Source organism: Myxine glutinosa, chromosome 2 (assembly GCF_964187855.1).
Source record: "Myxine glutinosa chromosome 2, kmMyxGlut1.1, whole genome shotgun sequence".
Taxonomy (NCBI): Eukaryota; Metazoa; Chordata; class Myxini; order Myxiniformes; family Myxinidae; genus Myxine; species Myxine glutinosa.
Window position 1 is genome coordinate 24,904,776 of NC_136262.1, and position 288,358 is coordinate 25,193,133.

General features: G+C 43.5%; 3 protein-coding genes across 4 annotated transcripts in view; 2 read left to right on the forward strand and 1 right to left on the reverse strand.

The window, feature by feature from the left end:
• Window positions 1-33,757: 33,757 nt before the first annotated feature.
• Window positions 33,758-172,337, reverse strand: LOC137421981 (urea transporter 2-like). The gene is made up of 8 exons (XM_068108619.2): window positions 172,242-172,337; window positions 151,646-151,835; window positions 146,577-146,705; window positions 146,256-146,448; window positions 146,009-146,156; window positions 145,508-145,642; window positions 137,636-137,685; window positions 33,758-34,086 (listed from the first exon to the last, which is right to left on the reverse strand). Exons 1-8 carry the CDS (start codon window positions 172,267-172,269, stop codon window positions 33,892-33,894), a joined length of 1,068 nt encoding a protein of 355 aa, XP_067964720.2. The 5' UTR covers window positions 172,270-172,337; the 3' UTR covers window positions 33,758-33,891.
• Window positions 172,338-188,349: 16,012 nt separating this feature from the next.
• On the forward strand, window positions 188,350-223,769 carry LOC137422658 (dual specificity phosphatase 28-like). Its single transcript, XM_068109364.2, has 3 exons — window positions 188,350-188,370; window positions 194,343-194,702; window positions 222,393-223,769. The coding sequence occupies exons 2-3, from the start codon at window positions 194,352-194,354 to the stop codon at window positions 222,513-222,515; spliced, it is 474 nt and encodes a 157-aa protein (XP_067965465.1). The 5' UTR covers window positions 188,350-188,370; window positions 194,343-194,351; the 3' UTR covers window positions 222,516-223,769.
• A 13,013-nt stretch (window positions 223,770-236,782) lies between these two features.
• INTS3 (integrator complex subunit 3) overlaps window positions 236,783-288,358 on the forward strand; it is a 133,210-nt gene continuing 81,634 nt past the window's right edge. Inside the window, exons 1-18 of one of the 2 annotated variants that reach the window (XM_068108616.2) lie at window positions 236,783-237,100; window positions 238,087-238,170; window positions 238,306-238,389; window positions 239,287-239,400; window positions 239,504-239,588; window positions 241,000-241,066; window positions 241,500-241,644; window positions 245,168-245,297; window positions 246,737-246,834; window positions 246,997-247,188; window positions 247,390-247,477; window positions 250,022-250,101; window positions 253,878-253,969; window positions 255,994-256,100; window positions 257,363-257,488; window positions 261,497-261,635; window positions 267,645-267,702; window positions 272,314-272,417. In XM_068108616.2, the coding sequence (XP_067964717.1) occupies window positions 237,035-237,100; window positions 238,087-238,170; window positions 238,306-238,389; window positions 239,287-239,400; window positions 239,504-239,588; window positions 241,000-241,066; window positions 241,500-241,644; window positions 245,168-245,297; window positions 246,737-246,834; window positions 246,997-247,188; window positions 247,390-247,477; window positions 250,022-250,101; window positions 253,878-253,969; window positions 255,994-256,100; window positions 257,363-257,488; window positions 261,497-261,635; window positions 267,645-267,702; window positions 272,314-272,417 (1,859 nt within the window). In that variant the 5' untranslated portion in view covers window positions 236,783-237,034. Of the gene's footprint in view, window positions 237,105-238,086; window positions 238,171-238,305; window positions 238,390-239,286; window positions 239,401-239,503; window positions 239,589-240,999; window positions 241,067-241,499; window positions 241,645-245,167; window positions 245,298-246,736; window positions 246,835-246,996; window positions 247,189-247,389; window positions 247,478-250,021; window positions 250,102-253,877; window positions 253,970-255,993; window positions 256,101-257,362; window positions 257,489-261,496; window positions 261,636-267,644; window positions 267,703-272,313; window positions 272,418-288,358 lie in introns of both variants that reach the window. The other variant, XM_068108617.2, reaches the window with a different exon arrangement.

Consider the following 288,358-nt stretch of genomic DNA (forward strand, 5'->3'; position numbering starts at 1 on the left):
CATAGAATACCCCTGTTCGATAGTTATATCTTATTATGTGTTTTAGGGTAAGGCTGTGTCTCCCATTAATTGAAATACTCCATTGCACCAGTGAAAGAGATAGATTCCCTTCATTCCCATTCCCAAAACCTCCATTTCCCCTTTCGTCATTGCCAGGCCTCGATCGCCATTGCCAATTACATCCCCTCCAATTGCCGCCATTGACCACGAGGCAGGGTTGGTGAAGAAAGGCGGGTCCCCACCTCGTCAGGGAGGGGAGGAGTGAGCCAGCCCCACTCGACCAACCATGAACAAGGGGTTTGGCTTGAGAGGGCGGAGAGAGAACGTTTGGGGGAGGTTCGAAAAGGTTGAGGGGCGGGGCCTATATAACCCGCCGGCGGGGCGTTCCCAAGGCAGACGAGAGGGAGTCCAAGCAGTTGAGACAAGGAGGGAGAGACATGAGATGGGCTGAGAAAGGAGAGGAGCTTTTAAGAGAGTCGCAAAAAGGTCCAAGGCAGATGAGCAGATGAGAGGGAGTCCAAGCAGTTGAGACAAGGAGGGAGAGGCATTAGATGGGCTGAGAAAGGAGAGGAGCTTTTAAGAGAGTCGCAAAAAGGTCCAAGGCAGATGAGCTGAGAAGAGAGAGGGTCCAAGAAAGAGCTGAGTTGTGAGGTCCAACAAGCAGAGATCATCCAAGGAAGCACCAAGCCTGCTATTCGTCACCTTGCTCGCGAGCGGCAGCGTCTACAGCAGCAGCAGCAACAACGCTCGCCAGCCACTTAGGGGCCTGGACGGCAGTTCGGAGCAGGGCCGCGAAGGAATGGCAGCTGCCCAACGTGCGGATCGTGCTGCCGGACCCAGTGGACTTTCCTCTCCTTCCAGCCAATTCCTGTCATCATTCCCCGTGTGAGTCGTCTTTGTTTGTTCTGTCCTGGGTAGGTAATTAAGCTTGTATAAGCTAAAGATTTCACTGTGTCACCTGCGTCTCATGTGCCTGTAAATAAACGTGACTGCTTTCTTCTTGCTTATATGTGTGTAAATAATAAACCCAGTTACGCTTCTGTACGTCTTCTTCCTCTTTGCATTCGGTCGCTTTAGAGTTTTCCATATTGAGCAGCTGCGGTGCGATACGGCCAACGTTTGGGGTTGAATCGGGTTAGTCGGGGAATAACTGTTCGGTCGCGGAGCCTCCGCTCGGCAAATATAACATCTTTAACCGCGTACCGTAACAATTGGTGTCAGGAGTGGGATACGAGGCCCGAAGCGCGCTTAACGCGCTCAAAATTACAAGCAGCTGGAAATTGTTTTGTTTTTAAAGGAAAACCCGAATTTTGAAATTGCGCCATGGCTGGTCAAGGCGACGGGATGCCGGTGGGAGAGATAGAGATAAACGGGGTGGAATCGACCCAGGACCTCGGGGAAATGTATGTGGAGGAAAGGGAGAAGGAGAACATTGGCAATGTGGTTGAGGGGGTATCAGACGCGCAAAATGGCGCTCTCGCGCACGAGGTTTCGTGCGCGCAAAATGGCGTCCTTGCGCACGTGGGTGTAGCGGCACCAAATTTTGCCGCGCCCGCGACCATAGCAGCGCCACCGGTGGATTTGAATCTTTTCATGATACAAATGAAGGCCCTTATGGAAAAGAATAGTGAGCAAATGGGGAACCAAATGAGGGCTCAGAGTGAGCAAATGAGGGCTCAGAGTGAGCAAATGAGGGCTCAGAGTGAGCAATTGGAGGGCCGAATGGGAGACCAAATTGGAGGTTTGAAACACAGTATGGGGTTAATGGGGGGCGAAATGGGGGGCAAAATGGGAGAAATGGGGGAACGGCTAGAAGCTAAATTTGAGGGGTTAGACAACGGGATAAAAGAGGTAAAGAATGGGTTAACGGGGGTGGAAAATAGAATGGCTGCCCAGGAGAATCAGTTAGAGGGGGTGAAAAATGGGTTAATGGGGTTAGAAAATAGGATGGAAGATAAATTGCGGGAAATAGGGGAGCAATCCGCCCGGGAAATCGAACAGATGGGGAACCAGATGGAGGGGATGAAAGAGGAGATACGACGGGGTGTAAGTGAGGAGGTCTCGGGGGTACGCGAGGAGGTAAAGCGAGGCGAAAAGCGTATAGAGAAAGAGGTGAGGAATGGAACGGCTAGGTTACAAGGGGGAATAGAAGATCTGACGGAGGAGGTGGAACAGCTGACAGAGGGACAAATGGAGTTAGTGGAGCAGGTTCAAAGGAACACTGCGGTACTAGGAGGGTTAAAGGCGACACAAAAAGAAATTAAAAATGACAATAGCGACACAGAGGCAATGTCAGATGGTACGTGAGGGACTGACAACGAGGTTGGAAGAGGTGACAGAGGTAATGGAGACAAAGGACTGGCAGGTGAGGATGCACATAGAGACGGTCACGGTAGCCTTAGAGGACGAACTTGAGGAGACGCACCGGGAAATAAAAGAGGTGAAGCAAAAATTAAAGGAGGTGTTAGAGGGGGTGAGTGAAATTAAGAAGAGACGGACAGAAATTAAAAGAGAAATCCAGGAGGAGGTGATGGAATATGTACAAGGTCGGTGCTCAACTCATAATGGTGTGCTCACTAACCAAATAAAGAGTTTGCAGGTGGCGAAGGAGGTGAGGAGACGAGGTGCCAAGGTGAGTGGCGATATACGAGGAAATGTACATGATGTGAGGGGAGCTTCAGTCGGCTTGGGGATTGATTTGGATCCGGGTGTTCGTGAGAGGCCGTTGATGAAGTGTGCGACAGGTCTGGTGTGCGAAAGAGGAGGTGTGCGAGAATGTCCGTCTCTGGGGTGTGTGAGGAAAAAGTGCGCGCCAAGGAGTGAGTGTGCTGTCGAGAGTGAGTCGGTCGTAGCGCGTGTGCGAGGGAGCACATGGAAGCGCGTAGTGAGGAGTGTTACAGAGGATGTAACGGAAGCATGCACGCCTGTGGTGAGTGTTATGGAGGAAGTAACGAAAGAGTGTGCGCAAGAGGATGCGCGAGAAAGGTGTGTAACAGATGGGTGCATGAGGAAAGAGTGCGCTGTCAAAAGTAAGGAAGAATGCACACCTGTGGTGAGTGTTACAGAGGGTGTAACGGGAGAGTGTGCGCGAGAAAGGTGTGTAACGGATGGGTGCATGAGGAAAGAGTGCGCTGTCAAAAGTAAGGAAGAATGCACACCTGTGGTGAGTGTTACAGAGGGTGTAACGGGAGAGTGTGCGCGAGAAAGGTGTGTAACGGACGGGTGCATGAGGAAAGAGTGCGCTGTCGAGAGTAAGGGTGAGTGCGCTGTCAAGAATGGAGGTGAAAGTAGTGAGAGTGACACGGAGCGTGAGTTGGTTGTGACAGGTGAGCGAGGATGTACACCTGGAATGGAAGGATGCACACCTGGAATGGTAGAGCGTGTGTGGGAATGCACACTTGAGTTGGTCGTGAGGCACGTGGTTGGGTGTGCGAGTGAGAGCACACCTGTGGTGGTCACAGAGGAGGTGACCGAGGAGGGAGCGCGAAGAGGTGTGTTGGTGAGGTGTGCGAGCGACGAATGTGTGCCAAGGTGTTCGGTGGTCAGGTGTGTGACCAAGTCTGTGAGCGGAATGAGTGTACCTGGGTGTGTAAGAGAAGGTGCAATGACCAAGAGCAGGGAGACAGCTGGATGTATGAGCAAGGAATGGGCTGCGGGGTGTACGGGCGGCGTTGGAGCATCGAGCTCAGTGAGGGTGAAAGGGGTAGCGTATGCGTGTAAGCATGCAGGTGAGGCATCAACGGTAACCTGGTTAGCGGTTAGAACGACTTATAGCCGAATCGGACCCTCGGTGCGCGTCGGGCTTCGCGTGCCGCGAGAACCAGCGGGGATCCGAACCACGGCGGGTTCGAAAGGACCGCCGCACGCGATCCACGCTGGGCCTTGCTTTGAACGGCCGCGTCCGTGCTCCACTAGGCGGAGCGGGCAGCCTGATAGGAAGGGTCGTCATGGCGACCCCTTTTTGTTAAGGCGTTCCGGCAGGTCGAGATCGGGCAATTGGATGGCTCCGCGCCGAGGTGGTGCGTGGGATCTCGGCCCGGGTAAGCGTCCTTCCCTGCACCGAGTGCCGGACGCATCCAGCCGCCGGCACCAAACAACCCGCATTCATGGCTCGGCTTTACGAAGCCGGGCTGTAGACGTGAATTGGCGCACCGAGAGGATCTAATAAGTAGACGGGTGATGAGGTTAGTGTTTTGGACCCAAAATTAGAAAAAGGCAAAATTTGATGATTGGAATAGAATTGGCAGTAAATGGAAAATTTTTGATTGGTTGAAATTTGGTGTGCAAAATTGATAGTGGGACCTCCCCGATGTGGTGGGATGGCAACCTTGCCATCTCTCACAGAAGGGGGGGCAAAGGAGCACTAGTTTATGGGGTTTATGGCAGTGAAAACTAGCCCGGGTGGGTTAGGATATTGTGTGTAGGGACCTAGAAGATGACATTAGGTAACGTTAAGGTTAGTTAGTGACAATGACACCTGTAGTGGGGACGCAGGTAGATTAGAGTGGATGATAATGACGTGGTATGTGCTTAGTTTAAAGGGAAGACGGGGCGCACTAAGTTAGCAGGGCAACAGGTAGATGAGATGATGCCATGTGAGTGTTGGAGGTGTATAGAAGTGTATTGTGAAAAGTGTGTGAGGACCAGGTGTGATTGTACAGGTGTGCAACTGAACAGGTGTGTGGAGCAGTGTATGAGTGAGTAAAGGTGATGGGTGTTGTGTTGACCAAATGGTCCAGGAAGAGGAGGAGGGTGCAGGTGGCACCAGGTGTGAGTGCACAGGTGTGCACCAACAGGTGTGTGGAATACATGGAGTGTGGAGTATATGGAGTCTTGGAATGGATGGTCGTGGAGTGAGTATGGTGGAAATTGTGGAGTGGAGTGGATGGTGCGAAGGTGTGAATGGGGGAAGGGTGGACCCCCATCACGAATACCCGGGGCGGGTAGTGTAAGTGTTAGGTAGAGGGTATAGGTAAATTGTGGTTGGATATTGGCATCTGTGGTGCGGGTGGAAGAATGGTGATTGGATGGGTGCATTAGTGTTGTGGAAATGGCTGGGCGTGTAGCCTGTTAGTGTGTGTAGTTGGTTTGGGCACTCCACCACTGTGAGGATGTCCGCCAGGTGAGGCCGCAGGTGGGCTCTGGGAGCCGGTAGTTGTTGTGGATGGGGCCTGAGGATCCGGAGGACGGACCCGGGTAGCCCAGTGCCAGAGGGCACCAAGGGGTGACAGAGCCAGGAGGGGCCTTCCCCAGTTAGATAGGTTAGGGTGAGGAGCTAGGTAAGCTCGGGTGGCAACTGCAGTGGTGGAGGTGTGCAGGTGGGTAGACCTGCTGGGAGAGCTACACGTCTCAGCCCAGAAATTGTGCAAGGGCACAGGGAGATGAATCGGGGGAGTGAGACCCCAAATTGAGAAGCACCACAGTTTGGTCAATGGGAATTGGTTTTTAAAACCCATAGTGTAAGTTGGCCAATGGATTGGCAGGGAGAGACCCCGGGTAGTGTAAAGTGTGTTAAAGTCATTTAGAGGATAGTTAGGATGAAGAATCTCCTCGCACCATCTACATCCACTCACCTGAGATGACGTACCTCCACACCACGCCAGGTTGGTTTAATTATCTTCATGTGCAAATGTTTTGGCTTGTGAGATGCATCATGACGTGGGTGTGACATTGTGCTTTATTGTTCCATCTCTTCCTCCTTATGAGGATTGATGATGAATTGGGTGATGGCAAATTTTGGTTAGAGGGATTGTGGTAACGAATTTGGTATAGGGGAAATGTGGGGAAGACGTGACAGTAGTGACGAATTTGTAAAGGTGTAGATTTTTGTACATATGGGGTAAGGGCAAGGGTAGTGTAGGTGACAGGGGGGTGACGTACGGTAGGGACGAGCTTTCTCACTTCGCCCTCCGTACGCATTTCGCCTTGCATTGCCTTATTGATGTGTACCCTTGTGACCTTACCCCTCGCTCATTTGTCTTCCCCCTTTTGTCTCCCACATGACCTGTGCGCCATTGGGCGCCGAGGGGAGCGTGCGTGAGTCCTCCATTGTGCGCCCGGAATTCCCAGAACCAGCTGTCTGCATCGATGCACCACATTATGGACCACATGTCTGTGGCCGAGCACCACTTATGGACCCCATGGGTTGGGGCATGGCCCCTCTGCTGGAACCGGCCATGAGGGCCCGAAATCTTGCTGGCGGACCTTGGCCACAGGGCACCGATGCCCCACAGGTGAACCACACGTAGTCGGCCCTGTGGGCCATAAATAAAATAAATAAAATGGACACGTTTGGGCAAGCTTTATTGCAAATAGGCCGCCAGTAAGAAAATGAAAGAAAGACAACAACTGGAAGAAATAGTAATAGCCAGCAGAGGGAGCCGAAGAGCAAGAGATCACCTGCAGGGTTAGGGGTTGTTTGGTTATTTTTATTATTGAACATTGATGAACAGTGATGACTGCACCGATTGGTGCTTGGGGGTGTATTGGTGCGTTTTTGGGTGCTTTCATGGTGCGTCGATGCAGAGCAGACTGTCTCCCCCCAGAAAGAACAATTACAGGTCCTGGGTTAGTCTTGTAAATAAAAGTAGTGTCAATTGTAAATAATGCTCCCCACCGTCAGTGTGTAGTTTGAAGACCATTCCGCAATTCGGTTAACTGTGGGCGTAAGTCTGTTAGGCAGGGTGCAATGGAGCAGCGGGACACATTTATTTATGTTTTAAAACTGTCGCACTCAGGGTCAGGTTAAAAGCAGAGGGAACTACACCTACGTGTCACACTAAATAAAAAGTTGTAGGCCCGGGACGTGCCTAAGAGGAGGAGGGTGCAGTGTTGCGGATATGAGGATGGCATTTTTTTGATTGTGTGTATTGGATTGTGGTAAACTGCTGTGTACCATTGGTTGGATATGGCCCCTCTTGCCTCCAGAGTTGTGTAAAGGTCAAAGGGCGTCCCATAATTAGTCCAAAAGCATACACGTCAGCCAATCATAGAATACCCCTGTTCGATAGTTATATCTTATTATGTGTTTTAGGGTAAGGCTGTGTCTCCCATTAATTGAAATACTCCATTGCACCAGTGAAAGAGATAGATTCCCTTCATTCCCATTCCCAAAACCTCCATTTCCCCTTTCGTCATTGCCAGGCCTCGATCGCCATTGCCAATTACATCCCCTCCAATTGCCGCCATTGACCACGAGGCAGGGTTGGTGAAGAAAGGTGGGTCCCCACCTCGTCAGGGAGGGGAGGAGTGAGCCAGCCCCACTCGACCAACCATGAACAAGGGGTTTGGCTTGAGAGGGCGGAGAGAGAACGTTTGGGGGAGGTTCGAAAAGGTTGAGGGGCGGGGCCTATATAACCCGCCGGCGGGGCGTTCCCAAGGCAGACGAGAGGGAGTCCAAGCAGTTGAGACAAGGAGGGAGAGACATGAGATGGGCTGAGAAAGGAGAGGAGCTTTTCAGAGAGTCGCAAAAAGGTCCAAGGCAGATGAGCAGACGAGAGGGAGTCCAAGCAGTTGAGACAAGGAGGGAGAGACATGAGATGGGCTGAGAAAGGAGAGGAGCTTTTAAGAGAGTCGCAAAAAGGTCCAAGGCAGATGAGCTGAGAAGAGAGAGGGTCCAAGAAAGAGCTGAGTTGTGAGGTCCAACAAGCAGAGATCATCCAAGGAAGCACCAAGCCTGCTATTCGTCACCTTGCTCGCGAGCGGCAGCGTCTACAGCAGCAGCAGCAACAACGCTCACCAGCCGCTTAGGGGCCTGGACGGCAGTTCGGAGCATGGCCGCGAAGGAACGGCGGCTGCCCAACGTGCGGATCGTGCTGCCGGACCCAGTCGACTTTCCTCTCCTTCCAGCCAATTCCTGTCATCATTCCCCGTGTGAGTCGTCTTTGTTTGTTCTGTCCTGGGTAGGTAATTAAGCTTGTATAAGCTAAAGATTTCACTGTGTCACCTGCGTCTCATGTCCCTGTAAATAAACGTGACTGCTTTCTTCTTGCTTATATGTGTGTAAATAATAAACCCAGTTACGCTTTTGTACGTCTTCTTCCTCTTTGCATTCGGTCGCTTTGGAGTTTTCCATATTGAGCAGCTGCGGTGCGATACGGCCAACGTTTGGGGTTGAATCGGGTTAGTCGGGGAATAACTGTTCGGTCGCGGAGCCTCCGCTCGGCAAATATAACATCTTTAACCGCGTACCGTAACAATATATATATATACACACACAAACACATCTCGTTTTTTCATTTCTATTCCTCACAATTCTGCCTCTTATTCGCAGACACACACGTACACGTACACGCACACATACACATACAAACACACACATATATACACATACACGCACACACACACACACACATATATATATATATATATATATATATATATATATATATATATATATATATATATATATACGTATACACACAAACACACACACACATCTTGTTTTTTTATTTTTGTTTCTCACAATTATATCTCTTATGATTTTCAATTCTTATTTCTCTTTTTCAATTCTTATTTTAAAATGCATTTAATTAATTATTGTACAGTATTGGTTGTTCCTAAACTTAAATATAAATAATTTAACACACACACACATATATATATATATATATATATATATATATACATACACACACACACACACACACACACATCTTGATTTTTTATTTTTGTTTCTCACAAATAAATGAATTATTATTATTATTATTAATTCTATCTCAAGATTTTTAATTCTTATTTAAAAATGCATTTAACTAATTGTACAGTATTGGTTGTTCCTAAACTTAAATATAAATAATTTAACACACACACACACACACACACACACATATATATATATATATACATACACACACACACACACATCTTGATTTTTTATTTTTGTTTCTCACAAATAAATGAATTATTATTATTATTATTAATTCTATCTCAAGATTTTTAATTCTTATTTAAAAATGCATTTAACTAATTGTACAGTTTTGGTTGTTCCTGAACTTAAATATAAATAATTTAACACACACACGCACACACAAACATATACACCCTCCCAGCGAGAATGGGCATTCTCCCTTTTATAGAAGCTGTATCGTATCAAATCGTGCCATGCAACCTGTGCAACCTCTATGGGGGAGTGGAGCACCAACTTTTGTTTCAGGGATCAGAATTAAAATTTTTGATTCAGTCAAATTGAATACCTTTTATATCTTGTTCTTTTGAAAACGGTTGGGGATGGAGGGGTGAAAGTGAGATATGCCATCAGACTAGCCTGAGGTATGAATAACAGTTTTCCTGCCTCGTGTAGTTTGTTTCTTATTTCCTTCCAATCTTGCTGCACAATTAACCGACCTTGCAGCATTGCTTTACAACTTTGTTTTGTGAGATAGGCCAAAAGGGTGACTGCCATTTACAAACCCAGGACAGAGCCATGCGAACGTCTTGTCACAATAAATATTGACTTAGGGTCAAGACATTCTGCCAACCGGAGCAGGTAGGCAAAGGTCACCTGAGTCACAGCCCAGCATATTCCCAAGATGAACCAAGATGTTTCAAACTGTGATAGCAACCATTATACTTGGGGCCCATGTCTGATCAAGATCCAGGCCATGCCCACATGAAAGTGGCACGAAGTTGAAAACGGGCAACCTGGGGTGGACGCCTGCACAGCAGCTAGATCCGGTCGTATTACAACTGCTCCCAAGAGAGTAGGTCAGACAAGGCTCTCCATGAAGCCACACGAAGTGCCCTGTGACCCATGCGTCCATTTTGGGGGGCATTGTACAAGCCTGCAAGTCCACCTTTGTTATCTTCACAATACACTTATCGTTTCTGGCATTCCTGTGTAATCTTCCTTTGCTTGACACACCTCTCAAAAGGGAAGACGGGAGCAATATCCGGCAGGAAGAAACAGCAGCACTTCTACAGCACAACCTGACTTGAATTGAGAGACCATGATGCAGGGTGTGGACGTAGGCCAGGTACGTGCAATAGGAACACAATGGCACACCCAGGAGAGAGGTCGTGGAGATGGTATGAAAGACTACGCAGTGGTGATATCAAAATTTTACAATAAGATGTGTCCGGCTGGAGCTGCGCGGGTGCTGCATGAGGAGCATGGGTATAGGCACCACCAAAGCCAACCTGCTCGGAGGAAATATTCAGGTGAAAAGGGACACAGTTTTTGCTTTGCATCGGCAGCAAATTATTTATGAGGAATATGAATGATAGTTTTAAGGCCATTTTCCCCGCTAGAGCGAGGGTTAGCCTTGCGGGCCCCATGACAATCATGGTTCCCTGTTTGAGGCGATGTTTTTATGGCCGGATGCCCTTCCTGACGCCAACCCTTGGTCGCGCTCTTACGATGCGCAGGGATCTAAATTATTTATTATTTATGTTATTTATTTATTATTATTTATTAAATTAAATTTCCCTTCCTTTTATTAAATCCTATTAATTATTTATTTTATTTTATCCTATTAATTATTTATTAAATTAAATTAAATATTAAATTTATTTATTAAATTTGTTATTTATTATTTAAATTAATTATTTATGAGGGGAAATTAAAAAACCTTTTCTTCTTTGTTTCACCCCGACCTTGAGCGAAGCTCAACAAGTGTTGGTCCTTTTATTTGCCATTTTCAATTAAAACCGCGGTCTGACAAAATGGCGGCAGGGTGTGTTGTATCCTCAAAGGATGCTGCTAACGGGTGATCCATGCACTTTGTGAATCTTCACCATACCATATCTTTCCCAGAGTACACCTTGGGTCTACGTTCAGGGCAAATTCAAAACTATGCCAATTGGTCGAGCACAAGGCCGATGCTCTTTCTGGCTTATTAGGCCTACTGTCATGGGTTATGGTTAGGCAGGGCCTTCTGCAAGGTCCATGAGATTCAGGAAACAGTTAGAAACCAGGTTGTCAGAACACTTACTCATTTGTATCATTGCAAGGCCGACATGGATTCATTGCCAATCCAGTGCTTGTCAGACTCAAAAGTACCAAAAATAAACCAGGTATCAATGTACCTTCGTTGTTTAATCAATGGCACCGATAAGCAATGGAATCGACATTGGACCGGAATGGTTGCTCTTCTATAGGTTGATTGGTTTGAGGGTGTGGGGAAGGCGTCTGGAACTGAAATGTTCAGTCATGAATGGATTCAAGATGGCAGCCATTAATAAAATAAAAGTGATCTTTTTGTGCCCTGTGAAAATTAATGGTGGTAGGTGGTTGTCTTGTCTCCATTCCCAGAATCCAGCAATGCCAGGCAGTCTGCCAGACCATGTGGAGAGCGAGCCGGCGGAGAAGCAACACTCGTTGGGTCGTGACAGCCTTGTGATTATCAGAGAAAGGGTGGATGGAAACAGCAACACCCAGGCCAAGCCGTCAGTGCAGGCAAATAGCAGCATCAATCCACCGAGTAGGAAGCGCAGGTGTCAAGAGAACAGAGCACCGCAAGGTTACATCCTCCTGTGATGTCATACAGTGACTCGTGGCTTGATGAAGGAAACTGAGGAGGCTCTTTTAATTTGACTCATTGTGCTTGTGCCATATCTGCTCTTCAGTACCAATTTATAGACCCAACCTCTTGTTTAGCCAACGGAGCAGCAGCATGCAATGACACTTTTCGAAAGAAACGACGACAACCGTGTGAATGCAGACAGAACTATAACGGCATGCTTTATTACCTCCGCCACCAAAGGTGGATGGAGGTTGTGTTTTCACCCATGTCTGGTCGTTTGTCCATTTGTTTGTCTGTGAACAAAATATCTCAAAAAGTTATGGATGGATTTGGACGAAACCTGTTGGACATGTTGTGTGTGTGACAAGGAAGAATCGATTCAATTTTGGTGATGATCCGGCTAGTGGTGATTCTTCAACATTGAGTGATATGGCCAACCAGGTGGAGGTATGCTCTCTACTGAATGCCGTTCTAGTTTTCAACGAGCAAAAGTACCCGGCGTCGCCGGGTAACAATGAGTCGCTTCTTGACAGGAATATGAAGAGAGGTGGGGAGGAGAGGGGGGGAGGAGAGAGAGAAGGGAGGGGGAGGGAGGAAGGAGAGGGGGAAAGGAAGGGGGAGGGAGGGGGAAAGGAAGGGGAAGGGAGGGGAGGAAAGGAAGGGGGAGGGAGGGGAGGAGAGGGGATGGGGAAGGGAAGGGGGGAAATGGGGATGGGGAGGGAGGATGGGAAAAGGGTAGGGGAAATGAGAGGAGGGGGGCAAAGAGGGGTGGGGGAGGGGGGAAATAGTGGTGGGGGAATGAGGAGGGGGAGTAGCAGGGAGGAGAGAGAGAAGGAAAGGAGGGTGGAGAGAGGAATTGTGGGGGGGGGGGGAGGAATTGGGGGAAAGGGGGGAAGGGAGAGGGAGGGAAAGGGGGGAGAGTGACACCTCACCACACGTCGCTGCGCTTTCAACTCGAGAAGGATGGGAGTGAGAGGTGTGTGTGGAAGGCGTGCCCGGCACTTTATTAGGAGGGAAAAGCGAAGAGGGGACAGAGAGAGAGAGGGAGAGAGAGGGGGGGGGGGGGGGAGAGAGAGACTGAGAGAGACTTTGACTTTTGAGGTCCTTTTATTACAAAAATATAAAAGTGTGTATGTACAATTTACAAATCAAAAATCCCCAAAAAACAGGAGAGAAAAAGAAAGCAAGGAAACAACGAGTATAACAATTAATCATTTCATTTTAACAAAAACATAAAATAAAGCAATACTACCAAAAATATATAAAGACTTGATTATTTAAGAAAGAGATAATACCAACTCATTTTGGCGAACTTCAAACATTTTCTAAACACCATTTTCCCACAAACACATCAAGTTCAGCCACGGTCTTGGAAAAATTAAATTCAAGTTTTACCCTTGCAGAAACAATCGCAGTGAAAAACGTCATGACGTTGCATTGGTGAAGCGGTTTTACCGTTACGCTGTGAAAAACGTCATGACATTGCATTGGTGAAGTGGTTTACTGTTACGCTTCTCCTTTCTGGACAAGTATGTAGCAAGTTTTGCTGTTGCTACAAAAAAACACAACAGTTCATATTTTTTATCTTGTGTACATTTCATTTTGAACCCACAAATAAAGGAACGAAAAGTAAATCTGAAATTCAATTTGTGTGACACAAAGTTCAACCAGTTAAATAATGGAAAAAGTATTTCACAGCCAATGAAAAAATGAAATACATCCTCATTTACATAGCAAAAGGGGCAGCATGCAGATATTGGGGCGAAATTCCTCACATATGTATTGCATAGGATGATCCAGTGGGCAATGCGCCACTGGAGATCCCCTGTTCTTTTGGTGATTTGCTTACAATACATCGCTTACCATACAGGTTCAGTGGGGGGCCCGGCAGGGAGTAGTCTCTTCCAGCGTGCTACTCCGTTTAATGGAGAAACCGAGAATTAGGGACACGCAACACCTATACAGGCTCTTGCTGCTTGCAGCTTGCAATTCATTTGTTCCTGTGCTAACAGGTGGAAGTTCTCTGGGGGAGCAGTCAAAAATCAGTTTAGGGAAATATGACTCATCAGGATGTCCATGTGTATTCTAAGTCCATAATACCCGTAGCTGATGACCTTTTTTTTCGACTTTCCTCAATATTAAGCCGATTGTCCTCTTGGACCGAATTCCTGTCATATTTGAAATTTCTTCCACAGTCTTCCACCCTACACCAGAGTTTGGCCGTAGGTGCCATACTTTGTTCATGCCTGCATCAATGAAGCGTTGGCACAAATCACGGCTCTTGAATACATCAGGGAAGAGAGGGTTGAAAACCAGTGGTTCAACTTCGAACATCCCTGGGGAGTATGTGTCCACTTTGCGACACTGTAAGACCTTTCCAGGCATTGAGAAGGCTCTGGTAGAATATAGGGAGCGTTGCTGTATCCACATACTTGAGGTGGGTCAGGAATACTTCAAGACCATAGCCGAGTCTGCCCACCTGTTGCAAAACATGGCAGGCCAATGGGTAGTTTGGCAGGTGCTCAACATATAGAAGGCGCTGAATGGAGCACAAGCGAAAGGCCATGAGGCGGGATTTCACGTGAACAAGGCCTTGGCCTCCTTCAGATGAAGTATGGCATATTACGTTTGGCCACAGCCAATGATGGCTTCCCCCAAAAAACTCCACTAGTTTGGCCTGGATCATTCTAAGCAGCACTTCCGGCGGTTGTAGGCAAATAAAACGATGCCATAAAGTTGCAGCAACCAAGTTATTGGCAACTAACACACGGCCCTCAAATGAAAGGTTGAAAGGTAGGGCTCTTTTCCACAGGTTCAGTCTCCTCTCCATTTCTCCAATCAAGCCTTCGCAATTCTTTTCCATAAATTGTGTGGAACCGAGGGACACACCAAGGTAGTCGATACCATCTGCCTTCCATTCTAAGTTTTCCGGAAGAGGAGGTAGATGTGTCGAGACAGGGAGGCAACTGTAGATGTGTCGAGACAGGGAGGCAACTGTAGATGTGTTGAGACAGGGAGGCAACTGTAGATGTGTTGAGACAGGGAGGCAACTATTAAGGCATGGCATCCAAAAAGCTTTGCTTTTCCTCCAATTAACTTTCACTGAAAAGCCTGGAAAAAGGTTCTCAAGGATTTAACAAGAGCATCAATAACCCGGTTGCTTCTGATTATGATGCACACATCATCTGCAAACGCTGATATAGTCAATGGTGGACTCCTTGGGAAACACGTTAGGCCAGTGATATTCTCCCTGAGCATACAAAGTAACGGTTCCATTGCTAACGCAAAAAGCAATCCTGAGACTGGGCAACCCTGCCGTACCCCTCTCTGAACCTGTATGGGGGAAACGAGTTCATTGTTTACCTTAATTACACCAGACATGTCAGTGTACAATAGAGATATGAAGGCTCTGAAATTAACCCCACAGCCACATGCTTCCAGAACACGCCACAATAAAACATGATCAATACTGTCAAAGGCTTTTTGAAGGTCTAGAAACACTATCCCAAAATCATTTTGATCGTGGTAAGTGCCCATTAAATCCCGAACTAAAAAGATGTTGTCATAAATGGATCGACTGGGGATGCAGAAAGTCTGATCGGGTAGGACCAGGTCACCAATGACTTTCTTCAGACGATTTGCCATCGCTTTTGAAAACAGTTTGTAGTCGATGCACAATACTGAAACTGGTCTCCAATTCTCCATCCGCCGGAGATCTCCTGACTTTGGGAGGAGACTCACCACTGCTCTCCTTAGGCGTAATGGCATTGCCCCAGTTCGCAGGGATTCCTGGATTACAGTTAAGGGTTCTGGACCTAAAAGGTCCCAAAATTCCAAGTAAAACTCAGCTGGTAGGCCATCAATTCCTGGAGCTTTTCCAGATTCCATTTCACCCAGAGCACATTCTAATTCAGGAAGGGTTAATGGCACATCCAGCTTCAGACGTTGAGTCTCAGTCAGGGATGGGAGATGGGAGGTAAAGAGTTTCATCTTATCGTCACAAACATCTTTTTTTGCAAACAGTTCTGAATAGTACTTCCTAATGGTATTTTTTTACCCCATCCGAATTTGCAATTACATTGTCACTGGGGTCCATAACTGATAAGATAAGCTGAGCTGGCTTCGTTTCGGATTCGAGGTGAAAAAAGGATTTGCTCGGGCTATCTGATACTTTAATATCTTTTATTATTAATCTAACTAATAATCCTGCAGCTTTCTCCTGCAATAGGTCTCTAAGTTGTGTCTTTCTTTCAAGGAGTAACTTATTGTTTGCCTCATTCGCTTGTTTCGCCAGTTTGTTCTCCAGTTTTAGAATTTCAGTTTCTAACCGAGCCAGTGTGACTCGACTTTCATGGGTGACATATGAATTAAACTGATGACAAAACAGCCTTGTATGGGTTTTCATATTGTCCCACCACAGGTTAATGGAAGCAAAACAGGGCTTTTTTTCAACTAATGCTATCCATAGATTGCGAAAGGCTTCCTTAAAAAAGGCATCGTCCAAAGGCCTCGTGTTAAATTTCCAATAGGCACTAGCATGTTTAAAATGAGGAAAGGATAGGCCCATAGTGACCATGTGGTGGTCGGACAAGATAGATGGGACAATATTTGAGAAGGTTATCATATTCCTAAAACGTGGGGGTGATGTACCATCTGATGTACCTCGTACATCGCTAAGGACACTTGACCAATGGAACATCGACACCATGTGTACTATTGGTCATTTGGGTGTATCAAGCGCTATACATCAAGAAAACCCACGACGGAAAGGAAATGGGAGAGGTCACCATGGGCTTCGGGATGTGGTTCTGGTGAGTTTCTGTCCAATTTGGGCTCAAACGTGCAATTAAAATCACCCCCCAATGCATATGCACTGATTGAGGTCAAACACTTTTAATTGGTTTACCACGGCAGTAAAGAAAGTTTTACGGTCACTACTTTCACTCGGTGCATATACATTAAAAATAGTAAATTTTAGGTTATTAATCACCAGTTCCAGGGAAGCAAACCGGCCCTTTATCACCTCCTGAAAGAGGCAAGAGTCAGGTACAAGTCCTTGTTTTAAGTCAGGTACAAGTCCTGGTTTTGAGTCAGGTACAAGTCCTGGTTTTGAGTCAGGTACAAGTCCTGGTTTTGAGTCAGGTACAAGTCCTGGTTTTGAGTCAGGTACAAGTCCTGGTTTTGAGTCAGGTACAAGTCCTGGTTTTGAGTCAGGTACAAGTCCTGGTATTGAGTCAGGTACAAGTCCTGCTTTTGAGTCAGGTACGAGTCCTGGTTTTGAGTCAGGTACGAGTCCTGGTTTTGAGTCAGGTACGAGTCCTGGTTTTGAGTCAGGTACAAGTCCTGGTTTTGAGTCAGGTACAAGTCCTGGTTTTGAGTCAGGTACAAGTCCTGGTTTTGAGTCAGGTACAAGTCATGGTTTTGAGTCAGGTACGAGTCCTGGTTTTGAGTCAGGTACGAGTCCTGGTTTTGAGTCAGGTACAAGTCCTGGTTTTAACAAGAACCCAACTCCAGCAGATACAGACGACATGTTACTGAAGAAGCATTTACCTTTAAAAATGGTGCTCCAGTCATGTTCAACCTTCTCAATGATATGAGTTTCCTGCAGTAAGATCACATCAACTTGTTTCCGTTTGAATAAACTATTTACTTGGATCTGGCGGATGTTATTCGCCCCACCACCATTTATATTAAGAGTTGCAAGAGTGAGCGTCTTCATATTTGTTTGTGAATTTTGTCTGATGCTGAGAATACTCAAACTTTGCCCTTGTTATTATTTTCTTTAGTCGATGAAACTGTTGATTTTGTTCGGTTTAGTTCCTCAGATTTTTTTAGGACCAGTTTTGCAGCCTGAATAAAGGAAGCCAAGTCGGGGAAATGATCAACAATGACAACATTCCGTTGTCTGTACGTTTCATTGAGAAACGAGAGAACAGGATGAGGAGGAACTTGGGGCTGATTTACCATTGGTTGTGATACAACCGTCACATCCACCTCCTCCTCTGAATCCGATGTCAGACATTGCCCCAAAGGGGTCTGGGTCGATACCCTCAGCCATTCCTGTTTTATGATCATGTCTGCCAGGGCCTGGGGGTCCCCAGAGTGTTGGGTTTGGGAAACATCGGCAGCCTGACGACGACTCTCCTCAAATGGTGTTAAATCATCGTTTCCACACTCCTGTGGATTTGTGCTCACACCCTCATTTGCTAAATGGGCATAATCATGTTGGACCATAGTTTGATCACCTCCATGTGGTCGGATCAATGACGTATCATTCACTGACTCACTGTCAGCCATGTTTACATCATCACCCTCGTCCGTGCGGGAAATGGAAGCACTTTGTTGTACCGTTTGAATCCCGTTTCACTTCTCCAGGTGTTCCGTTTCATTTATTTGGTCCACGTTGTGAACTGAGATTTCAGGATTATCCTGAAGAGTTTCTGCACGGAAGGTGTGCACATCGAGCACGACCTTTTTAACAGCACCTGGTGTTAACGACTCATCAGGTGCTCTTCGTTTACTCGTCACCAACTTAGACTCAGTATCCATAGCAACGCTTTGCCGAGGAGGAATAACATTGGCGATTGAGCTGCTGGTTTCACCCTCAGTTTCAGAAAGAGAGAAAATTAGCACAATTAAACGTGTACTTACTTTGTCACTCATTAGTGGTGTGGATGTGGAGTGGCCGTGGTAAACTCCATCCACAAACGTTTCAAAAAGAGTCGCACCCCTTAGTTTGTGTCTTGGGTTCGTGTCTGTGTTCGCAGGAAGCTGAATTTGTGTTGATATTACAGCAAAATAATTTCCCATAATCATTAGATTTCACCACGTTGTCTCATAACGACCTTCCAGGCATGTAATCCCATGAGGTTTATGGATGTTCAGTGTTTAGCAGAAACTCTGCTGGAAATATGAATATTCTCTCACATTGGAAAGTTTGATGTGATAACATAAACCCGGTTTGTAATTCACAATACTCACCTTTTTGTCAAAGTCTGTTCACCAGTAGAGGGCAGCAAATGTTTATTTTAAAGACTAGAAATTTGAGACCTCAACGATAAAAAGTTAAAAGCTCTGAAGGCAACGTGAGGGGTGGGGAAAAGGGTGGGCGAGAGAGAGGGGGTGGGAGAGATTGAGAGGGGTGGGGGTGTGGGGGAGATTGAGATGGGTGGGGGGGGTGGGGGTGTGGGGGAGATTGAGATGGGTGGGGGTGTGGGGGAGATTGAGATGGGTGGGGGTGTGGGGGAGATTGAGATTGGTGGGGGTGTGGGGGAGATTGAGATGGGTGGGGGTGTGGGGGAGATTGAGATGGGTGGGGGTGTGGGGGAGATTGAGAGGGGTGGGGGTGTGGGGGAGATTGAGATAGGTGGGGGTGTGGGGGAGATTGAGATGGGTGGGGGTGTGGGGGGAGATTGAGATGGGTGGGGGTGTGGGGGAGATTGAGATGGGTGGGGGTGTGGGGGAGATTGAGATGGGTGGGGGTGTGGGAGAGATTGAGATGGGTGGGGGTGTGGGGGAGATTGAGAGGGGTGGGGGTGTGGGGGAGATTGAGATGGGTGGGGGTGTGGGGGAGATTGAGATGGGTGGGGGTGTGGGGGAGATTGAGATGGGTGGGGGTGTGGGGGAAATTGAGATGGGTGGGGGTGTGGGGGAGATTGAGATGGGTGGGGGTGTGGGGGAGATTGAGATGGGTGGGGGTGTGGGGGAGATTGAGATGGGTGGGGGTGTGGGGGAGATTGAGAGGGGTGGGGGTGTGGGGGAGATTGAGATGGGTGGGGGTGTGGGGGAGATTGAGAGGGGTGGGGGTGTGGGGGAGATTGAGATGGGTGGGGGTGTGGGGGAGATTGAGAGGGGTGGGGGTGTGGGGGAGATTGAGATGGGTGGGGGTGTGGGGGAGATTGAGATGGGTGGGGGTGTGGGGGAGATTGAGAGGGGTGGGGGTGTGGGGGAGATTGAGAGGGGTGGGGTGTGGAGGAGAGACAGAGATGGGGAGAGACAGAGAGAGATGGGGAGAGACAGAGAGAGAGGGGGTGGGCGAGATTGAGATGGGTGGGGGTGTGGGGGAGATTGAGAGGGGTGGGGGTGTGGAGGAGAGACAGAGAGATGGGGAGGGACAGAGAGAGATGGGGAGAGACAGAGAGAGATGGGGAAGAGACAGAGAGAGATGGGGAGAGAGGTGGGGAAGAGACAGAGAGAGGTGGGGAGAGGCAGAGAGAGGTGGGGAAGAGACAGAGAGAGGTGGGGAGAGACAGAGAGAGGTGGGGAGAGACAGAGAGGGGTGGGGGAGAGACAGAGAGGGGTGGGGGAGAGACAGAGAGGGGTGGGGGAGAGACAGAGAGGGGTGGGGGAGAGACAGAGAGGGGTGGGGAGAGACAGAGGGGGGTGGGGGAGAGACAGAGAGGGGTGGGGGAGAGACAGAGAGGGGTGGGGGAGAGACAGAGAGGGGTGGGGAGAGACAGAGAGGGGTGGGGGAGAGACAGAGAGGGGTGGGGAGAGACAGAGAGGGGTGGGAAGAGACAGAAAGGGGTGGGGGAGAGAGAGAGAGGGGTGGGGAGACACAGACAGGGGTGGGGGAGAGACAGAGAGGGGTGGGGAGACACAGACAGGGGTGGGGGAGAGACAGAGAGGGGTGGGGGAGAGACAGAGAGGGGTGGGGAGAGACAGAGAGGGGTGGGGAGAGACAGAGAGGGGTGGGGGAGAGACAGAGAGGGGTGGGGAGAGACAGAGAGGGGTGGGGAGAGACAGAGAGGGGTGGGGGAGAGACAGAGAGGGGTGGGGGAGAGACAGAGAGATGGGGAGAGACAGAGAGAGATGGGGAGAGACAGAGAGAGATGGGGAGAGAGGTGGGGAAGAGACAGAGAGATGGGGAGAGACAGAGAGAGGTGGGGAGAGACAGAGAGAGGTGGGGAGAGACAGAGAGGGGTGGGGGGGAGACAGAGAGTGGTGGGGGAGAGACAGAGAGATGGGGAGAGACAGAGAGAGATGGGGAGAGACAGAGAGATGGGGAGAGAGGTGGGAAAGAGACAGAGAGATGGGGAGAGACAGAGAGAGATGGGGAGAGACAGAGAGAGGTGGGGAAGAGACAGAGAGAGGTGGGGAGAGACATAGAGAGGTGGGGAGAGACAGAGAGAGGTGGGGAGGGGTGTGGAGAGACAGAGAGGGGTGGGAGAGACAGAGAGAAGGGGGAGAGAAAGAGAGAGAGGGGGGAGAGACAGAGGGGTGGGGGATAGACAAAGAGGGGTGGGGAGGGGTGTGGAGAGACAGAGAGACAGAGAGGGGTGGGGGAGAGACAGAGAGGGGTGGCGAGAGACAGAGAGGGGTGGGGAGGGGTGTGGAGAGACAGAGAGGGGTGGGGAGGGGTGTGGAGAGACAGAGAGAGGGGGAGAGACAGAGAGAGGAGGGAGAGACAGAGAGAGGATGGAGAGACAGAGAGAGGAGGGAGACACAGAGAGAGGATGGAGACACAGAGAGAAGAGGGAGAGACAGAGAGAGGGGGAAGAGACAGAGAGAGGGGGGAGACACAGAGAGAGAGGGGGAGAGAGAGAGAGAGAGAGAGGGGGGGGTGTGGGGGGAGAAACAGACATGGGTGGGGCAGACAGTGAGAGGTGGGGCAGAGACAGAGAGGGGTGTAGGGGAGATTGAGAGGCATGGGGATGTGGGGGGAAAGACAGAGAGAGGTGGGGAGAGAGATGGGGAAGAGACAGAGAGGGGTGGGGAGTTGTGTGGAGATACAGAGAGAGGTGGGGGAGAGAGACAGAGAGAGGTGGGGGAGAAACAGAGAGGTGTGGGAGAGAGACAGAGAGGGGTGGGTAGGGGGAAGGGTGGGGGAGAGACAGAGAGTGGTGGGGAGGGGGAGGGTGGGGGACAGACAGAGAGGAGAGCGGAGAGGGAGGGCTGGGGGAGAGATAGAGAGGGGTGTGGGAGAAATTGAGAGGGGTGGGAGTATGGGGGAGGCACAGACATGGGTGGGGAGAGGGAGAGATGGGGGAGAGACAGATGGGAGTGGAGAGAGGAAGGGGTGGGGGAGAGACAGAGAGAGGTGGGGGAGAGACAGAGAGATGGGGAGAGACAGAGAGAGATGGGGAGAGACAGAGAGATGGGGAGAGAGATGGGAAAGAGACAGAGAGATGGGGAGAGACAGAGAGAGATGGGGAGAGACAGAGAGAGGTGGGGAAGAGACAGAGAGAGGTGGGGAGAGACAGAGAGAGGTGGGGAGGGGTGTGGAGAGACAGAGAGGGGTGGGGGAGAGACAGAGGGGGGTGGAGAGAGACAGAGAGGGGTTGGAAGAGACAGAAAGGGGTGGGGGAGAGACAGAGAGGGGTGGGGAGAGACAGAGAGGGGTGGGGAGAGACAGAGAGGGGTGGGGAGAGACAGAGAGGGGTGGGGAGAGACAGAGAGGGGTGGGGGAGAGACAGAGAGGGGTGGGGAGAGACAGAGAGGGGTGGGGGAGAGACAGAGAGGGATGGGGAGAGACAGAGAGGGGTGGGGGAGAGACAGAGAGGGGTGGGGAGAGACAGAGAGGGGTGGGGGAGAGACAGAGAGGGGAGGGAGAGAGATGGGGAGAGACAGAGAGAGATGGGGAGAGACAGAGAGAGATGGGGAGAGAGGTGGGGAAGAGACAGAGAGATGGGGAGAGACAGAGTGAGGTTGGGAGAAACAGAGAGAGATGGGGAGAGAGGTGGGGAAGAGACAGAGAGAGATGGGGAGAGACAGAGAGAGATGGGGAGAGAGATGGGGAGAGACAGAGAGAGATGGGGAGAGAGGTGGGGAAGAGACATAGAGAGGTGGGGAGAGACAGAGAGAGGTGGGGAGGGGTGTGGAGAGACAGAGAGGGGTGGCAGAGACAGACAGAAGGGGGAGAGAAAGAGAGAGAGGGGGGAGAGACAGTGGGGTGGGGGATAGACAAAGAGGGGTGGGGAGGGGTGTGGAGAGACAGAGAGGGGTGGGGGAGAGACAGAGAGGGGTGGCGAGAGACAGAGAGGGGTGGGGAGGGGTGTGGAGAGACAGAGAGAGGGGGGGGAGACAGAGAGAGGAGGGAGAGACAGAGAGAGGATGGAGAGACAGAGAGAGGAGGGAGACACAGAGAGAGGGGGAGAGACAGAGAGAGGGGGAAGAGACAGAGAGAGGAGGGAGACACAGAGAGAGGGGGAGAGACAGAGAGAGGGGGGAGAGACAGAGAGGGAGGGGGAGAGAGGGGGAGAGAGAGAGAGAGGGGGGGTGTGGGGGGAGAAACAGACATGGGTGGGGCAGACAGTGAGAGGTGGGGCAGAGACAGAGAGGGGTGTAGGGGAGATTGAGAGGCATGGGGATGTGGGGGGAAAGACAGAGAGAGGTGGGGGGAAAGACAGAGAGAGGTGGGGAGAGAGATGGGGAAGAGACAGAGAGGGGTGGGGAGTTGTGTGGAGATACAGAGAGAGGTGGGGGAGAAACAGAGAGGTGTGGGAGAGAGACAGAGAGGGGTGGGTAGGGGGAAGGGTGGGGGAGAGACAGAGAGTGGTGGGGGAGAGACAGAGAGGGGTGGGGAGAGACAGAGAGGGGTGGGGGAGAGACAGAGAGGGGAGGGAGAGAGATGGGGAGAGACAGAGAGAGATGGGGAGAGACAGAGAGAGATGGGGAGAGAGGTGGGGAAGAGACAGAGAGATGGGGAGAGACAGAGTGAGGTTGGGAGAAACAGAGAGAGATGGGGAGAGAGGTGGGGAAGAGACAGAGAGAGATGGGGAGAGACAGAGAGAGATGGGGAGAGAGATGGGGAGAGACAGAGAGAGATGGGGAGAGAGGTGGGGAAGAGACATAGAGAGGTGGGGAGAGACAGAGAGAGGTGGGGAGGGGTGTGGAGAGACAGAGAGGGGTGGCAGAGACAGACAGAAGGGGGAGAGAAAGAGAGAGAGGGGGGAGAGACAGTGGGGTGGGGGATAGACAAAGAGGGGTGGGGAGGGGTGTGGAGAGACAGAGAGGGGTGGGGGAGAGACAGAGAGGGGTGGCGAGAGACAGAGAGGGGTGGGGAGGGGTGTGGAGAGACAGAGAGAGGGGGGGGAGACAGAGAGAGGAGGGAGAGACAGAGAGAGGATGGAGAGACAGAGAGAGGAGGGAGACACAGAGAGAGGGGGAGAGACAGAGAGAGGGGGAAGAGACAGAGAGAGGAGGGAGACACAGAGAGAGGGGGAGAGACAGAGAGAGGGGGGAGAGACAGAGAGGGAGGGGGAGAGAGGGGGAGAGAGAGAGAGAGGGGGGGTGTGGGGGGAGAAACAGACATGGGTGGGGCAGACAGTGAGAGGTGGGGCAGAGACAGAGAGGGGTGTAGGGGAGATTGAGAGGCATGGGGATGTGGGGGGAAAGACAGAGAGAGGTGGGGGGAAAGACAGAGAGAGGTGGGGAGAGAGATGGGGAAGAGACAGAGAGGGGTGGGGAGTTGTGTGGAGATACAGAGAGAGGTGGGGGAGAAACAGAGAGGTGTGGGAGAGAGACAGAGAGGGGTGGGTAGGGGGAAGGGTGGGGGAGAGACAGAGAGTGGTGGGGAGGGGGAGGGTGGGGGACAGACAGAGAGGAGAGCGGAGAGGGAGGGCTGGGGGAGAGACAGAGAGGGGTGTGAGAGAAACAGAGAGGGGAGGGGGAGAGACAGAGACGGGTGGGGAGAGGGACTAGGGGTGAGGGACAGACAGAGAGGGAAGCGGAGAGGGAGGGCTGGGGGAGAGATAGAGAGGGGTGTGGGAGAAATTGAGAGGGGTGGGAGTATGGGGGAGGCACAGACATGAGTGGGGAGAGGGAGAGATGGGGGAGAGACAGATGGGAGTGGAGAGAGGAAGGGGTGGGGGAGAGACAGAGAGGTGGGGGAGAGACGGAGAAAGGTGGGGGGGGAGAGATGGTGGGGGAGAGTCAGAGAGGGGTGGGGGTGTGGGGGAGAGACTGGGGAGGAGAGAGGGGTGGAGGGAGAGACAGAGAGGTATGGGGGAGAGGCTGAGAAGGGTGGGGGGGGAAGAGCGGTGGGGGAGAGACTGACAAGGGGGGAGGGGGAGAGATGGTGGGGGAGAGTCAGAGAGGGGTGGGAGTGTGGGGGAGATACTGGGGAGGAGAGAGGGGTGGAGGGAGAGACAGGGAGTGGTGGGGGAGAGACTGAGAAGGGGGGAGGGGGGAGAGATGGTGAGGGAGAGTCAGAGAGGGGTGGGGGTGTGGGGGACAGACTGGGGAGGAGAGAGGGGTGGAGGGAGAGAAGGGAATGGTGGGGGAGAGACTGAGAAGGGGGGAGGGGAGAGAGGGTTGGGGGAAAGTCAGAGAGGGTCTGCCTGTTTGATTGCAACTTGCAAGTATTCACGTGTAGATGTTTAAGATCCCTTCCATGGCACCTTTGGATGGGTAGACCATAGCATGCCCGTTCTTTACCGATACGGTAGTTTAAATTTTTGCCCGACTCAAAGGAGCAAATATGACATCAATGTCACACTCGTCTTTATAGTCCAGTCAATCTGGGCAAAAATATATCCAAACCTAAAAGTAATTGCAACAGAAATATAATTGGCGTTTTCTCAATTAGAAATGCCCATGGAATGACATTTTCAAAACTTAGAAAAATATATTCAGTGGAACATTGTTTTTATGGTTTGTAAAGTTGGAGGATTGCAGTAAAAAATAACGATTTTTGCTATTTTTTTCAACGATTTGGGTCAATATCTCGATCAATCAAAGACTAAGGTTGATGAAACTCTCAAAACCTAGGGGGCTCTTGTTGTTCTCTTATGTTCAGAAATTGTAGGTGGAAATTCCAATGTTCCTCGAAGCTATTGGTGTTGGAAATTGGGACATCACAGGTTATATACCCGGTCACTGTGCATAGTCTGTCGCCAACAATGTTGACCACAATATCAGAACACTCGATGGGAAGAGCACTTTCCACGGAATGGGACTAATAGACTGCGTCACACCAAGTATAGACAGAGCGACAAACTTTCCGAGAGCATCTGTGACTATGGGAGAGATAACATAACTTGGGCGTATTAACATCAGGTGTTGCACTCCATCTAGTGACGGGATGAGATGTCTGTGTTTCGAGAGACGGACTCTGTTTGAGGAGAGCCAGCAATCTCCGAAGGTGGACATTTTGTGGAAGATATCGTGGGCAGTCAGACCTCCTCGTCCTTCCTGGTCAGGGATGATGCAGAAAATACACGGAGGAAACAACCCTGGATTGGCATCCATCCACTTCCTTCCCAAGATTGACCGAACATGTATCAACTCAATGCTCCATTCCATCGTTGACCAGAGTAAGTGATATGGAGTCACACTTGTCTTGACTTCTGACCAACATCTTTGGGGGGGGGGGGGGGGGCAAAGGTCTCACAATTATCAAAAATGGACTAACGGGCAGGGAGCTATGATCTATTGTGCTAAGGTGGTTTCCATATATTGCTGAGTTTCCTAGGGGTCATCGGCCATTGATGGGTCGGCACAACAGGAAAAACTCAAGTTGATGTACGCAGGCCTCACCGTTCCACACATGCAGATTGGAAAAGCAGTTGCACGTGTCATCCATGGACAGTTCCTCATCAACACGGATCTCATCATCATGCTCGTATCGAAAGCGTACAATACTTCAATACCGATCATTCCTCAGTGAACTTTCAAGCGAGCTCCTGAAGGAGATCATAGATCTCTCGGTCCATATGGACATGGGAGGACATTAATTTAGGCCTGTATCAGCCATTATCTATGATGGTCTCATGTCAGGCAAGCTAACTTCGTTGGATGTGAACTCATCGCAAATTCTGAGCAATGTACAGGACAGGGTGAGGAAGGAAACGGATTCCATGTGGGGTTTACCTACGGCCAAGGTTTGGTTACAGTACATGATGATGATAGACATTGTGAGAAGGAAGGCTCCTGTGAGCTGAACTGGTGACTGGGAAGAACACCTGCACTCCAGGTAACATGAAATGTTGCCATATCTAGCTATCTTCCGGTTGTACCCCCCAATGCAAGTCGGGGGCCAAATTTTCCCCATTCTTCCCTGCTGCCCGGATTCGTGAGGGCAGCATGATCAGGGTCAAAGTACCGATCGGTCCCCAAGGGCAGGCCCTATTCCTCTTGTCCGAGCTCTCTCTTTCTAACTCTGTCTGTGGCCCTGACTTTGTGAAGGCGGGAGTACACCATCCTGGATGTCGGAGGTCTATGTGTTGCTCCTACGAGACCGATTGGCTGTCTCCATGCCACTAGCTTGTTCGAGAGAATGGTCTTTGGCTATACAACAACAACAACAACTTTCATTACCGACAGTTTTGTACAAAGCAGACTCTCATTAGTTACGATCCTGCTGTGACTGCCTACAGAAAAATGGCCAAAGCCCAAATTTCCCAATACACAGTTGCAGAATGAATCGTGGTGGTGGTGGTGGGGATTTCACAGATCCTAAATCTTTCCATATCTGGATGGATTGTGACAGCTGCAGATACAACAACAACAACAACACCAACATGCATTTTAAGGCCATTTTCCCCGCTAGAGTGGGGGTTAGCCTTGCGGTCCCCATGACAATGTTCTCCATTTTGCCCTATTTTCTGCATCTCTCCTTGTTAACCCCCTTGTTGCATTTCTTCTTCCACCATCTTCAGCCAAGTCTTTCTCAGTCTTCCCCGTCCTCTACTTCCTTCTACATTCATTTCCGTCACTCTTCTCAACCAGCCACTTTCATCCTTCCTCAACACATGACCAAACCATCTCAACCTGTTCCTCTTCACAGCATCAATCACAGGCTCTATTCCCAGCTTCAGATGGCAAATTGATTTTATCAATTGATTGGATTCATCATCCCCCTGCTCCGCCTGGAATCCCAAAGGATTTATGTCCCCCAGAATGTGCTTGCTTTGCAAAGAATTTGAAATTAACTAACACGAGCACCTTCATTGCCATGAGAACGAAGCAGTTGGCAATTCAACTGAGTTTTCTACCAACAAAAGCTTCCCTTGAGTGTAACAGGAAATCCCATGATGCAATGCAGGAGTGAAGTAAGTTGTTTCTCCCAAGTTGATGTTTGGTTACCACATGTTCAGTTTTATTGCACTAATCCATCACCTGGAGATATTCTCTGCACATAATGAACATGAAAAGTGTAGCTAAGGAAGAATCTTCGGCTGCACATGTGATATGACTGCAATTTCATTACTCCCGCGAGGGGGAAATGCATTTGTGTGTGTGTGTGTGTGTGTGTGTGTGTGTGTGTGTGTGTGTGTGTGTGTGTGTGTGTGTGTGTGTGTGTGTGTGTGTTCGTGTGTGTGTGTGTGTGTTCGTGTGTTTGTGAACAGGATATCTGGAAAAGTTCTGAACGGATTTGGATGAAAGTTGGTGGGATGATTGCCCTTGGGATAAGGAAGAATTGATTAGTTTTTGGTGAAGCTCAGGATATTATTCCGGATCCAGGAATTTTTTGAAGGATTGTTTACCATTGGAAGATAGGGCTCATTTTTCTTTAACATTATCTTCTATATATTCTATATTTAACATTGTGATATGAAAATAGTTTTCATATTTGTTGTAAATGTAGTTTAAACTCGTGATTATGCGTTAGAGTGGTGTATTTTTTTTTAGCAGCGTCGTCTTCAATGTTCATTTTTTTTTCTAATAAAGACATATTCTGTCATTTTAAAACCACCAAAGTGTGTATTAGGTTTCCCCGTTTCATAAAATGTATCGTTTGATACGTATAATGCTTTAAAACTGTTTTTTTGTTTGTTTGTTTTTTTTACCTCAGAAGAGATATTTTAGCGGTTGCCGAAGACGATAAGAAGAGGCCATTTCGTTGGGTACAAAAGGTTGTTTATTGTACAGAAATCTCCAGCAACTGCTAGCGAACGGAAGTCGTAATGGCTTATATAAAACCAAGAACCCTCTTCGGAGGGCGTGGCTCCAACAGCCGCGCGTGCGTCACGACGACACAACCAAAAGCCCGTGTGCGTGGGTTAGTCCAAACCCATCGTAATGGTAACCGTCACATGCGGATAAGTTAACCGCGACAAGTGAATAAGGTAACCGCGACATGTGCATAAGGTAACCACTACATGCACCCCACCAGAAGGCACGCACGGGCGTGTACGTAGTTCGCGGGTGGAACAGAGCCGGGCCGCGGGTGGAACAGAGCCGGGCCGCGGGTGCTGAGCAGCGGTAGCCGTTGTAGTTGCAGCAGTAGGAATTGCGGGAGTGGCGAGCAGCAGTGCGCGCGAAGGTAACGAGGCGCCAGTGCGCGCGAAGGTAACAAAGCCGCCGTGCGTGCGCAAGAGATGAGCAGCGGTAGTAGCTGTAGTTGCAGGAGCATCAGCCTCGGGATCCGCCGTAGGAGTGGTGAGCAGCAGTACTCGGCCTGTGTGCGCGGAGGCGACGAAGTAGCAGTACTCGGCCTGTGTGCGCGAAGGCGACGAGCAGCAGTACTCGGCCTGTGTGCGCGGAGGCGACGAAGTAGCAGTACTCGGCCTGTGTGCGCGAAGGTGACGAAGTAGCCGTGCCGCCAACGCCCCGTAACGGCGTTCCTTCGGAGGGTCCCGGAGCTGGTTCGCCCCTCTAGTTGTAGAGGAGGAACCGAGCGCGATGCGCGAACCACATGGCCGCTCGCCGTTGCTAAAACTCCGGCAGTTCGAGTTTAGGTCTTGTGGAAGAAATTGCGGTCGCAATCCTGCCGTGTTCATGTGGCCCCCGAATATGTTCGGGGGCAACGGGGTCACCAGTTTAGCGGTTGCCGAAGACGATAAGAAGAGGCCATTTCGTTGGTTACAAAAGGTTGTTTATTGTACAGAAATCTCCAGCAACTGCTCGCGAACGGAAGTAGTAACGGCTTGTATAAAACCAAGAACCCTCTTCGGAGGGCGTGGCTCCAACAGCCGCGCGTGCGTCACGACGACACAACCAAAAGCCCGTGTGCGTGGGTTAGTCCAAACCCATCGTAATGGTAACCGTCACATGCGGATAAGTTAACCGCGACAAGTGAATAAGGTAACCGCGACATGTGCATAAGGTAACCACTACAATATCAACATTTAGCTCAGCGAATGTCATTTGCGGTGTCAGTATTTGATGAACTTATAAAGACTTAGTTCCAGATTTGTCAATGGCTGAGGTATATTAACAAACGAATAAAACAGATTTGGCAAAATTCCAACTTTTTTAAAAAAAGATCGCATATTCACCCAGGGTTGTGAGAAGCTGAAGAAGAAGAAACCTCGCATGGGCTTCCCAGACCAAATAAATAATTCTGGTTCTGGCTCTGCGATTTTCAGATTTATTACTCCCGCCATGGAGTAACGCATTCAATCGTGTCCGTCCGTGTGTGTGTGTGTGTTCGTATGTTCGTGTGTTTGTGAACAAGATATCTGGAAAAGTTCTGAACGGATTTGGATGAAAGTTGGTGGGATGATTGCCCTTGGGATAAGGAAGAATTGATTAGTTTTTGGTGAAGCTCAGGATATTATTCCGGATCCAGGAATTTTTTGGAAATTTTTTTGGGAAAGATTTTTTTCTGTTTTACTGCATTAAAGCTTTTATTCTTATTCTTAAATGATGTTTTTCTCCTGTAATTCCGAGATGTATCAAAAATAAATTCTCTGACAGTTAGTGCTTACTTTCTTTTTCATTTATTGTTTTGGGGAGAGGGGATGTTAAATAAAACGTATTATTCCAACTAAACCCACGGCGGGAGTGTGCGCTCTACTGAGTGGCGTTCTAGTTCTTCTTTCAACAATCACTACAGGTGGAACAAATTGTGGACGTGCGTACGCTGTTGTGCAAAAGTCTTAGACACATTCAGGAGTTACAATAAATGGATGATATGAACATCAACAATTTACGCAAAGTCTCCACTAGCGTTTTCTATTATTATAACAACGTTAACTTTTACTAATACAGTTAGTTTGGGTAAGAAAAACCTCGCTTGTCATTTAGCAATCTTTAATTCACATTGATCAGAATCTTCAAAAACTTGTGATCACAACAACTCAAAGCAAACTATACATGAGCAGCTAATATGAAGTGTTGTAGTAGCGAATCAATCACATTTACCAATCAAATCTAATTGATGACTCATTGCCAGGTGTGCATCACTAACATCAGGTACTTCCTCTCTGCACATCCATAAAGCTAAACTCCCAGTTTTGTACAACAGAATACAGATCTATCAGCATTAATTCCTGGCTTAAATCAAAATGGGTGAAAATTGTTTACAAGATTCCCATAGAATTGTCTTTCTGCATAAAGAAGGAAAAACATTTAGTGGAATAACTCGCATCCCTCAATTTTATTTTCAAGGTGTGGTATCCAAAGCATAATCAATAAGGACACAGAAACATCTGTAATTGATAACCCCATGAGTGGAAGACTCATAGAGCAGGCTAACAAGGATGATAATGTCCTTCAGGTCTTCAAAACAGCTATTCACCACCATCCAAACTCACCTCCTTCAAATTCCATTTTCTTTCCCAAAAGGTTATGCTGTGTCCATCTTGTTTATCCCGTGTATACCACCCCAGCCCTCTCCCTTCCACAGATCTCCTGATGTCCCTGTTCTCTACTGTTGTTGTGCTTCCCTCTCTCTCCCTCTTGTCTCCTGCTCCCTTTAATATATGCTATATGTGTTAGCTCTTTTATGAGCCTCGACCAAGTATACAAAAATGAGAATATAAACATGACAAGTGTTGAATCGGCAACAGAGCTGGAAGAAGGCTCAGGTGTCGTTGTCCATCCATCCACAGTACGTATGTCACTTTTCAAATCAGGACATGGAGGATGTGTCATGGTGAGAAAAACTCCATTAAGAAAGGGGAGCAAGAAGAAACGGCTAAGATATGCACAAGTACACAGAAATTGGACTATAGAACAATGTCCAAAGGTGCTTTGGACAGAGGAGTGAAAGTTTCAGTTATCTGGATCAAATTGATGACAATATGTGAAACGATGACAAAAACAAAACTTTAAAAATAGGTTTGAAGCCAACAATTAAGCATTGAGGAAGTTTGCGTCAAGTTTTGGGAGCATATCCTCAAATGGTGTTGGAAAATTGCTGCAAATTCATGGTATATTGACTGCAGCAAGGTACGAACAATGATTAATAGAACATGCTATCCACAGTGATACAAGATTTATTGGTCCAAACTTCATCTTACAGCAAGACAATGATCTTAATCACTGAGCTGGAATGTTTAATCAAAACTTATTTGCAAAAGAAAAAGGAAGCTGAAATCCTTCCCACGCATGGAATGGCCCCTTTAAACCCCAGATCCAAATATCACTGAAGCGATATGGGACTATTTGGACAAAGAAAAGGTAAAAAATAATCCCAACAACTTAGACAATCTTTGCAAGATCTTGGAAGTAGATGGAAGATGGAAAAGTGGATTTAAAGACAGTTTGCCAGGAGTCGTGGATTAAAGGACAATTTAGCAGTTAAAAAGACCGACAAATACTGTACTGCAAAAAAGACAGAAATAAATGGTTGGGGTGTGTAGTCAGGTGTTTGGAGAGGAGGTTGAGGGTGTTTTTGTGTTGCCAGTTGATTGGTGCACAATGTGTTTGTGTGTGGAGCCACTTTATTGGTGGTGGTGGTGGTGGTGTGTGTGTGTGTGTGTGTGTGTGTGTGTGTGTGTGTGTGTGTGTGTGTGTGTGTGTGTGTGTGTGTGTGTGTGTGTGTGTGTGTGTGTGTGTGTGTGTCATTCATTGTTATCTACATGTGCGGGTTTCAGAACATGGAACAGAGTTCTTGAAGTATCCACCTCAATTTCAGTAAGGGGTCACGATTCATGGACGACACTATTAAGTTTTCTTCTTCTCAAAGTTTTGTTCCGAGAGCTCTTTTCAGGATCGTTGCTGAGCCCCAGACAGCTTGCGACTGCAGTTTGTTTGTCGTAATATTCCCAGTGATCGTTTTTCAAAGAACTTGATGAGGTTCTTCTTTATCATTCCCATTGCTCCAATTATCACTGGTACAATTTTGGTGCTCTTCAGTTTCCAAGATCTTTTCACTTGATTTTTGAGTTCCTGGTATTTGGTCATTTTCTTGATTTCTGCATCGTTTAAGCCAAAATAGCTGGGGACTGAAACCTCAATTAACAATGCCGGCTTTTCTTTGTTGTACTTAACTCTGATATCCAATCGCAATGCTTTGTTTTATATGTTCAGCCTCAATGAGATCATCAGGTCATACAATGCCTCCAGAAAGTGTTCACACCCCTTGACTTTTTCACAATTTGTTGTGTTACAGCCTGAATTTAAAATGGATTAAATTGAGATTTATTTTGTCACTGATCTACACATAATACCCCGTAATGTCAAAGTGGAACTTTTTTTTTGATTTTTTTTTACAAAAGAATGAAAAATGAAATACAGAAATATCTAATTTACAATAGTATTCAACCCCCTGAATCAATACTTCGTAGAAGCACCTTTGGCAGTGATTACAGCTTCGAGTCCTCTTGGGTATGTCTGTATTGTCTGTATCAGCTTTGCAATCTGGATTTGGGGAGTTTCTCCCATTCTTCCTTGCAGATTTGCTCAAGCTCTGTCAAGTTTGATTGGGGGGAGGGGGGGGTGGAGGAGGGAGGGGATCGGTGAACAGCAATATTCAAGTCTTTCTACAGATTCTCAATAGGATTCAAGTCTGGGCTTTGGCTGAGCCACTCAAGGACTTTCACCTTCTTGTTCTGAAGCCATTCCAGTGTTGCTTTGGCTGTATGCTTGGGGTCATTGTCCTGTTGGAGCGTAAATCTTCGCCGCAGTCTCAGGACTTTTGCACTCTTAAGCAGGTTCTTCTCAAGGATGACACACTACAGTGTGTCAGTGAGCCACTCATCCAAGGCCTCCACCCCTTGGATAAGTTTGTTGAACGCTCGAACATAGTGATTGTGGGGAGCATCTCGTTGCATTAGCCAGAAGTTTGTAATTCTATCCGGGCCTGACCTTTCAAAATTTGGCATTTTTCAAGTTTTGATATATTTTGCTTTTGTTTCCCCCATTTGTGGTGGAATCCGTTTGGGTTATTTTCAAACATGGTTTTGTTTTCCACCATTGTTGACGCCACCATCGTTTTTTAAAATCTTCCTTGCTATCATTCTATTTTGCGTTTGCTTTCTTGCTTTCATCAGCCATTACCTGTCTTTTTTCAAAAAAAAAATTTTTTTACTCTTGCCATTACGTGTGTGTGTGTGTGTGTGTGTGTGTGTGTGTGTGTGTGTGTGTGTGTGTGTGTGTGTGTGTGTGTGTGTGTGTGTGTGTGTGTGTGTGTGTGTGTGTGTGTGTGTGTGTGTGTGTGTGTGTGTGTGAAAGAGAGAGACAGAGAGAGACAGAGAGAGATATTCAGAGAGAGAATATATATATATATTCTTAATGTGGTGCCGTATAATAATTTTTACATTTCATAGGAGATGTTTCATTTATGGAGCAGAAATGTTGATTATTCATGGGGAAATACCTAAAGGGAAGAATTGTCTTCTTCTGTGTTTTCTTTAAATTTAGATTCTTGTATATACTTGTAGTAGCGGCGGTTTTCTTCAGGGTAAGTGACCCGAGATAGGGGGATCTTGAAGATAGCAGAGCAGTTGCTGGTGATAAGCAAGAACGGAAGTGTTGCAATGCAGAAAGGCCAGGTAAGCGCAGGTAAACCAAACTGGAAAAAAATACAATTCATGGAGTATGACTGTAAGTCCCTTGATTAGTGCTAAAGGAAAACAATATGTCCAAGAAGTTCAGATCTACGCATTCAGAAATGCAAGATTCCCCACTGTTATCACACGTGAGCCAACGATCGATTACACCACCTCATCATCGCAACCATCTATCATACCACATCATGATTGTAACCATCTATCATACCACATCATGATTGTAACCATCTATCATACCACCTCATGATTGCAACCATCTATCATACCACATCATGATTGTAACCATCTATCATACCACCTCGTGATTGTAACCATCTATCATACCACCTCATGATTGCAACCATCTATCATACCACCTCATGATTGCAACCATCTATCATACCACATCATGATTGCAACCATCTATCATACCACCTTTTGATTGTAACCATCCAAACATCGATCATACCACCTTTTGATTGTAACCATCCAACCATCTATCATACCACCTTTTGATTGTAACCATCCAAACATCGATCATACCACATTTTGATTGTAACCATCCAAACATCGATCATACCACATTTTGATTGTAACCATCCAAACATCTATCATACCACCTTTTGATTGTAACCATCCAACCATCTATCATACCACCTTTTGATTGTAACCATCCAAACATCGATCATATCACCTTTTGATTGTAAACATCCAAACATCTATCATACCACCTTTTGATTGTAACCATCCAAACATCGATCATACCACCTTTTGATTGTAACCATCCAACCATCTATCATACCACCTTTTGATTGTAACCATCCAAACATCTATCATACCACCTTTTGATTGTAACCATCCAAACATCGATCATACCACCTTTTGATTGTAACCATCCAAACATCGATCATACCACCTTTTGATTGTAACCATCCAACCATCTATCATACCACCTTTTGATTGTAACCATCCAAACATCGATCATACCACATTTTGATTGTAACCATCCAAACATCTATCATACCACCTTTTGATTGTAACCATCCAACCATCTATCATACCACATTTTGATTGCAACCATCTATCATACCACCTTTTGATTGTAAACATCCAACCATCTATCATACCACATTTTGATTGCAAACATCTATCATTCCACCTTTTGATTGTAAACATCCAAACATCGATCATACCACCTTTTGATTGTAACCATCCAAACATCGATCATACCACATTTTGATTGTAACCATCCAAACATCGATCATACCACCTTTTGATTGTAACCATCCAAACATCGATCATACCACCTTTTGATTGTAAACATCCAAACATCGATCATACCACCTTTTGATTGTAACCATCCAAACATCGATCATACCACCTTTTGATTGTAACCATCCAAACATCTATCATACCACCTTTTGATTGTAACCATCCAACCATCTATCATACCACATTTTGATTGCAAACATCTATCATACCACCTTTTGATTGTAACCATCCAACCATCTATCATACCACATTTTGATTGTAACCATCCAAACATCTATCACACCACCTTTTGATTGTAACCATCCAAACATCTATCATACCACATTTTGATTGCAACCATCTATCATACCACCTTTTGATTGTAAACATCCAACCATCTATCATACCACCTTTTGATTGTAACCATCCAAACATCTATCATACCACCTTTTGATTGTAACCATCCAACCATCTATCATACCACCTTTTGATTGTAACCATCCAAACATCTATCATACCACCTTTTGATTGTAACCATCCAACCATCTATCATACCACATTTTGATTGCAACCATCTATCATACCACCTTTTGATTGTAACCATCCAACCATCTATCATACCACATTTTGATTGTAACCATCCAACCATCTATCATACCACATTTTGATTGCAACCATCTATCACACCACCTTTTGATTGTAAACATCCAACCATCTATCATACCACCTTTTGATTGTAACCATCCAACCATCTATCATACCACATTTTGATTGCAACCATCTATCACACCACCTTTTGATTGTAAACATCCAAACATCTATCATACCACCTTTTGATTGTAACCATCCAACCATCTATCATACCACCTTTTGATTGTAACCATCCAAACATCTATCATACCACCTTTTTATTGTAACCATCCAACCATCTATCATACCACCTTTTGATTGTAACCATCCAAACATCTATCATACCACCTTTTGATTGTAACCATCCAACCATCTATCATACCACATTTTGATTGCAACCATCTATCATACCACCTTTTGATTGTAACCATCCAACCATCTATCATACCACATTTTGATTGTAAACATCCAAACATCTATCATACCACCTTTTGATTGTAACCATCCAAACATCTATCATACCACCTTTTGATTGTAACCATCCAACCATCTATCATACCACCTTTTGATTGTAACCATCCAAACATCTATCATACCACCTTTTGATTGTAACCATCCAACCATCTATCATACCACATTTTGATTGCAACCATCTATCATACCACCTTTTGATTGTAACCATCCAACCATCTATCATACCACATTTTGATTGTAACCATCCAACCATCTATCATACCACATTTTGATTGCAACCATCTATCAAACCACCTTTTGATTGTAAACATCCAACCATCTATCATACCACCTTTTGATTGTAACCATCCAACCATCTATCATACCACATTTTGATTGTAACCATCCAACCATCTATCATACCACCTTTTGATTGTAACCATCCAAACATCTATCATACCACATTTTGATTGTAACCATCCAAACATCTATCATACCACATTTTGATTGTAACCGTCCAAACATCTATCATACCACCTTTTGATTGTAACCATCCAAACATCTATCATACCACCTTTTGATTGTAAACATCCAACCATCTATCATACCACCTTTTGATTGTAACCATCCAACCATCTATCATACCACATTTTGATTGCAACCATCTATCATACCACCTTTTGATTGTAAACATCCAAACATCTATCATACCACCTTTTGATTGTAACCATCCAACCATCTATCATACCACCTTTTGATTGTAACCATCCAACCATCTATCATACCACCTTTTGATTGTAACCATCCAACCATCTATCATACCACCTTTTGATTGTAAACATCCAAACATCTATCATACCACATTTTGATTGTAACCATCCAACCATCTATCATACCACCTTTTGATTGTAACCATCCAAACATCTATCATACCACCTTTTGATTGTAACCATCCAACCATCTATCATACCACCTTTTGATTGTAACCATCCAAACATCTATCATACCACATTTTGATTGTAACCATCCAACCATCTATCATACCACATTTTGATTGTAAACATCCAACCATCTATCATACCACCTTTTGATTGTAACCATCCAAACATCTATCATACCACCTTTTGATTGTAACCATCCAAACATCTATCATACCACCTTTTGATTGTAAACATCCAACCATCTATCATACCACCTTTTGATTGTAACCATCCAAACATCTATCATACCACCTTTTGATTGTAACCATCCAAACATCTATCATACCACCTTTTGATTGTAACCATCCAAACATCTATCATACCACCTTTTGATTGTAACCATCCAAACATCTATCATACCACCTTTTGATTGTAACCATCCAAACATCTATCATACCACCTTTTGATTGTAACCATCCAAACATCTATCATACCACCTTTTGATTGTAACCATCCAAACATCTATCATACCACCTTTTGATTGTAAACATCCAAACATCTATCATACCACCTTTTGATTGTAACCATCCAAACATCTATCATACCACCTTTTGATTGTAACCATCCAAACATCTATCATACCACCTTTTGATTGTAAACATCCAAACATCTATCATACCACCTTTTGATTGTAACCATCCAAACATCTATCATACCACCTTTTGATTGTAACCATCCAAACATCTATCATACCACCTTTTGATTGTAAACATCCAAACATCTATCATAACACCTTTTGATTGTAAACATCCAAACATCTATCATACCACCTTTTGATTGTAAACATCCAAACATCTATCATGCCACCTTTTGATTGTAAACATCCAAACATCTATCATAACACCTTTTGATTGTAAACATCCAAACATCTATCATACCACCTTTTGATTGTAACCATCCAAACATCTATCATACCACCTCATGATTGCAACCATCTATCATACCACCTTTTGATTGTAAATATCCAAACATCTATCATACCACCTTTTGATTGTAACCATCCAAACATCTATCATACCACCTCATGATTGCAACCATCTATCATACCACCTTTTGATTGTAAACATCCAAACATCTATCATACCACCTCATGATTGCAACCATCTATCATACCACCTTTTGATTGTAAACATCCAAACATCTATCATACCACCTCATGATTGCAACCATCTATCATACCACCTTTTGATTGTAACCATCCAAACATCTATCATACCACATTTTGATTGTAACCATCCAAACATCTATCATACCACATTTTGATTGCAACCATCTATCATACCACCTTTTGATTGTAAACATCCAAACATCTATCATACCACCTTTTGATTGTAACCATCCAAACATCTATCATACCACATTTTGATTGTAACCATCCAAACATCTATCATACCACCTTTTGATTGTAACCATCCAACCATCTATCATACCACATTTTGATTGTAACCATCCAACCATCTATCATACCACCTTTTGATTGTAACCATCCAACCATCTATCATACCACCTTTTGATTGTAACCATCCAAACATCTATCATACCACCTTTTGATTGTAACCATCCAACCATCTATCATACCACCTTTTGATTGTAACCATCCAACCATCTATCATACCACCTTTTGATTGTAACCATCCAACCATCTATCATACCACCTTTTGATTGTAACCATCCAAACATCTATCATACCACCTTTTGATTGTAACCATCCAAACATCTATCATACCACCTTTTGATTGTAACCATCCAAACATCTATCATACCACATTTTGATTGCAACCATCTATCATACCACCTTTTGATTGTAAACATCCAAACATCTATCATACCACCTTTTGATTGTAACCATCCAAACATCTATCATACCACATTTTGATTGTAACCATCCAAACATCTATCATACCACCTCATGATTGTAAACATCCAAACATCTATCATACCACCTTTTGATTGTAACCATCCAACCATCTATCATACCACCTTTTGATTGTAACCATCCAAACGTCTATCATACCACCTTTTGATTGTAACCATCCAAACATCTATCATACCACCTTTTGATTGTAACCATCCAAACATCTATCATACCACCTTTTGATTGTAACCATCCAAACATCTATCATACCACCTTTTGATTGTAACCATCCAAACATCTATCATACCACCTTTTGATTGTAACCATCCAACCATCTATCATACCACCTTTTGATTGTAACCATCCAAACATCTATCATACCACCTTTTGATTGTAACCATCCAAACATCTATCATACCACCTTTTGATTGTAACCATCCAACCATCTATCATACCACCTTTTGATTGTAACCATCCAACCATCTATCATACCACCTTTTGATTGTAACCATCCAACCATCTATCATACCACCTTTTGATTGTAAACATCCAAACATCTATCATACCACATTTTGATTGTAACCATCCAACCATCTATCATACCACCTTTTGATTGTAACCATCCAAACATCTATCATACCACCTTTTGATTGTAACCATCCAACCATCTATCATACCACCTTTTGATTGTAACCATCCAAACATCTATCATACCACATTTTGATTGTAACCATCCAACCATCTATCATACCACATTTTGATTGTAAACATCCAACCATCTATCATACCACCTTTTTATTGTAACCATCCAAACATCTATCATACCACCTTTTGATTGTAACCATCCAAACATCTATCATACCACCTTTTGATTGTAACCATCCAAACATCTATCATACCACCTTTTGATTGTAAACATCCAACCATCTATCATACCACCTTTTGATTGTAACCATCCAAACATCTATCATACCACCTTTTGATTGTAACCATCCAAACATCTATCATACCACCTTTTGATTGTAACCATCCAAACATCTATCATACCACCTTTTGATTGTAACCATCCAAACATCTATCATACCACCTTTTGATTGTAACCATCCAAACATCTATCATACCACCTTTTGATTGTAACCATCCAAACATCTATCATACCACCTTTTGATTGTAACCATCCAAACATCTATCATACCACCTTTTGATTGTAACCATCCAAACATCTATCATACCACCTTTTGATTGTAACCATCCAAACATCTATCATACCACCTTTTGATTGTAACCATCCAAACATCTATCATACCACCTTTTGATTGTAAACATCCAAACATCTATCATACCACCTTTTGATTGTAACCATCCAAACATCTATCATACCACCTTTTGATTGTAACCATCCAAACATCTATCATACCACCTTTTGATTGTAAACATCCAAACATCTATCATAACACCTTTTGATTGTAAACATCCAAACATCTATCATACCACCTTTTGATTGTAAACATCCAAACATCTATCATACCACCTTTTGATTGTAAACATCCAAACATCTATCATAACACCTTTTGATTGTAAACATCCAAACATCTATCATACCACCTTTTGATTGTAACCATCCAAACATCTATCATACCACCTCATGATTGCAACCATCTATCATACCACCTTTTGATTGTAAATATCCAAACATCTATCATACCACCTTTTGATTGTAACCATCCAAACATCTATCATACCACCTCATGATTGCAACCATCTATCATACCACCTTTTGATTGTAAACATCCAAACATCTATCATACCACCTCATGATTGCAACCATCTATCATACCACCTTTTGATTGTAAACATCCAAACATCTATCATACCACCTCATGATTGCAACCATCTATCATACCACCTTTTGATTGTAACCATCCAAACATCTATCATACCACCTCATGATTGCAACCATCTATCATACCACATTTTGATTGTAACCATCCAAACATCTATCATACCACCTCATGATTGCAACCATCTATCATACCACCTTTTGATTGTAAACATCCAAACATCTATCATACCACCTCATGATTGCAACCATCTATCATACCACCTTTTGATTGTAAACATCCAAACATCTATCATACCACCTCATGATTGCAACCATCTATCATACCACATTTTGATTGTAACCATCCAAACATCTATCATACCACATTTTGATTGCAACCATCTATCATACCACCTTTTGATTGTAAACATCCAAACATCTATCATACCACCTTTTGATTGTAACCATCCAAACATCTATCATACCACATTTTGATTGTAACCATCCAAACATCTATCATACCACCTTTTGATTGTAACCATCCAACCATCTATCATACCACATTTTGATTGTAACCATCCAACCATCTATCATACCACCTTTTGATTGTAACCATCCAACCATCTATCATACCACCTTTTGATTGTAACCATCCAAACATCTATCATACCACCTTTTGATTGTAACCATCCAAACATCTATCATACCACCTCATGATTGTAAACATCCAAACATCTATCATACCACCTTTTGATTGTAACCATCCAAACATCTATCATACCACCTTTTGATTGTAACCATCCAAACGTCTATCATACCACCTTTTGATTGTAACCATCCAAACATCTATCATACCACCTTTTGATTGTAACCATCCAAACATCTATCATACCACATTTTGATTGCAACCATCTATCATACCACCTTTTGATTGTAAACATCCAAACATCTATCATACCACCTTTTGATTGTAACCATCCAAACATCTATCATACCACATTTTGATTGTAACCATCCAAACATCTATCATACCACCTCATGATTGTAAACATCCAAACATCGATCATACCACCTTTTGATTGTAACCATCCAACCATCTATCATACCACCTTTTGATTGTAACCATCCAAACGTCTATCATACCACCTTTTGATTGTAACCATCCAAACATCTATCATACCACCTTTTGATTGTAACCATCCAAACATCTATCATACCACCTTTTGATTGTAACCATCCAAACATCTATCATACCACCTTTTGATTGTAACCATCCAAACATCTATCATACCACCTTTTGATTGTAACCATCCAACCATCTATCATACCACCTTTTGATTGTAACCATCCAAACATCTATCATACCACCTTTTGATTGTAACCATCCAAACATCTATCATACCACCTTTTGATTGTAACCATCCAAACATCTATCATACCACCTTTTGATTGTAACCATCCAACCATCTATCATACCACCTTTTGATTGTAACCATCCAAACATCTATCATACCACCTTTAGATTGTAACCATCCAAACATCTATCATACCACCTCATGATTGCAACCATCTATCATACCACCTTTTGATTGTAAACATCCAAACATCTATCATACCACCTTTTGATTGTAACCATCCAAACATCTATCATACCACATTTTGATTGTAAACATCCAACCATCTATCATACCACCTTTTGATTGTAACCATCCAAACGTCTATCATACCACCTTTTGATTGTAACCATCCAAACATCTATCATACCACATTTTGATTGAAACCATCCAACTATCTATCATACCACATTTTGATTGTAACCATCCAAACATCTATCATACCACCTTTTGATTGTTACCATCCAACCATCTATCATACCACATTTTGATTGTAAACATCCAACCATCTATCATACCACATTTTGATTGTAACCATCCAAACATCTATCATACCACCTTTTGATTGTTACCATCCAACCATCTATCATACCACATTTTGATTGTAAACATCCAACCATCTATCATACCACCTTTTGATTGTAAACATCTATCATACCACCTTTTGATTGTAAACATCCAAACATCTATCATACCACCTATTGATTGTAAACATCCAACCATCTATCATACCACCTTTTGATTGTAAACATCCAACCATCTATCATACCACCTATTGATTGTAAACATCCAACCATCTATCATACCACATTTTGATTGTAAACATCCAACCATCTATCATACCACCTATTGATTGTAAACATCCAAACATCTATCATACCACCTATTGATTGTAAACATCCAACCATCTATCATACCACATTTTGATTGTAAACATCCAACCATCTATCATACCACATTTTGATTGTTACCATCCAAACATCTATCATACCACATTTTGATTGTTACCATCCAACCATCTATCATACCACATTTTGATTGTAAACATCCAAACATCTATCATACCACCTATTGATTGTAAACATCCAACCATCTATCATACCACATTTTGATTGTTACTATCCAAACATCTATCATACCACATTTTGATTGTTACCATCCAACCATCTATCATACCACCTATTGATTGTAACCATCCAACCATCTATCATACCACATTTTGATTGTAACCATCCAAAAATCTATCATATCACATTTTGATTGTTACCATCCAAACATCTATCATACCACATTTTGATTGTTACCATCCAACCATCTATCATACCACATTTTGATTGTAACCATCCAACCATCTATCATACCACCTATTGATTGTAACCATCCAACCATCTATCATACCACCTATTGATTGTAACCATCCAACCATCTATCATACCACATTTTGATTGTTACCATCCAAACATCTATCATACCACCTTTTGATTGTTACCATCCAACCATCTATCATACCACATTTTGATTGTTACCATCCAAACATCTATCATACCACATTTTGATTGTTACCATCCAAACATCTATCATTCCACATTTTGATTGTTACCATCCAACCATCTATCATACCACCTATTGATTGTAACCATCCAACCATCTATCATACCACATTTTGATTGTTACCATCCAAACATCTATCATACCACATTTTGATTGTTACCATCCAACCATCTATCATACCACCTATTGATTGTAACCATCCAACCATCTATCATACCACCTATTGATTGTAAACATCCAACCATCTATCATACCACCTATTGATTGTAACCATCCAACCATCTATCATACCACATTTTGATTGTTACCATCCAAACATCTATCATACCACATTTTGATTGTTACCATCCAACCATCTATCATACCACCTATTGATTGTAAACATCCAACCATCTATCATACCACCTATTGATTGTAAACATCCAAACATCTATCATACCACCTATTGATTGTAAACATCCAACCATCTATCATACCACCTATTGATTGTAAACATCCAAACATCTATCATACCACATTTTGATTGTAAACATCCAACCATCTATCATACCACATTTTGATTGTAAACATCCAACCATCTATCATACCACCTATTGATTGTAAACATCCAACCATCTATCATACCACATTTTGATTGTAAACATCCAACCATCTATCATACCACCTTTTGATTGTTACCATCCAAACATCTATCATACCACCTCATGATTGTAACCATCCAACCATCTATCATACCACCTCACGATTGCAACCATCTATCATACCACCTTTTGATTGTTACCATCCAACCATCTATCACACCACCTCATGATTGTAAACATCCAAACATCTATCATACCACCTTTTGATTGTTACCATCCAACCATCTATCATACCACCTTTTGATTGTTACCATCCAACCATCTATCATACCACCTCATGATCGTAAACATCCAACCATCTATCATACCACCTTTTGATTGTAACCATCCAACCATCTATCATACCACCTCACGATTGCAACCATCTATCATACCACCTTTTGATTGTTACCATCCAACCATCTATCACACCACCTCATGATTGTAAACATCCAAACATCTATCATACCACCTCATGATTGTAATCATCCAACCATCTATCATACCACCTCACGATTGCAACCATCTATCATACCACCTTTTGATTGTTACCATCCAACCATCTATCACACCACCTCATGATTGTAAACATCCAAACATCTATCATACCACCTTTTGATTGTTACCATCCAACCATCTATCATACCACCTTTTGATTGTTACCATCCAACCATCTATCATACCACCTTTTGATTGTTACCATCCAACCATCTATCATACCACCTCATGATCGTAAACATCCAAACATCTATCATACAACCTTTTGATTGTAACCATCCAACCATCTATCATACCACCTCATGATTGCAACCATCTATCATACCACCTTTTGATTGTTACCATCCAACCATCTATCATACCACCTCATGATTGTAAACATCCAAACATCTATCATACCACCTCATGATTGTAACCATCCAACCATCTATCATACCACATTTTGATTGTAAACATCCAAACATCTATCATACCACCTCATGATTGTAACCATCCAACCATCTATCATACCACCTTTTGATTGTAAACATCCAAACATCTATCATACCACTTTTTGATTGTAAACATCCAACCATCTATCATACCACATTTTGATTGTAAACATCCAAACATCTATCATACCACCTTTTGATTGTAAACATCCAAACATCTATCATACCACCTCATGATTGTAACCATCCAACCATCTATCATACCACATTTTGATTGTAAACATCCAACCATCTATCATACCACCTTTTGATTGTAACCATCCAACCATCTATCATACCACCTCACGATTGCAACCATCTATCATACCACCTTTTGATTGTTACCATCCAACCATCTATCATACCACCTCATGATTGTAAACATCCAAACATCTATCATACCACCTTTTGATTGTAACCATCCAACCATCTATCATACCACCTTTTGATTGTAACCATCCAAACGTCTATCATACCACCTTTTGATTGTAACCATCCAAACATCTATCATACCACCTTTTGATTGTAACCATCCAAACATCTATCATACCACCTTTTGATTGTAACCATCCAAACATCTATCATACCACCTTTTGATTGTAACCATCCAAACATCTATCATACCACCTTTTGATTGTAACCATCCAACCATCTATCATACCACCTTTTGATTGTAACCATCCAAACATCTATCATACCACCTTTTGATTGTAACCATCCAAACATCTATCATACCACCTTTTGATTGTAACCATCCAAACATCTATCATACCACCTTTAGATTGTAACCATCCAAACATCTATCATACCACCTCATGATTGCAACCATCTATCATACCACCTTTTGATTGTAAACATCCAAACATCTATCATACCACCTTTTGATTGTAACCATCCAAACATCTATCATACCACATTTTGATTGTAAACATCCAACCATCTATCATACCACCTTTTGATTGTAACCATCCAAACGTCTATCATACCACCTTTTGATTGTAACCATCCAAACATCTATCATACCACATTTTGATTGAAACCATCCAACCATCTATCATACCACATTTTGATTGTAACCATCCAAACATCTATCATACCACCTTTTGATTGTTACCATCCAACCATCTATCATACCACCTTTTGATTGTTACCATCCAACCATCTATCACACCACCTCATGATTGTAAACATCCAAACATCTATCATACCACCTTTTGATTGTTACCATCCAACCATCTATCATACCACCTTTTGATTGTTACCATCCAACCATCTATCATACCACCTTTTGATTGTTACCATCCAACCATCTATCATACCACCTCATGATCGTAAACATCCAAACATCTATCATACCACCTTTTGATTGTAACCATCCAACCATCTATCATACCACCTCATGATTGCAACCATCTATCATACCACCTTTTGATTGTTACCATCCAACCATCTATCATACCACCTCATGATTGTAAACATCCAAACATCTATCATACCACCTCATGATTGTAACCATCCAACCATCTATCATACCACATTTTGATTGTAAACATCCAAACATCTATCATACCACCTCATGATTGTAACCATCCAACCATCTATCATACCACCTTTTGATTGTAAACATCCAAACATCTATCATACCACTTTTTGATTGTAAACATCCAACCATCTATCATACCACATTTTGATTGTAAACATCCAAACATCTATCATACCACCTTTTGATTGTAAACATCCAAACATCTATCATACCACCTCATGATTGTAACCATCCAACCATCTATCATACCACATTTTGATTGTAAACATCCAACCATCTATCATACCACCTTTTGATTGTAACCATCCAACCATCTATCATACCACCTCACGATTGCAACCATCTATCATACCACCTTTTGATTGTTACCATCCAACCATCTATCATACCACCTCATGATTGTAAACATCCAAACATCTATCATACCACCTTTTGATTGTAACCATCCAACCATCTATCATACCACCTTTTGATTGTAACCATCCAAACGTCTATCATACCACCTTTTGATTGTAACCATCCAAACATCTATCATACCACCTTTTGATTGTAACCATCCAAACATCTATCATACCACCTTTTGATTGTAACCATCCAAACATCTATCATACCACCTTTTGATTGTAACCATCCAAACATCTATCATACCACCTTTTGATTGTAACCATCCAACCATCTATCATACCACCTTTTGATTGTAACCATCCAAACATCTATCATACCACCTTTTGATTGTAACCATCCAAACATCTATCATACCACCTTTTGATTGTAACCATCCAAACATCTATCATACCACCTTTTGATTGTAACCATCCAACCATCTATCATACCACCTTTTGATTGTAACCATCCAAACATCTATCATACCACCTTTAGATTGTAACCATCCAAACATCTATCATACCACCTCATGATTGCAACCATCTATCATACCACCTTTTGATTGTAAACATCCAAACATCTATCATACCACCTTTTGATTGTAACCATCCAAACATCTATCATACCACATTTTGATTGTAAACATCCAACCATCTATCATACCACCTTTTGATTGTAACCATCCAAACGTCTATCATACCACCTTTTGATTGTAACCATCCAAACATCTATCATACCACATTTTGATTGAAACCATCCAACCATCTATCATACCACATTTTGATTGTAACCATCCAAACATCTATCATACCACCTTTTGATTGTTACCATCCAACCATCTATCATACCACATTTTGATTGTAAACATCCAACCATCTATCATACCACATTTTGATTGAAACCATCCAAACATCTATCATACCACCTTTTGATTGTTACCATCCAACCATCTATCATACCACATTTTGATTGTAAACATCCAACCATCTATCATACCACCTTTTGATTGTAAACATCTATCATACCACCTTTTGATTGTAAACATCCAACCATCTATCATACCACCTATTGATTGTAAACATCCAACCATCTATCATACCACATTTTGATTGTAAACATCCAACCATCTATCATACCACCTATTGATTGTAAACATCCAAACATCTATCATACCACCTATTGATTGTAAACATCCAACCATCTATCATACCACATTTTGATTGTAAACATCCAACCATCTATCATACCACATTTTGATTGTTACCATCCAAACATCTATCATACCACATTTTGATTGTTACCATCCAACCATCTATCATACCACATTTTGATTGTAAACATCCAAACATCTATCATACCACCTATTGATTGTAAACATCCAACCATCTATCATACCACATTTTGATTGTTACTATCCAAACATCTATCATACCACATTTTGATTGCTACCATCCAACCATCTATCATACCACCTATTGATTGTAACCATCCAACCATCTATCATACCACATTTTGATTGTAACCATCCAAAAATCTATCATATCACATTTTGATTGTTACCATCCAAACATCTATCATACCACATTTTGATTGTTACCATCCAACCATCTATCATACCACATTTTGATTGTAACCATCCAACCATCTATCATACCACCTATTGATTGTAACCATCCAACCATCTATCATACCACCTATTGATTGTAACCATCCAACCATCTATCATACCACATTTTGATTGTTACCATCCAAACATCTATCATACCACCTTTTGATTGTTACCATCCAACCATCTATCATACCACATTTTGATTGTTACCATCCAAACATCTATCATACCACCTATTGATTGTTACCATCCAAACATCTATCATACCACATTTTGATTGTTACCATCCAAACATCTATCATACCACCTATTGATTGTAACCATCCAACCATCTATCATACCACATTTTGATTGTTACCATCCAAACATCTATCATACCACATTTTGATTGTTACCATCCAAACATCTATCATACCACATTTTGATTGTTACCATCCAAACATCTATCATACCACCTTTTGATTGTTACCATCCAAACATCTATCATACCACATTTTGATTGTAAACATCCAACCATCTATCATACCACCTATTGATTGTAAACATCCAAACATCTATCATACCACCTATTGATTGTAAACATCCAACCATCTATCATACCACATTTTGATTGTTACCATCCAAACATCTATCATTCCACATTTTGATTGTTACCATCCAACCATCTATCATACCACCTATTGATTGTAACCATCCAACCATCTATCATACCACATTTTGATTGTTACCATCCAAACATCTATCATACCACATTTTGATTGTTACCATCCAACCATCTATCATACCACCTATTGATTGTAACCATCCAACCATCTATCATACCACCTATTGATTGTAAACATCCAACCATCTATCATACCACCTATTGATTGTAACCATCCAACCATCTATCATACCACATTTTGATTGTTACCATCCAAACATCTATCATACCACATTTTGATTGTTACCATCCAACCATCTATCATACCACCTATTGATTGTAAACATCCAACCATCTATCATACCACCTATTGATTGTAAACATCCAAACATCTATCATACCACCTATTGATTGTAAACATCCAACCATCTATCATACCACCTATTGATTGTAAACATCCAAACATCTATCATACCACATTTTGATTGTAAACATCCAACCATCTATCATACCACATTTTGATTGTAAACATCCAACCATCTATCATACCACCTATTGATTGTAAACATCCAACCATCTATCATACCACATTTTGATTGTAAACATCCAACCATCTATCATACCACCTTTTGATTGTAACCATCCAACTATCTATCATACCACCTCACGATTGCAACCATCTATCATACCACCTTTTGATTGTTACCATCCAACCATCTATCACACCACCTCATGATTGTAAACATCCAAACATCTATCATACCACCTTTTGATTGTTACCATCCAACCATCTATCATACCACCTTTTGATTGTTACCATCCAACCATCTATCATACCACCTCATGATCGTAAACATCCAACCATCTATCATACCACCTTTTGATTGTAACCATCCAACCATCTATCATACCACCTCACGATTGCAACCATCTATCATACCACCTTTTGATTGTTACCATCCAACCATCTATTACACCACCTCATGATTGTAAACATCCAAACATCTATCATACCACCTTTTGATTGTTACCATCCAACCATCTATCATACCACCTTTTGATTGTTACCATCCAACCATCTATCATACCACCTCATGATCGTAAACATCCAACCATCTATCATACCACCTTTTGATTGTAACCATCCAACCATCTATCATACCACCTCACGATTGCAACCATCTATCATACCACCTTTTGATTGTTACCATCCAACCATCTATCACACCACCTCATGATTGTAAACATCCAAACATCTATCATACCACCTCATGATTGTAATCATCCAACCATCTATCATACCACCTCACGATTGCAACCATCTATCATACCACCTTTTGATTGTTACCATCCAACCATCTATCACACCACCTCATGATTGTAAACATCCAAACATCTATCATACCACCTTTTGATTGTTACCATCCAACCATCTATCATACCACCTTTTGATTGTTACCATCCAACCATCTATCATACCACCTTTTGATTGTTACCATCCAACCATCTATCATACCACCTCATGATCGTAAACATCCAAACATCTATCATACAACCTTTTGATTGTAACCATCCAACCATCTATCATACCACCTCATGATTGCAACCATCTATCATACCACCTTTTGATTGTTACCATCCAACCATCTATCATACCACCTCATGATTGTAAACATCCAAACATCTATCATACCACCTCATGATTGTAACCATCCAACCATCTATCATACCACATTTTGATTGTAAACATCCAAACATCTATCATACCACCTCATGATTGTAACCATCCAACCATCTATCATACCACCTTTTGATTGTAAACATCCAAACATCTATCATACCACTTTTTGATTGTAAACATCCAACCATCTATCATACCACATTTTGATTGTAAACATCCAAACATCTATCATACCACCTTTTGATTGTAAACATCCAAACATCTATCATACCACCTCATGATTGTAACCATCCAACCATCTATCATACCACATTTTGATTGTAAACATCCAACCATCTATCATACCACCTTTTGATTGTAACCATCCAACCATCTATCATACCACCTCACGATTGCAACCATCTATCATACCACCTTTTGATTGTTACCATCCAACCATCTATCATACCACCTCATGATTGTAAACATCCAAACATCTATCATACCACCTTTTGATTGTAACCATCCAACCATCTATCATACCACCTTTTGATTGTAACCATCCAAACGTCTATCATACCACCTTTTGATTGTAACCATCCAAACATCTATCATACCACCTTTTGATTGTAACCATCCAAACATCTATCATACCACCTTTTGATTGTAACCATCCAAACATCTATCATACCACCTTTTGATTGTAACCATCCAAACATCTATCATACCACCTTTTGATTGTAACCATCCAACCATCTATCATACCACCTTTTGATTGTAACCATCCAAACATCTATCATACCACCTTTTGATTGTAACCATCCAAACATCTATCATACCACCTTTTGATTGTAACCATCCAAACATCTATCATACCACCTTTAGATTGTAACCATCCAAACATCTATCATACCACCTCATGATTGCAACCATCTATCATACCACCTTTTGATTGTAAACATCCAAACATCTATCATACCACCTTTTGATTGTAACCATCCAAACATCTATCATACCACATTTTGATTGTAAACATCCAACCATCTATCATACCACCTTTTGATTGTAACCATCCAAACGTCTATCATACCACCTTTTGATTGTAACCATCCAAACATCTATCATACCACATTTTGATTGAAACCATCCAACCATCTATCATACCACATTTTGATTGTAACCATCCAAACATCTATCATACCACCTTTTGATTGTTACCATCCAACCATCTATCATACCACCTTTTGATTGTTACCATCCAACCATCTATCACACCACCTCATGATTGTAAACATCCAAACATCTATCATACCACCTTTTGATTGTTACCATCCAACCATCTATCATACCACCTTTTGATTGTTACCATCCAACCATCTATCATACCACCTTTTGATTGTTACCATCCAACCATCTATCATACCACCTCATGATCGTAAACATCCAAACATCTATCATACCACCTTTTGATTGTAACCATCCAACCATCTATCATACCACCTCATGATTGCAACCATCTATCATACCACCTTTTGATTGTTACCATCCAACCATCTATCATACCACCTCATGATTGTAAACATCCAAACATCTATCATACCACCTCATGATTGTAACCATCCAACCATCTATCATACCACATTTTGATTGTAAACATCCAAACATCTATCATACCACCTCATGATTGTAACCATCCAACCATCTATCATACCACCTTTTGATTGTAAACATCCAAACATCTATCATACCACTTTTTGATTGTAAACATCCAACCATCTATCATACCACATTTTGATTGTAAACATCCAAACATCTATCATACCACCTTTTGATTGTAAACATCCAAACATCTATCATACCACCTCATGATTGTAACCATCCAACCATCTATCATACCACATTTTGATTGTAAACATCCAACCATCTATCATACCACCTTTTGATTGTAACCATCCAACCATCTATCATACCACCTCACGATTGCAACCATCTATCATACCACCTTTTGATTGTTACCATCCAACCATCTATCATACCACCTCATGATTGTAAACATCCAAACATCTATCATACCACCTTTTGATTGTAACCATCCAACCATCTATCATACCACCTTTTGATTGTAACCATCCAAACGTCTATCATACCACCTTTTGATTGTAACCATCCAAACATCTATCATACCACCTTTTGATTGTAACCATCCAAACATCTATCATACCACCTTTTGATTGTAACCATCCAAACATCTATCATACCACCTTTTGATTGTAACCATCCAAACATCTATCATACCACCTTTTGATTGTAACCATCCAACCATCTATCATACCACCTTTTGATTGTAACCATCCAAACATCTATCATACCACCTTTTGATTGTAACCATCCAAACATCTATCATACCACCTTTTGATTGTAACCATCCAAACATCTATCATACCACCTTTTGATTGTAACCATCCAACCATCTATCATACCACCTTTTGATTGTAACCATCCAAACATCTATCATACCACCTTTAGATTGTAACCATCCAAACATCTATCATACCACCTCATGATTGCAACCATCTATCATACCACCTTTTGATTGTAAACATCCAAACATCTATCATACCACCTTTTGATTGTAACCATCCAAACATCTATCATACCACATTTTGATTGTAAACATCCAACCATCTATCATACCACCTTTTGATTGTAACCATCCAAACGTCTATCATACCACCTTTTGATTGTAACCATCCAAACATCTATCATACCACATTTTGATTGAAACCATCCAACCATCTATCATACCACATTTTGATTGTAACCATCCAAACATCTATCATACCACCTTTTGATTGTTACCATCCAACCATCTATCATACCACATTTTGATTGTAAACATCCAACCATCTATCATACCACATTTTGATTGTAACCATCCAAACATCTATCATACCACCTTTTGATTGTTACCATCCAACCATCTATCATACCACATTTTGATTGTAAACATCCAACCATCTATCATACCACCTTTTGATTGTAAACATCTATCATACCACCTTTTGATTGTAAACATCCAACCATCTATCATACCACCTATTGATTGTAAACATCCAACCATCTATCATACCACATTTTGATTGTAAACATCCAACCATCTATCATACCACCTATTGATTGTAAACATCCAAACATCTATCATACCACCTATTGATTGTAAACATCCAACCATCTATCATACCACATTTTGATTGTAAACATCCAACCATCTATCATACCACATTTTGATTGTTACCATCCAAATATCTATCATACCACATTTTGATTGTTACCATCCAACCATCTATCATACCACATTTTGATTGTAAACATCCAAACATCTATCATACCACCTATTGATTGTAAACATCCAACCATCTATCATACCACATTTTGATTGTTACTATCCAAACATCTATCATACCACATTTTGATTGCTACCATCCAACCATCTATCATACCACCTATTGATTGTAACCATCCAACCATCTATCATACCACATTTTGATTGTAACCATCCAAAAATCTATCATATCACATTTTGATTGTTACCATCCAAACATCTATCATACCACATTTTGATTGTTACCATCCAACCATCTATCATACCACATTTTGATTGTAACCATCCAACCATCTATCATACCACCTATTGATTGTAACCATCCAACCATCTATCATACCACCTATTGATTGTAACCATCCAACCATCTATCATACCACATTTTGATTGTTACCATCCAAACATCTATCATACCACCTTTTGATTGTTACCATCCAACCATCTATCATACCACATTTTGATTGTTACCATCCAAACATCTATCATACCACCTATTGATTGTTACCATCCAAACATCTATCATACCACATTTTGATTGTTACCATCCAAACATCTATCATACCACCTATTGATTGTAACCATCCAACCATCTATCATACCACATTTTGATTGTTACCATCCAAACATCTATCATACCACATTTTGATTGTTACCATCCAAACATCTATCATACCACATTTTGATTGTTACCATCCAAACATCTATCATACCACCTTTTGATTGTTACCATCCAAACATCTATCATACCACATTTTGATTGTAAACATCCAACCATCTATCATACCACCTATTGATTGTAAACATCCAAACATCTATCATACCACCTATTGATTGTAAACATCCAACCATCTATCATACCACATTTTGATTGTTACCATCCAAACATCTATCATTCCACATTTTGATTGTTACCATCCAACCATCTATCATACCACCTATTGATTGTAACCATCCAACCATCTATCAACCACATTTTGATTGTTACCATCCAAACATCTATCATACCACATTTTGATTGTTACCATCCAACCATCTATCATACCACCTATTGATTGTAACCATCCAACCATCTATCATACCACCTATTGATTGTAAACATCCAACCATCTATCATACCACCTATTGATTGTAACCATCCAACCATCTATCATACCACATTTTGATTGTTACCATCCAAACATCTATCATACCACATTTTGATTGTTACCATCCAACCATCTATCATACCACCTATTGATTGTAAACATCCAACCATCTATCATACCACCTATTGATTGTAAACATCCAAACATCTATCATACCACCTATTGATTGTAAACATCCAACCATCTATCATACCACCTATTGATTGTAAACATCCAAACATCTATCATACCACATTTTGATTGTAAACATCCAACCATCTATCATACCACATTTTGATTGTAAACATCCAACCATCTATCATACCACCTATTGATTGTAAACATCCAACCATCTATCATACCACATTTTGATTGTAAACATCCAACCATCTATCATACCACCTTTTGATTGTAACCATCCAACTATCTATCATACCACCTCACGATTGCAACCATCTATCATACCACCCTTTGATTGTTACCATCCAACCATCTATCACACCACCTCATGATTGTAAACATCCAAACATCTATCATACCACCTTTTGATTGTTACCATCCAACCATCTATCATACCACCTTTTGATTGTTACCATCCAACCATCTATCATACCACCTCATGATCGTAAACATCCAACCATCTATCATACCACCTTTTGATTGTAACCATCCAACCATCTATCATACCACCTCACGATTGCAACCATCTATCATACCACCTTTTGATTGTTACCATCCAACCATCTATTACACCACCTCATGATTGTAAACATCCAAACATCTATCATACCACCTCATGATTGTAATCATCCAACCATCTATCATACCACCTCACGATTGCAACCATCTATCATACCACCTTTTGATTGTAACCATCCAACCATCTATCACACCACCTCATGATTGTAAACATCCAAACATCTATCATACCACCTTTTGATTGTTACCATCCAACCATCTATCATACCACCTTTTGATTGTTACCATCCAACCATCTATCATACCACCTTTTGATTGTTACCATCCAACCATCTATCATACCACCTCATGATCGTAAACATCCAAACATCTATCATACCACCTTTTGATTGTAACCATCCAACCATCTATCATACCACCTCATGATTGCAACCATCTATCATACCACCTTTTGATTGTTACCATCCAACCATCTATCATACCACCTCATGATTGTAAACATCCAAACATCTATCATACCACCTCATGATTGTAACCATCCAACCATCTATCATACCACATTTTGATTGTAAACATCCAAACATCTATCATACCACCTCATGATTGTAACCATCCAACCATCTATCATACCACCTTTTGATTGTAAACATCCAAACATCTATCATACCACTTTTTGATTGTAAACATCCAAACATCTATCATACCACCTCACGATTGCAACCATCTATCATACCACCTTTTGATTGTTACCATCCAACCATCTATCATACCACCTCATGATTGTAACCATCCAAACATCTATCATACCACCTGATGATTGTAAACATCCAAACATCTATCATACCACCTGATGATTGTAAACATCCAAACATCTATCATACCACCTCATGATTGTAAACATCCAAACATCTATCATACCACCTGATGATTGTAAACATCCAAACATCTATCATACCACCTGATGATTGTAAACATCCAAACATCTATCATACCACCTTTTGATTGTAAACATCCAAACATCTATCATACCACCTGATGATTGTAAACATCCAAACATCTATCATACCACCTGATGATTGTAAACATCCAAACATCTATCATACCACCTCATGATTGTAAACATCCAAACATCTATCATACCACCTCATGATTGTAAACATCCAAACATCTATCATACCACCTGATGATTGTAAACATCCAAACATCTATCATACCACCTGATGATTGTAACCATCCAAACATCTATCATACCACATTTTGATTGTAACCATCCAACCATCTATCATACCACATTTTGATTGTAACCATCCAACCATCTATCATACCACTTTTTGATTGTAAACATCCAAACATCTATCATACCACCTGATGATTGTAAACATCCAAACATCTATCATACCACCTTTTGATTGTAAACATCCAAACATCTATCATACCACCTGATGATTGTAAACATCCAAACATCTATCATACCACATTTTGATTGTAACCATCCAACCATCTATCATACCACCTGATGATTGTAAACATCCAAACATCTATCATACCACCTGATGATTGTAAACATCCAAACATCTATCATACCACCTTTTGATTGTAACCATCCAAACATCTATCATACCACCTGATGATTGTAAACATCCAAACATCTATCATACCACCTGATGATTGTAACCATCCAAACATCTATCATACCACATTTTGATTGTAAACATCCAAACATCTATCATACCACTTTTTGATTGTAAACATCCAAACATCTATCATACCACCTGATGATTGTAAACATCCAAACATCTATCATACCACTTTTTGATTGTAAACATCCAAACATCTATCATACCACCTGATGATTGTAAACATCCAAACATCTATCATACCACTTTTTGATTGTAAACATCCAAACATCTATCATACCACCTGATGATTGTAAACATCCAAACATCTATCATACCACCTGATGATTGTAAACATCCAAACATCTATCATACCACCTGATGATTGTAAACATCCAAACATCTATCATACCACCTCATGATTGTAAACATCCAAACATCTATCATACCACCTGATGATTGTAAACATCCAACCATCTATCATACCACCTCATGATTGTAAACATCCAAACATCTATCATACCACCTCATGATTGTAAACATCCAAACATCTATCATACCACCTGATGATTGTAAACATCCAAACATCTATCATACCACCTGATGATTGTAAACATCCAAACATCTATCATACCACTTTTTGATTGTAAACATCCAAACATCTATCATACCACCTGATGATTGTAAACATCCAAACATCTATCATACCACCTGATGATTGTAAACATCCAAACATCTATCATACCACCTGATGATTGTAAACATCCAAACATCTATCATACCACCTCATGATTGTAAACATCCAAACATCTATCATACCACCTCATGATTGTAAACATCCAAACATCTATCATACCACCTGATGATTGTAAACATCCAAACATCTATCATACCACCTGATGATTGTAAACATCCAAACATCTATCATACCACCTGATGATTGTAAACATCCAAACATCTATCATACCACCTGATGATTGTAACCATCCAAACATCTATCATACCACATTTTGATTGTAACCATCCAACCATCTATCATACCACATTTTGATTGTAACCATCCAACCATCTATCATACCACTTTTTGATTGTAAACATCCAAACATCTATCATACCACCTGATGATTGTAAACATCCAAACATCTATCATACCACCTTTTGATTGTAAACATCCAAACATCTATCATACCACCTGATGATTGTAAACATCCAAACATCTATCATACCACATTTTGATTGTAACCATCCAACCATCTATCATACCACCTGATGATTGTAAACATCCAAACATCTATCATACCACCTGATGATTGTAAACATCCAAACATCTATCATACCACCTGATGATTGTAAACATCCAAACATCTATCATACCACCTTTTGATTGTAAACATCTATCATACCACCTTTTGATTGTTACCATCCAACCATCTATCACACCACATTTTGATTGTAACCATCCAAACATCTATCATACCACCTTTTGATTGTTACCATCCAACCATCTATCATACCACATTTTGATTGTAAACATCCAACCATCTATCATACCACCTTTTGATTGTAAACATCTATCATACCACCTTTTGATTGTAAACATCCAAACATCTATCATACCACCTATTGATTGTAAACATCCAACCATCTATCATACCACCTATTGATTGTAAACATCCAACCATCTATCATACCACATTTTGATTGTAAACATCCAACCATCTATCATACCACCTATTGATTGTAAACATCCAACCATCTATCATACCACATTTTGATTGTAAACATCCAACCATCTATCATACCACATTTTGATTGTTACCATCCAAACATCTATCATACCACATTTTGATTGTTACCATCCAACCATCTATCATACCACATTTTGATTGTAAACATCCAACCATCTATCATACCACATTTTGATTGTAAACATCCAACCATCTATCATACCACATTTTGATTGTTACTATCCAAACATCTATCATACCACATTTTGATTGTTACCATCCAACCATCTATCATACCACCTATTGATTGTAACCATCCAAACATCTATCATACCACCTATTGATTGTAAACATCCAACCATCTATCATACCACCTATTGATTGTAAACATCCAAACATCTATCATACCACCTATTGATTGTAAACATCCAACCATCTATCATACCACATTTTGATTGTAAACATCCAACCATCTATCATACCACATTTTGATTGTTACCATCCAAACATCTATCATACCACATTTTGATTGTTACCATCCAACCATCTATCATACCACATTTTGATTGTAAACATCCAACCATCTATCATACCACATTTTGATTGTAAACATCCAACCATCTATCATACCACATTTTGATTGTTACTATCCAAACATCTATCATACCACATTTTGATTGTTACCATCCAAACATCTATCATACCACCTTTTGATTGTTACCATCCAAACATCTATCATACCACATTTTGATTGTAAACATCCAACCATCTATCATACCACCTATTGATTGTTACCATCCAAACATCTATCATACCACATTTTGATTGTTACCATCCAACCATCTATCATACCACATTTTGATTGTAACCATCCAACCATCTATCATACCACCTATTGATTGTAACCATCCAACCATCTATCATACCACCTATTGATTGTAACCATCCAACCATCTATCATACCACATTTTGATTGTTACCATCCAAACATCTATCATACCACCTTTTGATTGTTACCATCCAACCATCTATCATACCACATTTTGATTGTTACCATCCAAACATCTATCATACCACCTATTGATTGTTACCATCCAAACATCTATCATACCACATTTTGATTGTTACCATACAAACATCTATCATACCACCTATTGATTGTAACCATCCAACCATCTATCATACCACATTTTGATTGTTACCATCCAAACATCTATCATACCACATTTTGATTGTTACCATCCAAACATCTATCATACCACCTATTGATTGTAAACATCCAACCATCTATCATACCACATTTTGATTGTTACCATCCAAACATCTATCATTCCACATTTTGATTGTTACCATCCAACCATCTATCATACCACCTCATGATTGTAAACATCCAAACATCTATCATACCACCTGATGATTGTAAACATCCAAACATCTATCATACCACCTGATGATTGTAAACATCCAAACATCTATCATACCACCTGATGATTGTAAACATCCAAACATCTATCATACCACCTGATGATTGTAACCATCCAAACATCTATCATACCACATTTTGATTGTAACCATCCAACCATCTATCATACCACATTTTGATTGTAACCATCCAACCATCTATCATACCACTTTTTGATTGTAAACATCCAAACATCTATCATACCACCTGATGATTGTAAACATCCAAACATCTATCATACCACCTTTTGATTGTAAACATCCAAACATCTATCATACCACCTGATGATTGTAAACATCCAAACATCTATCATACCACATTTTGATTGTAACCATCCAACCATCTATCATACCACCTGATGATTGTAAACATCCAAACATCTATCATACCACCTGATGATTGTAAACATCCAAACATCTATCATACCACCTTTTGATTGTAACCATCCAAACATCTATCATACCACCTATTGATTGTAACCATCCAAACATCTATCATACCACCTGATGATTGTAAACATCCAAACATCTATCATACCACCTGATGATTGTAAACATCCAAACATCTATCATACCACCTTTTGATTGTAACCATCCAAACATCTATCATACCACCTGATGATTGTAAACATCCAAACATCTATCATACCACCTGATGATTGTAAACATCCAAACATCTATCATACCACCTGATGATTGTAAACATCCAAACATCTATCATACCACCTGATGATTGTAAACATCCAAACATCTATCATACCACCTGATGATTGTAACCATCCAAACATCTATCATACCACATTTTGATTGTAACCATCCAACCATCTATCATACCACCTGATGATTGTAAACATCCAAACATCTATCATACCACTTTTTGATTGTAAACATCCAAACATCTATCATACCACCTGATGATTGTAAACATCCAAACATCTATCATACCACTTTTTGATTGTAAACATCCAAACATCTATCATACCACCTGATGATTGTAAACATCCAAACATCTATCATACCACATTTTGATTGTAACCATCCAACCATCTATCATACCACCTGATGATTGTAAACATCCAAACATCTATCATACCACCTGATGATTGTAAACATCCAAACATCTATCATACCACCTTTTGATTGTAAACATCTATCATACCACCTTTTGATTGTTACCATCCAACCATCTATCACACCACATTTTGATTGTAACCATCCAAACATCTATCATACCACCTTTTGATTGTTACCATCCAACCATCTATCATACCACATTTTGATTGTAAACATCCAACCATCTATCATACCACCTTTTGATTGTAAACATCTATCATACCACCTTTTGATTGTAAACATCCAAACATCTATCATACCACCTATTGATTGTAAACATCCAACCATCTATCATACCACCTATTGATTGTAAACATCCAACCATCTATCATACCACATTTTGATTGTAAACATCCAACCATCTATCATACCACCTATTGATTGTAAACATCCAACCATCTATCATACCACATTTTGATTGTAAACATCCAACCATCTATCATACCACATTTTGATTGTTACCATCCAAACATCTATCATACCACATTTTGATTGTTACCATCCAACCATCTATCATACCACATTTTGATTGTAAACATCCAACCATCTATCATACCACATTTTGATTGTAAACATCCAACCATCTATCATACCACATTTTGATTGTTACTATCCAAACATCTATCATACCACATTTTGATTGTTACCATCCAACCATCTATCATACCACCTATTGATTGTAACCATCCAAACATCTATCATACCACCTATTGATTGTAAACATCCAACCATCTATCATACCACCTATTGATTGTAAACATCCAAACATCTATCATACCACCTATTGATTGTAAACATCCAACCATCTATCATACCACATTTTGATTGTAAACATCCAACCATCTATCATACCACATTTTGATTGTTACCATCCAAACATCTATCATACCACATTTTGATTGTTACCATCCAACCATCTATCATACCACATTTTGATTGTAAACATCCAACCATCTATCATACCACATTTTGATTGTAAACATCCAACCATCTATCATACCACATTTTGATTGTTACTATCCAAACATCTATCATACCACATTTTGATTGTTACCATCCAAACATCTATCATACCACCTTTTGATTGTTACCATCCAAACATCTATCATACCACATTTTGATTGTAAACATCCAACCATCTATCATACCACCTATTGATTGTTACCATCCAAACATCTATCATACCACATTTTGATTGTTACCATCCAACCATCTATCATACCACATTTTGATTGTAACCATCCAACCATCTATCATACCACCTATTGATTGTAACCATCCAACCATCTATCATACCACCTATTGATTGTAACCATCCAACCATCTATCATACCACATTTTGATTGTTACCATCCAAACATCTATCATACCACCTTTTGATTGTTACCATCCAACCATCTATCATACCACATTTTGATTGTTACCATCCAAACATCTATCATACCACCTATTGATTGTTACCATCCAAACATCTATCATACCACATTTTGATTGTTACCATACAAACATCTATCATACCACCTATTGATTGTAACCATCCAACCATCTATCATACCACATTTTGATTGTTACCATCCAAACATCTATCATACCACATTTTGATTGTTACCATCCAAACATCTATCATACCACCTTTTGATTGTTACCATCCAAACATCTATCATACCACATTTTGATTGTAAACATCCAACCATCTATCATACCACCTATTGATTGTAAACATCCAAACATCTATCATACCACCTATTGATTGTAAACATCCAACCATCTATCATACCACATTTTGATTGTTACCATCCAAACATCTATCATTCCACATTTTGATTGTTACCATCCAACCATCTATCATACCACCTATTGATTGTAACCATCCAACCATCTATCATACCACATTTTGATTGTTACCATCCAAACATCTATCATACCACATTTTGATTGTTACCATCCAACCATCTATCATACCACCTATTGATTGTAACCATCCAACCATCTATCATACCACCTATTGATTGTAAACATCCAACCATCTATCATACCACCTATTGATTGTAACCATCCAACCATCTATCATACCACCTATTGATTGTAACCATCCAACCATCTATCATACCACATTTTGATTGTTACCATCCAAACATCTATCATACCACATTTTGATTGTTACCATCCAACCATCTATCATACCACATTTTGATTGTAAACATCCAACCATCTATCATACCACATTTTGATTGTAAACATCCAACCATCTATCATACCACCTATTGATTGTAAACATCCAACCATCTATCATACCACCTCACGATTGCAACCATCTATCATACCACCTTTTGATTGTTACCATCCAACCATCTATCACACCACCTCATGATTGTAAACATCCAAACATCTATCATACCACCTTTTGATTGTAAACATCCAAACATCTATCATACCACCTCCTGATTGTAACCATCCAACCATCTATCATACCACATTTTGATTGTAAACATCCAACCATCTATCATACCACCTTTTGATTGTAACCATCCAACCATCTATCATACCACCTCACGATTGCAACCATCTATCATACCACCTTTTGATTGTTACCATCCAACCATCTATCATACCACCTCATGATTGTAAACATCCAAACATCTATCATACCACCTCATGATTGTAACCATCCAACCATCTATCATACCACCTTTTGATTGTAACCATCCAACCATCTATCATACCACCTCACGATTGCAACCATCTATCATACCACCTTTTGATTGTAAACATCCAAACATCTATCATACCACCTCATGATTGTAACCATCCAACCATCTATCATACCACATTTTGATTGTAAACATCCAAACATATATCATACCACCTCATGATTGTAACCATCCAACCATCTATCATACCACATTTTGATTGTAAACATCCAAACATATATCATACCACCTCATGATTGTAACCATCCAACCATCTATCATACCACATTTTGATTGTAAACATCCAAACATATATCATACCACCTCATGATTGTAACCATCCAACCATCTATCATACCACCTTTTGATTGTAAACATCCAAACATCTATCATACCACTTTTTGATTGTAAACATCCAACCATCTATCATACCACATTTTGATTGTAAACATCCAAACATCTATCATACCACCTGATGATTGTAACCATCCAACCATCTATCATACCACCTCATGATTGTAACCATCCAACCATCTATCATACCACATTTTGATTGTAAACATCCAAACATCTATCATACCACCTGATGATTGTAAACATCCAAACATCTATCATACCACCTCATGATTGTAAACATCCAAACATCTATCATACCACCTCATGATTGTAACCATCCAACCATCTATCATACCACATTTTGATTGTAAACATCCAAACATCTATCATACCACCTCATGATTGTAAACATCCAAACATCTATCATACCACCTCATGATTGTAACCATCCAACCATCTATCATACCACCTGATGATTGTAACCATCCAACCATCTATCATACCACCTCATGATTGTAACCATCCAACCATCTATCATACCACATTTTGATTGTAAACATCCAAACATCTATCATACCACCTGATGATTGTAAACATCCAAACATCTATCATACCACCTCATGATTGTAAACATCCAAACATCTATCATACCACCTCATGATTGTAACCATCTATCACACCACCTCATGATTGTAAACATCCAAACATCTATCATACCACCTCATGATTGTAACCATCTATCATACCACCTTTTGATTGTAAACATCCAAACATCTATCATACCACCTCATGATTGTAAACATCCAAACATCTATCATACCACCTCATGATTGTAACCATCTATCATACCACCTTTTAATTGTAAACATCCAAACATCTATCATACCACCTCATGATTGTAACCATCCAACCATCTATCATACCACATTTTGATTGTAAACATCCAAACATCTATCATACCACCTCATGATTGTAACCATCCAACCATCTATCATACCACATTTTGATTGTAACCATCCAACCATCTATCATACCACATTTTGATTGTAAACATCCAAACATCTATCATACCACCTTTTGATTGTAAACATCCAACCATCTATCATACCACATTTTGATTGTAACCATCCAACCATCTATCATACCACCTCATGATTGTAAACATCCAAACATCTATCATACCACATTTTGATTGTAACCATCCAACCATCTATCATACCACATTTTGATTGTAACCATCCAACCATCTATCATACCACCTTTTGATTGTAAACATCCAACCATCTATCATACCACATTTTGATTGTAACCATCCAACCATCTATCATACCACCTCATGATTGTAAACATCCAAACATCTATCATACCACATTTTGATTGTAACCATCCAACCATCTATCATACCACATTTTGATTGTAACCATCCAACCATCTATCATACCACCTCATGATTGTAAACATCCAAACATCTATCATACCACATTTTGATTGTAACCATCCAACCATCTATCATACCACCTCATGATTGTAAACATCCAAACATCTATCATACCACCTCATGATTGTAACCATCCAACCATCTATCATACCACATTTTGATTGTAACCATCCAACCATCTATCATACCACCTGATGATTGTAAACATCCAAACATCTATCATACCACCTTTTGATTGTAAACATCCAACCATCTATCATACCACATTTTGATTGTAACCATCCAACCATCTATCATACCACATTTTGATTGTAACCATCCAACCATCTATCATACCACCTCATGATTGTAAACATCCAACCATCTATCATACCACATTTTGATTGTAACCATCCAACCATCTATCATACCACCTCATGATTGTAAACATCCAAACATCTATCATACCACATTTTGATTGTAACCATCCAACCATCTATCATACCACCTCATGATTGTAAACATCCAACCATCTATCATACCACCTGATGATTGTAAACATCCAAACATCTATCATACCACCTTTTGATTGTAAACATCCAAACATCTATCATACCACCTGATGATTGTAAACATCCAAACATCTATCATACCACCTAATGATTGTAAACATCCAAACATCTATCATACCACCTCATGATTGTAACCATCCAACCATCTATCATACCACATTTTGATTGTAACCATCCAACCATCTATCATACCACCTGATGATTGTAAACATCCAAACATCTATCATACCACCTGATGATTGTAAACATCCAAACATCTATCATACCACCTGATGATTGTAAACATCCAAACATCTATCATACCACCTGATGATTGTAAACATCCAAACATCTATCATACCACCTGATGATTGTAACCATCCAAACATCTATCATACCACATTTTGATTGTAACCATCCAAACATCTATCATACCACCTGATGATTGTAAACATCCAAACATCTATCATACCACTTTTTGATTGTAAACATCCAAACATCTATCATACCACCTGATGATTGTAAACATCCAAACATCTATCATACCACCTGATGATTGTAAACATCCAAACATCTATCATACCACCTTTTGATTGTAAACATCTATCATACCACCTTTTGATTGTTACCATCCAACCATCTATCACACCACCTTTTGATTGTAACCATCCAAACGTCTATCATACCACCTTTTGATTGTAACCATCCAAACGTCTATCATACCACCTTTTGATTGTAACCATCCAAACATCTATCATACCACCTTTTGATTGTAACCATCCAACCATCTATCATACCACCTTTTGATTGTAACCATCCAACCATCTATCATACCACCTTTTGATTGTAACCATCCAACCATCTATCATACCACCTTTTGATTGTAACCATCCAAACATCTATCATACCACCTTTTGATTGTAACCATCCAAACGTCTATCATACCACCTTTTGATTGTAACCATCCAACCATCTATCATACCACCTTTTGATGGTAACCATCCAAACGTTTATCATACCACCTTTTGATTGTAACCATCCAAACATCTATCATACCACCTTTTGATTGTTACCATCCAACCATCTATCATACGACCTCATGATTGCAACCATCTATCATACCACCTTTTGATTGTAAACATCTATCATACCACCTTTTGATTGTAAACATCCGAACATCTATCATACCACCTATTGATTGTAAACATCCAAACATCTATCATACCACATTTTGATTGTAACCATCCAAACGTCTATCATACTGTTGGGGATTAAATATTCATATTGACAATATTGCTAGAATATATATCAATGTAATCTTGTTTAAAGTGGAATTATGTTTTACTTTACGAATGAGCAAAAGAGCATAGAGCTAGCATTAACATGTGGTCAGGAGAGTTAATTTCAGACAAGAATGTGTAACGCTCTTGGACCGCCACCTGTCGATCATTAATAGCCTCTGTTCAGGGCACTGCGCACACGCTGCAAATTCTTTTTCAGCAGGTCAGAGTATTTGACCTCTTGAACAGAAATAAGTATTTGCTGGCCAAGAAAGCCATATAAGGTTTTTGGATAAGGAACACCCTGCATGCTCTGCAACATCAAAGGAGTTTGGGGCTTTAAAACCAGGAGAAAGTTGCGAGGAGAGGAGAGAAGAGTGGACTGGGACAGTGAACTGAAGAGGAGTGAAAACTGAAGACCAGTTGAAACTGATCAACCAACTGGAGATTGTCAACAACTGAACGAGCTTCAGAAGACCTACTGAACGAGCTTCAAAAGACCGACCAAACGAGCTTCAACAAACTCTGGAACAAAGCCTCATTAAAGATCTCGGCTTAGTATACAACAAATTCTCAAAAGTGAATAAAACATTGATTTTGCTAAAACGAGTTTCTGAAGTTTCTGAAGTAGAACAGTAGTTAAAATTATTATTCTACAAGTGGTGGCCCGTAGGGACTCAACTGCCCAGGTAAGCTTTTGTTTGTTATCTGTGTAGTCTGATGTTAATCTGTGAAAATAGTTCAGTGTTTGAGTTTTGTGTACGTTTGTTGATGTGTGGAAGGAAAAAACACGAGGCCTTTAACAGGTTTCAGAAATCATGCCAATTTTTTTCTTCTTCCAAAATTTATGTATATGCATTTTTGAGGGATGGTGCCATGAACTGTCACAAATATCCACTAAAGCTTGGTGTCTTTAGAAAAGGTGCTGTGCTTTCATGAAGGATTTGTTTTAAAATTTCAGAAGTCATGACGATAAAAAAAATTTTTAAAAATTAATAATCAATTATTTTTTTGTTTTTTTCTGTAATTTGAATTTTTTTTCGGTACATTTTACGAGTTTAATGAGACGATTGCAAAGAGCCACTAACGAACCCCGGGCGTTCGCCAACAGGTGCTGCATTCGTCTTGTCATGTACAACTGAAATATGGATTTTGTATATTTCTTGCTCATTTCATGAATGTCATGAATTCATGAAATAGAACGTCAATTTTGTAAATATCTTTAAAATGATTTCCAGCAATGGTCTGCATTCTAATCTCTGCTCGTTTTCGTGATTAAATGACTTATAAGTGTGTCGATTTTCCCGTTAAAATAATGGTTGAGATCCTGCTTGGGTTGTGACCACAGACGAGCAGATTGCAGAATGGACACTATTTGATTTATAATCATATTCGCGGTTTTTGTAAAAAGCGATTTTTCAAGCGATTTTTTAAAAGCGATTAAAGCGATGATAACAGCGTCTGTACAGTAAGCCAAATAATGGTAAAATCGGCTGGATTCGATTTTCAAACATGCATACTGAGATTCAACGATTGAATCAAGTAATGTTGCAAATGAATGCAGTCGAGTTGAAATGAGGGCATAACAACTTGTTGTGCACTATGTCCGTTTTACACGATCAATGAACTCATATCACCTCAAGTAACACTGTTAAAAAAAAAAAAAAAAAAAAAAAAAAAAAAAAAAAAAAAAAAAAAAAAAAAAAAAAAAAGCTGGGAGGACTATGCTAATAACACATTAGGCATAGTTTGCTTGTTTGCAAGAATTGTTGGGAATTAGATATTCCTGTTTGTGATTTAAATCGTATAATCATTATTAATGCATTTATTTTCTTTGAGTTGAGTTACAACACCTGCATGTGTTTAATTTTTTGAATTATATGAACCTGAAAGCAATTGTGGATGCTATTCTTAGTTTTAGTAGTGTAAAACACATGTCTGAGTTGAATATTATTCGTGTGAAGTTGTTCTAAAATATAGTGATTTCATGTTACAATGTACCCCATCTGATTCAATCTGTGTGGAGAGCAGATATAAATGTGGCTAAGTAAAGGAAAGACAAGACCACATCCCAAATGGAGTGATAACGACATCTGGGAAGAAGTTTGAAAAAGGAAAATTTGTGAAAATGAAGTTAATCTTGGCATACACCCTCTTTCTCAAAGAATGATGAAGAAATGCTCCTTTGGAGGATGGATGTTTACCTTCACCAAGGGAAAATTATGTGACCATTTGTCTGGGTCACACTGCAACATATGGAAAAAGGACGATCACTTACTTGTGTTCAAATACCTCGAACATTCATCACATCAGCAATTGCAGGACGACATATTTTACCTGCAACGTTTACGGGATACGGTGACGTGTGTCATTACTTCACCAATTTCCGGGGAGCCAGCCTGGAGCTGCAAGCGAACGACTGCGTTTTTCCTTCACAACAGCTGTGCACGATTCTGCTGTGTGCTCCTGGTATGGACCATGGACAACTGAGTACCATGGTCCCAACATCATCATTGCGGATGCATCCGGCATCCCTGCTCCACATCTTGTTGACAAATCAACATCACATCAATACTTGCTCCATGCTCACAATTAGTGAGGAGGCAAGTCGACTACAACTGGATGGAGGCCTTGTTCAAATCTACTATGGCTCACAGCAAGAGTGGCAAGGATGCTGCATGGAGAGCAGGGTCAGTCTTTGACTCTGCCCAGCTATCACAACAGCAGAAAATCCTATGCAAATAGTGAAGGTGTGATGAAGACAACAGGAGAAAAATGTTTTATGCTGAAATTCCAAACACAAGTGATCCGCCCCTTTTTTTAAAACAAAGAAAGTCAATATTTGATTAAAGGCAAATATTTTGCCAAATGTTGCAGATGCTTTATTATTTTGATAAACTGAAATTATTGCGTTTTGGTGAAGGTGAAATGTTTTGTGATCTTTATGCAAATGAGTTGAATTGAATTATCAACATAGAAAGAGTCAATGAACAAGGAAATGTATTGTGATCAAAATTCTTCCAGAATGACGGTGTATGCCTTAGGAAATTGAATTACAAGATTAGTGTTATGAATATTTAATGTGGTAATGTTTAGATTAATGGTTAATATAAACATAAAAGAAAAACTGGGGATTGTTGGGGATTAAATATTCATATTGACAATATTGCTAGAATATATATCAATGTAATCTTGTTTAAAGTGGAATTATGTTTTACTTTACGAATGAGCAAAAGAGCATAGAGCTAGCATTAACATGTGGTCAGGAGAGTTAATTTCAGACAAGAATGTGTAACGCTCTTGGACCGCCACCTGTCGATCATTAATAGCCTCTGTTCAGGGCACTGCGCACACGCTGCAAATTCTTTTTCAGCAGGTCAGAGTATTTGACCTCTTGAACAGAAATAAGTATTTGCTGGCCAAGAAAGCCATATAAGGTTTTTGGATAAGGAACACCCTGCATGCTCTGCAACATCAAAGGAGTTTGGGGCTTTAAAACCAGGAGAAAGTTGCGAGGAGAGGAGAGGAGAGTGGACTGGGACAGTGAACTGAAGAGGAGTGAAAACTGAAGACCAGTTGAAACTGATCAACCAACTGGAGATTGTCAACAACTGAACGAGCTTCAGAAGACCTACTGAACGAGCTTCAAAAGACCGACCAAACGAGCTTCAACAAACTCTGGAACAAAGCCTCATTAAAGATCTCGGCTTAGTATACAACAAATTCTCAAAAGTGAATAAAACATTGATTTTGCTAAAACGAGTTTCTGAAGTTTCTGAAGTAGAACAGTAGTTAAAATTATTATTCTACAATACCACCTTTTGATTGTAACCATCCAACCATCTATCATACCACCTTTTGATTGTAACCATCCAACCATCTATCATACCACCTTTTGATTGTTACCATCCAAACGTCTATCATACCACCTTTTGATTGTAACCATCCAACCATCTATCATACCACCTTTTGATTGTAAACATCTATCATACCACCTTTTGATTGTAAACATCCGAACATCTATCATACCACCTATTGATTGTAAACATCCAAACATCTATCATACCACATTTTGATTGTTACCATCCAACCATCTATCATACCACCTATTGATTGTAACCATCCAACCATCTATCATACCACCTATTGATTGTAAACATCCAACCATCTATCATACCACCTATTGATTGTAACCATCCAACCATCTATCATACCACATTTTGATTGTTACCATCCAAACATCTATCATACCACATTTTGATTGTTACCATCCAACCATCTATCATACCACCTATTGATTGTAAACATCCAACCATCTATCATACCACCTATTGATTGTAAACATCCAAACATCTATCATACCACCTATTGATTGTAAACATCCAACCATCTATCATACCACCTATTGATTGTAAACATCCAAACATCTATCATACCACATTTTGATTGTAAACATCCAACCATCTATCATACCACATTTTGATTGTAAACATCCAACCATCTATCATACCACCTATTGATTGTAAACATCCAACCATCTATCATACCACATTTTGATTGTAAACATCCAACCATCTATCATACCACCTTTTGATTGTTACCATCCAAACATCTATCATACCACCTCATGATTGTAACCATCCAACCATCTATCATACCACCTCACGATTGCAACCATCTATCATACCACCTTTTGATTGTTACCATCCAACCATCTATCACACCACCTCATGATTGTAAACATCCAAACATCTATCATACCACCTTTTGATTGTTACCATCCAACCATCTATCATACCACCTTTTGATTGTTACCATCCAACCATCTATCATACCACCTCATGATCGTAAACATCCAACCATCTATCATACCACCTTTTGATTGTAACCATCCAACCATCTATCATACCACCTCACGATTGCAACCATCTATCATACCACCTTTTGATTGTTACCATCCAACCATCTATCACACCACCTCATGATTGTAAACATCCAAACATCTATCATACCACCTCATGATTGTAATCATCCAACCATCTATCATACCACCTCACGATTGCAACCATCTATCATACCACCTTTTGATTGTTACCATCCAACCATCTATCACACCACCTCATGATTGTAAACATCCAAACATCTATCATACCACCTTTTGATTGTTACCATCCAACCATCTATCATACCACCTTTTGATTGTTACCATCCAACCATCTATCATACCACCTTTTGATTGTTACCATCCAACCATCTATCATACCACCTCATGATCGTAAACATCCAAACATCTATCATACCACCTTTTGATTGTAACCATCCAACCATCTATCATACCACCTCATGATTGCAACCATCTATCATACCACCTTTTGATTGTTACCATCCAACCATCTATCATACCACCTCATGATTGTAAACATCCAAACATCTATCATACCACCTCATGATTGTAACCATCCAACCATCTATCATACCACATTTTGATTGTAAACATCCAAACATCTATCATACCACCTCATGATTGTAACCATCCAACCATCTATCATACCACCTTTTGATTGTAAACATCCAAACATCTATCATACCACTTTTTGATTGTAAACATCCAACCATCTATCATACCACATTTTGATTGTAAACATCCAAACATCTATCATACCACCTTTTGATTGTAAACATCCAAACATCTATCATACCACCTCATGATTGTAACCATCCAACCATCTATCATACCACCTTTTGATTGTAACCATCCAACCATCTATCATACCACCTCACGATTGCAACCATCTATCATACCACCTTTTGATTGTTACCATCCAACCATCTATCATACCACCTCATGATTGTAAACATCCAAACATCTATCATACCACCTTTTGATTGTAACCATCAAACCATCTATCATACCACCTTTTGATTGTAACCATCCAAACGTCTATCATACCACCTTTTGATTGTAACCATCCAAACATCTATCATACCACCTTTTGATTGTAACCATCCAAACATCTATCATACCACCTTTTGATTGTAACCATCCAAACATCTATCATACCACCTTTTGATTGTAACCATCCAAACATCTATCATACCACCTTTTGATTGTAACCATCCAACCATCTATCATACCACCTTTTGATTGTAACCATCCAAACATCTATCATACCACCTTTTGATTGTAACCATCCAAACATCTATCATACCACCTTTTGATTGTAACCATCCAAACATCTATCATACCACCTTTTGATTGTAACCATCCAACCATCTATCATACCACCTTTTGATTGTAACCATCCAAACATCTATCATACCACCTTTAGATTGTAACCATCCAAACATCTATCATACCACCTCATGATTGCAACCATCTATCATACCACCTTTTGATTGTAAACATCCAAACATCTATCATACCACATTTTGATTGTAAACATCCAACCATCTATCATACCACCTTTTGATTGTAACCATCCAAACGTCTATCATACCACCTTTTGATTGTAACCATCCAAACATCTATCATACCACATTTTGATTGAAACCATCCAACCATCTATCATACCACATTTTGATTGTAACCATCCAAACATCTATCATACCACCTTTTGATTGTTACCATCCAACCATCTATCATACCACATTTTGATTGTAAACATCCAACCATCTATCATACCACATTTTGATTGTAACCATCCAAACATCTATCATACCACCTTTTGATTGTTACCATCCAACCATCTATCATACCACATTTTGATTGTAAACATCCAACCATCTATCATACCACCTTTTGATTGTAAACATCTATCATACCACCTTTTGATTGTAAACATCCAAACATATATCATACCACCTCATGATTGTAACCATCCAACCATCTATCATACCACCTCATGATTGTAACCATCCAACCATCTATCATACCACCTCATGATTGTTACCATCCAACCATCTATCATACCACCTCATGATTGTAACCATCCAACCATCTATCATACCACATTTTGATTGTAAACATCCAAACATATATCATACCACCTCATGATTGTAACCATCCAACCATCTATCATACCACCTTTTGATTGTAAACATCCAAACATCTATCATACCACTTTTTGATTGTAAACATCCAACCATCTATCATACCACCTTTTGATTGTAAACATCCAAACATCTATCATACCACCTTTTGATTGTAAACATCCAAACATCTATCATACCACCTGATGATTGTAACCATCCAACCATCTATCATACCACCTCATGATTGTAAACATCCAAACATCTATCATACCACTTTTTGATTGTAAACATCCAACCATCTATCATACCACATTTTGATTGTAAACATCCAAACATCTATCATACTGTCGAGATCGAAGACCTCAAGGGAAGGAAGAAGAAGAAGAATCAGAGGAAGAAGAACAACAATGTTTAATAAAATCGATTATATACACACGTGTGGAACGAGGCTCAAGAATGCGCCGCCTACACGCAGCGGGCAATTCCTCAAGACACTCGCTAAAAAATAAGTGGAAAGGCATTTCATTTATAGCAAAATATTAGACAAGAATCTGCGCTAAAGACATAGCACTACAAGGCCATAAGGACAACATCTCCCATTGTCCCGTCCTACAGAAGGTCAAATTTAGACAACAAGATGTAAGCATAATGATAGGCTACGCTTTTTTTTGGCTATCTATCTAAACATATCAGACCCGAGCGCAGGCCGAAGTAAATATTCTTATACACTAGGCTAAATGGTAGATGAATGATTGGATACACATGCCGAATACCATTACAATCAAGTATATGTAATGTCTATATTTCTTCCGAGGTGTTAGGTTACGTCCTTGCTTTAGGAGACATACTGAAACTACAAAGATATATAATTAATTATTCCCTTCGTGAAGGAGGCATTTGGCGCCATGTTTTCCTGTACGTGGGTCGCGAACATTTTATCTACTGTTTGGCACATAATTCAAGGACTAATTTACTAGGCTAAGGATCCACCCTGCACGTCGAGCCTCGAAACCACTTTTTGTCCACTCGCCTCTGCCTGCAGCTGAGTTCAAATCAGTTTTTTGAAGCACGATATATAATTTCAGATGTTATGATCAATTGAGTCATGGGGCTAAAACCCTAATGGCTGACAGTTCCTTCCTTTGTCTTGACAAGACACCTCCTTGGAAAGACACCAAATTCATCAATTAGTTACATGCCAGGCACGACATAGCGTCACGTATGCTCAAAGAGAGATACCGGCCCTAACTGGTCGTCTAACATTCAACGCATAAATTGTTAGCCATGATTCGCGACGACGGCGCCTGGTTTAAGAGATTGCTGCCGCCCGCCAGATTCCGAATCCACCCTCGCTGCGGCATAGGTGCGACCCAGTTGCCAGCCAGATTAAGGGGCCCTCTTTATGCAAGTGAGGTCCTCGCGAATCAGGGCAAACAATCGACGTTAAATGCCATCAAGCCTTGTACATGTGATTGCTGGGTGGTGTAAGTGGTGGTGAGGGTGGTTCTTCCGGATACATGTTTTGCCATCCGCTCCTTACTGCTGGCATAATAGCAATAGCTTTTAAAAGAACCTACACTTTCTAAATCACAGGTTAAATCATCCCAACTAAAATCATAATCATTATCAGAATCCCAAGCATCAAATAGGTTCATCGATCACCCCATATACTCCTTCCTTTTCTGCCAACAACATATCCAAAACCACTTGATTCTGCATCACCATCGTTTGCATATGCATTAATTCGTTTTCCAATTGTAGTTCTGCGATTCAGGTTTCGTTTCCAATTCGTTCCATTACTAATGCGAGACTATCTATTTGCCAATCATTCATAATACATAAGAGGCGTTAGCCAGTACACGCAATGGGTTTTCCAACACAAATATTACAGTCATCACAAACATCGATGCAGGCATCAGCCAGTAGCCCGTTCCCACATGGGATTAACACAAATATCACAGTCATCATCACAAAATTTAATACAAAATTCTGAAGCGCTGGTCACATCTGCCTTGTTGAAGGACCCATTCAGATCGACGGCCTCTGTGGTCAAGATCATGGTTTTCCAACGGCGATTTCTTCATCGTCCATCCTGAAAAATACTTTCTTACACACACCATGATCAATTCCTAGCCCCCCGTCCCACTAATTGGCATTTAGTTACCTTATCTCTCAGATGGTTGGCTTATTCATAGCCGCATTTCCTGTGTCGTGTCTGGAAATTCAAATGCCATATTTACTTTCACTAATTTCCGAAAATTCCTTCCTTTTAATCATCTTCCCTACATTTAATAATACATGATTTACCAAATTTACCTTGGGAAAAATGAATCCCAGATAACAAGTCCCTCCCCACTGGTCGGGTAAGTATGGATATGCTTTATTTCCGCAAATAAACATTACTCCATGGGGTGGGATAAGGGCCGAGGCCATGCATTTACTGATCTCAACGCGGGTGGCGCTTGGTGTTCCCCAAGATATGGTTAGCTTGGTTACGTTATGCTGGGCTTGGTCATCTATGGTTATTACAAGGGGGCCTCCCTTTTTCTCTCCATCTGGTGTCGGATGGCAGGGTATGGGTACATTCCGAGGTTCCCATCTGAACGTGTCCCTTTCCTATAAGACACACCCGTCCCTTTTGCTCTATCACCCAGACTGGATCAGGTGGTTTGTCTAACAAAGCCTGCTTAATGGGTGGGGTATATCGAAACTCCCGGGAACACACTGCTTGCGATTTTGGGCCTATCAGTTCCAAGGTTGTGGTCAGACATGGGGTACGCAAGGGTCCTGAGCACATATCTCGTAGGGACAGGGGTAGCACTACCATTTCTATCCCTGTCGTACTGGTGTGGGGAAAATGCATACACATCCAACAACGTGATCGGTTCTGTACCTTCGCCATTGCACGGGTCACAGTCCAATACGTATTTTCCTTTGGCTTTTTCTTGCTTTCGATCCGTGGGTGCGGAATTAATATGTGTGAAATGCATGGTGGCCTATAATCGTAGGGGGAGCTCTGTGACGTCATGAATTCACATTGTAGTAATCGCTTGCTTCAAACGACTGAGGGCAGCAAAACCTGTCTAAACCTACTGCCATTTAACGACGCTTCCCAGATGACGGCTCCCATACACCATTCTGGCACAAAATTGTTGCATCCCACAGATGCCACGATTATTTGAACAAACTCATTTTCCTAATCCACCCTTTCAATTTTCATTTCAATTTAAAGTCAATCCAATGTCCTCTTTTAGCATCCCATGCACCTGTTGCAGACACCTGTTTTAGCCTGAAGCGGTATATTAAACTAAATGTGATTGCCACCCCTAACAGGCGGTGGTGCAGCATCCTCGATCTGTGGTGGTGCGTTTGAGGTGTCTGTGTTTGTGGGTATGGCCAACTTACAATGTGTGGCATGTACCCAGGACGACTTGCCCTCACAAAACACCGCTGTTGGTGTGATCAGAAGAACTTGGTGGCCCCGTCCATCTTGGTTCGAGCGCAGTCTTACGGGTGAAATGCTTCACCAGCACGTAATCTCCTGCCTCGACGGTGTGGATAGGCTTGCTTGTTGGCTCCGGTAGGGCCTCCCGAACGCGTTCATGTATGCTGCGTGCCACATGGGATAGACCTATGCAAAACTTTAAAAAACATGTCATCCATGATAGGTAATTCAAGTGCTGCCATATCCGTTGTTGGCTGATGCCGTTGACATATAGCGCACGAGCGACAGACCATGGTAACCACAGTCGAAAGGCCTGGTGCTGCCCAGGTGGAAGTGACCTGCCTCATCACCTCACCCCCCTATGGCACACATGGCCATTTGGATGCGCCATGCGTGCCAACCATGGCAATAAAGCTCGCGGTGCCACGGGTTTGTCATTAATCGTCCACATTTGTCCTTCTGCGGGGCGTTGAGCTCCCACTTTAATCCAATTTTTGCTGTTCTACGTTTGAGGCCGCGGCTTGTAATTGTACTACATCGAACTCTGTAGGTGCGGATGTCGGAACGTCTGTCTTGAGGTGCCAAATTAATTATGAACCCTTCATTGTTGTCCAACACATGGACCGTTCGGTGTTCAACATTGTATCGACGCCTTACTGGCGTTTTCCGCAGTCGGTCCATCATCCATGTACGACAGTACCCTGCCATTCCCAAAAATCGCAACGAACACACTAACTCTTCACTGTTATCCTTCACTTCACTTCAAAATTTCACTGTTATCCTGTCAATACCTGGACAATTTTTTCCTTTCCTTCCTAGATACGCGAATTTCACATCAGTATAAACCCACTGGAAAAATTATCTGAAAAATAACTAGCCTCCCAAAACCATTTCCCTGCAAGAGCGGGGTTAGCCTTGCGGTCCACATGACAATCTTTTTTATTTTGCTCTATCACCTCCCTTTGAGCAATAATTTAATTGGTGTGATTCCCATTTACCCACTCCTGGTGGAGTTCTGTTCACCTGGTCTGCAGAGCCGTGATCCAATCTTCACCAGCCCCCAATCACCTTCTTATCACAAAACAACAGTCCATAACTAACCACTTTTCTTTATTTCCTGTCTTCTCCATCAACTTTTATAATCTTTTCCCCTCCCTTTCTTAGCAAACCTTGCAAAGTCACTTGTCATTGACAAATTATCCATCTAATTCGACTTTCCTTAAACATCTTCGCACTTTCCATGACCTTCTTCACACTTACTTTAAACCTTTTCTTCAGACACAACCCACATGAGTTATGAAAACAATTTCCCCTTCCAGGCACGTGTCTAGTCACTCACAAAGTGTCCATAAGACAACGTCATCATATTCCACAGAACTCCACCACTCTATTTAAATCCTAAACATGCCCAATGGGCAATCCACGAAAAAATCAAAGCATTTTCAGTCCCCCTTTCCCATACACTAGCCAATGTAAGTCAGCCAAACATAAACAAAGAGGTTCCAGCGAGTTGTGACCTCCATAACTCTAAACAACTCCGCTGGCACCTTTTAAAACAAACTTTCCCAGTCACTTACTAAAATAAAGTGCAGCTCTTGTCCGTAGATATACGTTAACCAAGGTTACATGAGACTTGACAACAATAGAATTTGGCTACCTACAGAAAAAGTACCTGCACAACACATTTACAAACCAATTCGTCCCCTCGTATTAGGGAACGTCACAAATGTTCCACCACAATTTACAGCAGGTGACCACCCACCTGCCTTCTGTCGAAGTCCAGTTCAATTTCCATTCACAGACAGACAGACAGACGAATCCCCAACGTACTAACAGGATGGTCTCACAGAGGCCATTCCATTCAAATCTGTAGGCTGCCACGATTCTTCCCGCCAGGACACACTATCATAGTCCCCATAGTCACACGACACGTCAGCAGACACAGTGAAAGACATTCAACACCATAACAAACGCCGCAGAAACTGCTCCTCCTTGATCCATATCTGCAGACGCAGTCAGACACACCCAGTTGGACAGACAGACTGGCTCCACATTACAACTGCAAACATCCGAAATGACAACAGCTAACACCAAATATTTATTGTCCCCCTTTCAGGGAAGTCAAATCAACCACCATTAAAGCACAAAACAGAAAACGACCATATACTCAGAGTATATACCATATACTCAGAGTGAGACCCGAAAATCAAGCAGACAGACCGACAATCGAACCTGTCTTTCGACACTGCCGAACGACAAGTTCGCAGACACTGAGGGAGTGACATTCGACCCCCAGTAGATACCGCGGACACCGCTTTGGTCCGCACCAGCAACTCCCTCAAAATCAGTGTTCAGAGACATGACTCCATAGACAGCCAGAAAGCCAGACAAATACGGACACACACACACAGAGATTAATATATTTTTACAGATTAATATACAGAGATTAATAGATTAATATGAACAATTAATATATTTTCCACATTCATCTTGGTCACCCCAACCCATTCTGGCTCTCCCCAAGAGCTCCGTGTCCGGACAGACAGACAGATAAACGGACCGGTGAAACCATAACCATCCATCCTTCCGATTGGACTCACGTCAGCATCACATGTCATTTTTGCCTTCATTCAACGCATTCTGTCATCCCACGTCGGCCAAATACAAGCCCCGGCCATGCCGTTGAATAAACACCCTGTCGGTTGACAGCCTATTATTTTTGACTTTCACTCCCATTCTCCCTTGCTACATCTGGAGAGCCGTTAATGTGGGGATGTAATTGAACACTTGTTTTAAAGCCCTGTCTACACATGCTCTCCATAACATTCTCATTATTCCCTGCCAATTTTACTCATCCGGATTGCCCAACGCCCGCAGGCAATTTGGGGAATCCCTTGTCAGTCAATGACACACATCAATGACACACACACAATAAACACAAATACACGCTGCAATGACAGATCATTCATTCCCTTATACACAATACAGTATAAATTCATGCACACTCATGCACACTTCAATCCTACTTACCTGTGAACTCTAACACATCCAGTGCGTAGCTTAACTTAAAATACTCATTTTTCTACCTTTCTTGGGCTAGTCCCTCCTGGTAGTCCTAAGATCGGGTCGCCCCCCGATTCCTAACCTTAAACGCAGTTCTCACGCCGGAGTAACTTAATACCTATTATCTATCACCCACTTATGGGTCTACCTGCTTCCCACGCAGGAAGCTTACCTTACCTCCTTATCCCGGGCGCCCTGTATAATCGATTCATTACCCACTGCTGCTCTGGTTTAAACTAAATTTGGTTCGGAATGCAAGCCATGTGGAACAGCCGACAGAGGTCCACACGTGTCCAAAGCAAGGCGGGAGGCTTCAATTTCGAGGTGCAAAAATGCGTACCCACCAAATTAGATGCCGGCAGGCCTCCCTCCCGACCTGGAACGTGAGGATCCACCTCGTCTGCACACTTGGATGTATCCCACTTCTGACACCAAAATTGTCGAGATCGAAGACCTCAAGGGAAGGAAGAAGAAGAAGAATCAGAGGAAGAAGAACAACAATGTTTAATAAAATCGATTATATACACACGTGTGGAACGAGGCTCAAGAATGCGCCGCCTACACGCAGCGGGCAATTCCTCAAGACACTCGCTAAAAAATAAGTGGAAAGGCATTTCATTTATAGCAAAATATTAGACAAGAATCTGCGCTAAAGACATAGCACTACAAGGCCATAAGGACAACATCTCCCATTGTCCCGTCCTACAGAAGGTCAAATTTAGACAACAAGATGTAAGCATAATGATAGGCTACGCTTTTTTTTGGCTATCTATCTAAACATATCAGACCCGAGCGCAGGCCGAAGTAAATATTCTTATACACTAGGCTAAATGGTAGATGAATGATTGGATACACATGCCGAATACCATTACAATCAAGTATATGTAATGTCTATATTTCTTCCGAGGTGTTAGGTTACGTCCTTGCTTTAGGAGACATACTGAAACTACAAAGATATATAATTAATTATTCCCTTCGTGAAGGAGGCATTTGGCGCCATGTTTTCCTGTACGTGGGTCGCGAACATTTTATCTACTGTTTGGCACATAATTCAAGGACTAATTTACTAGGCTAAGGATCCACCCTGCACGTCGAGCCTCGAAACCACTTTTTGTCCACTCGCCTCTGCCTGCAGCTGAGTTCAAATCAGTTTTTTGAAGCACGATATATAATTTCAGATGTTATGATCAATTGAGTCATGGGGCTAAAACCCTAATGGCTGACATACCACCTGATGATTGTAACCATCCAACCATCTATCATACCACCTCATGATTGTAACCATCCAACCATCTATCATCATACCACCTTTTGATTGTAAACATCCAAACATCTATCATACCACCTCATGATTGTAACCATCCAACCATCTATCATACCACATTTTGATTGTAAACATCCAACCATCTATCATACCACCTCATGATTGTAACCATCCAACCATCTATCATACCACATTTTGATTGTAACCATCCAACCATCTATCATACCACCTGATGATTGTAAACATCCAAACATCTATCATACCACCTTTTGATTGTAAACATCCAAACATCTATCATACCACCTGATGATTGTAAACATCCAAACATCTATCATACCACCTGATGATTGTAAACATCCAAACATCTATCATACCACCTCATGATTGTAAACATCCAAACATCTATCATACCACCTCATGATTGGAAACATCCAAACATCTATCATACCACCTGATGATTGTAAACATCCAAACATCTATCATACCACATTTTGATTGTAACCATCCAACCATCTATCATACCACATTTTGATTGTAACCATCCAAACATCTATCATACCACATTTTGATTGTAACCATCCAACCATCTATCATACCACATTTTGATTGTAACCATCCAACCATCTATCATACCACTTTTTGATTGTAAACATCCAAACATCTATCATACCACCTGATGATTGTAAACATCCAAACATCTATCATACCACCTTTTGATTGTAAACATCCAAACATCTATCATACCACCTGATGATTGTAAACATCCAAACATCTATCATACCACCTTTTGATTGTAACCATCCAAACATCTATCATACCACCTGATGATTGTAAACATCCAAACATCTATCATACCACTTTTTGATTGTAAACATCCAAACATCTATCATACCACCTGATGATTGTAAACATCCAAACATCTATCATACCACATTTTGATTGTAACCATCCAACCATCTATCATACCACCTGATGATTGTAAACATCCAAACATCTATCATACCACCTGATGATTGTAAACATCCAAACATCTATCATACCACCTGATGATTGTAAACATCCAAACATCTATCATACCACCTTTTGATTGTAAACATCTATCATACCACCTTTTGATTGTTACCATCCAACCATCTATCACACCACATTTTGATTGTAACCATCCAAACATCTATCATACCACCTTTTGATTGTAACCATCCAACCATCTATCATACCACCTTTTGATTGTAAACATCCAACCATCTATCATACCACCTTTTGATTGTAAACATCTATCATACCACCTTTTGATTGTAAACATCCAAACATCTATCATACCACCTATTGATTGTAAACATCCAACCATCTATCATACCACATTTTGATTGTAAACATCCAACCATCTATCATACCACATTTTGATTGTTACTATCCAAACATCTATCATACCACATTTTGATTGTTACCATCCAACCATCTATCATACCACCTATTGATTGTAACCATCCAAACATCTATCATACCACCTATTGATTGTAAACATCCAACCATCTATCATACCACCTATTGATTGTAAACATCCAAACATCTATCATACCACCTATTGATTGTAAACATCCAACCATCTATCATACCACATTTTGATTGTAAACATCCAACCATCTATCATACCACATTTTGATTGTTACCATCCAAACATCTATCATACCACATTTTGATTGTTACCATCCAACCATCTATCATACCACATTTTGATTGTAAACATCCAACCATCTATCATACCACATTTTGATTGTAAACATCCAACCATCTATCATACCACATTTTGATTGTTACTATCCAAACATCTATCATACCACATTTTGATTGTTACCATCCAAACATCTATCATACCACCTTTTGATTGTTACCATCCAAACATCTATCATACCACATTTTGATTGTAAACATCCAACCATCTATCATACCACCTATTGATTGTTACCATCCAAACATCTATCATACCACATTTTGATTGTTACCATCCAACCATCTATCATACCACATTTTGATTGTAACCATCCAACCATCTATCATACCACCTATTGATTGTAACCATCCAACCATCTATCATACCACCTATTGATTGTAACCATCCAACCATCTATCATACCACATTTTGATTGTTACCATCCAAACATCTATCATACCACCTTTTGATTGTTACCATCCAACCATCTATCATACCACATTTTGATTGTTACCATCCAAACATCTATCATACCACCTATTGATTGTTACCATCCAAACATCTATCATACCACATTTTGATTGTTACCATACAAACATCTATCATACCACCTATTGATTGTAACCATCCAACCATCTATCATACCACATTTTGATTGTTACCATCCAAACATCTATCATACCACATTTTGATTGTTACCATCCAAACATCTATCATACCACCTTTTGATTGTTACCATCCAAACATCTATCATACCACATTTTGATTGTAAACATCCAACCATCTATCATACCACCTATTGATTGTAAACATCCAAACATCTATCATACCACCTATTGATTGTAAACATCCAACCATCTATCATACCACATTTTGATTGTTACCATCCAAACATCTATCATTCCACATTTTGATTGTTACCATCCAACCATCTATCATACCACCTATTGATTGTAACCATCCAACCATCTATCATACCACATTTTGATTGTTACCATCCAAACATCTATCATACCACATTTTGATTGTTACCATCCAACCATCTATCATACCACCTATTGATTGTAACCATCCAACCATCTATCATACCACCTATTGATTGTAAACATCCAACCATCTATCATACCACCTGATGATTGTAAACATCCAAACATCTATCATACCACCTGATGATTGTAAACATCCAAACATCTATCATACCACCTGATGATTGTAAACATCCAAACATCTATCATACCACCTTTTGATTGTAAACATCTATCATACCACCTTTTGATTGTTACCATCCAACCATCTATCACACCACATTTTGATTGTAACCATCCAAACATCTATCATACCACCTTTTGATTGTAACCATCCAACCATCTATCATACCACATTTTGATTGTAAACATCCAACCATCTATCATACCACCTTTTGATTGTAAACATCTATCATACCACCTTTTGATTGTAAACATCCAAACATCTATCATACCACCTATTGATTGTAAACATCCAACCATCTATCATACCACATTTTGATTGTAAACATCCAACCATCTATCATACCACCTATTGATTGTAAACATCCAACCATCTATCATACCACATTTTGATTGTAAACATCCAACCATCTATCATACCACATTTTGATTGTTACCATCCAAACATCTATCATACCACATTTTGATTGTTACCATCCAACCATCTATCATACCACATTTTGATTGTAAACATCCAACCATCTATCATACCACATTTTGATTGTAAACATCCAACCATCTATCATACCACATTTTGATTGTTACTATCCAAACATCTATCATACCACATTTTGATTGTTACCATCCAACCATCTATCATACCACCTATTGATTGTAACCATCCAAACATCTATCATACCACCTATTGATTGTAAACATCCAACCATCTATCATACCACCTATTGATTGTAAACATCCAAACATCTATCATACCACCTATTGATTGTAAACATCCAACCATCTATCATACCACATTTTGATTGTAAACATCCAACCATCTATCATACCACATTTTGATTGTTACCATCCAAACATCTATCATACCACATTTTGATTGTTACCATCCAACCATCTATCATACCACATTTTGATTGTAAACATCCAACCATCTATCATACCACATTTTGATTGTAAACATCCAACCATCTATCATACCACATTTTGATTGTTACTATCCAAACATCTATCATACCACATTTTGATTGTTACCATCCAAACATCTATCATACCACCTTTTGATTGTTACCATCCAAACATCTATCATACCACATTTTGATTGTAAACATCCAACCATCTATCATACCACCTATTGATTGTTACCATCCAAACATCTATCATACCACATTTTGATTGTTACCATCCAACCATCTATCATACCACATTTTGATTGTAACCATCCAACCATCTATCATACCACCTATTGATTGTAACCATCCAACCATCTATCATACCACCTATTGATTGTAACCATCCAACCATCTATCATACCACATTTTGATTGTTACCATCCAAACATCTATCATACCACCTTTTGATTGTTACCATCCAACCATCTATCATACCACATTTTGATTGTTACCATCCAAACATCTATCATACCACCTATTGATTGTTACCATCCAAACATCTATCATACCACATTTTGATTGTTACCATACAAACATCTATCATACCACCTATTGATTGTAACCATCCAACCATCTATCATACCACATTTTGATTGTTACCATCCAAACATCTATCATACCACCTTTTGATTGTTACCATCCAAACATCTATCATACCACATTTTGATTGTAAACATCCAACCATCTATCATACCACCTATTGATTGTAAACATCCAAACATCTATCATACCACCTATTGATTGTAAACATCCAACCATCTATCATACCACATTTTGATTGTTACCATCCAAACATCTATCATTCCACATTTTGATTGTTACCATCCAACCATCTATCATACCACCTATTGATTGTAACCATCCAACCATCTATCATACCACATTTTGATTGTTACCATCCAAACATCTATCATACCACATTTTGATTGTTACCATCCAACCATCTATCATACCACCTATTGATTGTAACCATCCAACCATCTATCATACCACCTATTGATTGTAAACATCCAACCATCTATCATACCACCTATTGATTGTAACCATCCAACCATCTATCATACCACCTATTGATTGTAACCATCCAACCATCTATCATACCACATTTTCATTGTTACCATCCAAACATCTATCATACCACATTTTGATTGTTACCATCCAACCATCTATCATACCACATTTTGATTGTAAACATCCAACCATCTATCATACCACATTTTGATTGTAAACATCCAACCATCTATCATACCACCTATTGATTGTAAACATCCAACCATCTATCATACCACCTCACGATTGCAACCATCTATCATACCACCTTTTGATTGTTACCATCCAACCATCTATCACACCACCTCATGATTGTAAACATCCAAACATCTATCATACCACCTTTTGATTGTAAACATCCAAACATCTATCATACCACCTCCTGATTGTAACCATCCAACCATCTATCATACCACATTTTGATTGTAAACATCCAACCATCTATCATACCACCTTTTGATTGTAACCATCCAACCATCTATCATACCACCTCACGATTGCAACCATCTATCATACCACCTTTTGATTGTTACCATCCAACCATCTATCATACCACCTCATGATTGTAAACATCCAAACTTCTATCATACCACCTCATGATTGTAACCATCCAACCATCTATCATACCACCTTTTGATTGTAACCATCCAACCATCTATCATACCACCTCATGATTGTAAACATCCAACCATCTATCATACCACATTTTGATTGTAAACATCCAAACATATATCATACCACCTCATGATTGTAACCATCCAACCATCTATCATACCACCTTTTGATTGTAAACATCCAAACATCTATCATACCACCTCATGATTGTAACCATCCAACCATCTATCATACCACATTTTGATTGTAAACATCCAAACATATATCATACCACCTCATGATTGTAACCATCCAACCATCTATCATACCACCTTTTGATTGTAAACATCCAAACATCTATCATACCACTTTTTGATTGTAAACATCCAACCATCTATCATACCACATTTTGATTGTAAACATCCAAACATCTATCATACCACCTGATGATTGTAACCATCCAACCATCTATCATACCACCTCATGATTGTAACCATCCAACCATCTATCATACCACATTTTGATTGTAAACATCCAAACATCTATCATACCACCTGATGATTGTAAACATCCAAACATCTATCATACCACCTCATGATTGTAACCATCTATCATACCACCTTTTGATTGTAAACATCCAAACATCTATCATACCACATTTTGATTGTAAACATCCAAACATCTATCATACCACCTCATGATTGTAACCATCCAACCATCTATCATACCACATTTTGATTGTAAACATCCAAACATCTATCATACCACCTCATGATTGTAACCATCCAACCATCTATCATACCACATTTTGATTGTAACCATCCAACCATCTATCATACCACCTGATGATTGTAAACATCCAAACATCTATCATACCACCTTTTGATTGTAAACATCCAACCATCTATCATACCACATTTTGATTGTAACCATCCAACCATCTATCATACCACCTCATGATTGTAACCATCCAACCATCTATCATACCACATTTTGATTGTAACCATCCAACCATCTATCATACCACCTGATGATTGTAAACATCCAAACATCTATCATACCACCTTTTGATTGTAAACATCCAAACATCTATCATACCACCTGATGATTGTAAACATCCAAACATCTATCATACCACCTGATGATTGTAAACATCCAAACATCTATCATACCACCTCATGATTGTAACCATCCAACCATCTATCATACCACATTTTGATTGTAACCATCCAACCATCTATCATACCACCTGATGATTGTAAACATCCAAACATCTATCATACCACCTGATGATTGTAAACATCCAAACATCTATCATACCACCTGATGATTGTAAACATCCAAACATCTATCATACCACCTGATGATTGTAAACATCCAAACATCTATCATACCACATTTTGATTGTAACCATCCAACCATCTATCATACCACCTGATGATTGTAAACATCCAAACATCTATCATACCACCTGATGATTGTAAACATCCAAACATCTATCATACCACCTGATGATTGTAAACATCCAAACATCTATCATACCACCTTTTGATTGTAAACATCTATCATACCACCTTTTGATTGTTACCATCCAACCATCTATCACACCACCTTTTGATTGTAACCATCCAAACGTCTATCATACCACCTTTTGATTGTAACCATCCAAACGTCTATCATACCACCTTTTGATTGTAACCATCCAAACATCTATCATACCACCTTTTGATTGTAACCATCCAACCATCTATCATACCACCTTTTGATTGTAACCATCCAACCATCTATCATACCACCTTTTGATTGTAACCATCCAACCATCTATCATACCACCTTTTGATTGTAACCATCCAAACATCTATCATACCACCTTTTGATTGTAACCATCCAAACGTCTATCATACCACCTTTTGATTGTAACCATCCAACCATCTATCATACCACCTTTTGATTGTAACCATCCAAACGTCTATCATACCACCTTTTGATTGTAACCATCCAAACATCTATCATACCACCTTTTGATTGTTACCATCCAACCATCTATCATACGACCTCATGATTGCAACCATCTATCATACCACCTTTTGATTGTAAACATCTATCATACCACCTTTTGATTGTAAACATCCGAACATCTATCATACCACCTATTGATTGTAAACATCCAAACATCTATCATACCACATTTTGATTGTTACCATCCAACCATCTATCATACCACCTATTGATTGTAACCATCCAACCATCTATCATACCACCTATTGATTGTAAACATCCAACCATCTATCATACCACCTATTGATTGTAACCATCCAACCATCTATCATACCACATTTTGATTGTTACCATCCAAACATCTATCATACCACATTTTGATTGTTACCATCCAACCATCTATCATACCACCTATTGATTGTAAACATCCAACCATCTATCATACCACCTATTGATTGTAAACATCCAAACATCTATCATACCACCTATTGATTGTAAACATCCAACCATCTATCATACCACCTATTGATTGTAAACATCCAAACATCTATCATACCACATTTTGATTGTAAACATCCAACCATCTATCATACCACATTTTGATTGTAAACATCCAACCATCTATCATACCACCTATTGATTGTAAACATCCAACCATCTATCATACCACATTTTGATTGTAAACATCCAACCATCTATCATACCACCTTTTGATTGTTACCATCCAAACATCTATCATACCACCTCATGATTGTAACCATCCAACCATCTATCATACCACCTCACGATTGCAACCATCTATCATACCACCTTTTGATTGTTACCATCCAACCATCTATCACACCACCTCATGATTGTAAACATCCAAACATCTATCATACCACCTTTTGATTGTTACCATCCAACCATCTATCATACCACCTTTTGATTGTTACCATCCAACCATCTATCATACCACCTCATGATCGTAAACATCCAACCATCTATCATACCACCTTTTGATTGTAACCATCCAACCATCTATCATACCACCTCACGATTGCAACCATCTATCATACCACCTTTTGATTGTTACCATCCAACCATCTATCACACCACCTCATGATTGTAAACATCCAAACATCTATCATACCACCTCATGATTGTAATCATCCAACCATCTATCATACCACCTCACGATTGCAACCATCTATCATACCACCTTTTGATTGTTACCATCCAACCATCTATCACACCACCTCATGATTGTAAACATCCAAACATCTATCATACCACCTTTTGATTGTTACCATCCAACCATCTATCATACCACCTTTTGATTGTTACCATCCAACCATCTATCATACCACCTTTTGATTGTTACCATCCAACCATCTATCACACCACCTCATGATTGTAAACATCCAAACATCTATCATACCACCTCATGATTGTAATCATCCAACCATCTATCATACCACCTCACGATTGCAACCATCTATCATACCACCTTTTGATTGTTACCATCCAACCATCTATCACACCACCTCATGATTGTAAACATCCAAACATCTATCATACCACCTTTTGATTGTTACCATCCAACCATCTATCATACCACCTTTTGATTGTTACCATCCAACCATCTATCATACCACCTCATGATTGTAAACATCCAAACATCTATCATACCACCTCATGATTGTAACCATCCAACCATCTATCATACCACATTTTGATTGTAAACATCCAAACATCTATCATACCACCTCATGATTGTAACCATCCAACCATCTATCATACCACCTTTTGATTGTAAACATCCAAACATCTATCATACCACCTATTGATTGTAAACATCCAACCATCTATCATACCACATTTTGATTGTAAACATCCAAACATCTATCATACCACCTATTGATTGTAAACATCCAACCATCTATCATACCACTTTTTGATTGTAAACATCCAACCATCTATCATACCACATTTTGATTGTAAACATCCAAACATCTATCATACCACCTTTTGATTGTAAACATCCAAACATCTATCATACCACCTCATGATTGTAACCATCCAACCATCTATCATACCACATTTTGATTGTAAACATCCAACCATCTATCATACCACCTTTTGATTGTAACCATCCAACCATCTATCATACCACCTCACGATTGCAACCATCTATCATACCACCTTTTGATTGTTACCATCCAACCATCTATCATACCACCTCATGATTGTAAACATCCAAACATCTATCATACCACCTTTTGATTGTAACCATCCAACCATCTATCATACCACCTTTTGATTGTAACCATCCAAACGTCTATCATACCACCTTTTGATTGTAACCATCCAAACATCTATCATACCACCTTTTGATTGTAACCATCCAAACATCTATCATACCACCTTTTGATTGTAACCATCCAAACATCTATCATACCACCTTTTGATTGTAACCATCCAAACATCTATCATACCACCTTTTGATTGTAACCATCCAACCATCTATCATACCACCTTTTGATTGTAACCATCCAAACATCTATCATACCACCTTTTGATTGTAACCATCCAAACATCTATCATACCACCTTTTGATTGTAACCATCCAACCATCTATCATACCACCTTTTGATTGTTACCATCCAAACGTCTATCATACCACCTTTTGATTGTAACCATCCAACCATCTATCATACCACCTTTTGATTGTAAACATCTATCATACCACCTTTTGATTGTAAACATCCGAACATCTATCATACCACCTATTGATTGTAAACATCCAAACATCTATCATACCACATTTTGATTGTTACCATCCAACCATCTATCATACCACCTATTGATTGTAACCATCCAACCATCTATCATACCACCTATTGATTGTAAACATCCAACCATCTATCATACCACCTATTGATTGTAACCATCCAACCATCTATCATACCACATTTTGATTGTTACCATCCAAACATCTATCATACCACATTTTGATTGTTACCATCCAACCATCTATCATACCACCTATTGATTGTAAACATCCAACCATCTATCATACCACCTATTGATTGTAAACATCCAAACATCTATCATACCACCTATTGATTGTAAACATCCAACCATCTATCATACCACCTATTGATTGTAAACATCCAAACATCTATCATACCACATTTTGATTGTAAACATCCAACCATCTATCATACCACATTTTGATTGTAAACATCCAACCATCTATCATACCACCTATTGATTGTAAACATCCAACCATCTATCATACCACATTTTGATTGTAAACATCCAACCATCTATCATACCACCTTTTGATTGTTACCATCCAAACATCTATCATACCACCTCATGATTGTAACCATCCAACCATCTATCATACCACCTCACGATTGCAACCATCTATCATACCACCTTTTGATTGTTACCATCCAACCATCTATCACACCACCTCATGATTGTAAACATCCAAACATCTATCATACCACCTTTTGATTGTTACCATCCAACCATCTATCATACCACCTTTTGATTGTTACCATCCAACCATCTATCATACCACCTCATGATCGTAAACATCCAACCATCTATCATACCACCTTTTGATTGTAACCATCCAACCATCTATCATACCACCTCACGATTGCAACCATCTATCATACCACCTTTTGATTGTTACCATCCAACCATCTATCACACCACCTCATGATTGTAAACATCCAAACATCTATCATACCACCTCATGATTGTAATCATCCAACCATCTATCATACCACCTCACGATTGCAACCATCTATCATACCACCTTTTGATTGTTACCATCCAACCATCTATCACACCACCTCATGATTGTAAACATCCAAACATCTATCATACCACCTTTTGATTGTTACCATCCAACCATCTATCATACCACCTTTTGATTGTTACCATCCAACCATCTATCATACCACCTTTTGATTGTTACCATCCAACCATCTATCACACCACCTCATGATTGTAAACATCCAAACATCTATCATACCACCTCATGATTGTAATCATCCAACCATCTATCATACCACCTCACGATTGCAACCATCTATCATACCACCTTTTGATTGTTACCATCCAACCATCTATCACACCACCTCATGATTGTAAACATCCAAACATCTATCATACCACCTTTTGATTGTTACCATCCAACCATCTATCATACCACCTTTTGATTGTTACCATCCAACCATCTATCATACCACCTCATGATTGTAAACATCCAAACATCTATCATACCACCTCATGATTGTAACCATCCAACCATCTATCATACCACATTTTGATTGTAAACATCCAAACATCTATCATACCACCTCATGATTGTAACCATCCAACCATCTATCATACCACCTTTTGATTGTAAACATCCAAACATCTATCATACCACTTTTTGATTGTAAACATCCAACCATCTATCATACCACATTTTGATTGTAAACATCCAAACATCTATCATACCACCTTTTGATTGTAAACATCCAAACATCTATCATACCACCTCATGATTGTAACCATCCAACCATCTATCATACCACATTTTGATTGTAAACATCCAACCATCTATCATACCACCTTTTGATTGTAACCATCCAACCATCTATCATACCACCTCACGATTGCAACCATCTATCATACCACCTTTTGATTGTTACCATCCAACCATCTATCATACCACCTCATGATTGTAAACATCCAAACATCTATCATACCACCTTTTGATTGTAACCATCCAACCATCTATCATACCACCTTTTGATTGTAACCATCCAAACGTCTATCATACCACCTTTTGATTGTAACCATCCAAACATCTATCATACCACCTTTTGATTGTAACCATCCAAACATCTATCATACCACCTTTTGATTGTAACCATCCAAACATCTATCATACCACCTTTTGATTGTAACCATCCAAACATCTATCATACCACCTTTTGATTGTAACCATCCAACCATCTATCATACCACCTTTTGATTGTAACCATCCAAACATCTATCATACCACCTTTTGATTGTAACCATCCAAACATCTATCATACCACCTTTTGATTGTAACCATCCAAACATCTATCATACCACCTTTTGATTGTAACCATCCAACCATCTATCATACCACCTTTTGATTGTAACCATCCAAACATCTATCATACCACCTTTAGATTGTAACCATCCAAACATCTATCATACCACCTCATGATTGCAACCATCTATCATACCACCTTTTGATTGTAAACATCCAAACATCTATCATACCACATTTTGATTGTAACCATCCAAACGTCTATCATACCACCTTTTGATTGTAACCATCCAAACGTCTATCATACCACCTCATGATTGCAACCATCTATCATACCACCTTTTGATTGTAAACATCCAAACATCTATCATACCACATTTTGATTGTAAACATCCAACCATCTATCATACCACCTTTTGATTGTAACCATCCAAACATCTATCATACCACCTCATGATTGCAACCATCTATCATACCACATTTTGATTGTAAACATCCAACCATCTATCATACCACCTTTTGATTGTAACCATCCAAACATCTATCATACCACATTTTGATTGAAACCATCCAACCATCTATCATACCACATTTTGATTGTAACCATCCAAACATCTATCATACCACCTTTTGATTGTTACCATCCAACCATCTATCATACCACATTTTGATTGTAAACATCCAACCATCTATCATACCACATTTTGATTGTAACCATCCAAACATCTATCATACCACCTTTTGATTGTTACCATCCAACCATCTATCATACCACATTTTGATTGTAAACATCCAACCATCTATCATACCACCTTTTGATTGTAAACATCTATCATACCACCTTTTGATTGTAAACATCCAAACATCTATCATACCACCTATTGATTGTAAACATCCAACCATCTATCATACCACATTTTGATTGTAAACATCCAACCATCTATCATACCACCTTTTGATTGTAAACATCTATCATACCACCTTTTGATTGTAAACATCCAAACATCTATCATACCACCTTTTGATTGTAAACATCCAACCATCTATCATACCACCTATTGATTGTAAACATCCAACCATCTATCATACCACATTTTGATTGTAAACATCCAACCATCTATCATACCACCTATTGATTGTAAACATCCAAACATCTATCATACCACATTTTGATTGTTACCATCCAACCATCTATCATACCACATTTTGATTGTAAACATCCAACCATCTATCATACCACCTTTTGATTGTAAACATCTATCATACCACCTTTTGATTGTAAACATCCAAACATCTATCATACCACCTTTTGATTGTAAACATCCAACCATCTATCATACCACCTATTGATTGTAAACATCCAACCATCTATCATACCACATTTTGATTGTAAACATCCAACCATCTATCATACCACCTATTGATTGTAAACATCCAAACATCTATCATACCACCTATTGATTGTAAACATCCAACCATCTATCATACCACATTTTGATTGTAAACATCCAACCATCTATCATACCACATTTTGATTGTTACCATCCAAACATCTATCATACCACATTTTGATTGTTACCATCCAACCATCTATCATACCACATTTTGATTGTAAACATCCAAACATCTATCATACCACCTATTGATTGTAAACATCCAACCATCTATCATACCACATTTTGATTGTTACCATCCAACCATCTATCATACCACCTATTGATTGTAACCATCCAACCATCTATCATACCACATTTTGATTGTAACCATCCAAAAATCTATCATAACACATTTTGATTGTTACCATCAAAACATCTATCATACCACATTTTGATTGTTACCATCCAACCATCTATCATACCACATTTTGATTGTAACCATCCAACCATCTATCATACCACCTATTGATTGTAACCATCCAACCATCTATCATACCACCTATTGATTGTAACCATCCAACCATCTATCATACCACATTTTGATTGTTACCATCCAAACATCTATCATACCACCTTTTGATTGTTACCATCCAACCATCTATCATACCACATTTTGATTGTTACCATCCAAACATCTATCATACCACCTATTGATTGTTACCATCCAAACATCTATCATACCACATTTTGATTGTTACCATCCAAACATCTATCATACCACCTATTGATTGTAACCATCCAACCATCTATCATACCACATTTTGATTGTTACCATCCAAACATCTATCATACCACATTTTGATTGTTACCATCCAAACATCTATCATACCACATTTTGATTGTTACCATCCAAACATCTATCATACCACCTTTTGATTGTTACCATCCAAACATCTATCATACCACATTTTGATTGTAAACATCCAACCATCTATCATACCACCTATTGATTGTAAACATCCAACCATCTATCATACCACCTATTGATTGTAAACATCCAAACATCTATCATACCACCTATTGATTGTAAACATCCAACCATCTATCATACCACCTATTGATTGTAAACATCCAAACATCTATCATACCACCTATTGATTGTAAACATCCAACCATCTATCATACCACATTTTGATTGTTACCATCCAAACATCTATCATTCCACATTTTGATTGTTACCATCCAACCATCTATCATACCACCTATTGATTGTAACCATCCAACCATCTATCATACCACATTTTGATTGTTACCATCCAAACATCTATCATACCACATTTTGATTGTTACCATCCAACCATCTATCATACCACCTATTGATTGTAACCATCCAACCATCTATCATACCACCTATTGATTGTAAACATCCAACCATCTATCATACCACCTATTGATTGTAACCATCCAACCATCTATCATACCACATTTTGATTGTTACCATCCAAACATCTATCATACCACATTTTGATTGTTACCATCCAACCATCTATCATACCACCTATTGATTGTAAACATCCAACCATCTATCATACCACCTATTGATTGTAAACATCCAAACATCTATCATACCACCTATTGATTGTAAACATCCAACCATCTATCATACCACCTATTGATTGTAAACATCCAAACATCTATCATACCACATTTTGATTGTAAACATCCAACCATCTATCATACCACATTTTGATTGTAAACATCCAACCATCTATCATACCACCTATTGATTGTAAACATCCAACCATCTATCATACCACATTTTGATTGTAAACATCCAACCATCTATCATACCACCTTTTGATTGTTACCATCCAAACATCTATCATACCACCTCATGATTGTAACCATCCAACCATCTATCATACCACCTCACGATTGCAACCATCTATCATACCACCTTTTGATTGTTACCATCCAACCATCTATCACACCACCTCATGATTGTAAACATCCAAACATCTATCATACCACCTTTTGATTGTTACCATCCAACCATCTATCATACCACCTTTTGATTGTTACCATCCAACCATCTATCATACCACCTTTTGATTGTAACCATCCAACCATCTATCATACCACCTCACGATTGCAACCATCTATCATACCACCTTTTGATTGTTACCATCCAACCATCTATCACACCACCTCATGATTGTAAACATCCAAACATCTATCATACCACCTCATGATTGTAATCATCCAACCATCTATCATACCACCTCACGATTGCAACCATCTATCATACCACCTTTTGATTGTTACCATCCAACCATCTATCACACCACCTCATGATTGTAAACATCCAAACATCTATCATACCACCTTTTGATTGTTACCATCCAACCATCTATCATACCACCTTTTGATTGTTACCATCCAACCATCTATCATACCACCTCATGATCGTAAACATCCAAACATCTATCATACCACCTTTTGATTGTAACCATCCAACCATCTATCATACCACCTTTTGATTGTAACCATCCAAACATCTATCATACCACCTTTTGATTGTAACCATCCAAACGTCTATCATACCACCTTTTGATTGTAACCATCCAACCATCTATCATACCACCTTTTGATTGTAACCATCCAAACGTCTATCATACCACCTTTTGATTGTAACCATCCAAACATCTATCATACCACCTTTTGATTGTTACCATCCAACCATCTATCATACGACCTCATGATTGCAACCATCTATCATACCACCTTTTGATTGTAAACATCTATCATACCACCTTTTGATTGTAAACATCCGAACATCTATCATACCACCTATTGATTGTAAACATCCAAACATCTATCATACCACATTTTGATTGTAACCATCCAAACGTCTATCATACCACCTTTTGATTGTAACCATCCAACCATCTATCATACCACCTTTTGATTGTAACCATCCAACCATCTATCATACCACCTTTTGATTGTTACCATCCAAACGTCTATCATACCACCTTTTGATTGTAACCATCCAACCATCTATCATACCACCTTTTGATTGTAAACATCTATCATACCACCTTTTGATTGTAAACATCCGAACATCTATCATACCACCTATTGATTGTAAACATCCAAACATCTATCATACCACATTTTGATTGTTACCATCCAACCATCTATCATACCACCTATTGATTGTAACCATCCAACCATCTATCATACCACCTATTGATTGTAAACATCCAACCATCTATCATACCACCTATTGATTGTAACCATCCAACCATCTATCATACCACATTTTGATTGTTACCATCCAAACATCTATCATACCACATTTTGATTGTTACCATCCAACCATCTATCATACCACCTATTGATTGTAAACATCCAACCATCTATCATACCACCTATTGATTGTAAACATCCAAACATCTATCATACCACCTATTGATTGTAAACATCCAACCATCTATCATACCACCTATTGATTGTAAACATCCAAACATCTATCATACCACATTTTGATTGTAAACATCCAACCATCTATCATACCACATTTTGATTGTAAACATCCAACCATCTATCATACCACCTATTGATTGTAAACATCCAACCATCTATCATACCACATTTTGATTGTAAACATCCAACCATCTATCATACCACCTTTTGATTGTTACCATCCAAACATCTATCATACCACCTCATGATTGTAACCATCCAACCATCTATCATACCACCTCACGATTGCAACCATCTATCATACCACCTTTTGATTGTTACCATCCAACCATCTATCACACCACCTCATGATTGTAAACATCCAAACATCTATCATACCACCTTTTGATTGTTACCATCCAACCATCTATCATACCACCTTTTGATTGTTACCATCCAACCATCTATCATACCACCTCATGATCGTAAACATCCAACCATCTATCATACCACCTTTTGATTGTAACCATCCAACCATCTATCATACCACCTCACGATTGCAACCATCTATCATACCACCTTTTGATTGTTACCATCCAACCATCTATCACACCACCTCATGATTGTAAACATCCAAACATCTATCATACCACCTCATGATTGTAATCATCCAACCATCTATCATACCACCTCACGATTGCAACCATCTATCATACCACCTTTTGATTGTTACCATCCAACCATCTATCACACCACCTCATGATTGTAAACATCCAAACATCTATCATACCACCTTTTGATTGTTACCATCCAACCATCTATCATACCACCTTTTGATTGTTACCATCCAACCATCTATCATACCACCTTTTGATTGTTACCATCCAACCATCTATCATACCACCTCATGATCGTAAACATCCAAACATCTATCATACCACCTTTTGATTGTAACCATCCAACCATCTATCATACCACCTCATGATTGCAACCCTCTATCATACCACCTTTTGATTGTTACCATCCAACCATCTATCATACCACCTCATGATTGTAAACATCCAAACATCTATCATACCACCTCATGATTGTAACCATCCAACCATCTATCATACCACCTTTTGATTGTAAACATCCAAACATCTATCATACCACCTCATGATTGTAACCATCCAACCATCTATCATACCACCTTTTGATTGTAAACATCCAAACATCTATCATACCACTTTTTGATTGTAAACATCCAACCATCTATCATACCACATTTTGATTGTAAACATCCAAACATCTATCATACCACCTTTTGATTGTAAACATCCAAACATCTATCATACCACCTCATGATTGTAACCATCCAACCATCTATCATACCACATTTTGATTGTAAACATCCAACCATCTATCATACCACCTTTTGATTGTAACCATCCAACCATCTATCATACCACCTCACGATTGCAACCATCTATCATACCACCTTTTGATTGTTACCATCCAACCATCTATCATACCACCTCATGATTGTAAACATCCAAACATCTATCATACCACCTTTTGATTGTAACCATCCAACCATCTATCATACCACCTTTTGATTGTAACCATCCAAACGTCTATCATACCACCTTTTGATTGTAACCATCCAAACATCTATCATACCACCTTTTGATTGTAACCATCCAAACATCTATCATACCACCTTTTGATTGTAACCATCCAAACATCTATCATACCACCTTTTGATTGTAACCATCCAAACATCTATCATACCACCTTTTGATTGTAACCATCCAACCATCTATCATACCACCTTTTGATTGTAACCATCCAAACATCTATCATACCACCTTTTGATTGTAACCATCCAAACATCTATCATACCACCTTTTGATTGTAACCATCCAAACATCTATCATACCACCTTTTGATTGTAACCATCCAACCATCTATCATACCACCTTTTGATTGTAACCATCCAAACATCTATCATACCACCTTTAGATTGTAACCATCCAAACATCTATCATACCACCTCATGATTGCAACCATCTATCATACCACCTTTTGATTGTAAACATCCAAACATCTATCATACCACATTTTGATTGTAAACATCCAACCATCTATCATACCACCTTTTGATTGTAACCATCCAAACGTCTATCATACCACCTTTTGATTGTAACCATCCAAACATCTATCATACCACATTTTGATTGAAACCATCCAACCATCTATCATACCACATTTTGATTGTAACCATCCAAACATCTATCATACCACCTTTTGATTGTTACCATCCAACCATCTATCATACCACATTTTGATTGTAACCATCCAAACATCTATCATACCACCTTTTGATTGTTACCATCCAACCATCTATCATACCACATTTTGATTGTAAACATCCAACCATCTATCATACCACCTTTTGATTGTAAACATCTATCATACCACCTTTTGATTGTAAACATCCAAACATCTATCATACCACCTATTGATTGTAAACATCCAACCATCTATCATACCACCTTTTGATTGTAAACATCCAACCATCTATCATACCAGCTATTGATTGTAAACATCCAACCATCTATCATACCACATTTTGATTGTAAACATCCAACCATCTATCATACCACCTATTGATTGTAAACATCCAAACATCTATCATACCACCTATTGATTGTAAACATCCAACCATCTATCATACCACATTTTGATTGTAAACATCCAACCATCTATCATACCACATTTTGATTGTTACCATCCAAACATCTATCATACCACATTTTGATTGTTACCATCCAACCATCTTTCATACCACATTTTGATTGTAAACATCCAAACATCTATCATACCACCTATTGATTGTAAACATCCAACCATCTATCATACCACATTTTGATTGTTACTATCCAAACATCTATCATACCACATTTTGATTGTTACCATCCAACCATCTATCATACCACCTATTGATTGTAACCATCCAACCATCTATCATACCACATTTTGATTGTAACCATCCAAAAATCTATCATATCACATTTTGATTGTTACCATCCAAACATCTATCATACCACCTTTTGATTGTTACCATCCAACCATCTATCATACCACATTTTGATTGTTACCATCCAAACATCTATCATACCACCTATTGATTGTTACCATCCAAACATCTATCATACCACATTTTGATTGTTACCATCCAAACATCTATCATACCACCTATTGATTGTAACCATCCAACCATCTATCATACCACATTTTGATTGTTACCATCCAAACATCTATCATACCACATTTTGATTGTTACCATCCAAACATCTATCATACCACATTTTGATTGTTACCATCCAAACATCTATCATACCACCTTTTGATTGTTACCATCCAAACATCTATCATACCACATTTTGATTGTAAACATCCAACCATCTATCATACCACCTATTGATTGTAAACATCCAAACATCTATCATACCACCTATTGATTGTAAACATCCAACCATCTATCATACCACATTTTGATTGTTACCATCCAAACATCTATCATTCCACATTTTGATTGTTACCATCCAACCATCTATCATACCACCTATTGATTGTAACCATCCAACCATCTATCATACCACATTTTGATTGTTACCATCCAAACATCTATCATACCACATTTTGATTGTTACCATCCAACCATCTATCATACCACCTATTGATTGTAACCATCCAACCATCTATCATACCACCTATTGATTGTAAACATCCAACCATCTATCATACCACCTATTGATTGTAACCATCCAACCATCTATCATACCACATTTTGATTGTTACCATCCAACCATCTATCATACCACCTATTGATTGTAAACATCCAACCATCTATCATACCACCTTTTGATTGTAACCATCCAACCATCTATCATACCACCTCACGATTGCAACCATCTATCATACCACCTTTTGATTGTTACCATCCAACCATCTATCACACCACCTCATGATTGTAAACATCCAAACATCTATCATACCACCTCATGATTGTAATCATCCAACCATCTATCATACCACCTCACGATTGCAACCATCTATCATACCACCTTTTGATTGTTACCATCCAACCATCTATCACACCACCTCATGATTGTAAACATCCAAACATCTATCATACCACCTTTTGATTGTTACCATCCAACCATCTATCATACCACCTTTTGATTGTTACCATCCAACCATCTATCATACCACCTCATGATCGTAAACATCCAACCATCTATCATACCACCTTTTGATTGTAACCATCCAACCATCTATCATACCACCTCACGATTGCAACCATCTATCATACCACCTTTTGATTGTTACCATCCAACCATCTATCACACCACCTCATGATTGTAAACATCCAAACATCTATCATACCACCTCATGATTGTAATCATCCAACCATCTATCATACCACCTCACGATTGCAACCATCTATCATACCACCTTTTGATTGTTACCATCCAACCATCTATCACACCACCTCATGATTGTAAACATCCAAACATCTATCATACCACCTTTTGATTGTTACCATCCAACCATCTATCATACCACCTTTTGATTGTTACCATCCAACCATCTATCATACCACCTTTTGATTGTTACCATCCAACCATCTATCATACCACCTCATGATCGTAAACATCCAAACATCTATCATACCACCTTTTGATTGTAACCATCCAACCATCTATCATACCACCTCATGATTGCAACCCTCTATCATACCACCTTTTGATTGTTACCATCCAACCATCTATCATACCACCTCATGATTGTAAACATCCAAACATCTATCATACCACCTCATGATTGTAACCATCCAACCATCTATCATACCACCTTTTGATTGTAAACATCCAAACATCTATCATACCACCTCATGATTGTAACCATCCAACCATCTATCATACCACCTTTTGATTGTAAACATCCAAACATCTATCATACCACTTTTTGATTGTAAACATCCAACCATCTATCATACCACATTTTGATTGTAAACATCCAAACATCTATCATACCACCTTTTGATTGTAAACATCCAAACATCTATCATACCACCTCATGATTGTAACCATCCAACCATCTATCATACCACATTTTGATTGTAAACATCCAACCATCTATCATACCACCTTTTGATTGTAACCATCCAACCATCTATCATACCACCTCACGATTGCAACCATCTATCATACCACCTTTTGATTGTTACCATCCAACCATCTATCATACCACCTCATGATTGTAAACATCCAAACATCTATCATACCACCTTTTGATTGTAACCATCCAACCATCTATCATACCACCTTTTGATTGTAACCATCCAAACGTCTATCATACCACCTTTTGATTGTAACCATCCAAACATCTATCATACCACCTTTTGATTGTAACCATCCAAACATCTATCATACCACCTTTTGATTGTAACCATCCAAACATCTATCATACCACCTTTTGATTGTAACCATCCAAACATCTATCATACCACCTTTTGATTGTAACCATCCAACCATCTATCATACCACCTTTTGATTGTAACCATCCAAACATCTATCATACCACCTTTTGATTGTAACCATCCAAACATCTATCATACCACCTTTTGATTGTAACCATCCAAACATCTATCATACCACCTTTTGATTGTAACCATCCAACCATCTATCATACCACCTTTTGATTGTAACCATCCAAACATCTATCATACCACCTTTAGATTGTAACCATCCAAACATCTATCATACCACCTCATGATTGCAACCATCTATCATACCACCTTTTGATTGTAAACATCCAAACATCTATCATACCACATTTTGATTGTAAACATCCAACCATCTATCATACCACCTTTTGATTGTAACCATCCAAACGTCTATCATACCACCTTTTGATTGTAACCATCCAAACATCTATCATACCACATTTTGATTGAAACCATCCAACCATCTATCATACCACATTTTGATTGTAACCATCCAAACATCTATCATACCACCTTTTGATTGTTACCATCCAACCATCTATCATACCACATTTTGATTGTAACCATCCAAACATCTATCATACCACCTTTTGATTGTTACCATCCAACCATCTATCATACCACATTTTGATTGTAAACATCCAACCATCTATCATACCACCTTTTGATTGTAAACATCTATCATACCACCTTTTGATTGTAAACATCCAAACATCTATCATACCACCTATTGATTGTAAACATCCAACCATCTATCATACCACCTTTTGATTGTAAACATCCAACCATCTATCATACCAGCTATTGATTGTAAACATCCAACCATCTATCATACCACATTTTGATTGTAAACATCCAACCATCTATCATACCACCTATTGATTGTAAACATCCAAACATCTATCATACCACCTATTGATTGTAAACATCCAACCATCTATCATACCACATTTTGATTGTAAACATCCAACCATCTATCATACCACATTTTGATTGTTACCATCCAAACATCTATCATACCACATTTTGATTGTTACCATCCAACCATCTTTCATACCACATTTTGATTGTAAACATCCAAACATCTATCATACCACCTATTGATTGTAAACATCCAACCATCTATCATACCACATTTTGATTGTTACTATCCAAACATCTATCATACCACATTTTGATTGTTACCATCCAACCATCTATCATACCACCTATTGATTGTAACCATCCAACCATCTATCATACCACATTTTGATTGTAACCATCCAAAAATCTATCATATCACATTTTGATTGTTACCATCCAAACATCTATCATACCACCTTTTGATTGTTACCATCCAACCATCTATCATACCACATTTTGATTGTTACCATCCAAACATCTATCATACCACCTATTGATTGTTACCATCCAAACATCTATCATACCACATTTTGATTGTTACCATCCAAACATCTATCATACCACCTATTGATTGTAACCATCCAACCATCTATCATACCACATTTTGATTGTTACCATCCAAACATCTATCATACCACATTTTGATTGTTACCATCCAAACATCTATCATACCACATTTTGATTGTTACCATCCAAACATCTATCATACCACCTTTTGATTGTTACCATCCAAACATCTATCATACCACATTTTGATTGTAAACATCCAACCATCTATCATACCACCTATTGATTGTAAACATCCAAACATCTATCATACCACCTATTGATTGTAAACATCCAACCATCTATCATACCACATTTTGATTGTTACCATCCAAACATCTATCATTCCACATTTTGATTGTTACCATCCAACCATCTATCATACCACCTATTGATTGTAACCATCCAACCATCTATCATACCACATTTTGATTGTTACCATCCAAACATCTATCATACCACATTTTGATTGTTACCATCCAACCATCTATCATACCACCTATTGATTGTAACCATCCAACCATCTATCATACCACCTATTGATTGTAAACATCCAACCATCTATCATACCACCTATTGATTGTAACCATCCAACCATCTATCATACCACATTTTGATTGTTACCATCCAACCATCTATCATACCACCTATTGATTGTAAACATCCAACCATCTATCATACCACCTTTTGATTGTAACCATCCAACCATCTATCATACCACCTCACGATTGCAACCATCTATCATACCACCTTTTGATTGTTACCATCCAACCATCTATCACACCACCTCATGATTGTAAACATCCAAACATCTATCATACCACCTCATGATTGTAATCATCCAACCATCTATCATACCACCTCACGATTGCAACCATCTATCATACCACCTTTTGATTGTTACCATCCAACCATCTATCACACCACCTCATGATTGTAAACATCCAAACATCTATCATACCACCTTTTGATTGTTACCATCCAACCATCTATCATACCACCTTTTGATTGTTACCATCCAACCATCTATCATACCACCTCATGATCGTAAACATCCAAACATCTATCATACCACCTTTTGATTGTAACCATCCAACCATCTATCATACCACCTTTTGATTGTAACCATCCAAACATCTATCATACCACCTTTTGATTGTAACCATCCAAACGTCTATCATACCACCTTTTGATTGTAACCATCCAACCATCTATCATACCACCTTTTGATTGTAACCATCCAAACGTCTATCATACCACCTTTTGATTGTAACCATCCAAACATCTATCATACCACCTTTTGATTGTTACCATCCAACCATCTATCATACGACCTCATGATTGCAACCATCTATCATACCACCTTTTGATTGTAAACATCTATCATACCACCTTTTGATTGTAAACATCCGAACATCTATCATACCACCTATTGATTGTAAACATCCAAACATCTATCATACCACATTTTGATTGTAACCATCCAAACGTCTATCATACCACCTTTTGATTGTAACCATCCAACCATCTATCATACCACCTTTTGATTGTAACCATCCAACCATCTATCATACCACCTTTTGATTGTTACCATCCAAACGTCTATCATACCACCTTTTGATTGTAACCATCCAACCATCTATCATACCACCTTTTGATTGTAAACATCTATCATACCACCTTTTGATTGTAAACATCCGAACATCTATCATACCACCTATTGATTGTAAACATCCAAACATCTATCATACCACATTTTGATTGTTACCATCCAACCATCTATCATACCACCTATTGATTGTAACCATCCAACCATCTATCATACTACCTATTGATTGTAAACATCCAACCATCTATCATACCACCTATTGATTGTAACCATCCAACCATCTATCATACCACATTTTGATTGTTACCATCCAAACATCTATCATACCACATTTTGATTGTTACCATCCAACCATCTATCATACCACCTATTGATTGTAAACATCCAACCATCTATCATACCACCTATTGATTGTAAACATCCAAACATCTATCATACCACCTATTGATTGTAAACATCCAACCATCTATCATACCACCTATTGATTGTAAACATCCAAACATCTATCATACCACATTTTGATTGTAAACATCCAACCATCTATCATACCACATTTTGATTGTAAACATCCAACCATCTATCATACCACCTATTGATTGTAAACATCCAACCATCTATCATACCACATTTTGATTGTAAACATCCAACCATCTATCATACCACCTTTTGATTGTTACCATCCAAACATCTATCATACCACCTCATGATTGTAACCATCCAACCATCTATCATACCACCTCACGATTGCAACCATCTATCATACCACCTTTTGATTGTTACCATCCAACCATCTATCACACCACCTCATGATTGTAAACATCCAAACATCTATCATACCACCTTTTGATTGTTACCATCCAACCATCTATCATACCACCTTTTGATTGTTACCATCCAACCATCTATCATACCACCTCATGATCGTAAACATCCAACCATCTATCATACCACCTTTTGATTGTAACCATCCAACCATCTATCATACCACCTCACGATTGCAACCATCTATCATACCACCTTTTGATTGTTACCATCCAACCATCTATCACACCACCTCATGATTGTAAACATCCAACCATCTATCATACCACCTCACGATTGCAACCATCTATCATACCACCTTTTGATTGTTACCATCCAACCATCTATCACACCACCTCATGATTGTAAACATCCAAACATCTATCATACCACCTTTTGATTGTTACCATCCAACCATCTATCATACCACCTTTTGATTGTTACCATCCAACCATCTATCATACCACCTTTTGATTGTTACCATCCAACCATCTATCATACCACCTCATGATCGTAAACATCCAAACATCTATCATACCACCTTTTGATTGTAACCATCCAACCATCTATCATACCACCTCATGATTGCAACCCTCTATCATACCACCTTTTGATTGTTACCATCCAACCATCTGTCATACCACCTCATGATTGTAAACATCCAAACATCTATCATACCACCTCATGATTGTAACCATCCAACCATCTATCATACCACATTTTGATTGTAAACATCCAAACATCTATCATACCACCTCATGATTGTAACCATCCAACCATCTATCATACCACCTTTTGATTGTAAACATCCAAACATCTATCATACCACTTTTTGATTGTAAACATCCAACCATCTATCATACCACATTTTGATTGTAAACATCCAACCATCTATCATACCACATTTTGATTGTAAACATCCAAACATCTATCATACCACCTCATGATTGTAACCATCCAACCATCTATCATACCACATTTTGATTGTAAACATCCAACCATCTATCATACCACCTTTTGATTGTAACCATCCAACCATCTATCATACCACCTCACGATTGCAACCATCTATCATACCACCTTTTGATTGTTACCATCCAACCATCTATCATACCACCTCATGATTGTAAACATCCAAACATCTATCATACCACCTTTTGATTGTAACCATCCAACCATCTATCATACCACCTTTTGATTGTAACCATCCAAACGTCTATCATACCACCTTTTGATTGTAACCATCCAAACATCTATCATACCACCTTTTGATTGTAACCATCCAAACATCTATCATACCACCTTTTGATTGTAACCATCCAAACATCTATCATACCACCTTTTGATTTTAACCATCCAAACATCTATCATACCACCTTTTGATTGTAACCATCCAACCATCTATCATACCACCTTTTGATTGTAACCATCCAAACATCTATCATACCACCTTTTGATTGTAACCATCCAAACATCTATCATACCACCTTTTGATTGTAACCATCCAAATATCTATCATACCACCTTTTGATTGTAACCATCCAACCATCTATCATACCACCTTTTGATTGTAACCATCCAAACATCTATCATACCACCTTTAGATTGTAACCATCCAAACATCTATCATACCACCTCATGATTGCAACCATCTATCATACCACCTTTTGATTGTAAACATCCAAACATCTATCATACCACATTTTGATTGTAAACATCCAACCATCTATCATACCACCTTTTGATTGTAACCATCCAAACGTCTATCATACCACCTTTTGATTGTAACCATCCAAACATCTATCATACCACATTTTGATTGAAACCATCCAACCATCTATCATACCACATTTTGATTGTAACCATCCAAACATCTATCATACCACCTTTTGATTGTTACCATCCAACCATCTATCATACCACATTTTGATTGTAACCATCCAAACATCTATCATACCACCTTTTGATTGTTACCATCCAACCATCTATCATACCACATTTTGATTGTAAACATCCAACCATCTATCATACCACCTTTTGATTGTAAACATCTATCATACCACCTTTTGATTGTAAACATCCAAACATCTATCATACCACCTATTGATTGTAAACATCCAACCATCTATCATACCACCTTTTGATTGTAAACATCCAACCATCTATCATACCACCTATTGATTGTAAACATCCAACCATCTATCATACCACATTTTGATTGTAAACATCCAACCATCTATCATACCACCTATTGATTGTAAACATCCAAACATCTATCGTACCACCTATTGATTGTAAACATCCAACCATCTATCATACCACATTTTGATTGTAAACATCCAACCATCTATCATACCACATTTTGATTGTTACCATCCAAACATCTATCATACCACATTTTGATTGTTACCATCCAACCATCTATCATACCACATTTTGATTGTAAACATCCAAACATCTATCATACCACCTATTGATTGTAAACATCCAACCATCTATCATACCACATTTTGATTGTTACTATCCAAACATCTATCATACCACATTTTGATTGTTACCATCCAACCATCTATCATACCACCTATTGATTGTAACCATCCAACCATCTATCATACCACATTTTGATTGTAACCATCCAAAAATCTATCATATCACATTTTGATTGTTACCATCCAAACATCTATCATACCACCTTTTGATTGTTACCATCCAACCATCTATCATACCACATTTTGATTGTTACCATCCAAACATCTATCATACCACCTATTGATTGTTACCATCCAAACATCTATCATACCACATTTTGATTGTTACCATCCAAACATCTATCATACCACCTATTGATTGTAACCATCCAACCATCTATCATACCACATTTTGATTGTTACCATCCAAACATCTATCATACCACATTTTGATTGTTACCATCCAAACATCTATCATACCACATTTTGATTGTTACCATCCAAACATCTATCATACCACCTTTTGATTGTTACCATCCAAACATCTATCATACCACATTTTGATTGTAAACATCCAACCATCTATCATACCACCTATTGATTGTAAACATCCAAACATCTATCATACCACCTATTGATTGTAAACATCCAACCATCTATCATACCACATTTTGATTGTTACCATCCAAACATCTATCATTCCACATTTTGATTGTTACCATCCAACCATCTATCATACCACCTATTGATTGTAACCATCCAACCATCTATCATACCACATTTTGATTGTTACCATCCAAACATCTATCATACCACATTTTGATTGTTACCATCCAACCATCTATCATACCACCTATTGATTGTAACCATCCAACCATCTATCATACCACCTATTGATTGTAAACATCCAACCATCTATCATACCACCTATTGATTGTAACCATCCAACCATCTATCATACCACATTTTGATTGTTACCATCCAACCATCTATCATACCACCTATTGATTGTAAACATCCAACCATCTATCATACCACATTTTGATTGTAAACATCCAAACATCTATCATACCACCTATTGATTGTAAACATCCAACCATCTATCATACCACATTTTGATTGTAAACATCCAACCATCTATCATACCACCTATTGATTGTAAACATCCAACCATCTATCATACCACATTTTGATTGTAAACATCCAACCATCTATCATACCACCTTTTGATTGTTACCATCCAAACATCTATCATACCACATTTTGATTGTTACCATCCAACCATCTATCATACCACCTATTGATTGTAAACATCCAACCATCTATCATACCACATTTTGATTGTAAACATCCAAACATCTATCATACCACATTTTGATTGTAAACATCCAACCATCTATCATACCACATTTTGATTGTAAACATCCAACCATCTATCATACCACCTATTGATTGTAAACATCCAACCATCTATCATACCACATTTTGATTGTAAACATCCAACCATCTATCATACCACCTTTTGATTGTTACCATCCAAACATCTATCATACCACCTCATGATTGTAACCATCCAACCATCTATCATACCACCTTTTGATTGTTACCATCCAAACATCTATCATACCACCTCATGATTGTAACCATCCAACCATCTATCATACCACATTTTGATTGTTACCATCCAAACATCTATCATACCACCTCATGATTGTAACCATCCAACCATCTATCATACCACATTTTGATTGTTACCATCCAACCATCTATCACACCACCTCACGATTGCAACCATCTATCATACCACCTTTTGATTGTTACCATCCAACCATCTATCACACCACCTCATGATTGTAAACATCCAAACATCTATCATACCACCTTTTGATTGTTACCATCCAACCATCTATCATACCACCTTTTGATTGTTACCATCCAACCATCTATCATACCACCTCATGATCGTAAACATCCAACCATCTATCATACCACCTTTTGATTGTAACCATCCAACCATCTATCATACCACCTCACGATTGCAACCATCTATCATACCACCTTTTGATTGTTACCATCCAACCATCTATCACACCACCTCATGATTGTAAACATCCAAACATCTATCATACCACCTCATGATTGTAATCATCCAACCATCTATCATACCACCTCACGATTGCAACCATCTATCATACCACCTTTTGATTGTTACCATCCAACCATCTATCACACCACCTCATGATTGTAAACATCCAAACATCTATCATACCACCTTTTGATTGTTACCATCCAACCATCTATCATACCACCTTTTGATTGTTACCATCCAACCATCTATCATACCACCTTTTGATTGTTACCATCCAACCATCTATCATACCACCTCATGATCGTAAACATCCAAACATCTATCATACCACCTTTTGATTGTAACCATCCAACCATCTATCATACCACCTCATGATTGCAACCATCTATCATACCACCTTTTGATTGTTACCATCCAACCATCTATCATACCACCTCATGATTGTAAACATCCAAACATCTATCATACCACCTCATGATTGTAACCATCCAACCATCTATCATACCACATTTTGATTGTAAACATCCAAACATCTATCATACCACCTCATGATTGTAACCATCCAACCATCTATCATACCACCTTTTGATTGTAAACATCCAAACATCTATCATACCACTTTTTGATTGTAAACATCCAACCATCTATCATACCACATTTTGATTGTAAACATCCAAACATCTATCATACCACCTCATGATTGTAACCATCCAACCATCTATCATACCACCTTGTGATTGTAAACATCCAAACATCTATCATACCACCTCATGATTGTAACCATCCAACCATCTATCATACCACATTTTGATTGTAAACATCCAACCATCTATCATACCACATTTTGATTGTAACCATCCAACCATCTATCATACCACCTCACGATTGCAACAATCTATCATACCACCTTTTGATTGTTACCATCCAACCATCTATCATACCACCTCATGATTGTAAACATCCAACCATCTATCATACCACCTTTTGATTGTAAACATCCAAACATCTATCATACCACCTGATGATTGTAACCATCCAACCATCTATCATACCACCTCATGATTGTAACCATCCAACCATCTATCATACCACATTTTGATTGTAAACATCCAAACATCTATCATACCACCTGATGATTGTAACCATCCAACCATCTATCATACCACCTTTTGATTGTAAACATCCAAACATCTATCATACCACCTCACGATTGCAACAATCTATCATACCACCTTTTGATTGTTACCATCCAACCATCTATCATACCACCTCATGATTGTAAACATCCAACCATCTATCATACCACCTTTTGATTGTAAACATCCAAACATCTATCATACCACCTGATGATTGTAACCATCCAACCATCTATCATACCACCTCACGATTGCAACAATCTATCATACCACCTTTTGATTGTTACCATCCAACCATCTATCATACCACCTCATGATTGTAACCATCCAACCATCTATCATACCACCTTTTGATTGTAAACATCCAAACATCTATCATACCACCTGATGATTGTAACCATCCAACCATCTATCATACCACCTCATGATTGTAACCATCCAACCATCTATCATACCACATTTTGATTGTAAACATCCAAACATATATCATACCACCTCATGATTGTAACCATCCAACCATCTATCATACCACCTTTTGATTGTAAACATCCAAACATCTATCATACCACCTGATGATTGTAACCATCCAACCATCTATCATACCACCTCATGATTGTAACCATCCAACCATCTATCATACCACATTTTGATTGTAAACATCCAAACATCTATCATACCACCTCATGATTGTAACCATCTATCATACCACCTTTTGATTGTAAACATCCAAACATCTATCATACCACCTCATGATTGTAACCATCCAACCATCTATCATACCACATTTTGATTGTAAACATCCAACCATCTATCATACCACCTGATGATTGTAAACATCCAAACATCTATCATACCACCTTTTGATTGTAAACATCCAACCATCTATCATACCACCTCATGATTGTAACCATCCAACCATCTATCATACCACATTTTGATTGTAACCATCCAACCATCTATCATACCACCTGATGATTGTAAACATCCAAACATCTATCATACCACCTTTTGATTGTAAACATCCAAACATCTATCATACCACCTGATGATTGTAAACATCCAAACATCTATCATACCACCTGATGATTGTAAACATCCAAACATCTATCATACCACCTGATGATTGTAAACATCCAAACATCTATCATACCACCTGATGATTGTAAACATCCAAACATCTATCATACCACCTCATGATTGTAACCATCCAACCATCTATCATACCACATTTTGATTGTAACCATCCAACCATCTATCATACCACCTGATGATTGTAAACATCCAAACATCTATCATACCACCTGATGATTGTAAACATCCAAACATCTATCATACCACCTGATGATTGTAAACATCCAAACATCTATCATACCACCTTTTGATTGTAAACATCCAAACATCTATCATACCACCTGATGATTGTAAACATCCAAACATCTATCATACCACCTGATGATTGTAAACATCCAAACATCTATCATACCACCTGATGATTGTAACCATCCAAACATCTATCATACCACATTTTGATTGTAACCATCCAACCATCTATCATACCACATTTTGATTGTAACCATCCAACCATCTATCATACCACTTTTTGATTGTAAACATCCAAACATCTATCATACCACCTGATGATTGTAAACATCCAAACATCTATCATACCACCTTTTGATTGTAAACATCCAAACATCTATCATACCACCTGATGATTGTAAACATCCAAACATCTATCATACCACATTTTGATTGTAACCATCCAACCATCTATCATACCACCTGATGATTGTAAACATCCAAACATCTATCATACCACCTGATGATTGTAAACATCCAAACATCTATCATACCACCTTTTGATTGTAACCATCCAAACATCTATCATACCACCTGATGATTGTAAACATCCAAACATCTATCATACCACCTGATGATTGTAACCATCCAAACATCTATCATACCACATTTTGATTGTAACCATCCAACCATCTATCATACCACCTGATGATTGTAAACATCCAAACATCTATCATACCACTTTTTGATTGTAAACATCCAAACATCTATCATACCACCTGATGATTGTAAACATCCAAACATCTATCATACCACTTTTTGATTGTAAACATCCAAACATCTATCATACCACCTGATGATTGTAAACATCCAAACATCTATCATACCACATTTTGATTGTAACCATCCAACCATCTATCATACCACCTGATGATTGTAAACATCCAAACATCTATCATACCACCTGATGATTGTAAACATCCAAACATCTATCATACCACCTGATGATTGTAAACATCCAAACATCTATCATACCACCTTTTGATTGTAAACATCTATCATACCACCTTTTGATTGTTACCATCCAACCATCTATCACACCACATTTTGATTGTAACCATCCAAACATCTATCATACCACCTTTTGATTGTTACCATCCAACCATCTATCATACCACATTTTGATTGTAAACATCCAACCATCTATCATACCACCTTTTGATTGTAAACATCTATCATACCACCTTTTGATTGTAAACATCCAAACATCTATCATACCACCTATTGATTGTAAACATCCAACCATCTATCATACCACCTATTGATTGTAAACATCCAACCATCTATCATACCACATTTTGATTGTAAACATCCAACCATCTATCATACCACCTATTGATTGTAAACATCCAACCATCTATCATACCACATTTTGATTGTAAACATCCAACCATCTATCATACCACATTTTGATTGTTACCATCCAAACATCTATCATACCACATTTTGATTGTTACCATCCAACCATCTATCATACCACATTTTGATTGTAAACATCCAACCATCTATCATACCACATTTTGATTGTAAACATCCAACCATCTATCATACCACATTTTGATTGTTACTATCCAAACATCTATCATACCACATTTTGATTGTTACCATCCAACCATCTATCATACCACCTATTGATTGTAAACATCCAACCATCTATCATACCACCTATTGATTGTAAACATCCAAACATCTATCATACCACCTATTGATTGTAAACATCCAACCATCTATCATACCACATTTTGATTGTAAACATCCAACCATCTATCATACCACATTTTGATTGTTACCATCCAAACATCTATCATACCACATTTTGATTGTTACCATCCAACCATCTATCATACCACATTTTGATTGTAAACATCCAACCATCTATCATACCACATTTTGATTGTAAACATCCAACCATCTATCATACCACATTTTGATTGTTACTATCCAAACATCTATCATACCACATTTTGATTGTTACCATCCAAACATCTATCATACCACCTTTTGATTGTTACCATCCAAACATCTATCATACCACATTTTGATTGTAAACATCCAACCATCTATCATACCACCTATTGATTGTTACCATCCAACCATCTATCATACCACATTTTGATTGTTACCATCCAAACATCTATCATACCACCTTTTGATTGTTACCATCCAACCATCTATCATACCACATTTTGATTGTTACCATCCAAACATCTATCATACCACCTATTGATTGTTACCATCCAAACATCTATCATACCACATTTTGATTGTTACCATACAAACATCTATCATACCACCTATTGATTGTAACCATCCAACCATCTATCATACCACATTTTGATTGTTACCATCCAAACATCTATCATACCACATTTTGATTGTTACCATCCAAACATCTATCATACCACCTTTTGATTGTTACCATCCAAACATCTATCATACCACATTTTGATTGTAAACATCCAACCATCTATCATACCACCTATTGATTGTAAACATCCAAACATCTATCATACCACCTATTGATTGTAAACATCCAACCATCTATCATACCACATTTTGATTGTTACCATCCAAACATCTATCATTCCACATTTTGATTGTTACCATCCAACCATCTATCATACCACCTATTGATTGTAACCATCCAACCATCTATCATACCACATTTTGATTGTTACCATCCAAACATCTATCATACCACATTTTGATTGTTACCATCCAACCATCTATCATACCACCTATTGATTGTAACCATCCAACCATCTATCATACCACCTATTGATTGTAAACATCCAACCATCTATCATACCACCTATTGATTGTAACCATCCAACCATCTATCATACCACCTATTGATTGTAACCATCCAACCATCTATCATACCACATTTTGATTGTTACCATCCAAACATCTATCATACCACATTTTGATTGTTACCATCCAACCATCTATCATACCACATTTTGATTGTAAACATCCAACCATCTATCATACCACATTTTGATTGTAAACATCCAACCATCTATCATACCACCTATTGATTGTAAACATCCAACCATCTATCATACCACATTTTGATTGTAAACATCCAACCATCTATCATACCACCTTTTGATTGTTACCATCCAAACATCTATCATACCACCTCATGATTGTAACCATCCAACCATCTATCATACCACCTCACGATTGCAACCATCTATCATACCACCTTTTGATTGTTACCATCCAACCATCTATCACACCACCTCATGATTGTAAACATCCAAACATCTATCATACCACCTTTTGATTGTAAACATCCAAACATCTATCATACCACCTCCTGATTGTAACCATCCAACCATCTATCATACCACATTTTGATTGTAAACATCCAACCATCTATCATACCACCTTTTGATTGTAACCATCCAACCATCTATCATACCACCTCACGATTGCAACCATCTATCATACCACCTTTTGATTGTTACCATCCAACCATCTATCATACCACCTCATGATTGTAAACATCCAAACATCTATCATACCACCTCATGATTGTAACCATCCAACCATCTATCATACCACCTTTTGATTGTAAACATCCAAACATCTATCATACCACCTCATGATTGTAACCATCCAACCATCTATCATACCACATTTTGATTGTAAACATCCAAACATATATCATACCACCTCATGATTGTAACCATCCAACCATCTATCATACCACCTTTTGATTGTAAACATCCAAACATCTATCATACCACTTTTTGATTGTAAACATCCAACCATCTATCATACCACATTTTGATTGTAAACATCCAAACATCTATCATACCACCTGATGATTGTAACCATCCAACCATCTATCATACCACCTCATGATTGTAACCATCCAACCATCTATCATACCACATTTTGATTGTAAACATCCAAACATCTATCATACCACCTGATGATTGTAAACATCCAACCATCTATCACACCACCTCATGATTGTAAACATCCAAACATCTATCATACCACCTCATGATTGTAACCATCTATCATACCACCTTTTGATTGTAACCATCCAACCATCTATCATACCACATTTTGATTGTAAACATCCAAACATCTATCATACCACCTGATGATTGTAACCATCCAACCATCTATCATACCACCTCATGATTGTAAACATCCAACCATCTATCATACCACATTTTGATTGTAAACATCCAAACATCTATCATACCACCTGATGATTGTAAACATCCAACCATCTATCACACCACCTCATGATTGTAAACATCCAAACATCTATCATACCACCTCATGATTGTAACCATCTATCATACCACCTTTTGATTGTAACCATCCAACCATCTATCATACCACATTTTGATTGTAAACATCCAAACATCTATCATACCACATTTTGATTGTAAACATCCAAACATCTATCATACCACCTCATGATTGTAACCATCCAACCATCTATCATACCACATTTTGATTGTAACCATCCAACCATCTATCATACCACATTTTGATTGTAAACATCCAAACATCTATCATACCACATTTTGATTGTAAACATCCAAACATCTATCATACCACATTTTGATTGTAAACATCCAAACATCTATCATACCACCTCATGATTGTAACCATCCAACCATCTATCATACCACATTTTGATTGTAACCATCCAACCATCTATCATACCACATTTTGATTGTAAACATCCAAACATCTATCATACCACCTGATGATTGTAAACATCCAAACATCTATCATACCACCTTTTGATTGTAAACATCCAACCATCTATCATACCACATTTTGATTGTAACCATCCAACCATCTATCATACCACCTCATGATTGTAACCATCCAACCATCTATCATACCACATTTTGATTGTAACCATCCAACCATCTATCATACCACCTGATGATTGTAAACATCCAAACATCTATCATACCACCTTTTGATTGTAAACATCCAAACATCTATCATACCACCTGATGATTGTAAACATCCAAACATCTATCATACCACCTGATGATTGTAAACATCCAAACATCTATCATACCACCTCATGATTGTAACCATCCAACCATCTATCATACCACATTTTGATTGTAACCATCCAACCATCTATCATACCACCTGATGATTGTAAACATCCAAACATCTATCATTCCACCTTTTGATTGTAAACATCCAAACATCTATCATACCACCTGATGATTGTAAACATCCAAACATCTATCATACCACCTGATGATTGTAACCATCCAAACATCTATCATACCACATTTTGATTGTAAGCATCCAACCATCTATCATACCACCTGATGATTGTAAACATCCAAACATCTATCATACCACTTTTTGATTGTAAACATCCAAACATCTATCATACCACCTGATGATTGTAAACATCCAAACATCTATCATACCACCTGATGATTGTAAACATCCAAACATCTATCATACCACCTTTTGATTGTAAACATCTATCATACCACCTTTTGATTGTTACCATCCAACCATCTATCACACCACCTTTTGATTGTAACCATCCAAACGTCTATCATACCACCTTTTGATTGTAACCATCCAAACGTCTATCATACCACCTTTTGATTGTAACCATCCAAACATCTATCATACCACCTTTTGATTGTAACCATCCAACCATCTATCATACCACCTTTTGATTGTAACCATCCAACCATCTATCATACCACCTTTTGATTGTAACCATCCAAACATCTATCATACCACCTTTTGATTGTAACCATCCAAACATCTATCATACCACCTTTTGATTGTAACCATCCAAACGTCTATCATACCACCTTTTGATTGTAACCATCCAACCATCTATCATACCACCTTTTGATTGTAACCATCCAAACGTCTATCATACCACCTTTTGATTGTAACCATCCAAACATCTATCATACCACCTTTTGATTGTTACCATCCAACCATCTATCATACGACCTCATGATTGCAACCATCTATCATACCACCTTTTGATTGTAAACATCTATCATACCACCTTTTGATTGTAAACATCCGAACATCTATCATACCACCTATTGATTGTAAACATCCAAACATCTATCATACCACCTTTTGATTGTAAACATCTATCATACCACCTTTTGATTGTAAACATCCGAACATCTATCATACCACCTTTTGATTGTAACCATCCAACCATCTATCATACCACCTTTTGATTGTAACCATCCAAACGTCTATCATACCACCTTTTGATTGTAACCATCCAACCATCTATCATACCACCTTTTGATTGTAACCATCCAAACGTCTATCATACCACCTTTTGATTGTAACCATCCAACCATCTATCATACCACCTTTTGATTGTAAACATCTATCATACCACCTTTTGATTGTAAACATCCGAACATCTATCATACCACCTATTGATTGTAACCATCCAAACGTCTATCATACCACCTTTTGATTGTAACCATCCAACCATCTATCATACCACCTTTTGATTGTTACCATCCAAACGTCTATCATACCACCTTTTGATTGTAACCATCCAACCATCTATCATACCACCTTTTGATTGTAAACATCTATCATACCACCTTTTGATTGTAAACATCCGAACATCTATCATACCACCTATTGATTGTAAACATCCAAACATCTATCATACCACATTTTGATTGTAACCATCCAAACGTCTATCATACCACATTTTGATTGTAACCATCCAACCATCTATCATACCACCTTTTGATTGTAAACATCTATCATACCACCTTTTGATTGTAAACATCCGAACATCTATCATACCACATTTTGATTGTAAACATCTATCATACCACCTTTTGATTGTAAACATCCGAACATCTATCATACCACCTATTGATTGTAAACATCCAAACATCTATCATACCACCTTTTGATTGTAACCATCCAAACGTCTATCATACCACCTTTTGATTGTAAACATCTATCATACCACCTTTTGATTGTAAACATCCAAACATCTATCATACCACCTTTTGATTGTAAACATCCAAACATCTATCATACCACCTTTTGATTGTAAACATCCAAACATCTATCACACTACCTCATGATTGCAACCATCTATCATACCACCTTTTGATTGCAAACATCCAAACATCGATTACACCACCTCATGATTGCAACCATCTATCATATACCACCTTTTGATTGTAACCGTCGATCATACCACCTTTTGATTGTAATCATCTGTCATACCACCTTTTGATTGTAACCATCCAAACATCTATCAAACCACCTTTTGATTGTAACCATCTGTCATACCACCTTTTGATTGTAACCATCCAACCATCTATCATACGACCTTTTGATTGTAACCATCCAACCATCTATCATACCACCTCATGATTGCATCCATCTATCATACCACCTCATGATTGCAACCATCTATAAAACCACCTTTTGATTGTAACCATCCAACCATCTATTACACCACCCCATGATTGCAACCATCTATAAAACCACCTTTTGATTGTAACCATCCAAACATCTATAATACCACCTTTTGATTGTAACCATCCAACCACCTATTACACCACCTCATGATTGCAAACATCTATCATACCACCTTTTGGAATGCTTGGAAGCGTACAAAAGAGCGCGCACAGCTGTAAGGACGAAGGACGAGGACAATGGTGAGTTTGAGGTGAAGGTGGGAGTGCATCAGGGGTCGGTACTAAGTCCACTACTATTTGTAGCTGTGATGGAGGTGCTGGCTCAGAACGTAAAGGAGGGTTTACCGTGGGAGTTGTTGTATGCTGATCTGGTGTTGATTGCGGAAAGTATGGATGGACTGAAGGAAAAGATGAACAAGTGGAAGGAATGTTTGGAGACAAAAGGTCTGAAGGTGAATATCGGAAAGACGAAGGTGCTGGCAAGTGGTAAAGCATGTGGTGAGGTGGAAAGAACTGGGAAGTGGCCGTGTGCTGTGTGCAGGAAGGGTGTCGGAGTGAATTCCATTCAATATACAACGTGCGCTGAGTGGGTTCATCAAAAATGTAGTGGTCTGAGAGGGTCATTACCCAGTGTGGCAGCTACATTCAAATGTAAGGTGTGCACAGAGTGAGCTGCAGATGGAGGATCTTGGAGACGGCGTGAAGCTGGAAGGTGTGAAAACATTTTGCTACCTCGGAGGCATGCTGAATGGAGGAGGTGGATCAGACTCGGCAACGGTTGCTCGAGTGAGATGTGCATGGAAGACGTTTCGGGAACTGAGTGGCGTGCTGATAAGGAGGGGCGTGTCGTTGAAGCTGAAGGGAAAGGTGTATGCTGCATGTGTGAGAAGTGTTATGATTTATGGGAGCGAGACATGGGTAATGAACGTAGAGCAGCAACGAAGGTTGGAAAGGGTGGAAATGCGAATGGTTCGATGGATGTGCGGAGTATCGTTGAGAGAGAGGAAGACAAATGATGAATTGCGATAGATGATGGGAATTGAGCCTGTGATTGATGCTGTGAAGAGGAACAGGTTGAGATGGTTTGGTCATGTGTTGAGGAAGGATGAAAGTGACTGGTTGAGAAGAGTGATGGAAATGAATGTAGAAGGAAGTCGAGGACGGGGAAGGCCGAGAAAGACTTGGCTAAAGATGGTGGAAGAAGAAATGCAACAAGGGGGTTATAACAAGGGGAGATGCAGAAAATAGGGCAAAATGGAGAAGATTGTCATGGGGACCCCAATGCTAACCCCCGCTCCAGCAGGGAAAATGGCCTTAAAATGCCTGTTGTTGTGTTGTTGTTGATGCGTCCTTGGTTGTTGTAGTTATACAAACTGAGATGGTTTCATGCTACACCAATGGCCGTGCGATCTGAGGGTTGCCATAAATTGGACGAAGCTTTTTTGAAATACCCGAGTGTGGATTGGGCCACCAAGATGTTCGCTTTTGTGCTCAGAACATTTTTCAGAGCACTGTTATGAAACAATAGAGATGGCTAGATCTCATGGCTAACTGCCACAATTGAACGAGAATGTCACCCCTATTATTAACTGGAAGAAACAGCCGTCACTCAAAACCTTAAAAGTCTGCCGGTCTCTGCCACTGAAAAGCATCCCCATAGCATGATGCTGCCACCACCACACTTCATGGTAGGCATGGTGTTAGATGGGTGATGAGCTGTGCTTAGTTTCCGTCAGATGTAGTGCTTTGTATTCAAGCCGAAGAGTTCAATTTTCGTCTCATAGACCACAGAGTATTTTGCCTCATGCTCTCAGTTTTTCACGTGCCTTTTTAACATAGTGTATGGGCGTGCTGTCATGTGCCTTTTTCTCAGGAGTGGCTTCCGTCTGGCCACTCTTCCATAAATCCTAGATTTGTGAGGTGCTGCAGAGAATGTGTCCTGTCAGGTTCTCCCATCTCAGCCAAGGAGCTCTGTAGTTCTTTCAGAGTGGTCATTGGGTTCTTGGTCACCTCCTTGACCAAGGTCCTTCTTGCCAGGTTTCTCAGTTTGGTTGGACGGCCAGCTCTAGGAAGAGTCTAACTAGGTAGTTCCATACTTTTTCCATTTCATAATGATGGAGCTCACTGTGCTCTTGGGAACTTTCAACACTCTAGAAATTGTTTTATACCCTGCCCCAGATCTATGCCTCCTCACAATTATATCTCAGAGTTCTACGGACAGTTCCTTGGTCTTCATAGTGGAGTTTCTGCTCTGACATGCAGTATCAACTGTTGGACCTTATATAATAGAAATGTTTGTTTCTTTCTAAAGCATGTCCAATTAATTGAATTGGTCACAGGTGGACTCCAATCAAGTTCTAGATATATCTCAAGGATTATCAAGGGAATTTGGATGCACCTAAGCTCGATTTGGAGTGTCGTAGGAAAGGGGTTGAATACCAATTGACTCAAGACATTTCAGCTTTTGATTTTTAATTATTTTGTAAAAATGTCTGTCAAAAAAAACCACTGACATTATGGGGTATTTCGGGTAGGACAGTGACAAAAAAATCTCAATTTAATCCATTTTAAATTTAGACTGCAACACAACAAAATGTGAAAAAGTGAATGGGTGTGAATACTTTCTGAAGGCACTGTTGTAGCGTGTTCAGTTAACTATGAACTAAACCGATTGCTGTTCTAGTTATATATTTTTTCTCTCTCTCTCTTTGCCTACGATCATCTATTCCAATCCTAGTTGTGACTCTTTGCTCAATGTTCTTAATAGTGAGTTCATCAATGTTTCATCCTGGTTTAAATCTAATAACCTCTCTTTAAATTCCAAGAAAACCAAATGAAGTTCTTCAGTAAATCCACTAAAACTTTGTCTGATACTATTTTTTATATTTGTATTGACAGTGAGTGCACCCATTACAAATGTTCATTGTATGACATTTTTAGTTATCTTGGATTTTTTTTTATGCAGATTTTTGCTCCAGGCATGGACAATGTAGTCCTCATCGAGGCCAGGCCTAAATAAAAGAGCTGCATTGATAGAAAAGTGAAGAAGGAGAGAATAGTCTAAGAGTTTTTGAGAAAGCAGAAAATCTGCTTTTTGAAAAGGGGAAGATCATAAGTGTTTGGAAAGACATGGGAAGGTAAAGAGTTCCAGAATTGGCAGTGAAGGGGAAGAAACAAACATCATAACGACCCACCCTTGAGTTTCCAATGGCCACACAGTAATCATGAGATGTAGTGGCTTGTCGAGTAATCCGTGGTCTCGCTAATGGCGGAGGTGCACAAGCAGCAAGTTCTCGAGAGCAGAAACCAAAGTTATATCTGTAGAAAAGAGTAAGAGAGCCAACTTTGCGATGTAATTTGAACGGGTCAAGTTTTGAGGTCAGATTGGGAGAGTTGATAAGTCGAATTACTTTGGCTTCATCTCTGTCCAGTAAGTATGTGGAGCTAGAACCTCCCCAGATGTGAAAGCAGCACTCTATACAAGAATCAGTCCTTTAAAGAGGAGGAGAATCTTCGACATCTTTTTTTTTTGTATACAAGATCGAGGCTCGTGTAAGAACTAACATTAATGACAAAAACAAACGGACACATAAGGCATAATAAAGGGAGCGGGAGACAAGATGGGGAGAGAGGGAGAAGCACACAAGTACAACATATGAGAGCAGGGACATCGGGAGATCTGTGGGTGGGAGAGGGCTTGGGGGGAGGAGGTGTGGGAAGGGGGATGGGGGGTGGGAGAGGTATAAAATACATGGACACTGCTAGGACTTCCAGGAAAGAAGTCTTAATTTCAGAAAGGTGGATCTGGGGTGAATTAACGGGGGTAGAAAAGATCAAGGTTTTGGAGGGGGGAAGATAAGAGATGGTGGTGAACAGCTGTTTTAAAGACCTGGGTGGAGGAGTGGGATTGAAGAGAGTGAGGGAGTTTGTTCCAGAGGTGGGAGAAAAGAGGAATGAAAGACTGAAGGTGAGCAGAGAGTCTTGATTTTGGCAGTTTCACCAGAAGAGGGTTGCTGGCAGATCTTGTGCGACCTGTAGGAGTATTTGGGGGACAGAGCACAGACAGGGCTGGGGGGCTAGGCCAGAGAGGAGTCGGTGGAAGACAGAAAGACCACCAACCTGCCTGTGGTGAGTGAGTGAAAGGCCCTCAGAGTTATCTTCATCGCAGGAATTCCAATGATTCTGAAAGCTTTGGTTTCAACAGCGTGAAGCCGAGCTAGCTGTGAGGCAGGAGCACCGGCCCAGAGGGGAGAGTAGTATTCCATGAAACTGCGATGAGAGGATGCATTCCATGAGAGGGGAGAGCTGCGGATGAAAGCCTTGTATGTGGTGAGAAGCTCAGGTGTGCCAAGGAAGGACTGCGCACAACGGAGGATGCGAATGGCTTTGGAGGCCAGCTTGGAAATGTGGTTTTCCCAAGAAAGATCATGGCAGATTGTGAGACCCAAGAGCTTGAGTGACAGAACTTCTTGGAAAGGATTGTGGAGAAAGTAGATGGGAGGGTTGTCCAGACGGTCTTTTCGGAGAGACACAGTGAGAGTGTGAGATTTATGAGGATTGAAAGACATGTTCCACATGTTTGACCAGTCTGTGATTTTGTCCAAGTCTGCAGAGAGTGAGGAGGCTGCAGACTGCCTATCTGAGGGATGAGGTATGGACCGGCAGAGAGTGGACTCATCAGCATAGAGATATAGAGGATTTCCAGAGAGTCGGAGAGATCATTGATGAAGACCAGAAAAAGCACAGGGCCCAGAACACTGCCGCGGGAACTCCAGCCTGAACAGGAAGGAGAGATGAGAGAAATCTATTCAGGACCACACGTTGACTATGGCCAGAGAGGAAGTCCGCAAGCCATGCGTGGAGATTTCCATCGATACCATAGGAGGAGAGTTTGGTGAGCAGAGCGACGTGCCAGACCATATCGAAGGTACGTGATATGTCAAGGGAGACAGCTCTAATTTCCTGTTTGACATTAAGGACCTCCATCCATTGTTGAGACAGCAGAAGCAGCATGTCCAGAGTCGAGTGACCTGGTCTGAATCCAAATTGATGATCAGAGATCAAGCAATTGGAGAAGAGGAAGGATTTGATATCCGAAGCAATGATGGATTCCATAACTATGCTGATAATTGGGAGCAGGCTGATTGGTCTGTAGTTGCAAGGATATGTTGTTGCATCTTTTTGTGTCAAACGGTAATGTTGGCTGATTTCCAAGATGATGTCAGATGACCTTGAGCAAAAGAGAGGGTGAAGAGAACAGAGAGAGGGTGTGAAAGAGTGGCAGAGCAGGGTTTTAGGACCCATGGGCTGATGCTGTCTGGTCCAGTTGCAGAATCAGAGTCGAGGGTTGACAGAAACTTTTCCACCTTGTCAGGAGGAAAGGACATGGAGTCCAGGAGCAGCTGGGTACGACTGGGTACAGAGAGAGACGGGTTTGGGACACAAGATCTTGAGGCAAATACAGAGTTGAGGCATTCAGCTTTTTCACGAGCGGAGTCAGCTGTGAAGCCGTTTGAGTTAAGAGAGGGGATGGAGGGGGATCATACACCAGAAACAGATTTGACCAGACGCCACAAAGATTTGGAAGATGGAGACAGGTTTGAGAGTGGAGAGATATTGTTTTCTGGCTCTCCTGAGGGTAGACACACACTTGTTCTGGGCTTTGTGAAAGGAAATTAGATTGCCTTCCATTGGATTTGCCTTCCAGGAGGCGAAGGCAAGTTGTTTCAGGGCAAGTGCCTCTCCACAAGATGTTCCATGGATGGGAGGAAGTGTATGACAACTGAAGACGGGATGGGATAAATATGTGCATGAGAGGGCAGTTTACATACGAAGAGCAGTTTACTTTGGAAGAATTCCCAGGATGAGTTGATGTCAGAGGCAGTGGAGAAGGGAGACCAGTCCAGATGATTTATGGCTGCTTGAAGACCGTGCCAGTCAGCCAGATTGAAATGACAGCCTCGTCGATGCTGAGGAGGCTCTCTGAGAATGGCCAGAGAGATGTCCACTTTAACAAACATATGGTTAGATGATATCTGAGCAGGACTCCCAGTTTCTTCGAGGCAGATTTAGCTATTTGTGTAATGCGTGGATTCCAGGATAAATGTGAAGTTCGGGTAATACCTAGTAGGTTTATTGCATTACATGGTGTAATTGTGGAGCTTTCAAAGGAGATTGGAGAGTTGAGAGGAGGTTTTGAGAGATGGGAAGAAATTTAGTTTAAGAAGCATTAAATTTAACCTGATTACATTTGCCCCACTGGGAAATCTTGTGCAAATCCGAATTTGAAGAGGTGGCTGTGATCAAACGAGATGCAGATCGATTGAGGGAAGATGGAGCAGATGGGAAAAACATGGAGGAATGCAACGTTGAGTCATCAGCATATGAGTGCAATTGGTTATTTGTCGAAGAAAGAAGGTCATTGATAAAAAATAACGAAGAGTGTTGGAGGCAGGACAGAACCCTGAGGGACACTGCTATTGATAGGGAAAGAGGGAGATGTTGAGCCATGCACAATTACAGAGATGGAGTGGTCGGAGAGAAAGCTCGATATGAGAGAGCAGAGTGAAGGAGGAAAGCCGAAAGAGGGAAGCTTGGATATCAGACCCCGATGCCAAACTCTGTCAAAGGCTTTTGAGATATCAAGGCCGACACCAAAGGATTCCCAAAAGTCTCTTAGAGAAGAGACCCAGACATTTGTAATGTAAGAAAGGCTATCACCGGTAGATCTTGCCTTGCGAAAGTCATATTGATGGTCAGATAGAAGACTGTGGGATTCAAGATGCTTGAGGAAATGGTTATTGAGAAGACATTCAAAGACTTTGGGAATAGTGGAAGTCAGAGCAATAAGTACGGTAGTTGGAAGGGTTTGAACGATCACCCTTCTTTAAAATAGGCTGTACTAAGGCATGTTTCCAGGAAAGAGGAAAAGTTTGGGTTTTTAAACCAAAAAAAAACGAAACAAACGAGCAAGCACGGGTGCAAGTTCTGAAGCACACTCCTTCAAGACACAAGGAAGAATGCCATCTTGTCCGTATGCGTTGCTTGTGTCCAGAGAGAGGAGTACTTTTTTGACTGCATGGAAAGAGATTATAGGGAGGGGCATAGGATTGGTAAGGGGTGCATCAGAGGGAGATGGAATGTTGAGTGATGAGTCATCCAGAGTGGAATTAGAGGAGAAGGGGCCAAAAAGAGTTGCTTTATCAGTCAGAGAGACAGCTATAGTATCATCAGAACTGAACAGCGAAGGAAAGGTAGAGCGACAGAAGTTGGCGGCGATACTTTTAGCTGATGACCAGAAAGATATATTAGTGGAAGAAGATGAGAGTTTGTCACATTTCTTTTGGATAAAGGAATGCTTCGCCTCACGAATAACATGTTTGCAATGATTTCTAGCAGACATGAAAGCTGAATGTGAGTCGGAGGAAGAAGAGTTTTTCCATGTCCGATATGCCGCATCTTTTGCACGAATGGCTGCAGAGCAGGAATTATTGAACCAAGAGTTGGTCGGAGAGATAAAATTCAAAGAGAAGGGGATATGAGCCTCCATTCCTGCAACGATAACCTCAGCTGCACGTTCAGCAGAGGTGGAGGCATCGGCCGAGGAGAGGCAGTAGTCTTTCCAGGGAGAGTCAGAAAAGAAGTTTCATAAACCAGTCCAGTCAGCGCTATTGAAATGCCAATACTGGTGTTTAGTCGGAGCAGTTTCAGAATGAGTGGTGGTAAGTAAAGTGATGTTCACACGATTGTGGTCAGAAGAACCAATTGGAGGTGATATTGTGTAGTTGTAACGCAACGGCTAGAGGTGAAGAACAAATCCAAAGTATTGGACGAGTGGTCATGACGATCTGGGATATGGGTAGGATGGGTGATAATTTGATCCAAATCATTTAAAATGGAAAATGTAAGAGCTTCAACTCCCCCAACATCCATGTGGGATGATTTCAACCATTCCTTGTGGTGTACATGGAAGTCTCCTAAATAGAGGAATTCTGCTTGAGGGTGTTCGGATGTCATTGCTTCATGGCAGGAATTAAGATAGTCAAAGAAAGCTGTGAAGTTTGTAGAGTTGGGAGAGCAGTAAGTGAAACAGAGAAAAATAGTGATGGTCGGAAGACAAATCTTAAGCCAGATGACATCAAAGTTTGGAGATTTGAGGGCCACAAGGCGCACAGCAGGCGTGTTGATGTTGGAGTAGACACACACTCCTCGTTTGAAGTGGAATCGTGAGTGAAGGTTGTAGTTTGAAATGTTAAAGGAGTTAAGAAGAACGTCATGTGACAATTGGGTCTCTGAGAGGAGCAATATTTTGGGAGAGTTACTTGCAAGATGATATTCAACAGAGGAAAGATTCGAAGAACGACCACGAATGTTGGTGAAGTGAATTGAAAAAGAGTCACGTTGATTCAACAGGCAAAGAAGGGTCTTGGGAGGGACCGATACTACTCCTGCCTGAGCCAGCCCCCCCCCCCCCTCTCGTTGGTAGCAGAGACAGGCTGGTCACCGGAGATTCTTCGCACCCCATAATGCCGGGAACTAGGGGCCATTAACTTTTCAGACCTTTTCATATTTAATTGGACAATGTGAGGAAATGAGAGGAAAGAGAAGTAAAGAAGAGAGAATGAAAAGGTGAGGAGTGAAAATGAGTAAGAAAAGTGTTTGATGAAAAGTGTATGATGTTTGTTTACAAGAGAGAGAGATTAAAGCTAGCCCGGTAGCTATAGCTTGAGTGAGACAGAAATAAAATTCAGCAATCCTGACAGGGAGAGTGTAAGATGGTTCCGGGCACCACTTTAACGCTCCTAGGTCCACTGAGCGGTTGCTGTCTACAACCCACTACCTAAGAAACCGGTCCAACCGGATGAGTGTTTTTTTGGAGACACCATCTCCTTACTCATCCTGCGGGGTGTCCCAGTCACCCTCCCCACTGGCGAGCCAGTGAGGGTAGCCAGTTTAGTCGCCGACTACCCGACCAAGCGGCAGGTAGCACTGGGTTACATGGTACTAGTGGCAGTCAAAAGACAGACCTGACAACCCAATTGCTGAGATTAATTTCTCAAAAATACGGGCCTACTGTCAAAACGTTTTATCTTCATTACTCCTTGCACTTCATTCTCTCTCGATAAAACTTTATAATTCCCCCTTACCTGATCTATTGTGACATTGTCTGAGCACACTCTCGTAACACTCAACCTCATTCACTCTCAGTTATTCAAAAGCGAGCCTTTTCGCATCGATGGGACAACACTGCACCTCTTTTCACTAAACTCAGAACATTAATAAATGACACACAGGGATATTAGGCCATGGGCCAGGTAGGGTCCATCTGCACCCCCATCCCACTCCCCCACAACCCTCCGACCCCGTGTTTTTCTGGACCATTGGGGTCCCCTGAACTGGAAATCAACTGGTAACAGTTAATAAACTGGGACTCGCTGTCCATTTGGGACCCATATTTGATGGTACCCCCAAAACACCGTTTTTGTCATCGATGTCGGGCCATATTCAACGCTCTTATTTATTTCAGTGTCTGTGATGGTTAACACTGCTCCATAGCACAAGTTTATAGATATCAAAAGAAAGCTGATCATCTACTTATCATCATAAAATATCTATATGACAGATTTAAGGGTAACTTGGTTGGAATAACTGGGGTTGCATAGCGCATGTGAAGGGACTGAAATATGGAGAGCTGCATTTGTTGGCCGGACTCAAGGATTCTGAAAAGAAATTGGCCAAACTGCAGGAGGCCAAAGAAAAACGCCTCGCACAACCCCCAGAATCTCCGCATATGATGAAACATACATGCGAGTTGATCCCTGATTTTCTGGCCGAACATCATGGTTTCCACTGGGAGTGCTTCAAGCGGTTTACTATGAACTTAGACAGACTGTGAAACAGCCTACTGCGAGTACATCTCAAAAGACTGATGCCCCAACTCAGCGAATGGGTCGTAGTAGTTCCGGTGACCAGATCTTATTCAAGCCAGACTGTATTTTCTGTAGTTCGGAAAGTCGAAAAAAGATGAAAGTGCATCGTACGTGGACTAGCCAGGGGATGAGCCTGAGCCCGAGGGATTGGCAAAATCAAGCCTGTCAAAACTCTGCTGCGCCGCCTGAAATACATCCCTGAACTCAAGAAGCTTGGAGATACGTGGCATATACCAGGAGAGCTGAATGATGAACTGAACAGCTTCGCAGGTGCCGTGTATGGTAGAGCATCAAAGGTGTCAAGTGTTGACGATCTGAGACTCATCCACATGAATGAGTCATGTGCAAAGGAGAAACGTCTTCTTCCTTCAGGCAATGTTGACATGGCCAATGCTCCACCATGTAAGAGGAGCCTCACACAACACATTCGGAGGGTCAATCATCAAGTAGGAATATGGAAGAGAGCGCATGTTCCTAAACCAAGGATTCCCAAGCGAAGCCAAGGTCATGGCTGGGAAGAGGAGAATGACAACCTGGTTCCTGTCTGGTATGAAGGAGATCTACTCCCACGAGACCTAGATGACAGAGCTGAAGTCGCACCTGATGATACTGACAGTGACGATGACTCAGCTGACAATACATTTGATGACATAGAGCATGTGCTGGAGAGCGATGTTGATGACAGTGACAGTGATTATGATGAGTAATGTCTCTTTGGTCGAATGTGTAGGGACATTCATGCAACAAGGCACAGCCCGACTTGGCTTATTTCATATAAACTTGACATGTGTCAAATTCTGTTCTTCACAGTATTAATGAAAGTTTATGTCACCATGATGATGACAAGAATCCAATTCGATTGTTTGTGTTACTTGAATATTAAATACAGTTATTACAACTATTACTTTACAGGATATGACGTGCTTAACTGGTGGATATAAACTGAGTATTAATATTGTTAGGATATTTGGGGCTCTTTGTATAACTAGGGGAATACATTTGTGTTTTATAGGGCAAATGAAATAGTTTCCAGTGAAATTTTCAAACTTACATTAAAATTTGGAAGTTTTCTACATTTATGAATATGACAATACTGTCCGGTGGGCTCAAATGGGTAACCTGGACTTAATTAAGGTAAATTACACTGCTTGGACTTCCTTATGTCTTGGGAGGCATGGTGAACAGGGGAATGTGATTAAGAATGAAATTTGTACGTTTAAATAGCGCTTCTTCGATGGTTAAGGGTGTAGTACTGGTGAACAGGTGCTTTTTTTTTTTTTTTTTTTTTTTTTTTTTTTAGCTGCACAGTTTCCTTATATGTACTCTTATAAACAAGAATCATGCTATTAGAGGTCATATAAGTACCCCTAATTATTGAAAAATTCAAATTTCAATTCAATTCAATATAATATTTTGCATGAAATTTGTTATAACTTGGGAAATGCATCATTCTTTTGGGCTGAAATTTGGACAGGATATTCAGAATATCACTTCCTTTAAAATGATGAAGGCTTTTGTTTATAGGAGTAGCCATTGTGGATTTATTGAAGGACAACCAAGTTTTATCTGGTAATTGGCATAATTAGCTAATTAGTGAAAATTTGACATAATTTCACAAAATCCTCTCATCGGGTAGTAGAGTAACACATGTATAATACATGTACCAAGTTTTGTGTGAAAAGAATGATAGGTGACATAGAAGATAGAAGTAGAAATGTGTTCTTTGTTTTTCCTTGTTTTTTATTGACGGTCTAATTTATGCAAATTTTATGCATGTAATATGACAAAGAAGCGTTGAAACTGGTCTGAGTTAAAGCCAAGATTATATCTTTCAAGAAAAACTGAAAATTAGATATTAACTTGACTTTGTTTTTGTGTAAAGGCCTCTCAAAGGTACCTATGTAGTTTTCTCAATTTTTCACCAGTACTACACCCTTAAGAAAAGGACCTGAATACCGGTACCAGACGACCATTTTTCCACAAACCGGCAGTATCTTCGACATGATGTATCAAAACGGGTTTGGGTACTATGGGATCGTTTATGGTATCAAATGAAAGCTGAGATAATGTACAATGATAGAAAAATATCTATTTATGCATATCAGGTATTTTGAACCCGTATTTTACATATAAGCTGAAATATTTTAGTCGATTCCGCATTAAGTTAGGAAAAAATGGGGTACCGCTATTCAACCCCAGTTATGCCAACCAAGTTACCCTTAAATCTGTCATATAGATATTTTATTATGATAAGTAGATGATCAGCTTTCTTTTGATATATATAAACTTGTGCTATGGAGCAATATTAACCATCACAGACACTGAAATAAATAAGAGCGTTGAATATGGCGCGACATCGATGATAAAATCGGTGTTTTGGGGGTACCATCAAATATGGGTCCCAAATGGACAGTGAGTCCCAGTTTATTAACTGTTACCAGTTGATTTCCACTTCAGGTGACCCCAATGGTCCAGAAAAACACGGGGTCGGAGGGTTGTGTAGGCGGTGCAGATGGACCCTACATGGCCCATTGCCTATATTCATGTACAAGCATATCCACAAGTCTTGTTGTGTTATTTGTAGCAGTCCATGATACACACCACATGGAACCCTCTTTCCTCCTGGCCCACAAGGCCACAAATATGCATTGGCAACACCTCTCTACTATCTTACAGAGAATGTTACAGAGCAGATAGGAAGTAGATCTCAAATTGACGATACTTACATGTGCCATCATGTTCATCATTGCTTCTCCCAGATAAGCACAGAAGAAAGCTGTGAAGGGAGGCAGGCACAGGACATAGAAAAACTCTTGTGGTTCTAATGTGTGTGTAAATGAGAATCTAATGTAAGGTCTTTTGCGTACCAAACTAATGATCATCACAGGGTGATGTGCACGACGTATGACATTTCATGATACTGTGGCGGACACGAAAGCACTGACGTGGTGACATAACCCCGCACACCAAGTGGGGGTGGGCCACGCCCGGGAGAGAGGCGTGGCCTCACGATATACACGGGGCACGCAGCCCTGAGCAATTCAGTGTTACAGTGAGCTCTTGAATAAAGACTCTTACAAGTTACCGCTTGTCCGCTTCCTCCTTGCTCACAAGCAGCGCACGTAACGCCGCGCTTTACTGGTGACCTCGACGTTGGATCTGCCGTAGCGATCCTTCCAAACACGACGCCATTGCCATGCCCAACAACGCGATGTCGGTTAAACTTCCCGAATTTTGGGAGGCCCAGGCCGAAGTTTGGTTCGTCCAAGCCGAAGCCCAGTTTCAGCTTCGGCGCCTCACCGGCGACGACACGCGCTACTGCCACGTCGTCGCCTCCCTTGGGCCCGGCACGGCCGCTCGAGTTGTGTCCGTCCTTCGCCACCCACCGGACGGCCACAAGTACGAGGCACTCAAGCGGCTGCTCCTAGCCACGTTCGGCCTCACGGAGGACGCACAGGCCGACCGCCTCCTGGATCTCCCCGAGCTCGGTGACACGCGCCCGTCGGTCCGAATGGACCATATGCTGTCACTGTTGGGCGACGAAGCCCCTGGTTCTCTATTCCGAGCGCTTTTCCGTCGCCAACTTCCAGCACAGGTACGCCTCGCGTTGGCCGGGTCCATGCTAACGGAACCCCTAGCATTGGCCGCCGAGGCGGACAGGTACTTCGCGGCTTCGGACACGCGGGCGAGAGTCGGTGTGGCCCACCTCGTGGATCCCGAGGCTGATGCTGATCCACAGCATCAGCTCCCACAGCATACACAGCATGCTGATACGCACCTAGTGGCCGCCGCCACGCGCCGCCCACCGCCGCGGCGAAAACCGCCACCGCGGGGAAAACTGCCGGCTCCACCGGCCTGGCGGAGCCAGCCGCACTCCTCCAGCTCCACCACCTGGTGCTGGTTCCATGCCAAGTTCGGCCACGAGGCTCGACCGTGTCATCCGCCATGCTCCTTCAACAGGTCGGGAAACGCCCGGTCCGGCGCTCAATAGTGGCAATGAGCGCCGGCCGTTCGAGCAGCCTGCTGTTCATAACGGACACCTTATCCGGGCGCCGTTACCTGTGCGACACGGGAGCGCAGGTGAGTGTCATTCCTGCCGGTACGTCAGACAAGCACGCCGTGGGCGGGGGCCCCGCGCTGCTTGCCGCGAACGGGATGCCCATCCGTACGTACGGAAAACGCTGCCTCTCTCTGCGGTTCGGAGGGCAGGTTTTCCGATGGTCGTTCGTCACCACCGACGTGCCCATGGCATTGCTTGGCGCGGACTTCCTGTGCGCTAATGGGCTCCTGGTCGACGTAAAGCACAGACGTCTTGTCAAGGCCGAGATGTTCAGCTCGCTCGCTTGTGTGCTGCCCAGCTCGTCAAGCAGCTCAACGAGCGGCTCACCGAGCGGCTTGCCAAGTGGCTTGCCAAACGGTTCGGTTCTGGCCACGTTGATCTGTACGCTTCCGGCAGCGAACGAATTCACCCGCCTCCTCGCAGGCTTCCCGGCCCTCACGCGGCCCACCTTCTCATCGGGGGCCGTCAAGCACGGGGTGGCCCATCACATCCCCACCGTCGGGCCACCGGTCTACGCCTGGGCACGCCGCCTCGAGCCGACGAAGCTGGCGGTAGCAAAAGCGGCGTTCGCTACCCTGGAGCGACTCGGCATCATTCGGCGCTCGGAGAGTGCTTGGGCGTCGCCGCTGCACATCGTGCCGAAGTCCGGCGGGGGATGGCGACCGTGCGGGGACTATCGCCATCTCAATGACGCCACCACCCCCGACCGCTACCCCGTCCCCCACATTCAGGACTTTTCCGCCCGTTTGGCGGGCATGTCCTTCTTCTCGAAGGTGGACCTCATAACCGGCTACCATCAGGTCCCCGTCAGGCCGGAGGACGTCCCGAAGACGGCGGTCATCACGCCGTTCGGACTCTTCGAATTCCTGCGGATGCCCTTTGGTCTGAAGAATGCGGCTCAGGCGTTCCAGTGGCTGATGGGCAGCGTCCTGCGCGACTTGGATTTTGTATACGTCTACCTGGACGATATCCTCGTCGCCAGCGCGTCCCACGAAGAGCACCTGCACCACCTCCGCACGCTCTTCGAACGCCTGGGCCAGCATGGCCTGATTGTGAACCCCGCAAAGTGCCAGTTCGGCGTCGCCGTAATCGATTTTCTGGGGCACCGCGTCACCAGGCATGGAGCCGTCCCCCTGCCGGCCAAGGTGGAGGCGGTGAAGGGGTTTCCGTGCCCCCGCACAATCAGGGGGCTGCAGGAGTTCCTGGGCATGGTGAACTTTTACCATCCGTTCCTGCCCCGTATTGCCCAGCTCCTGCGCCCCCTGCACGAAGCTCTCCAAGGTAAGCCGGGCAAAGGCGACATTACCTGGACCGAGCAGATGGACGCGGCGTTCACGGGCGCGAAGCTCGCCTTGGCTAACGCCACCATGCTCGCGCACCCGGCGCCCGATGCACCGATCGCCCTCACCACCGACGCCTCGGACTACGTGGTGGGCGCGGTGCACGAGCAATGGGTGCGTGGAGCTTGGCAACCGCTGGCGTTCTTTAGCCGGCAGCTTCGCCCGCCCGAACGCCGTTACAGTACCTTCGACCGCGAGTTGCTCGGGCTTCACTTGGCGGTCAGGCACTTCCGCCATCTGCTCGAGGGCCGTGCGTTCACGGCCTTCGTCGACCACAAGCCGCTGATCTTCGCGATGGGCAAGGTCACCGAGCCGTCGTCGGCCCGGCAGCAGCGTCACCTCTCGGCCGTGTCCGAGTACACGACGGACATCCGACACGTCGCAGGGAAGGACAACCCGGTGGCGGATTGCCTTTCCCGGGCCATCGCCCACGCAGTACACCTCGGCATCGACTATGCCCGGATGGCAGCGGACCAGGCCGCTGACCCCGACGTCCAGGCCTTGCGGACCGCCGTCACGGGCCTCCGCGTCACCGAGGTGCCGTTCGACGGCGCGGGCGCGGCCCTCTTATGCGACGTCTCCCTCGGGTGGCCTCGCCCCATCGTGCCCGCGGGCTGGCAGCGCCAGGTGTTTGACGCCATCCACGGCCTGTCCCACCCGGGCGCAAGGGCCTCCCAAAGGTTGATCGCCGTCAAGTTCGTCTGGCATGGCCTCCGGAAGGCCGTCCGCGGCTGGGCCAGGACATGCCTCGCGTGCCAGCGTGCCAAGGTGCACCGGCACACCCAGGCCCCGTTGGCCCCGTTTACGGTGCCGGAACGCCGGTTTGACCACGTCCACGTGGACCTGGTGGGACCTCTGCCCCCCTCGCGGGGTTTCACCCACGTCCTCACCATGGTGGACCGCACCACCCGGTGGCCGGAGGCCGTGCCCTTGGCGTCGACGACGGCGGCGGACGTCGCGCAGGCTTTCATCGCCACCTGGGTCGCCTGGTTCGGCGCCCCCTCAGACATCTCGTCCGACCGCGGCCCCCAGTTCACCTCGGAGCTCTGGGGGGCAGTCGCGCAGGGGCTCGGGATCCGGCTGCACCGAACCACGGCCTACCACCCCCAGGCTAACGGCCTGTGTGAGCGATTTCACCGCTCATTGAAGGCCGCGCTCCGGGCCACCCTCTGCGACGGCGGCTGGGTCGACAGGCTCCCCTGGGTCCTGCTGGGCCTCCGGACGGCGCCCAAGGAGGACCTGCGCGCATCCGCGGCGGAGTTGGTCTTCGGGCAACCGCTGCGGGTGCCGGGCAAGTTCCTCCCCGACTCCACGGCACCATGGTCCGCGGCACAGCAGCGCTCCGCTCTGCAGGAGACCGCCCAGAGGTTCGCCCCGGTGCCAACGGCACGCCACGGGCACCCACCGACACACGTCGCCCCGGAGCTACGCACGGCGGAGTACGTCTTCGTCCGCCACGATGCCCACCGGACACCACTGCGGCCCCCGTACGACGGGCCTTTCCGCGTGCTGGAGACCGGGGTGAAGCACTTCACCCTGGACATCGGCGGTACTCCTGACCACGTTTCTGTGGACCGCCTCAAGCCGGCCCACCTCGACGTGGACCATCCACCGCCAGTGGCCCGACCCCCGTGTCGGGGCCGCCCCCCTGCGGGCGGACCCCCGGCACTGCCCAGCCATGCCGCCCCCCGGTCCTGCACCCATCCCAGGGGCAGCCGGAGGCATCCCAGATGGCATCCCTGCATCCCAGACGCCGCCAGTCGCCAGGGGGCGCTTCGGCCGGGTCATCCGTTTGCCCCGCAAACTGACCCTTCAGGTGCGCGGGGATTCTGGGGGGGCGCGTGTGGCGGACACGAAAGCACTGACGTGGTGACATCACCCCGCACACCAAGTGGGGGTGGGCCACGCCCGGGAGAGAGGCGTGGCCTCACGATATACACGGGGCGCGCAGCCCTGAGCAATTCAGTGTTACAGTGAGCTCTTGAATAAAGACTCTTACAAGTTACCGCTTGTCCGCTTCCTCCTTGCTCACAAGCAGCGCGCGTAACGCCGCGCTTTAATACAATGAATACTTCATATTTGCCAGAACAAATATCAAACCTGCCAGCCTCAAGGATGACGTATCAGAGGAGGTATTATGATGCAAAGAGCTTCCCTCTACTCTTGCCAGTTACGATGACACAGGGCTCAGATAAAATTAGTCACAAGGAGCTGCCAAGTAATTGAACTCATTGATTAATGACTGCGACAATGAGGTCTCTCTCTCTCTCCCTCATCTTACGGCCGTTTCCATGATGCTTGCATGTGTAAGCCGTGATTCATGCCGCTTCGCCAAAAGACATATTTGAGGCATGTTTTGTAATGGCTGGATGCCTTTCCTGTCACCCCTGGATAGGTTACAGCAGATTGGCATTCGTGGGAAAGCTCGACAGTGGCCTTGGTCCGACCTCTCCATTAGATCTAATGCCGTCTGTCTCTGAGATGTCACTTCCAAAACAGTTCATCCTGAATTATCAGTTCCACAGGGATTGTATTAGGCCCTCAGTTGTTCAATATATATCGCGTGGCAAGTGCTGTCCCGATCTCCTATGGACCAAAGTCCTACACCAAAGCGTCACCTCTGTCCCGGAGGCATCAGCCCGGCCACTCTGTCAACAGACATAGATTTTTATTATTTGGTCTCCATTGGTTAAACATCTAGTAGAACCGCCAATCCGGATTTTGGGCTTATTTGCCCTCATCAGGACGGCATACTGCAAATGTGTAACAAAACATGCCTCAAATATGGACGGCATACGACATACTGCAATACATCATCTGGCTCATCATGACCCATACACCATGTTGTACTGGATTAAGATCATCCGATGATGTGAGGCTCATGCTGCCGAGGTCCAGCATTCGCAACAACAGCCCTTTGTCTGTGGAACACCTCACCCGATGAATAAAAAACGTCAAACAGCCTCACATTGGTTAAGACTAAATTGAAAACTTTTTTAGTCACCACACTTGATTACTATGATTCCCCTTTGGTGTTCATGAATTTCTTGCCTCACTTAAGATGAATGTTGTTTTAGGATATGAGCATCCTATATGGTACACATTATAAGTATACATATTATTAGTACCCTACCGGTGTACACCAGATAGTTAGGCAGTTAAGAGGAAGCATCGTTCATTTTTTCAGGAAAGCACCAAATTTGGGACAGATGTAGTATGGACCTATACAATTGTTTTCCTGAGGGGCGCCGAAAAATTCAGAAAATTCAAAAAATCCAAAAAAATGTCCTGGATGCCGTGAAAAAGGGGCGAAAACGGGTATTGATTCGAACTGTAGATTCTGATATTGTGGTCTTGACAATAGCACACTACTTTACCTACCAGTCACACAGTGTGGAGGAACTCTGGATTGCCATTGGCACTGGTAAAAGCTAACGCTACCTTGCCATCCATAAAATTGCCACCGGCCTTGGCCCCAGGAAGTCCGAGTCTAGAAAGATATGTTGCCATCCTCTATGACCGGACTACCGAGATAAAGACAGTGAATGACATGCGCCGACACTTGTTCACGAAGAAGGCAAGAACAATTGATCACATTCCCCCAACAGCAGACGCCTTCGAACAACACCTAAAACGTGCATGTTTTCAGGCTGGACACGTATGGAGTCAGGCACTTGTGCCCTACCCAGAACTTCCATCACCAGCTGATTGGGGCTGGATGAAAACAGGGACTTCTTGGACACCAATTTGGACCACAATACCACTGATACAGGAGGCATGTTCAGAGCTTACAAGCTGCCATTGTAAGTCGGCCTGTAAAGGCAACTGTAAATGCTCCAGGGCAAATCTGCCCTGCACATCACTGTGTGACTGCGATGGACAGTGCTTGTAGTACTACGCGTCTGTGCGAGAGCCTCCACCTTTCAAGTGCCCACAATATTTTAAGTTAAAACTGCAACTGTGTGTAACTTTGATTAATTAATACCATTCCATTGTTATCAGAGACCAATAAAACAATGTGTATCGCTTGGAATTGAAATTTTACCTAAAATACTATGAGAGATTCAAGGAAAATGGAAACACCATGGCGGCCATCTTGAAATTAAAGATGATGGATGCCAATCTTTATGCAATTGATCCCATTGGATTCAGAGACCATGAAAACATGGAGTAAGACACTGGAACTGTGGTGTTATCGCTCATAGTATAGAAGTTATTGAGGGAAATAGGCCACAGAGGGCGGTCATGTTGAAATTCAATATGGCGGCCACCAGGGGTTCTGAATTTTTGGGCGCCCCTCAGGATAACAATTGTATAGGTCCATGCTACATCTGTCCCAAATTTGGTGCTTTCTTGAAAAAATGAACGATACGCCCTATTTTTCGGTCTTAACTGCCTAAGTAGGAGGGGACTATAGGTTTGCACTCCGTCCCTCCGTCTGTCAGTCTGTCAGTCTGTCCGTCCGTCACGCAAAGAACAGTTTTCCGGACTTTTTTTTTCTAAACGCTTAACGCTAATGATTTCAAACTTGGTACATGGTTTCCTCATGATAAGTTACAGATCAAGTTCGAACTTCACGACGTTTCGATCATTTTTGACAAAGTTATGGCACTTTGAACTTTGGTAATTTCCCCAACAGTTTTCCGGACGACAGACTGCCGGTAGGAGACATGTATTGCAGCGCAATACTCAGAATGCTTGTTATTATTGCAAAGCAATCTTGGATACATGGCTCTCCCAAAATAGGGCATGGCTTGATTCTGAGGCCAAGTAGCTGGAAAGAATGCCGACAGTATTCGATACCACAGCATCAAACAATGTGCTGAATGAAGACAGAACCTCAACAAACAATTCTGAAACAAATTCCACAACCCTTCAGGATAAAGAGCCCCATGGTGTGAGGTGGAAGATAAACATCCAGACCTTTGGGTTGTGATACTGAATCCCTAACAAGGAGTCACCTTGAACTATAGTTTCACATACTAAAATAAACAATTACATATACAAGTTTAACTTTATTCTTCTCAGCTTTACAACTCGTTTTAATGTCATTTTGATCAATATTCGACAACTAGAGTCGTGGCCTCTGGAGCAACTCAGTGCAGAACTTACTACGAGTCATCTTACAAATCTGAAAGCATCAAAACAAAAGGTCTTCGAGGTGCCCAAACTAGTATGGGTGGCAAACAAACACTCACCACAAGCAATTGAAAGAAGATGTGTTTGCCAGGTGAGGGCATAGAAAACTCCTCCAATGGCTGCACAACCAATTACAGCATTGTAGCCCCAGATCCCTTTGTGGATTTTCTTTAAAGGTGAACCCAATGACAAGCCTGTGGTGCAAAAACCATTGTTATTGAAGCAATTCCGAGAGCGAAGTATCACCAAAAGGTTGTCGTATTCTTTCCAAAAGAGGGGAAAATGCCGTCCAAGAGTAAAGTGCCATCTAATTTTAAAAAGTCATTTGTCATCCAGATGGGAGGAAGGTGGAACCCTGGAGTAGGGGTGTGCAAGTACGGTTGAGTGGTGCTCAGATATCATCTAAATGCTCTTCTAAATGTATCTAAGTATCATCATCTAAATGTGCACGAGATATGCTCTCGTGGGATCTAAGAGGAGTTAGAGACGTAAAGAATGGACACAGTGTGAAGAGCAACAAAGAGATAGGGAAATAGGCCCAGGCCTTATGGTAAGCTGACCTGCAAGGATGCCCGACGCAGAGCCAATCACTGCGTGCAAGAAGTTGATAGGTGAGGAGATAAAAATGGCAACAGCTATGACGATTCCTGCCCAGACGTTGTCACAGGCGTAGACCTGTCCCACACCAATGGGGACTGCACGAAGCAGCTGGCAGAGAAGAAAAATAAACATTTATATCCAGCTTCATTAAACAAGCATGAAAGTTTTAAGAAAACAAAACACTTGTTCATATCCAGGAATGGTTACCATAAGAACGTTGAGGTCATCCCACGAGACGTTGTAGGAATTGGATGGAGGTCGAATTAGAACAGCCGGAAAGTGGGCATTGTAGTGGCCGGTAGCAGCAATGAAAATGGTCACAGCGACATTGAAGGGAAGGGTCAAAGCAGGAAGTTCCCAAGTCCCCAGAAATTTCCCCAGTGCACTAGCTACCAATGTGCTGCACCAGGAAATAAACAAAATATACTTCATTAGCATCAAGCAGATAATATTTCACAAAATTTAAACAACAAATTCACTCTATCAACATATTCAACAAACAACAACAACAAATTTGCTCTCGTTCACCTTGCCATGGCGACAATGACAATAGGTATGAGCAGCCACCAGGTACATTTTCCTCCAGAGCACAGAACCGCCATTAGGATTCCCACCAAAAGGCCATTGTATCCATACAGGCCCGCCTTGATGTTAGTCCTACGCACACAGAATGTCGTCTGAGCACGGTACTTGTGAAATGCAAACAAACAATCGTTGCCATGGAAATAGCAATTTGGAAATTTCCAAAATTTGACCATTCAGGTGTTTTACATGATTGATGGTTATTGGTTATGCATAACAAATTTGGCTGGTAAATTGTATTAACAATTACAAATTGTTAAATTGTAATTAACTAATTGTATTAAATAGGTATTGGACATGTTCCAGATGTTCTTGATCTTGACCTTTGAATAATTTTGACCAGATTTTACAAACATATTGTCCTGTGGCTGGCTCTCAGTTAACACCGAGAGTATGCCACGGATGGCAATCGAGCTTAATGAAGGCGTTATCCAATTGATGGTGGATGATACGCGAGGGGGGTGGGGGGGTGGTTTGGGGAGAATGCCGACTTACCTGGGTGGCCTCGACGATGTCTTCACCCTTTGAAAATAAACTTACAGAAATGGAATTAAGGTAGAAAAATAAAGACGGCTTTATTGCCGGACCCCAAGAACAAAGAACACGATGGTAAAAACTAAACCCCTCTAATGAGCACTCCGACACAGACTTCAACTACAGGACAATAGGAAGGATAAATAAAACAAACGTTGTGTTCTGTGTGGTGTGTCTTATCTGTCTGGATGTGATGTCGGGATTCGTCAGGTCCGAGCACGTCATCCGACCACAGCTCCGGTTGGCGCGAACCGCTCAGTCGTTGGCGTGAACACAGGCCTCGTTGCACGGTCCGTTCCATGCCACAGCACTCGTACGCAGGCATCAGGAGCAAGAACAACAGGGGAGGATGATCGTCGGCGCTCCGCCGTCACTCCACCGTTCGTCGTCACCCAACAAGCAAAGGTCCAAACGGGAAGAGGTCCAAACGGGAGAGAAGGGAAGAGAGGTCTGGGCAGGAAGGAATCCAAAAACGAGGAGCGGGAAATGTCGGCCAGCGAGTGGTTTTACTGGCCATCTCATGATGTCAGCTCTCTTCCCCTCCAACCAGTGCATCGCTTCTTGCTAGTCTTTCACACCCTCCTCTCTGATTGGCCGAGCGCTTCATTGGTATGTCTTTCACTCCCAATCATAGTAATCAGAATACTTTCTGAATGCACTGTACGTAGTTGTGAAGGGAACCAACACATTCATTGCCCTCTTCGCCAAGCTCGGGTAAGCTGCTATCTGCTCACACCAAAACTGCTTAAAATCCAGCCCAGTCTTTCCGAAATCGGCTTTCTTTCTTTGATCTTCTTGGAACTCGATTAAATCATCCTTCAGTAAATCGTTGTCACTCATCGTAGAAATATCAAATGAGACAGGGTTCTGGATCCAAACGGATTCCGTGCGAAGATCATCAATATCTGAGAAGTAACCCTCAAAATTGGTACTTAGGACTTTCAAATGGTCCTTGACTTCTTGAAGTATGTCCCCAGGCATGCCTTTTCACCTTCTCCATCAAGAAGGATATCGCCAAGGATTGGAAAGTTCGCCATGTTTCCGCTTTCAACACGGCGACTCCAAATAGGTAATTTCTTCGTGAATGCCACTGACTTTCCCCTGGCTTGAATAATGTCCACATCCCTTCCCTGCATCGACATGTTCAAGTCATTGAGGTGACCGAAAATATCAGCCAAATATCCCAGGCTAACAATAAAATGCTCATCTTCAAAACTGTCCGCAAGAGGGGATTGTTGATGCCTGAGGAATTCGAGAATTTCTTCCCGAAGTTCCACTACACGTGCGAAAACACGACCACGAGATGGCCAACGTACCTCTGTGTGGTCCAGTAAACACACAATGTTCCGCCCCAATCTCATCACAGAATTTTTAAAATAGCCGATGATTTCATGCCCGTCCACGAATAAAGTTGACTGTCTGCACGACTATTACCATCACTTCTTTCAGTTTCTTTGACAACGTTTTGGACGCCAAGGCTTCGCGATGTCGAACACAGTGTGTGGTCAACACATGTGGAACTTTCTCCTTGACCAGAGCGACGAACCCAGATTTCTTGCCAATCATGGCAGGAGCTCCGTCCGTGCAAATAGACCCAACCAAATCCCATGTTAACTCATGGCGATCAAAGAACAGTTCGATCAACTTGAACACATCAGTTCCTTTAGTTGTTGTTTCGAGTCGTTCGCATAATAAAAATTCTTCCTTGAGTTTCATTTCATGAACGTAGCGGACGAACACGAGCAATTGGCAGTGGTTTGAAACGTCAGTCGATTCATCGAGCTGCATGATAATTTTTGCTGAACTGTTTTTAATCTCGCTGACAACTTGTGTAGCTATGTCCTGACTCATGTCTCCAATTTTCTGGCGTACAGCGTCGGTGGACAAGGACACCTGACTCAATCGCTTCACAGCATCCTCCCCCAGCACGATTTTAACCATCTCCAACGCACAGGGCCTCACTCGGCTTTCTCCGATTGTGTGGGGCTTCTTTTCCTTGGCAATCGCGTACGAAACTTTCTAGGAGGCTTCCAGAAGAGGCTTCCCAGTGGGAACAAACCCATGCGATGAAAGAGTTCCTTTTTGATCATAACGAAGTCTTTTCACCTTGAAAGCATCAATGGAGGTGTCAACATGATCCCTGTGTTTGCTTTGGAGGTTCTGATGTTGGAGGTGCTCTCTCAGTCCTGATGGCTTCAAATTTCCATGGTACATTACCAAATTGCAAAGCATGCATTGGGGTTTATCAGTTCCATCTCCTTCTTTCACATAGGTGAAGCCAAAGCGAACATAGTCGTCATTCCAATTCCGTTTTTTGACAGACGACATCTTGCAACAAATCTGTAAAAGAATAATAAGAAAACAATTAACAAACGCCACAGAAGATAAAACATTAGTCCACGTGAAATAAAGTGTTGGCCACTAACACCGAAAACAACAGAAAGATGTACAGAAGATTAAGAAATGCCTCACACTATACTACTTCAACGTACCCAATCGATCAACTTTCGCAGCTCAATCAATTTTCACGGACCGGGTGTTTACGGACACGGATATCCGGGTGTTTTTCACGGACACGGATATCCGGCCGCCCCATTTATGTTATTGCATTATAATGATTGTGAATGCCCTATTTAAATTTAAATATACTTTAAAAACTTTGAATATCCTCAGATAAGTAGGCTTACTAACTTGTTTTGCAAATGTTTTCACGAGAATCAAATTGAGAATGAGGTCGTAATTGCCGATATTCGGTTCTTCACCTAATGTCCTAATGGCCTACAATCTCAAGTAATGTAGGGCCTACATTACGTGACAACACATTGGCCCAGTGTGAACTTTCACCCGCCCTAATCACTATGTAAATGTTCTCATTGTCATGTCAATCATGCATTGTAATCGCATACGTAAATGTTCTCATTGTCATGTCAATCATGCATTGTAATCGCATACATACGCCCGGGGCGTATCGTTGATTTATTCGAATTTTATTAGAAAATTGAATTTATATTTGTTTGAAATATAATTATACAAATATAATTTGTTTTGAAATATATATATATATATATATTTATATTTAAATATATATTTATTATATATTTAAAATTGATATTTCATTGAATTTATTACAATTTATTATTAAAATTTATTGCGAGTCCCATACCCCCAGATTTTGGTGCCCATACCCCCAAGGGGTATGGATACCCCAGGTTAAGAACCCCAGCTCTAAACCAACATAATCCCTATCTTGTTTAGGACCTTTTTTAGACTGAAGTTTGTCATCCCTACATTGCCTTTTTAATTTAACATAAATTTTTTTATTCACTTGTTTCTGTAATTTTTTGCAACTAGGGAGATACCCGTGCTACGCACGGATGGGAGGCCAGAAGCAAACAGGCAATGCAGATACGGCGAATGCTAAAGCATGAAACCAATAAATCCCACATTCCTGTAGCACCTTCAGTCGCACGTCAGACATGGACAGCAGATTCATGAAGGACTTCCATGAAAAACGTACCCGTTCGCAAACAAACGGGTACGTTCACGTATAGAAACATCGATCATGGGACTGTGGCGAATCTGCATATGGCGATCCGCGAAGTTCACGGTCGGAAAGTAGAAACCATCACGGCATGTCGTCATTCACTTTAACTCGATATCTCTTTTTTCATTCCAAACAACATAACTCCAATTAATCACAAAATAAACTTTTAACAACATTGTTAATGTTTCCTTCATTGTAAAAACTACCAAATCAACAGTTAAAAGGATTTTGAGCCGATAGCTGTTACGGCCTTGGCAAGATCGATGGAGACAGCGATCTGTTAGCTTATACACCGCCCAAATAGGTATGTGGAATTCTCTCATGTAGAGATTAAATGTCGTTTGAACTTTGGCCGAGGTCATTATTTACTTTTAATGATGTTTATATAGAATGATGTTTAATGATGTTTATATTGGTTTTGGGTCATCCTTTCCGCATATCTCTTGGGATTGTAAGTTGGAGAGACGACCGTGATGACGGGGAGGGGGATGGAATTCTCTCAAGCAGGGATTCAACCCGTGTCCTTATAAAAGGTCTTTGTCCAAGGTCACCGAGTTCGATCGGTGCAGCCGTGCAGCGATCGGTGCAGCCGTTTGTGCGGCACCCAGGAAAACAACATCGTCACAATGAAAACATCATCACAATGAACGTTATGCGAACGCGAATGTTATGCGGGAGTCCAAACCTGAGAATGCTGGAGACCAAAGCTGAAATTGGGAAAACTAAATAGCCTATTTTACTCCTGGAGATCCCAGGATTACCCACCCAAAATATCGTTGCGATCGGTTCAGCAGTTTTTACGGTACCTTCGAACGGACAAACGGACAGACAGATGGACATTTGGTGAATTATAGTAAGATGTGGAATAACACAATGGTATGCACTATATGATATGCTGAAATGTATATGCTGAGATGATGTACATGCTGAGATGTACCTGTTTAGCTGAAGAATTAGAGCAGCAAAGGTTGAGGAGACCACTCCGAGGTATCCCACAAGTGCCAGAAATGGTTGCTGAACGATCAGGCCAATAATTATAATAACACCACTCAATGGGTTGTTCACAAAATTCACTTGAGCTGTTCCACGCAGGGTCCAGATCAGGAACTGAAAAGGAAGCCATCGGCCTGCAAGCAATCAATGGACGACGAATACACAGATCAACTTCCATCTCTACAACATGAATGTTTGTTTTGAGCTGCCGTTGAACGGCCCTTGGTTAGTTACCACAATTAAACTCATCAGCTAGCATTGAGTACTAGCTATCGGATATCATGGAACTTGGTGTTCACATTTGTTGCAAATATATTGCATGTATTTATTACAAATGCAAATTTGGGATATAGATTTTGCCCCACCTTCCCCTCTCCAACGCCCAACCCATCAATACATGTCACTTTTGATCCTCCACATGTGCTTTCTCCATAACTCGTTTCTTTTTTTTCTCACTGCCCATTTATCTGTTTTTCTTTTCCACTCGTCTGCCTATTTGCACTCAGAGGTATTGTGGCTGCTTCCGTCGACCCTTTTGTGAGGTTTTCCGCCGATGAAACCTGGGCAGGTTGATGAAACCTGTGCGGTATACTGCCCATCTTACGTAGATGTGACTTTTTCGAGGTGTTGTGTCAATGAGACTTTTCCAACTTTTATTTTTCAGACCTCAGCGTATCATGAATCACCAAAAAGGAAACATTTCCTGCTGAACTAGATACTGAAAGTGTTTCAAACCCAGCAAATCCCATACACTCACCCTTTCTCTCCGAAAGGATCATCTGGCAAACCCTTGATCTCATCTACTTCCTAAACAAACCACTTGAAGAAGTCATTCAGACTTGTGGTCGTCAAAATCATCCACAATCTTTCTCAGACACACCATATTTCCAAGATGGGCTCAATAACCAGTCGCTGACTGGGCATCTGTCATCGTGCAAGGCCTTTCCTTGGCCAGTCTGAACTTTTGGCAATGTACAAGGCATTGATTTGCAGGTTGATGAAGTACTGCTCTCTTCTTTTGGCTGGTGCCCCTACCTCACACCCTGATGGAGGAGAAGGAGACTGTCCTCCCCTTTTTGGCTAGTGCCCCTACCTCACACCCTGATAGAGTATAAGGAGACTGAAGAAGGAGACTGTTCCTTGATGGAGTTCCTTGTTGTTAACACCTTGATGGAGTGGAAGGAGACTGTTCTCCCCTTTTGGCTGGCGCCCCTACCTTACACCCTGATGGAGTAGAAGGAAAGGAACTGTTCTCCCCTTTTGGCTGGTGCCCCTACCTCACACCCTGATGGAGTAGAAGGAGACTCTTCTCCCCTTCTGGCTGGTGCCACTTCCTTACACCCTGATGGAGTAGAAGGAGACAGCCTTCCCTTCCTCTCTCTCTCCCTCGCCTCTTTTCGTATGTATTTGCCGGTTGGTTTGTTCCTTCTCTGTTTCATCTCCACCTGTCCTTCCTCTTCTTGCTGTTCAGGTTGTGTGCAGCTTGTTTACCCCACATGTACTTACCGCCCTCCCCTTCATCTCACTCTTATTCTCACTTCATCTCTGCTGTTGGTATTTCCCCCTTTCGATTTTGTTCCTTTCCATTATGCTTCCAGGTCTGTCACTACCCTCGATCATGTATACACAAAAAATGGATCCACAACTGTATGCATGGTGTGTGCCCTTTTTGAAGCACTTATACATCAGTCCTCCAGTATGATGCTTTAACCTTGGTATGTCGCCTCAACACAGTTATTTATTGCCTCTGCCGAAGGTGGTTCTGCAAAATCATTGCTCTGCAAAATCGAGTTCACTGAAACCCAAATTTTTGGCTTGTGGATTATCTCCTCTCAACCTGATGTATCTTCCTTTTCTCATTTTAGCCTATCCCCATTCCCTCCCCCCATTAACTTATGCCTGTCCAATGAAGATTATTGCACCTATTACACGATTGCCAACTGTAAGTGAATGAGAAAATATGACACCACATTATGTGGTTTGACATTGGCTCTACAACTGAAGTCCGAGCAGGAATTTGGTGAGAAGAGAGGCATGCATTGTCCTACCCTTTTCAGAAGGTACTATGGCATATATATATATATATATATATATATATATATATATATATATATATATATATATATATATATATATACATATATATATATATATTGTTACAGACGCGGCTTTAGATGTTATATTGACCGAGCGGTGGTGTATTTAACCGCGTCCGAACAGTTACTCCCCGATTAGAACCCGATTCCACCCGACGTTGACCAGATCGCCCCACTGATATTCAATCGGGAAATCTCTAAAGCGACCGAAAGAGAAGGAAAAGAAGAAGAAGAAGAATACGGAGGAAGAACAGATTTATTATACACACACAAGCAATGGATGGAAGAAGCAGTAACACAGCGAATCGTTAACTTACACTATTCATTTTTACTTAACCCCAAGACAACGAGCAGGACAGGACGTTCACACTTACACAGGGGATAATGCAGGCAGGTAGGGCTTGAGGTGGATTGCTTGAGAGGGAGGCAAAGTCGGGAGGCCGCAGCTCGCAATTCCTCACGGTTTTGGCGGGAAACCCTCCGTCGTGTATCCGCTGCGGTAGACGTCACGCGCTGGTTCGGCACACCTGCTCCTCTTCTTGGGGTGGAGCCGTCTCCCTTCTTTCAGCGCGTCTCTCCAAAGCTGGTTTCCTTGCCGAGTACCTCTCCTCTTTGGCTTGGAGCGTTTCGCATCTCACCGATCCTCTTGGTGCAGTCTCTTTGCTCATCTCCCAAGGCCTCTCAAGAAGCAGTCCCTTACAGTCGCTTTTATCACCTCAGGCGAAATCAAGCCGCCGGCTCCGAGGGCACGCCTACCGGGTCGCTCACCGCGGTGTTGATTGGCTGTTAGGGCTGGTTCACTCCTTCCCTCTTATGACGAGGTGGAGACACGCCTTTCTTCCCCAACCCTACCTCGTGGCCAATGGTGGTTGAAGAAAACCGCCCAAAATGCGGAAGGCAATTGGAAGGGAGGTTTTGGGGAAATTGGAAGGGCCTACGCTTATTTTGTTCGATACAATGCAAAGTCAATCTAGTGGGAAACACATATTTAGCCTACATGGAATAAGGAAATACACTATTTAAAAGATATATCGTGACCTGCGTGTAAGTTTCATGGAATTAACTAGGACGGCTGCGACCATTATTTACATTACCAGGGTGTTACCGTACTTTTGTAACGTTCACATTGTAACGTTTCCACATTCGTTACACTGCACCCTCCTTTCTTCAGGCCCGTCCTCGGGCCTATTAAACTTTAACTTAGTGTGACACGTAGGTGTAATTCCCTCTACAATTAACCTGACCCTGAGTGTGACAATCTTAAAACACAAATAAGTATGTCCCCCTATTGCATTGCACCCTGTCTAACAGACTCAAGCCCACAGCTAACCGAATTACGGAATTATTCTCAAACTATACATTTACGGTGGGGAGCATTATTTACAATGACGTGATTTCTTATTTACAACGCAACCCAGGACCTGTGTTTTTTTTTTTTTTTTTTTTTAGGGAACAAGAGAAAGAAATTCCTGTTGGGAGGGAGGAGACAGCACGCATTGCATCGATGCACCAGTACCAATACCACCAAAGCACCCAAAAGCACCAAAAGCACCAAAAGCACCACAAAGCACCAAAAGCACCACCCAGTGCGCAGTCACCATGGTTCATAATAAACACAACAAAACAACTGGTGGTGGTCTTCTCTTTCTCTGCTGGGCCGATGTTCTTCCCGACGTCTTCTGGCTTCATGCGGCCTAGTTGGAAATAATAAAAAGCACAACTTGTGTCCATTTTTATTTAGGGCCTCAGGGGCCAACTAAGGGTGGTCCACCTGTTTGGCATAGGTGCCACCTTACCGAGGTCCGCAAGCAAGATTCCCTGGCCACTATGGCCGGTCTCCAACAGAGGTGCCCTGCCCCAGAACCTGGGGTCCATCAAGTGGTACTTGGCCGCAGAACAGCGGTCCATACAGTGGTACATCAACGCAATGCATGCTGGTTCTGGGAATCTCGGGCGCACAATGGCCACCTCACGCACGCTCCCATCGGCACCCAATGGCGCACAGGTCATGTGGGAGACAAAAGAAAGACAATTGAGCGAGGGGTAAGGTCACAAGGGTACACGTCAATAAGGCAATGCAAGGCGAAATGCGTACGGAGGGCGAAGTGAGAAAGCTCGTCCCTACCGTACGTCACCCCCCGGTCACCTACCCTACCCTTGCCCTTGCCCTTACCCCATATGTACAAAATCTACACATTACCAATTCGTCACTACTGTCACGTCTTCCCCATATTTCCCCTGTACCAAATTCGTCACCACAATCCCTCTACTTCAAAATTTGCCATCACCAATTCATCATCAATCCTCATAAGGAGGGAGAGATGGAATTACGCACAATGTCACACCCACGTCATGATGCGTCTCACAATCCAAACATTTGCATCATAAAAAATAATCAAAACATGGCATGGTGTGGAGTACCTGTCACCTCAGGTGAGTGGATGCAGATGGTGCGAGGAGATCCTTCATCCTAACTATTTTCTAAATGACTTTAACACACTTTACACTACCCGGGGTCTTTCCCTGCCAATCCATTGGCCAACTTACACTATGGGTTCTAAAAACCAATTCCCATTGACCAAACTGTGGTGCCTCTCAATTTGGGGTCTCACTCCCCCGATTCATCTCCCGGTGCTCTCGCACAATTTCTGGGCTGCGACGTCTAGCTCTCCCAACAGGTCTACCCACCTGCACACCTCCACCACTGTAGTTGCCACCCGAGCTTACCTAGCTCCTCACCCTAACCTAACTAACTGGGGACAGCCCCTCTCCTGGCTCTGTCACCCCATGGTGCCTTCTGGCACTGGGCTACCCGGGTCCGTCCTCCGGATCCTCGGGCCCCATCCACAACAACTACTACCGGCTCCCAGAGCCCACCTGCGGCCTCACCTGGCCGACATCCTTACAGTGGTGGAGCGCCCAAACAACTACACACACTAACAGGCTACACGCCCAGCCATTTCCACAACACTAATGCACCCATCCACATACCATTCTGCCACCCGCACCACAGATGCCAATATCCAACCACAATTTACCTGTACCCTCTACCTAACACTTACACTACCCGCCCCGGGTATCCGTGATGGGGGTCCACTCTTCCCCCATTCACACCTTCGCACCATCCACTCCACTCCACAATTTCCACCATTCTCACTCCACGACCATCCATTCCAATACTCCAGATATTCCACACTACCATTTATTCCACACAGCCACATACACCTGTTGTTGCACACCTGTGCCCTCACACCTGGTGCCACCTGCACCCTCCTTTCTTCCTGGACCATTTGGTCAACACAACACGCAATCACCACTACTCCCTCATACACGGCTCCACACACCTGTTCAGTTGCACACCTGTGCAATCACACCTGTTCCATTCTCACCTGTTCAATCCTCACACACACGGCATCATCTCAGCTAACTACTCCCCTCTGAAACTTGCGCTTCCCAGTCGTCCCTTTAAACTATTGCGCTCCCACGTCATTATAATCCACACTAATCTACCTGCGTCCCCACTACAGGTATCAGTCACTAACTAAACTTAACGTTACCTAATGTCATCTTCGCTAGATCCCTACAATTATCCAAGCCCTCCCTGGCTCGGTTGTCATAGCCACCCCATAAACTATTGCGCATTTGCCCCCACTGTGAGGGATGGTGGATTTGCCATCCCACCACATCGGGGGTCTCTCACTATCAATTTTGTTCGTCCAGATTCCAACCAATTCAAAAATTTTCCATTTACTGCCAATTCTACTCACTTTTCTAAATTTCGTTTTAAATCACTATCACTATCACCATCACCCGTCTACTTATTACATCCTCTCGGTGCGCCAATTCACGTCTACAGCCCGGCTTCGTACAGCCGAGCAATGAACGCGGATTCTTTTGTGCCGGCGGCTGGATGCGTCCCGCATTCGGGGCAGGGGCGGGGGCTTACCCGGGCCGAGATCCCACGCACCACCTCGGCGTGGAGCCATCCAATGTCCCGATCTCGACCTGCCGGCACGTCTCAACAAAACGTGGTCGCCATAACGACCCTTCCTATCCAGCTGCCCGCTCCGCCTAGTGGAGCTCGGACGCGGCCGTTCCAAGCGAGGCACAGCGTGGATCGCGTACGGCGGTTCTTTCGAAACCGCCGTGGTTCGGATCCCCGCTGGTCCTCGCGGCACGCGAAGCTGCCCGACGCGCACCGAGGGCCCGATTCGGCTATAAGTCGCCCTAACCGCTAAACCGGTTACCGTCGACGCTTCACCTGGACGCTTACATGCATACGCTACCCCTTTCTTGCTCATACATGCAGCCGTCTCCCTGCTCTTGGTCGTACCTTCTCTAACACACCTCGGTACACTCATTCCGCTCACCGACTTGGTCACACACCTGACCACCGAACACTTTGGCACACATTCGTTGGTCGCACACCTCACCAACACACCTCTTCGCGCCCCCTCCTCGGTCACTTCCTCTGTGACAATCACAGGTGTGCTCTCATTCGCACACCCAACCACGTGCCTCACTACCAACTCAAATGTGCCTTCCCACACACGCTCTACCATTCCAGGTGTGCATCCTTCCATTCCAGGTGTACATCCTCGCTCACCTGTCATAACCAACTCACGCTCCGTTTCACTCTCACTACTCTCACCTCCATTCTTGACCGCGCACTCACCCTTACTCTCGACAGCACACTCTTTCCTCATGCACCCGTCCGTTACACACCTTTCTCGTGCATCCTCTCGCGCACACTTTTTCGTTACTTCCTCTGTAACACTCACCACACCGCGCTTCCCTGTGCTCCCTCGCATACGCGCTACGACCGGCTCACTCCTGACGGCACACTCACTCCTCGGCGTGCACTTTTTCCTCACACACCCCATGGTCGGACATTCTCGCACACCTCTTTTTTCGCACACCTGACCTGTCACACACTTCACCAACGGCCTTTCACGAACACCCGGATCCAAACCAATCCCCAAGCCGACTGAAGCTTTCCTCACATCATATACATTGCCACTCACCTCCGTACTTCGTCTCCGCACCTCCTTTGCCACCTGCAAACTCTTTATTTGGTTAGTGAGCATCACATTATGAGTTGAGCACCGACCTTGCACATATTCCGCTATCTCCTCCTTTATTTCTCTCTTAGTTTCTGTCCGTCTCTTCTTAATTTCACTCACCTCTTCTTCCACTTCCTCTAATTTTTGTTTAACCTCTTTTATTTCTCGGTGCGTCTCCTCAAGTTCGTCCTCTAAGGCTACCTTAACCGTTTCGATGTGCGTCCTCACCTCTCGGTCCTTTGTCTCCATTATCTCTGTCACCTCGTCCACCCTCATTGTCAGTTCCTCACGTACCATCTGACATTGCCTCTGTGTCGCTATTAATTCGTTTTTAATTTCTTTTTGTGTCGCCTTTAACCCTCCTAGTACCGCAGTGTTCTTTTGAACCTGCTCCACTAGTTCTTTTTGTCCCTCCGTCAGCTGTTCCACCTCCTCCGTCAGATCTTCTATTCCCCCTTGTAACTTAGCCGTATTATTTCTCACCTCTTTCTCCATACGCTTCTCACCTCGCTTTACCTCCTCGCGCAGCCCCGAAACCTCCTCACTTACCCCTCGTCGTATTTCCTCCATCTCTTTTGTAGATGCCACCCTCATCTGTCCCAATTCATCCCTCTGAGCATCCAGTTTGGTTTCTACCCCGATTTTCACCTCCTCTATCTGCTCTCCCATTTGTTTGATTTCCCTGGCAGATTGTTCCCCTATTTCCCGCAATTTGTCCTCCATCCTATTTTCTAACCCCATTAACCCATTTTTCACCCCCTCTAACTGATTCTCCTGGGCAGCCATTCTGTTTTCCACCCCCGTTAACCCATTCTTTACCTCTTTTATCCCGTTGTCTAACCCCTCAAATTTCTTGTCTAATCCCTCACCGGTACCCCTCGCTTCGTCCCTCATTACTCCCAATTGCTCACTCTGAGCATCCATCCGGTTCCCCATTACCCCCATTTGGTTTCCCATTACCCCCATTTGGCCCCCTATCCTGTTTTCCATCCCTTTGAAATTATCGTCTGTTTTTACCATAAAGGCCATCATCTGTTTCATAAACAGGTCCAAATTCATTGGCATCTCTGGCTCGGCTGCCGCGACCACGGCCGCGGCTAAATTTGGTGCCGCTACACCCACATGCGCGAGGACGCCATTTCGTGCGCCTGATACCCCCTCAACCACACTTTCTTTACTCTCCTCCACCCTTTCCTCCACATACATTTCCCCGAGGTCCTGGGTCGATTCCACCCTGTCTATCTCTCCCACCGACATCCGATCGCCTTGATTGTCCATGGCGCGATCTCAAAATTCGGGTTTTGCTTTATAAAACAAAATAAATTTCGGCAGCTTGTAATTTTGAGCGCGTTAAGCGCGCTTCGGGTCCGATTTCGGGTCCGATCTCCCTCCTCGACACCAATTGTTACTCTAATAGTACAATTGGTGTTCCAAAATTTGGGCCTAACAAATTTAGTCCCAGGTCCGAATCCAACTCCTCGACACCAATTGTTACTCTAATAGTACAATTGGTGTTCCAAAATTTGGGCCTAACAAATTTAGTCCCAGGTCCGAATCCAACTCCTCGACACCAATTGTTACAGACGCGGCTTTAGATGTTATATTGACCGAGCGGTGGTGTATTTAACCGCGTCCGAACAGTTACTCCCCGATTAGAACCCGATTCCACCCGACGTTGACCAGATCGCCCCACTGATATTCAATCGGGAAATCTCTAAAGCGACCGAAAGAGAAGGAAAAGAAGAAGAAGAAGAATACGGAGGAAGAACAGATTTATTATACACACACAAGCAATGGATGGAAGAAGCAGTAACACAGCGAATCGTTAACTTACACTATTCATTTTTACTTAACCCCAAGACAACGAGCAGGACAGGACGTTCACACTTACACAGGGGATAATGCAGGCAGGTAGGGCTTGAGGTGGATTGCTTGAGAGGGAGGCAAAGTCGGGAGGCCGCAGCTCGCAATTCCTCGCGGTTTTGGCGGGAAACCCTCCGTCGTGTATCCGCTGCGGTAGACGTCACGCGCTGGTTCGGCACACCTGCTCCTCTTCTTGGGGTGGAGCCGTCTCCCTTCTTTCAGCGCGTCTCTCCAAAGCTGGTTTCCTTGCCGAGTACCTCTCCTCTTTGGCTTGGAGCGTTTCGCATCTCACCGATCCTCTTGGTGCAGTCTCTTTGCTCATCTCCCAAGGCCTCTCAAGAAGCAGTCCCTTACAGTCGCTTTTATCACCTCGGGCGAAATCAAGCCGCCGGCTCCGAGGGCACGCCTACCGGGTCGCTCACCGCGGTGTTGATTGGCTGTTAGGGCTGGTTCACTCCTTCCCTCTTATGACGAGGTGGAGACACGCCTTTCTTCCCCAACCCTACCTCGTGGCCAATGGTGGTTGAAGAAAACCGCCCAAAATGCGGAAGGCAATTGGAAGGGAGGTTTTGGGGAAATTGGAAGGGCCTACGCTTATTTTGTTCGATACAATGCAAAGTCAATCTAGTGGGAAACACATATTTAGCCTACATGGAATAAGGAAATACACTATTTAAAAGATATATCGTGACCTGCGTGTAAGTTTCATGGAATTAACTAGGACGGCTGCGACCATTATTTACATTACCAGGGTGTTACCGTACTTTTGTAACGTTCACATTGTAACGTTTCCACATTCGTTACAATATATATATATATATATATATATATATATATATATATATATATATATATATATATATATATATATATATATATATATATATATACATATATATATATTGTTGCGGTTTTGAGTCTGTCAAGTGAGCCTAATAAAGGTTAAAGTCTGTCCCCCATAGTTAGTCACACAAGCAACATGTAGCCTCGCAATAGTATAGTTATGTCTTAGTATTCGTAAGCTTAGTTCCCTTCCCGTGTTAATTCTGCGTTGAGTAGGAGCCAGGGAGATAGGCCCTACTTGCCACCGATTTCCCAGCCACCCTAGGTCTCACAAGGACCGGCGTACACGGTTCGCGCCAGGCCCCGCCCTGTATGGTCGGTGCCGCGCCTTGGCGGGAAAGGCGATCGGCACGGTTCAAGGGGGGGTAGGAGAGTTCGGAGCCGGGCCCCCTGGCGGCTGCGGTGCTCCGACCGTGGGCGGTTGGGCCATCGCGCTTGGGACCGCAAGGCTGCACGTAGGGATGGAGCCTTGAAGCTTGGCCCAACCAAGCCTCCTCCCCTGGATCGAAAATGCCGGATGGACCCAACCTCCAGGCGACAAACCACCCGCATGCATCGCTCGGCTTTTCGAAGCCGAGCTGTGAAAATGTATTTCCACACGGAGAGGCTCGAGTGCAGTGGACGGATAGTAATAGTGTTGGCGAATGGTACCCTGCGTGTAGGAATGGAAGTTTCACCATTCCTCACTCACTGGGCTCATGAGCATTAGATTAGTGGGATGGCAGTGAAATGCACATGGAGGGACCAGTGATGGTTACCTCCATGGGGCACCGAAGCTCGCCGAGGGCAGGCTAGGTTAATTGCTAGGGATTTAGATGACAATATGAGACATGAGATTTAAGTAGGGACATTTGTACAGGTAGAGGGGACGTAGAGAGATTAGAGGGATGTTAACGACGAAGGGTGTGCTTAGTTTAAGGGAAGACGGGGAAGCACGAGTCTTAGGGGAAGTAGTCAGCTGGATGATGCTGTGTGTGTGAGGATGGTATTGAGCAAATGAGGAATTGGTTGAGAATCACTGTTTATGTGAGGATGGCATTGAGCAAATGAGGAATTGGTGAGAATCACAAGGAATTGTGTATTGAGACAGATGGGGTTGTGTTGGAGTGAATGGGAAACAGGTGGGTGAGCACAAGAGGTGTGCCAGAGATTTGGTGTGTGAGGGAAGTGGTGTGCGAGACAAGTGGTGTGTGAGAAAATTTGGTGTGGAATGCTTGGTGTGAAGTAAAAGGTGTGGAATGCATGGTGCGAAGGAGTGAATGGGGGGAGATGGACCCCTTCACAAATACCCGGGGTGGGTAGTTTAAAGCCAGGTAGAGGGCTTAGGTAAATTGTTTGGATATTGACATCTGTGGTGCGGGAGTAGCAAGAAGTGCTTGGTTGGGTGCATGAGTCTGTGGAATGGCTGGGCGTGTGGGCTTTGTTGGTGCGTATGGTTATTGGAGCACTCCGCCACTGGTAGTTTGTCGGCCAGGTGAGGCCGCAGGTAGGCTCTGGGAGCCAGTTAGGGTTGTGAGTAGTTGTTCAATGGGGCCCGAGGATCCAAGAGAAGGACCCAGGTAGCCCAATGCCAGAGAGGGCATCAGAGGGGTAGAGTGCCTGGAGGGGTCTTCCCTGGTTTAGGTAGTCGCAGGAGCAGGTAAGCTCGGGTGGCGACTTCAGTGGCGGTGGTGCGCAGGTAGTTGGACCTGCTAGTGGAGCCACACGACCCAGCCCCGAAATTGTGCAAGGGCACAGTGTGAAAAATTGGGGAGTGAGACCCAAATTCATGGGCACCGCAGAGTAGTCAATGGGAATAGGTTTTTAGAACCACATAGTTTAAAGATGCCAATTGGCAGGGCATGACCCCGGGTAGTGTAAGTGAGTTAATGTCATTAGAGTAGTTAGGAAGAGAATTCCCTTCGCGCCATCCACATCCATTCACCAAGGGAAACGGAACTCCACACCAGGGCTTTGAAACTGTTTGAGTGAGTAAGACGCATCACGACATAGAGTGACATTGTGTTGGTTCCATCTCTTCCTTCCTGGGAGGGATTGGAAGGCGAATTTGGAATTAGAGGGGGATATGGGAGACAGAACGTAGTGACGAATTTGTAAATATATGGAAGGGCAAGGGTAGTGGAAGCTGACGTTGGGGGGTACGGACGGTTAGGGACGAGTCTGCTCTGCTCGCTCCTCCACGCCTCTCGTGTTGCATTACCTTGTGTTGATGTGTACCTTTGTGCCCTTTCTGCTTTGCTGACCGTGCTTTGTCTCTCCCCCCACACCTGGACCCACTTTGGAGGAGGAGTTGTGCAGCAACATCGAACTTTGCAGCTGCACCTTGCTGCACATGTGCAGCACCCCTGCTGCACTTTGCTACACATGGGCAGCTTAACTGTGTGGCACTTTGCTGCCCGTGTGCAGCACTTGCTGCCACAGACACTTTGCTGCACATCATCACATTACACATTATGGACCACAGGTTTTGTGGCCTTACACTTTGCTGCAGACTCACCTTGCGTCTTCGGACCACTTGTTTTGAGTGGCATCAATGTCACGCAATTGGACCACATAGGGTTGGCCCTGCTGGCAAATAAAATGACCACGTGTTTTTGTACATTTTTATTATTGGTGTGCTCGGAAGAAGAACTGTAAGTTTTATTGCACACAGAAGATGCAAGAAGACAGAAGATGCCAGACAACAGTGAATGGTGAACTATGAATTGATGAATGTGTTTTGTGCATTGCTGTGTTTTTCTTCCCCTCCATTCTTCTTTTCAAATATGACAGGTCCTGGGTCATAGAACTTTAAATAAGGATAGTTTTTGTGCTTGTATATAAAATGCTGCCCACCGGCTCTATGTTTAGTTTGAAAATAATTCCGCAATTCGGTTAATTGTGGGTGCGAGTCTGATAGTTAGCTCCTCAACGCAGTAGGTGGGACATATTTAGTGTTTTAAAACTGTCACATACGCGGGTTAGAGTAAATGTTAGGGGGAACCACATCTAAGTGTCACACGGAACTAAAAGTTAGTCCCGACTCTTTCTCAAAACCGGTCGTTCCAGTAGGTTCGACTCGGGGACGAGTCTGACGAGGGAGGGGGGCAGTGTTGCGGTTTTGAGTCTGTCAATATATATTAAGCGGATAAGAACCGCTGCGCAAAAGCCCTCGGGAGGGACTCACATAAGAGAGAGAGATACTTGACTTGATGCGAGAGAGAAAGATAAATGACTTGCGGTGTATGAGAGGACTTACAGAGGGAACTTGCCATGAGAGGACTCACAGAGGAGAGGGAGAGATAAAAGGACTTGACTCGCAGAGGAGAGAGAAAGAGAAGACTTACAGAGAGAACTTGCGGTAAGAGGACTGCTGCGTGATGAACTTGACCATTGCATGGGAACGCACGCGCTAACCAACACCAAGTGTATTGAAGAAGAGGAGTTGGTCGCTACATACACGCGGGCGCAGCCAGGCGCGTTTATAACGAAATAGCGCATTTGAGACGCGCGAGTGAACGAGGCTGAGTAACCGCCAGCCACGCTAAAGTCCGCCCACTACCGTTTCGCCCCGATCATCTGCTTTGTACGAGAGACGCGCTACGATTCCCTGTCTTCGCCTGCCACCATCTTCGCGGGACGTGCCGGGGCCGTGGAGAGCCAGACGGAGGCTGTCTCTGGACGACTACATCAACGCGTGGGGAACACCAGCCCATCTGCAATCCCCTGTGTGAGTGTGAGATGAGCCCATTGTCCCTGGGATAAGTTAAGACTGTTTAAGGATTGCTCTGTGTCTCTTCGTCCTTGAACTGTATATACATATGGGAATAATTAAACCCTTGTTCTTTCTTTCTGATTTGATCGTTCCTGTGGTTTCCTCAGTTGACTAAGCGTGGCACGAATAGGATCGCTCCAATCGGGTTCCATTGAGGAAGACTGCGCAGACCACGTGTACGCAATTCGCTCAGCGTACTAACATCACAAGTGGTTCGTGCGAGGCTTGTTTCCTCATTTCCGTGGTGGCGCGGGTACTTAGGTACGAGCGAGAATTGGTCCCGAAACCCTGTTTCCGCGCTCGCCCGGGAAGAGCGTTGCAAGTCTCGGTTCCGCCATGGCCCAGCAAAGATAAGGGGATTAATCCCCCCTTGATAAGGGGAAGCAGGCCGGCATAGAGAACCGCAACAATACATATACATATATATATATATACAGACTTGGCATTTAATATGGAATTTTTTTTTGTTCTTGACTTGGGTTTACTTTCTTAACTCAGTATATCAATCTGGTGAGTTTCTTTTACACTTTGGTGATTTATTTGTTAAAAGAACAATGTCACTGATTGTCTGTCGCAGCAAGAAGTCAACAACAGGATTATATCACAGGTGGCGTGGCAAAATGTACGGACAGGTGCATTTGATGATTGGCTTCACAGTCGGGTATAGAAGGGTTGTTGCGTTCTGTATTAGTGGAAAACAACTGCTGCACATCTCCAAAAGTTATTGCCACTTCCTCTGGAAATGGTCCGTCAACTCGACAATGCTGTTTGTCATGGAGTGGTGGCTTTACGAAATTACGGCATGAAACAGCGTGCTATTGCTCGGCAGTATGGCATCACTCAAGGTCAGGTGTCAAAGATCCTGAAACGAAATGCTCAGAGGGGTGTCACTACTCCAATACCGAGACCAGCACGTCCCCGCAGAACCACAAGGAGGGATGATCGCCAGCTGCACCGGTTAGTCCGCAATGGCCGTACCAAGTCAGCTAATCGGCTTAGGGCTGAGTGGCAGCAACTGACAAATGTGCCTATATCCAGAAGGCTAGTCAACCAACGACTGGTTCAAGCAGGCTATCGTGCCAGGCGTCCCCTGAGAAAGCCACGCCTGACCAGACAACACCGCCAGCGCCAATGCAGTGGGCCAGAGAGCACCGTCAATGGCAGGCAGGACACTGGAATCACGTGATCTTCAGTGACGAGTCCAGATTTCTGGTCTATCATCAAGATGGCCGCGTCCGAGTGCATAGACAAGTGCATGAAGCCTACAACAAAGATTGTATAGTGCCAAGAGTCCAAGCTGGAGGTGGTGGGGTGACCATTTGGGCTGCTTTTCATGCAGGGGACAAAACTGACCTGGTTGTTCTGAATGGAAACCTGAGCCAGTTCAAGTACAGGGCCATTCTGGAAGAAACATTGCTTCCATTTGCTCGTGCAGCCTTTCGAGGAAACTTTGTCTTCCAAGATGACAATGCTCGGCCTCATCGTGCTCGCATGATCCAACACTTTCTTGCTGACCGTGGTGTAGAGCATATGGAGTGGCCTGCCATGTCCCCGGATATGAACCCGATAGAGAACTTGTGGGCAGAATTAACGCGTCAAATCGACCACTTGGACCAGCAGCCGACCTCTGTGCGTGAATTGCATCAGGCTATTGTCACTGCATGGCAAGCGATTCCTGTCCAAACCTTGGCAAATCTCGTGAACAGCATGCCTCAACGTGTACGTGCTCTCCTGAATGCTCGTGGGGGTTACACGAAGTACTGAACTGTAATTTTACTCTCCTTAATCCCAGTCGTAATTTAACTTTTGTTTTTGTTAAAAAAAAATTGGGCTAATGTGCAAAATAAAGAGATACTTCTGGAAAACATACAGAAGTTTAACACAGTACTGTCCATGAATTGAGTTCGATATCAGTTTACATCACTTTCAAGGATCAATTAATTTGTTTCGAAATGTCAAATGTGGTTTTTGTTTCTTTTAAAGGTCACATTAACAAAATCTAGAATAATTTCAACATAATTCCAATGAACTTTTGGTTCTAAGACATCTTGAAAAGTAAGTTCACCCCACAAAAAAAATAATCCATATTAAATGCCAAGTCTGTATATATATATATTTGTATACAAGATCGAGGCTCATGTAAGAGGTAAGATTGATCACAAAAAGACAAACTGACACATAAAACATGAAACATTTGATGAAGGGAGCGGGAGAACAAGATGGAGAGGAGGGACATCGGGAGATCTGTGGGATGGATAGGACTTGGGGGGGGGGGGAGGACGCATGGGAATGGGGTGGGGGGGGGGGAGTGGGGAGAGGTATAAAACACATGGACACTGCTAGGACTTCCAGGAAAGAAGTCGGTATTTCAGAAAAGTGGATCTGGGGTGAATTAACAGGGCTAGAAAAGATCAAGGTTTTGGAAGGGGGAAGATAAGAGATGGTGGTGGACAGCGGTTTTAAAGAACTGGAGGGAGGAGTGGGATTGAAGAGAGTGGGGGAGTTTGTTCCAGAGGCAGGAGGAAAGAGTGAAGGTGAATAGAGAGTCTTGATTTTGGCAGTTTAGCCATAAGAGGGTTGCTGGCAGATCTTGTGCGACCTGTAGGAATATTTGGGGGACAGAGCACAGAGAGAGCTGGGGGAGCAAGGTCGGAGAGGAGTCGGTAGAAGACAGAAAGACCACCAACCTGCCTGCGATTAGTGAGTGAAAGGCCCTCGGAGTTAGCTTCATCGCGGGAGATTCCAATGATTCTGAAAGCTTTCGTTTCAAAAGCGTGAAGCCGAGCTAGGTGTGAGGCAGGAGCACCAGCCCAGAGGGGAGAACAGTATTCCATTGAACTGCGGATGAAAGCCTTGTACGTGGTGAGGAGCTCAGGTGTGCCAAGGAAGGACTTCGCACGACGGAGGATGCCCAGTCTGTGACTGGCTTTGGAGGCCAGCTTGGAAATGTGGTTTTCCCAGGAAAGATCATGGCAGATAGTGAGACCAAAAAGCTTGAGTGACAGAACTTCTTGAAGAGGATTGTTGAGAAAGTAGATTGGAGGGTTGTCCAGTCGTCTTTTCGGAGAGTCATTGTGAGAGTGTGAGATTTGTCATGATTGAAAGACATGTTCCACTTGTTTGACCAGTTTGTGATTTTGTCCAGGTCTGCAGAGAGTGGGGAGGCTGCAGACTGCCGATCTGAGGGATGGGGTATGGAGCGGCAGAGAGTGGAGTCTTCAGCAAAGAGATAGAGAGGATTTTCCAGAGAGTCAGAGAGATCATTGATGAAGACCAGAAAAAGCACAGGGCCCAGAACTCTTCCTTGGTGAACTCCAGCCTGAACAGGAAGGGGTGATGAGAGAAAACTATTCAGGGCCACACGTTGACTACGACCAGAGAGGAAGTCCGCAAGCCATGTGTGGAGATTTCCATGGATACCATAGGAGGAGAGTTTGGTGAGCAGAGCGGGGTGCCAGTCCGTATCGAAGGCACATGATATGTCAAGGGAGACAGCTCTGATTTCCTGTTTGGCATTGAGGACCTCCATCCATTGTTGAGACAGCAGAAGCAGCATGTCCAGAGTAGAGTGACCTGGTCTGAATCCAAATTGATGATCCGAGATCAAGCCATTGGAGAAGAGGAAGGATTTGATGTCAGAATCAATGATTGATTCCATGACCTTCCTGATAATTGGGAGCAGGCTGATTGGTCTGTAGTTGCAAGGATCTGTTTTTGCACCTTTTTGTGTAAAGCGGTGATGTTGGCTGATTTCCAAGCAGATGGCAGATGACCTTGAACAAAAGAGAGGGTGAAGAGAACAGAGAGAGGGTGAGATAGAGTGGCAGAGCAGGATTTTAGGAGTTCACTGAGACCAACAATTTTGGCCTGAGGAGTATCTCCTCTCAACCTGATTTATCTTCCTTTGTCCAGTCAGTCTTTCCGGAGAGACATAGTGAGAGTGTGAGATTTGTCAGATTGTCAGGATTTCATGTCTAGAGTGCCAACAAACGATATAGCTGGCTTATTCTCCTCTTCCAAAGTCAGGGCATCTATTGTAAATGGATGAGGTGTGTGTGTGTGTGTGTGTGTGTGTGTGTGTGTGTGTGTGTGTGTGTGTGTGTGTGTGTGTGTGTGTGTGTGTGTGTACACTGGCGTAGCGGGGGGTGGGGCGAAAGGGGTGGTTGCTCCTTTTTGTATGGCACTCCCGAGTGGCACTTTGGGGGGGGGCATCTATCATTATCGACACTTCGTACCATTTTGCCACGGGGCGCATGAAAACGCAAGCAAAGGGAAGAGTTATAATGTGCAAATGCCCCGCCCTCCGTTTGATGACGGCCAACGATATCCTCGAGAGAGGAGGCGGGCAAAAGGAGCGCGTGGCATGCCGGGAAACTAAGCGGACGAGGCGTTCGCGTTCATTGTAGTTTGCCGTTCACGCCTCATTGGTGTTCGCAGCTCATTTGTACAGGTGAGAAAGGTATTAGAACAAAAAAGCAGAATTTATTCGCATGATTTTTAAAGGTTGAAAATTAATTTTCTTTATTTTCTTTGAAATCCTGTCAGATAAAACACCAATAGAATATCATCTATTTATTACGTAAGCAAAAATGGTATAATTCCCCCTTTTGAAGGTCGAGGGGTGGCGAGCTGATGCGACATGGCGCTTCACAAGGGGAGAAGCCACATGACCTCAGGGTCTTGCTGCTGATCGCCATGTTAGCAAAATCTTGAGAAGTCGAACTTGTAAAATAAGTCTTCCCCCCCAGTGTCAGGATTCTGTTGTGATCGATGTTATCATCGTGCAGCTCTCGTTCTTTGTTTCCATCTTTGCGGGGTTAGCATGCTGAGGTTGCTTCTGCAACCGTTTTTCTTCTCTTTTTAGCTCACCTGGAACGAAGTTCAGGGGAGCTTATGCGATGGAGCGTTGTCAGTTTGTCCGTCAGTCAGTCCGTCCGCCCGTAAACACCTGAAACGTCTTCTCCGAAACCGCTGATGGGATTGCGACCAAATTTGGCACGAATGATATTTGTTGTGTTGTGACTAAAGTTTGTTGACGGCATTTTTAAAAATCGGGATCTAAGAGGGTTTACCGGGGGTCAAAGTGGATCCAGGTTTCACCCCCAAAATAGGAATTTGCTTTTTCCCCTGAAACTACACGAGCAATGCTGATGAAACTTGACCACAACCTTAATCACCCGTGTTGTACCAAAGTTTGTTCCTGCCATTTAAAAAATTCGGGCCTCAGGTGGGCCTCAGGATTCTCTTGTGATCTGAACCAAAATAGGTTCCAAAATAGGTTCTTTGTGACCAAAATAGGTTCATTGTACCAAAATAAACGAAAATGAACCAAAATAGGTCTTTTGTTATTTGTTTATTTAAAGTCTTATGATTATGTTAGTAAGATTCTACATGCTGTCCTGTCTTCTAGCAACCATTGAAATTGGTTTAAAATACCCGTAGTCAGTGCAGTATACTGTTTATTAGCGCTGAGGAAGCGCCTCTAGCGAATGACTTCCAGCCAGTGTAACGCGAATTCCTGTCACAGGAATTCTGAGATCATATAAGTGTGACGTGGCAGTTCCTGATTGGTTCGTGTTGGGGAACCCCTTCTCGCTGCCGACGTGACGTAAATTCGCGCACGCGCACTGGTGAAGCGCGAGATTCGGCCCAAGGTTCTTATTATTATTATTATTATTATTATTTTTGTATACAAGATCGAGGCTCGAACCATGATCGAGGCTCGAAATTCCATGCCCGAACCTCAGCGCAATCCAAGAGGATTCACTTGTTCTACCAGGTGAGTGGCAGGGGTATTTCCCCCTATCTTTTTCTTCTCTTAACGTGAGGACGTGGAAGTGACATTGTATTTATGCTTTTGGAATACTTCTTGTCATCTTATTGAATAAGTTGGGCCAATTTTTATGCAATTTATCAAAGATTCATTTTTTTACATAATTTACACAATTTTTTGAAAACAAAACAAAACAAAGGCAGAAAACAAAACTTTAACTGTTTACTTGCAAATGTACTGTACCTAATTTGATTTGTAATAAAGTTCTTGAATAGGTCTTTGTGCTTAATTCAGCATGTGAGTTGCGAGGGGGTGACCATTTGACATCTCGCCCGAGCGTCGTTTTTCGTGTGTGTGTGTGTGTGTGTGTGTGTGTGTGTGTGTGTGTGTGTGTGTGTGTGTGTGTGTGTGTGTGTGTGTTCATGGCATACTTTCTGTCTATTAATTATGATGTACATCTATTAATTCATTACGTACTACTGAAATGTACCTTTTAACTCTTTAGACTGCTGAGATCCCTTCGACCTTCGAATACCCTTTAAGACCTCAAAGATCCTTAAGACCCTAAAGACCCAGAGGACCCAAAAGTCCCCGAGAACCCAAAATAACCCAAAGACCCAAATGTCCCCGAAGACGCAAACGACCCAGAAGACACAAAAGACCCAGTGGACCCAAAAGTCCCCAAGGACCCAAAAGATCCAAACGTCCTCGAGGACCCAAAAGACCCCGAGGACCAAAAATACACAAATGACACAAAGGTTCCTGGAGACTTAAAAGACCCAGATGACGCAAAACGTACCCGAGGACCCAAAAGATCCAAAAGTCCCCGATGACACAAAAGACCCAGCAGGCAGGTATGCAACAAGGCGGTGAAGACCAATGAAAATTTGGTCCAATGGACCAACGGGCCCCCTATTACTCTATGATGTGACACCCTAGTTACCTGAGTAGCAGTGGAATGAAAGTTTGTAGTTGGATTCGAATCTGTAGGAAATGGAACCCAGAGGAACGATATCCTTTCAGGTTCCAAGCTTTATAGAAATATTATTTGAAATTTGAAATCGAACAACAATCATAAAAATTCAAACTTTAAACTTGCTTTGGCAATTGACGGTAGTTTTCAGAACATGGTTTAAAAATAAACTCACCTTGCATCCATTCACCAAACTTGTTCATGTCCCCCGTAATGTACGCAAGGTAGGTGCAGACATAGCGGAGAGATTTTCTCACTCGGCTGTCACTAACTTGTGCTTCCATTGTGTGGGCACTGTGAAGTTACGAGTTATTTTGACAGCTCAAAAACCTGATGATCTTCTTTGATAAGCAACACAAAGCTGTAGAGCAGCAGCCTCATTGGCAGAGTGGGCAGCCAATGCCCTGCGCTGTTTGGGGCAGGAATTTGGAAACTGGCCACAGTGTCGGTGATAGCTCCTTACTCTTCGCAAAGGACACGGTGGGATCTTTAACGTCCACCAACAACGTAATGATGAATATAAATTATTGATTACATTTGGACTCGGTCGAGTTTGAACTGTTTATTGTGCTCTAAACCAAGAGAGAAACTATCAAGGTACGCAACAGGCATAGGTGTAGTTTGACTTCTCTGTTGGACCAATTTGAAATCTCATGTCAAACTTCAAATTGAAGTGATATATCAGGAAGCTGGAAGGCTTCCAATGTAGGGATGACATACAATTCCTCAAAAAAGAAAATCTACCAAGATACAAACTTGTAAACATGGAAATGATGGAGGAAATGTTGAGTTGGATCTTGGAGACGATGTGAAGCTGGAAGGTGTGAAAACATTTTGCTACCTCGGAGACATGCTGAATGGAGAAGGTGGATCAGACTCGGCAACGGTTGCTCGAGTGAGATGTGCATGGAAGAAGTTTCGGGAACTGAGTGGCGTGCTGACGAGGAGGGGAGTGTCGTTGAAGCTGAAGGGAAAGGTGTATGCTGCATGTGTGAGAAGTGTTATGATTTATGGGAGCGAGACATGGGAAATGAACGTAGAGCAGCAACAAAGGCTGGAAAGGATGGAAATGCGAATGGTTCGACGGATGTGCGGAGTATTGTGGAGAGAGAGGAAGACAAATGATGAATTGCGAAAGATGATGGGAATAGAGCCTGTGATTGATGCTGTGAAGAGAAACAGGTTGAGATGGTTTGGTCATGTGTTGAGGAAGGATGAAAGTGACTGGTTGAGAAGAGTGATGGAAATGAATGCAGAAGGAAGTAGAGGCCACATGTTGACTACGACCAGAGAGGAAGTCCGCAAGCCATGCATGGCGATTTCCATGGATACCATAGGAGGAGAGTTTGGTGAGCAGAGCTGGGTGCCAGACCGTATCGAAGGCACGTGATATGTCAAGGGAGACAGCTCTGATTTCCTGTTTGGCATTGAGGACCTCCATCCATTGTTGAGACAGCAGAAGCAGCATGTCTAGAGTAGAATGACCTGGTCTGAATCCAAATTGATGATCGGAGATCAAGCCATTGGAGAAGAGGAAGGATTTGATATCCAAAGCAATGATGGATTCCATGACTTTGCTGATAATTTGGAGCAGGCTGATTGGTCTGTAGTTGCAAGGATCTGTTTTTGCACCTTTTTGTGTAAAGCGGTAATGTTTGCTGATTTAAAAGATGCTGGCAGATGATCTTGATCAAAAGAGAGTTTGAAAAGAACAGAGAGAGTGTGAGATAGAGCGGCAGAGCAGGATTTTAGGACCCGTTTGCTGATGCCGTCTGGTCCAGTTGCAGAATCAGAGTCGAGGTTTGACAAAAACTTCTCCACCTTGTCAGGAGAGATGGACACAGAGTCCAGGAGCAGTTGGGTTCGACTGGGTAAGGTGGGAACAGAGAAAGATGTGTTTGGGACATAAGATTTTGAGGCAAACACAGAGTTGAGGCATTCGGCTTTGTCACGTGTGGTGTCAACTGTGTAGCCATTTGAGGTAAGGGAGGAGATGGAGGGGGCACAAACACCAGAAACGGATTTGACCAGATGCTACCAGGATTTGGAGGAAGGAGACAGGTTTGAGAGTTCATTCTTGAGTGTGGAGAGATTGTGCTTCCTGGCACTCCTGAGGGTAGACACTCGGGTGGTCCTTAAACGGGGTGAAAATTCTAAAATGTTAATTTGAATGTTCTCGTGGACTAAATGTAATCCCTTTGGGATAGAAACACGGCAGTCAAAATTTCATACAAGTCTGTTTATATTTAGAGGTGGTCCAGGCACCTTCAAGAATGAAGATTTTATATACTGTATAGAGAGCACACAACAAAATATACTACTGTACAAATACACTTCTTAAAGTTCTCTTCATTTCCCATTCTATTTAACATTCCTGATGTTATTATATTTCCTGATGTTATTATATCAGTTTCTAGTCAAGGAAGGTTCTCACCAACATAAGTCATATCACTGCTGCCTGATTTTAGCCAATGTTGCTTTCTGACAGTCGGGATAAGTATGGCGGTGTTCAGACACGACGTGAAGTAAGAATTGGAGTTGCTCCTCATCCTTGGTAAGGAGCCGGTTGTAACTTTTCATGAGGGCCACACCTCGTTCAGCATGGTCATTTACGACCTTCAACTCCCTGATCTGTTCCACAGCAGCTCTGTAGCCTTCATGGTCACCCCATGTGCTTGGATCCACAGTTAAAAAGTCTGACGAGATTTTCAAATTTTCGAATAATGTTTTTGTGTGTGGTGAGACAAATTCTTAAATTCCCTTCTCGCTTAAGGCTTTCATGTCAGGCCGTGGCATCTTTGATGGTTCTTCATCTCATGGACGCTCACCTTTCAGTGCTTCCACCATCAGTTGTTTAGTAGCGATAGGCACTTGTTTGTCGAAGAAGGCCAACCCCACCGGCTCTTCTGACAAGTACCACAGATGGTTCCTCAACTTCTCACTGGTGGCTGTTGTGATTGCACGACTTGCCGTCTGGTAAGAGATCAAGGTCTTCATCAGCAGCAGATCATTCATTGGAGCTTCAGCTGCACTTGGAGCTTTCATCCAGGCTTGCAAATACACTTCAGAAACAAACAGACAAATTTCTCGTCGGCCATTCCTCTCTCGTGAACTGTTGGTGGAAAAGCCAGATTTTGAGACTGTAGATGGCCTTCGACATCCATCTTGCATGGTGATCGCACCAGGAGCACGGAAATGAATGCCATGAGCAGGAACTCCTCCAAGAAACAAAATGTTCAGTTCCAGAAGTTCTTTATAATCATCCCGTGGCTGATTGAGGTCAAGCTGCTTCTTTGATGAATCTGTCAAAGACCGCATTCTCCCTGTGACTGATAAAGTTATCGATTTTGCAGAGAGACCAGAGATGAATGCAGTCTGGTCAATAGAGTCCCACTTTGATTGGAATCTCTTAAACAGAAGAACTTCCAGTCCAGAGGTGCTCCCCATGACTGCTTTAAATGCTGCAGCAAGCGACCTTGATGTTGATGTTATCTGTGATATGTGTTTTTAGTGTTACGTGACCTCAATCACATGGCCGAAAGGGGGAAATGTTCAAGGGTGCTGGACTACCTCTACGTATTTATGGATGTAGCTGATATTTGGTGTGGTTTGTTTGTAGGTCAAATGGACCAGTGGTGGAGGGTGAGAGCTTAACATTTCCAACTTTCAAAAATAAGGGCTACCCTACTAGACACACACTTGTTCCGAGCTTTGTGGAAGGAATTGAGATTGCCTTCAGTTAGATTGGCCTTCCAAGAGGCAAAGGCAAGTTGTTTCAGGGCAACTGCCTCACCACAAGATTCAGTGTACCATGGACGGGACGAAGGGTAAGACAACTGAAGATGACATGGGATAAATCTGTGCATGAGAGAGAGCAGTTTGCTTTGGAAGAATTCCCAGGAAGAATTGATATCAGAGGCAGTAGAGATGGGAGACCAGTCCAGATTACTGATGGCTGCTTGAAGACCGTGCCAGTCGGCCTGAGTGAAATGCCAGACTCATCGACGCTGAGGAGGCTCTCTGAGAATGGCCAGAGTGATGTCCACTTTAACAAGCACATGATCAGAAAAACCGATGGGAGCAGAAGAAGAGCAGCAGACATTTACAGGGAAGTTTGTCATAACCAAGTCTAGAAGGGAAGATACTCCATTGACTGAGATCCGGGTCAGGAAATTGACAGATTGTGTCAGTCCCAATGAGTCACAGAAGTCCTTTGCTGCGGTACCATGACTGTTGAGAGAGGAACCCACACCCAGCCAGCTGGCATGATGACAGTTGAAGTCGTCACATATGAGGAAGAGAGAGTTGGGATGAGTGGATAGAAGTTGGTCCATGTTGTCAGACAGCGAAATGTAAATGGAGTCATCACTGTTTGGAGAACGGTACAGAACACATATGAACAAAAGGTGGGAGCAGAGAGGAAGCCGTAGCCAGATGTACTCCTGGGGGTGAGCTGGAGAGAGGGCAGTGCAAGGAGAGTGAGGAAGAGAGTTTTTGATAAAGATAGCAACCGCACCACCAGGATGAGGCTCAGGTCAATCATACCGGAGGAGGGAGTAACCAGGAAGAGATATTAAGGAATCAGAAACATCTTGATGGAGGAAAGTTTCTGTTAAGCAGATCAAGTCTGGATTGTCAGAAGCAACCTGTATGGAGAGATCAGTCAGGTTTGAGCGAAGGCCCCGGATGTTTGAGGTCCATACCGTTAATGAAGAGAGAGGGGGAGCATCGGGTACAGGACAGGGTAGGGGAATGGTAGGGTAAGATGAAGGGGGAGGTAGGGAGAGCAGTTGATAGTGTTTTGGAGATTACAGAAGAGTTACAAGAAAGGGAAGGATGAGGAGGACGAAAGGTTTGATGGTGATGGGATGAGGCACAGTGAGGGGTTGTTTGAGGGGGGGGGCAGAGGAAAGTAGAAGGTTGGGGGAGGTGGAGGCATGAGATAGAAGGGAGACGAAGTGGGGAGGAGGTGGCTTTGAGGAGGAGGTGGGAGGGGGAAGAATTGGAGAGGGATGGTATGGGGGGAGATTTGAAGGGGAGGGGTTGGGGGGGAGTTTTGAAGTGGAGGGGTGAGGGGGGAGTTTAGGAGGGGAGGGGAAAGGGGGGAGTTTAGGAGGGGAGGGGCAAGGGGAGAGATTTGGAGGGGAGGGGAAAGGGGGGAGTTTGGAAAGTGGATGATTAATGAAAGACGAACATTGATAACAAATTGGGTGTATTGTGATTTTCAAGTCAGAGATCCGTTTAAGAACGATCGAGGAGGGGTGGAATGAAAGTGAGTTTAGAACATGTAATGAAGAAGAATTCATCAATTGTAAGAGATTGAATTTTTCTTTTTTTGAAGTGGAATGAGTTGAAGAGGAAATTGAAAAGACCCTTTTAAATAGGAAGAAAAACAGCGTGTTGTAATATACCACTGAATAAAACACTGCAGGGGAAAGTTTAACCATATTTAAATAATATTTAAACAGAACCGTGAAGAACAATCTTGTATTCACAAAATACCAACGGGGAGAGGGCCTAGAGGGACAACCACGAGTCACGTGAACAGGGCAAAAGGTGGAAGATAAAGAGATAATGGAGGCGGGGCGAGACAGCCCACGTGCACAGAAGCACACGAAACAGCACACGTGGAGAAAAGGAAATAAATGTTTTTTTTGTTTGTCTGTTTGTTTGTTTGTGGGGGGGGGGGGGGGATTTAAAACGTTAGACAAAGAGTAGATGTTCGGTGGAGAAGGGAAAAATCTAAGAACCAAGCAAAACACGAAGTAAGGAACTTAAGTTAACAACCACCAACGGGGGCAGCCTTAGTGTACAACAGTGTTTTGGGTCTTTGGGGTGTTTTATGTCTTCAGTTTGTTTTGGGTCTTCGGGGTGTTTTGGGTCTTCGGGGTGTTTTGGGTCTCCGGGGTGTTTTGGGTCTTTGGGTTCTTTTGGGTCTTCTTGGTGTTTTGGGTCTTTGGTGTCTTTTGGGTCTTCGGGGTGTTTTGGGTCTTTGGAGTGTTTTGGGTCTTTGGGGTGTTTGGGTCTTTGGGGTGTTTTGGGTCTTTGGGGTATTTTTGGGTCTTTGGGGTGTTTTGAGTCTTTGGGGTCTTCAGGGTATTTTGGGTCTTCAGGGGTCTTGGTGGTCTTAAGGGTCTTGGGGGAATTAAAGGGTCGTCAAAGGTCTGAGTGGTCTCAGCAGTCTTAACGCAATTAAGAGGGTTAATTAAGAGGGTTGTAATTTTATTTGAAGAAGAAGAAGACGTTTTCGTCATATATAAACATAACGACAAACATAATGACATACATAACGACATACATAACCATATACGTTTGCTCTATTATAAGATATATATCTCCCCTTCCTATTATCTCCCCTTCCTGTTCTGGCTGGAGGTAGTGTTCTGGGTGTTCTGGGTAGTGTTCTGGGCCCTGTGCTATTTCTGGTCTTCATCAATGATCTCTCTGACTCTCTGGAAAATCCTCTCTCTCTCTTTTAGTCCATGGGCCAGAGGGGCCTACCGTGCACCCCCCCCTATGTTCCTACTTATTGGGTGTCATTTTGTTTATTGGTATCTCCCCTAATGGAAAAAAGATGTTAACAAGAAAAAAACTCATTTGGTCTATGTTTTTTAACTCCCTATTTCGATCTTTGTCAAAATGACGTTTTTTCACAGATTGTGTGAATTTTGTACTTGCAACTGAGGCTTCTTCTCCCTAAAGATATGTCCAAATTGGACTAAATTTGGACCACGTGAGCATTAACTTTATCACACTCAACAGACAAAATGTTATGGATATAGTTGTTTGTGTTCATTTATTAATGTCACATAATTTGCATATCATGGCACATGTTAGATGACATAACATTTTAGCATATATTATGTGTTCCTCTTAATGAATGTAAGCGTTTATAGTTACATAATTCCAGTTAGACACATTACAACAATGGTTAAAGCAACCAAAGCCTTAATGGCAAATAGTTTTATGTGATAGATTTCTACATCTTTTTCTTTTTACCACACTTCATGAACACTATTGAGTGCAACAGTGACATGATGTCTCAGTCATCTCTTTCTTATGTACAAAGTAGTCTTAAATTTGAGGTAATAAATAGCACACAGGAAAAAAGACAATTGTATGTAAAATGGTCACAAAATCTAATGACACTGCGATTCAAAGTATTCAAAATATCCCCTGGGTACTCTTTGTGCGATGAATTACACACGGTTCCTTATGTTCAGTTTAAACGGAATAATAAACAATTACACTGTTTAACACCAAAACTTCGTAATTCTTGAATACAATAATTTGATAATGTAAACTGTTAACTACTTTTGTTTTGAATAATTGTTTTTAGTTCACAATTCTTAGTTGTACAAATATTTTATCACAAGAAACATCATGACATTTCTGACAGCAGGATCACACTGTCACTTAAATCAACTATTAAAATTGGATGCAAAAAAATGTTTGTTCACTTGATTAGCAATTTTAAAAGTTGAAACAGAAATAAACAGAAAGAACAAAAACCATGATTAAAGTTCTTTAAATTTCATCTTCACTATCTGTGTCATGATCTGATCCATAGCACTGATCATCATCATCTTCTGAATAGTACTCGTCATCACTTGGTTCCTCTTCCACTGATACAAGAACATCAGCAAGCCGAGGTGGTGGGATATCATTAGTTGTCCACAGTGGTTCCAACCTGTCTCCATTCTTTGTCCAGACATGACCATCTGTTGGTGCTGGAATGGCAGGGTTGAATTCATGAGCCCTCTTCCATATTGCTACCTGGTAATTCACCTTGCGGATATGTTGTTCAAGACTGTTCTTACATGGTGGGAATGAGGATAGATCAACATGAGCAGAACTAGTGAGTTCCTCTGCATCTCCTTTGCACTTCTCCTTCATCATGATGAAGCGAACTTCATCAATGTCTGTGAACCGTGATTTGCTATATAGTGCACAAGTGAATTCCTCAAGTTTAGAAATTAATTCACTTGAGACAGTCCAGGATTCCCCAAGGTCTGACAGAGGTTTAACAAATTTGGTAGACTGCTGCAACAGTTTGATTGGCTTGACTTTGCCAATTCCTTCGAAGGCACTTGTTGAATCAGCCTGAGAAAGTATGTAGTCCAAGTAAAGCTGAGCGGTATTCAGAGGAGGACTGCTTTGCAAAATGGGTGACATCTATTAGCCTTTGCTTGTTGCCTCTTCCTGTGTCAAAAAGCACTCTGATGTCTGGAATATGGTAGGCATAATGAAGTAATATGAAAACGATATCACTGTCTGGGCTTTTGACTTGTACATGATCATACCCCTGCTCTTTGCCATAGTTGCAGTACAGGATCATGCGCGAGTCAGTTTCTTCCTGGTTTGACTTCAGGGATTGGATCTCAGACCGCAATGTTTGTTTCCCATTCTGAGAAGTAAGAAGGTGGGCTTCTCCTTCACGAAGGAAGATCACTTTTCTTCCATGCAGCTTCTTTGCCATGTCATGCTCACTCCATACATCAAGAAGAAGTTCAATGAGCTGTTTCTTGTTCTCATCATTAGTCAAGAACTGCTTCCAATCAGACGGCCTTTTGGTTTTTCCTCCTTTGATCATTCTCTTTTCCGCACACCCACGTCGTGTCCGTTCACTTGACTTTACTGAGTCGGACTTGTACATATCAGTGCTGAAGACTACATCTGACTTAGATGACATTGTGTTGAAGATTTTAATGCCAATCTCTTTGAAGTTTGTAGGAATCTCTTTGAGGTAGTAGAATACAGCATTGCCATCTTCCACTACCAATGTCTTGTCACTTGGAGGAGGTTGTGAGTTGTCCACATCTTTCAAAAGGTAGTGTACGCCTTTAGATTTATCAGTCTTCGCCAAGAAGGACTAAATACACGGACTAAATATTTCTTCATCAGTACATTAATCTGGTACAATAATCATTATCTCATTCTGTTGTGATGTGTATAGAAAATCGCATGTGCCATGATATGCAAATTATGTGACGTCATTAATAAATGAAGACAAACAACTATATCCATAACATTTTGTCTGTTGATTGTGATAAAGTTAATGCTAACATGGTCCAAATTTAGTCCAATTTGGACATATCTTTAGGGAGAAGAAGCCTCAGTTGCAAGTACAAAATTCACGCAATCTGTGAAAAAACGTCATTTTGACAAAGATCGAAATAGGGAGGTAAAAAACATAGACCAAATGAGTTTTTTTCTTGTTAACATCTTTTTTCCATTAGGGGAGATACCAATAAACAAAATGACACCCAAGAAGTAGGAACATAGGGGGGGTGCACGGTAGGCCCCTCTGGCCCACGGACTATTTGCTGATGACTCCACTATCTGCCGCTCCATTCCTCATCCCTCAGATCGGCAGTCTGCAGCCTCCTCACTCTCTGCAGACCTGGAAAAAAAATCACAGACTGGTCAAACAAGTGGAACATGTCTTTCAATCCTGACAAATCGCACACTCTTACAATGTCTCTCCGAAAGGACCGACTGGAAAACCCTCCCATCTAATTTCTCAACAATCCTCTCCAATAGGTTCTGTCGCTCAAGCTTTTGGGTCTCACTATCTGCCATGATCTTTCTTGGGAAAACCACATTTCCAAGCTGGCCTCCAAAGTCAGTCGCCGACTGGGCATCCTCCGTCGTGCGAAGTCCTTCCTTGGCACACCTAAGCTCCTCACCACATACAAGGCTTTCATCCGCAGCTCAATGGAATACTGTTCCCCCCCCCCCCCCCTCTGGGCTGGTGCTCCTGCCTCACACCTAGCACGGCTTCACGCTGTTGAAACCAAAGCTTTCAGAATCATTGGTATCTCCTGCGATGAAGCTAACTCCGAGGGCCTTTCACTCACTCACCGCAGGCAGGTTGGTGGTCTTTCTGTCTTCTACCGACTCCTCTCCGGCCTTGCTCCCCCATCTCTCTCTGTGCCCTGTCCCCTCAATATTCCTTCAGGTCGCACAAGATCTGCCTGCAACCCTCTTATGGTTAAACTGCCAAAATCAAGACTCTCTGCTCACCTTCACTCTTTCATTCCCCATTTCTCCCGCCTCTGGAACAAACTCCCCCACTCCCTTCAATCCCACTCCTCCCTCCAGGTCTTTAAAACAGCTGTTCACCACCATATCTTATCTTCCCCCATCCAAAACCTTGATCTTTTCTACCCCCGCTAATTCACCCCAGATACACCTTTTTTTTTTCTTTTTTTTTGAAATTCCAACTTCTTTCCTGGAAGTCCTTGCAGTGTTCATGTTTTATACCTCTCCCACCTCCCCCAAAGCCCTCCCCCTCCCACATTTCTCCCGTTGTCCCTGCTCTCAAATGTTGTGTTTGTGTCCTTCCCCCTCTGTCCCCATCTTGTCTGCCGCTCCCCTTATTTTTTGTGTTTTGTGTGTCGGTTTGACTTTTTGTGTGATTAATGTTAGCTCTTTCACAAGCCTCGATCTTGGATACAAAAAAAATCAAAAAAAAATCCTTCAGACATAAATAAACACTCGTTGTCCTCTGCGTGCATTGCACATCATGTGCAGCAAATTTCACCTCCCTGCACGTTGTATTTATTGTGATTTTAAAAAACGCTTCTGTACACCGACCTTGAGGCTCAGTTTGCAAGCCACCATCTACAATTCCAATGTAAGAGACACAATTACTCTTATTTTGGGTCCTCTGGGTCTTTTGGGTGCTCAGGGTCTTTTGCGTCCTGAGGATATTTTGCGTCCTCGGGGTCTTTTGTGTCCTCTGGGTCATTTGGGTATTTTGTCTCTTCAGAGTCTTTTGGGTCTTCTAGTTCCTTGGGGTATTTTGGGTCATTTGAGTCCTCTAGGTCTTGGGTTCGTGGGTCTTTTTGGTCCTCAGGTCTTTTTGGTCCTCTGGGTCATTGGGGTATTTAAGGGAATTTGGGGTACTTTGGGTCATAGCGGTTTTTGGGGTCCACTGGGTCCTCATGGTCTTTAATGGTCTTCTGGGTATTTTGGGTCTTCAGGGACTGTTCGGTCTTTTGGGTCTTCGGGGACTTTTTGGTTTTTGAGGTCTTTGGGGTATTTTGGGGGTCTTTAAAGGTCTTTGGGATATCATGGGACTTTTGGGTCTTCAGGGTCTTTTGGGTACTTAAGGGTCTTTGGGGTCTTTTGTATATTCAGCATATTTTGCATCTTCAGGGTTGTTAAAGGTATTTGGGGCCTTCAGTGTCTTTTTGGTCTTCTGAGTATTTTTGATCTTTTCAGTCTTCAGGGTTTTTTGGGGTCTTCAAAGGTCTTTGGGATATTATGATTTTTTGTATCTTCAGTGTCTTCAGGGTCTTTCAGGGTCTTTGGGGTATTTGTGGTCTTTGGGGTATTTTAGGTCTTCATGGTATTTTGGGTCATTAAGGGTCTTGGGGTCTTTATGGGTCTTGGGGTCTTTATGGGTCTTTGGGGAATTTTGGGTATTTTGTGGTCTTTTGGGTATTTAAGGGTTTTGGGGTTTTAGGGGTCTTTAAGGGTGTTTTTTTTTTTTTTTTTGTACACAACATCGAGGCTCGTGAAAGAGCTAACATTAATCACACAAAAAGTCAAACCGACAAATAAAACATGTAATAAGGTGAGCGGTAGACATGATGGGGAGAGAGGGGGAAGGACACAAACACAACATTTGAGAGCAGGGACATCGAGAGATCTGTGGGAGGGAGAGGGCTTGGGGGGAGAAGGTGTGGGAAGGGGGATGGGGGGTGGGAGAGGTAAAAACCATGGACACACCGAGGACTTCCAGGAAAGAAGTTGGAATTTCAAAAAAGTGGATCTGGGGTGAATTAGCGGGGGTAGAAAAGATCAAGGTTTTGGATGGGGGAAGATGTGAGATGGTGGTGAACAGCTGTTTTAAAGACCTGGAGGGAGGAGTGGGATTGAAGAGAGTGGGGGAGTTTGTTCCAGAGGCGGGATAAAAGAGGCATGAAAGAGTGAAGGTGAGCAGAGAGTCTTGATTTTGGCAGTTTAACCACAAGAGGGTTGCTGGCAGATCTTGTGCGACCTGTAGAAATATTTGGGGGACAGAGCACAGAGAGAGCTGGAGGATCAAGGCCAGAGAGGAGTCGGTAGAAGACAGAAAGACCACCAACCTGCCTGCGTTGAGTGAGTGAAAGGCCCTTGGAGTTAGCTTCACCGCTGGAGATTCCAATGATTCTTAAAGCTTTGGTTTCAACAGCGTGAAGATGAGCTAGGTGTGAGGCAGGAGCACCGGCCCAGAGGGGAGAACAGTATTCCATTGAGCTGCGGATGAAAGCCTTGTATGTGGTGAGGAGCTCAGGTGTGCCAAGGAAGTACTTCGCACGACGGAGGATGCCTAGACGGCAACTGGCTTTGGAGGCCAGATTTGAAATGTGTCAATTTATGTATCAATAGCATACCAATGCCTTATATGCATGCCTGCTGTTCTTGTAGACTGTGAAGAAGGCCTATTTGGCCGAAAGCTTGTCGAAAATAAAAGATCTTCCTGAAGCTACATCCTTAACTTATTTAATTTCTTCCGATGATATATTTCATGCAAATGAGGCACCCTGCTCGTATTGTGGTTTCTGCTATTTCTCACAGTTTATACACTCGTATGTATAAAATATATATACAGGGTGGCCCATAAGTCTGGAACATCATGAAATTTTAAAATAATGACAAAAAAATCAAGCAAAAATCATGAATCACATTGTTGTAAAACAATACTCAGAGCTCTTTCAAGTAGTGAGGTTTTATCAAGAGGAGAGGGCCCTGCGACCGAACCTTCTCTTCAAGCTCGAGACATTACATCATATTTCACCGCACACTTCTTTTGCCCTATGGTTCCAGAGGGGGAGTGATGGGGATCAGGAGGTGGGGGGGGGGGGGTGGGAGGGTACAGGGTGGACACATTGAACACGCACATATATATATATTGCTGCGGTTTTGAGATTGGTACAGTAAAGGTTAATAAAGGTTAAAGGTTTGCCCCCCATAGATAGTCACACGAGCAACATATAGGCCCATTTGTAGTATAGTTATGTCTTAGTATGTGTAAGAATAGGCCATTTCCTCTCTTAGTACCTGCGTTGTGTAAAGGCAGGAGAATAGGCCCTACAATCATTTTGCTCCGACCTCCATTCTACCTCTATGGGCGCAATCCATCCCGCGTCCCATTTGGCTGTCCACCACTCAAGTTAACATGAGGCAGAGCCTCGAAAGGTGAAGGAGGGTTGAGCTTGGCGCGGCAGCAGTGGGGATGGTAAGAATGAAGCAGCCAATCAGAGCTCGAGCGGCATGGCGTGAGAGGGCATGGTGAAGAGCGTCTGGTGAGTTCCAGAGGGTTCAAAGGGCGTGGCATATATAACCCGATGCGAAAAGCCCTCGGAAGGACTTGCAGAGGATAAGCGCATTGTAAAGGACTTGTGGAGGAAAGGACTTGAGAGTTATCGAGGGAGGTGCGCTGAGCTGGTGCGGAGTTTATAGAGAGGATTCTAAGGAGACGCGCTTGGAAAGGATCCTTCGCACTGTAAGAACTTTGTTACGTGGAATACGTGGGCGCAGACAGGGCATTGATAACTCACGCGGTTCGGCCAAAGTGAGTGAATGCGGCTGAGTAACCGCCAGCCGCGCAAAGTCCGCCCTCTACCGTTCGCCCCGAGATTACCCGCTTTGTTCGAGCAACACGATACGAGTCCCTGCCTTCACCTACCTTCATCTTCGCGGAACGTGCCGGGGACCTTGGAGAGTGAGACGGGGCCGATCCTGGACGACCACCGCGGTGCTGGTGAACATCATCCTGCCCATCTGCAATCCCCGTGTGAGTGTGAGTGAGACGGGCCCGTTTGTCCTGGGGTATTAAGAATAAGACTGTCTAAGGATTTCCCTGTGTCTCTTCCTCCTGTGCTGTAAATACGTGCGTAATAATTATTAAACATATTTGTTCTTCCTTTTCTTTCCAATTCGATCGCCTTTGTGATTTCTCCATTGACGAAGCGTGGTACGAATAAGATCGCTCCAATCGGGTCTAGTAATTGTAAATAGCGCGGATCACGTGTACGCAAACCGCTCGGCGTATCACCATCACACGTGGTTCGTGCGAGGCTTATTCCCTCGCTTCCAGGGCAGCACTAGTACTTAGGTAACCGCGAATTTGGTCCCGAAACCCTATTTAGCGCTGTCCGGAAGGGACGTAATAGGTCTCGGGTCGCGCCAGGTCAGTAAAGACAAGGGGATTAATCCCTTCTTGATAAGGGGAGAAGGCCGGCGGCAGATCCACAATATATATATATATATATATATATATATATATATATATATATATATATATATATATATATATATATACAGTCACGTGAAAAAGTAAGTACACCCCATGTAAAGTTTTGACTTTTTCAACATATTTCAACATACAGCTATTTGATCTTCATTTCAACAATATTGATAGATAAAGGTGATATAATATAACAAATATCATGAAACATTTACATTTTGTAGTCCATTGTATAATTTAAATAAACATAAATGCAAATTTCGCATGTGGAAAAAGTAAGTACACCCCTACATTTATCACTACTTCAAATGCCTAAAATTAGAATCAGGTGCACCAGCTCAGGTGAAAATGATGAGAACATCGTCAGAGAGGATCTTGGAGGAACCTGTCTTATTTAAACCTCAGACATTTAGTTTGGTTTGCTCTTTGTTGTTGAAGTGTGCGGCGTCACCATGCCTAGATCAAAAGAGCTCTCTGAGGCCTTTAGAAAGAAGGTTATAGATGCCTACGAGTCTGGGAAGGAATTTAAAAAGATCTCCAAACAATTTGAAATCAATCATTTGACTGTCCGGAAGATCATCTACAAGTGGAGAAGATGCCAAACAACTGCCAACTTGTTCAAGCCAGGCCGCCCCAGCAAGTTCAGCCCGAGAGCAGACCGCAAGATGCTGAAAGAAGTCTCTAAGAACCCCAGAATGTCATCACGGGACCTACAGGTAGCTCTTGCCACTGTGGATGTCAAAGTGCACGAGTCTACCATTAGAAAGAGGCTGCAAAATTTGATCGACATGGGAGGTGTGCCAGGAGGAAACCTTTGCTGTCCAGAAAGAACATCAGGGCAAGACTAAAGTTTGCCAATGACCACCTAGGCAAAGACCAGCACTTCTGGAACAATGTGCTCTGGACAGATGAGTCAAAGGTAGAGTTATTTGGCCACAGTACCAGAAGACATGTTTGGCGAAAACTAAAGACAGCATTTGACCACAAGAACCTGATACCAACTGTAAAGCATGGTGGTGGAAATATTATGGTTTGGGGCAGCTTTGCTGCATCAGGGCCTGGGCAGCTCACCATCATAGAATCCACTATGAATTCTTCATTGTACCAGAGGGTGCTTGAGGATAATGTGAGGCCATCTGTCGGAAAGTTGAAGCTCAACCGAAGGTGGACCTTGCAACATGACAATGACCCTAAACATACCAGTAAATCCACCAAGGAATGGCTGAAAAGAAAGAAATGGAGGGCTCTGGAATGGCCAAGTCAAAGCCCGGATCTAAATCCCATCGAGATGTTGTGGGGGGATTTGAAACGAGCTGTGCATGCAAGAAACCCCTGAAACATCGCACAGCTGAAAGAATTCTGCATGGAGGAGTGGGCAAAAATTGCTTCCAGTTGATGTCAGAGATTGGTAGACAGTTATAAGAAAGGCCTACTTGAGGTTGTTTTTGCCAAAGGGGGCAAGGTGGAAGTGAGCCCTCCAAAGGGTGTACTTACTTTTTCCACATGCGAAATTTGCATTTATGTTTATTTAAATTATACAATGGACTTACAAAATGTAAATGTTTCATGATATTTGTTATATTATATCACCTTTATCTATCAATATTGTTGAAATGAAGATCAAATAGCTGTACGTTGAAATATGTTGAAAAAGTCAAAACTTTACATGGGGTGTACTTACTTTTTCACGTGACTGTATATATATGTGTGTGTGTGTGTGTTTACACACACGCATGAAGGTGGATACTTTGAGACCTTTGGAGGGCTCACTTCCACCTTTTGAAACCTACTCATGGAGATAACAACCAACGACACACACACACAAGTTTGCAAGACTCTGTCTCCCGCCACAAGGGAGGGGGGGGGGGGGGGTGGGATAGTCTCAGCTTTATATCCAAACGAAATCACCCGTGTTGTGTTTATTGTTCACTAAGGGTTCCCTTCGACCCAACACCAAATGATGTAACACTTCCTAAAGTGGTAAGGAAGGACTTGAGAGGGAGGGAGGGAGGGGGTGCTGAGAAGTATATTTAGCACAGCAGACTGTAGTAACCTCTGGCTGGTAAGTCATTGCTGTTTTTCTGATACCGTGCATTATGGTTTTGTTCATGGCAGGTGGGGGATAAGGGGACTCATGTAAGAATGTACACTTCAAGGTTTGAATATCTTTTACATTGTAGGAAAATAACAAAGTAATAATTTGATCAGTTGCTGCGATGCAGTCCACTTTGAAAAACCTCCACAATTAAAATTTTAAAATTGTTAATAGACACCTACACACACCCACGCTCCCACACACTCCCCTACACACACACACCCACACTCCCACACACTCCCCTACACACACACACCCACACAAACCCACACCCCTCATGCACACCCACACCCCTCATACACACACACACACACACACACACACACACACACACACACACACACACACACACACTAACACAATTTCTCTTTTATTATGTCACACTACTACTCGCAAAAGTAGCCGGGTAACAATGAGTCGCTTCCTGACGGGAATATGAAGAGAGGGGGGAGGAGAGGAGGGGGGGGGAGAGGGTGGGAGGCGAAGGGAAGGGGAAGGGGTGGAGAGAGGGAATGGGGGGGAGGAGGAGAGAGAGAAGGGGGAGGGGGGAAGGGAGGGGAGGGGGCAAGGAAGGGATAGGGAGGGAAGGGCGGAGGAGGGGAGGGGAAGATAAAGGGGGAGGGGAAAGGGGAAGTGAAAGGGGAAGGGGGAAGAGAAAGGGAAGGGGCAGGGGAGGAGAAATAAGGAAGGGGGAGGGAGGGGAGGGTTAGTCGGTTAGTTTTCAAACTCCAGGCGTGCTGTCATGTGCCTTTCTCTCAGGAGTAGATTCCGTCTGGGCACTCTCCCCTAAAACTTCGATTTGTGAAGTGCTGCAGAGAATGTGTCCTTCTGGCAGGTTCTTCCATCTCAGCCAAGGAACTCTGTAGTTCTGTCAGACTGGTCATTGGGTTCTTGGTCAACTGCCTGACCAAGGTCCTTCTTGCCCGGTCGCTCAGTTTGGTCGGACAGTCACCTCATTTAATTGGCCACAGGTGGACTCTGATCAAGTTGTAGAGACATCTCAAGGATAAAAAAAAACAAAAAAAATTGGATGCACCTGAACTCAATTTGGAGTGTCAAAGGAAAGTGGTTGAATATTTACTGACTCAACACATTTCAGCTTTTCTTTTCTTTTTTTGACTTAATTATTTTGTAAAAGTTTCGGGAAAAAAATTCCACTTTGATATTACGGGGTATTATGTGCAGATCAGTGAAAAAAAATCTCAATTTAATCCATTTTAAATTCAGGCTGTAACACAACAAAATGTGAAAAACATCTTTTTTTTTCAAGGAGTGTGAAAAAAAAAAAAAAGGGGTGTGAATACTTTCCGTCAGACATGTCAATGTCAGACATAACATCAGAGCCGTCTCTCTTGAGATATCTCGATCATGCGACACAGTCTGACATCCCACCTTGCTCTCCAAACTTTCTGCTTATGGCATCCAAAGCCAACTCCATTCTTGGATTACTGACTTCCTCTACTGATGTAGCCAACGTGTGGCTCTTAACGGAATCCTTTCATCTTCTCTCACTGTTAATGCTGGAGTGCTTCAAAACAGTGTTCTGGGCCACATTCTATTCCTAATCTTCATCAACGATCCTTTATTCTGAGGAAAAGGCAGGCAGCAGCCTCTTCTCTTTTATTTATTTTTTTGTGTACAAGATCGAGGCTCGTGAAAGAGCCAACATTAATCATACAAAAAGTCAAACCGACACATAAAACATATAATAAGGGGAGCGGTAGACAAGATGGGGAGAGAGGGGGAAGCACACAAACACAACATTTGAGAGCAGGGACATCAAGAGATCTGTGGGAGGGAGCGGGTTTGGGGGGAGGTGGTAGAGGTATAAAACATATGGGCACTGCAAGGACTTCCAGGAAAGAAGTTGGAATTTCAAAAAAAGTGAATCTGGGGTGAATTAGCGGGGGTAGAAAAGATCAAGGTTTTGGATGGGGGAAGATAAGAGATGGTGGTGAACAGCTGTTTTAAAGACCTGGAGGGAGGATTGGGATTGAAGGGAGTGGGGGAGTTTGTTCCAGAGGCGGGAGAAAAGAGGAATGAAAGAGTGAAGGTGAGCAGAGAGCCTAGATTTTGGCAGTTTAACCATAAGAGGGTTGCTGTCAGATCAGATACAGGTTGCGCGACCTGTAGGAATATTTGGGGGACAGAGCACAGAGAGAGCTGGGGGAGCAAGGCCGGGGAGGAGTCGGTAGAAGACAGAAAGACCACCAACCTGCCTGCGGCGAGTGAGTGAAAGGTCCGCGGAGTTAGCTTCATCGCAGGAGATTCCAATGATTCTGAAAGCTTTGGTTTCAACAGCGTGAAGCCGAGCTAGGTGTGAGGCAGGAGCACCGGCCCAGAGGGGAGAACAGTATTCCATTGAGCTGCGGATGAAAGCCTTGTATGTGATGAGGAGCTCAGGTGTGCCAAGGAAGGACTTTGCACGACAGAGGATGCCCAGTCGGCGACTGGCTTTGGAGACCAGCTTGGAAATGTGGTTTTCTCAAGAAAGATCATGGCAGATAGTGAGACCCAAAAGCTTGAGCGACAGAACATCTTGGAGAGGATTGTTGAGAAACTAGATGGGAGGGTTGTCCAGTCGGTCTTTTCGGAGAGATGTAAGAGTGTGAGATTTGTCAGGATTGAAAGACATGTTCCACTTGTTTGACCAGTCTGTGATTTTGTCCAGGTCTGCAGAGAGTGAGGAGGCTGCAGACTGCCAATCTGAGGGATGAGGAATGGAGCGGCAGAGAGTGGAGTCATCAGCAAAGAGATGGAGAGGATTTTCCAGAGATTTGGAGAGATCATTGATGAAGACCAGAAAAAGCACAGGGCCCAGAACACTGCCTTGGGGAACTCCAGCCTGAACAGGAAGGGGAGATGAGAGGAATCCATTCAGGGCCACACGTTGGCTACGACCAGAGAGGAAGTCCGCAAGCTATGCGTGGAGATTTCCATGGATACCAGAGGAGGAGAGTTTGGTGAGCAGAGTTGGGTGCCAGACCGTATCGAAGGCACGTGATATGTCAAGGGAGACAGCTCTAATTTCCTGTTTGACATTGAGGACCTCCATCCATTGCTGAGACAGCAGAAGCAGCATGTCCAGAGTGGAGTGACCTGGTCTGAAACCAAATTGATGATCAGAGATCAAGCCATTGGAGAAGAGGAAGGATTTGATATCCGAAGCAATGATGGATTCCATGACTTTGCTGATAATTGGGAGTAGGCTTATTGGTCTGTAGTTGCAAGGATCTGTTTTTGCACATTTTTTGTGTAAAGCGGTAATGTTTGCTGATTTCCAAAACGCTGGCAGATGACCTTGAGCAAAAGAGAGTTTGAAAAGAACAGAGAGAGGGTGATATAGATCGGCAGAGCAGGATTTTAGGACCCGTGGGCTGATGCCATCTGGTCCAGTTGCAGAATCAGAGTCCAGATTTGACAAAAACTTCTCCATCTTGTCAGGAGAGATGGACACAGAGTCCTGGAGCAGTTGGGTTCAACTGGGTAAGGTGGGAACAGAGAGAGATGGGTTTGGGACACAAGATTTTGAGGCAAACACAGAGTTGAGGCATTCGGCTTTGTCACATGCTGTGTCAACTGTGTAGCCATTTGAGGTAAGGGAGGGGATAGAAGGGGAACAAACACCAGAAACGGATTTGACCAGACGCTACCAGGATTTGGAGGAAGGAGACAGGTTTGAGAGTTCATTCTTGAGTGTGGAGAGATAGTGCTTTCTGGCACTCCTGAGGGTAGACACACACTTGTTCCAAGCTTGGTGGAAGGAACTGAGATTACCAGAGAGAGAGAGAGAGACAGAGACAGAGACAGACAGACAGACAGACAGACAGACAGACAAACAGACAGACAGACAGACAACCAACCAATCCTGACAAATCTCTCTGTCTCTCCAAAAGGACCTTCTGGCACCTCACCCTTTCCCCCATCGACTTTCTTAACAACCTTCTTGAAGATATTCAGTCACTCAAACTCTTGGGTATTATTATCAGACATGATCCTTCTTGGGCAAACTCCATTTCAAAATTGGCCTCCAACGTCAGACGCCGACTGGGCATCCTCCATTGTTCAAAGTCCTTCCTTGGCACAGCTGAACTCTTATTCACCAACAAGGCCTTCATCCGCATCTTGGAGTATTGCTCTCCCCTCTGGGCTGGCACCCCTGCCTCACACAAGCTTAGCTTGACAATCTCCTGTGATGAAGCTGAGTCTATGAGCCAGGCACATTCCCATCGTAGACAGGTCTGTGGTCTCTGTCTTCTGTCACCTCCTTTCTAGTTTTGCACCCTCTGCTCTTTCCATTCTTTGTCCTCCCCAGGTTTCGGCATGGCGCACGCGGTCCACCAGCAGCCCCTTTCAGGTGAAACTCACAAAATCCAGAATGACTGCTCACCTCCACTCATTAGTTCCTCTTTTTCCCAACTGTGGAACCAACTTCCACATTCTCTTCAATTTCATTCTTCCCTTCAGGTCTTCAAGATCATTCCCTGTTCACTATCATCTCAGATCATTCCCCATTCAAAACCATTGTCTGTTCTACCCCTGATAACCGTTCGTCCCACTTCCATGCCCACCTCTTTGCTTCCTCAGAGTTTGCTTCTGTGTCCATCTTGTCCACCATGTGCATCCTCCCATACACGTAATTCTTCCCCTCTCCCCTGATTTGTCCAAGTCTTCCTCTATTTTGTCCATCAACCCTGCTGTTTGTGCCCCCCCTACCCCCTCTCTCTTTCTACAGTTCATTTTGTTTTGTTGCAGCCTGATGCATTCTGTGTTTTAGCTCTTCAATGACCTTTGACTTTGTACACAATAAACCTGGGGAAAGGAATACTGACAAAGGGTTAACGTTTGAAACATCAGCTTCTCTTTTCTTCCTATGACGGTTACCATTCCCCGATCAACGTCCTGTTGATTTCATCCAGTAAAATAAAATATAAACTAGAACGCCACTCATAGAGTGCATAGTCTCGTGTCGCGCGTTCATTCTGAACAAAAATACCATCGCTAACATGCTACAATGATGGCCCACTACTATTATGGCCCATATAATCATATCATCCATGCACCCTATTATGTCACATAGTTTATTGGCATGGGTTATGAACGTCATAAATTTAATTCTTCCCTCACAAAGCTCAGGTCATAGATCAGATATATGAAGTTTCAGATTTTTGGATAAGGATTTCAATTCAACCAATTATGGCTGGAATACCACTTCACTGATGACATCATCGTTATCACCCTATATATCCAATGGGAAGTTGATGACGTATGCCAAGTTCCAATTCTTATTTTTCAGCGGTTCCCGAGAACATGATGTCCAATTTATTTTTCCTTTAATCCAATATGGCTGCCATCCCATGTGACGTATGACATCAAAGTTAGAAATAAAACATTCTCCATGAGGAGTTCCTCCTATGTTTATAGTTTCGCATCGATCAGATGAGTGGTTGCTGAGAAAACATTTTTGGAGGAAGATTTCAATTCAAACAATTATGGCTGAAATGCCACTTCACCTATGATGTCATCATTATCACCCAATATACGCCCTGTGGAGTTGGTGACCTATGCCAAGTTTTATTTTTTTTCGTTTAGCAGGTTCAGATAAAATGAGGTACAAAATTTTCCTTTAATGCAATATGGCTGCCATACCATGTGATCTATGACATCAGAGTTAGTGATGCAATACTCTCCATGGGGAGTCCGTTCCGTTTTTATGGCAAATCCCATCTCCCGCTATGCGGGGAGGGGGGGGGGCGGGGAGAGTGAGGAAGGAAGGGGGAGAAGGTGAGGGGATGAGAGGAGGGGGGGGGGGGGGAGGATGGTGGGATGAGAGGGGAGGGGGGGGGGCTATCTATACCAAGTTGGCATAAAGAGAAACAATAGAAGACATTACACATTACAGTCTCAGAGGTCATTTTGAGGGTTGCTTTCTGTGACAGTGTGTGGGGATGCAGCGAGTTCTGCACGTGTGCGACGGGTTGCGCATTGGAACAGCTCGTCTCGCATGCCAAGCAGACCTGCACGAGGAGGCCATCACCTTGCTGCTCAATATAACACGCCAACAGCCTTTCCCCAAAGTGCTCCCGCCGGGCATGCGATGCATGCGGGTGTCCCTGAGCGATCTGCCCCACGAACCTCTTCTCGAGCATCTGACTCCATGTGTCGAAGCCATTGAGGACGAGTGCCGGCGTGGTGGATGCACTCTGGTGTACTGTAAGAATGGTCGCAGTAGGTCGGCGTCGGTGTGCTTGGCATACTTGATGCACGACAAAGGCCTTTCGTTGTCTGATGCATTACAGGTGCGATATCAAGATGTGAAATGTGTGCCTCACTTTTGGGGTTTTTTGATTTGAATTACATTTTGAAAGTTATGACGTTTAGCAATGCAGTTCCAGGAGCAGTACTACTTCATATCCATGTTCATACCAAAGATACAAGCATGCTCTTTTCGAAATAATTACCAAATTTTTAAGGATTAATTTTTTAATTACACAACTTCAAATGGAGAAGTCATAAAGTCCAAACCAGGAGTCTGTTTGGATATTGCCAGATACACCAAGCATGCTAAGTATAGTTATCAAACATAAATATGGTAAAGAGAGAACAGTGAATCAAGGATATACATAAGGAACTTGGATGCAGGAGGAGGCTTGAGTTAGACAATTAGCCATTGTTATCATTGCTTGGGTGTAAATTATTAATTGTGAGCAAAAGCACCTGGCATTGCCAGGCAACGCAGAGTCGCTTCGTGACGGGAATATTGAGAGGGGGGATAGAGAGGGGCGGGAAGGAAGGGGGGAGGCGAGGGGGAGGAAAGGAGCGAATGAGAGAGGGTAACCAAGAGGGGAGGTGGGAGGGAAGTGGAGAAGGTGGCAGGTAAAGGCAAAGGGAGGGAGGGAGAGGAAGGTAATGGAGTGGGAGAGGCGAAGGGGGAGGGAGAGGGGAAGGGGGGAGGAAAGGAGCGAAGGAGGGAGGGAGAGGATGACGAAGAGGGGAGGCGGGAGGAAAGTGGAGAAGGGGGTGGGGTAAAGGCAAAGGAAGGGAGGGAGGGAGAGGAAGGTAATGGAGTGGGAGAGGTGAAGAGGGAGGGAGAGTGGAATGGGGGAGGAAGAGGAGCAGGGAGGGGCAGGAAAGGAGCGATAGAGGGACGGAGAGGGTGAGGAAGAGGCGAGCGGGAGGAAAGGAGCAAGGGAGGGAAGGAGAGGGGAGGCGGGAGGGAAGTGGAGAAGGGGGCGGGTAAAGGCAAAGGGAGGGAGAGGGAGACGAAGGTAAGGGAGTGGGAGAGGCGAAGGAGGAGGGAGAGGGGAAGGGGGGAGGAGGAGGAGGAGGGAAGGAGAAGGGGTGGGAGAGGGAAGACAATAAATTTAAATTGTGCATGGTCTTGGACAATATTACCTCCAACGGTTTGGCTTTGTACCTCCAACGGTGAGGACAATATTACAAATTTATAATTTGCGAAAGTTGTTCTCCAAATAGTCTCTTTGTTTAATTTATCACAAGCTGGCCTGTACTATTATGTCGGTTCTTCTCTGTGAGGTTTGTCTGCCATCTGCTGGTGTGGAACTACCAGCTCTATATTCTTCCCATATTTCTATTTTGTTCTGCAGTGGAAAAGGATCACGGATATGTACAGATGTTCATACAGATGTCTGTCCACATACAGAATGTCTTCAGGTGGCATCACTCATGAGTACACAACCTATAAGGATAGGTGGAGATAACAAAAATCAACAGTCTACAACCATTACTATCATGGGCTCAATTAATTCCACCACCTTAGGCCTTTTGCCACAGGACGAAATCTCGGGGGTTACACCGGAGAGACTCTGGAGTGAAGGTACTTGAGCTTTTACACTTTCTGTCTTCACCCCGGTGTCACCCCCGAGACTGTTATCACTCTGGGGCAAACTCAACCCTGCTCCAAACCAGGGGTGGGATTTTTCAACATGGGGCGAAAAAACTTGTCCATGTGCCAAAAATAGTGTACACAAAAGGGGGGTTGAGGTCGCTTGGGTAGCTGCAAGTGGTGGAGGTGAGTCATCCGTATAATTAACATCACTTCAATTTGGGGTACAAAGGTCAACATGAAAGACATGAGTTTGTTGTGGCTTCTAATGTGGACATTGTTCCCTTACAACCTATCAGTCGTAACTAAAATATTTGCGATGTTATTTTAATTGATTCTGCGCCCAAAACAGTGTGAGCTTCTGGCCTTCACAACCCTTAGCTTCCTGGACGGTCAGCCCATCAAATGCAGACACACACACACACACACACACAGTGATCTCTCACCCCGGGTTGAATCCTTCAAGTGTAAAATGTAGTGGTCAACCGAGGAGAGCTCACCCTGGGAAGAACGGAATGGATAGCGCTGACCAAATGTAAAAGGATGTGGGGGTGACATGACAGGAGTGAAAACTCGGGAGTGAAAAATATTTTGCAGCTGCCCCAGGTTCGATGCTCTTGTGTAAAAAGGTCTTTTGTGAGGTCTGCCACACAAACTTTTCCTTTCCACACCCCTTAACCCTGAGCATCCTCTGTCTGCACCCCAACGTTTCTCCGGTCCTTTTCCACCAAATAATTCCACCTCATTTATGCTCTGCCATTTCTTCTCCTGCCAATTGTATCCATGCCAAAGATTTGCCTGATTACACCCAAATCTTCCTTTCTGAGCATATACCCCCAACCAATGCAGACAGACATGCCTTTCGCACTTTTTGCTAATATCCAATTCTCCTGCCGACCTCCTGATGTCCTCATTCTTCTGCCTCAACATTCCACTGAGCATCCGCATCTCCATCCTCTGCCTTTCTCAAGACCCAGCCTCCTCTCTATACAAGAGAATTGTGCTTCTTACCAATTGCAAATAAATATTTGCCCTTATCCTAACCAGAATCTTGAGATTGTGGCGGACACGAAAGCACTGACGTGGTGACATCACCCCGCACACCAAGTGGGGGTGGGCCACGCCCGGGAGAGAGGCGTGGCCTCACGATATACACGGGGCGCGCAGCCCTGAGAGTTCAGTGTTACAGTGAGCTCTTGAATAAAGACTCTTACAAATTACCGCGTTGTCCGCTTCCTCCTTGTTTACAAACAGCGCGCGTAACACTGCGCTTTACTGGTGACCCTCGACGTTGGATCTGCCGTAGCGATCCTTCCAAACACGACGCCATTGCCATGCCCAACAACGCGATTTCGGTTAAACTTCCCGAATTTTGGGAGGCCCAGGCCGAAGTTTGGTTCGTCCAAGCCGAAGCCCAGTTTCAGCTTCGGCGCCTCACCAACGACGACACGCGCTACTGCCACGTCGTCGCCTCCCTCGGGCCCGGCACGGCCGCTCGAGTTGTGTCCGTCCTTCGCCACCCACCGGACGGCCACAAGTACGAGGCACTCAAGCGGCTGCTCCTAGCCACGTTCGGCCTCACGGAGGACACACGGGCCGACCGCCTCCTGGATCTCCCCGAGCTCGGCGACACGCGCCCGTCGGTCCGAATGGACCATATGCTGTCACTGTTGGGCGACGAAGCCCCTGGTTCTCTATTCCGGGCGCTTTTCCGTCGCCAACTTCCAGCACAGGTACGCCTCGCGTTGGCTGGGACCGTGCTAACGGAACCCCGAGCATTGGCCGCCGAGGCGGACAGGTACTTCGCGGCTTCGGACACGCGGGCGAGAGTCGGTGCGGCCGTCACGGACCTCGAGGCTGATGCTGCTGATGATGCTGATCCACAGCATCAGCTTACACAGCATACGCAGCATGCTGATACGCACCTCGTGGCCGCCGCCACGCCCCGCCCACCGCCGCGGCGAAAACCGCCACCGCGGGGAAAACCGCCAACTCCACCGGCCTGGCGGAGCCAGCCGCACTCCTCCAGCTCCACCACCTGGTGCTGGTTCCACGCCAAGTTCGGCCACGAGGCTCGACAGTGTCATCCGCCATGCTCCTTCAACAGGTCGGGAAACGCCCGGGCCGGCGCTCGATAGTGGCAATGAGCGCCGGCCGTTTGAGCAGCCTGCTGTTCATAACGGACACCTTATCCGGGCGCCATTACCTGTGCGACACGGGAGCGCAGGTGAGTGTCGTTCCTGCCGGTACGTCGGACAAGCACGCCGCGGGCGGGGGCCCCGCGCTGCTTGCCGCGAATGGGACGCCCATCCGTACGTACTGAAAACGCTGCCTCTCTCTGCGGTTCGGAGGACAGGTTTTCCGATGGTCGTTCATCACCGCCGACGTGCCCATGGCATTGCTTGGCGCGGACTTCCTGTGCGCCAATGGGCTCCTGGTCGACGTAAAGCACAGACGTCTTGTCCAGGCCGAGACGTTCAGCTCGCTCGCTTGTGCGCTGCCCAGCTCGTCGAGCAGCTCACTGAGTGGCTTGCCAAGCGGCTTGCCGAACGGTTCGGTTCCGGCGACGTTGATCTGTATGCTTCCGGCAGCGGACGAATTCACCCGCCTCCTCGCCGGCTTCCCGGCCCTCACGCGGCCCACCTTCTCGGCGGGGGCCGTCAAGCACGGGGTGGCCCATCACATCCCCACCGTCGGGCCACCGGTCTACGCCCGGGCACGGCGCCTCGAGCCGACGAAGCTGGCGGTAGCAAAAGCGGAGTTCGCTACCCTGTAGCGACTCGGCATCGTTCGGCGCTCGGAGAGTGCTTGGGCATCGCCGCTGCACATCGTGCCGAAGCCCGGCGGGGGATGGCGACTGTGCGGGGACTATCGCCGTCTCAATGACGCCACCACCCCCGACCGCTACCCCGTCCCCCACATTCAGGACTTTTCCGCCCGTTTGGCGGGCATGTCCTTCTTCTCGAAGGTGGACCTCATATGCGGCTACCATCAGGTCCCCGTCAGGCCGGAGGACGTCCCGAAGATGGCGGTCATCATGCCGTTCAGACTCTTCGAATTCCTGCGGATGCCCTTCGGTCTGAAGAATGCGGCTCAGGTGTTCCAGCGGCTGATGGACAGCGTCCTGCGCGACTTGGATTTTGTATACGTCTACCTGGACGATATCCTCATCGCCAGCGCGTCCCGCGAAGAGCACCTACACCACCTCCGCACGCTCTTCGAACGCCTGGGCCAGCATGGCCTGATTGTGAACCCCGCAAAGTGCCGGTTCGGCGTCGCCGAAATCGATTTTCTGGGGCACCGCGTCACCAGGCACGGAGCCGTCCCCCTGCCGGCCAAGGTGGAGGCGGTGAAGGGGTTTCCACGCCCCCGCACGATCAGGGGGCTGCAGGAGTTCCTGGGCATGGTGAACTTTTACCATCAGTTCCTGCCCCGTATCGCCCAGCTCCTGCGCCCCCTGCACGAAGCTCTCCGAGGTAAGCCGGGCAAAGGCGACGTTACCTGGACCGAGCAGATGGATGCGGCGTTCACGGGCGTGAAGCTCGCCTTGGCTAACGCCACCATGCTCGCGCACCCGGCGCCCGATGCACCGATCGCCCTCACCACCGACGCCTCGGACTACGTGGTGGGCGCGGTGCACGAGCAATGGGTGCGTGGAGCTTGGCAACCGCTGGCGTTCTTTAGCCGGCAGCTTCGCCCACCCGAACGCCGTTACAGTACCTTCGACCGCGAGTTGCTCGGGCTTCACTTGGCGGTCAGGCACTTCCGCCATCTGCTCGAGGGCCGTGCGTTTACGGCCTTCGTCGACCACAAGCCGCTGATCTTCACGATGGGCAAGGTCACCGAGCCATGGTCGGCCCGGCAGCAGCGTCACCTCTCGGCCGTGTCCGAGTACACGACGGACATCCGGCACGTCGCGGGGAAGGACAACCCGGTGGCGGATTGCCTTTCCCGGGCCGTCGCCCACGCAGTCCACCTCGGCATTGACTATGCCCGGATGGCAGCGGACCAGGCCGCTGACCCCGATGTCCAGGCCTTGCGGACCGCCGTCACGGGCCTCCGCGTCACCGAGGTGCCGTTCGACGGCACGGGCGCGGTCCTCTTGTGCGATGTCTCCCTCGGGCGGCCTCGCCCCATCGTGCCCGCGGGCTGGCAGCGCCAGGTGTTTGACGCCATCCACGGCCTGTCCCACCCGGGCGCGACGGCCTCCCAAAGGTTGATCGCCGACAAATTCGTCTGGCATGGCCTCCGGAAGGCCGTCCACGGCTGGGCCAGCACGTGCCTCGCGTGCCAGCGCGCCAAGGTGCACCGGCACACCCAGGCCCCGTTGGCCCCGTTTACGGTGCCGGAACGCCGGTTTGACCACGTCCACGTGGACCTGGTGGGACCTCTGCCCACCTCGCGGGGTTTCACCCACGTCCTCACCATGGTGGACCGCACCACCCGGTGGCCGGAGGCCGTGCCCTTGGCGTCGACGACGGCGGCGGACGTCGCGCAGCTTTCATCGCCACCTGGGTAGCCCGGTTCGGCGCCCCCTCAGACATCTCGTCCGACCGCGGCCCCCAGTTCACCTCAGAGCTCGGGGGGGCGGTCGCGCAGGGGCTCGGGGTCCGGCTGCACTGAACCACGGCCTATCACCCCCAGGCTAACGGCCTGTGTGAGCGATTTCACCGCTCATTGAAGGCCGTGCTCCGGGCCACCCTCCGCGACGGCGGCTGGGTCGACAGGCTCCCCTGGGTCCTGCTGGGCCTCCGGACGGTGCCCAAGGAGGACCTGCGCGCATCCGCAGCGGAGTTGGTCTTCGGGCAACCGCTGCGGGTGCCGGGCGAGTTCCTCCCCGACTCCACGGCACCATGGTCCGTGGCACAGCAGCGCTCTGCTCAGCAGGAGACCGCCCAGAGGTTCGCCCCGGTGCCAACGGCACGCCACGGGCACCCACCGACGCACGTCGCCCCGAAGCTTCGCACGGCGGAGTACGTCTTCGTCCGCCACGATGCCCACCGGACACCACTGCGGCCCCCGTACGACGGGCCTTTCCACGTGCTGGAGACCGGGGTGAAGCACTTCACCCTGGACATCGGCGGTACTCCTGACCGCGTTTCTCTGGACCGCCTCAAGCCGGCCCACCTCGACGTGGACCATCCACCGCCAGTGGCCCGACCCCCGCGTTGGGGCCGCCCCCCTGCGGGCGGACCCCCGGCACCACCCAGCCCCCCTGCGGGCGGACCCCCGGCACCGCCCAGCCCCGCCGCCATGCCGCCCCCCGGTCCTGCACCCATCCCAGGGGCAGCCGGAGGCATCCCAGATGGCATCCCTGCATCCCAGACGCCGCCAATCGCCAGGGGGCGCTTCGGCCGGGTCATCCGTTTGCCCCGCAAACTGGCCCTTCAGGTGCGCGGGGATTCTGGGGGGGCGCGTGTGGCGGACACGAAAGCACTGACGTGGTGACATCACCCCGCACACCAAGTGGGGGTGGGCCACGCCCGGGAGAGAGGCGTGGCCTCACGATATACACGGGGCGCGCAGCCCTGAGAGTTCAGTGTTACAGTGAGCTCTTGAATAAAGACTATTACAAATTACCGCGTTGTCCGCTTCCTCCTTGTTTACAAACAGCGCGCGTAACACCGCGGTTTAAGATCAAGTACTACCCCAGAAACACTCCTTCCACTTACACCACTCTGCCCTCACATCCAGACTGCAACTGGCCTCCTCCAAACAACAACAATGACTAGAACAATGGAGAACAAAACAAGTACTGCCCTATTTTGCTGGTGTGAGAGAGCATATTTGGTGGGGGAAACGAAAAGCTGATACTGAGCTGCCATTTCAACCCCTATTCACCATTTGTCTGCTTCTCACAATAGTTAACCACATGGTGCAACAGAATGAATCTGCATGAACAACATTTACTCCATTCTGTGTTCAGGTTGGTCAGGGAAATACATTGGGGAAACGGGAAGGACTCTGGGCAGCTCAGTCATGAAGTATCAGTGGGCTTTCCCTCTGAACTACCCTGAGCAGTCTGACATTGCGAGGTAGACCCTCATTACCAGCCTTGACTCTCTGTGAGACTGTTATTTCTGGACTCGACCCTGACCCAAGAAAGAGGCCATTTCTTGGACTCTTGGCACTCAAAGAATACCAGTAGCTTTCTTGTGGAAGGGAACATTGACAATGCTGAAATTTATAGACCCTTAATGAGAGGGCAGACTCCTGAATGAGGGTAAGGGCAAGGCCAGGAATCATGGTTGATGATGGGGGCAGTCAATGTGTTTCAATATCAATAGAACCCTATTCCTCCTCTACTCTCCCAGTGGATGGTGAAGTGCACCGAGGTCCTTTTCTGAATTTAAATAAGCCAGAAGCACCCGCTCCTGTAGGGAGCCTGATGGGGAAGGGAGTGGGGGTAATGGGGGCGGGGGGAGGGAAATCATGTGTATGTGCATACGATGCAGACGTTGGTGTGTAAACATTCTTCTTCTTCTTTAATGCCACAATTATTCCCAGGTTCTTGTGGGGTTGGACGGAGGAAACCTGACCCAATACTTTCTAACACCACCATGTACATTAGAAGCATTGATGCTAAAACAGGAACTGTCATACTTTGATTGGACACATCATGCATACAGAAAACGAAAGTCTGGAGATGTTATTTTAGAAAGGTGTGCAATCACAGATAATAGAGGAGCTAACCTCCTACTCTGGACATGTGCATGAAAAAGATCCTCCTGCTCGCAGAAGGGGCAATTTACAGGCACCCAGGCATTAAGGTGGTGAATAAAAGTGTTTGAGGGGAGAGCCCAATGTGTTAGCCTCCATTGGATATCCGCTAGGAATCCATTAATGGGTGAAACAAACATATTATGCCACAGTGGAGTAAAAAGAGACCCCGGTCCTAAACGTTCTGACCACAAGGCCACACGCGTCGCTCCAGACAGGGATGAGACTTCTTTCCCCCTCATGAGTTTAAGGACACCAGCCTTAGTTACTAAGTGAAAGGGAGAGGGAAAACCATCGTCATTGGACTGGACAGAGTTCCACTGAGGACCTTGATTTCGGGGAAAGATAGCTGAAAATCTTCAACAGTTCCGGCGCCTTCCCAGCCAATGTTTAGCTGCCTGAATTTTTTTTATGACTACACGTATGATTTGATGAACAACTCGTACAGACGCTACACATACACTTGTCGCCACCACCCCAGCAGACCTCGTCTTGGTTCCAGATGCATCCCTTAGGTCGCTTACTTTGCTTACGCCTCCTTGAATGAATTTTTGAATTAAGGCATGGCTACGAGGAATACATTGGAAAAAGCTGTTATAGAAGAGAGGTTCTTGGAGGAAATTACGACAATTATATGCCTCAAGACAACGTTTAACCTCAAGGCCTTTTCATGCATCCAGCAAACTCTGATAAAAACCCGGAAGTGAAGCACTGCTGACACACTCAAGGTCCACCAGGAAAAGGTGCCGATCATAGTTCAGTTCACCAGCCTGTTGTAATAAAAAAAATGTGCAAATGGGCGCCAGGGCAGCTCCTCCGCATACAGTAGTCTCTGTACAGACTGAAGGCGAAAAGTCATAAGCCAACCAGAGACATCAATGACTCCATGACTCCCCTCCTTTCGAGGGTGGTACAGTATACTGGGCCGCAGCCAGTAGTAGCCGCTCCAAAAGAAGTCTATCAACTTCCTCTGGATGGCAGGGATCAGCTCCTTGGGTGGCTGCAGGGTAATGACTTTATGCCACAATCTCGCTGCAATGAGGTTATTGATAACAAGAGCATGGCCTCTATATGAAAGAGACCGCAGTAGTCCTTTCCATGATTTTAAACGGTATGCAATTTGTTCCACACCTCCTTCCCAATTCCTCATTTCCATTTTATGGTTTCCAAGATAAAGTCCAAGATATTTGACTCAGTCTGTTTTCCATACCAGATTTTGTGGGAGTGATGGTGGCGATGTGAATGAAGGGTTACCTGAACTACACCACAAGGCTTCACTTTTACTCCAGTTTACTTCACCAGAAGAGGCTGCAGAGAAGTCTTTTAAGCACTGCTGTACTGCAGCCACACTGCTCGGGCCTATAATTAAGACACAAATGTCATCAGCATAAGCTGTTGCGACAAATTTTGACCCCTCTACCCCCATATCCTGAGGCAATCGTTTACTGAAAGATGCCAAAAGTGGTTCAAGGACAATTGTATATAACAGTCCCGAGAGAGGACAGTCTTGGCGGATACCCCGTCCAAAGGGAAAGGGGGAACATAAGTTGTTATTAACTTTCATCATACAGTAAGTGTTTGTATATAAAAGTTTAACATATGATATGAAGGTTTCACCAAAACCCATCCCCTTAAGAACCGAAAACAAGTATGCATGATCAACACGATCAAAAGCCTTTGTTTGATCCAGAAACAATAACCCAAAACTGGCAGGCACATACTTTTTACAGGAAATAATATCTCTTACCAGAAACAGATTTATCATGCATGGACCGTCCAGGTACACAGTAGGTCTGATCCGGCTGTATGACAGAGCTTATCACCTCTTTCAGCCGGTTTGCTAACACTTTAGACAAGATTTTGTAGTCAGTACATAGTAAGGAAACAGGTCGCCAGTTCTCAATGAGTTGAATGTTCCCAGCCTTCGGCAAAAGGCATACGACCGCCCTTCTACAGGACAGAGGAAGTTCTCCAACACGAAAGCTTTCGTCAAGGACTTCAAGCAGATCGGGTCCCACAAGATTCCAAAATGTCTTATAAAACTCTCCAGGCAGCCCGTCAATCCCCGAGGCTTTACCATCTTTCAAGCCTCGCGTGGCTGCTTCAAGTTCATCAGGCGAAATTAACGATTCCAGTGTGTGTTGCTTGTCCTCCTCGACTTCTGGGAGCCCAGCAATCAGCTTCTGTATCGCCTCACTGCTGATACTCTGGGCAGAATACAGGTCAGATTAAAACAGTTTCAAGGCCGCCTTAATCTCCGGTTGGGAGGTAACCTTTGACCCATTAGTAGTACAGAGCTTATGAATTTGCTGAGAGTTTTTGAACGAATTCTCCAAGCTAAAGAAGTCCTTACTTGGCATATCCAAAGTCAAGTAACTCATCCTCATACGCACCAAGGATTGAAGCCACAGTGCTTCTGTTTTTGTCCAATTTATCTTGGCCGATGATGCCCTGCTGAAGCCATCCAAAGCACTCATCATCAAACCAACGTCTTCTGAATGTATGATGCAGACACAGATGTCATCTGCATAAGCAATGCTTTTTAAGGGGTGGGTTCCAATAGTAACACCAGACAAGGACTTCCGAAAGGTATTTAAGAGGGGCTCAAGGGATAAAGCGTACAAAATTCCTGACAGAGGGCAGCCCTGCCGTACCCCTCTCCCAACACAAAAGGGGGGTACGAGTTCATTGTTTATCTTTAAGATAGCCGATATGTTTGAATCACATAATTGTATATGGGACAAAAAGAGAGGTCCAAAACCAAAACATTTTAGCACTTCAAAAATATATGTATGAGAAACACAGTCAAAAGCTTTCTCCTGGTCGAGGAAGATCAAGCCACAACTTTCATAATTAATTTCACAGATTTCAATGACATCTCGGACAACAGAGAGATTATCCTGAATATTGCGACCAGGAACACGATAAGTCTGGTCCATGTGTATAATGTCTCCTAGTAGGGATGAGAGACGCAAGGCCAAAGCCTTTGAAATTTTTTTATAGTCCGTGCACAATAAGGACACTGGCCTCCACTGTGATATGAGCAATAAATTTCCTTTTTTAGGAAGCAAAGTAAGCACGGCTCTCCTGCAGCTCAGTGGAAGTTCGCCCTTCTTCAAGCTCTCCTGGAAAACCAGAAGGAAATCAGGTCCAATCAAGTCCCAAAATTCCTCGAAGAACTCCACTGGCAGACCATCCAGGCCAGGTGATTTCCCCCTGTCCAGGCTTTTAAGGGCAACAGAAAGTTCCTCAAACGTGAGCGGTGACTCCAAATCCGTTCTTTGCTTTGGAGTTAGTGTACTGACACCATCAAACAAAATAGGAACAAGTTCTGCATCGACATCTATTGCCTGGTAAAGCATAGAGAAGAAGAGTCTTGCATCCTTCTTAATTTCTACAGGGTTGGTCGTGATTGAATTATCTGGACGTTTCAAGGTAGTAATTAGAGAATGAGGAAATTTTGTTTCACAATCAAAGAAAAACCGGGTCAGAGAATCCAGGAGGTAAAGGTGCTGAAAGTGTAGTCTTGTTAGCGCTCCTTGGGTTTGATTAGAAATTATATTATTAAGAAGAGACTTCTTCTCACATAGTCTTAGTTTCTTTTGGGAGGTAGGATGGGTTTTTTTAATTTGTTTGAATTTGGAGAATCTCCTTCTCCAGCTCCACTTTCATTCTGCATTCTACTTGTGTGTTTAGAAAACAAAACTGCTGACAGAAACTTCTAATTTGGACCTTTGTGTTGTCCCACCACAATCGCTGGTCCTTACAACTGGATTTGGAACCTCTCAGATTGGACCACACCCTCTCAAAGGCATTCCTAAAGGAGGGGTTATCTAATATGGAAATGTTCAGTTTCCAAAAAGAGTGGCGATTTGGAGATAACCCTACACGGTAACTCATGGTAATGAGGTGATGGTCGGAGAAACCAGACGGGGAAATTTCTGTGGTGGGGGACAGGTTGGCAAATGGCAAATTTATATAAAATCTATCAAGTCTGGCGAGGGCCACTTGATTATTGGCAAGCTTACTTACACCAGGTAAATTGATGGGTGCCTGGATTTTGTATCTGCCAGATATCTTGAAAACCAAAATCTCTTATTATTTTAGAAAACAGTCTGGCTGGTCCGGGGTGAGGTTCTGTGCCTTTCCGATCGCACTCAGGTTGCAGGGTGCAATTAAAATCACCACCTATTATGATGCACTTCTGCAAGTCCAACTGCATCATGTGGAGTCGTAACCTGTTATAGAAGGTTCGTCGGTCCATGCCCTTTGAAGGGGCGCAGATAATTATTAAAGTAAAATTTATGTCTCCATCAACAAAATCCAGTGAAGCTACGTGACCTGGGATTATTTCCTGAAATGAGAGTTGGAGCGGGCAAAAAAGAGGATTAATTAGAAAGGCAACTCCTGCTGTATGAGAGGTTGAATCGCTAAAGTAGCCGGCCTTTTCCATCATTCGATTCCACATAGCGTGAGACGATGGAGTAGAGTGGGTTTCTTGTAAGAAAGCCACATCTAGTTTCTGTTGCCTTACAAGGTTGAACACTTGGAGCATCCTAGACTAGCTCGCACCACCATTTATATTGAGGCTACCAAAAAGAGTCATAGATATGTAAAAGAGGTAAGGAAAGAGAAATAGGCGTATCATCCTTTTAGTTCATTTTTTGCCTTAACAATGTATTTCTTAAGCCTACTGCATTGGGGTTCCGTGAAATTGTGGTCACTGGGTCAGCGAATAATACACCTTGCCGTTTCAATAAACCCATGTAGATCAGAAAAATGGTCTTTTATTTCAATATATCTTTTTCTAAAAGTCTGGTTCAGAAACGTGAGTATTTGCGATGGTAAGACGTTGGAATCACTGTATGTGGGGAATTCCTCAATGTCATAGGATTCCTCCTCAGACATTACCGAAGCACTATCTGGGACACCTGGCTCTTGAGACACCAGAATATTCTGTGGTGTGCAGGTGTCATCCTGCCCTGTTTCTGTAGGACCAGGTTGAGGGAGAGGTTCCACCAGAACCCCAGGTAATGTGGGGGGGGGGGGGGGCGGGGGGGGGAGGGATCGTTTCTGCAACCTGTTGCACAATTTGAGGTTCTTCCTCGGGACAATCATTGAGCTCAGGTACATTTTCTAAAATGGCCGGTACAATGACTATTTGACTTGAAAGATCGCCATCGGGTGCGTTGGAACACTGAGGGGTCGAATTTTGCTCCCCCCCCCCCCCCCCCCCCCCTCAAGTCGAGTCTCGACCCGACTTGTCATAATCCGCACAAGGATTTACCGTAGTTTGCACTCCAACCTCATCTGGAGGTAGCGCATGCAACTCCTCCACATTAAGCTGAGGGTCCATAACGACAGCAGGCAGAGGATCTGCATTCAAATTTAGCAATACTTCATATCGATTATTCATCGATGTTTTATCAGGTGGTACTGAGTCCAATGCATCGGAGTCCAACACCACCTTCTTTTCCTTACGGGGTGGAGGGACATTCCGAGGTGTTTTCCTCTTTCTCAAAGAGGAGAAGAGTGTAAAACCATCCCAAACGTTTTCATTCTCGGAGGTTATCGATGTCGATGGTACGTTTTCTGTTACAGTATCAGGGGGTGTTGTCTGCTCGGCCACTGCCGAGACAACTTGTGGACAAAACCGTTTTAGATGCCCAAAGTTCCCACAGCCGAAACATTTTAACGTTTCCATGGACGCATATACCTGGTACTCGTGATTATCCACACGAAACGTAAATACCGCGTTGAGCACCTTGTCCACATTGGATGCAGGAAACACAATGTCCGCCTGCCGCCGAAAGGACATGATGTGTTTAGCCTGCTCATTGCGACACCCCAGAGATAAGTAACATCGTGATGTCCGACACCACTGTACCATACCGAGAGAGCTTCTTTTTTTTTTTTTTTTTTTTTTTTTTTTGTATACAAGATCGAGGCTCGTGAAAGAGCGAACATTAATCACACAGCTCTTTTGGTTCACGAGTTATCAAGTGACCACTATATTCGTCATGGGTGTGTGTATGTCTGTGTATCTGTCTGTCTGTCCGCAGCATAACTACCCCATGATAACATCCGATCTTGATGAAACTTGGGTGGGAGGTTGATATCATGATCTAGTTGTGTCCTGCCTAGAGTGGTCGTATTTCGCCCATTGTGGGCGGAGCCACGCCCGAAAAAGATGTCTTTTTAGGCCTTTAAGGGGTACGTAATCGATTTCAAGCTACATCTTCTCCGAGGAAGTTGGTGGAATATGACAGGGGTTTCGATATTTGGTTAGGCCAATGTCATGTGTCTAGCCCCACGGAGCTCGATTTTTCATTTTTATTTTTTTTATTTTGTTTTCTCATTTTATTTATTTTATTTTATTTATTTTTTTCATTTCATTTTTCACCGAATTTTCGGTATTGTATAGCTAACTAACCTCATAACTGATTATACATTATTTTCTATCTCATTTCAACTTGAGTAACCTTCGTTTTGACATTCCCGGGCCTGGCCTGTCCGGGCCTGTTCCGGTTGTAGTCCGTCCTTTGTCATTGAATACCGCTCGCTCGTGAACCATCGTCGTCTCCTGACTTGTTCAAATTAAAATCATTCTTCAGGAATGGGGGACAATTTGCTATCAAGACTTTCACGGTCGGGGTGTCCAGTGGGGAGACCAGGACAAAATGTCCATTTTTTGAGGTGTGGTGAGGTGAGGGGAATGAGTGGGGTGAGGGGGAAACGAGTGGGGGGAGGAGGAACGAGCGGTGGAGGGGGGTACGAGTGGGGGGAGGGGGAACGTGTGGGGGAGGGGGGAACGAGTGGGGGGGGGGACGAGTGGGGGGAGGGGGGAACGAGTGGGGGGAGGGGTGAATGAGTCGGGGAAGGGGGGAACGAGTGGGGGGAGGGGAGGAACGAGTGGGTGGAGGGGGGGGAACGAATGGGGGGAGCGGGGAACGAGTGGGGGGAGGGGGGAACGAGTGGGGGGAGGGGGAGAACAGTCGGAGGAAGGGAAGACCGACCGGGGGGGAACGGGCGTGGAACTAGGAGGTGGGGGGAGGAAAATGGGAAGGGGGGACGAGGGTTGTGGGACCGGGTTTGATGAAAATGGAGTGGTGGGGGGGGGGGGGGAGACAGAGAATACACAATGTGAAAATAAACAAAAATGGAAAGGAAAAGGTGAAAACAACGACCAAAAAAAAGAGGGGGGGGGGGGAAGAAAGATCGAAAGTCAGAGCAGCTCGCACCTCACCACACATGCACAGCTGCCATCTTGCCATGCCCAACACACAAACGACCCGCAGGGAGAGAGAGGGGGAGGAGGAGGTGAGGAGGGGGAAGAGAAGGAGGAGGAGAGGGAAGGGAGGGGGAGGAGGAGGGGGAGAGGGAGGGGGAGACTTTTGAAGTCCTTTTATTATCAAAATAATACAAAAATGTTTTTATATATTTACACCAACCATAAATACATGAAATGAAACGAAAAGGTTCCAGAAGTATCACGGCACACAAATTGCCAAAATAAACCATTAACTTTATACAAACTACAAAATATTAACAGTTGGTTCTCACGAACCACAGACAACCCTTCATGACACCAAGTATTGGTGAATTCATAAAGATTGTTTGCATCCTCATAGAAACAAAACTCTAGTTTAAGTCTTGCTCACACGAGGGCATTGAAGAACAACATAACATTGCATTCCCTGACAGGTTTACCGTTCAATTACCCCCTTCTTGAGAGATATATTGCCAGCTTGGCTGTTGCGACAAGAAACCTCATTAACATGTTTTCCTTGCTTGACTTGGCATTAAAGCCAAAAATAAAAGAACGCAACGAGAAAACAACATTCATTCTGTGTGCCACAAAATTAAACCACCGAAACAAAGGAACCAACCTCACACAATTAATGAAGGCATGGAACACGTCCTCCGTACATATTGTTATGTCGGGTGGGGTAGCTATATCTAGAGCCAGATAGATCTGAATAGGTAACGTGCTTCGTCTGTCGCGGTAAGGAATCTGCACCTGTAATAAGTTTCATGTTTAGTCCGGTTTGTCGGGTTAAGATGTATACCTGTGAACATACCAGGATGTTCGAGTGATAGGTAGTATAGGGATTAAAAGATAAAGCCCCTGTATGTCACACCTGGTAGCCAAACCTTTGTTCCTTTTGGCAATGCACCCATTTAGACACTTAGGCTCTTTATTGCAACACTAAATAATTCCCTTCCCTGACATGACTTTGGAAGACGAACAGGCAAGGGGGGCCGGCTCGGGGTGCCGCCGTGTGGACCACGGCCAGCTTCATCTCCGCTGGGCCCCGCGTAGCACGCTACACGCACGAGTTATGACCACGCTACACGCACGAGCTATAACCACACCCAGGAGGACTGTGATTGGTCAATGCGGAAGGTGCGAATAAACGTGGAAGGCGCGAGGAGGTTCGGCAAAACGGCGGGAAGCTGCGAGGCTCTGGTTGGGTGCCGCACAGAGGCTGACATCACCGCCGGAGGTTATAAGGAGTGCGCGCCGAACTCTGCGTGCGAAGTCCTGTCCCTGGTGGAGTGAGGAGCTTTATTCAGATTCCTGGCCCTGGCAGTCCCGGTGCGATCCCGAGTTGAGTAGAGTCTTGTCCCTGGTTGAGTTGGCTTGAGAGTTGGCTTGTGAGTCCGAGCCCGAGTGGAGTTCGCTTGCTTCGTGCAGCCCTGCATTGGACCTTCGGTGCACGGACCTCGTGGGGGTCGACGAGGAGCCTGGAGTGGGCGCTGGCCCAGGCCTTCGCGGTGCTGGGGTGCTGGAGTGAGGGACCTAGTGGTGTGCAGTGGATATTGGACGGACAAGACGACGAGACCAGATAAGACCACACGCCACGTACACTACATAACGAACATATTATTTTCCTGATTCAGTCCCCTGTTTGTGTTTTAGGTCTGGTGTGTGGGATCCCAATTTAGGAGTTTTAGTTAATATCGCGTTTCCCTGTCCCATCCTTTTATTTAATAAACCCTTGTATTATTTGCCCCTTCCATTCAAAAGCTTGTGTCCGTGTCGAGTTAATTTCCTTGCAGGATCGAAGCTGCCGTCGGCGCACTCCAGGTAAGCTTTTAGCACAGCTTCCACTTTCCTTCTTCCTCCCGCGTCCATAGTTGAGTCCGTGTTTGGCCGTCGCCTCAATTAAAGCCGTTTTCGGTCCATCCGCGAGCCTCTGGTATTAACCGGAGGCTACGCACGACAATATGCAGAACGGGCAACACGTGGATGTAGGAGAGAAATGGTTGATTAACTTATTGGAGGGGACTATCCAGTGGATCAGTCTCCATTGGAGGTCACTAGATCTTTTACTTACGAGCTTGCTATACATGGAGTCCCATACAGGTTCAGAGGGGGGTCCCACAGGCAACAGTCTCTTCCACCGGATTACTCCATTTAGCGGCGTATCCCCCAGCAGTAACTTGACACATGACTCGTATAGCTCTTTACTGCTCTTGAAAGGGGCTTAACCCCATGCTAACCGGGGGTAAGTCTTCCGACTTGAAGTGCACCAATAACCCAGGAAAAATCCACTCATCGTGCAATGGTTCGAGCTCGTGGGACCAGCATACTCTCAGCCGTACCCCTATTCGTATCACCGCTCTCAACACTTTTGCAGTCACTCTTTCGGATCGAATTCCTGCAAGCTCAGCTACTTCTCGAGCCGATTTCCACCCACAACCTGAAACATGCCGGAGGTGCCATACTTTTGTGAAGCCGGCAATTATGAAATGCTGGCAGAGGTCCCTACTTTTGGGCATGTTAGGGAAAAGCCGATTGCAGAACAAAAGCTCTTGTGCAAACATATGGATGTCGTAGTTGTCTTCTTGATGGCACGCTGTGAGGTTCTGCCAAGCATTCAGCACACTCTGATAAAAAAAAACTGGAAGAGGAGATATGTCAACTTGTTGAAGCAGGACCAAGAAACATTCGCAGCCATATTCCAGCCCGCCAGCTTGCCGCAAAATGTGGGTGGCCATGGTTTGGTAATTGCTCTTTCGCTAAAAGTTTTTGCACAGAGCATAGCCGAAAGGTCATTATACGGCTCCTGGCGTCTATCATACTCTGGCCACCCTCGGCCAATGGACGGCATACAACATTTGGCCGTAACTAGTGATGACCTCCCCAAAAGAACTCCAACAGTTGCCTTTGCACTTCCTTCACCAAGCCTTCTGGTGGTTGCAGGCAGATGAATCTGTGCCACAAGAAGGAGGCGACTAGATTCTTGACTTCCAAAACTCGGCCCTCATACGAAAGGTGAGACAGGGCTCTCCTCCACCTACTCAATCTCTTTTTTACACGTTCAGCAACACCTTCCCAGTTCTTCTGGCCGTACTGTGGGGATCCAAGAAACACTCCAAGATAGCGAACACCTTCATCCATCCACTTTAAACTTGCAGGAAGGTGTATTGGTGGACCTTGCGCCATTCCAGATGCGCTGGTCCTGACAGAGGGAACCCATAAAGTTTTGCTCTTTTCCCAATTGCACTTTAATGAGGAAGCTAAACCAAACAAATGTAGGCACTTAGCAAGACCTGCAATGTCGTTATTGTTTTTAACAATGACTGCAACATCATCAGCATACGCCGATACGATAACTGAAGGATATTCAGGAGATATACTCATTCCAGAAACGTTATTCCTTAGTAACACGAGAAGTGATTCCATTACAAGGGTGAACAGTAAGCCGGAGACAGGGCAACCTTGCCTTACCCCCCTTTGAACCTGTATGGGAGAACAAAGGTCATTGTTCCCCTTAACTAAACTGAATATATTGTTGAACAATAAAGCAATATAAGTTCTGAAATTAGCTCCAAATCCACAAGCTTCAAGCACATGATTCAAAAAGACGTGACCGATGCTATCAAAAGCCTTTTCTAAATCAAGAAAAATTATGCCAAAGTCATTCTGCACACAGTTGCCATCATACAGATCTCTAATGAAAAATATTGTTACGGTTTTGTTGAAGCCCATTCCCTTACCCGGGGGAGATTAAGCCCCTGGTTCTCCTTGGGTCTTCGAACCGCGAGACTTGAGTCGCCACTCCCGGGCAGACGTGGAAAAGGGTCGCGGGTCAATTTTCGCACATACCTAAGTATCCACGCCGCCGCGGAAGCGAGGATCGAGTCTCGCATGAACCACGCGTAATTGAGTACACCCGAGCGAATGGCGTACCACGTGGTCCGTGCTGTTACCTTGCTATTGGAACCCGATCAGAGCGATATAATTCGTACCATGCTAAGTCAATGATGGAAGAGACGAAACGGTCGAATCAAAGGAAGAACAGGTTTAATTATTATTTTCACTATGTACAATGGTAGAAGAAGCAGAGACACAGGGCAGTCTTAAGCAGTCTTAGCTTATTACCCAGACAATGGGCCCACTCAAACTCAGAGGGGGATGAAGGAAGAAATGTTCATGCGCTGAACGCGCCGGCTCTGGTCGTCCAGGAACAGCTCACCCGGCGTGGCCCTCTGGCGGTCACAGCACGTGTCCCGGCGAAGACAGGCAGGCAGGCGGGAAAATCCTCACGGCGTGTATCTCAGCAAAGGCAGGCAGGCGGGAAAATATGCGCGTCTGTGGCCCGGGACGGCTGTCTCTTACAGCGCGATTAATACAACTGCCGTCAAACTGAGCGCTCGGAACTCATAACTCATAACTCAGCACTTTCACTCTCGTAACTCGTAACTCAGCGCTTTCACTCTCGTAACTCGTAACTCATAACTCGTCTGGCTTGCCCTGCGCGCATCTCATAACTCAGTGCTCTGAACCGACTGATGGGCTTGCCTCATAACTGACATGGGGGCTCCGGGCACAGGGTTATATTGCCCCGCCCTGGCCCGTATCGAATGTTCCAAGCCCGCCTTTTGCCGCCGTGGTAAGTCACTCCCCTCGAGCCCTGATTGGTAGCTCGTGCTTACCGGTCACTCCCACTCCTCCTGCCCCGCCTTCCTTCGGCCTTGATCGACTTGTTCAGGCCGGCCTCGTAGTATTTCGCGCCAAAACCAAAAGCATGGAGGCATCGTAAAGGACCTAATTCTCATTATTCTACTCAACGCAAACTAAACACAGGAAAGGTCTACGCTTACATTTACTAAGAAATAACTGATCTTAAAACGAGGCTACGTGTTGTAGTGTAACTAAACTAGGAAGGGAAATTAACCTTTATTATAGAAACACAAAACCGCAACAATATGTTATCATACATGGATCTACCTGGGATACAATAACTCTGATCAGGGTAAACCCAATCACTAATTACCTTTTTAACTCGATTCGCCAGAACTTTTGAAAGGATTTTATAATCAGTGCATAGTAGAGAAACAGGTCTCCAATTCTTCATGTCGCAAATCACCAGCCTTTGGAAGAAGGGACATCACCGCTCTTCTCAAACTTAAAGGCAATTCTCCATGAGTCAGTGATGATTCAAGAACATGCATCAGTTCTGGACCTAACAGTTCCCAAACTTCCACATAAAATTCAGCCGGCAGACCATCGATTCCGGGGCTCTTCCCGAGTCCATTCCAGTCAGGGCTTGCGTTAACTCTTCAAGCATAATTGGCGAGTCCAAATCCAGGCGCTGGGGCTCAGTTAACGAGGATAGGTGAGAGGTTAAAAGTCTCATTGTTTCATCACAAACAACCTGTTTTGAAAACAGTTTGGAAAATAAACCTTGAACACATAACCGTCTGTCTCTGGGATTTACAACAACAGCTCCGCCAGGATCAATTACAGAAAAAATGTTCTTGGGTGCTTTACTGACAGAATCCAGATGAAAAAAAGCTTTACTAGGGGTATCTAAAACCTTTAAGTTCTTAACCCTTAGTCTGAGTAACAACCTTGCTGCTTTCTCCTGGATTAACTCTCTCAACTGAGTCTTCTTTTCGAGTAATAACTGATAGTTTCTTACATTATTATTCCTAGCCAGTTTACCTTCGAGCTGTACAATGTCAGCTTCCAAACAAGTCATTGTTACATTCTTAACATTTGTAATGTTTGCTCTAAACTGTTGACAAAACACCCGAATCTGGGCTTTCGTATTGTCCAACCAAAGATTTACTGAAGAAAAAGAGGGCTTTCTTTGGATTTGATTCGCCCATAAAACTTGGAAGGCTTCTTTAAATAGACCATCTTCTAGAAGACTGGTATTAAATTTCCAGCATGCACTTTTATTTATTGACTGAGGAAAAAGAAACCCCATGGTTACTAAATGATGGTCTGAGAATATTGACGGAAAATAATCCAGAGAGACTATAGCGTTTCTAAAAGGTGAGTATATATACCATCGGTCGAGTCGCGCAAAGGACACTCTTCCTCTGGTGATGCGGCTCCAGGTAAACTGAGGTTCATTGGGGAAAAGTACCCTCCATACATCGAGCAAACCAACCCGAGAAAGGAAAAGGGATAAATCAATACATGATTCGGGATGAGGTTCTGAGTTCCTATCCATTACAGGTTCAAAGGTACAGTTAAAATCACCCCCGATACACACACATTGGTTTAGATCAACTGTCTGTAGGTGATTATTCACAGACGCAAAGAAAGCTTTCCGTTCTGGGCTCTCACTAGGTGCGTACACATTGAATAATGTGAAATGGAAATTATTAATCACCAGTTCTAGAGAGCTGAACCGGCCTTTAACAATCTCCTGGAAGATGATTGACTCAGGTACTACTACTAGCCCTCGTCTAAGTATGAAAGCAACACCTGCCGAAAGAGAAGACAGGTTGTTGAAAAAGCACTGTCCCCCAAAAAGACGACACCAATCATATTCTATGTTCTGGGTGATGTGTGTTTCCTGCAATAAAAGTACATCGACATTTTTGCGCCGAAACAAACTTTGCACTTGAGCTTGGCGGTTTGGGTTTGCACCTCCGCCATTAATGTTCAAGGTGCCAAAGGTAATTTGTTTCATTCCTTATCAAAACGCTTGATTGGGTGTTGCGAAATCTCTAGACCGGCTTTTGTAATAAATTTCCTGAGTCGGTGAAACTGTGATTTTGTTAGTGGAAATTATTTGGCCTTTTTCGTTATTTCTTTTGCTGATTGAATAAATGAACCTAAATCAGGAAAAGTATCCCTGATAACTACATTTCGCTGTCTATAGGTTTCATCCAAAAAATAAAGTACAAGTTGAGGAGATATCATTGGCTGACTCAACTGAGACTGAGACAACTCGGGCACCTCATCATCCTCATCAGATTCCGACAAGTCTGACAAGGTCCCTCCAGGATCGAGGATGTCGGCCTCCGTGGAAACAATGGGAATTGTCAGTATCTCTGGGGATTCGCTGGAGAGCTCCACTGTGCGATCCACGTTGCCATGGTGATCTTTGTGCTCAACAGAAGTTGAAACCTCGGTTTCACACTCTTGTGGAGCACTATCTACCGAATCAATAGGAGATCCGGTAACACAGTTTTGAATATGCATCGGTAGAGCAGCACTGTGGGGGGATGAGTCCGTCACTGTCTGCTCGTTCACAGTGGCTGATGATCGTAATGGTTCATTTGAGGGTTTAGCAACATCTTCAGCGTTGCCACTTATTTCACCCATATAGCAATCTGTATCCACGGAGTTGGTACACAAACTTTCAGACATATTATCCTCAATTGCAGCGCCCGATTCACTATCCTTTTTTCCAAACCCAATGGAAGCATGAGGAACACATTGAGGGGTGTGTTCAGCTACACTGGCCTTCTCCAATACCACCTTTTTTGGATTACTAGTAGTAAAATTAACAACCGACACCCTTCGTTTTTTAGAACTAATAATAGGATCCTCCTCCATTCCTTCACTACATGTGGGAATGGCAGCAAAAGTTGTACAAGTTGGGTCGCTTCGGTTTCTGTAACAGGAAGTGAAGTACGATCGTTTTTAAGACTCGGGACATGCACATGGATGCTGCTATCGTTCGTCTCACTGCAGGAGGGAACAGCAGCAACCGGTAAACTCACAGGATTAACTCCAGTCGGTTTAATAGGAACACGAGTATTCTTATCCTTTTTACAATCGGTGTCTACATGACAATTTTCCCCACACTTTGAACACAAAACCTTGGGACAGAAACATTTAACGTGACCAAAGGCTCCACAGTGAAAGCACGTTAGTGAGGCTGACGAGGCGTACATTTGATACTCCCGATCGTCAAATTTTACTTTAGATGAAATATTTAACCCTGTGTCGTCGCCACGGTCGGGAAGTATCATGTAAACCTGGTGACGGAAACTCATAACGTGTTTTATCCTCTCGTCTCGGCTCTTCAGAGGGATCATGGACATTCTCGACACAACTGTTCCATTCCGAGAAAGGACTGACATCAGTTTGTCGCTTGATATAAATGGTGGGACATTTGATACGATGATTTTATTCGCTGGAGTATCCATAGGGGACGCTAACATAAAACACCACCTTCTGTGGTTAAACCTGCACTCACGACGTCGTGAACAAAATTTTCTTCGGACACGAAAATAACAACTTTTTGATTCATACGTGAGGCAGCTCGGACATGTTCACACCCGATTATTTTCCCCACTGCGAGTACCACATCCTCAGTGAGGACTCCTTCTGGTGGAACACACACAAATGCATACTTCCTCGTTAGACTGTCGAATGCCTCTAACCGAGAGCGTGTATTCGCCATACCAGCAAATTAACACCCCCACTTGTCCGAACCGGACAAGAAGGTACCAAACCGAAATAAATGGAACTAAAATAAATAACAAACATGCATTATAAGCACAAGAAGGCTTACAAAGCGCCGTCAAAGCCGGTAGGCCGCACCCAAAATGGCCCCGCTCTCAATCCTCTCTCTCTCGAAGACAAAGGTGTGGAATGGATGAAACCAAAACGCCAAAGCACACAGGATGGAAAAGGAGAGAGGGGGGCAGGGGAGGGCAGTAGAGGCAAAAAACACACAGAGGACTCACCACAAAACAGAGCAGCTGCATACGGCGGCCATGAGGCCACACCCAAATCCAACAGCCAGCAGGGGGTGAGAGCGAGAGAGAAAGAGAGAGATTCTTCTCCGTCTCAAACTTCTCGATATGACATCACCCAGACCAATGACCGGGCTTCTTCAAATCACCCCATGGCCTTGCTTGACCAGTGACGCACTTCGGGGCGTGGCCTGCCGGCTTTGCTCTTCCATGCCTCCTCCCCCCCCCCCCCACGTACGTACCACTCTGGGGGCGTGGCCTTTTTTCTTGCTCGGTTGGTGGGCGGGGTTTACTTGCCGAACCGCTCTGCCTGCTTGCAGGGGACGAATGTTGTTATTGTTGTTGTTATATGAGGGTTTTTATTGCCGGCCTTGTAGTTTGTAAAAACGTGGGGGAAAACCCACAGAGGGCAATCACATTCTGGGGGAAAACTAATCTTGACCCCTATACAATTACCATAGCTTCACCCCTCGTGTGAAGACACGTAAACAGCTTAAGCGTCCACGGATGGAATCGAGCTTACTTTGAGGCATTTCCAATTCAATGGCAGATCGACACATGAGCGGGGGGATTGGTGGAGGAAGCTTACCTGTTGGTCTGACGATGTCTTCACCTGCAAATTAATAAATCAACCAAAAACGGAATTAAAGTTGGTTGGGAAAATAATACAAGGGTTTATTTAATAAATATCGGGACAGGGAAAGAACGCGCCGGTAATAACTAAACCCCCTAGTGAGCGCTCTTACACATGGACTTCGAACTACACAACAAATGGGAGAATGAATAAAAATAAATCGTCGTGTGTGCGTTCGTGTTTGGGCTTATCTCAATCCGTAGTCAGGTTGGTCAGGCACCATCAGACTCGGGTCTGCTGTTGGCACGAACCGCTCGGCCCGTCTGCTGGTGTTCCACCGGCCATCTGTATGACTCCAACGAGTCGCGTGCAGCTCGCTCCTCCGGCCGTGCCCAGACTCATCCACTGGAGTCGCCCCCTTGTTCGGAACCAAGATGAGAGGTCTGCCGGCACAGGAACGTGCAAAGGGCAACAGGAGAATAAAGGAACGGTCTCCAATGCGGGAAGGCAGGAAGAGGCAGGGAAAGGTGAAGAGGCAGAGGGGAAGGGCGAAGATGGAAGAGAAGAGAATGTCGGCGAGCGAGAGGTTTTACTGATCGTCTTCTGACGTCAGCTCTCTATCTCTCCCAATCAGTGTGTCGTTTCTTTGCGGCTTTTTGTGCCTTCCTCACGTCCTGGTCTTGTGCCCTCCAATCAGTGCGGCGCTTGTTGGTAGCTCGTTTGCGCCCTCCGCACTGATTGGCCAAGTGTCTCTCACCTTTGGTGTTGCATCATTGGTCACACGTCATTGTGGTGTCCAATCAGTGTGGCGCATCCTTCATCCTCCCTACTCTCCAATCGGTGCACCGGTTGTTGCTCGCCCCTCCCCCTCCTGTCAATCATGAGCCTTTCTGGGCGTGGCTCTCGGCCCTTCTGTGCGATGTCTGCCTGTCATGGTGTACCACTGCGCGGCCGCTTGCCATCTGCTCTTCCGGTCAGTTTTATCGTCTTGTGGTGGAGGGGGACTTAATTAGTGTGTGCACTAATGGATCTACCTAATGTATAAGAGTGCGTTGCCATACGGGACACATGTATGATCACAGAGGGAATGACACACAATGGAATCTTATCCTTATTCCCTAATTATAGTTACCAAGCCCCGCCCGCTCGTAGTGGGGACACAGATACGCAGCTTACTCCGACATGCGGGCTAGACAGAACTTATTACAGGTGAGGTTCCCTATCACGACAGCCGGACACCTACCTATGCAGATCTACCTAAATCTATATATGCCCCTACCCCAAAATTCATAACAATATTATAGTAAATATAACCATAATACTTTAATTCCAATGTCATGAATGGAAAGTTGATGGATTGAAGTGGTGTAACCGCGGAAATAAGGAATTCACCTCTGTTTTTAAAAAATAATATAATTTTCGTCATAATAACGTAACGTTATTATTTTAATAAATCTAATCGTAACACTAATCCTTTTGTAGTGACTGCAACATTACTGGACGTTTAATATATATCTTACATATTTTAAAGTAGCGGATGTTTTGTGTCCGGTCGTCATGCTACGTCATTACGTATATGATGTCATTACGGCGTAAACACCCGTTCACTTTGAGAGCGACAGGAAAGGTCATTCCTCTTTGGGTTATATACTATATAGATTACAGTCGATCTATGGTCGGGTCTCAAGAACATTGGGTGTGTGTTCATTTACTAAGGTTCTTGTGGAGAGATCGCCAAGTGGTTTAAGAATTCGAGCAAGCACTCCATTCAAAACCCTTCAGGAACGGCTGGTTTGGCAAGCGCTAGCTAGCTGCTTGGTAAATGAGCACACCCTCAACCCTTGTGGGGTATATGGATTACAGTAGATCTTCGCCCAGTTCTGTAAGTAAAACTTACGTCACGGATGTCGGGATTCCTCCAAATCTATTTGTATAATGCTATAAACAGCATTAGCGACTGTTTAAAAAGCTAATCATGTGTGTTTGTGGTTTATAATATTTTACAAGCCCGGCTATGCCGCTGTTAGACTTTTGGTCTTGTTTTTTTCTAAAAGAATGGATCATGGAGAAACAAAAATACGTTGATATAATAATAGCTCAGGCTCTGATAGGCCAAATGGCCTCCTCCTGCCTTGAAGTTCCTTGTAAGAGAACTCATATTATAAGAATATAATAATGGCTGGCATATGTGACCCTGGTTTGCATATGTGACCCCGTTGGTTGGCATATGGTTGGCATATGCCTTTCTTTATTTTGCTCATTTGTATAATTTCGTAATAAATCTGTCAAAGACATTAAGTAAGAGGAACAAGTCCCATTGCGGCATGGTTAGATGTTCAGCTCATGGTATCATATCATGTGAAATCAAAAGCTGTCATTCAGATGAAATGTTGCTCTCCCATGTAGGCGAAATCGATTTACTACTCCTCGAGGAATTCCAAAGATAATCATAGACAATAAGGCAAATCTACATGGTATGGGATTTTAACCAATGGTCCCAGCATCACGAGCTAAAAGCTCAGACAGCCGGCCGCACTAAACAGAACAACCCAAAACTTTTGTTTAAAGTTTTTGAGCTTTTAAGTGAATTTGATTAAATATATTCCTGCAAAGCGACATTTGCTAGATTATTGCGAAACTTGTAGAATATTTTGCTCTAAACCAAACGATTTTTTTTTTTTGCTGACGATAAATTAAGTAACTAAGTCTCTCGGCTGATGGTTTGAAAACTTTTGTTTGGTTGTAGAGATTTGCAGTGAAAGATCTCATTTCTTGTGATGAATGTGTTGTTTTGATCATGGCACTTTTTATCTTCTTTTACAGCCGTGTAATTATGAGTAAAAAGTGTGTGATGAAAATAATAATCCCTCTTGTTCATGCACACCCCAGAAGCTGAAATCCATCAGACCTGGAGTTTGTCCAAATGAAGGATTTTGGGAACAGCTCCAGATATATGAGAAACGGATCAAGAACACCGATGCAGAAAATATCTCAACAGTGTTGTCCCAATAAACCTCTTCCTTGAGTTTGTTGCTTCATAAACAATGGCAATCTCCATAAAGTCGTTTTCAAAAAACCTGTAAGATGAATTCACCTTTTGCATGTAATTGTTCAAAATTGTGCTTTTATATACACAAGAACAATTCATTTTCATTGGAATGGTAAAACAATATTGTATGCTGTTTCTTAAGCTCTTATTATAATTGTTTCATTTCTAATACAAAACACTAACTTATTTGATGAACTTGTCGTACTTGGGTTAAAGGATATTGGAAACTCGTTAAGGTTGAATAAGTACAAAAGGTAAACGCAAAAACAATTCTGATCTCTTGGATACTCATAGCATCATGGGACTCATGAAAAAGTTAGAGACCAGGAATGGTCCAAATTAGGAAAGTTGGTCAACTCTAAGCTCCAACCTGAGAGAATATGCCAACCAGAAAGCAAAATATACCATGTGGTCTTCAGTATCCACATTGCAGGAAGAACGAGAACGGCACTCGGTAGAAGATACCCCATAATAACAAAGTTAAAACATGTTTTTAGAATTATTTACAAATTAATTACCTCCACCACCAAAGATGGATGGAGGTTATGTTGTTTGTTTGTCAATTTGTGAACAAGATATCTCAAAAAGTTGATGACGGATTCCGAGGAAATTTTGTGGCGAGGTAGGGTATGTGACAAGGACGAAATGATTCGATTTTGGTGAAGATCCGAATCCGGATTTGTATCCGAGAATTTTTTTTAGTGATTCTTCACCATTGAGTGATAGGGCTAAAAGTGATATAAAGCACGATATCCCAAAATGTTATGGACGACTTATGACAAAACTGGTTGGATGTGTTGATTAGGTGACAATAACAAGCTGAATAGATTTGGTTTAGGTCCGAATTAAGATCTGACCCATCAGTGGTATACACAACGTAAACTGTTCAGTCTGGAGGAAGTATGCTCTCTACCGAGTGCTGTTCTAGTTGAAAATGAAATACAGAGATATCTCATTTGCATAAGTAAGTCCTGTCAGCCTGCGATTGACACCGCTGGGTGATGAATAGCCATGACGGTCCTTTACTCCGAGGAGCATAGCCGAAACTGGCGGTTGGTCCATCACGTGCAAGTGAGGGAACCATAGTGCTTACCTGGACGGAGCCACATGGTTATATTCTCAGGCCCAACACCATGCAAACACGACACAACAAATCAAATGCCACAATAATTAATTTAATGAAATAAAACAAGCAAAATAAAGGTTGAGGTGAAATTAAATCCTAATTTGAGACGTCTCTACTCAGACACAAATACACAATAAGGGAATGATAAAAGAAAATAAATTATTTTTTTGAGTCAGCCGGTACTCAGCTCTGGTCCAAAATGTGTTGAGGGGCTTGTTGTTCGTTGCCGCTGGTGTAGCCACTCGTGCGGGAAGCGCTCCGACAATGGTGCCGAACCCCGCATAAAAAACGTCCAGGCGCGAAGTAACCAGTGAAACGGCCATTCCACTATTCCACCACCGAACGCAACGTGGTTCCAGCTCCCCCGAAAAGCACCACTGTCCAACAACACCCCCTCCACTGACGATGCAAAGGTTCACAGAGCTCCGAAACGTTCTCTTCACCAGCGCACCTGAGACAAAGTGACCATCCGAGACGAAAGCCAGACAGAGAGAGAGAGAGTCTTCTTCTTCCTTTCCAAACCTTCTCACTCTGACATCACTCTGTCCAATCGCCGAGCTCCGTCGAATCGCCCCAATGCTTGCTTGACCAATGACGAACTTCGAGGCGTGGCCTTTTTCCTTTCTCAGTTGGTGGGCAGGGTTTAATTGGCGATCAAGAATGTTCGGCTTCTGTCGGCATGATGTTGGTTATGGTGGGTTAATGGATGGTTTTGCATGTAAAAACATAGGGAAAACCACAGGGGGCAATCACAGACTGGAGAAAACGAACTTAACCCCTATCGAGACAACACCGCCCCACCCCCCCCTCCCCCCTGTGTGAAGACATATAAACAACTTAACCGAAAATTTCCCTACTTTATACATCTAGATGTCTCCTACGCATCCATGGTCCATGCTAATACTATACAATCATACCTATAATATGGTATTTAATCCTCTACCCCCACAAAGGTAACAGTATTCTACCCCCTGAGTCAATACTTCATAGAAGCTTAGCTCCCATGTTTTCATCAAGCACCTTTGGCAGCGATTACAGCTTCCAGTCTTCTTGGGTATGTCTGTATAGGCCTTGCACCTTTGGATTTGGGGAGTTTCTCCCATTCTTCCTTGCAGATTTGCTCAAGCTCTGTCAAGTTGGATGGGGAGCGTCAGTGAACAGCAATATTCAAGTCTTTCCACAGATTCTCAATGGGATTCAAGTCTTGGCTTTGGCTGGGCCACTCAAGGACTTTCACATTCTTGTTCTGAAGCCATTCCAGTGTTGTTTTAGCTGTATGTTTGGGGTTATTGTCCTGTTGGAATGTAAATGTTCACCGCAGTCAAAGGCCTTTTGCACTCTGAAGCACATTCTCCCAATACAAAGGATTTGCCTGTATTTGGCTCCATTCATTGTTTCCTCTATCCTTATAAGTCTCCCTGTCGCTGCCGCTGAAAAGCATCCCCATAGCATGATGCTGCCACCACCATGCTTCAGGGTAGGGATGGTGTTATATGGGTGATGAGCTGTGCTCAGTTTCTGCCAGACATAGCGCTTTGCATTCAGGCCAAAGAGTTCAATTTTCATCTCGTCAGACCACAGAATATTTTGCCTCGTCTTCTCATAACCTTTCACGTGCCTTTTTTTTTACAGACTCCAGGCATACTGTCAAGTGCCTTTTTCTCAGGAGTGGCTTCCCTCTGGCCACTCTCCCATAAAGACAAATTTGTGAATTGATGTAGAGACTGTTGTTCTTCCGGCAGATTCTCCCATCTCAGCCAAGGAACTCTGCAGTTCTGTCAGAGTGGTCATTGGGTTCTTGTTCACCTCCCTGACCAAGGTCCTTCTTGCCTGGTTGCTCAGTTTCTTTTTGGCAGCCAGTTATAGGAAGAGTTTGGGTAGTTCCATGTTCTCTCCATTTCCCATTGATTGAGCTCACTGTGCTCTTGGGAACTTTCAACCCTCTAGAAATTGTTTTATACCCTTCCCCATATCTATGCCTCCTCACATTTCCATCTTGGAGTTATAAGGACAGTTCCTAGGACTTCATAGTGGAGTTTCTGCTCTGACATGCCCTGCCAACTGTGGGACCTTATTTAGGACAGTGTGTTTCTTTCTAAATCATGTCCAATCAATTGAATTGGCCACAGGTGGACTCCAATCAAGTTGTAAAGATATCTCAAGGATGATCAAAGGAATTTGGATGCATCTGATCTCAATTTGGATTGTCAAAGCAAAGAGGTTGAATAATTATTGACTCAAAACATTTCAGCTTTTCATTCTTAATTGATTTGTAAAAAAATTCTAATTTCTAATTTCCTGATCTGCTGCACCACCCCATCAATGTGAAATTTGCCATTTGTGCGCATTGATAATTGCATTTACTGCTTTACTAATACAGTATCTACAATTAAAACATCAGAATTTAAATACTTTGACCTGTATCTGATGTTATATTTCATTTAATTTCTTGTCCATGTGAAAAACATGAAAATTGTACATCCAATGGCAATTCAAAATCAAAGCTTTGGAATGATGGTGATCCAAAGGTAGTGTTTGTAGTATACTGCTTTTTTCGTAATGATAAAGGCCGTTTCGCGTGTTTTCATGACATCACCTCTCCTTCAGAATCAGAAATCAACTTAAACATTAAGTTTGTCAGAATGTTTTACAACACAGCCTGAATGAGTGGTATAGGCAACAGGCTCACGGGAATTGTGCAACAACACAATTTTTGCAACAACATGAGAGGAGGGCGAAAAGGATAAACTTGATGGTGAACGTCTTCAATGGGAAGAAAGCGAGGAAGCGTTGTTGTGCTCATCATAGTCCGAACTTCCAATATCTGGTTCGCACACATAGCCAGTGTGATTGGCGATGTTGGCGATTCCTGCGGAGCAAATACTTGCTGCTCTGAGCACGACTGACCTAGTCGACTCATGTTTTTGTATGATCTTAACTGGAACTCATTTGCTAGTGCTTGGTTGAAGGGTAAAGGCAGGGCTACCTGGTTGAAGGGTAAATCTGAAGTCTGTGTGGGAAGGAGCAGTTCCAGTCATGGTCGCCAAGGTGTTAGTGGATCAATTTTTCAGATGGTATGGGATGCCCAGCGAGCTGCACTCAGACCAAGGTAGAAACTGTGAGTCCCATGTTTTCAAGGAAAGTTGCTGTTTGCTTGGGATTCAGAAGACGAGAAGCATGCTTCTCTGGCCAAAGTGAGATGGCATGGTGGAGAAGTTTAATCGGACCTGAGGACATAAGCTGGCAAAGTACTGTGTTGAGGAACAGATGGGATGGGATCACAAACTGCCAATCTTACTGATGGCCGACCGTTCCGAATCCACTGGGTACACACCAGCAAAGCTGGTGACCAGCCATGAATTGCACCTTCTGGTTGACCTGCTGGCGAGAGGATCACGTGATGAAGAACCATCTGAAGATGCTCCAACCCATGTGAGGGAACTCTTTGACAAGTTGTGAGAGGCACATCATCAGGTGCGGGAAAATTTGAAGTTCTCTGAGGAAGTGATGAAGCGTCGTTACGACCTGAAGGCCATTCAGGTCGCCTACGAGTTTGCAGACAAGGTGTGGCTGTACAACGCCCAGAGGAAGAAAGGCCAGTCACCCAAGTTGATGAGCAAATGGGAAGGACCCTACACAGTAATGGATTGCCCGTCCAATGTAACATTCTGCATCAGGTCTGGGCCCAAAGGCAAGACAAAGGTGGTGCGTACCAACAGATTGTGGAGGTACCATGGACCTGGAAAGTAGTCGTGGACGGAACATGAATCCCACGAGCCTGCTGTCAGCCATGCTGAGAAGGCATCTAATGTGGCTGTCACTGCAGAAGACAGCGACGGACAAGAGGAGACTCTGGGGGAAGCCGCACCCACAGAACCAGATAGTACGTTGGCTGGCAGGGAACCTCCCTGCAGTAATTCAGTTGATGCAGCAGCAAGCTCCAATGTGCCCCCCAATGAAAGCCATGACAGAGGCTATGCGAAGGCCATGGAAAGCCATGTTAAGGTGGTGACAGGACAGTGAAATGCCGCCATGAATAATTGATGAGGCGGAAGGAGATGGGGAGAGAGGAGGAAGAAGTCGAGTGAAGAAGTGATTGTTGTTGATTTGTTTGGAGCTTCTGGGAGTAACTTGGATGCTCCCTGTGCTATGTAAGTGATGGTCACTTAAAGTGTTTGCAAAGTCAAACAAGAAAAAGAGCAATCAGAGATTGCAAACCATCGCCAGAATGTATTTTCAGTGGTTTTTAAGGCTTTTGTATTAAAACAAATATGGCGGCCGAACCACGTGACCGACGACGTCATCATTATTTTTTTTCTAAACTAATTTATTCCGAGATTATGCTCAAGAACTTTCATCTTGATCGATGAAGTTTTGTACTTGTGGAATTATGACGTCATAATGGAGGCACATATGACATCATAATTAACATATTTTATTCCCCATGGAGAGTTTTTACAATGAGCCATGTCTCAATTTTTTCTATTCAGCGCTTTCGGAGATATAGAGGTGCAAAATTTTTCGGTTTTTCCAAGATGGCGGCCGAACCACGTGACCAATGACGTCATCATCATTATTTTTTCTGCACCAATTTATGCTTACATGACGCTCAAGAAATTTCATCTTTATAGGATGAAGTTTTGTACTTGTCGAATTATGATGTCATAATAGAGGCACCTATGACATCATCATTAACATATTTTATTCCCCATGGGGAGTACTTGACAATGAGCCATGTTTCAATTTTTTCATGGAGCGGTTTCAGAGATGTAGTGGTGCAACGTTTTTTGTTTTTTTTAAGATGGCGCTCGTACCACGTGATCTATGATGTCATCACTATCATTAAAATATTATATCGGAGGAAGCACTCTTATAGTGAAATTTTCTTTTCAATCGGACCAACAGTTGCAGAGAAAAGCATACTCACGTTCTGTGTGGCTAAACCGACAGAAAAACAGATAGATATACAAACATACAAACAAACAAATGAAAAATCACTCATAGAGCGACACTTGGCAAAAGATAACAAAGTAGAATGGCACTCAGTAGAGCATCCTTTTGACTTCACAAATAATTGGTGGTTGAATTATGTGACCTGATATGCAAATCTTTTTCAAATTAATTTAATTGGATGAAAATTGTCAATTTTAGAAATTTGGCCTATGTTGACCTTTTGGCCCATGTTGACCTCAACAATAGTTGGTGGTTGGTTTCCGTTAGCTGAAATGCAAATCCTATTCAGATTTCAAGTCAATCGGATGAAAATTGAGGATTTTAGAAATTTGGGAAAAGTGGTTGACCTCAGGCCTATGTTGACCTTTTGGCCCATTTTTATCTCAAAAATAGTTGGTGGTTGGTTTCAGTAAGCTGATATGCAAATCCTATTCAGATTTCAAGTCAATCGGATGAAAATTGAGGATTTTAGAAATAAGAAAAAAGTGGTTGACCTTTGGGCTATATCGACTGTTTGGCCGATTCTGATCTCAAAGATAGTTGGTGGTTGAATTCAGTTAGCTGATATGAAAATCCCATTCAAATTCCAAGTCAATTGGATGAAAATTGAGGATTTTAGAAATTTGAAATTGTTGTTGACCTTTGGCCTATGTTGACCTTTTGGCCTATGCTGATCTCAAAAAGAGTTGTTGGTTGAATTCAGTTAGCTGATATGAAAATCCTATTCAAATTTCAAGTCAATCGGATGAAAATTGAGGATTTTAGGAATTTGAAAAAAGTGGTTGACCTTTGGCCTATGTTGTTCTTTTGGCCTATGCTGATCTCAAAACTAGTTGGTGGTTGAATTCAGTTTGCTGAGATGAAAATCCCATTCAAATTTCAAGTCAATCGGATGAAAATTGAGGATTTTAGAAATTAGAAAAAAGTGGTTGACCTTTGGCCTATGTTGTTCTTTTGGCCTATGCTGATCTCAAAACTAATTGGTGCTTGAATTCAGTTAGCTGATATGAAAATCATTTTCAAATTTCAAGTCAATCGATGAAAATTGAGGATTTTAGAGATTTGAAAAAAAGTGGTTGACCTTTAGCCTATGTTGACCTTTTTACTTAAAAATATATTTTGTCGAACCACGAATTCTACCATTTGGTAAAGTTTCGTGAAGATCGGTTTGAAATTGTGACCTGTAGTCAAGTATAAGTGAGCGGACACCACAAACACAAACCGGAGTGATCAACATACTTGTCAAAATATATATATATATGAATATATATATATATATATATATATATATATATATATATATATATATATATATATATATATATATATATATATATATATATATGAATATATATATATATATATATATATATATATATATATATATATATATATATATATATATATATATATATATATATATTGTAGCGGCTGCCGCTGGGGTTTCACAATCGCCTTGCACCTATCAAGGACGCGGAGCGATCACCATGCCGGGCTCGTCCAGGACGCCCGGGCAGGCCCGCGCTCAACTTGCCAGGCCTCGGTCGGGACGCCCGGGCATGCCCGGGCATGCCCGGGCAGGCTCGCCCTCAACTTGCCAGGCCGCAGCCAGGACGCTGGGCCACGCCCCCTGGCGCCGGGCCTGGGCAAACCCCCTGGGTTAATAGATATATATTGCTGACCGATAAACGGGTTTTCAGAGTGCCTGAGTGTTTGATTTCAATAAAGCAACTCAGATGAATTCCAGCTTTTTGTCGCGTCCATTCTTCTGATCGACGTGGGAGCCCCAGCTCCTTCATTGGTGACCTATCGACATGGACACGGCAGTCGCCCTTAAACTGCCTACCTTCTGGGAGGCTCACGCTGCGGTTTGGTTCGCACAGGCGGAGTCCCTGTTCGCCCTGCGAGGCATCACGGCCGACGACACCCGCTTCCACCATGTGGTAGCTGCGCTCGGGTCGGCTACCGCAGCCCGCGCCCTGAGCCTCCTCGAAAGCCCGCCAGCCGCTGACAAATACGGGGCGATTAAGCAGCTTCTCCTCGATGCTTTCGCCCTCCCATCGGCGGAACGCGCACGGCGCCTGCTCGAACTGCCTGAGCTCGGCGACACGCGCCCTTCCGAGCGAATGGACTACATGCTTTCACTGCTCGGCGAGCACTCTCCGGCATTCCTGTTCCGGGAGCTGTTCCTCCGTCAGCTGCCTAACCCGGTACGCCTCGCCCTGGCAAGCACGACGATCACAGATCCCCGGGCCCTTGCCAGAGAAGCCGACAAGATCTCCGCTGCAGGACGGCGCATCGCAGCGGCGACATGGGACCCACCGCCGTCCGACGCAACAACCATGGCGCCCGAGCACCCGGCACGGTCGACGGCCGAACTGCCGACGCAATTGGCGGCCGCTCTACCGTGCCGACCACCTCCACCCGACCAAGCGTGGTGTTACTATCATGCCAGGTTCGGACAAAAGGCCCGGACATGCCGACCCCCGTGCACCTTCGGCAGGCCGGGAAACGGCCGGGCCGGCGTTCATTACCAGCCATGAGCGCCGGCCATACGGGCAACTTACTGTTCATCACGGATACAGCGTCCGGACGGCGCTTCCTGTGCGACACCGGCGCCCAACTGAGCGTCATACCCGCCTCTGACCAGGACAGGCAATCCGCGGTTTGCGGCCCCTCCTTAGTTGCGGCCAACGGATCGACTATCCGCACCTTCGGCCCGCGCAACGTCACCCTCTGCTTCGGCGGCCAACGCTTTGCTTGGACGTTTGTAACCGCCAACGTGCCCGTGGCTCTGCTAGGCGCCGACTTCCTCTGCGCACACGGACTGCTGGTGGACGTCCAACGGCGTCGTTTAATCAACGCTGAAACCTTCAGCTCCCTGGTATGCACATTGAGCAGCTCCGCGCCGACCGAGCTGGCATGCACCGTCCCGGCGGCGAACGAGTTTGCTCGCCTGCTCACGGAGTTCCCGGCCCTCACGCGGCCGACGTTTTCGGCCGTCGCAGTACGGCATGGGATCGAGCACCACATACCAACCACGGGCCCGCCGGTCTACGCCAGGGCCCGCCGCCTCGACCCAGCCAAGCTCGCCGTAGCGAAGGCCGAATTCGACGCGTTGGAGCACCTCGGCATCGTGCGGCGCTCCGATAGCGCGTGGGCCTCGCCACTGCACATCGTGCCAAAGCCGGGGGGTGGATGGCGCCCGTGTGGCGACTACCGCCGTCTGAATGACGCTACCACCCCCGACAAGTACCCGATCCCGCATATCCAAGACTTCTCCGCCCGTCTGGCGGGACGGGTCATTTTTTCGAAAATTGATCTCATACGGGGATATCACCAGGTACCTGTCAGGGCGGCCGACGTCCCTAAAACGGCAGTCATCACGCCGTTCGGCTTATTCGAATTCTTGCGGATGCCGTTTGGTCTCAAGAACGCGGCTCAGGCGTTCCAGCGCTTGATGGACGGCGTGCTGCGTGACCTGCCGTTCCTTTTCGTTTACCTGGATGACATCCTCGTCGCCAGCACGTCCCGGGCCGAGCACCTCCTCCACCTCCGAACACTGTTCGAGCGCCTCAGCGAGCACGGCCTCATCGTCAACCCGGCCAAATGCCACTTCGGCACGACGGCCGTTGATTTTTTGGGCCACCACATCACCAAGAACGGGGCCGTGCTGCTGCCAACCAAGGTCGAGGCCATCACCACGTTCCCGCGTCCCCGCACCATAAAGGCCCTGCAGGAATTCCTGGGAATGGTGAATTTTTATCACCGCTCCGTGCCCCGCGCTGCTCACCTCATGCGGCCCCTCTACGAAGCCCTCCGGGGCAAGCCGGCCAAGCACGACATCGTCTGGTCCGCAGCAATGGATGCGGCCTTCCAAAGCTCAAAGCGGGCCCTCGCCGACGCAACACTGCTCGCTCACCCGGTGCTCAACGCTCCCATCGCCCTCACCACGGATGCCTCCGACTACGCGGTGGGCGCCGTCCATGAGCAATGGGTGAACGGGGTTTGGCAGCCACTCGCTTTTTTCAGCCGGCAGCTCCGGCCGAACGAGCTCAAATACAGCACGTTTGACCGGGAGCTCCTCGGTCTACACCTGGCCGTCCGCCATTTCCGCCACCTCCTGGAGGGCCGACCTTTCACGGCGTTCGTCGACCACAAGCCGTTGATTTACGCCATGGCCAAGGTCACGGAGCCATGGTCGGCCCGCCAACAGCGCCACCTCTCCGCCGTGTCGGAGTTTACCACGGACATCCGGCACGTCGCCGGCAAAAACAACGCCGTGGCCGACTGTCTGTCCCGGGCCAGCGCGAACGCGGTCCACCTGGGCGTGGATTTTGCGCTTATGGCGGCGGACCAAACCACCGACACCACGGTGCAAGCCCTCCGGGCGGCGGACACGGGCCTCCGCCTGGCCGACATCCCCTGCGCGGACACTGTCCTGCTCTGCGACGTCTCCCAAGGCCAGCCTCGCCCCATCGTGCCCGTCACCTGGCAACGCCGCATCTTCGCCTCCCTCCACGGCCTTTCCCACCCGGGCCGGAAAGCTTCCCAGAAGCTGGTGTCAGCGCGTTTCGTCTGGCACGGCCTTCGTCGGGACGTCCGCGATTGGACCAGCGCCTGCACGGCCTGCCAACGGGCCAAGGTCCACCGACACACCCAGGCCCCGCTGGCACCTTTCACCGTGCCCGAACGACGTTTCGACCACGTCAACGTGGATATGGTGGGCCCCCTCCCCCCGTCACGGGGGTTCACACACCTGCTCACCATGGTGGACAGGACCACCAGGTGGCCGGAGGCCGTTCCCCTCGTCTCCACCACCACCGCCGACGTGGCGCAGGCTTTCATCGCCACCTGGGTCGCCCGCTTCGGCGCACCGGCGGACATCTCGTCAGACCGCGGACCACAGTTCACCTCCGAGCTGTGGGGCGCGGTCGCCCGCAACCTGGGGGTCAAGCTCCACCGTACTACGGCCTACCACCCCCAAGCAAACGGGTTGTGCGAGCGATTCCACCGCTCCATGAAGGCCGCGCTCATGGCCGGCCTTCAAGACGGCGGTTGGGCCGACCGGCTGCCGTGGGTCCTTTTGGGCCTTCGCACGGCCCCCAAGGAGGACCTCCAGGCATCCACCGCCGAGCTGGTCTATGGCCAGGTGCTACGCGTCCCGGGCGAATTCGTGCCCGACGCTACCAGTCCCTGGTCCGCAGCTCACCAGCGCTCGGACCTCCAGGAGGCCGCCCGACGGTTTGCCCCCGTGCCGACATCCCACCACAGTGACCCCCGGTCCTACGTCCCCCCAGCACTCCGCACAGCGGAGTATGTTTTTGTGCGTCACGACGCACATCGGTGGCCACTCCAGCCGCCGTACGACGGGCCCTTCCGGGTGCTGCGACGGGACGACAAGTCGTTCGTCATCGACATCGGCGGCAGGTCGGACCGGATTGCAGTGGACCGCCTCAAGCCGGCGCACGTGGACGTCGACCACCCACCACGGGTGGCCCTTCCGCCGCGGCGAGGCCGCCCCCCGTCCACGGGGCCCCCCCACTCGACCGCCCACCACCTCACCGGACCCCCTCCCACGACCCGCCAGGGGTCGCTTCGGCCGGGTCATCAGGACCCCCCTCAAGTTGACCCTGCCGGTGCAAGTCGATTCTGGGGGGACGTGTGTAGCGGCTGCCGCTGGGGTTTCACAATCGCCTTGCACCTATCAAGGACGCGGAGCGATCACCATGCCGGGCTCGTCCAGGACGCCCGGGCAGGCCCGCGCTCAACTTGCCAGGCCTCGGTCGGGACGCCCGGGCATGCCCGGGCATGCCCGGGCAGGCTCGCCCTCAACTTGCCAGGCCGCAGCCAGGACGCTGGGCCACGCCCCCTGGCGCCGGGCCTGGGCAAACCCCCTGGGTTAATAGATATATATTGCTGACCGATAAACGGGTTTTCAGAGTGCCTGAGTGTTTGATTTCAATAAAGCAACTCAGATGAATTCCAGCTTTTTGTCGCGTCCATTCTTCTGATCGACGTGGGAGCCCCAGCTCCTTCAATATATATATATTGCCAAGTAATAACGCACAAGACCAACCAATATTGGTTTGGTTCCATGTTTTGTGAATTACCAAACCCCCTTGCAAATCAAACGGGATCGCGTGAGATCTCGCGACTCAAACGGGATCGCGTGAGATCTCGCAACTCAAACGGGATCGCGTGAGATCTCGCGACTCAAACGGGATCGCGTGAGATCTCGCGACTCAAACGGGATCGCGTGAGATCTCGCGACTCAAACGGGATCGCGTGAGATCTCGCGACTCAAACGGGATCGTGTGAGATCTTGCGCCTCAAACGGGATCGCGTGAGATCTCGCGACTCATCGGGATCGCGTGAGATCTCGCGACTCAAACGGGATCGCGTGAGATCTCGCGACTCAAACGGGATCGCGTGAGATCTCGCGACTCAAACGGGATCGCTTGGGATCTCGCGACTCAAACTGGATCCCGTGAGATCTCGCGAGAGGAGGCGACGCAGCAATGAGCAAATAGCCTGACAATAAGGCAGTTATCTTTGAGGTGACACGTGATGCCTCTACAGCACCATTTACTTTGCTATTGCTTGGAGTTATCCTACATGTTTCGTGGTTGCACTCCCCGCTTCACTGAAGGTTTTTACTGCATCTGAGGTGTCGTGTCGACCACCATCACTGATAACCGATCCTGGATGCCATGTCTGCCAAAAAGTGGTGTTTCATTTTGGTCACCTCGGCTCAAAAAAGTATCAGATACAGCAGTCGAATTCTCACCAAACACTTGATTTTGAGCTGTCTATTCTGGGTTCGAATATCGACCGGAAGAAGAAACTTAAAGCGCAGAGCCTGTCTGCCAGCCCTGGTTGTTGATGGACGTTAAACATTTCCTGCTTTGTCTTCATCAAGAGTGTTATTGCTGTTGCTGACATCCGTGAACAAATTATATTCCTGCTCTGACCTACAGGGGGCACTGCATCAGCGGTGCAACGGCGCTCCAAAGAACGACGCAAAACAGCATTCACGTCACGTGTTGCAAATGCAGGAATGAAACACGTATAAAGGGAAATGCAGACAAAATTAACAAATGCAATATAATTAAAATTATTGCCAGTGTTGTTCATTTCCATTGGAAAAAAACACTAAGTGAAACAGAAAACAAGTTCATATTGCAAGTATTGGCCATTCCTATTTATAAATGTCTTTCTTCGAGAATCACATATTCCTTTCGTTGTCACTTGTCCAGTGCATAAATCATGATGATGTAGTTAGCAATAGTGCCTTTTCCAAATTGTAGTCAATGTGTCGTTTCGGTTTCATTATCCTATGTAGATTATAGTTTAATGTCACAAAATAGAAAAATAATAAATATATATATTTATTTATTTATATATATATATATATAATTATATACACACACAAAATAGCAGACCTAGTTATTTCGAAGTGAAATACTGAACTGTATAAGGTATATCACTTCATAAAGTTGAGCCGAGACATAAAACTACAAAAATACATCAGGGGGCAGATTGTTAGGATAGAGATGGCTCTCTTCAAGGCCATATCACACACACACACACACACACACACACACACACACACACACACACACACACACACACACACACACACACACACACACACACACACACACACACACACACTTATAGTGAAATCGACCAATGTTCTATATATATATTGGTATCCATAAAGCAAAATCCGTTTAATACCATTTTCCAAATATTCAGTCAAATGAGAACGAATCACTCCTGTAGATTAGTGTCGATTTAAAGTACGCTGTATATATAAATTATAATTATTCCCAATGCCAGCTGAGTTTACACTTTTTCACCAACCACTATTAAACAAACAAATATTTTGGCTTCTTCGAAAAATGCTGAAGCGATAATAATAACAATAATAATAATGGTATTAATAATAATAATGAAAAGAAATCGACCAATGTTCTTTAAGGGTCGAAGGGATAGTGAAGCGATGAATCCAACTCTCAGCAAAACATACACCGCCCCATTTCGTTAAAAAAAAACATTTTTCGCTGTCTCCTTATGTCTCCTCTGCGCCCCCTGCCAGCAGAGCCTCTGGTTCCTTGCAGGCCCCGAGAGGTTTCTTAGCAGGGCTTGGCAGAACGACAGAGAGGGAGAGTAGCCGAAAGATTGAAGAAAAGCATTGATATTTGTGCAGAGGAAGCTTAGAAGGAAGCCCGAGAGATGGCAGAGGATGGCGGGAGAGGGGCGCATGGCGCTCTGTAACTCGCACAAACACCTCCCCGTGCCTCCCTGCCTCTCCGTCTTCCCTCTCCTCTTAACGTTAAACTAGCCATTGATGAGCTGTCCCACGCCAGCCGGGCGCAGTAGCAGGCCTCTGACGCCATGGACAGGCCCAAGGGCAAGCTGCTGGCGAGCAGTGCCCTGGACGCCAAGGACGAGCAGGAGGAGGTAGGTAGGCCCTCGGAGTTCGGCTAGTTTTTAACCGGGCCGGGTCGCGCCTCACCGGGCGACATGGCGCACCCGCTCCCCCGCCCCCGTATCATGACCCCAGCCTTTCTGCCTGCACTATGATTCCATATGACTTTCGGAGTTTCGGACGACAGAGGGGGGTTGACCTTCCCTCCAAAAGTTATTCCAGCTATAAAGAGGAAGAGGAGAAAAAAATATTGAAGAGGAAGAGTTAGGTGAATCTAATCTAATGAAGAAGACGGCGACGAGGTATTGCAAAAGAAGGACGAATAAAAAGAGGTGAAATTGGTCGAAGATATGTGGAAAAGGAAGAACATGGAGGAGGAGTAGTCGGGTGAAATTTATTTTGATAAACTTCAAATCCTCAGGAAGTTTCAGGCGACTCTTCTAAATCTAATTCTATTGAATTACTGAAACTTCTATAAAGTTGTGTTATTGTATGAAACCGTTTGATTATAAAGATCTACTTCTTTTTTGTTTTTATGTTGTTCGATTTAACTTTACAAATCATGTTCTCATTCAAATTGAGGTTTTGAAATATGTCCATATTTGAAATATGTCCATAACATATTCCTTGAAATATGTCCATTCCCCCAAATGGATCTGCTTTGAACTTTTTGTATTTGGGATTTTTGCAGCAGTCACTGATTTTTGTAATTGTTGTCTGAGGCTCATGGAGGGCTTTGTACATGTATCATATGCAGGGCAAAGACATGAGTAGACACCGGTGTACTCCTACAACTACTGCAATATGCAAACACCCATGGTATAATGGTATATGTCCTACTATATGGGATATGTGCACCTGGTTTATGTGTTCCCCACACCATGAGCCCCTATGTTTGGATACACCACCGAATACTTTACATCTGATCCATTTGTACCTTTTTGTGATTGTGCATATCTTTAGGACAATGTGCTTATGCTAATGGTGGAATTTTTGTTTTGCTTACCTGTGTGATCAGAAACTTGAGCGACACCAGGCAACGGTCGCAGCCCTTTTAAACGGTCTCTCGGAAAGGGAAGGGAACGATGCCCTCACTGCACATGTAAGTATATTTGGTGTCGAGCAGATGAATCGAAGCATCCCCATGCATCGATCCCCAAGCATCGATCGATAGAATGCATCGAAGCATCCCCAAAAAAAGTGAAGCTGAATGAATCGTGTTGTCTGTTCTACGCAGGCCTGCAAAGGAGCACCACAGCACGAGGAAGTATGTCTGGGACTCCTATCGATCATCCTCATGGAACCCTCCCAAGCGTCTCGGGTGGGTGGTTTTGCGCACGAGATGCTTCGATGCTTCGTATCCGTTTCACGCTTGTGCATTGCATATTCTTGTTCTTCTTTCGTCCGCAGCAAAAGATTGCGAGTGGCATCATCGACTGAGGGCACGGCCGTGTTGCCAATGCAACACCTTCTGTAGGTCAGGCAGGAATTTGTCATTTGTTCAGTGTGTCGGCGATAGCTCGCCAACTCTTCTCGAGCAACACCGTGGGATTTTTAACATTCACCACCTAACACCGGGACACGGGATGCCTGGTATAGATCCATCTGATGGACGGCACACACATTGATGAATCAATCTGCCTGCAAAACACCAGGATTGCAATTTGTAGCTGGGCCAACATTGGAACCCATGCTAGATTACTCAGGAAGGAGTGCACCCACCCCTCCAGGCCATTCTGCCAGTCCTGTGTTGCATTTTGATGATGCATGATCGTTAAATTTCTTTTGAAAATGAAACAATTTATGACTTTTCTGGCTCTTGATTGGATGAAAATGCTTTGAGCTGTCTAGTCTGGAATAAATTAAAGCCACGATTATAAATTTGTATGCGTGCTCAGCAGGCATGTTGTTGCATCGCAAAGTTGTTGCAACATCGTCCCTTGGATTGACGTTAAACTGCCGTCCCATCTGCGAGTATTAGTTGGTGGACGTTAAAGATTCCAGGGTGGCAGTCGATGAAGAATAGGCGAGTTATCGCCCGCATCCTGGCAAATTCCGCAGATTCCTGCCATAACCTATAGGGAAGCACTGCATCAGCTGCACAATGATGTTACCACAAGGCCACATTCCACACAAGAGAGAACAAGTCAAGTCCAAAGCAACATAGGCCAAAAGAGTGAAGTGTAGCACTAATTGTCGTGTTGCTTTCAATCTGCAGGCCTACAGTGACATGACGTTGGTGAGCAGAGACGGGCTCGGTCTGGTTCTTGCTAAAACCAATCAGATCCTGATGGAGAAGTTTCTGAAGCTGCACGATGTGTCCAGGACGCAGGTGTGACCACTATACCAGACATGTGACGTACGTGTACAACCCCTGTACATGCCCTTATATACACGTGACTCATTGTAGAATCTGTCCATCCTCTATCCTGCAGATGGCCTGGCTTATCCGAGAAATAGTGAAGAATGGTGTGATAGGAGCAGACACGGTGTGCATGTCATTTTTAAAGCAGATCGCAGGTGAGAATTTAGCGTACGAAAGGAAGTTTAATAATCCCTTTTGAAGGTATTGTCCACTTCCTCCACTCGAGAAAACATGGACTTCACCACTGATTATACAAAACATGGGGTAGTGTGACAGCAAGGAAACTGTTGAAGAATCTTTCAAATAGATCAGTGCCCTTGCTAACATCAAATGGTTCGGGTGTAGTCTTTGCTGATTGGGTGCTAACGCCGCACCGTGTGTTCTGCATTTATTTCTAAAAGGAGAAGTGTCTGCTTGTGTCGGTGTCAGTCACACTTTATACCAAAGGGTTCCGGCTGTCGTAGATTAATAGAAACAGTACCATTGGAAATTTAACCGGCACAGCACCAGGAACCCTTTAGAATAAAGCGGAACACAGAATACTATATTTAGTAATACTTCTTGAGGCAATGGAAAAAAAAAATACATGGAAGGAGCACACAACCAACAACCACAACAAACAACCACAGCTACTAACAAAAATTAGAACGGCACTCGGGAGAGCGCATACCTCCACCATGCTAAACAGTTTACATTTTGTATCCCATTGATAGGCCGGATCTGGATCTGGATCCGGACCTGAACCATAATCTAATTGGCTTGTCTTGTCACCTAACCTACTCATCCACCAAGTTTTGTCATAATCCGTCCACAACTTTTTGAAATATCGTGCGATATATCGTTTTTTGCCCCATCTCTACATGGTGAAAAAAGGTTTCAAAATTAAAGATTCTCTCATCTGGATCTGGATTCGGATCGTCACCCAAATCGAATCAGTTTTTCCTTGTCACACACACAAGCACAAATTTTCATCCAAATCCGTCCGTAAGTTTTTTGAGATATCCTGCTCACAGTCAAACCGACAGAGGTGAAAACATATCCTCCGTCTACCTTAGGCGATGCAGGTAACAACAACAACGACAACAACAACCATAGACAGCATCAAAAAAGACATGTTATAAACTAGAATGGCACTCAGTAGAGAGCATACCTCCACCTGCTTGGCCATATCACTTTCATGTACCATTGGGTGAAGAATCACTTTTAAAATCCTACTAGATGGATCCAGATCCGGATCTTCACCAAAATTGAAGAGATTCTTCCTTGTCACATACACAATCTGTCCAACAAGTTTCGTCCAAATCCATCCATACCTTTTTGAGATATCCTGCTATGTATCGTTTTTGGCCCTATCTCCCAACGACTCAAATTGAACTCTGAGTAGTGGAGAGGATCTGGAGAAATCACACAATTGGAATTGTTCCAGGCTGCCGTTTTTCTCTTTTATTGATCGACTGATCCACCTGCGATTTTGTGATGTTTGCCGAGTGCATTTCAATGTCAATAATAATCTAAGACTGATTGTTGCTCGAATTGATGTTGTTTTTAAAAAAAAATTGTTTTGAGGTGGCGATACCAGTTCCAAAAATGTTTGGATTGCCGAGAGCGCTCTGGAGATCCTGGTGGAGAACAAGTGAGATATGCATCTTCTTTTCTAGTGGCCCTCGAGACTCATTGTTTGATTCAACTCATTATTTTGTTATTGGCCAAGTTGAATCTTTCGAAGTGATCATTGTCATATACCCACATACATTTGTATATCAGGTCACAAGACCAGTTTTTTGACTATTTCCTCTCAATTTGATGTCGATTATTGGTATTGCCTTATTTAAACTTAGGCAAGCCATGGTTGAAACTGTTTTTTTGTTTTTGCCTACTTTAGCAGTGAAGACCTCATTTCAAATTTTTCCTTCACATTGAATGACCTGTTCGTTTTTTTAAAGTAATCAGGGAAAATAATTTTGCACAATTTTATTTTTTCAAACACCATGTCCTTCTTTGTGCTGATCTGTGTAATCTGTGATATTCAGGTCTTTGTTAATTGTGGTTATTACTGATCTCAACAGGGATTGGGTTATCAAGAACAGCCTTCTGATTCCTATAGCGGTGTACACCTACTTACGCGTCATCGTTGATCATCACGGAAATGCCCAGCTCAACATCTTGCGGCAGAAGGAAGTCGACTTTTGCGTTACCATGCTCCGTGAACGGGTGAGTGCATGTGTTCATACGTAGTTAGGTTAACATATGTGTTTGTTATTTGTCTTGTTGTGGCGGGGCAAACTGGAATCGATCCACGTACTTGTTTCTGGTTCACTGGCTCTTGTCAATGTGGAGTGCAATCCCCCCAAGAGTTGACGTGACATGCTGTCCAATATATCCAATAACACCTCTTAACTGGAACGGTGATTGTGAAGCCATGTGCAATACCAGCACTTGCTGAAAGGGTTCTGACCAATAGGCATGCCTGTCCTGCGTCGACTCTGTTTCGACATCCATTACACAGTTAATGAGATTTTAATTTTTTTATTGGAAAATAATATGTTAAAGTTAAAATGCAACTTCAGGCTTAGTTGCAGTCTGTGAAAGAGTAGGGACCTTGATCTGCCAGGATATGGCATCATCAGATTCTTAATGCTCATTTAATTTAATTGATTGACCCAAAATGTAGAGATCATAAGTCGTTGTCAGTTTAACAGCAGTTTGGTTGCTGGTGTGGGAAAATGATACACATAGAAAAGCTGTTGCACGGTCAGTAATAATAAGAAGAACCACTCCTTTCGCATCTTCAGACACATAGGGCTGCCGAGGCATTGTTTCCCATTGCCTATAATAATAATAATAATGCATTTATTTTATATAGCGCTTTTCAGGAAGCCCAAAGACGCTTTGACAGAGTGCAAAACATAACGCATAGCAAAACATAAAGACAATTGCAAAAAAAGAAGAATCAATAGGGAAATATTCAAAGCACAAAGGAGGGAGAAGGAGAGGAGATAGTCAGGGGTTAGATGCTGTGGGTTAAATGTTGAATGCAGTGTTGAACAGGTGGGTCTTGAGTGATGTTTTGAATGTGGTGAGTGAGGAGGAGTCTCTGATGGTGTGAGGTAGCGAGTTCCAGAGGGTGGGAGCAGCGATGGAGAAGGCCCTGTCCCCCCAGGATCTAAATTTGGTCCGGATGGGGGGGGTCAGGAGGTTGGTACCAGCAGAGCGGAGGTTGCGGGTGGGAGTGTGTCTGGAGAGGAGGTCAGCCAGGTAGGATGGGGCCAGGTTATGGAGGGCTTTGTAGGTCAAGAGGAGGATTTTGTACTGGATTCTCTGGGAGATGGGGAGCCAGTGAAGCTTGTAAAGGACGGGGGTGATGTGGTCACGGGTCCGGGAATGGGTGAGTAGACGGGCAGCGGAGTTCTGAATGTATTGGAGTTTATTGGTGATTGTTGAGGGTGAACCATAAAGGAGGCTATTGCAGTAGTCCAGACGGGAAGTGATGAAGGCGTGGATGAGGGTTTCTGCAGCCACAGAGGAGAGGGATGGACGGAGACGGGCGATGTTTTTCAGGTGGAAGAAGGCTGTCTTTGTGATCTGTTTAGTGTATTTGTCGAAGGAGAGGGTTTGGTCAAAGATGATGCCAAGATTCCGGATGTGAGGGGAGGTGGACACTGGGAAACCGTCGATGTTGAGGGCAAAGTTATGGGTGGACTTGGTGAGCGTTTTTGGGCCAATGATGATTATTTCAGATTTATCACAGTTAAGTTTGAGGAAGTTGATTTGAAGCCAGGATTTTATTTCAGTGATGCAGTTTGTCAGGATAGAGTGGGTGGCGGTGGAGATGGACTTGGTGGAGATGAAAAGCTGGATGTCATCGGCGAAGCAGTGGAATTGGAGACCATGACGGCGGATTAAGTGACCGAGGGGGGACAGGTAAAGGATAAAGAGGAGGGGGCCAAGAACTGAACCTTGGGGGACACCTTGGGGGAGGGGAGCAGTGGGGGATTTGCAGTTATTGATGGAGATGAACTGACGTCTGTCGGAGAGGTATGATTTAATCCAAGAGAGGGCAGTGCCGGTAATGTTAAAGGTGGTTTCAAGTCGGGTGAGGAGGATGGTGTGATCGATGGTGTCAAAGGCAGCGCTGAGGTCGAGGAGGATGAGAATGTTGAGGTTGCCAGCATCAGAGGAGAGGAGAAGGTCGTTGGTGATTTTGAGGAGAGCAGTTTCAGTACTGTGGTTGGACCGGAATCCGGATTGGAATGTTTCATACAGGTTATTGGCAGAGAGGTGATGCTTGAGTTGAGTGGCTACAGCGCGTTCCAAAACCTTTGACAGAAAGGGTAGGTTGGAGATGGGTCTGAAGTTATTTAGGGTGTCAGGGTTTAGTCCAGGTTTTTTCAGAATGGGGGTAACAGCAGCAATTTTGAGGGATGGTGGGACGATGCCTGTAGACAGGGAGGAGTTTATTGTTGCAATGATAAGTGGAGAAAGAGCAGGAAGGGAGGCCTTGACAAAGCTGGAGGGGATGGGGTCAAGAGTGCAGGTGGCAGTTTTCATTCCGATGAGGAGTTCAGAGAGGTCAGTAGGGGAGACTGGGGAGAATTGAGACAGGGGATGGCAGGATAAGGGGGGGCAGGTGGTTTGAGGGGGAGCGGGTGCGGCGGTGGTCAAGCTGTTGTAGATGTTTTCAATTTTGCGTTGGAAGAATGAAAGGAAGGAGATGCAGTTGTCTATTGTGAATGACTGGGTGGTGGTGTTCAGGGGGCTGAGGAGTTTGTTTATTGTAGAGAAGAGTGCTTTTGGGTTTCCGGAGCCAGAGTGGATAATTTGAGAGTAGTAGGCGGAGCGGGCGCGGGAGAGGGCATCTTTATAGTGTTGTATGTGGTCCTTGTAGGCCTGGGAGTGAACTGTGAGACCTGTTTTATTGCGGAGTCTTTCAAGTTGGCGAGCACGAGTTTTCATTAGGCGGAGCTCAGGGGTAAACCAGGGAGCAGAATGGGTGAAAGAAACTGTTTTGGTTTTTATAGGCGCAATTTGGTCAAGGCAGGAAGAGAGAGTGTGGTTGTAGTAGTCAGTGAGGTCAGAAGGGGTGTGGAGGTCAACGAAGGGAGAAGTGGACATTTTTTCAGAGAGGGTCGATGAGAATGAGGCAGGTGAAAAAGCGTTTAGCTTACGGAAGTTGATAGTGCGATAATGCCTTGGTGCTGGGGTGGGGATGTTGATGGTCAGAGTGATGGCTAGGTGGTCAGAGAGAGTGAGGTCGGAGCCAGAGAGATGGTGCAAAATTAGTCCAGTAGAGCAGACAAGGTCCAAAATGTGACCACGGTTATGGGTAGGAAAGTGGAGGAACAATCCTGGATGGGTCGCCACTCTGACGCAGGATACTCAAATGGCTCATTCTTCCCAGTAAGCTGGTACTCATTTTGCCGACCTCGGAAGGATGACAGGCTGATCGAACCCACTTGGTGTTATTAGGTATGACAGGAGCTTGAACTCAGGAACCTGAGATCTTAAGCCAGCCACCTTAACCATTAAGCTAACACCAGGCTTTCACAATCAAGGCAGGAAATGTAATCTTTTTTTTTTGCATGTGTTTTGGTGGACTTAAAATATTCTCTTTTTATTTTAAAGAATCAAATTATATTTGAAATACCAGACCAAGCAGTCTTATAATGGTTGTGCTGGATTAAAAAAACTGACAACAAGAGCCTCGAGTGCAATTCCGTTCTCTTTGTTGATGCAGTTCATGGACTGCGCCGTGGTGGGCAGGGACCTCGTGAGGTTGTTGCAGAATGTCGCCAGGATCCCAGAGATCGACCGTTTCTGGAGAGATATGCTGCACAATCCTCAGTCACTCAGCACACAGTTCACAGGTAGGGATGTCGTGTGCCTGTGAACAGGACATCGTACAAAACTGCATTGAGGGGTGGAGTAGCAGCATTCAGGTGGTTTGAAAATTACTATTCTGATAGGACTGTATGTTTTCATGAATTTTAAGGCATTGATGGCGAAAGAGTATTGTCTTTTATAATAAGGATGATAATAATTAGTAACTAGAATGACACTCGGTGGAGCGCATAAATCCGCCAGACTGAACAGTTTATGTTTTGTCTCCCATTGATAGGCCGGATCTGCCTTCGGGCCTTAATCAAAATCGAATCAGATTGTTCCTGTCACACGCCCAACTTGTCCACCAAGTTTCGTCCGAATCCAGCCATAACCTTTTGAGATATCCTGCACCCAATCAGGCAAACAAACAAGAAAGTCGTCATGCAGAACATGATACTTGCAAAATCCCTCAAACAAATTTGACCTTAAAAATAATTCATCGTTGAATTAAAAAACCAAAATACGCAAATCCTCTTGAAATCAGATGAAAATTGACAATTTTAGAAATTTGGTCTATGTTGACCGTTTGACCGTTACACCTCAAAATAATTGGTGGTTGAATTCAGTGACCAGATATGCAAATCATTTTCAAATTTCAAGTCCATAGGATGGAAATTGAGGATTTTAGAAATCCCACCTAAGTTGTTGACCTTTGGTCTATTTTGACCTTTGGCCTATTTTGACCTTTTGGTCTATGTGGACCTCAAAGATAATTGGTAGTTTAATTCAATGACCAAAATATGCAAATCCTCTTCACATTTCAAGTCAATCAGATGAAAATTGATGATTTTAGAGATTTCACAAAGTTGGTGACCTTTGGCCTATGTTGTTGACCTTTTTACCTCAAAATCAAAAACTTCTTCCGTATAGCCAACAGCACCATTTGCTGAAGTTTCGTGAAGATCGGTATAAAATTGTGACCTGTAGGTAATTGACATACAAACAGAATAACACCATGACCAACCAATATAACGACTTGAAAAATCTTCGATTTTCGCAAGTAACAAACAAACAGACATACATACAGGGGTGGAAATATAACATCCGTCCACCTTCCATGGTTGTGATAATAACAACAATAATTATTAATGATTAATGTTATTAATAATCACCATTGGTCCAGTTGCAATGACCAAGAAAGCGTGTCGTCTTGAATTTGAAACAACTCGCTCGTTCCGTAAAAATTCCACAGTGGCAGTTTTTATGGAACATTTGAGGATTGCTCTTGGATGGAAGAAGCCAAATCATTTATGTACGTTCTGTGTTTGATTACGTCTGCATGACGTTCAACTTTGACGACTCACATTTTCAGGTCCCTTTGCGACTAAAATCTTACACATATTAATTTGTGCATCAAATTACCGATTTTTTTGTTTTAAATAAGTTTGTTTTCCTTGGAGACGACGGCTTCATTCTCTGGCAGGAATTCTTCAGCTACTGCAAATGCGAACGTCACGGAAATTCCTTGCTTGCCGACTCACTCCAGATATGGAGACCAAGCTCTTTTATATGATGTCCAAGGTGAGACTTTATTTTCAATTTGGTTGCATTTTCTGCACACGGTGAGGTTAAGCTTGTTCACAAACTAAAAATGCATTATTTAATACATTAATTATGAGCAGGGAATGAATTTATAATGCCTTCTCCTCAAATCCCAATATCAAACTTTGTGCCTCGGTGCAGGTGCGGTTTGGACAGCAGAAGCGATACCAGGACTGGTTCCAGCGGCAGTACCTCTCAACATCCGACAGCCAGTCTTTACGCTGTGACCTCATCCGTTACATCTGTGGTGTCGTACATCCATCCAATGAGCTTCTTTGCTCGGACATCCTCCCTCGCTGGGCACTGATTGGCTGGCTGCTCACCACATGCACGGTACTACGATGCATGAGGACATGTTTAAATTACCTTGGAAAGAGGATAGCAAGAAACAATATGCCGGGGCTTGGTACTTGGGATGAGGGGTATTAAGAGCAGATCATTCCGATGTGAGAGATTTATTTGTGCTGAAGAGTGAATTCTTCATTTTGGAATTTTTGTATAATCATTACCTTTGGCCCCACTTCCCACACTTAGTCAAACGTTGCTGCAACCAATGCCAAGTTGTCCCTCTTCTACGATTGGCTTTTCTTCCAGCCAGAGAAGGACAGTATCATGAATATCGGTGAGGTTATTTATTTGTAACTTTTCTTGGTTTTATTCTATTTTTGGTTCACGAGTTATCAAACAGAGTGACCACTATATTCGTCATGGGTGTGTGTCTGTCTGTGTGTCTGTCTGTCTGTCTGATTGTCTGTCCGCAACATAACTACCCGATGATATCATCCAATCTTGATGAAACTTGGGTGGGAGGTTTATATCATGATCTAGTTGTGTCCTGCCTAGAATGGGCGTATTGCGCCCATTGTGTGCGGAGCCACGCCCGAAAAAGATGTCTTTTTAGGGGGTAATCGATTTCAAGCTACATCTTCTCTGAGGGAGTTGGTGAAATCTGACAGGGGGTTCGGTATTTGGTTAGGTCAATGTCATGTGTTTAGCCCCATTGTGTCCAGCTCGCTTTTTCATTTTCGCCCCAAGGTCAAGGTCACAAGGTCACGAAATTTAGAAAAGTCGATTTTTGATGGTTTTATTGCATTGTTCGCTTCCTGATAGGGTGAAATGTCGTACATGATCTTATATTATCACATACATCATGAAATACAAGTTTTCCTACAAATTTCAGAATCTTCGACCTTTGACCTTTGAAGGTCACAAAGGTCAAATTTTCAAAGTTGTCGGAATCGAACCGAATTTTCGGTATTGTGTAGCTAACTAACCTCATAACTGATTATGGTCCTGATTTGATGCATCAATCATCGATGATCGTGACGATCGTGACGATCGATTTGATAGTCCATCCTTTGTCATTGAATACCGCTCGCTTGTGAACCATCGTCGTCTCCTGACTTGTTTCTTTTATAATTCTTTTTAAAATCTCTTTTAAAATTTACCTCTTCTTCCTCCTCCATTGTGTCCCTGTTCTTTCATATATTTGTACACTGCTCCTTTCCTATTCCATCTTCAGGCGCTGCATGACATCGCCGGGCACCGAAGGGGGCCTGTCGATGATGCGCGTTTAAAGGCAGTACTCAGTTTTCACTCTGTTTGTTTGTTTGTCCGAGCAATATCTCAGCCATCCTTTGAGCTATGGAGCTGAAATTTGGACAAAATAGTGAGTACGTGCTTTGGTAAAAACAGTATTTTTAAATTTTTGATTCATCAATTAATTAATTAATTATTATTGATTAATTAAGTACTTATTTATTTCCTTTCTCATCTGGGCAATATCTCAGGCACCTTTTGAGTTAGGAAGCTGATATTTGGACATGACAAAGACCAAGTGATTTAGCTGTCAACAAAGGGTATTTTTGATTTAATTGATTAATCAATGAATCGATTAATCTTTGAATTATTCGATTAATGACCTAATTGATTAATTTTTTTGAAGTAACAGATTTGGATGAAAAACAGTGGTGGTTTAGGTATTATATTAGCCAATTGATTAATAATTAAATTATCTTACGATTATTATTTATTTATTTCCGATATTAAACACTTATTTATTTTCTTTTTCACTTTCCCGTTGTGTACCCCGATTTAGAATAGGTACACCGTATCCCTGCGCATCGTAAGAGGCGACTAAGGGTTGGTGTCAGGAAGGGCATCCAGCCATAAAACATTGCCTCAAACAGGGAACCATGATTGTCATGGGGCCCGCAAGGCTAACAACCGCTGTAGCGAGGAAAAATGGCCTTAAAACGATCATTCATTTACAGTCCTCCAGCAATATCTCAGGCACCTTTTTAGCGAGGAAGCTGATATTTGGATATGACAGTGACCAAGTGATTTGGCTGTAAAGGATATTTTTGATGTATTGATGAATCAATTCATTATTTAATTTCTTCAATTGATTACTTATTTAATTAATTATAAAAATGTTACAGCTTCGGATGGAACACTGGCTATTAGCCAATTGATTAAGAAATTATTTTACGATTATTGTTTTTATGTTTTTTTTGTTGTTGTTTTTTTGTATACAAGATTGAGGCTCGTGTAAGAGCTAACATTAATCACAAAAAAGACAAACGGACACACAAAACATACAATAAAGGGAGCGTGATAAAGGGATTGCATTTTAATTATGCAATTAATCAATCAATTATTGTACACCTCTCCCTCCCAATACCACCTCTATGAGCTGCACGGCGGTATCGCCGGGCGCCGAAGACGCCCCGGCAATGCCGCGCTGGAGGATGTTATTTATTTATTTGGCATGGGGGTGGTGTACTTTGAATGTATCTGTACTTGTATCATATTTTAATGGGGTTATCTGAAGCTTCTTATCTCAAACTGACACCATGTTCTTCTCACTATTTCATACTCTGGTTCACATTTGTATTTTTCCGTCCTTTTCTTCATTTTAACTCATCCTTCTTAGCCATGTGGATATATATATATATATATATATATATATATATATATATATATATATATTCTTCTTAGCCATGTGGATTTTTCCATACACTGCAACTCATTTCTTATCTTTTTAAAATGCCATTTATATAATTACTCATTCCTCCAGATCCTTCATTTTTTTTTCTTCGCTTCTTGTTCATCTCATCCTCCATGGCTTTCTGTCCAACCCTCATTTATAATCCCTGTCTCACAGAGCCAGCAATCCTCGTGATGCATCACTCAATGCGCCCGCACCCCGCGATCACAGCCACGCTGCTGGACTTCATGTGTCGGGTTCGTACATCACATTTCTGTCCCTATCTCATTCTCGATCTCAACGCTCATACTCACACACCTCATTGTTAACCACTTTGGTTTTCAAATAAAGAGGTCTGTCACCTAACATGAGGAGGTGCAAGAATTTTGGCCAGATGGGTAACATTTTACATGGCAACATCTCTCTCCGAATGTCAATATTAACATGACATGTGGGATGACTTTGCTCCCCCTCTGGTTTGATGGCGAGAGTAACAAGAGAGGTCTATTTAATTTTTAAAAACCTGGCTGTGAAAAAATTATTGTTGTCAAAATCGTTCCTCTTTGAAAAGTGAGGTGACAGAATACAATGGAATGATTAGGAATTAGGAAAAGAGGAGAGAAGCGTCGATGCGAAACATAGTAACTTGACTAAGAAGGGAGGGGGGGGGGGGGGGGTTAATGAGGGCAGAAATGGTCATGAGTTGGGATGGGGGGTGACTTATGGTTGAGGTGTACCACCGACTTCAAGACCTGAAGGGATGAGTAGGATTCAACTGACTGAAGGAGCTGGTTCCTGACAAGTGGGAGAAATGGAGAACAAAGGAGTGTGGATGTGAGCAGTAAGCTTGGATTTTACGAGGTTAACAAGTACTTGAAGAATGTATTTGGCCTGAAGGGGCTTGGGAGGGACAGAGGGGCAAAAGAGCAGGTGAAGCAACACCAAAAGGATGGTGCTAGAAAACAGAGAGACCACCAACCATTCTGTAATGGAGAGCAGCAGGCCCTCTGGTTCAGTTACTTTGTGGGAGATTCCATTGTTGTTGAGAGCATTGGATTCCACAGCATCCAGGAGTAAGAAGTGTGAAGACGATACAACTCTCCATCGTAGAGAGCAGCACTGTACTCCATTGTGCTGTGGCTAAAGGCCTAAAACCTACTGTCAATTTCCCGACCCGGATCGCAGTCAATGGAGTATCTTCTCTTCTGGACTTGGTTATGACAAACTTCCCTGCAAATGTCTGCTGCTCTTCTTCTGCTCCAATCGGTTTTTCTGATCATGTGCTTGTTAAAGTGGACATCTCTCTGGCCATTCTCAGAGAGTCTCCTCAGCGCCGACGAGTCTGGCATTTCACTCAGGCTGACTAGCACGGTCTGCAAGCAGCCATCAATCATCTGGACTGGTCTCCCATCTCTACTGCCTCTGACATCAATTCTTCCTGGGAATTCTTCCAAAGCAAACTGCTCTCTCTCATGCACAGATTTATCCCATCTCGTCTTCAGTTGTCTTACCCTTCCTCCCGTCCATGGTACACTGAATCTTGTGGTGAGGCAGTTGCCCTGAAACAACTTGCCTTTGCCTCTTGGAAGGCAAATCCAACTGAAGGCAATCTCAGTTCCTTCCACCAAGCTCGGAACAAGTGTGTGTCTACCCTCAGGAGTGCCAGGAAGCACGATCTCTCCACACTCAAGATTGAACTCTCAAACCTGTCTCCTTCCTCCAAATCCTGGTGGCGTCTGGTCAAATCCGTTTCTGGTGTTTGTTCCCCCTCCATCCCCTCCCTTACCTCAAATGGCTACACAGTTGACACCGCACGTGACAAAGCCGAATGCCTCAACTCTGTGTTTGCCTCAAAATCTTGTGTCCCAAACCCATCTCTCTCTGTTCCCACCTTTCCCAGTCGAACCCAACTGCTCCTGGACTCTGTGTCCTCTCCTGACAAGGTGGAGAAGTTTTTGTCAAACCTCGACTCTGATTCTGCAACTGGACCAGACGGCATCAGCCCATGGGTCCTAAAATCCTGCTCTGCCGCTCTATCTCACCCTCTCTCTGTTCTTTTCACCCTCTCTTTTGCTCAAGGTCATCTGCCAGCATCTTGGAAATCAGCAAAGATTACCGCTTTACACAAAAAGGTGCAAAAACAGATCCTTGCAACTACAGACCAATCAGCCTGCTTCCAATTATCAACAAAGTCATGGAATCCATCATTGCTTCGGATATCAAATCCTTCCCCTTCTCCAATGGCTTGATCTCTGATCATCAATTTGGATTCAGACCAGGTCATTCTACTCTGGACATGTTGCTTCTGTTGTCTCAACAATGGATGGAGGTCCTCAATGCCAAACAGGAAATCAGAGCTGTCTCACTTGACATATCACGTGCCTTCGATACGGTCTGGCACCCAGCTCTGCTCACCAAACTCTCCTCCTATGGTATCCATGGAATTCTCCACTCATGGCTTGCGGACTTCCTCTCTGGTCGTAGGCAACGTGTGGCCCTGAATGGATTTCTCTCATCTCCCCTTCCTGTTCTGGTTGGAGTTCCCCAAGGTAGTGTTCTGGACCCTGTGCTATTTCTGGTCTTCATCACTGATCTCTCCGACTCTCTGGAGAATCCTCTCTATCTCTTTGCTGATGACCCCACTATCTGCCGCTCCATTCCTCATCCCTCAGATCGGCAGTCTGCAGCCTCCTCACTCTCTGTAGACCTGGACAAAATCACAGACTGGTCAAACAAGTGGAACATGTCTTTCAAATCTGACAAATCTCACACTCTTACTAAGTCCCTCCGAAAAGACTGACTGGAAAACCCTCCCATCTACTTTCTCAACAATCTTCTCCAAGAAGTTCTGTCGCTCAAGCTTTTGGGTCTCACTATCTGCCATGATCTTTCTTGGGAAAACCACATTTCCAAGCTGGCCTCCAAGGCCAGTCGCCGACTGGGCATCCTCCATCGTGCGAAGTCCTTCCTTGGCACACCTGAGCTCTTCACCACATACAAGGCTTTCATTCGCAGCTCAATGGAATACTGTTCCCCCCTCTGGGCCGGTGCTCCTGCCTCACATCTAGCTCGGCTTCACGCTGTTGAAACCAAAGCTTTCAGAATCATTGGAATCTCCTGCGATGAAGCTAACTCCGCGGGCCTTTCACTCACTCACCGCAGGCAGGTTGGTGGTCTTTCTGTCTTCTACCGAGTCCTCCCCGGCCTTGCTCCCCCAGCTCTCTCTGTGCTCTGTCCCCCTAATATTCCTTCAGGTCACACAAGATCTGCCTGCAACCCTCTTATGGTTAAACTGCCAAAATCTAGGCTCTCTGCTCACCTTCACCCACCCTTTCATTCCCCTTTTCTCCCACCTCTGAAACAAACTCCCCCACTCCCTTCAATCCCACTCCTCCCTCCAGGTGTTTAAAACAGCTGTTCACCACCATCTCTTATCTTCCCCCATCCAAAACCTTGATCTTTTCTACCCCCGCTAATTAACCCCAGATCCACGTTTTTTGAAATTCCAACTTCTTTCCTGGAAGTCCTTGCAGTGTTCATATGTTTTATACCTCTCCCACCTCCCCCCAAGCCCTCCCCCTCCCACATTTCTCCCGATGTCCCTGCTCTCAAATGTTGTGTTTGTGTCCTTCCCCCTCTCTCCCCATCTTGTCTACCGCTCCCCTTATTTTTGTGTTTTATGTGTCGGTTTGACTTTTTGTGTGATTAATGTTGGCTCTTTCACGAGCCTCGATCTTGTATACAAAAAAACCCCCCCAAAAAAACCATTGACAAGTTCAGAATTACTAAAGAATGACTTTTGGTTTGAGGAAAATTATGCTTTTCAGCTAAATTATGGCTCCAGATATTTTGCTTCCCATTGAATTTGGCCTCACTTCTTCAGCTTGAGAACTCGCTTGTGTGCAAAATTACCCTCAAACGTGTATTTGCATTCTTTGCTGTAGCAATTCATGGTGTGCTCCATGTTGTATTTGGTGTATGAAAATCATAGCCATAGTTTGCAATTGATCAGATAACTTGCTGTTTATTGCAGATAATGCCCAACTTTTATCCCTCATTGGAGCCTCTTGTCCGACAAGGAGTGTACAGCTCTTTGCGGAGCATTTTGGAGAAGCGAGTGCTGCCGTAAGTATCGTGTTTTCTTCACATGTCAGACTGTTACGGCACTGGTGTCATTTACCCTTTTCTCCACATCGTGATTGGGGACAGGTACCTAAACCTGTCATGGTTTAATATTAAATATTAATTATATGGTAATATTTTATATGGTAATATTAATAATATGGTAATATCAAAGCCAGTATCAGTATCAAAGCGGGGCAATATCAAAGCGGGCCTGTATCAAAGCAGGCCTGTATCAAAGCGGGCCTGTCTCAAAGCGGGCCTGTATCAAAGCGGGCCTGGATCAAAGCGGGCCTGTATCAAAGCGGGCCTGTATCAAAGCGGGCCTGTATCAAAGCGGGGCTGTATCAAAGCGGGCCTGTATCAAAGCGGGCCTGTATCAAAGCGGGGCTGTATCAAAGCGGGGCTGTATCAAAGCGGGCCTGTATCAAAGCGGGCCTGTATCAAAGCGGGGCTATATCAAAGCCGGCTTGTATCAAAGCGGGGCTATATCAAAGCAGGCCTGTATCAAAGCGGGCCTGTATCAAAGCAGGCCTGTATCAAAGCGGGCCTGTATCAAAGCGGGCCTGCATCAAAGCGGGCCTGTATCAAAGCGGGCCTGTATCAAAGCAGGCCTGTATCAAAGCGGAGCTATATCAAAGCGGGCCTGTATCAAAGCGGGGCTGTATCAAAGCGGGGCTGTATCAAAGCGGGGCTGTATCAAAGCGGGGTTGTATCAAAGCGGGGTTGTATCAAAGGGGGGCTGTATCAAAGTGGGGCTGTATCAAAGTGGGGCTGTGTCAAAGCGGGGCTGTATCAAAGCGGGGCTGTATCAAAGCGGGGTTGTATCAAAGTGGGGCTGTATCAAAGTGGGGCTGTATCAAAGTGGGGCTGTGTCAAAGCGGGGCTGTATCAAAGTGTGGCTATATCAAAGCGGGGCTGCATCAAAACGGGGTTGTATCAAAGCGTGGTTGTAACAAAGTGGAGCTGTATCAAAGGGGGGTTGTATCAAAGTGGGGTTGTATCAAAGCGGGGCTGCATCAAAGCGGGGCTGCATCAAAGCAGGGCTGCATCAAATCGTGGCTGCATCAAAGCGGGGCAGTATCAAAGCGGGGCTGCATCAAAGCGGGGCTGCATCAAAGCGGGGCTGCATCAAAGCGGGGCTGCATAAAAGCGGGGCTGCATCTAAGTGGGGCTGCATCAAAGCGGGACTGCATCAAATCGTGGCTGCATCAAAGCGGGGCTGCATCAAAGCAGGGCTGCATCAAATCGTGGCTGCATCAAAGCGGGGCAGTATCAAAGCGGGGCTGCATCAAAGCGGGGCTGCATCAAAGCGGGGCTGCATAAAAGCGGGGCTGCATCTAAGTGGGGCTGCATCAAAGCGGGACTGCATCAAATCGTGGCTGCATCAAAGCGGGGCTGCATCAAAGCATGGCTGCATCAAAGCGGGGCTGCATCAAAGCGGGGCTGCATCAAAGCGGGGCTGCATCAAAGCGGGGCTGCATCAAAGCGGGGCTGCATCAAAGCGGGGCTGTATCAAAGCGGGCCAGTATCAAAGCGGGGCTGTATCAAAGCGGGGCTGTATCAAAGCAGGCCTGTATCAAAGTGGGGCTGTATCAAAGCGGCCCAGTATCAAAGCGGGGTTGTATCAAAGCGGGTCAGTATCAAAGCGGGGCGGTATCAAAGTGGGGCCGTATCAAAGCGGGCCAGTATCAAAGCGGGCCTGTATCAAAGCGGGCCTGTATCAAAGTGGGGCTGTGTCAAAGCGGGGCTGTGTGAAAGTGGGGCTGTATCAAAGCGGGCCAGTATTAAAGCGGGGTTGTATCAAAATGGGGCTGTATCAAAAGTGGGGCTGTATCAAAGCGGGGCTTTATCAAAGCGGGGCTGTATCAAAGCGGGGCTGTATCAAAGCGGGTCAGTATCAAAGTGGGGCTGTATCAAAGCTGTATGTGTTGAGAATAAAGTGCATTTCATAATGGCATTAATTAGTCAGGTGGCACATACATTTAGAAGGATAAATTTCCCTCCCCCACCACCCCACCCCCCAGATCTCTCTCCCCTCTCTTCGATAACCCCAAGATGGATCGCGAACTTCGGGCCATGATCCGTGAGAACTTCTCCGAGTTTACGAGCTCTCGCTCTCCCCCGGCTGAAGGTGAGCCCTTTGATGCATGTTTGATTTTGATTCTGCAGTGTTCCTACAGTACTCTATAGACATGTTTGGTTTGTTTTAAAATGTGTCCCGTATGCTGTCTGTGTTAAATTTTGATTATGATCACAAGCAAAGTAATCGCTGAAATGTTTTCATCATACAATTTACATCATACAAAAATTTGCCATAGCAGCAGTTTGGTTCCGATGAGTGAAGCAATTTATTCACTTCTTTTTCTGGATATTCCTCTGCTGATGATAGCAGGGTTGGCAGGATGGCCTAGGCCTAGAGGTATGCACACTCGCCTCAAAGCTGTCTGGCCTATGTATCGAATCCCGACCCACCTATAAATTGTCGTCCCAGTGTCAATGTGAGTTCCGTCCCTCGGATGGATGTTAAACTTTGGATGGACATCCCGTCTGCCAGCGTTAATCGGTGGACATTAAAGATCCCACGGTGTCTTTCATGAGTAGGTGAGCTATTGCTGGCACCATGGACAAATTCTAAATTCCCGCCCTAACAACTGCTGGGAAGGTAATGGCAAACCACCCAGCATAACCTTTGCTCAGGAAGAAGTTTTTAGTCTTTCTTTGACAAATTATCTTTTTATAACTTTTGTTTTGCGTTAAAACACTTTTAAAATCTTTTTGGTTTATGTACGTTCGAGTGTAGAGTTTTTTGGGGTTTTTTTTGCTCAATTTCCACTGCCGTGTCTACAGGTAGGTAGTCAGGGTTTGGAGCATTAGTATCACTCATGATGTGAATTTGTTATTTTGTGAATGGACTTTGTTTACTTACTTTTTTTTAAATGAAAATCACCACGAACAAAGCATAAAGCCATTCGAGGTAAGAGGCTGTATAGTTTTGCCGAGGTTAAAGCAAAACAAATAAAACAAATAGGAAAAGAAGAAGAAAACATCCAAGACACGGCCATATGTGTACCAAAAACATTCTTTAGTGAGTTCTGTGTGACTTGCTTTAGTGAATCAATAACACTTGATGATGTCAAAGAAATAACTTGTAAAATGTTGCCATTCTGCAGTCATCATGTTATTTTAAACCGATTGGACATCTTATGGCCATCTATTTATTACAATTGCTAATTTGGCATTTTTTTAAACCACCGTCCAAATATATACATGGTTGTTTAGAAGTCATGGGAATTGCAAACTTTGCTCTAAAGCATGTTTTGCAATCACACGTTTTGATTGTCACTCGATAATGGTTTTTGAACCTTCGGCACATGTTGTGTTCTGCCTGTACAGTGAGGTCAGAAGAGCTTCCCATATCGGAGTCAGACAATCACGTGGTTGAGAGGACTAAGGAAGAGGGCTGCTTTGATGTGTTAGATGCTGCTTTTAGTGATGATGAAGAAGAGGACAGAACCAAAGGTGAGGTTTGTTTTTATTTCAGTTAACTGGAGTACGTATAGCATGTTTTAACCATCATGTTGATCGGCTCATCGTGTTGTTGGCAAGATTTCAGGGATTTTCTCTGCTGTTAAACATCGTTGCTCTAGGGCATTATCACACAATCACTGAGTATGGTGTAAATTATTTATGTTTTTATATTGTGATGATGTGAAAATTGCTTCCAGTAAATGAAGTGGGCTGACCTCTACCTCTGAAGCCTCAGGGTGCTACAAGGTAATGTAAGAACTTTCTGCAAGTAATGCTGGAAGCTTTTCTGTTTCATGTTTGCTAAATGTTAAAACACAATTCATGGGGACATTTCCTCCATTTGTCGCCATCAATCAATGGGTTGATTAATTTTATCGTGCTTTTCATTCAGAAGTAAAATCTCAGAGCTTTAAAAAAAGAAAAGTAAAAAATTCAGGAAATGCAACTTTAGAATAACAGGAGATTTTAAAATCGTAATTGGTGAAATTTATATCTACTAGGGCATGCCCGTACTATATATATATCTAAAATTATATCCCCCCCCCCTCTATTTACATGAAATGGTTTGGTCCAAAGCGAACGGCTTGCGAGTACGGTGACAATCCCCCCCCCCCTCTATTTACATGAAATGGTTTGGTCCAAAGCGAACGGCTTGCGAGTACGGTGTTTTTTATCGGACCCGTGGAATTATAGATAGTAGTTTTAATTAGTTTTAAAACATAGTTTAACGGCAACATAGTTTTCCAACGTGAAATAAATGAATACGCTCTCAAATGTGCCGTCCGAGGCAGAGTCTGTTCGCCACGTTCGGCACACGTGATAGCTCGCTGCTCTCTGATTGGTTGAATCGTTTTTTGGACATAGCTCGGTAACTACTTGTCCGATTAATATGAAACCTTGAAAAGGCACATCCTCGGGTCCCCAGCAATATACCTGGCAAGTTTAAAGTATATCGGACCCGTGGTTGTCGAGAAACAGCGGTCACAGACATACAAACATACAAACATACAAACATACAAACATACACACAGAGATTACTGGAATTATAGATAGATAATGGGATTCTGCTCGTTGGATCTTTCTAGCCTTCTTGCAAGTGTGTGAGATGTCATTACATCAGAAACTTAGAAAGGAACCAACTATTTTTCTCTTTAAACGTTATCAGCAATATTCCAAGTGAGCAAAGTTGATGGTACGCCATTGCAAATCCCCAAGCTTCCCACCTAAAGCAAAGTTGAAAGATGGCAAAAAGTTCCACCAGGAATGATTCAATAGCAAATTTTGAGTTAAAAAAAAAAAAATTCCCCCCATTTTGACCTCTGTGACTACGTCCCCACCCCTAGGGCATGAATCGGGGGTTAAATACAAAAAATCATTACATATTTCATGCGTCCTCTAATGTTGATTGCATATACAAAGTTTCATGAAAAACGTTTATAAATGTGCCTGAAATTGCATTGCTTTGGTATTTGAACTTTTGTCTCCAGCCTTGAACCTTATGGGGCAAGGGCCAAAAATGATACTGCTTTCGCACCTTCTTGCCATGTGTTGATCATAACTACCAAGTTTGGGGAATTTCTGGACAATCGTCCAGGAGGAGATAGCGTGATGGACGGACAGGCAGACAGACCGGGCCAATTACAATATCCCACTGTTTTTTTTTTTGTTTGTTTTTTTTTCAAAATGTCTGCACACAACAGTACAGTGGGATCCAGTGAAGTTTTTTTTAGGATTGGAGCGATGTGGCAAAACTTACGAACTCAAACTATGAGCATATCTGCCATATTGTGAATGAGTTGTTAGTGCTTTGTTTTTGGTAAAAATAAATAAATAAAATAAGGTTTCCACCCCATAAGAAGTTCAACACATCCCCGATCCTCTGAATTTTGCTATAAAACACTTGTAGAAGGCACAGTTGTATTATTGGCACTTGGCTATAATTTGTTGGATATCTTCTTATCCAGGAGTATCACATTTCATTGATGAACCTTTGTGGCTGAAAAGGTCAAAATAATGAGACATTTCTGTATCCTGATACGAAGCCAATAAGTTAACCAGACATTAATTTTATAACAGCTGTTCTTTTTGACCTTAAGCTGGCAAGCATTGACTGTGGATAATACACTACATGGCCAAATGTATGTGGACACCCAAACATCACACCCGTATGTGCTCGTCGAACATCTCATTCCAAAATCATGGGCATTAATATGGCGTTGGTCCCCCCTTTGCTGCTATAACAGCCTCCACTCTTCTGGGATGGCTTTCCATTAGATGTTGGAACATTGCTGCGGGGATTTTCTTCCATTCAACCACAAGAGCATTAGTGAGGTCGGACACTGATGTTGGGCGATTAGGCCTGCCTCGCAGTCGGCATTCCAATTCATCCAAAAGGTGTTTGATGGGGTTGAGGTCAGGGCTCTGTGCAGGCCAGTCAAGTTCTTCCACACCGATCTCGACAAACCATTTCTGTATGGACTTCGCTTTGTGCACGGGGGCACTGTCATGCTGAAACAGGAAAGGGCCTTCCCCAAACTGTTGCCACAAAGTTGGAATCGCACAATCGTCTTGAATGTCATTGTATGCTGTAACGATAAGATTTCCCTTCACTGGAACTAAGGGGCCTAGCCCGAACCATTAAAAAACAGCCCCAGACCATTATTCCTCCTCCTCCAAACTTTGTAGCTGGCACTATGCATTCGGGCAGGTATTGTTCTCCTGGCATCTGCCAACCGCAAATTCGTCCGTCAGACTACCAGATGGTGAAGCGTGATTCATCATTTCAGAGAACGCGTTTCCACTGCTCCAGAGTCCAATGGCGGCGATCTTTACACCACTCCAGCCGACACTTGGCATTGCACATGATCTTAGGCTTGTGTGCGCTGGCCGGCCATGGAAACCCATTTCATGAAGCTCCCGACGAACAGTTGTTGTGCTGATGTTGCTTCCCGAGGCAGTTTGGAACTCGGTAGTGAGTGTTGCAACCGCGGACAGACGATTTTTATGTGCTACATGCTTCAGCACTGGCGGTCCCGTTCTGTGAGCTTGTGTGGCCAACCACTTCGAGGCTGAGCTGATGTTGCTCCTAGACGTTTCCACTTCACAATAACAGCACTTACAGTTGACTGGGGCATCTCTAGCAGGGCAGAAATTTGACGAACTGACTGGTTGGAAAGGTGGCATCCTATGCCGGTGCCACGTTGAAAGTCAGTGAGGTCTTCAGTATGGCCCATTCTACTGCCAATGTTTGTGTATGGAGATTGCATGGCTGTGTACTTGATTATATATACCTGTCAGCAATGGGTGTGGCTGAAACAGCCAAATCCACTAATTAGAAGGGGTGTCCGCATACTTTTGGCCATGTAGTCTGTATCCCCATCAAATGAGTGGGAATTCCACTTTATGGCAGTAAAAATGCAAAATTCGCCAACATGACAACCGATAGAGAAATAGACCAGACCCTCGTTGATATGAGGTGGTAGAAAGCCGATAGACATGAGAAAACTGTCACAAAATCCAAAACGCAATGGGAATACATACATCTGTTGCCAACCTTCAAAAAGCAGGGTGAAAATTTCCAAATGGGGTTGAGGAACCATCTATATATTCGATGTCCAGAGAGACAAGGCAGAAGTTATGGAGGGAGAAAAATCCAGAGCAAATGAAAATTGCGAAAAATATGGAGAGGGGAATGGGAAGAAAAACGAGAGTCGTTGACTTGCAACACAAGCCGGGAAAAAGAGAGACATGGAAGCAAGGGAAAAGGAAGAAGGGTGGAATTGCTTTAATAAAGTTATTGTTTGGCTGAATCGCACTTCACCTGTTGAAAACTGTTGTTGAGGCCACAGGAAGTGCCTGCGTGCCAGATGTTAAGCGAGCCAATGAAACAAACAGCGACATTGACATGTCGTCGGAAAAAAAATCGTTAAAAAATGAAGCATGCTTTTATCATTTCCATGATTCTTGTTCTCATATCTTCCATTCCATTGGTTACCCCAGGCCTTGCAACGAAAAAGCTGGACTTGCGTTTTCAGCCCATCTGTGATGATGAAGCCGAGGAGCCGGTGGATATCACGCAGCATGCCGAACAGCTGGACGAGGCTTTGCGCGAGCGAGTGTTTTCTCTGCAAAGAGAGAGGTCAGCGTGTGAGCGGGATTAAAGAGGGCCCTCCACTGGCAAGGCATACATTTTGCATATTTTCCCTTTTCTGCAGTGATTAGGTGTTAATGAGATGTTACTAACCCAAGTTCTTTTTGCAAATGTTGTTCAGGAGGGACATGTAGTGTGAGAGTCTGCCAGTAATTAGGGAAGTCGGGGATGGAACATTTGCAAAAGGGGACAAAATCGCTTACAACGTTAATAATGGTCATTCCTGAAACAGACACATTGTCCTGATGAGTGTGGACTGTGTCCAATTGCTCAGTTTGTACTTTATATAAAGCAACTCATGTTCATGGTGCTGTCCTTTACACATCATTCAGTGCAGGGTAAAGTTTTTTTCTTCTCGTGCATTCTTTTTTTGCTCCTTTGAGTGCAGGTCAAAAGGTTCCACAAACAACATACCAACAATAGTCCAATATAAAGCAATGTTGTTTAAAATTAATGTATGATATGTAAGAAAAATATTTATTTCCTGATCATATGTTCATCTGTTTAACATTGAAAATTTGGTTTGAATTTGATATTCATGAGTATTTCGGTTGGACAACTTTTTCAATACACCTCATGAATTTATTTCTCATCCATTTATTATCCAATGTAATTTTTAAGCATGCACTTTTGAAGCACTTAAAATTAAAGAGATTAGGCATTAAAAGAGAGGCTGAGTAAGGTAGAGGATAATGTGGTTGAGTTTGGAAGTGGTTGGATGTCAATGAAAGATAGTCTGTTGGGAGCCGTTGGTGAGGTATGTGGAGGACAAAAGGACCACTGATGCACTCGGAAACATGGTGGTGGGATGATGAAGTTGGAAAGAGGATTGACGAGAAGAGGAAGAAGTTCAAGGAGTGGCAGAAGGCAAAGTGTACGGGGGCAGAAAAAGCAGAGCATGAAAGTTATAAGGAAGCCAAGAAGGCTGCAAAGAAAGAGGTAGCAAAGGCGCAGGAGGCATGCAGGAAAATGTTCGGAGAACGCTTGGATTCGGAAGAGGGTCAGAGAGCGCTATTCAGGATTGCAAAGCAGATAGCGAAAGAGAGGTGTGATGTGATGGGGGTGAGTTGCTTGAAGGATGAAGTGAGACAAATCGTTATGGACCCAGATGGAATTAAAGGAAGATGGAAGAGATATATGGAAATGCTGTTGAATGCAGAGAATGAATGGGATGGCAACATAGAGAGTAACCCAGTTTTAGGACCGGCAGAGAAGATAACTGAGAAGGAAGTTGAGGAAGCGATAAAAGCAATGAAGAGTAGAAAAGCGGGAGGGCCGACGGGAGTTGTGGGAGATATGTTGAAGGCAGCAGGAAGTTGGGGTGTGAAGAGAATGACAGAGATCTGTAATCTGGTGGTGAAAGAAGGCTGCATTCCAGTGGATTGGGAACTGAGTACCCTCGTCCCTCCATACAAGGGGAAAGGTGACCCTCTGGACTGTGGCTCGTATCGAGCGATAAAGTTATTGGAGCATGGAATGAAGGTATTGGAAAGAGTGTTGGAGAGGAGGATAAGGAAGAAAGTGAAGATTGTAGAAATGCAGTTTGGATTTATGCCAGGAAGAGGAACGACAGACGCGCTTTTCATTGTGAGGCAGTTGCAGGAGAAGTACATGGAGAAGAGGAAGAAGTTGTTTTTTGGGTTTGTTGATCTGGAGAAAGCATTCGACAGGGTTCCACGCAAAGTATTGACATGGGCATTGAGGAAGTTAGGAGTGGAGGAATGGTTGATCAGAGTAGTGATGGCAATGTACAAAAGAGCACGCACAGCTGTAAGGACGAAGGACGGGAACAGTGGTGAGTTTGAGGTGAAGGTGGGAGTGCATCAGGGGTCGGTACTAAGTCCACTACTATTTGTAGCTGTGATGGAGGTGCTGGCTCAGAACGTAAAGGAGGGTTTACCGTGGGAGTTGTTGTATGCAGATGATCTGGTGTTGATTGCGGAAAGTATGGATGGACTGAAGGAAAAGATGAACAAGTGGAAGGAATGTATGGAGACAAAAGGTCTGAAGGTGCATATAGGAAAGACAAAGGTGATGGCAATTGGTAAAGCATGTGGTGAGGTGGAAATAACTGGGAAGTGGTCGTGTGCTTTGTGCAGGAAGGGTGTCGGAGTGAACTCCATTCAATGTACAATGTGCGCTGAGGGGGTTCATCAAAAATGTAGTGGTCTGAGAGGGTCATTAACCAGTGTGGCAGCTACATTCAAATGTAAGGTGTGCACAGAGGGAGCTGCAGATGGAGGAAATGTTGAGTTGGATCTTGGAGATGGCGTGAAGCTGGAAGGTGTGAAAACATTTTGCTACCTCGGAGGCATGCTGAATGGAGAAGGTGGATCAGACTCGGTAACGGTTGCTCGAGTGAGATGTGCATGGAAGAAATTTTGGGAACTGAGTGGCGTGCTGACGAGGAGGGGAGTGTCGTTGAAGCTGAAGGGAAAGGTGTATGCTGCATGTGTGAGAAGTGTTATGATTTATGGGAGCGAGACATGGGTAATGAACGTAGAGCAGCAACGAAGGCTGGAAAGGGTGGAAATGCAAATGGTTCGGTGGATGTGTGGAGTATCGTTGAGAGAGAGGAAGACAAATGATGAATTGCGAAAGATGATGGGAATAGAGCCTGTGATGGATGCTGTGAAAAGGAACAGGTTGAGATGGTTTGGTCATGTGTTGAGGAAGGATGAAAGTGACTGGTTGAGATGAGTGATGGAAATGAATGTAGAAGGAAGTAGAGGACGGGGAAGACCGAGAAAGACTTGGCTAAAGATGGTGGAAGAAGAAATGTGGGCAAGGGGGTTAACAAGGGGAGATGTAGAAAATGGGGCAAAATGGAGAAGATTGTCATGGGGACCGCAAGACTAACCCCCACTCTAGCAGGGAAAATGGCCTTAAAATGCATGTTGTTTGTTTGTTTGTTGCACTTTTGAAGCACTTCTCATTATATGCACATTGCATATATATGACAATAAACTCATTATCATTGTAACAATGATGTATTATCATATCAATCATTACAATCAAGTTGCTAAAAGCATTTTCAAACCTGGGAGGAGTGTGTGTGTGTGTGTGTGTGTGTGTGTGTGTGTGTGTGTGTGTGTGTGTGTGTGTGTGTGTGTGCGTGCGCGTGCTCCAGCAACAAGATACTCCAGCAGACAGTGGGAATACCCAAGGGTTCAGATCCCAATATATTCCAGCAGACAGTGGGCAATCTGGGCATACCCATGAGTTCAGATCTGGCTCCTTTCTTTGCAAATTTGTTTCTGCACATGTACGAGTTTGATTGGCTCCAGAACATGTGCAGGAATAAATTAACTGCACGAAGATGTGGAAACATCTTCAGGTTCATTGATGATTTGTTGGCAATTAATGATGGATTTTTATTTGATCAGCTACATGATGATATATATCCAAAACAACCTGAATTAAAAAAGGAAAACCAAATTTCCACTTTAGTTTCATTTTTAGAATTACAAATTGATATCCATAATAATAAATTTCACACCAAATGATTTGACAAACGAGATGCTTTTACATTCCACATTGTCCGAATGCCTTTCTTAGACAGCAACATTCCTGAAAAGCTATTTTATGGTACGGTTGCAGGTGAAATAATTAGGACTGTAGGAGCAACCACATACAGCTCTGAACTTGTAAATAGATTACAACAACTAGTCAGAAGTATGTTAGCACAGGGAGCCACAGTTGGCAGATTGAAACAAGTTTTCTTTAATATCACAAAAAGACACCAAATCGAATTAGTAAAATACAATACGAATAGTAAAAATATTATTCATGAGATCTTTATGGAAATACAGTGCAATATAAGAATTAAATATGCTACAAATTAATGTTTTTAGGAATCGGTGATTGCTCGGATACGGCAGCATGCAAAAAACCGTTATAAGTGACAGTTTGAACATTCGAAATACAGTTTGATCCAGAGGTAGGTGGTGTGGTCATGCTGGTTGGTAGATATGGTTTATTTAAGGTAAGATGCACATGATTTAATGTATTATCATATTATGGAGTGTGTAAGGAAGGTTATAAATATATGATAACACATTAAATCCTATTGCGAGTAAAGTTGGGATAAATGATGTTGCATTGATGAATTGACTGACTGCCTGGACGCAACTGAGGTTGTGGGTCTACTGATGTACCATCTATTGATGTGGATCCATTATCGAAGTTGTGGATCCTCCGTTTGGAGAGGACCTGGGCTGAATGGATCGAAACCTCGAGGAAGAACGGTGTCGAGCTGATTATCCGTGCAGTCGGAAAACTAGTCAATTGCTTACAGGTTAAGGTTCTTGCTTTAGGTAAGGGAACGATGTTTTGAGGTTTACAATTTAAATAAAGTTGAATATGGGATGTTGTGAAATTAACATCATTTACAGAAATCCTTTAAATTATTTATATTTAAGTTTAGGAACAACCAATACTGTACAATTAATTAAATGCATTTTAAAATAAGAATTGAAAAAGAGAAATAAGAATTGAAAATCATAAGAGATAGAATTGTGAGAAACAAAAAAAAAAAACAAGGTGTGTGTGTGTGTGTGTGTGTGGGGGGGGGGGGGGAGGGGTGTGTGTGTGTGTGTGTGTGTGTGTGTGTGTGTACGCGCGCACGTATATGTGTCTACATGTGTGTGCGTGAGAATTGCTGTTATTGGCTGCTATCTCCTCATGTTGGCGTCAGGCGATGGAACAGAGACCTACCAGGTCTCAAAGTATCCACCTCCATCCGTGTGTGCGTGTGTGTGTGCGCATGCGCGCCGTTACCGGCCCGCACGCGAGCTGTTACTTATGAATGTCGAGCTGTTACTAGCTTTGTTTCCACTTGTAACGTTTTTTAAAAACTTATATAACATCATGGCTCAGAGAAGATCGAGGAGACAGAGGGTAAATGCCAACATACTGACTGGACCAATGGGGCCGCAGTTGGATTCAACAAGCAGGGGAATGAATGAACAGGAAAAGAAGAGGGGAGAAAATACAGTAATATATATGCAAGTAAAAGTGTTGGGTTTTGGTGGAATTATTGAGAGTGGAAGAGATCATGGGTAGGGACACTGTAGAAGCTGACATGAGATGGTGGTGCGCTGTTGACTTTTTAAGTCATCGAGGGAAGAGTGATTGACCTATGCCCAGAAGGCAGTCCCACAAATGGGAGAAAAGATGAACAAAGAAGTTGTGATGTGCATAATGGCTGGATTTTGGGAGTTTAACCAGGATGGAGTTATTGGAAGAACCTCTGCATCCTGGAGGAACTGGGGAAGGTCGGAGAGCGGAGAGCAGAAGGAGCTTGACCGAAGGAGAGGCGGTAAAATTAACCGGAGAGGCCACCAACCTTTTTCTGTTGTGAGAGCACCAGGCTTTGTACTTCAGCCTAATTGCAGAAATACCAATAATGATCTACCTTTGATTCCACAGACTCCAGAAGAGATAGGTGTGATGCTTATGCACCAGCGCTTATACTCAGGGAGTGTAGATGGAAAACAAATTGAAAATCACTGTTTGAGGGTCATTGATCTGCTGGATGTTTGAAAGGTGAGAGATTATCGCACTGACAGTGATGCAGAGAAAGACAGGTGTACAACAGACAGACATACATGGCATAAACTGGCAGATAGGGACAAAATAGACAAGATGAGCAGACAAATGGGTTAAAATAAGAGTTTTGGGAGAAAGTGGGTTGATTGTGCAGTTCATGCCAAGTGATGCTCTCTTCGCTCCATTGGCATTTGCACATGGACTGGTGTTCATGTCACATCATGTATGGCATTAAAGGTTAAAGGCTTGGCCTACCTCAAAGGTTATATAGCATGTGTGGCAGCTTGTAAAATGTAGACTGTCATGTTATCACACTGTTTGGTTCACGAGATGACAAAATGACATAAAGCCCAAAGTTCTGCCGAGCAGTGAGTCGTTTATTTTTGCTTCAAATGGTTCGTTGGCCGTTGAACGTCATCAGGTTGTACGTGGATCTGTGCATTGCAGTGACATGGAGACACAGTGTGAAGTCATGCAGGCAATCGTGGAGATAATCCTCCAGATGGTGAGTGATCTGCAATCGGAGACTATTTATTAAAATTGATGCTGAATGTTCATTGCACAAATATTTAACTTCCACCAATGTCTCCGACACCGGCCATTCAGACTGTAGAAACACTTTTCAAACTAGAATGGCACTCGGCAGAGCGCATACCGCCAGCAGCTGAGCAGTTTATGTTTTGTATCCCATTGATATGATAATTATCCCATTATGATTATCCCATTGATTTTGTATCCCATTGAGCCCTGGTGTTGGCTTAGTGGTTAGGGTGCCGGCTTGGGATCCTAGGATCCTGGGTTCGAATCCCGGTCGATCGCTGAATTAACGCCAGGGGGGTTGACTCAGCCTGTCATCCTTCCGAGGTCGGCAAATTGAGTACCAGCTTGCTGGGATGAATGATCACGGTGTGTACCCCGGTTTGGAATAGGTACACCGTATCTCTGCGCATCGTAAGAGCGTGACCAAGGGTTGGCGTCAGGAAGGGCATCCGGCCATAAAAACATTGCCTCAAACAGGGAACCATGATTGTCATGGGGCCCGCAAGGCTAACCCCCGCTCTAGCGGGGAAAATAGCCTTAAACGATCATTCATTCATTCATTCATCCCATTGATATGATAGGGAAAATTGATAGGGAAAAATATTGATAGGGAAAATGGCCTTAAAATGCATGTTGTTGTTGTTGTATCCCATTGATAGGCCGGATCTGCATCCGGACGTTTAACAAAATCTAATCGACTTGTTCTTGTCACCTACCCAACGGCACAGCTGCACTCTCAGCAATGATGCAACCAGCAGCCACAGGCTGCATACGCAGTAACTAAAAAAAAAAAAATCACTCTTCCGTTCAATGCAGACTTGAATAACTTTTTTGGGACATGGTTGCTATAATCTTCCGATCCTTTGCTGCTGTATAAAAGAAACATTATTTCTCTTAATCATATATTTGACATCTTGAGTCACTTCTTGAAGTGGCTCCAAGTTCATTTCTAAATAATATGGCCATATGTATGCAAGATGGTGGATGTGATTTACTGACCCTATTCTCCTTAAATCCCTTGCCCTTGCCATGCGCATGACTTTTCACTGCCCCGCCCCTCCGCTTTTACACCCCCAACAAATGTCAAATCCCTACAAAGCACTTTCTTTGCAGGGAATACACTGAATGTTTTGCCATTTTATTCCCAGAAATAATTCCTTAAGGTGTAGAATACAATAACTCAGGCTGTTTTTTGTCAGCAATGGTTGGTTGTTTTAGGAAGAAAACAACGAAGGTTCATTGACATTCATTCTTCAAAAGACAATTTCCTGATTGGTTACAGTGCCTTAAGTATTCACACCCCTTACCTTTTTCACATTTTGTTGTGTTACAGCCTGAATTTAAAATGGATTAAACTGAGTTTTTTTGTCACTGATCTACACATAATACCTCAGAATGTCAAAGTGGATGATTTTTTTTTTTTTTTTTTTTTTTACAAAATAATTAAAAATGAAATACAGAAATATCCAATTTACATAAGTATTCATTCCCCTGAGTCAATCCTTCATATAAGCGCCTTTAGCAGCGATTACAGCTTCGAGTCTTCTTTGCTATTTGTGTATCATCTTTGCACATCTGGATTTGGGGAGTTTCTCCCATTCCTCCTTGCAGATTAGCTCAAGCTCTGTCAAGTTGGATGAGGAGCGTCGGTGAACAGCAATATTCAAGTTTTTCCACAGATTCTCAATGGGATTCAAGGCTGGGCTTTGGCTGAGCCACTCAAGGACTTTCCCATTCTTGTTCTGATGTCATCCCAGTTATGCTTTGGCTGTATGCTTGGGATCATTGTCCTGGTGAAACATAAACCTTTGCCACAGTCGAAGGTCTTTTACACTCGGAAGCAGATTCTCCTCAAGGATTTGCCTGTATTTGACTCCATTCATTGTTCCCTCTATCCTTACAAGTCTCCCAGTCCCTGCTGCTGAAAAGCATCCCCACATCATGATGTGCCACCACAATGCTTCACGTTAGGAATGGTGTCAGATGGGTTGATGAGCTGTGCTCAGTTTCCTCCAGGCATAGATTTGCATTTTGGTGAAAGAGTTCAATTTTTGTCTCAGCAGAGTTTTTCATTGGCCAGCTCTAGGAAGAGTCTGGGTAGTTCCATATTCTTTCCATTTCCTAATGATGGAGCTCACTGTGCTCTGGGGAAATTTCAACACTCGAGAAATTGTATTGTACCCTTCCCCCGATCTATGCCTCCTCACAATTATATCTCGGAGTTCTACGGACAGTTCCTTGGACTTCATGCTAGAGTTTCTTCTCTGACATCCACTGTCATCTGTGGGACCTTCTATAGAAAGGTGTGTTTCTTTCTAAATCATGTCCAATCAAGGTGTAGAGACATCTCTCAGATGATTAAATGGAATTTGGATGCACCTGAGCTCAATTTGGAGTGTCATAGCAAAGGGATTGAATACTTATTGACTCAAGACATTTCAGCTTTAAATTTTTAATGAATTGGTAAAATTTTCTAAAAAATAAAATTCCACTTTGACATTATGTGGTATTTTGTGTAGTGACAAAAAATCTCATTGTAAGCCATATTAAGTTCAGGCTGTAACATAACAAAATGTGAAAAAGTCAAGGGGTGTGAATACTTGCTGAAGGTGCTCTAGAGCAGGGGTGGGGAACCTTTTTCCTGTCGAGGGCCATTTCGATTTTTAGAACATCCTTCGAGGGCCATGCTAAATTATTGAATACATATATCGGACTCACCTAATGCGATGGCTGGAACTGTTTCTCTTTGGCGAGGCGTTTGGTGTCAGGTGGTAGTGATGATGATGCTACTCGCAGCTGGTTTTGCAGGTTTGGGTCAGTCAGTCTTGAGCGAAACCGAGTCTTTGCAAGAGTCAGTTTTGAAAAGAACTGCTCACAGCTGTAGGTCGTCCCAAACAGTGATGCAAACTTCAGTGCATGTCTCCTCAGAATGGGAAAATCCTCAGCACGTACATACAATTTGTAGAACTCGAGCAAAGGGAGGACAAATCTCACACTCTTACTATGTCTCTCCGAAAAGATCGACTGGACAACCCTCCCATCTACTTTCTCAACAATCCTCTCCAAGAAGTTCTGTCGCTCAAGCTTTTGGGTCTCACTATCTGCCATGATCCTTCTTGGGAAAACCACATTTCCAAGCTGGCCTCCAAAGCCAGTCGCCGACTGGGCATCCTCCGTCGTGCGAAGTCCTTCCTCGGCACACCTGAGCTCCTCACCACATACAAGGCTTTCATCCGCAGCTCAATGGAATACTGTTCTCCCCTATGGGCCGGTGCTCCTGCCTCACACCTAGCTCGGCTTCACGCTGTTGAAACCAAAGCTTTCAGAATTATTGGAATCTCCCGCGATGAAGCTATCTCTGAGGGCCTTTCACTCACTCACCGCAGGCAGGTAGGTGGTCTTTCTGTCTTCTACCGACTCCTCTCCGGCCTTGCACCCCCAGCTCTCTCTGTGCTCTGTCCCCCAAATATTCCTTCAGGTCGCACAAGATCTGCCAGCAACCCTCTGATGGTTAAACTGCTGAAATCTCGGCTGTCTGCTCACCTTCACTCTTTCATTCCTCTTTTCCCCCGCCTCTGGAACAAACTCCCTCACTCCCTTCAATCCCACTCCTCCCTCCAGGTCTTTAAAACAGCTGTTCACCACCATCTCTTATCTTCCCCCATCCAAAACCTTGATCTTTTCTACCCCCGCTAATTCACCCCAGATCCACCTTGTTTGAAATTCCAACTTCTTTCCTAGAAGTCCTGGCAGTGTCCATATGTTTTATACCTCTCCCACCCCCCTTCCCATGCCCCCCCTTCCCATGCCCCCCCCCCCCCCCCCCCCCAAAGCCCTTTCCCTCTCACAGATCTCTCGATGTCTCCATGTCTCTCGGTACCTGCTCTCAAATGTTGTGTTTGTGTCCTTCCCCCTCTCTCCCCATCTTGTCTACCGCTCCCGATGTTATATGTTTTATGTGTCGGTTTGTCTTTCTGTGTGATTAATGTTAGTTCTTACACGAGCCTCGATCTTGTATACAAAAAAAAAAAAATTTTTTTTTCTTTTATAGATAGATTAATTGCCTCGCGGGCCGGATCAAACGGTCTCGCGGGCCGTATACGGCCCGGAGGCCGGAGGTTCCCCACCCCAGCTCTAGAGTGTAGATGCAATGCATATTGGTTCACAGTCAAAGCCTTCTTTATTCTTAAAAAAAACTTATTTATTCTTGATCCTGTACTTCTATGGTGTTTAAACAAAAAAAAACAATTATCTTCGGATGATGTTGATACCAATACTTTTTCATAGATATCATTTAGGGCCCTGCTCAAGTTGTCTTGGGGGGCAGTCAACATCAACCATAAAAGCGACATGTGTGCACTGTGTTAGATCTATTCCAGAGCAGGAATGCCATTGGTGAGGCAGCTGGGTTATTGATCCCACAACCTATGACATGATAACCCACTGTCCTTTCCACTTGGTCACACAACGTACTCTTTACGATTCGCAGTTTGTACATTGTTCTCCGTTGTGTAGTTCTCCTATTTTTATATACTCCATCTCACCTGTTATAGCAAGCTATCGTTTTCTTTTGCAGGAAGACTTTGAGTCAGAGACTGCATCTCCTTTGGCCTCGTGCTTAGTGGACTTGGCTCGAGATCTCTTTCGTGGTTACATTTTACCCGAAGAGGTGACCGAGGAGTGAGTGGTTTATTTTCTCCCCTTCTTATTAGGTTACCAAGCCTTACCAGGCTGATACCCTATTGTTTTTCTTCTGCTTATTATTATTCTTCGATAATATTATTATTCTTCTGCCGCCGTTTTTCGGGTTTATTCCCTCTTAAGTTAATTACTCCCTTAAGTAATGCATTCGATCGTGCCCGTGTGTGTGTGTGTGTGTGTGTGTGTGTGTGTGTGTGTGTGTGTGTGTGTGTGTGTGTGTGTGTATGTGTGTGTGTGTGTGTGTGTGTGTGTGCGCGCGTATGTGTGTTCGTATGTTCGTGTGTTTGTGAACAAGATATCTGGAAAAGTTCTGAACGGATTTGGATGAAAGTTGGTGGGATGATTGCCCTTGGGATAAGGAAGAATTGATTAGTTTTTGGTGAAGCTCAGGATATTATTCCGGATCCAGGAATTTTTTTGGGAAAGATTTTTTCTGTTTTACTGCATTAAAGCTTTTATTCTTATTCTTAAATGATGTTTTTCTCCTCTAATTCCGAGATATATCAAAATAAATTCTCTGACAGTTAGGGCCTACTTTCTTTTTCATTTATTGTTTTGGGGAGAGGGGATGTTAAACAAAACGTATTATTCCAACTTGACCCACGGCGGGAGTATGCGCTCTGCTGAGTGGCATTCTAGTTTAATCTGCAACCGCTTGAGTGATTGTCACAACATTTTAACCATAGGAGCGCCGACTCATGTATAATTTTTTATGATAATTGTGATGCCATAGGTCACGCAGTGTGGCAGCCATCTTGCAAAAAAAGAAAAACTGGCCCTTTTTTATCCGTAACCGCTCCATGGAAAAAATTGAAACTTGGCACATGTCAAGTACTCTCCATATGGAATAAAATTGGTCTTCCGCTTCCGGTCTTGCCGGCGAGGTTTCGTTTATTCACAGCTGTCCACGCTCTCCATCGAAATCGAAGTTAAGTAATTGTTCCCATTTGTATTTTCGTTATAACTGTATTTATTTTATGGTGTGTGTACGTATATTGTGTCCCGAGGAAGATTTTCGGTGCAAATCTTCCATACCTGTATAGAAAATCGTGTTAATTCGTGTCGTGTCTTGAGGCCTTGTACAGTGTACAACCTTGAGGCTTTGTTTTTCTCTCAGCGGTTCGTCGTTTGTGCTCCAATAACTTTCGTTCTCTGCTTTTCCCAGTCTTTTCACCCCATAGCCTACTTCCTTGTGTAAATCTCAACTAAAAAAAAACAAAAAAAACCATTTCCTTCTCTGTTCTTATTCTTTGTTCTCATTCGTTTATTCGTTCTTATTCGTTCGTTCGTTCTTCGACCACGTGTTTCTCCCCCATTTCCCCAGATAGTTTTCACTGTTAAACTTTATAATGTTTACACTTTCCCCTCAAGTTCTGTATTCCGTCATATATTATAACACCTTTTTCTTCTTCTTTAAAAGGCTGCTTTCGACTTGTTCACCAAATCTATTCATCCCAAAAAAAAATTCCATCTCTTATAGTGCCTCTTTTCTACATTCCCTAAACTCTCCTGCACTCCATCCTCCATCCAGCGTCCTTAAACGTATTTTTGACTCGAAGGTCACAAGAAACTCATTTTGCAATAAATGTTCATTTCCCATTAATCGTACACTTTCTAAAATCCAATCTCACCCCTCCCCTCCAAATCTTCCCCATCACCCCTCCCCTCCAAATCTTCCCCATCACCCATCCCTTTCAAATCTTCCCCCTTGCCCCCTCCCTCCTAAACTACCCCCTCACCCCTCCCCTCCAAGACTCCCCCTCGCCCCTCCCCTCCTAGACTCCTCCCTCACCCCTCCCCTCCAAATCTCCCCCATATCCCATCCCTTTCAAATCCCTCCCCTTGTCCCTTCCCTCCGAAACTCCCCCCTCGCCCCTCCCCTTCAAATCTCCTCACCCTCATTTCTTCTCAATTTCCCCCCTCTCACTCCCACTCCTCAAAGCGTCCTCCCCGCTTCTTCCCCCTTCCAACTCTCACCTCCATCTCCCCCAACCTTCTGCCTCGCTCTTCCCCCTCCTCAAATAACACCTCATTGTGCCTCACCCAATCACCATCAAACCTTTTGTCCGCCCCATCCTTCCCTTTCTCCGAGCTATTCTGAAATCTCTGACACACCTTCAACAGCTCTCCCTACCTCTTCCACCTCTTCCACATCTTACCCTACCCCTCCTCCCCCCTGTTCTGTATCCGATGCTCCCCCTTCCTCTTCATTAACGGTATGGACCTCAAACATCCGGGGCCTTCGTTCAAACTTAACTGATCTCTCCATACAGGTTGCTTCTGTCAAACCAGACGTGATCTGCTTAACAGAAACTTTCCTCCTTCATGATGTCTCTGATTCCTTAGTATCTCTCCCGGTTACTCCCTCCTCCGGTATGATAGACCTGAGCCTCGTCCTGGAGGTGGGGTTGCTATCTTTATCAAAAACTCTCTTCCTCACTCGCCCTGCACTGCACTCTCTCCACCTCACCCCCAGGAATACCTCTGGCTACGGCTTCCCCTTCGCTCCCACCTCTTGTTCATATGTGTGTTGTACCGTCCACCAAACAGTGATGACTCCATCTACATCTCGCTGTCTGATAATATGGACCAACTTCTATCTACTCATCCCAACTCTCTCTTCCTCATATGTGGTGATTTCAATTGTCACCATGCCAGTTGGCTGGGTGTGGGTACCTCTCTCACCAGCCATGGCTCCTCAGCAAAGGACTTCTGCGACTCACTGGGACTGACACAATCTGTCAATTTCCCGACCCGGATCTCAGTCAATGGAGCATCTTCTCTTCTGGACTTGGTTTTGACTAACTTCCCTGAAAATGTCTGCTGCTCTTCTTCTGCTCCATTCGGATCATCTGATCATGTGCTTGTTAAAGTGGACATCTCTCTGACCATTCTCAGGGAGCCTGCTCAGCGTCGACGAGTCTGGCATTTCACTCAGGCCAACTGGCACGGTCTTCAAGCAGCCATCAATCATCTGGACTGGTCTCCCATCTCTACCACCTCTGACATCAACTCATCCTGGGAATTCTTCCAAAGTAAATTGCTCTGTCTCATGCACTGATTTATCCCATCTCGTCTTCAGTTGTCATACCCTTCTTCCCGTCCATGGTACACGGAATCTTGTGGTGAGGCTGTTGCCCAGAAACAACTTGCCTTCGTCTCCTGGAAAGCAAATCCAACGGAAGGAAATCTCATTTCCTTTCACAAAGCCCGAAACAAGTGTGTGTCCACCCTCAGGAGAGCCAGGAAACAATATCTCTCCGTTCTCAAGACCGAACTCTCTTATCTGTCTCCCTCTTCCAAATCCTGGTGGCGTCTGGTCAAATCTGTTTCTGGTGTTTGTTCCCCCTCCATCCCCTCCCTTACCTCAAACGGCTACACAGCTGACTCCGCACGTGAAAAAGCTGAATGCCTCAACTCTGTGTTTGCCTCTAAATCTTGTGTCCCAAACCCATCGCTCTCTGTACCCACCATACCCAGTCGTACCCAGCTGCTCCTGGACTCCGTGTCCTTTCCTCCTGACAAGGTGGAAATGTTTCTGTCAACCCTCGACTCTGATTCTGCAACTGGACCTGACGGCATCAGCCCACGGGTCCTAAAATCCTGTTCTTCCGCTCTTTCACTCCCTCTCTCTGTTCTCTTCACCCTCTCTTTTGCTCAAGGTCAACTGCCATCTGCTTGGAAATCAGCCAACATCACCGCTTTGCACAACAAGGTGCAAAAACAGATCCTAGCAACTACAGACCAATCAGCCTTCTCCCAATTATCAGCAAAGTCATGGAATCCATCATTGCTTCGGATATGAAATCTTTCCTCTTCTCCAATGGCTTGATCTCTGATCATCAATTTGGTTTCAGACCAGGTCACTCTACTCTGGACATGCTGCTTCTGCTGTCTCAACAATGGATGGAGGTCCTCAATGCCAAACAGGAAATTAGAGCTGTCTCCCTCGACATATCACGTGCCTTCGATACGGTCTGGCACCCCGCTCTGCTCACCAAACTCTCCTCCTTTGGTATCCATGGAAATCTCCACGCATGGCTGGTGGACTTCCTCTCTAGTCGGAGTCACCGTGTGGCCCTGAATGGGTTTCTCTCATTTCCTCTTCCTGTTCAGGCTGGAGTTCCCCAAGGCAGTGTTCTGGGCCCTGTGCTTTTTCTGGTCTTCATCAATGATCTCTCTGACTCTCTTGAAAATCCTCTCTATCTCTTTGCTGATGACTCCACTCTCTGCCGCTCCATTCCTCATCCCTCAGATCGGCAGTCCGCAGCCTCCTCACTCTCTGCAGACCTGGACAAAATCACAGACTGGGCAAACAAGTGGAACATGTCTTTCAATCCTGACAAATCTCACACTCTTACGATGTCTCTCCGAAAAGACCGACTGGACTTCCCTCCCATCTACTTTCTGAATAATACTCTCCAAGAAGTTCTGTCACTCAAGCTTTTGGGTCTCACTATCTGCTATGATCTTTCCTGGGAAAACCACATTTCCAAGCTGGCCTCCAAAGCCAGTCGCCGACTGGGCATCCTCCGTCGTGCGAAGTCCTTCCTTGGCACACCTGAGCTCCTCACCACATACAAGGCTTTCATCCGCAGCTCAATGGAGTACTGCTCTCCCCTCTGGGTTGGTGCTGCTGCCTCACACCTAGCTCGTCTTCACGCTGTTGAAACCAAAGCGTTCAGAATCATTGGAATCTCCCGCGATGACGCTATCTCCGAGGGCCTTTCACTTAATCACCGCAGGCAGGTTGGTGGTCTTTCCGTCTTCTACCGACTCCTCTCCGGCCTTGCTCCCCCAGCTCTCTCTGGGCTCTGTCCCCCAAATATTCCTGCAGGTCGCACAAGATCTGCCTGCAACCCTCTTTTGGTTAAACTGCCAAAATCAAGACTCTCTGCTCACCTTCACTCCTTCATTCCTCTTTTCTCCCGCCTCTGGAACAAACTCCCTCACTCTCTTCAATCCCACTCCTCCCTCCAGGTCTTTAAAACGGCTGTTCACCACCATCTCTTATCTTCCCCAATCCAAAACCTTGATCTTTTCTACCCCTGCTAATTTCACCCCAAATCCACTTTTTGAGGTGACTTTTGACTTCTTTCCTGGAAGTCCTTGGTGTCCTTGCGTTTTATACCTATCCTGCCTCCCCCCAGGCCCTCTCCCTCCAAAAACATCTCCCGATGTCCCTGCTCTCAAATGTTGTGTTTGTGTGCTTCCTCCCCTTTTCTCCCCATCTTGTCGACCGCTCCCCTTTTTATATACTTTGTTTGCTTGTTTGTTTGATAAATGTTAGCTCTTTCACGAGCCTCGACTCTGTATACAAAAAAAAAAAAAAAAAAAAAAAAATGTTAGTGATGACGTCATCGGTGCCTTCATTATGATGTCATAATTCGATAGGTATAACGCTTTATCTGATCAGTATGAAAGTTTTTGAGGGTGACCCAGGGATAGATTAGTTGAAAAAAAATTTGATGACATCATCCTGTGGTTTAGCAGTCATATTGGAATAAAAATGAAAATCTTTTAAAATCTTCCTCTCCAGAACGGCTTACTAGATCGATGTGAAACTTCACACACGATCGACAAGTGTTTGGGAATATAGTTTGTTAATTAAAACATCATAGGTCACATAGTCTGGTAGGCAATTCTTTTTTTACTATTTTGAATATGGGTTTTATTTTGAATTTTTTTTTTTTCTAACTCTGAATTAAATTTAATAAAGTGGACGTCATGAGTCATGTATCCAATCAAAGCGGAGTTGTATCAAAGCGGGGCTACTTGTTACCCAGCCATAACTGCCCGTAGTTATAAAGTGGTGCGTTTAGTTTAGATATTTGTTTTACATTTTGATATACACAACAACCAGGGGAAAGAAAGAACAGTTAAAAAATGGTATGGAGATAAGGGGAGGAAACAGAGTAATGTGCAAGTAGGGGTATTGGGTTAGGTAGAGTTAATGGGAATATAAAATATCGAGGGTAGAAGCCAACCTGGTGGGATGGCGGTGGAGGAGTTACATGTGATAATGGTGAACCGCTTGTATGAAGCCCTGGAGGGAAGTGTGGGATTTAACAGTCTCCAGAAGGCTGTTCCATAAATGGGAGGAAGAGGAATAAAAAAAGTGGTGTGGAATAAGCTTAGATTTTGGGAGTTTGACCAGGAGGAGATTATCTATATTATAATAGCCGTAGATGATTCTGTCTGTCTGTCTGTCTGTCTATCTGTTGGGTGTCTGTCCGGGGTGTGGCTTACTCGGTTTGCAGAGTAGCTCCACCCATAGCTCCACCCATTCTGGGAGTGGCTATAAACAAATATCCACCATTTTATTAACTCGCATAGCTTTGAGTCCTGTTTTGTAGGCCCGTGGTGTCTTGCTCTCCCCCAGTTTTATTTCAAATCAAATTCGATAAATCATTTCATTTTTCACAGTCGCTAACATAGTTTTAGACTCGGTTGAAAAAAAACGGGAAGAAAATCCGATGAAAGTTGCCGTTTATAGAACGAAATGAATTCTCAAAGGCCTGTAACTTCAAGGCCATTGAGTCTCTCTCACGCCTTTATCTCCAATCTAACTCACCATATGATTTCATTTTTATCGATGGTTTTACTTTTAGACTCGGTGTCAGCAATAATTGAGAACAATCCACACACGCGGGAAAATGCAGAGATATATTTTTTAAAATCGCGTCATGGTGTATCATACACCGCCCAACATGACACCGCCGGCAATGTGTCGATATATATTAAAAATTCGCTTTTGCTTTTCCGTTATGATATATTACTATTTCGTTTGATGATAGTCGTCACAAAAACGTCAACAATGATGCCGACATATATTTCTTCGTTTTTATTTCATTCAACATATTAGCCGGAAGTAAAATATGTTTCAGGAAATTACCGAGAGATATTTCTTCGTTTTTTTTATTAGTTATGTGCGCATACACTTTAAATAGGTTTATTTGAAATCTTTAATTTTCCACAAACATTCCACACACGCGGGAAAATGCAGAGATATATTTTTTAAAATCGCGTCATGGTGTATCATACACCGCCCAACATGACACCGACGGCAATGTGTCGATATCTATTTTAAATTCGATATATCATTTCATTTTTCACAGTCGCTAACATAGTTTTAGACTCGGTTGAAAAAAAACGAGAAGAAAATCCGATGAAAGTTGCCGTTTATAGAACGAAATGAATTCTCAAATGCCTGTAACTTCAAGGCCATTGAGTCTCTCTCACGCCTTTATCTCCAATCTAACTCACCATATGATTTCATTTTTATCGATGGTTTTAGAGTCGGTGTCAGCAATAATTGAGAACATTCCACACACGCGGGAAAATGCAGATATATTTTTTAAAATCGCGTCATGGTGTATCATACACCGCCTAACATGACACCGACGGCAACGTGTCGATACATATTAAAAATTCGATATATCATTTCATTTTTCACAGTCGCTAACATAGTTTTCGACTCGGTTGAAAACAAACGGGAAGGAAATCCAATGAAAGTTGCCGTTTATAGAACGAAATGAATTCTCAAACGCCTGTAACTTCAACTTCAAGGCCATTGAGTCTCTCTCACGCCTTTATCTCCAATCTAACTCACCATATGATTTCATTTTTATCGATGGTTTTGGACTCGGTGTCAGCAATAATTGAGAACATTCCACACACGCGGGAAAATGCAGAGATATATTTTTAAAAATCGCGTCATGGTGTATCATACACCGCCCAACATGACACCGACGGCAACGTGTCGATATATATTAAAAATTCGCTTTTGCTTTTCCGTTAAGATATATTACTTTTTCGTTTGATGACAGTCGTCACAAAAACGTCAACAATGATGCCGACATATATTTCTTCGTTTTTATTTAATTCAACATTATTAGCCGGAAGTAAAATATGTTTCAGGAAATTACCGAGAGATATTTCTTCGTTTTTTAAAATTAGTTATGTGCGAATACACTTTAAATAGGTTTATTTGAAATCTTTAATTTTCCACAATATAATTTACTTGCCATTTATCATTTGATGATTACGAGACAAATTCCTCTTGAGGATCGTGACAATTCATGCGCTGCGTGGAAACTTCTATTTCCAAAATGAATGAGACGCTCGATGAAGAACGCAGACTTGAACAGGATGCAGCAAGAAAACGAATGAGACGGGCGAACGAGTCCATCGACGAACGTCAATGCAAACTTGCGGGGTCACCCGTGGGATTCCCACGGGTGACCCCGCTAGTCTTACTATAATTCACCAAATGTCTGTCCGTCTGTTTGAAGGTACCGCAAAAACGGCTCAACCGATCGAAACGATATTTTGTGTGGGTAATCCTGGGATCTCCAGGAGTAAAATAGGCTATTTAGTTTTTCCAATTTCAGCTTTGGTCTCCAGTATTCTCAGGTTTGGACTCCCGCATAACATTCACGTTCGCATAACGTTCATTGTGACGATGTTCTCGTTGTGACGATCTTACTATAATTCACCAAATGTCCGTCTGTCTGTCTGTTCGAAGGTACCGTAAAAACTGCTGAGCCGATCGCAAAGATATTTTGGGTGGATAATCCTGGGATCTCGAGGAGTAAAATAGGCTATTTAGTTTTCCCAATTTCAGCTTTGGTCTCCAGCATTCTCAGCTTTGGACTCCGCATAACATTCACGTTCGCATAACGTTCATTGTGACGATGTTCTCATTGTGACGATGTATGTGTTCACGGTAGTGTTTGCCGTGACGGTGTGAACGTAATTTCGTAATGTTTTTCGTTTCGTAATCCTTTAATGATCGTTTAATGTTTAATGAACGTTTAACGTTTAATGAACATTTAATGCCCTTCGATGTCCGGGGCTGCACGCGCGCTACACTGGACGGGCCAGCGTGTACCTTGCCCTTCGCCGTCAGGCTCGGGTAAACCGCTGAGCCCCATCTGTGATGGGGACTGGGGCTTGAGACAGTGTCCTTCATTAAAAGTATAATAAAAGCTGTCTTCATCGATCTTGCCAAGGCCGTAACAGCCGTAACGTTTAATCTCTACATGAGAGAATTCCACATAGCTATTTGGGCGGTGAATACGCTAACAGATCGCTGTCTCCATCGATCTTGCCAAGGCCGTAACAGCTATCGGCTCAAAATCCTTTTAACTGTTGATTTGGTACAGTTACACGTATCGGGAATTTGGTACACGTATCGGGAGTACATATGGCATAGCGATTGTGAACACTATTATCGATCACGATTCACTATCACGATCATCACGATCATTGTGTATCGATCACGATTTGAAACACGATGGAATAATATTTACCGATATGAACAGTGATGTGGCTTTTATTGAAATTCTAAAGATACTGTCTCGATTTTGATGATTTGTGTGTGATATGATTCAACGGATGTTTATATGAATCGTTTAAAATAAAAAAACCTTCAATTTCTGATATTTTGCCTTTTCATTTGGGCTTCCCAATTGGAGCCCCGCCCATAGGGCGGGTACCGTTGCTAATTGGAATAATGCATGTGTCCTGGAGGAGCTGGGGATCCAGGTATTAGCTATATAAATTAAATTGGGACGGGCAGTATGGTTTTTGTTTCGACAGAAACGATATCTGAGACAGCCTGGTTTGAAAGAGGCTAAAAATAATGTTGGAACAAAAATCAAACTCTCAAAGACGCCACATTTACTTGAATTCATTTGCCTGTTTTGCGAAACTGATATTTTTTTATTTTTTATTTTTTTTGAATACACGATCGAGGCTCGTGTAAGAGCTAACATTAATGACAACAAAAAAAAAACAGACACATAAGACGAAATAAAGGGAGCGGGAGACAAGATGGAGATAGAGGGGGAAGCACACAAGTACAACATTTGAGAGTAGGGACATTGGGAGATCTGTGGGAGGGAGAGGGCTTGGGGGGAGGAGGCATGGGAAGGGTGGTGGGGGTGTGAGAGGTAAAAAAAAAAACACATGGACACTGCTAGGACTTCCAGGAAAGAAGTCGGTATTTCAGAAAAGTGGATCTGGGGTGAATTAACAGGGGTAGAAAAGATCAAGGTTTTGGATGGGGGAAGATAAGAGATGGTGGTGAACAGCTGTTTTAAAGACCTGGAGGGATGAGTGGGATTGAAGAGAGTGAGGGAGTTTGTTCCAGAGGTGGGAGAAAAGAGGAATGAAAGAGTGAAGGTGAGCAGAGAGTCTTGATTTTGGCAGTTTCACCAGAAGAGGGTTGCAGGCAGATCTTGTGCGACCTGTAGGAGTACTTGGGGGACAGAGCACAGACAGGGCTGGGGGGCTAGGCCAGAGAGGAGTCGGTAGAAGACAGAAAGACCACCAACTTGCCTGCGGTGAGTGAGTGAAAGGCCCTCAGAATCGGCTTCATCGCGGGAGAATCCAATGATTCTGAAAGCTTTGGTTTCAACAGCGTAAAGCCGAGCTAGGTGTGAGGCAGGAGCACCAGCCCAGAGGGGAGAGCAGTATTCCATTGAGCTGCAGATGAAAGCCTTGTATGTGGTGAGGAGCTCAGGTGTGCCAAGGAAGGACTTCGCCCGACGGAGAATGCCATTGTTTTGGTGTTTTGGTTTGTGACACACATTGACGTGGCTTTCCCCGGAAGATCAAAGCCAACCTGATTGCTATATTCTCGCCTTACCACACCACACTTCCGTTAGTTTTATTACACATCAACTTAGGTTAATCTTACTGATGGAATGACAATGTGGTGTAAATTTGTTTTCTGACCTTGTATGGAAATAGATCTTGAATATTTTTGGATCTACAATGGCGAAGTGTGGCCCACATATGGTTGGAAAGGTAAAGGATTGGTTTTTCCTCGGGCTTCCTTTACTGGTACGCATTGAGGCAATGCCACTATATCATCTGCAAAATCTAACTCTGAACTCAAAGAAAGTGAAGATGAGCATCAGGATTTAGACAAAGTTTGATTGGTGTCAAGCCATGCAGAATCGCCAGACGTTCCTGACAAAGTCCGACCATGGGCCAGTCCAGAACCTCATAATTTAATAACGTTTTTAAAGGAAAGACCTTTTCCCAGGGTTGGATGAAAACGTTCCTATGGTTACAATACAACGAGGCCAACAATTGCATGTCATGTAAGATTGGCGTCAGAATGGGTGCCCTGGAATCCAAAAGGATGGAATAAGTTACTTCAGGTTCCCGTTTTGTTTCACTTACACATTTATACTGTGCCCTTCAGTGTTGGTACATTTAACAGTAACAACATTTTTTCATATTTCTGCTGTTACTGAGACTTGACAATCTTTCGGATAACTTTACGTTCAACAGCTGACCAGCAATAACTGAAATTTATAGTTAATATTTACCTGACACACACAAAGCAAAAAGTGGGGTTAAGCAATTAGATCACTTTGGCTGTCTGTCTCTTTCTCCACAATGCCAGCTTATGATCGAGGAGCAACTTGATTTAAATTTATTGTCATATTTTGAACACAAATTGGAACATAAATGTTAACACTAACTGAAATGTTCCTTAAACACTTACTGAAAACACTTACTGAAAAACATTCCAAACACTTACTGACATTTACTGTTTTTAGTAACCTCATAAAGGACCCAAACAACAGGCACGAATAACTAATGAAATGTGTTAAATAAGGTGTTATAAAAGGCGCTGCGTCAACAGCGATAAACTTCTGAATTTTTTTTTTCTTACGTCCTTTAAAAACTTTATTTTATTTAAATGGGATTACAGTGCGAATGAGAGGTCCACTCAATGGCATACTTTTTTGCACATTGTCCTCGATCCATATACTAAGAGCCTTCTACATCCCTGCTATTCGCGGGGGATACGTTCCTGGAAAATCTGCGAATAGTGAAACCCGTGAAAAGTGGGGCATTGTTTCAATGGAAAAAGGGGGGACAGGTTTCCGAGTCGTGAAAAAATCCGCAAAGAGGAGCCGAACTGCGAGTGGCAAGTCAAAATCTGTGAATGGTGACGCAAATCCAGAGAAAGTCGATGATAATATCCGCGAAGGTCGTTGAAAGTTTTGGAAATGGCGAGACAAAACCCGCGAATGTCGAAAGTCTGAAAAGGTCGATGAAAATCCTGTGAATGTATGCCGCGGCATTGTTTCAATGGGGAAAAGGGGGATACGTTATAGGTTCCCAGCGGTTCCTGATTCATAGATGAAATTTTTTCAAGTTTAAAATGTTTTCGACAGCAAATACACATGATTACAAGCTCATAAAAAAATGCATACAAATATAAAATAAACGACAACATCAGGCACCACTTCCAATTTATTGAAGGAATGCACTTACAGTTTATTAAAAGTGCTTAACCAGCTTAACCATATCGCACAGTGAAACACAATACCATTATGTACCGTTTAAAATTTTTATTTTACAAACACATGCAACTTTAAGATGATGATGATGATGATGATGGTGATGATGATGATGATGATGATGATGATGATGATGATGATGATGATGATGAATTAAAATCCCATGAATTCTTCGAACTCTGAGGATGACCCAAATGACAGTCCTGCACCGTCATGCACTGAGGGAGAGGCAGCAGTTGAGGGTGCTGGTGAGGACACTGAGAGGGCGGCAGGAGAGGAGGGTGCTGGTGGTGTTGAGGTGGAGGGAGCAGGGTTGAAGAAATGGGTAATGGAGAGCTGCCTGGCAGATTGCCGCAGGTTTCGATGCAGCTCTTTGTAGGGGAGAAACAAATCATCCAAGCCCCTCTTGAACTTGAGTTACCTCTCCATGACGGGGTCAGCATCTTCCAACTTGTCGACAAGCGCCCGCATGTCATGCAGCAACTCACGGCACCTCTTCATCACTGCCTACCTCCTCCTCCTCAGAAACCATTATAATGGCCTCCAATTCCTCCTCGGTGAGTTTGTCGCCATGTGAGGCAATTAGATCCTCCAACTCCTCAGGCTGCATGTCATCAAATCCTTCCCCTCTCAACTGCCGTGCCAACCCGACAATCGCATGCCTCTCCTAAGTGTTATCGGGAAAGCCAGTAAAGTCTCTGACTGCCTGTGGACATAGGTTGTGCCAGCACGCGTTGATGGTGGAGGCTCTCACCTCATCCAGCGACTCCTTGATGGTGCCGATGCAGTGGGCAATGTTGAAATCCTTCCAACACTGCCCGACGGTGAGCCCTGGGTCAGACTCCATCGCTTCCAAAATGCGGCGAAAGGTGCGATTGGTGTCATACGTTTTAAACGTTGAAATCACACCTTGGTCGAGTAGCTGGATGAGGGAGGTGGTGTTGGGCGGTAGGAAGATCACCTCGATGTTCGGGTGAGCCGCGTCCAGGTTCGCGGGGTGGCCAGGAGCATTGTCCAGGAGCAAGAGAACCTTGAACGTAAGGTTTTTGTCCACTATGTACCTCTCCACATGAGGGATGAAACAATTATGGGACCAGTCCAGGAAGATTGTTTCCGTCACCCAGGCTTTCCTGTTGGCCCTCCAAATCACAGGCAGAGTTTGCTTGTTTTTGCCCTTGAGAGCACGTGGGTTCAGGGAACGGTACAACATCATGGGTTTCAGTATGAGGTCCCCTTTTGCATTTGCACAGAGTAGAAGATATACCCGGTCCATGGCAGTTCGAGATGAAAGTTCTCGTGGGCATCTTTTTCCAGAAGAGGCCAGTCTCGTCAGCATTGAACACCTGCTCTGGGAGGTATCCCTTCTCTTTGATCAGCTTCACGTGTTGAGCAGGGAACGCTTTTGCCGCCTCGTGGTCCGTGGAGGCATGCTCCCCTGTGAGCTTCACATGTTTCAGGCAGTACCACTCCTTGAATTGATGAAACCATCCCCTGCTTGTAGTGAATGAAGTTGCGCTGCTTGTACCCTCATTGCTTGGCACATCACTCTTGCTGGCACCACCCACACCAGACAGATGATCATAAATTCCTTTGGCCTTTTCGCAAATGAGAGGTCCGACAATAGGATTGCGAGCAAGGTCCACTCAAAGGCATACTTTTTTGCACATTGGCCTCGATCCATATACTGAGAGCCTTCTACATCCTTTCTATGTGGACATCCCGGACATGGGTGACAACCTTCGTACTCGATACAGCGCTCGCTGAAATACTCTCTCAAATCGCCTTCTCATTCTTCCGTATGTAGCGAACGGTGGATTAGTTGACGCCATAATGCCTGCCCACAGAGGCCGTACTCTCTCCTCCCGAAAGCCGATCGAGCAGCTCCAAATTGTTGCTGAGGCTCATCACTTGCAGAGCAGAGCGAGAGTCAAAAACAGAGGTCGAAGCAACGGAACGAGAACAATGATCGAGATCGAGGACACAATCTGTATTTATATGTAGGATTGCGAGCATTGTGGGTAGCTGTGGGAGGTGTGAATCCCCTGACATTGTTTGTAGGGGATGTTATCGGATGATGCCGTCCGTATTGAGCCTATCTGCTAATTTCAATAACTAGCAACTAAACAGTACCCGGCCTAAGGGCGGGGCTTCAATTGGGAAGCCCAAATGAAAAGGTAAAATATCAAAAATTGAAGGCTTTTTTTTTTTTAACGATTCATATAAACATCCGTTGAATCATATAACACGCATTACATCAAAATCTAAACAGTACATGGCTAAACAGTACATGGACGATCACGTACCACGTTCGTCTCGCGTCTCGCTCGCTCTCATGTTGTCCCGATAATGATCCTTCCGCAGGTTCACCGACGGAAACCTTGTTATGACTTTTACTTCCTCTGGACAGTCAAGTTCGCTCATCTTTTCGGTGCACCGGCACGAGCCGAGAACGGCCCGTGCAGGGGCTGATCCGAGGATCTCATCAAACCGTCCGATCGGTAGTAGCGACGGGTGGTGTGTACAAAGGGCAGGGACTTAATCAACGCGAGCTGATGACTCGCGCTTACTGGGAATTCCTCATTCGTGGGACACTGTCTCAAGCCCCAGTCCCCATCAGGGATGGGGCTCAGCGGTTTACCCGAGCCTGACGGCGAAGGGCAAGGTACACGCTGGCCCGTCCAGTGTAGCGCGTGCGGCCCCGGACATCGAAGGGCATTAAACGTTCATTAAACATTAAACGTTCATTAAAGGATAACGAAACGAAAAACATTAAGAAATTACGTTCACACCGTCACGTCAAACACTACCGTGAACACATACATCGTCACAACATCGCCACAATGAGAACATTGTCACAATGAACGTTATGCGAACGCGAATGTTATGCGGGAATCCAAACCTGAGAATGCTGGAGACCAAAGCTGAAATTGGGAAAACTAAATAGCCTATTTTACTCCTGTAGATCCCAGGATTATCCACCCAAAATATCTTTGCGATCGGTTCAGCAGTTTTTACGGTACCTTCGAACAGACAGACAGACGGACATTTGGTGAATTATAGTAAGATCGTCACAATGAGAACATCGTCACAATGAACGTTATGCGAACGCGAATGTTATGCGGGAGTCCAAACCTGAGAATGCTGGAGACCAAAGCTGAAATTGGGAAAACTAAATAGCCTATTTTACTCCCAGTGGTCCCAGGATTACCCACCCAAAATATCTTTGCGATCGGTGCAGCAGTTTTTACGGTACCTTCGAACAGACAGAAGGACATTTGGTGAATTATAGTAAGATAGATTTAATGAAGCATTTGCATTCTATAATTCACGGGGTTGACATGTTTTCGTAGCTGATGGAACATCCCCCGAAGTGTTTTCATTGTGTAAGATCTGATGTTGCTTTACCGTAAATTGCAAACTGTAATCGATTTAATGAAGCATTTGCATTCTATAATTTGCCGGGTTGACTTGTTTACACATGTGGTGGGATATCACGCGAAGCTTGCTTATAGTGCGGCTAAAATTCGCAACCGCGAAAGCCATGAAAACACAAATCACACAGCAGTGAATGTACTGTACTGTACTGTACTG

Coding starts and splice junctions, on each gene's coding strand:
- LOC137421981 (XM_068108619.2), bottom strand. CDS start 172,269: ATGAACAAGTTTGGTGAATGGATGCAAG. Junction 146,706..151,645: donor CTAATTCTTCAGCTAAACAG/GTACATCTCAGC, acceptor CTGTGTGCGTAG/GACTAACATCAAGGCGGGCC. Junction 34,087..137,635: donor TGATGAACATGATGGCACAT/GTAAGTATCGTC, acceptor ATTTTTTTCCAG/TTTGGTTTACCTGCGCTTAC.
- LOC137422658 (XM_068109364.2), top strand. CDS start 194,352: ATGCAGCGAGTTCTGCACGTGTGCGACGGGTTGCGCATTGGAACAGCT. Junction 194,703..222,392: donor CGTTGTCTGATGCATTACAG/GTGCGATATCAA, acceptor TGCACACCCCAG/AAGCTGAAATCCATCAGACC.